The 288,358-nt window shown below is 38.3% G+C and overlaps 3 protein-coding genes across 5 annotated transcripts; all 3 read left to right on the forward strand.

Moving 5' to 3' along the window:
- The first annotated feature begins 21,144 nt into the window (after window positions 1-21,144).
- Window positions 21,145-24,919, forward strand: LOC108717597 (cytokine SCM-1 beta). Its single transcript, XM_018264813.2, has 3 exons — window positions 21,145-21,699; window positions 23,001-23,118; window positions 23,711-24,919. Exons 1-3 carry the CDS (start codon window positions 21,633-21,635, stop codon window positions 23,871-23,873), a joined length of 348 nt encoding a protein of 115 aa, XP_018120302.1. The 5' UTR covers window positions 21,145-21,632; the 3' UTR covers window positions 23,874-24,919.
- Window positions 24,920-33,659: 8,740 nt separating this feature from the next.
- On the forward strand, window positions 33,660-38,878 carry LOC108717487 (lymphotactin). The gene is made up of 3 exons (XM_018264723.2): window positions 33,660-33,951; window positions 37,288-37,411; window positions 38,538-38,878. Exons 1-3 carry the CDS (start codon window positions 33,888-33,890, stop codon window positions 38,689-38,691), a joined length of 342 nt encoding a protein of 113 aa, XP_018120212.1. The 5' UTR covers window positions 33,660-33,887; the 3' UTR covers window positions 38,692-38,878.
- A 38,614-nt stretch (window positions 38,879-77,492) lies between these two features.
- Window positions 77,493-220,656, forward strand: LOC108718221 (ephrin type-A receptor 3). Of its 3 annotated transcripts, XM_018265907.2 has the most exons (19): window positions 77,493-77,662; window positions 99,786-99,833; window positions 103,949-104,013; window positions 104,622-105,282; window positions 138,093-138,248; window positions 143,439-143,774; window positions 144,840-144,952; window positions 147,088-147,250; window positions 152,529-152,637; window positions 160,485-160,568; window positions 172,857-172,924; window positions 173,430-173,555; window positions 177,425-177,610; window positions 197,825-197,886; window positions 215,702-215,911; window positions 216,033-216,182; window positions 217,316-217,509; window positions 217,688-217,828; window positions 219,724-220,656. In XM_018265907.2, exons 1-19 carry the CDS (start codon window positions 77,575-77,577, stop codon window positions 219,821-219,823), a joined length of 3,060 nt encoding a protein of 1,019 aa, XP_018121396.1. In that variant the 5' UTR covers window positions 77,493-77,574; the 3' UTR covers window positions 219,824-220,656. The 3 variants fall into 3 exon arrangements, with proteins under 3 accessions (XP_018121396.1, XP_041420951.1, XP_041420949.1); XM_041565017.1 differs by lacking the exon at window positions 160,485-160,568; XM_041565015.1 differs by lacking the exon at window positions 99,786-99,833.
- The last annotated feature ends 67,702 nt before the right edge of the window (window positions 220,657-288,358 follow it).

Consider the following 288,358-nt stretch of genomic DNA (forward strand, 5'->3'; position numbering starts at 1 on the left):
CTTAATGTAGGACTTAGTGTATTACTAGATTCCACAAAGATACATACCGTAGTAATATATTTAAATATAGTTATAGTACAAGATATGCTGTAGCCATATGATATATGAGTATTTAAGGAGTTGGATAAAGTATATTGTGCAAATGTTATTTATTAGTGTGGGCAACAGGTGGAACTGTTAAACAGGGGAAGCTTTATAAGGGGTAGGGCAAGGTACTGCTTCCTCTTTGGCTGGTGAGAAGAGGGATAGTGAATGATGCCAGGGACACTGAGGTCAACCACCTCTGAGGACTAGCGGATAGGATTAGTTTAGATTAGATAGTAGTAGGATAGAGTTGTTGGAGCTCACTACAGGTGGTGAGAGTTAGTGTGCAGGGTAGACAGTCAAGCAGTTGAGGCTCAATTGAAGACCTTGTGAGGGACCAGTGTCCTATCGGCATATCACTCAGTTAGGGACCCAGTAGGTTAATTAGGTCTTAGTGCACCTCAAATGCATAGCTGACCCCTCTACTGAAAGTTTGTAAGAAGGTACAGCATCCCTGGAAGGAAAAAAGGAGCAGGGAAGCAGTCTTATTAGTCAATTAGCCTGGAGCCCAGTGGCCTGGGAAACTGTCTGGTCAGTGTGTCATGAGAGATTGCAGCTGAAAAGAATCAGAACGGTGCTGTTAAACTGTTCATGAGTTCAATGGAAGTGGTGTGTGAATTTCCAGTTTATTTATAGCTAAAGTGGAATCACATGTTTTTTGGAGCAATTGTGGTGGCGTACATATCTTGGTTAAGTATCCCCAGGAGATATCGAACAGCAAGTTACAAGTCATATTGGCCACCAACGTTGCTGCTCAACTCTGCATTTTAAGGCAGGTACAGAAGACCTGTAGACACTTTTGGCTTTTGAGATTTTGAGATTTGGAGATTGATACGGGAGTGGGTGGCCAGCCTTGTGTATAAAATAGTGCTAAATTATACTTCAATTTGGTTTTCATATTATATGAGTTCAATTTTTACAATAAAATTGGCACATCTGCCATTTAATACTGCTAATGATTAAACTTTAAATAATAATAATAATAATAATAATAATGCAGTTTGCATGAAATAACATTGTTCATAAAACAGTGCTTAAAAATTGTAATGCAGATCTGAAACTGACACTTGCTTAAGTTCCTGTTCATTAAAATCCGGCCTCAGGAAGAGACCTTAAATAACATAAAATTTCTGCTTTACTGACTCAGTATATCAGTCTGCTGATATCTACAAGACAGTAAATGAAACTTGTGCTTGCTGACATGGCATTCGGCTCAGACTGCAGTTCATTGACTGGGAAACCCACAGTTTTGTGAATGAAACATACAAGGGGAAAATCTCTAGCAAGATAATTATGAATGGAGTGAAACAACTGTAAGGAGATGTTCATTAACAATAACACAAACAGAAGCAGAATCATTAGGCTATGAGTATCATAATTTAGATTATTTTATGTAAAGAAGTAAAGGGTGAAGTCAATTGAGAAAAAATGGTGGTTACTATTCAGTATTTCTAGTTATATAACTAACAATGGCCCCCCCACCATTGGGCATGATATCTGTAATTTAATCAATATTAGGGGCCCATTAATTAAACCTCACATTTTTCTGGTCACGATTTTAAAGAGGGAAAAAAACTCTAAAATGTTTTTGTGTTTTATTATGCTCCAAAGCTGCGAAAAATCAGATCCCGAAAATAATCCAGTTAAAACCTGTCGAAGTCATGTAAAAGTCAATGGCAGATGTCCCTTTAACAATTTGAAGATGTTTCTCTCATTCATGATCTTTGAGAGTTTTTGGCTTGTTTTTGTTCGATAATCTAAAAAAGTTGAGTTTTTTTGAGCAACAACTTGAAAAGTCGTACGATTCGAGAGTCAAATGAAAAAAAAATCGAACGATTCGATCTAACGCACAACTTGTCCCAACTTCTTCCCGCATCAACTTTTTTGACTAGATTTATTGCTATATTACGAGGATTTGGGTTTGGGAGTTTGATCAATTTTTTTTTTATTATAACTGTAACATCCTGCCTGGTATTGAACCAGTGACTTGGTGTTAGCGATGTTTGCGTTGCCTCTACTCCCCCCTGCTCTGACTCACTGCCCATTATAGGTCAAGTGTGCTTTGTCCTAGGTGCTGTGATCCTTGTGGTTGCTGTTCCTTTGACTCCTGCTCCATTTGTGACTTCCTGGTTCTGACCCCAGCTTGTTCCTGACCTTGAGTTTGCCTCACAATTCTACTCCTGTCCAGATCCTTCATTAACGGTTTCTTCCCCAAACTATATATTTGTCGCTCTAGCCTACCCATGTAGGAATACTGAATTCTCATGTGGTAAGTCCTGGCAGCATATGAGTAGCTGAGGGCCAGGCTTAAAGCCAAAGGTGGTTGTTATAGGCAGAATCCAGTCACTCCCCTGGGGTTTGGGTTTGCTATTCGTGACACGCCCCCTAATTTTAATATTTAGCAAGGTAGATGTCAAGATTAGTGATGTGCGGGTCAGGATTTCCCCGATCCGCACCAAACTAACCTTGGCCCGCGCCCACCTTCATCTGACTTCCGGGTTGCTTTCATAGACCGGCGCCACCCGCTGATGACGTCACAAAAGGGGCGGGGCGAGCAGGCGCAGCGTCTATAAAAGACGAACCCGGCCAACAGATGATTGCAGTGCAGTTATTCTGTGATATGTGTGATACAGGTTCCTAACAAGAACTAGGATACCCAATCTGTGCAGTGTATCTGTGATAGAAAGATATCATGTATTTGGGTGTCTCGGTGTGGATAACGAGTTGTGTATTTGTTTATTGCTGCAGAGCAGACAAATCCAAATTGTATCTCTGGAGCTGTAGCAAAAACACATAAATGTATCGCAGTAACTGTAGAAGCCAACCTACTTCACCCTGGCTATGCAACATAGATATCCAATCTGTGGCTCTCTAGCTGTAGAACACAAATCTCCAATATGAAATATTCAATTGTTGCCATACCCCCGGTTTAATTTCGTTTTGACAAGTCATTTTTCAGGAGGACAGTGGTTTTAAATGTGCATTAAAACTGGGCCAGGCCTAAGTTCAAGGAAAAGCAAGAGCTGCTGACTTGAACTTTCCCTCAACGGTCATCAGATATAGATTACACTAAACATCTTTGAAATGTAAAGGATGATGTCCATACAAACACTATTCTAAGGGGCAGATTTATCAACGGGTAAAGTAAAATATTTTTTTAAAAATCGGACTTTTAAAAATATTTTTTCCGAATCTATTAGGATGGAATTATGCATATCAGAAAATCTGGCATCTCAGACCTGTCTAGGTTGCATATAAGTCCCAATGATTGTTTGATGGGCGCAGGGTTTTCGTGCAATACCCCCAAAAAATCCGAGTTTTCGGGTGAAAAATCTGAAAAAATTTATAAAATCAGATGAAAAATTGGAAAAAAAAACGTGAAGATCAGATTTTTTTCACCGCAATGTAAATTTTCTGGAAAATGTATTAATAAATAAGGGAAAATCACCCGTGCAGATTTGATCGGGGTTTGTAGCAGAAAATATTGAGATAAATCCGAACTTTGATAAATAACCCCCTTAGTGTGGGTCCTATGTAGTGTTAAGTTGTCTGAAAATACTTGTATACAATATGTCTGCCTTGGAGTGAAATCTATGTAAAAGGAAGAGGGAACATTCTGATTCATTAAAGGGCGGATAAAAGCAAAAAATAATCTCAAATTATATGGTATAGCTTTTATAGAATTATAAATATTTGGGGGCTAGGGAAGTAACAAAAATAAGAAAAGGGAAATACAGAACCAAAGGTTGCAACCTGACCTTTTCACTTTGTAACATATTACAGTGAGTTCCTTAACATAATATACTCATCTTATGCTCATCATGCCATCTGTTTTTCATTTCTCATTTCTGGGAATCTATTTCACCTTACACTTCTAGGCTTTTATGTGCAGTAGAGTACATTTTTCTATCTTAATATTCTACTATGGTGCAAGGGAAACCAAGGTACAGAGGGTTAGATGGAGTTGTGGCACTTACAATGAAAGAATACTGGGCTGGGGGAAAAGTTAGTGATTTAATACTCCAGGATTCCATTACTAATTGACACTGCCAGTGTATTAGCCTTTCCTTGTACTTGATAACAGTTAGTTAATTTTGTAACAGAAGCAGAGAGAGCACCACCAGCTGTACCTATTTGTAAAGTATTTCACTCTGTAGTTCTTCTAAATGGGGAACACCAACAAACCCAATATTCAAAGACAAGTCAGCAAAAGTGTCAAAATGATTTAATCAGTTAGCTGGGCAAAAGTCAGCCCTTAGTTGAAGTCCTATTAAAGGAGCAGTTCATCGCAAAAATAAAAACTGGGTAAATAGGCTGTGCAAAATGGAAAATTTTTCAAAAATAGTTAGACAAAAATGTAATGTATAAAGGCTGGAGTGACTCGATGACTAACATAACACAACTCTAAGTCAGTGACTTTAAGGGGGACCACATGGGACATAACTGTTCAGTGAGTTTTCAATTGATCCTCAGCATTCAGCTCAGATTCAAAAGCAACAGTTATGACCCATGTGCCCCCCCATCAAGTCTCTGATTGGTTAATGCCTGGTAACCAATCAGTGGAAACCAAGAAAGCTGAAAAGCAGGAAGTAGTGTTTTGGCTATTATGTTAGACATCCAGTCACTCCATTACATTTTTTGCTAACTAACTATATTAGAAACATTTTTTATTTTGCACAGCCTATTTATTTACCCAGTTTTTATTTTTACACTGAATCATTTCTTTAATGTTAGAGCCCTTGTTAATGAGCTCAACAGCTCCTCTTTTGTTCTCCCTTGTGTGTATCCTTTAATATAGTGGTCCCCAACCTTTTTTACCCGTGAGCCACATTCAAAAATAAAAAGAGTTGGAGAGCAACACAAGCATGCAAAATCGTTCCTGGGGTGCCAAATAAGGGCTGTGGTTGGCTATTTGGTGACCCCTATGTGGACTGGCAGAATATAAGAGGCTCTGTTTGGCAGAACACCTGGTTTTTATGCAGCCAAGGGTTGCCTCCAAGCCTGGAATTCAAAAATAAGCCCCTTGCTTTGAGGCCACTGGGAGCAACATCCAGGGGGGTTGGGGAGCAACATGTTGCTCGCGAGCTACTGGTTGGGGATCGCTGCTTTAATACCTACATGTACTTCCCCCTCTTCTCTCCTAATGTACTTGATGATATCACTTTTGATTTCTCTGCTGAGTTTTCTGTGCATTTATCCTATGTAAGAGTTGTTTCTGTATCCTTGACTATTTAACAAAATCTTCATCTAAGAAGACTTCTAAGACTCTCGCTTCACTGCTTAAGTAGAGATGAAGAAGAGGAAGAGCAGCCACCAGTATCTGATCTCTATTAAAATTTGTACTTGAGAAATTAACTGTGTTGTCATTGTTAGCATAGATTTATCTAGTACACTATTCCTGTCCCTGTTCAAGGTGCTTAAGGGGTGAAATGATGACTATCTATAATACACAAAAGCCATGAATATCTTGTAAATGATATCCTTATAAATGGTGAGTTCTGATGACATCAGTTATAAACGGTGAGTTCTGATTTCATTTCTGTCACATGACTCACTGAAACTTGTGTATTATAATAAATAAAGTACCCCCAGTTGCAAAACATGAGGATATTAGAAGTTCGTAGTTCCATGACCTGTATAAAAACACTCGGACTTCGGCCTCGTGTTTTTATATGGTCATTTAACTCCTCGCTAACTTATAATATCCTTATATTTTACAAGAGGGGGTACTTTATTCACTATATAAATATATAAGGGGATCATTTAATAATCTCTCTAATGCTTTATTTACCAGTAGGTCTTTCCAACTGACACAAGGTCACCCATTCCGATTAGAAGAAAAGAGGTTCCACCTAAATATTCAGAAGTGGTTTTTTACAGTGAGAGCTGTGAAGATGTGGAATTCTCTCCCTGAATCGGTTGTACAGGCTGATACATTAGATAGCTTTAAGAAGGGGTTGGATGGCTTTTTAGCAAGTGAAGGAATACAGGGTTATGGGAGTTCATAGTACAAGTTGATCCAGGGTTTAGTCTGATTTTGGTTTCAGGAAGGAATTTTTCCCCCTCTGAGTCAAATTGGAGAGGCTTCAAATGGGTTTTTTGCCTTCCTCTGGATCAACTAGTAGTTAGGCAGGTTATACATGTACTTAAAAGGTTGGACTTGATGGGTGTGTCTCTTTTTTCAACCTAACTTACTATGATACTTGATAGTGGTAAATGCCTCTTAAAGAGAGATACTGACACCAGAAAATAACCTTTTTTAATATCTATCATAACATTATCTTTGAATGCCATATTTAATTTTGCCATAAATGCATTTGCCTGATGCTTTTACATTACCTTTCTTACCCCCATGTTCCTGTATGAAGGGGCTGCCATATTTGTGCAGCAGCAGTCCGTTAGCATTAGAAACTCTAACTGACAGGTTAAGAAGGGACAGTTAGGTTGGAAAAACAGTCAGGTTTAGGAATTTCAAGTAGCAATTACAAAAGTAGAACTATCAGTGAAAAACGATCAACATGACCTATAGGTGACTTTTAATGTAGATTAATATTTTGAAAAGAAATGTTTTAGTGTCAGTATCACTTTTATTAGTCAACGAAATGTATGATTTTTAAAATGTTAGCACCCCCTATGTCTCTTGAATATTTGAGGTGGGGTTCATTTAGGAGTTTTATTGTCAAAGGGTGAATGTGTAGCCTTGAAAAGTATTAGTAGATCATTACTATCCCTCCCTGGCAAGCAGCAGTTTCATTTCCAAGCACTGCTAGTTGTCAGCGTGCAGTGGCGCGAAATTCAAATGCTATTTAAAGGGATCTCTAGTTTTATTCAGTGCCCGTGATAGGATTTGTTCCTGGTGCTGTTAGCTTTGCTATTTTGTTTGAATTCTGATCCTGATTATCTGTTTTGACCCCTGCCTGCCTGTTTGACTATTCTGATCTCTGGAACCTGACCCCTGCCTGCCTTCGACAACTCTTCCTGCTAAATCCCTTGATTGACAACCCGGTTTGACCCTTGCCTGCCTGACGATTCTCGATATCTGCCTGACTCGACGCTGCCTGTCTGACGATTCTCTTGCCTGTTCCATTTGTACCGAGACCATTGGCCTAACTGACTTTTACAACAGTCGTGCCCCTTTGCTTGCCAGAACTCCTCGCTTTGCTCCTTTTGAAAAGTCCAGGTGGCATCTGAGTACGCTGAGGGCTCCTCCCGAAGCCAAAGGCGGTCACACTACTGGTGAAGCCGAGCCGAGACCAGGGAGCTTGGCATTAGTTCTGGTTTAGGGTGCCGGCCGTGACAGCTAGTCTCTGACATATCAATAGTGGAACCAACAGAGTTAAAGGAAAACTGTACCCCCCAAACAATGTAGGTCTCTATAAAAAGATATTGCATAAAACAGCTCATATGTAAAATCCTGCTTTATGTAAATAAAGCATTTTCATAATAATATACTTTTCTAGTAGTATGTGCCATTGGGTAATCATAAATAGAAAATTGCCATTTTTAAAAATAAGGACCGCCCCCTGGGATCGTAGGATTCACTGTACTCACAAACATACCAACAAACCATACATGTTAGGTCACATGAGCCAATTAACAGACAGAGTTGTGTCTTTTGCTTCCACACTTCTTCCTGTTACAGTTAGAGTTGTAGTATTTCTGGTCAGGTGATCTCTGAGGCAGCACACAGACCATCACGAAATGGTGGCTCAAGGCAAGAGATGTAAAAGGACAATATTTACTTAAATATATATTCCAGTTTTATAAGATTCTTTAATATGTCACTTAATATGATATGAAATATCTGTTGCTTAAGTGTTCATTTTGGGGGTATAGTTTTCCTTTAAATGGGTGGTTCACCTTTAAAACTTTTAGCATGTTATGGAATGGCCTTAATGTTTTTTCTTTTTTTTTTATAGTTTTTGAATTATTTGCCTTTTTCTTCTGGATCTTTCCAGCCTTCAAATGGGGGTCACTGACCCAATTTAAAAACAAATGCTCTGCAAGGCTGCAAATGTATTTTTATTGCTACTTTTTATTACTCATCTTCAATTCAGGCCTCTCCTATTCAAATCCCAGTCTCTTATTCAAATCAATACATGCTTGCTAGGGTAATTTGTACCCTAGCAACCAGATTACCAACGTTTTAACTGGAGAGCTGCTGAATAAAAAGCTAAATAACTCAAAAACAACAAAAAATGTAAAAAAATTGCAAATTGCATATCATTCACTACATCATACTAAAAGTAAAAGTACTCAAATGTTGACAACTCCTTTAACACCAACTGTTTAACTTACCTTTTAGTAACCTAGAATATTAATGTATAGATTTGGTAATTGGTTTATACTGTATTTGATTATTTGGTGGTTGTATATCTTGCCTATTTACTATGGCCTCTTTCAAAGGAAGTGTAAGGGACCGTGCCATTTAGCCTATGAATAAGTGACCCATTAGGCACTAAACACTATACATTTGTTGGTTCATGACCTAATAAATATATTTTACTTTTTGAATTATTATGAATGAATATTTGTATGAAGCTTTTAAATAAGGACAACAACAACTGTGGTATTGCAGGTTTGGCAACCATAAATTATATAATAGAAATTTTTAGCAATTGTTGATTACTTGAAAAATACTTGTTATTTGTTTGCCTATATTTTCTCTATTGAACTGCTCCAATTTGGCGCAAATGGCAAATTCTTTGTCTGCCTCTTCCAGTAATGGTCATTGGTGTTAGCATCATTACTCTCTGTAGGACCATTCTGAATATAAGGGCCAGTCTTTACAACAGGAAGCATAGCATGAAGAACAGGCAGAAATGATTGGATGGATAGATAGATAGATAGATATAGAGAGAGAGAGAGAGAGAGAGAGAGAGAGAGAGAGAGAGAGAGAGAGAGAGAGAGAGAGAGAGAGAGAGATAATGGATGGATGATGGATGGATAGATAGATAGATAGATAGATAGATAATTCATGCATAGATGATGGATGGATGGATAGATAATGGAAATTATTTGCTTTTTCTCTGTAATAAAACATTGTTCTTGTTCTTAATATGTTTAATCCTTATTAAATAGATAGATAGATATATAGACAGATAAATAGATAGATAGATAGATAGATGATCGATAGTGGATGGATAGATGGATGATGAATGGATGGATGGAGAGATAGAGAGATAGATGATGGATAGATGGATAGATAATGGATGGATGGGTTGATAGTTAGATAGATGATGGATGGATGGATGGATGGATGGATGGATGGATGGATAGATAGATAGACAGATAGACGATGGATGGATAGATAAACAGATAGATAATGGATGCATGGATTAATTGATAGATAGATAGATAGATAGATAGATGATAGATAGATAGATGATAGATAGATAGATAGATAATAGATAGATAGATAGATAGATGATAGATGGATAGATAATAGATAGATAGATAGATAGATAGATAGATAGATAGATAGATAGATAGATGATAGATGGATAGATAGATAGATAGATAGATAGATAGATAGATAGATAGATAGATAGATAGATAGATAGATAGATGATAGATGGATAGATAGCCTAACTAAGGCATTTATACAAGGAGTTTAAAATAAAAGTTAATAAAAGTAATGTTAGATTGGCAGGAAACTGATAAAGGTAACATAAACTAACACTTTGTTTTAACGTGTAAATTGAAGGGAAGCAATGTTTATGACAATTTGACATATACACAATGTAAGTTTCTCAGGTCACTCCTATTTTTTTCCGTTAAAAGACCTTACTTTCTCTGCATCATTAAACCACAGTGACACCGCAGAGCAAAGCCTTTGTCATTCCTTTCTGAGGAAACAAAATCTGTACCAGAGAAACACACCAGCGAGTGACCAAACAGAAAGGGTGTGAAATTGGAAACTGTTAGAAATGATTACAATATTACCAAGTTAGAACCTTGGGTTTAAAAATGGGATCCGCGCCATTTGGAAACTCCTCATACAGAAAGCTCCAAATTACAGAAAGGCCATCTATGATAGACTCCACTTTATCAGAATAATCCAAATTTTAAAAATGATTGAAAATGATTTCCTTTTTCTCTGTAATAAAACATTGTTCTTGTTCTTAATATGTTTAATCCTTATTGGAGGCTAAACCAGCCTATTGGGTTTATTTAATATGTGCATGCTTTTTCTAGTAGACTTAAGGTATAAAGAACCAAATTACAGAAAGGTCCATTATCCAGAAAACTCCAGAACGTGAGCATTCTGGATAATAGGTCCCAAACCTGTACTTAGTACAGATTCTAGTTAAAGAGATACTGTCATGGGAAAAAACATTTTTTTTAAAATGAATCAGTTAATAGTGCTGCTCCAGCAGAATTCTGCACTGAAATCCATTTCTCAAAAGAGCAAACAGATTTTTTTATATTCAATTTTGAAATCTGACATGGGGCTAGACATATTGTCAATTTCCCAGCTGCCCCAAGTCATGTGACTTGTGCTCTGATAAACTTCAATCACTCTTTACTGCTGTACTGCAAGTTGGAGTGATATCACCCCTCCCTTTTCCCCCCCAGCAGCCAAACAAAAGAACAATGGGAAGGTAACCAGATAGCTCCTTAACACAAGATAACAGCTGCTTGGTAGATCTAAGAACAACACTCAGTAGTAAAAACCCATGTCCCACTGAGACACATTGAGTTACATTGAAAAGGAAAAACAGCAGCCTGCCAGAAAGCATTTCTCTCCTAAAGTGCAGGCACAAGTCACATGACCAGGGGCAGCTGGGAAATTGACAAAATGTCTAGCCCCATGTCAGATTTCAAAATTGAATATAAAAAAATCTGTTTGCTCTTTTGAGAAATGGGTTTCAGTGCAGAATTCTGCTGGAGTAGCACTATTAACTTTTTTTTATTAAATTCATTTTGAAAAAAACATGTTTTCCGATGACAGGATCCCTTTAATATAGACAGTTCCACTAGCACCTTTATTCTTGTTTTTTTATAATGACTTTATTTGTAAATATAGACACAGGATTCTTAAGGTCCCCATTTGACCATAAAACAAGGGCATATTGATATTTCAGATTTGGTCAGGCATTGTTTCAGGTTTTTTGATCACAAAACCCAAATGCAGAAAACATTATATCATAGAGCACTACAATTCACAGTCTACCCTGTACAGACCTCTCTCCTTGAGTAACTTGATAGCATAGGGTTAATACATAATGCACTGTATGTCTATGAAGTTTTTCATTTATACAGGTGATAATACACCGTATCTAGTATCTAGTCTGCAGTAAAGCATATCTTTACAATTCTGCCTGTCTGTTTGACAAGCTTTCAAGAGCTGAATAAAATATTCCATTGTACATACATGCCATGTACTGTACATAGTGATACTGTTGCTGTATGTTTACAATGTTAAAATGTTGCCTACTGTATATACTTACTGTATATACAGTTCTTCCTCTTTGTTTCTCACAGTCATGAAACATGCCCACTCCCTAATATACATCTTATCAAATGCCAACATCTCTATTTCCTTCTTTCTAATCTCACAATCTTGAAGTAACCACAACCTACTTATTACGCCAAGTTCAATGGTACAGAAGTAAGTCTCAACCTAATAACCCCAGTTTTACATTAGACTGCAAAGTAATATATGTACAATCACTAAAATCACCGCATACGCAATGGCCAATGCAAACTCTTCTCAAATCATTTTCCAAACTCAATTTATGACGATATTCCTTGTATGAGGCTGTCATCAAAAGTATCAATTACATACATGCAACATACGATAACCTATATCACACACAAGTTGGAATTCCCCTATATTTTCTAAATTTACCACTGGTCCATGTAGATTAATTTTTGAAGAACACGATTTACAGAAATGAGTGGTATGTATAGGGATAAATAAAATAGGTATCTAGTGCAGACTGGTTCTCTGGTAATAGGAGTTGTGTCTCCGTCAGATTATTTCCATACAGTGGCATAACTAAGGCCCCCCCAGACCCCGCAATACGGGGGGCTCGAGTCCTGAAGGGCTTCGCCATCCAATGTGCCTCCCTGCTCCCACCGCTGCCACTCCCGCTGCTGGTGGAAGGGCCGTGAGTTCCACTGTGGAATGCACGGCCATCTTGGATTTTTTTTTCAGCCCCCTATGGAGCAGGTAAGCAGAGAGGGAGTGCACCAAGCAGCTGTGTGAGCACAAGGAAAGAAGAAAATTCGCTACTGGTATTCTGCAAATGTAAGGTAATGCTTTCAATCTATTCACTGATCTTACTGGCATCTCAGGATTTAATGGAGTGCTCATTGGCCATTTTCAGTGATCTTACTGGCATGTGTGGAGTTAATGAAATGCTCATTGGTCATTTTTCAGTGGTCTTATTGGCATGTCTGGGATTAATGGAGCGCTTATTGGCCATTTCTACAGTGATTATATTAGCACAGCCATACCTGCCAACCCCCCATTTTCCCAGGAGTTACCTGATTTTGCCCTCCCCCAGTCTAACAGAAACCCCCCCCAGTTTTCTGCAGGTGAAATAGGATGTGAGCACTACCACTACTTCACAATGACTTATGACCTACTCTGGGAAGATAGATTTCATTGTTTCACTGTTTGGTTTGTAAGTGGTTAGTTTGCCTTACATTTATGTTTCATGCAGAATGCACAGGAAATAACAACCTGGTATTAACAGTGTGGCAGGTTGCAGGTTTGAACCTTTAGAGAAGCAGGCAAAGAGACCATCCTGGACTAAATCTGTCACCTGTCAGAATTTTGGCTAATATGTGAATTAGAACAAATTCATGGTACCTGTATTTGTAATGCATATTTTCAGTGTTCTTGTTAGTCAGTCAGGTTTCATCTTATTACGATAAATAAGATACCTGTACCAAATAGTTGTACAGGTATGGGACATGTTCTCCAGAATGCTCGGGACCTGGCATTTTTCAGATAAGGGGTCTTTCTAATATTTGGATCTCCGTACTTTGTCTACTTAAAAAATAATTAAAACACGAAATAAACCCAATAGGATTGTTCTGCCTCCAATATGAATTTAAGCAGTTAAGTTACCATCAAGAACAAGCTACTGTTTTATTATCACAGAAAAACAAAATACTTATTTTAAATTTAAATAATTTAATTAAAATGGGAGCTTTCTGTTATTTGGAGCTTCCTGGATAAGGGGTTTCCGGATAACGGATCCCATACCTGTCTATATTCGGTGCCATTATCGTACTACTTGCAGTATTAGGGGGATAATCCCAATGTCCATGAAAAGATGACATTGGAAATTTACTTAAAGAGGGAACGTGTGATGAAAATTGCATCCCCAGCTCTTGCTTTATCAAAATGTCTTTTCCAAACATGTCTTTTCCAAACATGGGTATTTACTGTTTCTGACATGAATTTTCTTGGGTGGGAAAGTCTTCTTGAGTTCAACGAGGTCTCTGTAGGCTTTTTATAGATTAATTAGCCAACGTTGAGAATTCTCAGATAAGTCCAGTGATCATTTCATAATGCCGCTGGGCCTCATTAGATGAATTACTTCTCATCACCTCTAAGTTCTGAAGATGTTAAAGTGAGAAAACTGATAAAGGACAGAAACATCTTAACCTGTGGGAGAAACTGGATTTTTTTCATCATTTGTGTAGATAAGGTACAAATTATATCTTCAGCTTTTGCTCAAGTTCCTAACATCCCACCTAGGACCTTGATAGAAAATAATGTGCAAGTACAGAACTGAACTACAATATACAGGTATGGGATCCATTATCCAGAAACCCAAATTATGGAAAGGTTGTTTCCCATAGACTCCATTTTATCCAGATAATCCAATTTTTTAAGAGTTATTTCCCAATTCTCTGTAATAATAAAACTATACATTGTGCATGATTCAGTCTAATAGTATAATTTATCCTACAGGAAGCAAAACCATCCAATTGGGTTTAATGTTTACATGATTTTCTTGTAGACTTAAGATGAAGATCCACATTATGGAAAGACCTGTTATCCAGAAAACCCCAGGTCCTGAGCATTCTGGATAACAGGACGCATACTTGTATACAGGTATGGGACCTGTTATCCAGAATGTTCGGGACCTGGGGTTTTCCGGATAACGGATCTTTCCGTAATTTGGATCTTCATAGATGTAGGGGCATATTTACTAAGCTTGAGTGAAGACTTAGTATAAAAAATACTTCGAATTTCAATTAATTTTTTGGCTGCTTCGACCATCGAAACTTCGACCTTCGACTACGACTTTGACTTCGAATCGAACAATTCGAACTAAAAATCGTTCGACTATTCGACCATTCGATAGTTGAAGTACTGTCTCTTTAAAAAAAATTTGACCGCCTACTTCGCCACCTAAAACCTACCGAGCACCAATGTTAGCCTATGGGGAAGGTCCCCATAGGCTTTCCTAGCAATTTCTGATCGAAGGAAAATCGTTCGATCGATGGATTAAATCGAACGAACTGCGGTAAATCCTTTGACTTCAATATTCGAAGTCGAAGGATTTAACTTCGATGGTTGAATATCGAGGGTTATTTAACCCTCGATATTCGACCCATAGTAAATGTGCCCCCTGGTCTACTAGAAAATAATGTAAATATTAAATAAACCTAATAAGATGGTTTTACTTCCAATTAGGATTAATTATATATTGGTTTGAATTAAGTACAATGTACTGTTTTATTACTACAGAAAAAAGGAAATATTTTTTTAAAAATTTGGATTATTTGATTATAATGGAGTCTATGGGAGACAGCCTTTCTGTAATTTGGAGCTTTCTGGATAATGGGTTTCAGGATAATGGATCCCATACTTGAATACTAAAATATATTAAATATAATGTATCACAGAAAAACAACCAATACATAATACTAGTCAAACATCTACATTGTGATACAGTATTTAGAAAGACAGGCAAGTTCTCATGCAGCATCATGGAGCAGTGCAACCTGCTAATCATGTGTAGGACTTGGTTAACAGCTAACTACACTTGCAAGGCAGTGTGCAGACAGATTCATTTTTAGCCAAACTCTCATTGCTATTTACAGGTAGGAAACTAACATCCTCCCCCTACTCTCAGACCCACACCTCACCTCGCCGTGAATACTAAAGGGTAAAAGAATTGTTTCCTTACAGTACAAGGAAGCATACAATGCATCACGTGGGAGTGCGACTAGAAAAGGTCAGCTTTCCACCACATGTTAGAAAATGATTCCGCCTCCTACTGAATATCAGTGCTGTGAAGCTGGATCTGAAATACAGAGTCAAGGTAAAATAACACTTAGTAATTACACAATTGTAAAGATTTTCCTTGGCAAGGTTACACAGAAGATGAATGCACCCAGCAGCTCTGGCCTAACATGTATGCAGCTCAGTATTACTCATTTTCTACAAACTGCAATATTAATCAAAGCCAGATTTTGAATTGATGTGCCCCTAAGCCAGCCTGTGATTGTACAGGTATGGGATCCATTATGCGGAAAACCCGTTATCCAGAAAGCTACGAATTACAGGATGGTCATCTCCCATAGACTCCCATTTTATCCAAACAATTCATATTTTTAAAAATTATTTCCTTTTTCTCTATAATAATAAAACAGTAGCTTGTACTGGATCCAAACTAAGATATAATTAATCCTTATTGGAAGCAAAACCAGTCTGTTAGGTTTGTTTAATGTTTATATGATTTTCTAGTAGACTTAATGTATGAAGAGCCCCATTACGGAAAGATCTGTTATCTCAAATACCCCAGGTCCCGAGCATTCTGGAAAACAGGTCCCATACCTGTATTCTAACAAGACCCCTGCCCATGCATGTGTGAATGCGCTCATACAAGAACAGATATCTTTGGATATGTGCCCACCTCTTACTGTACCGCATTGTCCTTTACCTAAAGAGACAGGAGTTAAACCAGGGACAGGGAGTTCAAAAGCTGGAGTGGATGGCATGCTGTCCATAAAATTTTGCCCCGGCCTTTGTGGCCTTCCCACAAATATGGGCCTGATATTTTTTTATGTACAATTTTGGCTCTTTTAGAAAAACCTCTACTAGGGACCAGAGTAGCTGGCTGACTCTTGTCTCCATGCAGCAATCTGTCATGCTTTATGAATCAGCTTATTTTGTTATTTGTATTTATACCAGCACTTATTCACAAAGGCATAGCTGTCACTGATCTGAAACCTATTGGGACTATGCCTACTTTGTACTCTCAGCTATCTGAAGGCAACATAGCTAGGCTATCATTAAGTTCCTCATGGGCACAAAACGCACAAGGCTTAGGGTAAGATAATGTTATAAATAAAGATATTTTTTACTTTTACTTTAGTGGCTTTTGGGGAGTTCCCCCTTTACCTATTTTTTTGGTTTGACAGTTTTCTGCTTCCCTGAGGGTCTGGAGCTGGTGTACCTGTACCATTATCCTGACTATGTGATATGTGATATGTATACTGATGACCTGTTGTTTTTGGCAACAGTTTCTCTTCACTTTCAGATGTCCTGATAAATTGTGTGCTTTGCACAAAATATCAAAACACTGCAAAAGCAGCCATACCATGTGGCCCCTCAAACACTATTTGGCTTGACAAGCAGGGATTTAAATAATCAGGGTCAAGCAGAAGAGTCTGTAAGCATCAGATCATAAGTAAGATCAAGAATCTGGCATTGCACCCAAATATATTTTGGACTTTGTCTTCTCTCCTGAGTATTGCTTGCTCCATTGTCAAGACATCACTCCCAAAATATGGCAGAATGAACCTGACAGTATACATGGGTCATATACCTTGCTGACGAAGCTCCATTTGACCTTGAGAAGACTACAGGCTCCATACATGGAGTGCTATGAAAGCCAGCAGAAACACATAGGGCAAGTTCTGGAGGACCTACTCACCCAGTTGACGTAGCTGTCCTCATTTACCTTACTGCTATGTATCTGACATTAATGCAGAGTTATTCTACATGAATCTGATGAGAAGTTACATACATATGCTTATTTCTCCTCAAGTGGAGAATTATAATATTGGAAACTGGAAATTACTCACCATCAAATTAGCTCAATTATTACCAATTCTAAAATAATTACCCCTTTTGCTCCACAACTTGCTTCCAAAATCCAATCTGTTCAGTCTACTGCATTTGCAGATACTAACATTGGCATGGCCTACATTCCTCTTGAACTTTACAGCATAGATTCAGACAAACTGGCCACCTAGAAGTGTGAAAGACTCCATCCATGCAAGAAGATCATCTGTGCCTCCTTCAAGGCTAGTCACTTCCTCCCATGCAATCTCCTGCAACCTCTGCTAGCCATTTACTTGTCATATGGTTAGAAACAGTTTGCCTCAACAAGATGCAACATTTCATCCTGCAATGCAAACTCCATCTGCTGTGGAACTTTCTCTAATCAACCAAGCTATGGAACAGTTTTTAAAGTGCCATCTATCCCTCTGCTGGGCTGTCTGACCTCTTTCCTTGGGCAAAGATTGCTCATAACAATGCCAGGCTCCATGACAAGAAGGTCACTATGGATGAATGAAATATTTGCCGCAATTTCGCAGCAAAAAGCCCATAGACACTAAGGGGCCAATTCATTAACTTCGAGTGAAGTATTCGAAGTAAAAAAACTTCGAATTTCAAAGTGTTTTTTGGGCTACTTCGACCATCGTATGGGCTACTTCGACTTCGACTACGACTTTGAATCGAAGGATTCGAACTAAAAATCGTTCGACTATTCTATAGTCGAAGTACTGTCTCTTTAAGAAAAAACTTCGACCCCCTAGTTCGCCACCTAAAAGCTACCGAACCCAATGTTAGCCTATGGGGAAGGTCCCCATAGGCTTGGCTAAGTTTTTTTGGTCGAAGGATAATCCTTCGGTCGTTGGATTAAAATCCTTCGAATCGAAGGATTTAATCGTTTGATCGAAGGATTATTCCTTCGATCGCTCAATTGAACTTTTTTGCGCAAAATCCTTCGACTTCGATATTCGAAGTAGAAGGATTTTCATTCCCAGTCGAATATCGAGGGTTAATTAACCCTCGATATTCGACCCTTGATGCATTGGCCCCTAAAGTTTAGTAACAAAAATAATTTGCTTGGTTTGAAAAATTACACCTGAAAAAGCATTCATTTACTTTTTCATGGCAACTGATTAAGAATTGCTTCAGGGTGCCTGTAAATGTTTTATGATAAAGTTAGTTTAAAGAGACACATTTGAATAGACACAAATGAATTTCTTGCTGATGTCTGAAATGGAAAAATATAGAGAATTATGTACCTCCTATTGTAAATTATAAGGATATTAGAAGTTGTTCCCCATAATACTGTGTGTATATGTTTTAGAGAGTCCTGCGGCACAAATGACATCATTAAACACTGATAACTGATGACTGTAGGCACTGCTTATAAGTATATCATTTACAGAATATTCTTGGTTTGTCGGTTTGCCTTCCCGGTTCATGGAGTCGATGGTTATTTCATAGGTGTATCTTTTTATTCATTGAGAATCATCTTAAAAAATAATTCCATTTAGTAGAGGAAAAGAATGCAAAAAAAACCACTAAATCATTGCCTCTGGAAATAGAAAACACAGTGCTGGCAAATAAATCAATCAATCATAAATAAATACATACAGACACAGTACTTCTTAATGAGTTAACTATGTAGGGTCTGCTGGAGGGATACCCTTCAGATAATGCAAGTAGCAACCGACCAATAATTTTTTCTCATGTCTTCCTATGACAATATTAAGAATGCTGTCAGTGCTGTTAATCACGATCAAGGTGCACTCAAACATATCTCATCAAACCTCAACTCAAGTTAAATAGACTACAAGTGTGGAACCTGTTATCAGAATGCTCGGGACCTGGGGTTTTCTGGATAATAGATCTTTCCGTAATTTGGATCTTCATACCTAAAGTCAACTAGAAAATCATGTAAACATTAAATAAACCCAATAGGCTGGTTTTCCTTCCAATAAGGATGAATTATATCATAGTTTGGATCAAATACAAGGTACTGTTTAATTATTACAGAGAAAAAGGAAATCAGTTTTAAAAGTTTGCATTATTTGGATAAAATGGGGTCTATGATAGACAGACTTTCCGCAATTCGGAGCTTTCTCGATAACGGGTTCTCATACTTGTATTAAATGCTTGTGGGTAGCCTTATGAGACAGGTTCAGATTAAGAATTCAAAGATCGGACTGTTCTACTTTCTCTTTATTGTTTCTAAGTGTCCCAACTTTATAAAGGTTAAAGAAGTTGTTTGGAACAAGGACTTCAAATTAGAACAGAGCGTAGGAAAATGTTATCAACTTCACTCTTTTTCCAGATTTTTCTATTTGTGTAACTAAATCACCAGAAAACACATTTCGAAGCTGAAACTTGGTTGCATTTAAGGAACTTTAATACTTGCCACAAATGTTAACGGGGATTTCAAAACATTATATCTGAGGTTTTAGAGCAAAAATCTTTTTTTATAAAAGGTTATTTATACAGGATGTGATGCAAAAGTCTCAGCTCCTGTTTAAAACTGCTTGTGCAAAAATCTACAAACATAGATGTAAATGCAGACTAAATATCTTTATAATTCAGGGAGGTTGTAAACCTTGATAAATGGGCCTAGTTATCAGTAACAAATGCTGCTCCTGCCACCAGACAAGGTGAGAATAGTTTCACTCTCTATGCCAGTGATGTGGCCTCCCTTGCTCTTGGATGAGTGCAGAAAAGGGGGAAAGGAGGTTGGAAGGGGTATTTCCTATTTGGAAGAGCAAGTTGCCTGCAAATATAAAATGCCTAGTAAGTTATTGGAATGCTACATGAGATAAAGGTGGGCATAGGAGTGGTTATGGAAGTGGTAAGTTCCATCGTTTTCAGGTGTTATGAGGATAGCTCAGGCACCTCTATTTATACTTGTATCCTCCCTTAGGACCATATGAACCAATGGCTAAATCTTAAAAGGACTCTCTATCTCTTGGCTAAAATGCAAATGACCATATCCGCCAGGAGATAGATGATCTCAAGACTTTACTGCCTAAACTCTAACTTAAAATTTTACCTTTAAGTTTGGAGCCCCCTTCCCATAAAAACCTTAAGGTTTATTTGTCTCCTTGTCCACAAAATAGGCGTTGAAATTGAGGCGCGTCAAAATTATTTTGACGCCCATTGACTTCAATGCGTTTCGCAAATTTTTTGCTGGTTCACGAATTTCATGGTAAACTTGCGGTACGTTCGCAAATTTTTCGGCAAAGCAAAATGGAACAATTTCACCCATCACTAGCCCTGGTGTGCCAGTCCAGGGATGACTCATAGCCGGCCAGCTTAAACAGTTTGCAATACATGGAGAATACCTGTTCATAGCGATAGCTGTTTTTTTTCACTTAGTTACAGCTACTCTTTAATAAGTAATTATTAGTGATGGGCGAACTTATTCGCCAGGCGCGAATTCGCAGCGAATTCTCGCGAAACCACCGCAAAAATTAGCCGGCGTCAAAAACAAGATGCCGACGCCGTTTCGCAAATTTTCGCTGTTTTGCAAATTTTGTGGGAAATCAGCAAATTTTCCAGCAAAGCGAAACACCCCAAATTCGCCATTACTAGTAATTTTATACTTGGGGGTGCCAAAAGTTAGGCACCCTAAAGTGATTGTATATACTTACCTGACACTCTGGGCTGGTGCACCTATCAGCAGAAAACTGCACCGGCCTGGGGTTCCTCCAGTGAGTGATCCTCTTCCTGCTTCCTCGCTCCTCAAATTTCCCGGGGCAATCGCATGCGCAGTAGAACAAAATAACCTTCTTTTTCATTAAAGTTCGTCTTTCCGTTCTACTGCGCATGCACAGATGCAAGAAGACAGAACAAGCAGGAAGAGGAACGTACCGTGGTGCTCACTAGAGGATCCCCGGGCTGGTGCAGCTTTCTGATGATAGGAGCACTAGCCCAGAGTGTCAGGTAAGTAAAAACTATCACTTGGTGATGTCTAACTTTTGGCACCCCCAAGTATAAAATTACTTTTCTTCTCCTTTATTTTAATTGCATGGGTTAGGCAGTGTTTCTTTATTCAGTGTGTGCTGTGCAAGTACATGTAAGGAATTGGATTGGGGGGCAGATTTACAGAAGCCCTTCAAACTGTTTAGAAGATGTGGCCACCTGTTACTACAGTTATATTCTTTAAATGGTTAAGTGTAAATTGCTACTTCAGTTTGTGCTCCTAGCCCAGAGTTTCGATAGATTGAGATCAAAGTATGTGAACCTTAACTTTCCACTACAGAAAGTACTGTTTGTGGTTTGAGGTTTCCACTGCCTTATATGTAGCGGTCCACTAGTGAATTATAATATTCCTAAACCTCCCACTTTGTCCTTGAGGGGCTGCACAAAAGAGGAGGGTCTTTTCATACCTGCTATACACATGTCATTTTTTCCATCTTCCTCTTCTTAATTGTCAAAGAATATCACTCATACACAAACAGCATAAAATAAGTTGTCTACCGCAATCAGTCTTTTAGTCATCTCTCAGTCACACACAGACATGAAGCTCCTGCTTATGGCTCTTCTAATTGGCCTTGGAATGGTTTTACTGGCAACAACAAGTCAAGGTGAGTTACCGTGCCTGTAGGGCTACATCGATCTGGTCTTTACAGTGTACAACTAATATGCTAAAACTATATTGTTTATTAATTGTGTAATTGAAACTTATTGGTGATATTTCTGTCTAAGATATTTTCTTTTTAAATATAATAATATACACACGTGCAAGCACGCTTTAAAAACTGCTGTGGAAACTAACCAAATCCATTTGTCTTTCTGTGGTGTCAAATTTGCATAAATCTTATGATAGCTCATGTAACAGAAGCTGAATACTTACTAAAGGCACAAAAATGAGTTGTATATCCACTGCTGGTGTTTTAGATGAAGTAGGGCTATCGGACTCCATTATTTTTGTCCCTACGATGATATAGTTTCTATGATTTCTATTTAGGTATGCATATATATATATTCTAAGTTGATAAATGGGTTCTACAAACTTCATTTTGGCTATGCTGTACATGTTTTATAATGTGTTACACACCACAAATATGATTATAAATAACTTTGAAATCATTGAACATTTTTAATCACTGTATATTGGAAAGTTGCTAAGAGTAACATTTTCTTTCACTACAAAAAAATATTTCGGTGGGCATGCCCTTTAACAAATATAATACAACAAAAATTCTTCAAATCTTTAAGGTTTCTGTCTAGCCACAATTCATTTCAGAAATAGCGAACAGCCCAAAATGTGGTCTGAAGGGTTTCTAAGTTTGCATGTAAGGCAGACTTGCTTGCACATATAGGTGAAAGTGCTAAATGCTAAACCTAATGCAATCCTTTACTGTATGAAAACCCGTTACAAAATATGACGTACAAAGTCTAAGTGGAATTTTTTTTTTTTGTGGGCAAGTTTTGCATCTATACAGTATCTAAAGAAACGAGTAATTAACTACTGTATAAAGTATCTTGTAACTAAACTGTAAGCTCTACAAGACTTCAAAAGCCAAAGTACATGTTTTGGTGAAATCCATTATGCCAAATAAGACTAAGTATGAACTTTGGATGTTTCCTGGAAAATAAGGGAAAAGAATTTAAGACTAAAGAGCAGATTTGCCTTTGAACAATTTGGAATGATCCATCCATAATAAATTTGGATTGATTTTCCTTGAATACGGATATGATCAAGATCAAAATCTTATTGGTCAAAACCACTGGAAAAAAAAATAATATTTAATATTGCCCATAAGGATAAGGGATTGATGGCCATGATGGACAATTCTGATTGTACTGATGTTAAAATCCTATTGCTGCTTGTGCTAAGAAACAACAATTCTTATTTTCTGTTTTTACTTTGATATATTTGCAGGACAAGGAGGTGAATTAATTCATGGAAATGTATGCCTGGAAACCAAACTAAATAAAGCAATTAAATGTAATAAGCTTAAAAGCTACACAGAACAAACTACTCCAGTTGCAGCCATCATGTGAGTATGAGTGGGAACCATTCCTTGTATCAGTTATTTAGTTAATCCTGTAGTTACAAAAATGTTGGGCTTCCCCCCTGAGGGGGGCTTGGAGCAGTAGCAGGGGAGGTCTCAGCTCAAGGCCAGTTTTTGATGCTAATTGAAGAGAATGCCTCTTTACTTTCCTAGATACACCTGAAAACCCAGCCTGAAGGTCACTTAGGGCAAGGTTTGAGGTGTTGCTTAATAGTCTCCCTCCCCCAATATGGCCTAGCCTAAAAAATTTTTTGGGGTGAATTATTATTTGGTCTACTGGATAGAATGAGCTGATTAAATGTGACCTTAAAGTCCAGGAATCCAAAAACCTTAGATTTATTTTATCTAGATCTAAAGGTGGCCATACATGGGACTGCATAACCTCTAATGCTGATTGATCCATGAGCAAACAGACTAACAGTGTATTAGGGCCACCACAGCATGGCCTCCTTTCTCTTGTTCCAATTATTCGTGCAGAGTGCATGAAAGACAGGAACAGCAGGAAGTGAACAGGATCTCTGGTTCTTCACTTTCCATGATGGTATATTTACTAATACTTATCTATTTTCTTTAACAGGTTTACTACCAAAAAAAATATAACATTATGTGCCAATCCCGTACAGCCTTGGGTGAAACAGGCTGTACGGTGTTTGAAAACTAAAAAGCCAAAAGGAGCAAACCCAAAGAAAACAGACAACAGCAAAAAGAAGAATATAAAACCAAAGAAGAGCACTCCTTAAGAAAGACAATCCTTAAATTGTTTCAGAATTGTTTTACACCATCATTAAGCTGATAACTAATCTCTCTCTCTCTCTAATTAATTACTGTAAGTCCAGTATTACAATGAATATTATGTAGTATTGTGAATTCTGCATTCTGTTAAAAACACAGGACTGGATTGCTAAATTGTGAGAAAGACTCTCTAAGGCCTTTTCCAAATGATATCTGATTTGTGGCCAATGAGTCCCCTTTGTGCAGATAATTGTTTCTGTTAAAACAGTTCCAGCATCATATGACATAACACTTATGTATTTAATATAAAAGACATTATTACAGCGCTGTAAAACAATTACTCTTTTGATCTCATTTTGGGGGCCATTTGGTGGAATTGGTCTTTCAATATATTTTTGTAACTATAAATCTCTCTACGAATACCGTTAGGTATTGATTCATGTCATGTCAGTTAGGACATGTTTAGGACACATGTCAATAAACAGATCTGCTACGGAGCATGAAAAAAGGCCAAGAATGGGCATAGTGATGTTATGATGATTTATGCTATTTATATAGGACACTGGTATTCTTGTTATCCTACAAACAGTGCTCCAACAGATAGCTCTTCCTTTGCAAAAGATACTAGACTAGAGTCTATTTAGAAATATGAAAGGTGTGCAGAAAATGAAGCAATGCTTTTGTTTGGTTGACTAAAAAGCAAAATACAACCACAATAACATACATAGTTAACTGCCTTTTCATTTGAAGACATGTAACCTTAACAGATAAATATACAGTATGTACACTCTGGAATTTCCTTACGTAAGCAGTAATGGCTTATGGCGACCAAGTTAAAAATGAAATACCTTGTATAGACTGTTATAAATGTATTATTATTTTAATATAAGGTCAAGAAAAACTTTTATAATAAATCATTAGTATCAAGGGTGCCTGAAGTGTTCATCTTAATGCAGAGGATTTCCATGTGCTTTTATTTATGTGATCTCTGTAGAAATAAGTCAAATCAACTGGACTTGCTGTGTTTTTCTTGGAGTGTCTTCGGAATTGAGAAAGCCAGTTGGATGACTGGTGAAACGTCTTCAAGAAAACCACAGCAAGTCCAATTGATTTGACTAATTTCTACAGATATACCATGACCTGGATGAATCTTTACAAACGTATTTATGTGATACTCATAAAACGTCAGTGTCTATACTACAATATACTGTACATTCCTTCTCCCATCTTAATTGTGCCCCAGACATTGTCTGCTCTATTGTCATATCTGCTTTTCTGTCTCCTTATACTGAATATCCCCTGCTCATTTTTCTTCTGGTGTTTTCACTATCCCTCTGGGATTTCAGTCCAGTATTTTACCCAGCCATTACTCGAGAGATTTGTATTTGCACCATTCTGCCTTTGGGATGAAGAATTGAATCAGGCTGATGATGACTAATTTGTGACACCTGTTGTTCACCATAGGCAAAGTTTGGCTGTTGCAATACCATGTGTTTAGGGTACTTCACAGTGCTGTTTGTTATGCACATATAGGATCTAAGTATCATTACCCAAAAACACTCAGAATTACAACAATGCCATGGTTGATTTGCTTTTGCTCTGTAATAATAAAACGTTACGTAACTTTGTACTTGGTGGTAACTTATCTGGAATACATGAAAGACCTCATGCACACAAACACACGTAGGGTATTGATGAACTACTATGATCTTGAAGTACAAAATAAATGGGCACCAGTGGTTCTTAACAATAGAACTGATTTATTAAACAAAGTCCATATCTTAATAATCTAATTATGTAAATAATGCAGGAACACATACCATTTATGGAAAGACATATACTCATAACCAATGGTCGGTATATATTCCCACAGGTTAAGCAAAGAAAACAAAATGTACAGGGGGCATTCTCAGCTTTCAGGTGTTATTCTAAGTGGAACCCAAAGGGCATCTCTCTAATCCCTATTTCTACACACTTATTAGTCCCTACATCTGGGTAATGACACATTTTGGAATTGAATCCCACTCATACTCTTTGGTGGAGCCTGAGCTGCTTGGCTAAATGTTCCCAATCTGTCTTTCACTCCTAGAGTGATCTTTTAAAGTGCGTAGCCTTCCACTCTCTAGACTTGACCTGTCTAGGCTCCACACTTGACTCCCTTCACCTGGGGAAGTTCTTGGCAAAAGGCCCTTAGTACCCCATGGCTTCCTTGTGGCTATTCAAGGTTTCATGAAATAATAATAAATGAATAAATTTGCATACCACGTCTACAGTTTTCTACATGGTCTGTGCAATCTCTGTCATAGAATTATGTTTAGAGCCAGTGCTCGGAATCAGTCCTGTGCCAGCAAACAATCTTTCTATGATCAGGATCTCGAGCTCTCTTGTTTAACAATTGCGGAGGGACTTCAGACAAATAAATGGACTCCTCGCTCTTGTCCAACGCATTTCACAGACATCGATCTGCTTTCTTAAGAACTGCATGTCTTCTACATCACTTCCTTCCCCCTTATACTGGTCCTCATTAACCCTTACCATTGTTAACCCTTCCCTAAAATATTTTTATACATTTTATTAAATATCATAACCCCATCATAAATTAATTTAAAACCGGTTCGTTTTTAAATTCATTTATGATGGGGTTATGATATTTAATAAAATTATTGTATTGTTGAATTTTGAATTCGAATTTTTTTGAATTTGAAATTTGACCCTTAAGAAATATGCACCCAAGTGTTAGTCAAAATCATGCAAAATAGGTCAGGACACTTTGCCTGATCTGGTCAGTAAGTCACAAGACATGTAATTTGCAATATGAAAGACAGTACCATTCTGACTTACTCTTCCTGTAGGCCTTTAGTGTTGAGCAAACTCAAGTGAAAATCTTCAGGAAGATCGGAGAAGATCGTCAGGCATCACCATTCCACTGCTTTGTACCACACAATCACTAAACAAAACTTGGTGGGGCACATATTTAAAAAAAATGCTGAAAAGATGAAAAAGATCCCAAAACTGGTTCACAAGACTCACCAGGTATTCCAGCTAGGGGAGTGGATCCAACCGAATTGATGTTGAGCAGGCACTCAAAAAGCAGTATCCCAAACAGTATTGATGAGGGAATTTTTTTGCCGAATTTCGCAGCAACTCTATTGGGTGGAAAAAAATTGTTGAGCATCAAAAATTTGTCACGCAATTTGTCAAAAATAATTTTGTTGCCCATAGACTTCAATGTTTTGCGAAATGGCATAAATTAAACTATCACTACCAAACAGGCGTGCAAAAACCAATACAGGTATGGGACCTGTTATCCAGAATGCTTGGGGTTTTCCGGATAATGGATCTTTCCCTAATTTGGATTTTCATACCTTAAGTCTCCTAGAAATAGGCTGGTTTTGCTTCCAGTAAAGATTAATTATATCTTAATTTGGATCAAGTACAAGCTACTGTTTTATTATTACAGTGGAAAAAGGGAATCTTTTTTTAAAATGTGAATTATTTGATTACAATGGAGTCTATGAGAGATGGCCTTTCTGTTATTTGGAGCTTTCTGGATAACAGGTTTCCGGACAACAGATCCTGTACTTGTAGTAGTTTATTTAGATACTCATAAATGTAGCTGAACGTGTTTTTTGCGATCAATACTTAATCTTATGCTCTATGAAACGCGTTCAGCTACATTTATGAGTACCTACATAAACTACTATTGGCTTTTACACACCTGTTTGGGATACTGCTTTTTGAGCGTCTGCTCTACATAAATACGGATTTAAAAAAAAAAGTCAAAAACAAAAAAAAAACCCATAACAAACAACATTGGGTATGAAAAAATAAAGAGTTATTTAAGAATGAAGCTGCAAGTGCAGTTGTGAACAGATACAGCAGTCTTGCCCAAAAAATGTGTACACTAATGTTGTTTTAACACAGTTTACTGGATTGACACATCCCCATTCTAAAAATCTTAACTGCAGCTAGCAATCTTACATCAAAAGGTTGGCTGTAATTACCATCAAATTCTGGCAAAAATTCTGCATTGTGGATAAAAAAAAACATGGCAAATTCTAGTTTGAGATCAGACCTAAAATAATTGGCAACTTCAGCAGCCTGCATGCTTATTATAAAACATGTACCCAGCATAGTAATTTACTTGTATCGAGGATATTTTAGAGCCTCATCCATGACAGATTTTGGGGCAAATTTACCTAGGGTCGAATATCGAGGGTTAATTAACCCTCGAAATTCGACTGCCGAATTGAAATCCTTCGACTTCGAATATCGAAGTCAAGGATTTAGCGCTATTCCTATGATTGAAAGATCAAAGGAATAATCGTTCGATCGAACAATTAAATCCTTAGAATCGAACGATTCGAAGGATTTTAATCCATCGATCGAAGGATTATCCTACGATCAGAAAATTGTTAAGAAGGCTATGGGGTCTTTCCCCATAGGCTAACATTGGCCTCGGTAGGTTTTAGGTGGCGAACTAGGGGGTTGAAGTATTTTTTAAAGAGACAGTACTTCGACTATCGAATGGTCGAATAGTCGAACGATTTTTAGTTTGAATAGTTCGAATCGAAGTCGAAGGTCAAAGTAGCCCATTCGATGGTCGAAGTAGCCAAAAAAAACATTCGAAATTCAAAGTTTTTTTCCTCTATTCCTTCACTCGAGCTAAGTAAATGGGCCCATTTGTGTTACAAAACCCCAGCTTTACTTTTCAAACATTCTGTTATACAAAGCTGTGATTTTAGTATTTATAAAATGTTGATTTCGTATTGTGTATTCAGACAATGTCGGTGGTACCACATAAAAATGCACCGTGCTTGTGTATAGGTCATATAATATTCCTATAGAATATGGAGAAGCCGCACACCACACACTCCCAAAGGTTCTTATCCTGGTGCCCAGTGATAGAGGAATCGGCAGCCTCACAACAAGGGTAAGAAGAATTTCACCGGCACACAGGAATTGTAGTAGCAGGGCAAGCCCTTGCAATTTTATTATGCAGTAGTGCAACGTTTCGGGGTCACGCCCCTTTGTCAAGCATAGTGTGGACAAGTGCAGACATGATTTAAAGGGTGTGCAATTAACAAATTAGCATATTTAACAAGCATTGCTGTGAAAAAAGTACTTTGCATTGAAAAAGATTTTTACATATCAAGATGCCATTTAAAATGCAATGTTAAAGTGAAAAAATATGCATCCAGGTGCCAATTAACAATACACTGATATAAAATTTCATAGTGGAAAATGCAGTTAAAAAGGACAATGTTAAAAGATATTGCAGTAAAAACCTGTTTAGTAGAAAAATTTAGTGAAAATATTTTTATCAAAAATGCCCATCAAAAAGAACATAATAAAAGATCAGTTAAAGTCCATAAGTGGTAGTCCTTTATTTTGACTTCACGTAGTGCTGGAAGTGATGAAATATAAAGGTGAATATCTAAGAGAAAATTTTTAAAAAAACAATATGGCAACACAAAGGCCATGAAAAAAAAGTTAAAATTGTGACAGCTAGACAGATTCGATTAAAAGAGTAACAAATACTTTTAATCGAATCTGTCTAGCTGTCACAATTTTAACTTTTTTTTCATGGCCTTTGTGTTGCCATATTGTTTTTTTAAAAATTTTCTCTTAGATATTCACCTTTATATTTCATCACTTCCAGCACTACGTGAAGTCAAAATAAAGGACTACCACTTATGGACTTTAACTGATCTTTTATTATGTTCTTTTTGATGGGCATTTTTGATAAAAATATTTTCACTAAATTTTTCTACTAAACAGGTTTTTACTGCAATATCTTTTAACATTGTCCTTTTTAACTGCATTTTCCACTATGAAATTTTATATCAGTGTATTGTTAATTGGCACCTGGATGCATATTTTTTCACTTTAACATTGCATTTTAAATGGCATCTTGATATGTAAAAATCTTTTTCAATGCAAAGTACTTTTTTCACAGCAATGCTTGTTAAATATGCTAATTTGTTAATTGCACACCCTTTAAATCATGTCTGCACTTGTCCACACTATGCTTGACAAAGGGGCGTGACCCCGAAACGTTGCACTACTGCATAATAAAATTGCAAGGGCTTGCCCTGCTACTACAATTCCTGTGTGCCGGTGAAATTCTTCTTACATATAATATTCCTGCCATAATATTGTAAATATATTTGCTAAAAAAATAAGATAAAAATATAGGGGCTGGTTTAATTAATATATGTGAAAACCTAATATCATTTTTCTGTGCCAGTAAGTGATTTCCACAAACCAATAAATGAATATGAGATGAGTATGCGCATCATGGAAACATCAGTGTGACCAACAGTGAAAGAGGCAATAGGCTCACTAGTGAGGTGAGAAAATATTTTCAACTGTGTTGGATAAAATTCACTCTGTACAGTCCCTTACAGGTCAGTGTTATCACCAGTAGCCAGATTGTCATTTCATTATGGAATCTTTTTTTTTAAAAAATACATCATCTCCTCCTACTCACTACCGTTTTCTCTGCATTAAAACTTCACACACCCCCAGCCAATAATTTTCCTGTTGTGGTAATGATACTAAGAAAATCATTCTTCTCAATTGTTACTTGAAATTGCTAAATCTGACTGTCCCTTCTCAACAATCAGTTAGAGACGGATTACTGCTGCACAAATATGGCACCTTCTTCATAGAGGTACATGGGGATCAGATGGGTAATGTAAATGCATTGGGCAAAAACTTTCATGGCAAAATGATAAATATCGCAGACAATGTGATGATAGATTTAAAAAGCTTTCATTTCTGCTGTGAAAATACTGTATCTTTTATGTTCCTTAATTCATGTATCCCTCAATATCTGTCCTGCTTATTGATTTGCACTTGATCATACCCATCCCAGATCATAAACTATTTATTACTCTAAACGTCCTATCCATCTCACACCCCTTCCCTTCATTTTTCAAACTGTTATCTTTAAAGGGGAACAATCGCAAAAATGAAAATTTAATATAAGCTTCATCATACTGAAATAAGAAACTTTGTAAATAAAATAAATTAAATATTCTGCTTAGTTTCTGAAATAATCAAGTTTATGTTCACTATCCCTCTCTCAGCATCTGTTTCTTTTCTTTCTCTCTTCATGCAGCAGTTGGGTGTCAGATATTCATTGACAGTTAGATCCAATATATCTTATAGGGGGCTCCTTTCCTAGCAGATAAATTAGAACTCACTCAAATAACTGATTCCAGTACAAACAAAATGTAACAAAATAACTGCCTTTTGCAAAAAATCTGCATGTAGAGAGACAGGATATCTGGTGATTTTAATAGTGTGAGCTCTAATACATCTTCTAGACAAAATGACAAAAATATATTGGATATATCTGTCAATGATCATCTGACACCCAACTGCTGCATGAAGAGAGAATGAAGAGAAACAGATGCTGAGAGAGGAATAGTGAACATAAACTTGATTATTTCAGAAACGCTGAATTTAAAAAGTTTCTTATTTCAGTACCGTATATACTCAAGTATAAGCCAACCCGAGTATAAGCCGAGGTATGTAATTTTACCTACAAAAACTTGTAAAACATATTGACTCGAGTATAAGCCTAGGGGTGGGAAATGCATTTTAGGACATCTTCAGCAGAAGACACGCTCCTACGTGCACTCTGCTAGGGAAGAACTCGCCTCTTACTTACTGATCCAAAGAGGCTGCAGTCACAGCTCTGTGCTGCCCACACTTGCTGTTGAAAGGGTATACATACATTACATACATATATACATAAATACATTACATTAACATACATACACATATACTATATATATACATTACATACACATATATACATTACATACACATACATACATTACATACACATACATACAAACATACAGCAAGGGTCGGGCAAGTGCTGCACCATATGCAGCCAGGTAAGGCAATGAGACATTCACAAGCTCGCTCCCCCACAGGCTCAGCCCACTCCACACGTGAGCGGAGATATAAACCTGCCTCTGCGTTGGAGCATCTGTATCTTCAGAAGCCTGCCCCCTATCCCTGGCCCAGAGCACCAGCCACTTACTTGGCCACAGCTCGCCTCTAGCACGAGTCACTGCAGGACTGCAGAGGTGGGTAGTCTGCAGTAGGAACTATGCCCGTCGCCATGTTGCCCGCTGCCTCTGATGACATCACGTGATGAAGGCGTGAGTGAGCGGGAGGTGCCGGGGAGATGTGGGCCGGGTAGGAAGTGAATGGTGCGCACGCAGGAGCATGTGTTCTGCTGAAGTGCAGCTATTCGCGTCATTGACTCAAGTACAGTATAAGCCGAGGTTAACTTTTTCAGCACATTTTGGGTTCTGAAAAACTCGGCTTATACTCGAGTATATACGGTATGCTGAAGCTTATATTACGTTTTCATTTTGCGATAGTTCCCACTTTCATTTTTTTTCTCAGCATATTTCACATTTCCTCATTTTTAGCCCTTCTCTCCACACTTAATATTCCCTTTCTCTCTCTATTTATGCTATACAGTATGTCCCACCTATCCTTCATTCCATGTATCTTTTTAACCCAGCTCCTCAATTTAATTATTATCTTTTCACTTATCATTTATCTTTGTGCAGGCCTAAACATCACATTTGTCTATGTTGGTGTCTTCATTTTCTGAACCAACTATCCTCTTTTCCTAATATCAGCATAAATTCACCAGGTGCAAATTCGTGGTGAATTTCTGCATTTTGCAGCCAGCAAATTGATGCGGGCGTCAAATTTCACGTTTCACAATTTTTTCACTGTTTTGCAAATTTCGCAAATTCTTTGGTTAACCAAAATGGGACATATTCGTCCATCACTAGCTACAGCATGTGTGTTATTATGGTCTGGCCATCACAGTGTCTGTTTTGTTGTCAAATGTGACTATTCTGTTGACCCAAGCACCAGTGACAGAGAAACATGATGCTGATGATGCTGATGTTGACCCTATTGGCATCATAAAGTAACATTTCAAAACTATTGTTAAGATTTGTTATGAAATAATTTTGTTTTTAGTAATTTTTAGTAATTTGACCAGATACTAAAACAGGTGCTGCCAGAATGGCCCTAAGATCACGAAAGTCACTTGTATTATTAAATTGAGTAACCCTTGAACCTCAATGTGTTGTTAAATTGTCCTCAACAAATCCCTGGCAACTGATAACTAACCAGCGCAATTCAGAAAGCGCTCAAAGCTGAGTTTCATTAATTCCTTGATCAAGTCTGAGCCCTAGATTATTTGCATTGGATGTGATCATCAACCTTTGTCCAGGACAAGCCTCAGCTTTGGAAACCAAAAGTTCCAGAGTTTTATGGAATCTTTATCAGAATATATGAGAGGGTGTGAATTTGTGTTCTTCAAACATGCCACAAATTTCCATTTGGTAATGTTATCAGCTATGTGAAACAGCTATAAAATTGTATCTCTAGCTTCCTTTCACTGTATACATAATAAACTGCCTTATAATAAGGAATCGTACTGAATGCTTTAGCAGAGTTTATCACTTGAAAAAAACATGTTTCTGACATATACGATATTTTTAGGGCTGAAGGATATCCACTCTGTGTTGAGGAACCTTTAATAGATGGCTTACAAACCTATACAAACTATTTAATAAAAATGTTCTTTGTACTGCAGTCACTTTCATTTTTGAGTGGTTAATCTGCATTAGCACTGTATACCTCAATGTATAAGCACAGGAAAACGTTCAGCTACTGCAGACATCAAGGGATATGAACCTGAACTTTCCATTAAAGACTTGCTTGAGGTTTAAGGTTTTGTTTCCTTATATGTACATGTCCACTGTTAATAAGTCTAACCCTCCTACATTGGCATGTGGGGGATACACTAATGAAGGAGGGTCTTTCTATACCTGTCACACATAAGTCATGTTTTCCACCTCGCACCTCTTTTTTTAGCTGCCAATTAAAACCACATCTTCAGATCAAGCACCATAAAAAAGCCGTGTACTGCATCCACTCATCTAGTTTATTCTCAATCAAACTGAAACATGAAGCTCCTTAATTTGTCTCTTCTCATTTGCTTTGGAATGGACTTACTGACACATATTCAAGGTGAGTCACTGTACAGTATATTTAAGGATACAAATAGATTGTTAAAATAGATAGATAGATAGATAAATATAGAGAGATAGATAGATAAATAGATAGATAGATAATAGATAGATAGATAGATAGATAGATAGATAAATATAGAGAGATAGATGGATAGATAGATAGATAGATACTTTAAAAGTTTAATATCTAATTCTGGATCTTTTTATATACCTGCTATACACAATGTACAGTATTATAGGTGCAATTAGGCTGGCTTTAATAATTTGTCATGTAGTTCAAATGAAAGGCTACATTATGGGGTTATTTATTAAGCTCTGAATTGTTCTAGTTGGACTTTTATAGGGAAAAATACATTTAAAAAAAAAAAAACTAGATTTTTTTCAGGATTTATTAAAGTCCGATGAAAAAAGTACTCCAACTGAGACCTGCCGAGAACATGTAAAAGTCAATGGCAGATGTCCTGTTAATAACTGGAAGATTTTCCTGAGTTGCGCTGTTTTTTTTGAAAAAAAACGTAGCTGTTCTGAAAAAATTTAGACTTTTTCCGCACAAGAAAAATTTGTGAAAATGTATTAATAAATGGGGGGGGGGGGAAGTCCGTGTGGATTTGGTCGGATTGGTTTTAAGAAAAAAAGTGAGAATGTTTCAGGTTTTGATAAATAACCACTAATATTAGCTTTAAGCAAAACTGATATTACCTAATATATCAGAAAATAAATATGCCAAGGTCCGAATAAGTTCAGAATCCTTATCCGGCTCAACTTGTATCCCTTCAAGTCTGATTCACAACACCTGCAATAGGAGCCAGCACCAAAGGCCCAGGAAACAAACAAAGAGAATATATAGTGTGATATTGTTTGGTATATAAATCCTCTTTTTGTGCTCGGTGGGAATTATTAAATGCACCACATGTGTGTAGACCCAGTCCACCTGCAATGCCACTGTAGGGAATATGTCTCCACTGCAAGGTGGATATGCATTGAATCAAACAACCTGTTCCACACCCAAAGACTCTGTGGTGTTACACTAAAGGGCAGCTCCAATGGGACGTGGCATAGATATGCTTTTATCCATGAGCGCAAAAAGAGGTGTTATATACTAAACAATATCACACTATATATTACTTAATATATCCTTTCCATAAACCTACAGTACATTATCTTAGAGGTGCTATAGGATAGTCTGTATATTTGTATGTGTGTACATAGATCAGATTAAAAAGAATTGGGGAGCAACGCCAGCGTGAAAAATGTTCCTGGTGCTACAAAATAAGGGCTTTGTTTGGCTATTTGGTCGCCCCTATGAGGACTGGCAGCCTACAGGGGCCTCTGTTTGGCAGTACACCTGGTTTTTATACAACCAAAACTTGCCCCCAAGCCTGGAATTCAAAAATAAGCACCTACTTTGAGGCCACTGGGTGCAACATCCACAGAAGAGTAACTAGAGGGGGGGCGGGCCCTGGCGCAGGACGTGCAGCCGGGCCCCTGCCCCCCTCCGTACACCCGGAAACTGGCCGGGAATATGCGCCGCAACAGAGGCACATGGACTGCGCGGACTGCCGGGGGGCCCTGAGAGGGTGCAGGTCCTGGCCCGCTTGCACTCCCTGCTCCCCCAGTAGTTCCGCCACTGAACATCCAAGTGGTCGGTGAACAACATGTTGCTTGCAAGCCACTGGTTGGGGATCACTGCCATAAAGACATTTTTGGTCCAAATGCTAACAGAGCTGTATTTCATACAAACCCACTCTTCAGAAATGTGGCTGTTAAAGTTACTAGGGTCATTATTAAAGGGCCATCTGAGATAAGGTTCTCACCTTGGCTAATTACAGAAGTGGCACTATGTACTGTATGTGCTGTATACATGAGGAAAGTTATATTCTTTAAAAAAAAAACTACAGCATATATAAGGTAAAATATTAGCATTTCTGTGGGTCTGGCATCCAAGAAATGTTACACTAGGAAATGGTTTAAATGTTGCTGTAAAATGGCATTCTTATTACAGAGTCCTAACTGTTAAGTTTTTTTACATGCCATTCCAATGCCTAAAATTTGATTCTTTTTTAGGCCTTTAGACCTGAAAAAACGCACTGGGAAATATTTAGGTGGCAAAGCTTTTCTGGACAAGCCTAATAACCAAGGCTATTATTGTTATACTAAAATTTATAGCATAGTAACATAGAATGTTATGTTGAAAAAAGACACACGACCTTCAAGTTCAACCTTTTAAGTCTATATATATAACCTGCCTAACTGCCAGTTGATCCAGAGGAAGGCAAAAACACCCATTTGTAGTAAAAATACCTTCCTGACTCCAAAATGTCAATTGGACTAGTCCCTGCATCAATAGTTTGTATATATATATATATATATATATATATATATATATATATATATAGTTAATATAGATATGGATATATATAGTTTATGTGTATGGAGGGGTCGGTGTGAGTATGTACAATATGTATGGATGCTGGGTTTCTTTTGGAGGGGTTGAACTTGATGGAATTTTTTCAATTTGATTTAACTGTAACTATGTAACTATGGTGTGAAAAGTCATGTAAAATGCTAAAGGCCCTGGAATTTTACACTTAGCTTGACATTTGCATATCATAATTACACAGTTTTAAGCATAAATTCCATGTTGCCTACGGAGGTTTTTATGGAGCAATGTTTTGTGTATTTCCATTCCTTCTTATAGTTTTATACTATGAGATCTGTTTACACATTAGACACCTGTAATTGTTTTTGAAAAAATATTTGGGGGGTGCTATCTGGAACCATACAGGATGGAAAATCAAGATGTGAGATAGTGCTGGACCATTTTTGCTCTGGCCCTTTTTCTACAAAGAACTCTAATACAACTCAGAATCCCTACCAATGTTCCCTCCAATCAATTTCTTCTTGTTTGTGTGCTTAAAAATCAACTCTTTGTGTGTTTTTCATGTCCACACTTTTGAAAAATTGTGTGGGCAGGTTAGAATAATAACAAAATGAAGTGTTCCAACATACATTTCTTTGTGCATGTGACTAAGAGAGAACTTTGATCTCTTCTATTTTAACTATTTACATACAGTATGTCAAAGCCAAAAGTAAAGAGGCTGTACTTACTTTTGCACCTGGAGAATGTTCCTGATGTGCCAGGCATAGGGAAAACATGATTGTTAGAATTAACTATACTGTGATACTTTAAATAAACCCCTTATGCCAATTGGTAGCATTCATGTAGACATGGATTTGTGCATATATACGTCAGGCTACATTTGCCTCATTGACTGCAGCTGCCTTTTGTCTCTTGCTTGAGTTTAATACTGTGTTTATTTCTTTGGATTTGAAGGACTTGAAGGTGATCTCATCAAAGGACAAGTCTGCTTGGAAGCAAAGCCATCAAGGGGCCAGGGATTACCTTTAATATTAATTAAGGATTACAGTGAGCAAACCAATCCAATTAAAGCGATCTTGTGAGTAGAACCACATTGGCACCTGTCTTAGTACCTGTAATTCATTGAGGGACAAAACATACTATCTCAGACCTGCCGAGGTTGCATATAAGTCAATGGAAGAAGTTCCAAAGATTTTTTGATCTGCACTGCGTTCCTTGCAATAATCCGAAGATGTCGGTGTTTCCGGGGGAAAATCTGAAAGAATCTGAGTTTTTGGGTGAAAAAAACCCGTGCGGATTTGGTCTGAGTTTTTTCAGAAAAAATGTAGATAAATTCGGACTTTGATAAATAACCCCTTTAATGTTCATCCATATTTATTCTGTATCTGTGTCACCGGTCATATTGGGTGTTTTATAATGGTTGTGTCCTTGGAACTTTTCAAGTGTACTTGGTGACACCTAGTGGAATTCTGGATGACTAAAATAATATATAGTACAGGTATAAGAACTATAATGCTTGGGACCTGGGGTTTTCCTGACAAGTAGTGATGGGCGAATTTGCGCGATTCGCAGTCAGCGAATAAATTCGCGAAACGCCCACGAAAATTCGATAACCCTCGATATTCGACTGCCGAATGTAAATCCTTCGACTTCGAAGTTGAAGGATTTACCACAAATAGTTTGATTGAACGATCGAACAAAAAAATGTTCAATCGAATGATTAAATCCTTCGAATCGTTCGATTTGAAGGATTTTAATCCATCGATTGAACGTTTTTTCTTCGACCAAAAAATTGTTAGAAAGACTTTGGGGACCTTCCCCATAGGCTAATATTGCACCTCTGTAGGTTTTAGGTGGCGAAGTAGGGGGTCAAAGTTTTTTTTAAAGAGACAGTACTTTGATTATCGAATGGTCGAATATTCGAACGATTTTTAGTTCAAATCGTTCGAATCGAAGTCAAAGTCGTAGTCGAAGGTTGAAGTAGCCAATTCGATGGTCGAAGCAGCCAAAAAAAACATTCAAATTCGAAGTTTTTTTTATTTTATTCCTTCACTTGAGCAAAGTAAATGTGCCCCATAAATATATGCCCAAAAATAATTCTCTACAGATATTTTTTCCTTGTGTACTGTAAATACACAGAAAACAAGAGATCGGTCTTTCAGCTCTTACTAAAGCAAATTTCTCCCCCTTTTTCCAACCCACAGGTTTATAACCAAAAAGAATCGAACCATATGTGCAAATCCAGAAGAGAACTGGGTAAAATTGGCAGTACAGTATCTGAAAAGAAAAGCAGAGAAAAAAAACAAGTCAACAGTAACAACAGCAGCAACCAAAGTAACAACAGCAAAAGAGGAATGACAAACTTTGTGCAGGAAATTTTGTAATTAACATTTTTAAACAATCATTTATTAAAAAAATTTAAAAACTGTATGATCTTTAAAGTATGGTAATGAATTCTATAAGGAATTTGTGTCATAATTTGAAAAACAGCCCTGAATACAAAGACAACAAAAATCAACCTATTGAGATAGTCAACAGTGTTTAGGGGTGGGGTTGTTTCTGAATAAATGTCTGCATTCTACAGTACCAAATGCGTTTTCCAGATAAATCCAGGGTCGGACTGGGCTGACGGGACACCTGAAAAAACCCGGTGGGCCCCAGCCCTCATGAGACCCACTGGCCCAGACCTGCTCCCCAATCGGGAGAAAATAATAAAAAATGTGTGTGTAGCAAACCATTTCTTGCGCACATTGCACAGGTTTTTGAGCATGCGCATGGGGTCCCTGAACCTGGTGGGCCCCAAATGCGCCAGTCCGACCCTGGATAAATCCCTGCTAAAAGGGAAATGGACTTTTAGTCCTGTAACCAGCAGGACAATCTGGTTCCATAGAAAGATACTGAAACTGAACAGACAAAATAAGCTTATTTATTCCAGACATTTGTAGTGCACTAAACAGTGACCTATATCTTAACAAATTAAATTCATGATCTGCACTTTTATTTAAGTATGAATGTAAAATATGTAACATAAATATATATATTTTAATAAATTCTCACGTTTATACTATATACACAAATCTGCATGGATGTTTTTTTGGAAAATTTTTGTATCATTACCAATATTCACTTACTTCATATTGAGATCCCAGTTTTGGTCCTTTGACGGTAAAAAAACCTGAAATCAGTTTTTTAAAAAGAGCAAACAGATCCTTTTAAATTTCATTTTGAAATTTGACATGGGGCTAGACATATTTCCCAGCTGCCTCCAGTCATGTGACTTGTGCTCTGATAAACTTCAGTCACTCTTTACTGTTGCACTGCAAGTTGGAGTGATATGACCCCCCCCCAGCAGCCTAACAACAGAACAATGGGAAAGTAACCAGATAGCAGCTCCCTAACACAAGATATCAGCAACTTGGTACATATGAGAATAGCACTCAGTAGTAAAAATCCATGTTCCACTGCGACTACTTCAGTTACATTGAGTTATAGAAACAATAGCCTACCTGAAAGTAGTTCCATCTTGAAGTACTGGCTCTGTTTGAAAGCACAGGATCAGGTAAAATGCACTGAGATGGCTACACACAAATATTACAACTAAAAATATACACTTATTCTGGTTAAGGAATAACATTTTATATGGCAAAATGAATTATTGTGTAAACAATGTAATTTTAAAATAAAAACGACACATTGCCATTCTATGGTAGAATTTGGGAGGTGTAGTTTAGCAGCAGTTTGAACATTCTTGAATGGTATTATTTCAGCCCACAAACCCACTCTTATGGGCTTATTTATAAAAAATTTAATTTGTGAGGTTTTAGAGGTTTTTCTACTTTGAATCAACTCACATTTTTTTTAAAAACAACTCAAATGTTTGCTTATGTATTAAATAATTCAAATATAAAAACTTGTTGATTGACTACAATTGTAGAATAAAATTATCTCGGATTCATGGGTTTACAAGCTCAACTCAAATTTGTTTACAAGCTCAGAAACTCAAATGTTTGACTGTACAAGCTAAAAAAAAGCTAAAAAAAACCTTGAAAATCTTACATTTAAAAAATGGCTTCAATTTTGTCCCATTGACTTGACCGGAACTCACAAGCTTTTAGATGCTGATGTTTTACATTTGAGGGTTTTTTTTTAGGTTTTTGTGCTTAATAAATACTAAACATTTGAACATTTGAAAAAATAATTAAAATTTTACAGTTTTTGTGCAAATAAATTCAAATTGTGGCAAAAATGCTAATTTCAACCTTGATAAATCACCCACATAGTGTAGGCTAAAGTCACTTTCCTACAAAAGTAGCTCAGCGCTTGCAAAACCTCATTTTATACAATGGGATGAAAAGTATGGTCAAATTCATAGATAAAGCATTGAAATGCAGGGTTTTGGTTTTATTTGCTACTTTTAGGGGCCCATTCACTAAGCTCGAGTGAAGGAATAGAGGAAAATAGAGGAAAAAAACTTCGAATTTCGAATGTTTTTTTTTGGCTACTTCGACCATCGAATTGGCTTCTACGACCTTCGACTTCAAAACGAACGATTCGAACTAAAAATCGTTCGACTATTCGATAGTTGAAGTACTGTCTCTTTAAAAAAAACTTCGACCCCCTAGTTCGCCACCTAAAACCTACCGAGGCCAATGTTAGCCTATGGGGAAGGTCCCCATAGGCTTTACAAGGTTTTTTTGATCGAAGGAATTTCGTTCGATCGATGGATTAAAATCCTTCGAATCGTTTGATTCGAAGGTTTTAATCGTTCGATCGAACGATTATTCCTTCGATCCAAAGAATTGCGCTAAATCCTTCGACTTCGATATTCGAAGTCGAAGGATTTCAATTCGGCAGTCGAATATCGAGGGTTAATTAACCCTCGATATTCGACCCTAGGTAAATGTGCCTCTTACTGTTATATCCCTTCCCTATGACTTTTACAAATATGTGTTAACAGCATCAACAGATAATCATGGCTTGCTAACGATGAGAGAATCTGTTCCAAAGAATTTACGAAACGCATTTAACTCAAGCACATGACAATTTTTTAGTCGCGCATTTTTTTCCTCACGCAAAATGTATTAACGTCAATGGCCGTTTTTTATTTGTGGTGACTTTTTTTGTTTTGGTGACTTTTTTGTCCAAATACATTGCAAGTCAATGGATGTTTTTTCTTACTCCAAATGCATTAAAGTCCAAGTTTTTTTCCACTCCATTAGTCAATGGACGTTTTTTCTTATGGCGACTTATTTGTCTTGGTGAAATTTCTTTAGTGGAAAACTTTTGCCTCAGTTCCGCACAAAAAAATCTCAGGTGACGAAATGTGGAATTTCGCAGAGAATCCATGCCTGGCGAAAAAATTCACTCATTATTATGACTTGCATAATGTTGTTAAATTACAACTTTGCAACAAATACAACCCTATATTTATATTATATTTTTTAGTCTAGCAGGCCTATTTTCCAGGTGAAACAGCCATTTCAATCAGTCAGAAACAAAGACTGATAAATGTGCTTTAGGATTGTTGTACATTGACATGGTAAGAATTATTATAGACCAAGGGGTAGATTTACTAATGGGAGAATTTTCACCAGCACAGCTCGCACCAGTCCGCCAGGTGCAAGTGCACTACAACTACAACAATTCACTAATATGCGGTGCCGAACGCAGGCGACTTTTCTTTAATGTTACTTCGGCAGTGTGAGCATTTCTTAGCGAAGATGCGCTAGCAAAAATTCACTAGTGATCTTGCACTTAGGTAAATTTGCATAGGGTGGGTAATTTAAAGTTGTATGGACGTCTTTATTAGAAATATTGGTGCAAATGCTTGAAGTTACCACTTTTTATTACAAATGTCCAGGGAACCTTAATAAAGACAAGAGAGTTAATAAAATGTCCTACACATGAGCCCACTGTAAAATGAATTTTCCATATGTTATGAAATGTCGGGAGAAAAGCAGTTCCCCTAAAAAAAGTTTGTTAGGACTTTTCAAAAAAGGAAAAAAAGAGTCGCCAGCGTTTTTGGAACTTTAATGCATTTTCGGCACACAGGATATGATGTAAGTGACAGAAGATTGAGGAAGTTCTAGCTTCTTTTAGCACCAGTGTCGGACTGGCCCACCGGGACACCGGGAAAAATCCCGGTGGGCCCCAGACCTTGTGGGCCCCCACGACCACACTCTAATCTATTTTTGTTAGGGCTCCGGTTTTGCGCTCTATATTTGTGCTCGCTTTCACATTAATGGGCCCCACAGTGCTGCCGCTACTCCACCTGGGCTGCCTGGCTAGTACCAAACCGGCAAGGGCTGCTCTGCTCCCCGACTCTGCTGTGCTGCGTGGACATGCGCATGTTTTCGCTATGGGACGGTGCGTGCCTGTTGATGACGTCACGGTCTGGCCGGCGTCCTTCGCGTAGGGGAAGAGAGGTGCGCCATGCGTCAGAGAGGGAGCAGTAGTCTGCTGGTGCGGTGGATCCTGGCTGCGTGCCTGCTTTCGCTGGGCAAGTTGGGGCTTGATGATGAGTAACTGACTATTGCAGTCTTCTCCTTCTTCTCTCCTTTGCCAGTCCAGTTTTATAGAGAATATAAATTTATACTACAGTGCTGCCTGGTGAGCAAATGATTTAAGGGGGGGGGGGGTTGGGGGACTATGTACTGTATGTCGGCCTTAATCACCCTGGGGGTTTGGGGAGGGGCCCTTCAGATCAGGTTCTCTGGTGGGCCCCAGGTGCCCCAGTCCAACACTGTTTAGCACTTTTCCTGGTCTGAGGTGGAGAAGTCAACTGTGGCGAAAGAGTTAACATTCAGTAAAATCTGCACTTTACTGAATTAGCGGAGTAATGACCTTTAGCCAGAGCGAAAAGTTGCCTGGCGATAGACTGTGAACGAACGCTAGCGACAGTCTCTTTCACCACCGAATTGGCGCCTGCACCCGTTAGTGAATTGGCGATGTCCCTGCAGGTGGCAATGCTGGCAAATTGTCGCTAGCATTAGACACTTCGTCCTTTAGTGAATCTGCCCAGAGATTTCAGGCTGACAGTTATTATTCTTTAGAAATATGAAAACACAAGCTTTAAGTTAATATTCCAAAAAAAAGGATGTGCACATCCCATATTAGGACGATGCATTGCCTATGCACACAACTTCATATGCATATTATGGAATGAATGTCATTTAGATGAATGTATTAAGCTTTAAGCTTATTACCAACTTGAATAAAGCTAACATACCATGACATGCTAACAATGTCTCTCACTATTTGACTGCCTTTTCCTGATCTGATGTTCTGCTCAATGCAAAATGTGTCAGCCTTTATATATTAGATTAGTGAACTTGTATATATCTTAATATAAATAACATCACATTCTTGTTCTGCATAAACTTCCAATTACTTAGAAACTTCAAAGGGAAAATGAAATTGCGTTGTGGGTTTTGAATGAATGAGCTACGAAAAAAAAACAGCTCAACTAAAGCCCCAAAGCATTTTTAAGCTGCTTTTACTTTGCTGCTGAATTACTGTGAAATAAAGTACGCGTGGGTACCAGTAAAGAAACTTGGGTACATGTCAGTTCTTGTACAGAGCAATTTGCTCCATTTATTAAATGGTAGCCCTTATCCTACAATTCCAGTTAAAGGAACAGTTCAATGAAAAAAATAAAAACTGGGTAAATAGATAGGCTTTGCAAAATAAAAAATGTTTCTAATATAGTTAGTTAGAAAAAATGTAATGTATAAAGGCTGGAGTGACTGGATGTCTAACATAATAGCCAGAACACTACTTCCTGAATTTCAGCTCTCTTGGTTTTCAATCAGTAACCAGTGACTAGAGGGGGGACACATGGGTCATAACTGTTTGATTTTGAATCTGAGCTGAATGCTGAGGATCAATTGCAAACTCACTAAACAGTTACGTCCCATCTGGCCCCACTTCAAGTCGCTGACTAACTCAGAGTTGGAGAGCTGAAAAGCAGAAAGTAGTGTTCTGGCTATTATGTTAGACATCCAGTCACTCCAGCCTTTATACGGTACATTACATTTAGATTGCAAACTATATTAGAAAATTTTTTATTTTGCACAGTTTATTTTATATCTGCCCAGTTTTTAAGCGTTCCTTTAAAAGTTTCTTTCTATTTGAGGTGGCCATTGTATTTGGTCCAACAGAACTGACATGATTTACGTATGACTCAATAACGTCCATTAAATCTTTAAACCCCAATGAGACAGAAAACAACATTTTATGGGTGGAAAAAAGGCTGCAGCTTGTTTATTAACACTCACCAAGCTTTGTAAAACCATCCACCAACATACCCATAATGTTAATTTTAATGTAACAAATGCATAACAAATGAATAAGCTGTGACATATAAAATAATAGCCGCTTAAGGCTGCATAACATTTAACCGCTTAAGGCTGCATAACATTTAACAGTATCTTATAATGCATTCACATTACTCTTCATAATCAACCCATTCTCCAGCCTAAGCAAGCCTCCGTCCTGTTTTCTCACGTACTGTGCCTCCTTGCCCCTAAGCCTAGCCCCAGGCCAATCTCACCTTAAGACTCCAGCCCCCCTTATTTGGCTACCCAATAGGGCAGCCCCACACCGCCAAATCTGCAACATGGTACTCCTACCTTCCCTTAGGGTGGGCAGGTGGGAAACACTGCTTCCCTTGCTTCTGCCAAAGGTAAGACTGCTCTCCTGCACTTTTCAGCTCACTTTAAAGGCTCAGACCTGCCTACAATCCCCACAATGCCCCATTAAGACCTCCCCTTAATTTCCTATTTGTCCCCTAAGTCATGCCTTACTCCGCTCCACCTGTTCCAGGGTCCCTCCATAGGCCTCTATATTCTTCTTCTGAAACCTGTTACAGTTTTTCATTTTCCAAACTTTGATTCAGAGCTCAAACTCCTAATATAAACACAGAACCTCTCTAACGATTCAAACCAAGAACTCCAGTCTGCTTTGTCTCAGTACTAGAGTTCATGAAACCAGACCCACAAGCCCTAACCTGCACCTGAAACCCACACCCACAGTTTAAAAATGTGTAGGAGGAGTACAACTTGCTATAGATAAGACCTTCAACCCAACTCTCAAACTTGCAGACTTCGCAAAAATTTACTAAAATTTACTAAGAATTGTGAGGAAAGAGAAAAAACTGAAATACATGTTGGGAAAACGACATGCTGTATTATCATGCGTGTGTGGTTTCATTGGTGTATTTACGCTCAACCTCGCGTTTTTAAAAACCCAACGTTAAAAAAGCCACATGTGACCTTGCCCTTAATACCCATCCATTCATTTTATACAGCGTAAAATAAACCAAATAACAGCTACTAGGGATGAGCGAATCTGTTTGGTTTAGCTTCCAGAAAAATTAGCAAAACTGAGAAAAAATTCATGAAACGGTGAAAAATTCTCAAAACACATAGGCATTAACATTTTTTTTTGAGCAACAATATTACTCCAAATGCATTAGAATCAATGGGTGTTTTTCTTGTGGCAACTTTTTGGTCTGTGCAAATTTTTTGATCCAGCGACTTTTTTTGTCCAAATGCATTAAAGTCAATGGGCAGTTTTTCTTATGACGACTTCTTTGTCTTGGCGACTTTTTTGTTCGGTGAATTGTTGCCGCATCACTAACAGCTACATAAGGGGCAAGAGATTAGTTTGGTGAAACAAGTAATTAACATTGCCATTTGTAATCCCAGTAGAAGTATTTTTTCTTTATATATTTCTTTACTTTAATATGACCTCTCTATACATTTGTTTCCTTGTTGTTTCCATGCAATGAATGCAGAAGAGGCTGTTGGTTTCAGAAGATGAATTGCACTATGCTGCATCAGGATGGGCTTCTCAGCATTGAAGGTTTTCTTACAGAAATCAAATATATCTACAAACCAATTGATTCCTTGCTGCTAAATCTATTCTGTCATCATAAAATACGGTAAATATAAAAGTAGATACTAATTTTCTCTGTTGTTCCATGACATTGATTTGTTTACTGAATGGATTGTTAGTCTAGTCTCTGTTATAAATATCTACTGAACGTGTCCATTGAAGTCGTTGTGTAGCTCATCAAATGTATTGTATGCAGGAACATGCAGGATCCGTGTGCAGATTGTTAAAATGTTACACAATGACTAAACAGTGGCCAGAAAGAGCTATTTGTGTCACCAAATCATTTTATGCCAATATCACTGAGTACTAAAGTCATACTGTTAAATATTAGAACATATATAAGAAAAATGAGGCGCAATTTAAAAAAACATCAACTGTGATAACAGAATTATTCTCTATGGATTTTCAGAATAACCTTATCCACATATAGATAAAGTGATTTTACAAAGTAAAGGGTCTATGTCTACTTGGGAAGATATGAAAAAAAAAGATGTAAGAGAGAAAAGTACCCCGCTTGTAGATGGTCACTCACAAAAGTTTATAACCACTCAGTATTTATTAACTGTGCAATAGCTATAACTATCCCAACTAGATGATAAATAATCTCAAAATTTAGGGGGTTATTTAGGGGGTTATGTTAGTGAAGATTCTCATTCATCCAGGTCATGGTATATCTGTAGAAATAAGACATATCAACTAGACTTGTTGGGGCAAATTCACCAAGGGTCGAATATCGAGGGGTAATTAACCCTCGATATTTGACTGGGAATTAAAATCTGTCGACTTCGAATATCGAAGTCGAAGGATTTTAGCGTAAAAACTGTGATCGAATGATCGAAGGAATAATCATTCGATCGAACGATTAAATCCTTCGAATCGAATGATTCGAAGGATTTTAATCCAACGATCGAAGGATTATCCTTCAATCCACCTGTTCCCTCTTTATCATTCTCCTCATTTGAGGCTCACTGCATTAGGCTCTTTTCTCCTGTTTCACTCTGCATTGCTGTTATATATCGACCACCAGGACCAACTGCACAATTTCTGGACAACTTTGCTGCTTGGCTTCCTTACTTTCTTTCATCTAACATCCCATCCATCATATTAGGTGACTTTAATATACCCGTTAACAACATCAACAACTCTTCTGTCTCTAAACTTCTTTCACTAACCTCCTCCCTAGGCTTATCTTTGTGCTCAGACTCCCCCTCTCACTCCAATGGTAATGCTCTGGATCTCATATTTACCAGACTCTGTTCAACCTACAATTTTACTAACTCCCCATTTCCCCTCTCTGATCACAATATGCTCACATTTCAACTCTCACTAACTCCCTCCTCACCCCCTGCTATTCCCCAAACACGTACTTACCGTGACTTGCAAGCTGTAGACGTGTCACATCTCTCTTCTTCCTTTGACTCTCTTCACTCTAATATCTCAGCCATCTCATGTCCTAATGTGGCTACCTCTGTCTACTATAGTACTCTCACCACTGCCCTAAATGAGCTTGCTCCTATAAAAACTAAACGTTCTCGACCCAAACCACTTGAACCTTGGCATACTGCTCATACAAAAGCGCTCCAAAGACACTCACGTGCACTTGAGCGTCGCTGGCGCAAATCCCGTTCAGAATCAGACTTTTGGAGCTACAAATCTGCCCTGTGCTCCTTTAACACCAGCCTCTTCCAAGCCAAGCAAACATACTTTACTTCACTCATTAACTCCCTTTCTAAAAAACCAGCACAACTTTTCTCCACCTTTAACACTCTCCTTTCCCCTTCTCCACCCCCTCCACGCACATCTGTCTCTGCTCAAGATATTGCTGAGCACTTCAAAAACAAAATTGACACTATCAGAAGGGACATTACACTACTCAACCCCCCTAGACTTCCACCACCCTCCCTCCACACTGCCCAGTCTCTCCTGTGCTCCTTCACCCCTGTCACTGATGAGGAAGTCTCAAAGCTTCTGGCCTCTTCTCACCTTACCACCTGCCCGCTTGATCCAATTCCCTCAAAACTTCTCCGCAATACCAATCCTTGTCTAATCAAAGCCTTAACTCACCTATTTAATCTTTCGCTCTCAACTGGACTGTTTCCTTCTCAACTAAAACATGCTCTTGTCACCCCCATTCTGAAAAAACCCTCTCTTGATCCCTCCAATCTTGACAACCTCCGACCTATCTCTCTGCTACCTTTCATCTCTAAACTACTTGAGCGCCTAGTCTACAACCGACTTACCTCATTCCTCTCTGACAATAACCTGCTGGACCCCCTACAATCTGGTTTTAAGCCACAACACTCCACTGAAACTGCCCTGACCCGGCTAACTAATGAACTTTTAACCGCTAAAGCCAACAATCATTTCTCACTACTAATACTGCTTGACCTCTCAGCCGCATTTGACACTGTAGATCACCCTCTCCTCCTCCAGTCCCTCCAGTCGCTTGGCCTTCGTGACACAGCCCTGTCCTGGTTCTCTTCTTAAATCACCAATCGTTCCTTCAGTGTCTCCTACAATGGAGTATCATCTTCTCCCCTACCTCTTTCTGTTGGAGTTCCTCAAGGCTCTGTCCTGGGACCATTACTATTCTCCCGCTATACTTCCTCCCTTGGCAAATTAATAAATTCGTATGGTTGAAGGATTTTTAGCGAATCCTTCGATTCGAAGTCGTAGTCGAAGGTCGAAGTAGCCCATTCGATGGTCGAAGTAGCCCAAAAAACACTTCGAAATTCTATGTTTTTTTACTACGAATCCTTCACTCGAGCTTGGTGAATTGGCCCCGTTGTGTTTATAGGGATGTGGTGTTTATTAGAAATCCTTCTAAGTTTTTCCTACATCCCAGCTGCATATGGGAGGACCAAGTTCTTTCTCCTCTCCTGTTTTCCACCTTCAGGTTTAGGGGGTTATTTACTAAACTCTGAATGCCAAAAAAACCCAAATTTTTTTTTGTATAAAATCTGAATTTTTAGTGAAAAAAAATCACAACTTTTTTGGAATTTATTATACCCCGAGGATGGAAAAAGTCATAATCCAAAAATTCGGCATTTCAGACCTGCCGAGGTTGCATATAAGTCAATGGAATGGAAAGATTTTTTGATCTGCGCTGGGTTTCGTGCAATAATCCGACGTTTTCGGGGTTTTCTGGAAAAAATCTGAAAAATCATAAAACTCGTATTTTTCACCATTTTTTCGGAATTTTTTCCTGCAAACAAATGATTGGGAAAGTGTATTAATAAATAAGCGAACGAACACGTGCAGATTTGGTCTGAGTTTTTTTTTATATTAAGATAAATTCGAACTTTGATAAATAACCCCCTTTGAGTATATAACTAAAGTGCAGTGCAATAGACTAGAGGGGGGACACATGGATCATAACTGTTTGATTTTGAATCTGAGCTGAATGCTGAGAATCAATTGCAAACTCACTAAACAGTTACGTCCCATCTGGCCCCACTTCAAGTCGCAGACTAACTCAGAGTTGGAGAGCTGAAAAGCAGAAAGTAGTGTTCTGGCTATTATGTTAGACATCCAATCACTCCAGTCTTTATACATTACATTTAGATTGCAAACTATATTAAAAACATTTTTTATTTTGCACAGTTTATTTTATATCTACCCGGTTTTTAAGAGTTCCTTTAAAAGTTAATAAGCCCCTTTGAGTATATAACTAAAGTGCAGTGCAATAGATCAAATTAATTAATTTGAATACATAGCTAGTCTAATTAAAAAATCAATCAGTATTTTAAAATGCTTATTGAGAGATAGTTCATTATTATGCATGTATGAATTAATTCACAATTCATCAGCTAGCTTAGATATTAATCAGATATTAATCATAAAGTGCAGTGCAATAAATACTAATAAATTACTTTTCTCAAATTAATTGTGATTCAAATTAATTATAATTCATAAATAGTAGAGCGAAAAGGAAAACAAGAATGGCGGAGTTATCCCAAAAGCTGCTGCCTGATATTTTTCTAAACCTGGGACACCACAAAGTTGGAGAAGACAGGGTAACCAGGACTGTGTTCTTGTAATTTACCTTGCCCTAATCTGTTAAGAGGCTAACTAAAGCCGAGAAACCACAAATCCACAGCCCCTTAGAATTGAGTAGCAGAGTATGGCGAAGGACTGGAGAAGAATAAATAAATTCAAGCAATAGGCCACTCCACCCACACAGGACCAAGCCCAATTAATAAGTTAAAAAGCGCTAGGAATTATAACAAGGTTAAACCCAAATTAGTAGAGCAACACGCCTTTCACTATATTAGCTTTCTCAAGGCAAAAATTAATTTAGTTAATTAAGGGTATCCACCCCTCTTTTCCTTACATACTTGGGGAGATATGCCAACGGGATATAGCCCCAACCTATCAGTTATCATTACAACTGTATATTCTCCAGTTACCCAGTGAGCAATATGCTTATACAATATGTGACATCTTATTGCATGTACTACCTGTATATTTAATTAACATTCCTCCATTCAAGCAGCCTGTAGAAAAACCTTTTAGCCATACAGTAAGAGGCATCGAGTTTTTTCTCTGAAATAAACTTGAGTGTCAGGAAGGCTAGTAATTGTCAAGGCCGCCGGGAGCATGAAGAAACGCGTCTGCTCCCGGCGGCGAAGAATCCAAAATGGCGGTTCCCAGTCGGCCCACGTGGACGCTGGGACGCCAGCGCCGCAACGCCGACGCATGTGTAAAACACACATGCGCAAACACACCGGCGCAAGCTTGCGCCGGCGTAAGGACGCCAGTGACGTCACTATGGCGCCAAATTTAACTATAAAAGGGCACCCAGGACGCCAGAAGGGTGCCCAAGAATAGGTTCTGCGACCCTGAACCAGGGTTCCTGTATTCCTGACTCCTGATTCCTGAAATCCTGATTCCTGCTCCTGCCTTGGTTTTGACCCTCTGCCTGATCTGCCTGCCATTGCCTTTGATCCTGATCTGCCTGCCATTGAACTCTTGCCTGGACTTTGACCTTGTATCTTGCTTAACCCTTTGGATACCGCGACCTTGCACCCTCAAGAGGGCTTCCTCCTTGATCCTGACTACCTCCCAGGAGGGAGCTCCCGGCTCCCTGACAGTAATATCTTCAAATTGGTCACTGGACCTCTCTTATTGACTTATACATGAACTCGGCAGGTTTTAGGTGGCGAATAACCAAATTTTTAAAGGGGCAAGGTTTTAAAAATCTCGACATTTGAATTCAAATTCGAATTGAGTTTGGATTATTCACAATTCGAATTTGACAGTTTTGACCGTAAAAAAACAAAACAATTTGAATTCGAATTTTCAATTCGACCTTTAATAAATCTGCCCCTAAGTCCCATTTAAAGGTACAGTATAAAACCCTGCATGAACAAGTGCAAAAGATCTAATTTCTCAATGAACATTTTTTTAAATACATTTTTATATCATTTAAATATTTTTAAAAGTACATTTCAAGTGTTCAGATTTTGCTTTGATTTTGAGCATAAATTATAAAGGTGTAAAAATGTTAGAGTGAAACCTCAGTTTTTCATCCCCTGATTTAACATTTCCCTTGATTTTATGTTTGTTTTTTTTTGTGATCCTATCAATATTTAGTGCATAATGAATTTCCCTTATTTCATATTTTCCAGGTTTTTACACCATTTTTTTCTGGCCCCTTGAAAAATATAAAATGTTTTACTGTACATCCACATTGGGGGCAGTGAGCAGAACTGAAATCTAAAGGGAAAGAAATCCTTATTTATTGCACATTTGTAATACAAAATCTGTACCTGACAGTGTTCAAAGGTGCTACATACTTACCCTAAAAGGCTTTAAGTTGCTATTGCTATGAAAGGTGACACTACTAAATATTAAAGTGTGGGGACTAAATATTTTATGCAAAAAATTGATTACATTTTTTATATTTGCTTTCATTCAATTTGAAATATATCCTATAGAATAAAATATCAGTGTAGAATTAATTGCAATAAAATCAGAGAACTGATCAAAGGTGTGAATACTATGCAAGGCACTGTACACAAAGAAAAGACTTACCAGGACACTGTGCAAATTGTGCAATTGATTGCAAATTGTCGTGTTCTTTTTTCTGCAGCATTTTGTTCCACAATTCCAGTGTTTTTTGCTGGCGCACAATGATTTGCCATGCATAAAAAAAAAAAAAAAATTGCATGTGCGTTGTTTGCAAATCGAATACAAGTTGAGGTCAGAATTCTAAGGGGGTTATTTATCAAATTCCGAATTTATCTCAATATTTTCTGAAAAAATCCGCACAGATTTTTTTGGGCTTATTTATTAATACACTTTCCTGAAAATTTTGTTAGCGGAAAAAAATCCGAAAAAATCTTTTCAAATTAGCTTTTCACGATTTTTTTAAATTTTCATCCGATTTTCAAGATTTTTCAGAAAACTCAGAAAACTTTGGGGTATTGCCAAAAACCCAGCGCACATCAAAAAATCATTGGGACTCCCATTGACTTATATGCAACCTCGATTGGTCTGAGATGCCGGATTTTCAGATTCTGACTTTTCCATTCCTCGGGGTTTAATAAATTCCAAAAAATTTGTTTTTTAAAAAAAAAATCACCAATTTTTCATGATTTCATGATTTTTCATGCATTCAGAGTTTAGTAAATACTGTAACCCCATAAAAGTGCCGAGCAAATATTTACTCTCGAATTACTCTGGTACATTGGCTTTTAGCACAACTATACAGAAGATCAAAAAAATGAAATTACATTTAATGAATCTGACCAACATTTCCATAAATGACCCTTAAAGGGATACTGTCATGGGAAAAAAATGTTTTTTCAAAATGAATCAGTTAATAGTGCTGCTCCAGCAGAATTCTGCACTGAAATCCATTTCTCAAAAGAGCAAACAGATTTTTTTATATTCAATTTTGAAATCTGACATGGGGCTAGACATTTTGTCAATTTCCCAGCTGCCCCTGGTCATGCGACTTGTGCCTGCACTTTAGGAGAGAAATGCTTTCTGGCAGGCTACTGTTTTTTCTTCTCAGTGTAACTGAATGTGTCTCAGTGGGACATGGGTTTTTACTATTGAGTGCTGTTCTTAGATCTATCAGGCAGCTGTTATCTTGTGTTAGGGAGCTGTTTTCTGGTTACTTTCCCATTGTTCTTTTGTTTGGCTGCTGGGGGGGAAAAGGGAGGGGGGTGATATCACTCCAACTTGCAGTACAGCAGTAAAGAGTGATTGAAGTTTATCAGAGCACATGACATGACATGTTATCAGCATAAGAAGAATTTACTGAAATCCCACTGATTTCAGACCAGTTCAACGATACTTAAAATAACATTAAAGGATTAGGGAACTTTTATTGGGCGAAGATAGATTTGCACCAAATAGTTTGCTGTAAAATCTTCTGAAATTTTCCAAAAGTAGGATACATTTTGAAAATTTTTAATTAAAATTAACTGGGTAGGAGAAATAGAAAATTTGTCCTGGGAATGGTTTTCTGCTTTTGATGGTTTATAAATATGCAACAAATTTCTTTCAGCGAATCTGGCACTGGAAATATTTTACTAGGCTCTTTTTGCATTGATAATGTGGGTTAACAATCATAGGGATTACATTAGCACCAGCAGCCCATAGTACCAAGAAAATGCAAGTATCTGGCATTTGATAGTGACACTGGAGCAAACTGTGTGCATTTCATTACATTACCCCAAGGTCAGCTGACTTTAAGCTACACTAGGGGGTTATTTACTAAACTTAAAAAAATCACAAATTTTTCGGAATTTATTAAACCCAGAGTATGGAAAAGACCGAATCAGAGAATTCGGCATCTCTGACCTGTCGAGGTTGCATATAAGTCAATGGGAGAAGTCCCAATGATTTTTTGATGTGTACTGGGTTTCGTGTAATACCCCGACGTTTTTAGAATTTTCTGGCAAAAAAAACATAAGAATTCAGAGTTTTCGGGTGAAAACTAGAAAATCCGATTATTTCCTGTAAAGCAAATTTTCAGGAAAATGTAATGTTAGAAGCGTAAAAAACCAAAGCGGATTTGATTGGAGTTTGCAGCAGAAAATGTTGAGATAAAATTGGATAAATAACCCCCCAGGGGTATAGACAGTGGGATGTATATCTTAGGCAAGCCTTAAATGATAGGGCTTGCATGTAGCGCAACTCATTAGGAAACTAAGGAGCCTTTATAGCGATGTTAGGATTTTCATAGACATGGGTTATTACGTGTGAGACAATATAGTAACATGGGCAAAGATTACCTTCGCCCATTATGCTTATTACTACCAATCAGCTTTTTGATTTGTTATTCTAACATCACTAGGCCATTAAAGCTAATGACTGCTCATTGGTTGCTATTTAGATAATGGACTGGGGAAAATTCTGCCCATAAGATAAACACTCAAAATGAAGTGTGTAGTACGAAGATCCATTGGCAAGGCAGGCTATGCTTTTGCCTAGAACAGCTTGTATTGCAAAGAATGGCTTTTTACTTGGCCTGACTGTGTATGGAACTTTGTAACGGCAGTATGTGATTCAGAAGTATTTCTAGAAGTATATCCATGTGCTGATGGACTGGCTTCCTCCTTAATTGAGCTGATATTGCAAATTATGTCATAAATCATGTGCACCCCAAACAAGAATGCATGGGCCATAAATACATTTCCTTACATTTTAAGGAACTAACAATCCATTTCTCAGAATATATTGTGTGAAAATGGGAATTTTCTCCATTAAACTAAACTAAAAAAATAAAACTTAGACATAATTCGTTCCTGTTAATGGGGCAAAAGTGCTTACCCTAATAAGTAGTAAGCGTGTGTATTTGGTTACTGGATATAGAGGTGTAAGTTAAAAGCAAGCTTGCCACAATGTTATAGCTCATCCTCTACATTTTTGTTTTATCAAGCAAAGATAAGTGCTTGCACCCCACCATTTCTACTGAAGCATGTTCCTATTAGTCCTTTTTACTTGATATGAAAGCATACAAAGGTATTAAATTGAACAGGCAATATTCAATTGTGTTCCAAGTGGGCCTAAAAAATATTGTGTTGGAAATGCATAAAACATCTAATGCCTTTGTTATTGTGCTTTAGTACCCGAAGCTGTGCAGGGGCATCCAATGCCACCTCCCAAAGCAATAGTGAAGGAAAAAATATGATTTTGCCATCTTGCATTGAAATCCGTTATTTGGAAAGCTCAAAATTTCTGGAAGGCCATTTCCCATAGACTCCATTTTAATCAAATAATTTAACTTTTTTAAAATGATTTCCTTTTTCTCAGTAATAATAAAACAGTACCTTGTACTTGATCCAAACTAAGATATAATTTATCCTTACTGGAAGTAAAACAATATATTAAGTTTAATTAATGTTTAAATTATTTTTAGTAGACTGTGGTGATCCAGGTAAGGGATGCACCGAATCCAAGATTTAGTTTGGGATTTGTCTAGGATTCTGCCTTTTTCAGCAGGATTCAGATTAGGCCTGGCCAACCAAATATGAATTCTAATTTGCTGATGCAAATGAGGGAAATTGCATGACTTTTTGTCACAAAACAAGGAAGTAAAAAATGTTTCCCCCTTACGACCCATAATTTGCATATGCATTTGCAAATTAGGATTTGGATTTGGTTCAGTATTTGGGCAAATCTTTCGCGAAAGATTCAGGGGTTCAGCTGAAATCCAAAACATTGGATTCAGGGCATCCTTAATCCAAATTAGGGAAAGATACATTATCTGGAAAACTCTTTATCCCAAGTTTAATACTAATACTAAGTATAAAACTCTATATCCCAAAATAGTGGATTAGTGAAAGACACCTTATCCGGAAAAATCTATATCACAAGTATTCTGAATAACAAGTCTCATACCCGTAACATATTGTACCATTCAGCTTGGATGTCAATATTTTCATGTCCCCCAGGTACAGTTTATAATGTTTTAATGCAGTGATCCCCAACAAGTGGCTCACACGTAACATGTTGCTTAGGTTTGGAGGCAAGTTTTGGTTGCATAAAAACTATGTGTACTGCCAAACTGATCCATTTTAAGAGAAAAAAAAAATACCAGTGTAAAACCTATGAGTTTATTTTCTCACCAGTAATATGTGGGGTCTGGGTGCTCATGCTCCAGACCTACAGCTCAAGGTAGATGTATCCAACCAAAAAAGAAGAAGGGCAAGCATTCACAGTAAAAAAGACTGGAAACTTTATTTTAGAGCAAAAATGGATTAATACATAGCTGTAAGAGAATCTTACCCTGGTGGTCTAGTGGGGGGACGGCAGGGACGCCACCACATCGTCCTTCTTCTTCCTTGCAAGTGCTGGTTAGTTAAGGCGCGCGCGCGCGCCTCTTCCTGGATTTTATGCGCATGCGCGCTGACGTGATGACGTCAGCGCGCAGTGGCGCGAAATTCAAACGGTATTTAAAGGGATTCTTAGTTTTATACTGTGCCCGTGATAGGATTTATTCCTGGTGCTTCTGAGCTTTGTGCTTTTGTCTGATTCTGTCTGATTATCCGTTTTGGACCCTTGCCTGCCTGTTTGACTATTCTGATCTCTGGAACCTGACCCTTGCCTGCCTTCGACAACTCTTCCTGCCAATTCCCTTGATTGACAACCTGGTTTGACCCTTGCCTGCCTGACTATTCTCGATATCTGCCTGCCTCGACCCTGCCTGTCTGACGATTCTCTTTGCCTGCTCCATTTGTACCGTGACCTTCGGCCAAACTGACTTTTACAACAGTCGTGCCCCTTTGCTTGCCAGAACTCCTCGCTTTGCTCCTCTCGAAAAGTCCAGGTGGCATCTGAGTACGCTGAGGGCTCCTCCCGAAGCCAAAGGCGGTCACATTACTGGTGAAGCCGAGCCGAGACCAGGGAGCTTGGCATTAGTTCTGGTTTAGGGTGCCGACCATGACAATAGCCTAACGCGTTAATAATAACCTTGAACAGAAGGCAGACCATGATGCCAGATATATACCCAAGACCCACCAAGAGTGCATCACCAAAGTGCATCCATTAACCAATAGAGCAGAAAAGGAATGGGGTATTAAAAACAATGTACAAAAAGGAAAAAGGCTTCCAAGGGCATATACAATATATATATATATATATATATATATATAGCAGAGAAGAAGGGTCCCCGCCGTCGTCAGGATGTCCATCCATGTGAGCCAAAACGCGTTGATACACCATGCACAAATAAAGACTTGCTGATACACGCTTGAAGGCGGCTGCTGTGAGTGCTTTCCTAGACTGCTATCATTAACTTTGGATAGCACCCGGCAAATGGTTATTCGATTGGTGAGTGCCGATAGATTCTACAGATCTTGCCTCTAGAACTCTAAAGAGATCTTTGCTTGTGCTCCAGGTTGACACCACAGTTCTTAATTTTCACATAAAAACAATGAATTTTTTTATCAACTGAACTCCTGAAGTCTGTTGTGAGTGATATCACAACAGCGCATATATCACTATAAAACACAAACATAACATAAAAATGGTGGCACACAAAGTGTTCACATTTCTTCTTAAGCTAATGCTTAAGAAAAGTTTAAATGCTCAGAAGGTTCAATATTTTGTGTTTCGTTATAATTCTGTGTGTTGATCTATTTACATGTACCAAAACCACAGCTAACTTCCTTAGACTGGAGGAAGGGTATTTTTAAGTACATACGATACATAGTATTAATTAAAACCTCTTTTGTTTCTTCTGCACAGCACATTGCAGATCTACAAGATAATTGATAATAACCACAAAGGAAACACAATAAACTCTACAGCTGGTCCCACACATTTGCTGATGTTTATCTTATTGATGAACCCAAGGATTGCGAAACTTGAGCCAAACTTTACTGATCCAACCATTCAGCTATAGTTGAGGTCTCAATCTGATGCCATTTTGGTGAACTGAATCTTGATGAAATGGGGCAGTTACACAATGGATCATCTTTAGAACATCCCCTTTATAAGCTAGTGTTAATTTGAAGTAAAAGTAAGTTTCACACATGTATTTGCTCTATTGCATTCGGCTCAGTTTGGCTCTTGCATGAGTGATTATTGAAATTTTTTTGGTTGTTTGTTTTGAAAAACAAAAACTACTAGCATAAACTACTGTTGTGAATAGCAGTAACAGCTTCCCCAATAGTGATGTCATAGCGTTAATACAATGAAAAGGGCTCATCAGGGGACACACCAACTCATCTTTCCAACTGTGGGTCCAGATGTAGAGTATTTTGCAGAAAATTAAAGCAGGTTTAACATATATTTTATATATTTACGTCTTCACATGTTCCTGCCATTAGTATGCTTTGGCTTTTAGCATCACTGATTTTCAAACAAAGATGAGAAACAGAGGCTAACACCTTCACACTATTGCCAATGTGCCAATAAGTGCCTAGGACATGTTCATCGTGAAATAGTGCAGATGGGGGTAGTAGCGAAGGAAAGATTGATTTTGATGAATTAATGGAGCAGACTGGTTCAATGCAAACAGAATGTATTTGTCCAAATGGGAAATTTGCTTCCAAAGAATATAGAAAGTAAAATAACTGAATTGTCTGAGACCAGACCATAATTTATATGATCAATCCTTAAATTCTAGGATATATTTTAGATGATGTTTTAGAAATAGTACTGTGCCATAACAGTTTCACCAAAAATAATTGGTCAGAAATAATTAATACAATAATAATGCAGCTTTGTATGAACGAGTATGATTGAGTCCAAGTTTAATATCTCAAGACATATATCTGATACCTTATACTGATGGGATATAACAAAGTTTAAAGAGATTGTAAGAATCGTTAGAACACTATCAGGCATTTAATTTACTTTAAAAATACTTTACTGCAGCATCTGCTGTATAGTAATGGAACATTAGTACAATCTCTCTGGCATTAATAACCAACAATTATGATGTCCTTTTAAAAAAATTCCATCTCTATCATTCTCAGCTGCTCTCCACAGCTCTCCCCTGGGCCTAGACCAACTTGCAATGCACTTGTAGGGGACTGATAAATGCATTACCCTAAAGTCTGGCCACTTGAGGGCCCCTTAGTTATACAGGAACCAGACTCCATTTCCTGGGTCAAAGTTTGACCCCTAATTATTTAACTACTAGGTGGCACGGTATTCTAATATAAAAGCTGAGCATACATGTGCTCTGGGTCCATTTAGTCTGTCCCCTTACCTAAGCAGGTAGGAAGGGAGAAGTGGAACCTAGACAGATCAGGTCTACCAAGTGATGGTAACTCACCTTAATAGATTGCTCTAGGAGTGATAGATAGGCTATTAGCTGAGCAGCTGAGGCTCCATGAGGAGTGTTGTGTGGGATTAGAATTCCAGGTACTAATTGTCCAGAAGTAAGGACTAATCGTTAGCGTTCGCTCCACTTAGAGAAAAGGCTGAAAGCTGGGTGTATCTCCGTAGATGCTGTTTATGCTATCTTTCCTGTGGGGAATTATACTGACCAATGATACTTGTGAGTATATTCTTATCCACTGCTGTTCCTGTTCCTGCTTATCTCTATTGAACTCCTTTGTGGATAATCTTGTTATTTAATAAATTAGGTCTATGGTTAAGTGTAAGAACCATTGGCACCCAATTATTGACTGTAACAGTTGTACTACACCCTGCCTCTACACTGTTTACGAGGGCTCATGATGGTGCTACACCAGGGGGTGGTGCTCTTATGAGGAAATCAGAGATTAACTGACTGCCTCAGACTCCCCTGGCATCATTCATTCTTAAGGAAATAAATGAAATGTTTATACATACTCAAAATTATTCAAATAACTAAGCTGTCTTGTAAGGGTGTAGTTGAACACAAGAGGAAAGGAAAGACAACATCTCTAGGTGTCCTCAATTTACTTCTCTTTAGAGAAAAAAAAAGACACCACCTTAAGATCTCTTCAAATTCTCTACAACAAGTACTAGTTTAATTTGGTGTGTTATTCCACTGATATTTACTAATTTACTAATTGCACAACCCCAATTCTCATCTCATTACAGTGACAAGTACTACAAATGAAGTTATTTTTATATACTTTAAATAGAATAGGAGAACAAATCATCACCTATTTAGATTGTATTATCTATTATTATTTATTTTTTATTATTATCTGTGTAAATTCCCAGAACAAGAATACCTTCTACCTACAGTGAAACCTCAATTTCTGATTTTAAGTTTATCCCCATTCTACACAACTTTTTGTGGCCCCATCAATATAAAATGCATAATACATTTCCCTGATTTTCCATTTTCCCATATTTTACACAATTTTTTTCTGGTCCTCTGAAAAACATACAACAGAATTATCAAGTGCCAAATGCTACATGTGCTGTACCTGTTGTTAAATAATTAACAACAGGGTTACTAAAAAAGAGCTGCAAACTGTTGATCACAGACACAGACACAGATTTACAGTAAATTAAAAAACAGATAATCATATAAAAAGAGGAAACAAATAGAAGGGTGAATATATCATATCATCACATTTTACGTGGTGCACTTGATGACATCACATTGGCGTGACAATCAGGTATTTAAACCAGTTCCTAATAGAGTTTCAGTGCCTACCTTGCTTGAATTCTGCCTGGACCGACCCTTGCCTGTGTATTGACTACATGTACTCTGCCTAGGGTTGCCATCTTTTCCTTCCTTTGAATCCGGACAGGGGGCAGCACCAGTGATGTCAGAGACGGGGTTGATGATGTAAGGGAGTGGGCTAGTGACATGGAGGGACGGGCCGGTGATGCGGATGGGTGGCTCATGATTAGCCAAATCTCTCCAGAAGCAGAGGACAGGCTCGCCGTTTTCAGACTTTTCAATACCAGGCAAACATTTTCCAACCGGACAGCAGGTGTAAAAGCTTGAATGTCCGGTTCAAAATCAGACAGATCAGACAGATGGCAACTCTGATTGAGCTGATTATTGCTTCATTCCTACTTTGCTTCTGTATACCTATTGCTTTAATTGACTGGTATTTCTACCTGCCTTCCTATCCACTACCTGAGGGCTCCTCCCAAAGCCAAAGTGTAGCTGTATAGGGTGTCAATCTTGATATCTAAATTAGGAAAACCAGACAGGTATTTAAATAAATGACATGACGGCCGATGTGTCATAACCCTGCCCTCAACATCACAGGCACTCCCCGAAATGTCACCCACCCCTTGACATCATCCTCTCGCCCCTGACGTCACTAGGCGCCCCCCTGCCCACTTTTCCTGGCTGCAGAAGGTGCCAATCCTACACCAAACTACTCCTACTGGTCAATTCACTGAAGTGGCCTACCTCAGGCTCCCTGGTGTCATGAACGATCACATTTGAACTTTAAGTGTGATCCTGGGCTTCTTTCCCAGTTTTGCCTACAAATGAGGAGATTTTTCACCAACAAAAATGCTTTTTTGGTGGATACACTGTAGGGCTCAGAGACAAGGCACTGTGCTCATAAAAAGGCTGTTAAAGATCAATATCACTACATACCAAGAGGCTAATATTGAGAAGACTGATATGGGACAAACAATTATTACTTTTTGACTCACCTTTTACTTGATGGTTACAAAGTGGTATAAATCCTTGATTGATGTTGTGTAGGTTTGTTGGTCAGAACTAATGGGGTCCTAGACAGGGTATTAATCTGAGGCACAGTTTTGCCAGTTCCACTCTGTCTCAGAGACAAAGATATAGATTTTTATCTTGCAGCACACCAACTATATAATTATAACCAGCTCCTATACATCCTGCAAATAGGGATGCAACTAAAAAAGAAAATAAAGTAGAGAAAAACACTATGTCTCCATAAGCCAAAGTCATATCAGTATGAGTGAATAGAAATGCTCTGTCTGTGTAGTCAATTTATCTCCAAAATTCTGTCCTTGCTTTGTGCTTGGTTTAGCAATAAATCAACAGTAAGTAGAAGACTGAAGTCTGTCAGATATCCAGCAGATGGAAGCAGAGATCTGAGAAACATCCAGACTGCCAAGAAGGTAAAGAAAGCATTATAGTGTATTGATATTAATTTAACTTTTTTTAAGGGTTGGTGATAGAGCAGAGTGGACCCCTGATAATACAGGAAATGTAAGATCCTCTTAATCTGCAGAGAAGGGGGTACTGCTGTTAGTGTAACACAATATTTTGCAAAGAAGAGTTACTGCTGTTCATTAACACAACTGAAGAAGAGAAGAGAAACAGAAGGATGACAGTGCAAGTGCCAATATTAAGCGAGCGAGAGTCCCTGGTCTTAGGGTGGGACAAACCCCCTTTTTCATATTTTATAGTTCCTTACCAGCCCCCCTCTTCCCCTTGCTCCTCTTATAATAACTTTATAGTTCATTAGTTCATATGTATTCCAAACTGCAGGAGGAGGGTGGCTAAGCCAGTGGGCAGGTAGCTTTCCTTGGTATCATATAGTGAAGGGATACTCTATAGTCTATTATCTCAATGTACTGAATCAAAGGGTAGGGTAATGATATGGGGGGGGGGGGTTGACTATAAATATAGAGCTATAGGGATGGAATACCATAAATAAGGAGTCCCTGATGTACATTCTAAAAACGGGTATGTGCTCTAGGGACACTTTGATGCTCAGGCCCTGTGGGCCCAACCCCTGCCAAATGCACCCTGATAAGGTATTTATTTTTTTCCTCCTTACATGTATTCATATCTAACTAATTCTGCATTGATATTTCCCCTACGGCATATTCCAGTACACAGCCAGTACAGGAGGGAAAGGTTGCAGAAGGCTACTAAAATATCAATTACTCAGTTTAGGACATTGTTAAAGAGCATGGGCGCCCTCTATGGAGGCATGGGTGTCATGTTTTGCTTCAGCAGATGAATAGGATCTATACACAAGCAACTGCTCTCTATTTCCAAAAGCTGCATTCACTGCTAAATATAACCTGTTTTTGAAGACAGTTTGAATTCTAGGTATTTCCCCTAATTTCTAGCAATGGATTACAGATGAATACTATAGATAACTGTAGTTGTTAACAAAATAATAGCAATCTAGCGGGACTGACCTTCGATCTGGTTGCTGTGATCAGCAACCAAATGGAATTTTATATTTCAGGCTAGAGTCAGCCAAAATCGCGAGGCAATTCCAAACTGTATAGAAAAAGACCAACTGCAAACTGTCTCAGAAAATTTACAGGATATTCATGGCTTTTGTGTATTATAAATATATAAATGAACAGAGTGGAAATTTCATGTATACTTCCAGAACTCATAGAAGGATGGCACATAGATTATTTTATGTATAAATACCCCCAGAGCTCATATAAGGATGGCACAGAGATTATTTTATGTTTAAATACCCCCCAGAACTCATATAAGGATGGTACAGAACTCATATAAGGATGGCACAGAGATTATTTCATGTATAAATACCCCCAGAATTTATATACGGATGGCACAGATATTATTTCATGTATAAATACCCCCAAATTCATACAAGGATGGCACATAGATTTTTTTCATGTATAAACCCCCACAACTCATATAAGGATGGCACATAGATTTTTTCATGTATAAACCCCCACAACTCATATAAGGATGGCACATAGATTTTTTCATGTATAAACCCCCACAACTCATATAAGGATGGCACATACATTATTTCATGTATAAATACCCCCAGAACTCATAAGGATGGCACATAGATTTTTTCATGTATAAACCCCCACAACTCATATAAGGATGGCACATAGATTTTTTCATGTATAAATACCCCCAGAACTCATATAAGGATGGCACATACATTATTTCATGTATAAATACCCCCAGAACTCATAAGGATGGCACATAGATTTTTTCATGTATAAATACCCGACAACCCATATAAGGATGGCACATAGATTTTTTCATGTATAAATACCCCCAGAACTCATATAAGGATGGCACAGAACTCATATAAGGATGGCACAGATATTATTTCATGTTTAAATACACCCACAACTCATATAAGGATGGCACATAGATTTGTTCATATATAAATACCCCCACAACTCATATAATGATGGCACATACACTATTTCATGTATAAATACCCCCAGAACTCATATAAGGATGGCACATAGATTTTTTCATGTAGAAATACCCCCACAACTCATATAAAGATGGCACATACATTATTTCATGTATAATACCCCCAGAACTCATATAAGGATGACACAGATATTTTTTTCATGTATAAATACCCCAGAACTCATATAAGGATGGCACAGAACTCTTCTAAGGATGGCACATAACTCATATAAGGATGGCACAGAGATTATTTTGTGTATAAGTACCTCATTGCCTCTTGGGCCACACTGTTAGACCTGAACTCTGCTGTGATCAACCACTCACCTAGGAGGATCCAGAGAAGGTGCCTGGGGGAGAGGTGGAATCCCTGTGGGACTATCTGCATGGCATTGATGGTGGGTGGCAGGCCATGAAGAGCAGCATGAGGAACTGCTGCACCTCTTCCTGTCTTTATCAATGCAAGATCACATGAGTTTTCCTGCCCTGGCGTCTATTCATTCATGAACCCCTATGGATATGCCAACAAAACATCGACACATTTGCAGTATATTGGGAGGCATTACTTTAGACACAATGGTGGGCATATGGAGTGTAGTGTACAGTAGTACATTTGGCATTTTTACAGTAGCTGGGAATGACTTGAATTCTTAATTGTTGCTCTTTAGCAGATTTCATTTTGATTTGCTGAAGTGTTTTCTGATGGCTGGAGCTTTATTGCTGTATGTGCTTTTGTGAAGACATCCCTTGCTCTAATCTTGTCAGCACTCTGATGTAAGCAACTGTGATTGTTATTCAAGAGCAAGTATTGACAAACCAAGCCTAATCCAATTTTATTCCTATTGGTTACAGTGCACCTGTTTGCATGGCGAAAGTGTAATTACATTGAAGCTATGGATCTATAGAGTGAAACCTTTCTGCATGGTTAGTCTATGACATTTTCATCCTTTGGAGGGTGGTTGGCCAGCTGGCTCTTTGCATTCACTTTACAAGCAGAAATCAGTCACTATAAGACAAAGCAAAATCAGCCCCTTTCAGCGCCATATAACGCTCACAATGTAAGGGTTTGCTACCACCCATCTACTTGGATCTCAGACAGCACCTTCAGCAAGAAGCTATACTCTAAAGCAGGGCTGTCCTACTGGAGGCTCTATATACTTATACACTGTATGACATTTAATTTAATCTGGCCCTCAAACATTTTATATGAGAAGTAATTAGCCCCCTACATGTAATAAATAGGATAGCATTGATAAAGCATGCAACTTCCAGTCCAAGCGAGGCTCAGCCAATAGGATATCATGGGTATTCAACTTGATAGCTAGTTATTATGATGTAAATTTATTTTGTGATGAAAATTTCCTCCATGTACTGTATACAAGACTGGTATTTTCCTACAATTATTTCCTTTTATTGGCATACAAAATGTACTATTCTCTCTTATTCTTTTCTTGTTTTTATGTGTTTTCCCTTGTTGATTACATAGCAAGTTTTCACATAAATACAAAATATTTAGGAACATATCTGAGAAAATAGAGCCAATCAAGGTATCACACAAACTCTTTTTTTTTTTTCTTGATTCTTTTCTCAGAGCTCAAAGCAATTCTCTGTCTAAACCCTCCATTTTCTCCTTCCCTTTATCCAAGGGACAATTTCATTTTCTTTTCAGATTTATCCTTGAGTGGTTTTGCCTCTGGATGAAAAATATCTTTTATTTTTTTTTTTAATTCTCTGAAATAGTCCAAAAGGTATTTTCAATCAACTGTTGCTTATGGCAACAATGCTTTAGTATGTAGAAGATGCTATCTGCCTAGTGGTATTCTTTGCATAAGATTATTCTGGAGACCTGGTTTGTAGTTGTTCAGTGACAAATTTAAAATGTAAGTAATTGTAGTTTAAAGGGGATCTAAATTCAGAAACAAACCATGCATATTTTACTACGCTGGAACAAGACCTATATTTGTTTTTCTTAACCAGTTTCATAGGAGATCCAAATTAAATGAATGAATCATCTTTGAGACACAACATTGGTTTAAACCAGTTATGCACCTCATTTTAATTGCTTCACATTATTAAATGGGAACATTAGGACCCACCCTAGCTTGGAAACCTACTATACCACCACAGCTTGGAAACCTGCTATATCATGTATTGTAGTTATTCCATTCAATTTTAGCACAGAATGTTAAAACAAGATTCAAGCACTGGTCCTCTTGCTACAGGGCTACTCCCAAGCAGAACAAAAATAAACTTACCATGCTCCATCTATTGTTTGGTTTGCTCACCTAGATTATTCAGGGAAAGATTTCAAATTGGAAAAAAGAAGCTAAAAATTGTATTGTGGAGTTCTGGATCTCAGTCCTGTACCTCTACAACCAGTGGCTGATGCATTATTAAGAAGAGGCAGAAGAAAGAATAATGCAATGATCTATAGATACATTTGCTTTAAAGGAAATCTGTCCTGGGAAAACATGTTTTTTTTACTAAATACATCAGTTAGTATTGCTCCTCCAGCAGAATCCTGCATTTATTTAATTTGCAATCTGACATCGGGCTAGACATGTTGTTAATTTCCCGGGTGTCCTTAGTCATGTGACATGTTCTCTGATAACCTTCAGTCACTCTTTACTGCTGCACTGCAAGTTGGAGTGATATCACCCCAGCAGCCCATCTTCAAAACAATGGCAAGGTAACAAGATAACAGCTCTCTGCATCCCTGCCTTTCTAAATACGCTCCCGTGCCCACCTAATGCTAGATATGAAAACAGCACTCAATAGTAAAAACCCAAGTCCTGCTAACCCCAATTGTGACTCCTTCAGTCATATTGAGTAGGGAAAAAAACAGCTTATCTGAAAGCAGTTCTATTATGAAGTGCTGGCTCTTTCTGAAAACACATGGCCAGGCACAATCACCTGAGATGGCTGCATAAATACCAATATTACAACACTATTACAAAAAATGCATTTATTGGTTCAAGGATAACATTTTAAATGGTAGAATGAATGACTTGCAAGGTACACAGTGTAATTTAGTAATAAAAACTATACCATAAAAATGACAGAATTATTTTATTGAGTGAAACTTAAGTCAAGTGGATATTTTGCATTATAACTACAAAAAGGTATAGAGAAAAGTTTGAAATTGATGGATGTATTTACATTTTTACCTAACTGTGCAATTATGCCATGCTAATCACATTAAATTCAGGTTACTGCATGTTGTTCTGTTCTTTCTTTTTGACTTTTTTTCTCTTAGCCTGTGTACTATTTGTTTTGTTAAAAATAGGGGTGTGGAAGCACTCTAAAGGCTAAGTAATAGTATATTTAAGTATAATGGAAGTGCTAGTTTTAATGCACATTCCCTGGGCCCCTGTCTCAAAAGTAAGTTTACAAAACAGGGGTTTTTAGTTACAAAGTTATGATCATAAAGTTGAAAAGCCACCATACCACGTCAAGGTAAACCCCACATGGCGGTCCCTAACTTATTTGCCTTTCGGCCATAGTATAAAAAGTCTTACTGCATAGTAATGCCTCTCCCTTAAAAGCCGCATACTGGCGGGGGAGGATAGATCCTTTTCACTGAAACCAAGGTTCAACAGACACTGATTACACTGAATGCTACTATGCAGTAAGACTTTTTATACTATGGCCGAAAGGCAAACAAGTTAGGGACCGCCATGTGGGGTTTACCTTGACGTGGTATGGTGGCTTTTCAACTTTATGATCATAACTTTGTAACTAAAAACCCCTGTTTTGTAAACTTACTTTTGAGACAGGGGCCCAGGGAATGTGCATTAAAACTAGCACTTCCATTATACTTAAATATACTAATACTTAGCCTTTAGAGTGCTTCCACACCCCTATTTTTATACATTGTATTTTTATATATTTGTTTTGTTATGTGGGTCCATTTGGATCACTTCTTGAAATGTTCTCTTGATATTGATTAGAACCTGTACAACGCAAGCTACCAGCTGATCATGGCACCAAATGAATTGCTATAAACTGCATCTATATGTGTTTTCAGGTTTCATCAAAGAAACAATACCTGGAACCTACCTTTATTATCTTATGGTCAGTTAGCTCTGTCTGGAGTGAAGGAAAATGACATATAAGGCTTGACATTGCATAAAAGATTCGATATGCTTTTTATTTTTTGCCAAATACAGTCTATAGATGTTTCCTTTAAATGTCCCTGATAGCAAAAGATTTTAATTATTGAAAGTGTTCTTGTAATTACTGTGCAAAGCATTAAGAATTAACTTCCAAAAAATATTTTCCTGGCATGCAAAGCATACACGGTGGAGCACTATTTCAAAAACAGAATTGCACTTTGGGTAAAACCTTCTGGCTTCTAAATAACAATAAGACTTCTTGTGGGATCAACATTCTAGTCATGTTTACATTTATTTCTGTAAGGTATTGAATGCATCTGCCAACACTACTGTCTCTGGCAGATAAATCTATAATGCTACTGCTTTTATTGTAAAGAACCTTTTCACCCCTGAAGGTAAAATCTTCTATCTACTAATATTAAGCAATGACCTCTTGTTCTGTATACATAACTGAGGATAAAACGATCCCCATGGAGATCCTTTTATTGACATTGGATATATTCATATATACAGTAGTTATCATAACCATTTTGAAGTGCCTCTCTTCCCAACATTGGCAACTTTCCTTATCTCTAAAAGGTTCCATTTCTAGTATTAGCCTTAGTCCAACCTTAGTTCTATTTCCAGATCAATAAAATATCTTATGGGATTACATGGGTTGTAGGGGGGTGCAGCTTGGTAGAGGATCAAAACTTCGTGGTGAAAGACTGTAGGGGCTCACTGGTTCCACCCAAATGTACGGCAGTTAAAAGACAACAACATAGCATGCGGAGACAAATGATCAGCCAACCCTGACATCAAATTGTGCCATGTTGAAGTGATTGATTCGGGGGTTCCAAATCCCACTGTTTTCTTTAATAGGCAGTGCACAGTTTCTCAAGGTGTCAATATTTATATATTTTACATATTAATATATTTTGTGTTTTGTTCCACAGATCAGGGTTAGACTGGCCCTCCGGGACACCGGGAAAAATCCATGTGGATCCCCAACCCTTTTGGGCCCTGCCGACAAGCCAGCTGCCAACAGCCACCACCATGGCCCACTACACTGCAGTGCATTCCACTGTGGAACTTATGACTATCTTTCATTTTTAACAGCTAAATAAGTAGAGCAGGGAACAGGAGCAGCTTTGGCTGAGGGTGGAGCGGGAGCAGCGAGTGCTGGATGGTGGACCACCTCCGCCAGGACCTGCACTAGGAAAAATACGTGACCAGATGGCCTGAGAACAATACAGGTAGAAGAAAGACTGAAACAGCAGCCTGAATTGTAGAAGCTCATAAAGCAAAGCAAGATGGAAATAATTCTACAGCCTTTATACAGTATATTCATTGGATAAACAAATGGAAAATCAAAGCGCAATAGCTTAAAAATGTATAGCAGATGCAGAAATTGATTTTTTTGAGTTCAAAAGTTGTTGGAAAGGTTGTTTTCAAGTATTGGTCATAGGAAGTCTGTTTTGTGATGTAAAAGCAGATACATATAAACATTCCTCTGTGAACAGTTCTCATGATGTTTGTGAGCTCATATGCAGGCAAATTAAAGAGAATTTGTGACTCTGACTCAAGTTCTACATAATATACAGCACTGGTCTACATGTCAAACCACATCTTTGCGTTGACCCACTTTTGGAATGGTGTTTAAAGGAAACATGAAGCACTTACTATGAAAGGAAATAAGAATGTGGTTCTAGGTTTCAGATACGAACCACTAATACATACAAGATCCCAGATTGAAGAGGATTGCTTGCACAATAGGTAAGGCTGTGTGATACAAATAGCTAGAGGTCTTCATCCAAGAGCAGCAACAAAATGATAGAAATGGTCAGGAAGAGTGTGGATTACTTTTAGGAGGTTATGAAAACGTTCAGTATCTGTTTATGCCTCCAGTAAAGCTTGGGTATATAAATTGGTCATATAAATAATTTAAACAAAGGCATTCATAATTCTTGTAAGTGTAAAAGATGTGAAATTATGGAACTAAATTGGAGTAGTTTTACTGGCTGATGCAGTAGACATAGACAGATTGGCCAGTCACTGGTGTACAGTGTAGGGAAAGCCAAAAAGGAAACCTCCAGTAGTTTATTAAGATATAAGCAGGGGTTACATAATCTAGAGTGTTGTCTCTGTGACTCTTTATTCTTTGATTTCTTAAAAAAAAAAAAACCTCAAAAGATATTTTTTTTATTTTTGACTGGGCTGGATTGGGTTGTCTGGGCATTAGTTTACTCTCTAGGTTTGCCATTGGGGCTTTTTCTTCTTTAAAGGTGCTTTTCCATTAGTCATGTGACTTTCTTTATTCTAGTGCATTGAGGATACTATTGGACAACTTGTTCTATTTTGTACCAACTCTAAGGGGGTTATCTATCAAGGTCCGAATTTATCTCAATATCACCCGCTACAAACTCCGATCTAACCCGCTCGGGTATTTAACGCTTATTTATTATTACATCTTCCCGAAAATAAACTTTGCGGGAAAAGCTCAGATTTTCACGATTTTTTCGTTAAATTTCCCCGAAAACTCCGAATTTTTAGTTTTACCCCGAAAGCTCCAAAAACATTGTGAAATTGCCCAAAACCCCCGACACAACTAAATATCAATGGGACTGTTCCCATTGACTTTTATGCAACCTCGACAGGTTTGAGATGCCGTGTTTTTATATTCTGTCTTTTTAGCCCTCCGGGTTTAATAAATTCCAAAAAATTTGTGATTTTTCTAAAAGCCTATTTTTAGCCGGATTTCAGAGACTTTCGGGTATTCGGAGCTTAGTAAATAACCCCCTAAATGCTAAATGCCTAAAAGTTTCTGTAAAAATTTAAGGAAATAAGAGAAAAGACCCGTTTTAATAGCCCTCTCCTCGTCACAAGGCAACAGTTAAAGATTCAGAAGAAATAAACCCCCATAAAAAAACACTGAGCAACATCATCGAAAGCATTGAATAAATAAATACTAACACAGAAAATCATAGATTTACCATGCCACTGAGTAAAATAATTGCATTTTCAATTATTTTGCTTACAGGCCTCACTGTTATACTACTTGCAAACTGCTTTAAGAGCCTCGCTATATGAAATTGAAACTGCTGAATGTCTGATGTATGATGGACGCTCTGTTGCAATGTGCCCCCGTCACAGTCTCTCATTTTGCACCTGGGGTCAAATAAGAGACAGCCGCAAAGAGATAAACCACTGAATGAAAATATCAAGAAGTGCCCCACAGATTTACATTATGACCATAGCTATAATGGCTAAGCATAAGTTGAGGCACCCCCCAGACAGGTTCTCGGTTAGTGTTTGGAGGAATTATAAGGGAAAGATAATGCCCTCAACTCCCATACCTCTGTATCTTTAAGCCACCACCTTCCTGAACAAATTCATTGTGATTGGACTTGGGTTTAAGGCTTTAAAATATCATGGAATTCCCCAGGTGCTTTACATGTGTTAATACTAAATACTGTATAATATGACCTTGATGAATGAAAACCTTCATAGATATGTTTATGAAAAGAAAACTATCCCTGGGTTGAATGTCCCCAGAGATCATGACAACCAAAGCTCAGGTACTCGCCTATAGAATAAATGAGCACAAAATCACTGTTCACTCTTGCTCAGTTAGCTTTGAGCCTCCATCTACATAGTACGGGAAATACTATTCTCTTTAAAAGCTCTGGTTACTCCAAAACTATCATGAATAAGGTGAGAAATCTCTGCTGTTGTGCTCAGGTCACTCACTCCTCGCCCAACTTTACCATACTATACTTTATTGTACAGAATGCCTGTTTTTCAATGATTTATATCTTATAATAAGGGTATTATTGTTTGAGTGGACTGAAGTGAGGAGAAGCCTTCTCTAACAAAGGATTCAGAAACAATGGGTCGATGAGTTTCTATCAACTATTTATGAACCAAGTTTCTATCAACTATTTATGAATTGATTCTATAATGAATCGTTCCAATGTTGTTTTGCTTTTATTTCATTAATAAGAAGAGAAAGAAACAGCAAATAGACCGCTGCAATGCAACTTATATCTAGCAAGAGCAATACTTGACTTTAATACCAGTCTACTAAACATGCAACACGTGTCTTCTCCGGCTGATGAAGTAGGAAGCAGAATCATAACGTCAAAGTAAGAGTAGTAGGAGTGAAAGAATGAGGTTTTTGAACAAAAGCTTGATTTAGTGCTAGAGAACATCCCATAGGATCTGTGATTATAGCTTGGGGCTGTGGTTAAAAGGGAATATAGGAACAATACCAGTAAGAGCAAGGCAAGTTTGTGAAAATGTTTCTAAATAATGCATTTTCATTTATGTAGTAATATATTTATCTGAGCCCCAACGGCACTCACCAAACCATCTTATAACAGGCATAGCTGATGTATAATGTATCCTAGTCCTAGTAATCCTGCACCTCCTATCCAACACTAGTAGTAGTGCATTCCTTGGGACATTGTGACTATTACCTTCTGATTATCACCTTGCAAGCAACACTTTGAGAAAGCTTAAAGCAATGGTGACACTGTTATGGTGGATAAGTTGCAGAGCCCCACGGAAAAATTATTTAAGGGCCCCTTTATGTTTTAGACGTTTTCATGACTGCTTATTATTCAGTCCACTGGGCTCACTGTACTCATTGGTCCCACAACAATTGCAGGGTCGGATTATTTTTGTAATGCCCCTACTTACATTGTGTTTGACAATTCAAAATAATGAATTACAACACAAGACACACTTGCTACCATGACTATAGAGAGCAATGAGAATCTTATACTACTATATATATATATATATATATATATATATATATATATATATATATATATATATATATATATATATATATATATATATATATATATATATATATATATATATATATATATATATATATATATATATATATATATATACAAAATCACAATCTGGAGCACTCCCAAGTTCTGGTCAATGCCTAGGTGCTGGTTAAATAATATATATCAAATTTGCAAATAAACCGCACAACCAGGTCTTGCATAAAGTGTAAAAAACAAAAAATTATTTTATTATCGACGTTTCGGCTCCAAACTTAAGCCAGGAGACCTCCTGAAAACGGCTTAAGTTTGGAGCCGAAACGTCGATAATAAAATAATTTTTTGTTTTTACACTTTATGCAAGACCTGGTTGTGCGGTTTATTTGCAAATTTGATATATATATATATATATATATATATATGTGTGTATAATAAAAATTATACTGACATAATTCTGACAAAATAGTAAACTGAAATAAAATCACCCCCTCTCCAAAATGATGCCTCTTATGTGTGTGACATGGTTTCTTAATGTCAGTGAGCACCCCTTATAAGTGTCAGAGTTACTTTACATATATGCAACCCCATATAAGTAAAGGTTTTGTATATGTGTGAGTAGGGGGCTGATATTTGCCCCTATCCCCTAACCATTGACAATAGTTAAACCATTGCAAACAATTGGTCTTGCTAGTATGGACATTGCAGGATGTTTCATCATTGTGCCTCTGCTAATGACTGATACATCCAGCAGTCACTTAAGTAAACAGACAAGCAGGTTCCAATTTCTTACATTACGGACAATTTCACCCAGGCAAGATCCCCTGTGTAATCCTCTGTTACTACAGGAGCAGCTGCTGAGCTGTCCGTGGATACTAATTGCAATTCTATGAAGTTGAAGACATATGGGATTCTGCACACCATATAAAACTGTGCTATACTGTAGATACTTAATAATATAACCAAATGCTCTTATCCTAATCTTATAGTAATGGCACAGACAGTACAGTGTGCTTCTAACTCTAATGAAGGCTGTTTCCATTGCTTCTTAGTAATTGCACCCATAATGTCATACAGTGCTCGTCAATCTTCTTCAGTTCAGTTCCCCCTTGAAGGTACAAGGTCTGGTCAAATCTCACACTCATCTGATTTTCAAGCAGGTATAGTTACAGTAGGAGAGCAAATGTCCATTTTTACCAGTTCTCACCTATACTGTACAAGCCCTAAGACTGATCCCCCTGCTACTGTTCCTAGCTTGGGATGAGGGGGCAGCTGAACAGTTTGGGGAGCGCTGCTCTTGTACTTTGCAATGTGTTCATTCATGAACAAAGAGTGGAGTGTAAAAATGGTGCACTTCCTTTTTAGCATGTAGTAGAAAGAAATAATAATGTAAAACATTTTTCTTCTTACATTTCTGTGGGTTTATATTTAATTGATGTTTTCTTAAGCCTCTTTCCAGCTGTCACGTTCCCTAACAAAACAGGCAGTGCTTTGAATAAAAGACTGGAAGATGAATAGAAGAGAATCTGATTAATTATAACAAAAACAGGTATGGGATGTACTGTGCATAGGACCAGGGATTTTTAGGATGAAGGGTCATGGAGTCACCTTGGAACTTTCAGCAACTACATTAAATTGCTCTTGAAAAGGTTATTATTAGTGATGGGCGAATCTGTGGCGTTTCGCTTTGCAGAATAATTTGCAAATTTCCTGTGAAATTCGCAAAACAGAGAAAAATTCACAGAACAGCGCCGGCGTCCATTTTTTTTGATGCTGGCGCACATCCGCCGGTGAAAATGCGCCAAAAATACGGACGCTGGCAAATTTTTGGGCCGGTTTTGCGAATCGCAGGAATTTGCCGCGAATTTGCGCCTGCCAAATAAATTCGCCCATCACTAGTTATTATTATAACAGGTATGGGTTCCATTATCCGGAAACCCGTTATCCAGAAAGCTCAGAATTACCAAGAGGTCGTCTCCCATAGACTCCATTTTATCCAAATAATCAACTTTTTAAAATATTATATCCTTTTTCTCTGTAGTAATGAAACAGCACCTTGTACTTGATCCAGATTAGGGTACAATTAATTTGTATTAGAGGAAAAACCAGCCTATTAGGTTTATTTAATGTTTACATTATTTTTTAGTAGATCTAGAAGAGCCAAATTACGGAAACATCTGTTATCTGGAAAGCCCCAGGTCCTGAGCATTCTGGATAACAGGTCCCATACCTCTAGCACAATTATTAACAACAATGTTATAGGGCAATCACTCAGCTTTGTTACATAATGTACCACTGCTGTTCCTCTGTTATGAATGGGATGAGCCCATTAGAGGAGGATTATCTGTATTAGACTTTTAGTATGTAATAGACAGACTTCTGCTAATCATCTTCTCACTTAGGGGTAGATTCACTAAAGGGCGAAGTGGCTAACAGTAGCGACTTTTCGCCAGCATTGTCATCCGCAGGGACATCGCCAATTCAATAACAGGCACCAATTCACTAGCGAAAGAGATAGACGCTAGCGCTCATTCGCACTCTATCGGCAGGCGACAATTCGCTCTGGCGAATGGACGTTACTCCACAAATTCACTAAAATGCGGATTTTACTGAACGTTACCTCCTTCGCCAGACTTGCCTTTGCCAGCTCATACCTGGCACAGTGCACTGGAGTACATAGATCTTCCTCATTCTTCTGTTACTTACATCATATTCTGTGAATGGGAAAAAGCATCAACGGTCAAAAAATGCTGGCGACTTTTCCTTTTTTCTGAGTGATTTTTTGGGTAACTGATTTTCTCCATACATTTTCTAACATATGGAACATTAACTATACAGTGGGCTCATGTATAGGGCATTATAACAACTCTTTTGTCTTTATTAAGGTTCCCTGGACTTGTGTAATCAACAGTGGAAATGTAATATATTTGCTGCAACATATAACATAAAGACGTCCATTCAACTTTAAATTTCCCGCTGTATGCAAATTAGCCTGAGCGCAAGACCTCTAATGAATTTGCGATAGGGAGAAATAAAAGCTAGCGCATCTCCAATTCGAATTGCTCGCATTGCCGAAGTAACGCTAGCAAAAAAGTCACCAGCTTTCAAGACCAGGGACGATACTCAGCATTTTAGTGAATTAGCAAGGTCTAAGTGAATTTTCGCCTGGCGAAGTGTAGCAATGGGTGCAAAGCGGTCGCTGGCGACTTTTCGCCGGTTAGTGAATCTGCCCTCTTCTGTATGGTCTTAGAATTATTTTGATTCCAGTTCTGTCTGTTTCCAGCCTGCTATCTGGTTGTTGGGGACACCAAGTACTATAACCAAAAACACAGTGTGAGGGTCCAGTTGAGTTGTACGTATGTGTGGGATCCATTGTCTGGAAAAAGTTGTTATTGTAAGTTTAATAACTGTAAAGCAGCCTTCAGCAGCTTAATGTTACACTACCATGTTTATGTACTTGTTTATGGAAAGTGGAGTTATATGTGACCTGTTATCGAGAAAGCTGATTTTTTTTTTACCCTCAGTCACCTTGGCATACTCATCATAGTTAACTGCAAAAACTGCAACTAAAATATCATAATGATTGCATTTCGGAGTGAAACCTTCAAATGTCCATGTCACCATGTCACAGGTTCTCTGTTTATTGAGCAAAGTCCCTTGTGGGAGAATAGGTGAGATGGGGCCCTGCAAGGAGGCCAGGGGGCCAGATTTAGAAAAACAGACACATCCAGTCTGCAGCTGTTGTTAAACTCCCAGAAGCCCCTGTGGATTGTAATTGCTGTTCAATCACAATAGAAAGCTACAGACTGGATGCCTCTAATATACAGTAAATAGAAAACATCTGTTATCTCCCATTGTAATAATTATAAAACATGCACTTTTTTCGAAGATATGTCTGCCAAAAGATTCCCTCTGAGACTGGAAGTTCTTGGCAAAGGCCTACAAGCTCTGCCCCAAAGACTGACCCTAAATACCCCATGCCGGGATACACATGACGCATGGTGACACTATAACACACACATTATCAGTCTTCTCTTTGTACTAAACACACCCCACGGAACAAAAGGCGGTATATAAATGCCAAAGGGGAGATGTGCAAAAATGGGTTTGACCTAGATGAGGTCTGCTGGCTACACCAATTAATTAGTGCTGTTTGGCTTGTAATGATGCCCAGCACACAAGCTCCATTCAAGGATTCATCACGGTGCTGCCGCCACTGCTACTGCTCTGCTCAGCTGTAAAACACAAGCAGCCTGTATACAATAGGAGGATAATACACAGGGAGGGGTTAGGGGAACAGAATTCCCATCCAAGCTGCGCTTTGAAGCCTGTCCTCCTTGCTGTTGTGTGGTTCATTCCACCTCACTCCCTCCCTCTCCCTCTCTCGCTGCTCTCTCTATAGCTCTGTAAGTTTCTTCTTTCTGCCCATAGCCTCGATATGTCTTTCTGGTGGATTTATCTTGCCCTGCTCACTCTCGCCTTCTCACATAATACCCAGGCTCTCAGGACATACCCATCCAATGAAGGTAAGCAAACTGAGAGCAAACTGTGCCGCCAACTATACAGTAGCATCATCCCTCGTCAGGGTACCAGTTTGTAGAAATCTTTGGTACAGGCAGGGTTCATTCTTACATACACTATTTCTGACATGGGCAGGTGGGCTTCATCCATCTGTTTTAGAGGAGCTACTTTAAAGGATTTTATCCAGGGATTGAATTCTGTTTTGCACTGAACTGTATATAGTGAAGAAGTTAGTCTGCAAGGAGATCTCTGAGATATAGTGTTGTTATCACTTAGATATGATTATGGTTTCATACAATGGAGTTTGATCATCTATCTATCTATCTATCTATCTATCTATCTATCTATCTATCTATCTATCTATCTATCTACTGTATATCATCTATCTGTATATTATTAAATGGGTTGCATCAAGCCTACTAAGAATCAAAGTGGAGGGGAGTCCATGGGCAGTTCTAAAGATAATGGGCAATACCAGAAAGGCACTGATTTATCCGAGTGTGCATCTGTTATCGACTTATTCTGCACGTTCGGCTGTTTAGCACTTTCCCAGGTAGCAGTAGGCTGCAGGTACGGGAGCTTGGGGTTGGTCAAGGTGAGCTCTCAGTAAACACTCCTGCCATGTGCTCGAGCAAAAGCTGGACAAGGAAAAAAAAAGGACAGCCAACTGACCAGCCTTATTTATAAACACTAAATTAAATCAATCTTAATATTTGTACATTTTCTGTGGCTGAAAAGCACAGCAGGTTTCCCAACAAGGCAGCCCTGTCATAAACATGGCGGTCATATTGATTCCTATTGATTCTTAGTTCATTTTTGCTTCTTGTGGATAGGGCAGGTCTGATTTATTTCTTTCTGTGCATTTTATTTTAGGTCGTCTAAATGAGATCCAGCCAATTCCTTACTAGCAGTGTGTATGGTGACAGGCAGCACCCATATACAATATACACTGCACATATCAATAGGATATCTATCTATCTATCTATCTATCTATCTATCTATCTATCATCTATCTATCTATCTATCTATCATCTATCTATCTATCTATCTATGGCCATCAAATTCTAATACTTTCTTTGAACTTCTGAATGATAAAGTCTACCTGCACTATTTATGCATTTTTGGCCATATTTAGTCCATAGGCACAAACACCCACAATCAAATTCAATTAAAAACATCTATTTATATGTAGATCTATATCATCTTCTATCTACATCTGTATTGTCTTGGTATGAGCATGAATATGTATGCTGTAACCTATCCATGTATTACTATATTATATAGAGTTATATTGATTAAGAATATATTAACTGCAAATCTTTCTTCTGTTTTCAACACCGGCACTGCCAATCCCAAACCTGTATTGTCTGACTCACTATTTCATCTATTACAATAGAAAAGTGTCTTTTAATTGATGTGGACTCTTAGCATTAATCCATATTAATGGTTAAACAGTTGGTTTAGCTTTTATAATGTTTTTCTGTATATATTAGGTATAGTACCTGTTCCTGGAAAACTCCAAATGTTCTGTATCTCCTATCTATATACACATACAGTTTACCTAAAAATGTATTTGTAAGTATTTCACTGCAATAAATAATGAAGTAGAATAGAACACTGCCCATAAATATGATGGCCCTTTATTAAATTATATTTGTGTGCTCTATTTACTATCTATCCACCTGATCTACAAGGGCTTCCTACCCTTATTGGAGTCCATGGGCAGTATCTTGAAGCACATCTTGCTGTGGCATATTGAGAGAAGAGGCAGAGGAAATGTTGCAGTGTCCCCTCGTTTAATTTATTATTTATAAGGACTATTTGTGGCAGCCTCAGACTCAGGCAGAAAGGGAGAGTCAAGGAGATAGACAGATATCAGTGCAGACGAGGGCACTTCCAGCTTTGATGTTCAGGGCTGTCAGACAAGCAGCTCCTCTTTGTGCTCCTCGGAGCATAGATTCTCTTACTCCACCAAAGTCAAGGCATTAAAGGGTGCATTAGCTCTTAAGATGCATGTAGCTGTGACATTAAAAGGCACATGGTCTCTTTTAGAGAAGTAAATCTAAGCAATTCTATCACAACATTCCTTGGGGTTTTGATATTTGATGTGCATAAAGCTTAAAGAAGCAATATTTCTCTGCTCGCTGCATGGCAAGGCTGAAAGGCAATGAATGCTCTTGTTTAAACCAAACCAGCCCCTCACGAGTTCTTTTGAAAGCAAATGTTATATTTAATAAATAGCAGTGTAAGTTGTAAGGCTGTCACAGGCTCCAAGCTGCTTGATTGAATGCTGGCTTGGCTATTATGCTCGATCACCTGCGGTTTTCTGGGGGTGTATTGAAATACTATTGAAATACCTGTACTACTGTGTCAGGGTTATTTGTGAAGTGGGTTTTTTTGTTAACATCTGAACAGGTCACACGTCTTCTGCATGAAGTGTTTGCCAATAGAAAGCAACTTAATGAAAATATCTGATTCTATTTATCTCTCTTCATCATCATCTGTCAATTTGGCATTTAGATTTTGGTGGGACCTGTTAGAACAATGAATAAAAAGCTTGCAGTGAAAGACCGAGACAGCTCTGGACTCTAATTTAAGCCTTAATAGAACTTACAGACCCACGGGATCAATGTGTAATCTACTAAAATGCCCTCATAAGCAATGCACATAGCGAACAGAGCCACCTATTTCCTAGGCTACAGTCAAAATATCTTGCCCCCAATGTGGCTCTTAGTTGGCACCTATGGAGAGCATGTTAACATGGTACCGACATTGAGCAAACAGACTTTCTAGTTGCCTTTTTATAGTTTGCATCTCCAGGCAAGACACTTGACTCCACGCTGTGGGAAGTGTTTAATTTATGGCATTGCATGGTCTACTTAGTTAAATTAATGATATATTTGCTATGTAGAAATTATAAAAAGCAACATGTGCATGCCACTAACCTGAAATGTATCCAACCCACAATATATTTTTCTTTATGCTCCTTAAGGAAAGGATGCTAATCTAAGGTGGATTGAGGGACCTCTTTGACCTTTTCCAGGCATGTTCTGTAAGGCTTTCCATCTATACACAGATAGCATGCAATGCGATAGATCAATAGATGGAGCAGCCCCCACTATATTTTCTCATTGCAGCCACTCCTGTTTCTTTTGCTGTTTTCCATTTTCTCTCTACTGAGCAAAAATACCAACTGTAATCTTAGCATGGGGTTCAAGTATCTCTGGATCTCAGTTGTGGAGGTCAAGGTCAGGAATAGGTTGTGGATAGATGTGAACTCCCTAAACTGGAAAAAACGCTTTAGTGATAATTGAAATATTACACTAGAAAAAACACACACAATACGATCCCTGAATTCTGTGCCAGTGTGGAACTGGATCTGTGGTGTTGCCCAGTGTGCAACTAATTATATTATATTATCTCCTAATGTTTATATAGGTCTGTATCGACACTTTGTATGTAATATCTCTATGGCCTACTTATATGATAGGGAGCTTCAGAATCAGTTGATGGTTTATAAATAGGTTTGTAAATAAATGATAATAATCCTAATAACCCTGAACTATAGCACAGGATCATGTACTGCAGACAGAATTTTAGAAATCAGGATTTCCTGCACACATGTGAAATGTAAGTATCCTAATAAATATACTATAGAGGACGGTGGGGCTACAGCTATTCACTGCCAATGTATCTCAGTCATAAATTTCTTTCCAATGTCTGTGCAGCACATGCTGGGCTGCAGTCCAGTTTAATAGTTGTAACGTATGATCCCAGGGACATGTGATGCAATCCTACAGGGATGTGTCAGCTACTTCTATTGATATCAATATCTGCTAAACTCCAATAAAGAATCCTGACTGAATCCCGAACCATATCCTGAATTGCATCCCCAGTTGTTTTTCACAATAAATATTTATCACCCAAAAGTATGGGCATAACTGACCTCTTAAAGTACTGCACATAAGAACCAACTGCATCTAGTTGGCTATTCCTCATATGACATGTCAGAAAGAGATGAGTCCTTTAAAGGAAAATACAGTGGATACTTTACATTGCTTGGTTAGTGGATTGGTAGCCTAACTGTTGGAAACAAGTCTGTAGGCTTACTGGAAATAGAGTAATCAAAGACTAGTGATGGCGAATAAATTTGCCAGGCGTGAATTCCCAGTGAATTTTCACATTTTGCCACCGACGAATACATTTGCGAAACTGCAGAGAAAATTTGCTGGTGAAAAATCTGCGGAGTCAAAAAAATTTGGGCGAATATATATGAAATACAGAGGTAGTGGTCTCCAAATTAATGGAGTATTAACAACAGGGAGATTGTTCCTTCGCTCTGCCGATGCTAGAATAGATTAACCGGTGCCTCAATCCTCCATAAAGGGTTACCGCAATCCCATTTTATGGACTAATGGAGTATTAACTCACCACATTTAGGAAGTGGCCCAGGTGCACCGCCCTGAGCCCTCAGCGGACAACAATTCTTTGAAGCAGGCACTCAAAAAGGCAGACTTCCACCAGGCAAAAGTTTTCAAAGTGAAAAGTAGTTTGCTAACATGAAACGCGTAAGGCTATGGATACAATAAACTACTTTTCACTTTGAAAACTTTTGTCTGGTGGAAGTCTTTGTGGGTGGGTTCCTTTTTGAGTGCCTGCTTCAAAGAATTTTTGTCCGCTGAGGGCTCAGGGCGGTGCACCTGGGCCACTTCCTAAATTTTGGTTGTCCGCGCGTCAGAATAGTCGCTTGCATCAAAATTGTCTCACGTCAAAATGATTCAGCCCCCCATTGACTTTAATGCATTGGACAAAATAGGTATAAAAATTGTTGCAGGAGCCAAAATTGATGCGCGTCAAAATAATTTTGACGCCCATTGACCTCATTGCTCACTACCAAAGACATATCAGTTGTCTTAATGGCCAGATCCCTCTTAAAACAGGGTAGCCTTTTGTCTACTCATACGTCTAAGCATATGGAAGAGAGATATTTTTATTCTTAGACACCTGATACAAAGTTCTTATCAATTTTACAATGTATTAAACCATGAGAAATTTCACACAGGGGTTTCATATAAAACGTAACTTTCTGTGATAACAGAACCAAGTCTGGGTTGGCTATTTTAGCTAAATATCTGATTTTAAATGTTAGCAACTAGTATGTTCACTAATGTAGACTAACCTCTTCATTGATGTAGCAAAGTTCAGCTCCTAGGAAAGTAATTAAAGTGTAAAATGAAGTTTATGTCAGACACAACAAATAGATGAGAAAGCCATAATGCAGGTTATTCCTTTCCTTTGCCTTGTCTGACAGGGACGCCTTAAATTATCTCCTATCAATAACTATAGAGTTCTAGCAATTGATGTTCACTCAGTTGTTAAAAGGTCTCGTCCCTGCCTGGCTGCCGTCTGTAATGCAGTCTCTAGCTTTATACAGTTTTGCAGTATTGATCAATCGCTGTGAAATGATCTGAAGATTGTCAAGGGAGGGAAGGGCAAGGGATGAAAAGTGGGGCATTTGAGATGTTGGAAAAGAGAACTAGTGTCTAGGATACTGGACTGAGAGACTTTTTTATTAATAGGTTATTATTGTTATAGGCTTTCCAAAATAATTTTTTGAGAGTCTATGAAAACTTTTGAGAAAAACAGCTGGGGTGGGGGGGGGTATCCACACACATTATACATATAAAGCTGCCGTAAATTATATATTTTGCATCCATGGTCCCCACCTTTTCTCTAATAAAATTAATATTGTCTGACAAATGTGACAAATGTGAAAATCATGGAAACCGCTTTGCTACGTAATATAAAAAGTACAGTATACAGGTTCGTCTTTAAAAGAGAACTAAAGCCTAACTAAAGAAGTAGGCAAAAAGTGTTTTATATATTTTCTGGGCTTCTGCACCAGCCCAAGGCAACCACAGCCCTTTAGCAGGGAAGATCTGTGTCTCCAAAGATGTCCCAGTAGCTTCTTATCTTCTTTTCTGCTGATTCACTGCACATGCTTGTTATGTTTGGGGTAGCCGAGGATGAGTAGAGTATAACAGTGCTTTATTAGCAGAGTCATGCAGCCGTTTCACAACAGTCACTTTCACTTTTAAGCTGTGCAAGAAGTATGCGCAGTATAAGTCTGGGCACAGTGACATCTACAGGCCATTTGTATAAACACCACAATGCTCTGTGCTGCTGTCACTCCACTCACAATATACTGTATATACAAAATAGAAATGTCACAATATGAGGCAGATTAATAATTAATCAGATAATTACTACATTGGCTCAGAAACCAGTGCAACTAGCATGCAAATTAATAATCAGTAGTGATGGGCGAATAAATTCGCCTGGCACGAATTTGCTGCAAATTTCTGCGTTTCAAAGCTGGCGTCAATTTCTGATTTTCACAACTTTTCATTAAATTTTTCACCCATAACTAATAATCAGCCTTGTAGCATCAGCTTATATGACAGACCAACCTCATTTTCTGCTGGATGATTTGTGACGACCCTTAAGCTTAAGGGGAGAGAAAGTGGAAGCACAAGAAAAAAATAATACATTTAAATGCAATAACAATACATAAGACCCTTAAGCTTAGCTTCTCAACAACTGCTCAGAGCCCACTGAGCATGTGAGTGTCACAGACACTTTCCAAGATGGTGACCCCCTGTGACAAGTTTGAAGTCCTGGATCATTGCTGCTATTGACAAGCCGAGACTTTAGGCTGGTGCAATAAGTTCAGTATGTAAGATATGTCATTTTTAACCATATTCATTTTGAGGGTTTAGTTCTCCTTTAATAAGCCTTCCATACCCAAGTTTCTGCTGTCCTTTTCTTCATGTGTCAAACAATAAGGGCAGCCACTTGCACTTGCCAATATGTTTGACACAGTTTGACAATGGTTTATGCTAGGGTTGCTTTAAAGGAGAAGGAAAGCCTTCTTCCACTTTGGGGTGCCAAATGTTAGGCACCCTGAAATGATTGCATTTACTTACTTGAAACCCTGGGCTCCTATCAGCAGAAAACTGCACCGGCCTGGGGTTATTCCAGCAAGCACCACAGAAACCATCCTCTTCTGGCTTCTTCTTTCTTCAAATTTCCCGGGGTAGACGCATGCTCAGTAGAACGAAAGAGCTGACTTTTTAGTTAAAGTTCAGCTTTTCGCTCTATGCAGCCACGAGAAGCAAGAACAAGCCAGAAGAGGATGGTTTTGTGGTGTTCGCTGGAAGAACAGGGCTGGTGCAGTTTTCTGCTGATAGGAGCACTGGCCCAGGGTTTCAGTTAAGTAAATAAAATCACTTGGGAAGAAGACTTTCCTTCTCCTTTAAGGTACCAGTGGGCCCAGGAAAGAGTTCTTATTGATGGACCCCCACAGTCATTTCTGATGGAAATACCATAAAACTGGTGAACTAGGACTATAATGCAGGCATTAAATATATGGTCTGGGCTTACTGAAGTAGACATAGGGTTCAAATGAGCTGTCCTGAGCATGGTGTGGACCAACCATTATCTCACCACAAAACAAAAAATTAATGCCAGACAAAGTTCTGATGGCAGGGCCACTGTCATGTTGAGCCCTGAGCAAATGCCTCATTGGCCATTTATTAAAACCCCCCGACATCCTCACATTGTGTAACACACTCCTCCTTGACATTCTACACTCAGCTGGCATTCGGGACACTGCTCTTTCATGGTTTACATCTTATCTGTCTGACCGTTCCTTTAAAGTTTCCTTCTCTAACTCTACTTCTACTACTTTCCCACTCTCTGTTGGAGTTCCTCAAGGCTCTGTTCTTGGCCCCCTGCTGTTCTCGCTCTATACAACTTCACTAGGAAAACTCATTCAGTCATTTGGACTTCAGTATCACCTTTATGCTGATGACACCCAACTCTACTTGTCTACTCCTGATCTTTCTAATTCTGTCCTTTCCCAAGTCACAGACTGTCTTTCTGCTGTCTCCTCCTGGATGTCACAGCGCCACCTGAAACTGAACCTTTCTAAAACAGAACTCATCATATTTCCTCCAAGATCTTCCCCTGTCCCTCAGATATCACTCACCGTAAACAACACCACCTTTCATTCCACCACACAGGCACGCTGCCTAGGAGTTATCTTAGACTCTCATCTGTCTTTTTCACCACACATTCAAACACTTGCAAAATCTTGCCGTATTCAACTGCGCAACATTGCTCGAATACGACCCTATCTCAGTTCAGAATCAACTAAAACACTGATTCAGTCTCTCATCATCTCCCGCCTTGATTACTGCAACTTACTCCTCACAGGTATTCCAACAAGTCACCTTTCACAACTCCAATCTGTTCTAAACGCGGCCGCTAGACTCATTCATCTAGCTCGCCGCTCAACATCAGCTGCTCCCATTTGTATGTCCCTTCACTGGCTCCCAATCTCTTCTAGAATCAAATTCAAATTACTTACACTCACATTCAAGGCCCTTAATAATGAAACCCCTCCCTATATTTCATCTCTAATCTCCAAATACACTCCTTCACGAAACCTACGCTCTGCTTCTGATCTTCGCCTCACTTCTCCTCTGGTCACTTCTGCCCATTCTCGTCTACAAGACTTCTCTCGGGCTTCTGCTTTTCTCTGGAACTCTCTGCCACAAGCTGTCAGACTTTCTCCTTCCTTCCAAACTTTCAAGCGCTCCTTAAAGACCCATCTGTTTAAAGAGGCCTATTCGTTGTACCTTAATTAATCATTGCTGTATCAAAAATGACAAAGTGTTTATATAATCCTAATGTCTCAATTGTACCCTAACCTTTTAGTTTGTAAACCCCATTGTACTCTGTAATCCTTGTCTGTTAGCCACCATTTATTCCCTGTTTGCTATAACTGCAGTAAAGCACTGCGTATCTTGACAGCGCTATATAAATAAATGATGATGATGATGATGATATACTGCAGCACTCTGGGTTATATATAAAATCACCTTTATTGTTACCTATGACATGATAACAGCAATGTTTTGGACATGTTAGTTCTTTATCACAGCTGGCAAAGCCAGAACTAACATGGCTGACACAGCACCGCCCCCCCCCCCACAAGAAAAAAATTTCAGAAGGTCCCAGCAACCTACCTGTCCCTAGATTGGCTATAGAGGAAGCTTATTTTGCTTTCCAGTCACAGTACTCCCTCTCTCTATCTCTATATGTATTATAGTATAATGCAAATAAAGTCATATGCACATACCACTATAAGCTCCTTACCTAAGGGGAGAAAGTTTTATGGACTGCCTTGTTTTACATTCCATTTTTATTCATAAGAAATGGAGAACAGCAGATTTTTCGGATTTGTCATTCAAGAGTGAAAGTGATATGCAATACATTTACAGGGCTCTTCTGCACCATTGCAGCCTTTGGCACTCCATCCCTGGTGCAACTGAATGAGGTGCAAACTAGCTGTCATTCCAGGTAACACTAACTGCAGCACCCCACCCTCAGTGCAGCACAACACCCACCCTCAGTGCAGCACACCTGCAGCACAACACCCACCCTCAGTGCAGCACAACACCCACCCTCAGTGCAGCATATCACCTACACTCAGTGCAGCACAACACCCACCCTCAGTGCAGCACAACACCCACCCTCAGTGCAGCACACCACCCACCCTCAGTGCAGAACAACAACCACCTGCAGTGCAGCACAACACCCACCCTTACTGCAGCACAACACCCATTCAGAGTCAGGTACAGCTCTTTGCACTCAATAGCAATAGGGAGCAATATACAATGTTGGTCTTTGTGCCTGTTATTTACACAAGGCACATTGCCCCATTCATAGCAAATGAGCCTCTTGTCCAATCATTAGAAAGTTATCAGTGGCGTAAGAGTAAAATGTTGATTTCCTCATTTTTTTAAAGATCCTAGCTTGTCCGATACTTGAGATGATTCAGTTTTCATGGAAACCCTTTAAGCTAGTCCCATCATTTGAAGTTGCTCTTTTGCATATATACAAAGAGGACTGGGCTTTGATCACCATCTATCCTCTCCTTGCTTGAAGTTAACCTAATGTGAACACACAAACTAAGGCCCCTGTGAGCATCTAGTGTTGTGAACAAGTGGAATGGGTTTTTCCATCACATGCTCAGTCTGTGGCAACCTCACTCTGTTATCAGCTGCCGAGACAAATTAGTAACCACTGGCGGCCTCTAATTGCAGGGACCTGAGTCCTCATGGGAGGTACTGTATATACTGATTATAAAAAGCACAGTGATTGCAGTCTGGGGGCTCAATGCCCTGTTGTCTGTGTTCTACAACTGAACAGCCTCTTTAACCATTAGTTACTGCAATTACTTGAATATGTGAGTGAGCCTATGGGATCCTCTCTTTATAGCAACTGTGGAATGGAATGAGTTTACTATGCTTCATTGTGCAAAGATACTGTATATACAATATAAGGAACTACATTTTATTGGTTTATTCACGTTAATATTATATAAAGGCTTTAAAATAGTGATGGGCAAATCTATGCCTTTTCGGTTCGCCGAAAAATTCACGAATTTACCAAAAACTTTGTGATATGGCAATCAAAATATTTTTGATGTGCGAAAATTTTTATACGTGCGACAATTTTGTCCAAACTCATTAAAGTCAATGGCCGTCCTAATAGTTTTGACGCATGACAATTTTATGCGTGCGACTATTCTGACGTGCAACAAATTTTTATTGTTGCAGCTAATTTTTCACCGATTTAATTTTTGCCGCAGTTTTGCAAATTTATTTGTTGCCGCAAATTAGTGCCTGACGAATTTATTATTATCACTACATTAAAGGAGCTACTTTGATAATCATGAGACTTTTGCAATGTAGAAACATGTTTGGGCAGATTCTCAATAATCCAGGTCATGGTATATCTATAGAAATAAACCAAATCAACCGGACTTGCTGAATTCAGAATTACCAACCAGTTGGATGACTGGTGAAATGTCTTCAAGAAAAAAAAAACACAGCAAATCCAGTTGATTTGATTTATTTCTATAGCTATGTAATGTAGAAACCCGATTGAACAATGCCACTAGAATGATGGAAGGACATGGCATATTTTGCCCAAATCAGACTGAAATAAAACAAAGGCAGTATTAGCACTGTGGTGGACATTCAACTTGAAAGCACTCCTGGTCATTAAAATATTGTAATGAGAGAGGAGAACAATAATGGACAAGCCAAACTATTTATTAAGGAATTAGGATTCCTTTTTTAATGTTTCCATTATCCCCTTATAAAAGCATAAGGTGAGTTCCTTGCAAATTGTAACACGGATATGTAACCTACAGTACACATAAACTAAACTACAGTTCTGGATAAATCATAACAGGAACAGCTAGGCTCCCTTAAACGTCTTGATATTAAAACTCGCCTTCTCCTACCTCCTGCTGTGCATCCTAGTTATAGCCCTTCTCTTCAGTTACTGTGTGAAGTGAACATTATCTTGCCTATACGTCCATGATGATCTGTGAATAGTTCTTGAAAACGAGGATAGAAATGACAGCGAGGAGCATTGTCTAATTCAGAAGCACTCATCACTAGCAAATGGAAGAAGACTGCAAATCCCATGAACTCCATGTATCTATATTTGCATAAGCCAGAACTGCTGAGGCTGGTGAAGGACAAATGTATACAGGTATAGGATCCATTATCTGGAAACTAATAATCCAAAAAGCTACAGTTTCATGGTGAAGATTTTGCCAGCAGCAACATTTTTCACAAATTAGATTTTTGCCATGTGGTTTATTTTTGCTGGAAAAAAGAACTGTGTTCTCGGCCACTGAAAACAAAAAAGAAGCTACCCGGAAAAGCTGTGTATGTAGAATATTGGAAAGGAGCTTCTCTAACAAGGAGGGCTCCTCCTGCCTCAGGCAACAGCTAGTGGACAGTTACAAGGTGGGGTAAAAGGCCGCCTCTTGTAAATTTAAGAGCCAAATTTCCAGGTAAAAACCCAGAAATTCGGCTCTTAACGCAATGTGGCCCCTTTTGGCCTGCTTCTCCGCTGATGTAGGGGCATCGTCGGGGGTTAAAGATGGCAGCAGCCCCGGGATAGCCCCTGCTAACAAGGTAGTCAGTGGCTTAACTACTAGCACTGGGCCCCCAGCAAAAAAAATCTTTAGAGGGTCCGGTTCACTCCACCCACCCACTCCGTCTTCCCTGCCCACTTCGTCTTCCCCACTTGCTTGCTAGTGAGCGAGTGTGCCTTGATCACCTTATGCTCCCTATCTGGAAAAGACAGTTAAGAGGAAGCAGACAGGCAGTGCAGAAAACAGTGCAATGTATATGCTATTGCAGAGATAAAAATGCCATAACTGCAATGCAATTTGCACCTTCCCAATGACTCCATTGTAGTGATTTCTCCTGTTTTGCTTCAATGAAAAATTAGCAAATTTCCCGCAAAATTTGCAAAATTCACGAGACAGCGAAAAATTCACGGCTAAATTGGGAAATTGGAAATTCAGGAAAAAAATTGTGAAATTCAAAAGTTTTCACAGAAAAAATTGTGAATTTTGCGGGAGATTCAAACGTGGAAATTCGTAGAGAATTTGTGCCAGGCGCATTTATTCCCCATCACTACTCCATTGCATTATTCTGAGGTCTTGTGTAATTTTTGACAAAGTGAAACAGTTCAAGACCACTCATAACTAATGCCATTCCCTGTAGCCATTGACAGCTATTCTGTTAAGTTCTCATGCTGTGCATGCGTGTTTGGTAAATGAGATCATGTTTCCTATAACAGTACCCTTTGACCCATTAGCTTATTTTGCTATTTATCTTATTCTTCCTTCTTCTCTCTAAAAGCAGATGTAATTTGACTTTATGAGTTTGCATATTAAAGTGAAAAAGTCTGTTTTAACCTTCATTAGTGTTCAAATGCATATGAAACATTGAACGAGTAATAGTAATTGCAATTTAATTAATTCAAATTATTCATCATTTTTCATTTGGTGTCTTTTATACACTTGTTCGGCATCATATGCCAAAGACATGAACAATATCCTGTAGCACAACCCAGGGGTATAGTAAGAACCAAGCAGACTGCAATATAATGTTCCTATTGTTCCACACTTTAAAATATATCTCTAATGCCTGTGACCCTGCTGTGTTGCCCCCTGGAATAGAAGAAAGAACACATCTACATTTGCTCTGCATTATTATATGACTATATTCAATGTGGTTCCCATTGTATCTGTTGGGGAATTACGTAAGATTAATGGGTTCATGATTATGTTTATCTGTGTAAAGCCAACCTTTAAGCATAATATTCATCTCATGATACACAGATTGAACATACTTCAGCACAGCCATATTTGGCATTTAAAAAAATGAGATATGAATGAATGCTGTAACTGTGTTAAAACAATCCAAATTTTTTTTTTGGATAAGTACTTTTTTAGAATTCCATTCATTCACCTCTACATGGAATACACTTCAGTCTTTTGTATGTGTATACCCAAGTGATTAGGCCAGGCATTCACTCTAATGAAACACTCTTTCTGTATATATATATATGACCTGGGAGAATACTTGTAGCTAGGATCTAGCTGAAGGTAACTACGAAAGAGTCAACTACACAGAAGAGCTGAATGCAGAGTGATGTGAACTGGAAACATGTCTTGGTTCAGGGGAATTCCAGTCTTCCGGGAACCCGGAGAAATCTGGGGCAGCCTGGGATAATGTGTCTAGTGTAAAAAACGTTTTAGAGCCAGAAACCTTATTCAGCAGAGACAGATTTGTTTAGTTTGTGATCAATATTGTAAATTGTACGTTTCAAGACTTGTTCTGCCATCTGCCATCTATAGCTACACACTGCAGCATTTCCAAACTCTCTCTCCATCTCTGTTCTGTATGCTTAAATTGCTTTAGTAACCACTGCACAATGTGCCCTCATGGAAGCACAAGGCTGCTCACAATTGCCCTGTTTGTATTTCCTTGCCAACATAAGTTGCAATGACTAGCTCTGTTGAAGCTATGTTGACCTTAAAGGATAAGAAAACATTAAAAATAAGTGTAAAATTGATGAGGGTGCTATTCTAAGCATTCTAAAATGTACATTCATTATTTATGTATTTTAATGCCAAGATATTAAAGGATACATGTACTGTTAACGTTAGTTAATTAATTAATTAATTATGTTACAACATTGCCACCTGCTGGTCATTTTCTGACCAGTCTTACCACCAAGTAGTCAAGGAGAAATAAAGAGGGCTGCTTGAGAAAGATCTCTTGTTTTTTTCATAAGCAGAGCAGAGGCTGAAGAAGAGGCTGCCTCTTTCTTTCTCCTGACAACTTCCTTGACTACTTGGTGGTCAGACTGGTGGGAAAATGACCAGCAAGTGGCGCTTTTGTAACAAAATTAATTAATTAGCGTTAACTGTACATGTATCCTTTAATATCCTGGAATTAAAAGAAATAAAATAATAAATACACATTGCAAAAATTCTTAGAATAGCACCCTCATCGATTTTACATTCACTTATTTTTAAGGTTTATTTATCCTTTAATAAAAGCTGTGCATAGTCAGCTGTAATAAAAGACATGTGCAAAACTTTAAAAGACAGGTGATTTGACCATATAAAGACTAAAATATTTGTTTCTGGGTAAAAAGAGGTAGAACCCTGAAAGAGACAAAAATTACCATAATAAATAAGGCTACTGTTTATCCAAGCAGATTGTTGGTGCTGGAGCATACAAACCAATGTTATACGTTACTGTGTTTTAAACCTCAGTATCAAGCCAACACGGCATTACGGTATGGTTTATGCCCTCAAGGGGTGGGTAAATGAACATGCCGTCTGGTTGCTATACACCAAATCCTGTCACAGGTTTCTCTTCCATCAGAGGTGGATTCCTCTCCCCAGGGAATATCACGACTAATGGGAATTGAGCACGAGCTGGCTCTGACGTGCAGAGGAACTGGCTTTAGACTGATAATTCCTAAGGGCCCCTATGGGACTTGCTCAGCACAGCTGATTAACTCATGACCTTCCCACACATTTGCTTTCCATTTTCTTTTAGCATAGTAGGCAACTTAATCATCATGGTTATCTTATTAAATTAATTTCCCAAAAAGCCCCTGGATACTCATTTACAACTAGCCTATGCAGATGTTATGTATAGAACCTGTAAAGACACCAGTTTTACATGTTGTTGGTAAATGTGTCCCATGATCTCCTTCCCTTTGCACGTACTGAACACACGCACAAATATATATATATATATATTTATACTTTGTCCTGAGCACATGTTTGTTTGTTGGGTCAGCCCACGCCAATTAGTAGTGTGGGGGTCAGTCTTGCTCTACAAGATTAGCTCTGCATAGTATGTGGCTTCTTAAACAAGTATATTTCACATTCAAGATTATTGACAAACATTTATTAGTTCACAGATCCCAATCCAATCTTAGTTAGAAATAACTAAGAGGCATCTATACAGCATTCAATGTCCATGTTTGAGTTAATTCTCTCTAGTGAGACATGATGTCAGTTAAGAGATAATTTTTGCTCTTACTCCGACCACTCACTGTAATCTTATTAAAGTCAGTTCATAAAACATTAATGTACATTCAAATATGAAATATGCGTTGGTTACTGTATATGGGTTGGTGGGGTATGAAAAATTTAAGGCGTAAGGGTGATTGGAGAAAAGAAATGATATGAAAAGATATATAATATATTATATGACTTGGTTTATTAAAAGAGAGAGGTATTAGCTACAGTAGGAGTAAGAGAAGAGAAAGGCCAAAATTAGACAAAACACAGAAATGCTACTGGCAACACTAGTAAGAGCCCAGTTAAACCCTTAACAGATTGCTCCTGTGGGTTTCAACCCACTCTGTGTGCTCACATTCATGTTAGGTCCTGCAAAATATTCTAGACAAGATTTGTCATTCTTTCTTCACACAAACACACACAGTTGGGCACTTGTGGTGGTTCCACAGTCGATCTAAGAAAAAATGCCTTGTCTCTTGAGGCAAGAGGACACAAAACACTTCTTGCCAAATCTGGAATGGACAAGAATTACTTGGGGACAACATTTTTTTCCTGACTTTTCATGTTGAGCATCCTTTAGATTTACAAGATAGTTACCAAGGACTGACATGCACTTTTAGGGTCAAATTCCATCCTTGTGTCTTGGTAGGACAGCTCACTGTCAGGTATACTGAGTGATGTCAGCAACTTAACTGGCCTTTGTTAACAGCACGTAAATGACCACCACCTTCTTTATAACCTGCTCAGAGGTTACACTGATAAATAACTGATTATGCTATGCTGTTATTGTGGACAATGTTTAGGACAGTCATAGACATAGAATGTCATTTTTTTTTTACATGATAGATCTCCAACTTGTAGCTGGTACAGGTATGGGACCTGTTATTCAGAATGCTTGGGACCTGGGGTTTTCCGGATAATGGATCTTTCCGTAATTTGGGTCTTCATGCCTTAAGTCTACTAGAAATTCATTTAAACATTAAATAAACCCAATAGGCTGGTTTTGCTTCCAATAAGGATTAATTATATCTTAGATGGGATCAAGTACAAGCTACTGTTTTATTATTACAGAGAAAAAGGAAATCATTTTTAAAAATTTCAATTATTTGGATAAAATGGAGTCTATGGGAGACAGCCATTCCGTAATTCGGATCTTTTTGGATATCGGGTTTCCGGATAAGGGATCCTATACCTGTACAATTTCTAGCAACCAATCACTTACAAAATTTAGCATTTGGGTTAACACACCTTCCACCCAAACCCCAGATCTGACTGTTTCTCTGGTATATAACGAAAAATATTCCATTTTATTGGAATGAAATTCCCAATATGACACAATATTAAAGAACACTTTGATGATATAATAATTATACAATGGATGGTGAAGATCACTACCAATATGGAAAGGGGTCTACATTCTTGCCTTGAATGTGTAGAAGAATTTGTTCACTTTGCAATACAGATGGAATAATTTCTTCTTTACCAATTCCAGGAAAAGTTCTCATCCTCTGACTAAAAGAATTGTAGTTGGACATGTTGACTACTGACCAGAGTGTGTGAATACGTATCACCTACTCCGTTGGTTCTTACACTGTATCAAATGTTCTAGGTGATCTCCAGTCCAATATAGGCACACTGCATGAAAAGGTTTTCTAGGGGATATAGCAATAGTTGGACCTTTAGATGATAAGGCACACTACAAACATAGGCTGAAGCTTTATTGACAAACAAAGCAACAGGCACTTAAAGTGATACTGACACTAAAAATTTTATTTTTATAATAGTAATCTACATTAAAAGTTACCTATAGGTTACATTGATCATTTTTTTGCGGGACAGTAATATACAAGAAAACAAAGCTCTATCTCACAAGACTTTGGTGCGACTAATCTATGACGAAATTTGACAAATATCCATGCGTCGGAGTACTGATCAAATAACATACGAATGAACGAATAATGACATCAGGACAATACACATTCCTACGTCAACTGCTACCCTCATTCTCACCCTAACACTCCTTTCACCCTCACTCATCACTCTACTCACATACACTTCAACCCTCTCAGACTACTAACGTACCATAATATACACTAATACTCCACACTACAGATCTAATCTACCCTACACCCACATCCAACATCCTTAGTTAAAGTCTCTATCTCACTCTATACCCACCTTCCCAATACTCGTATATTAATTACCTACTCACAATAATCTATCATAAATCTATCTACCGACCCTTAGCTATCACACTTACCCTCCACTGACCTCCCACATAGCGCCTCACACATATCTCATTCCTCACACACCACCGAGCTCTTCCCCCATATTCCTCTACTACACATCTACCCACTACTCCCTATCCTACACCACTTCACCACTACTAATCTCCTCATACTGCTCATCACCACCCATCACTCGAATCCATACCTCATACCTGCCACATCCTCTAACTCCATCCTCCTATGATCTACCACTCACTAATATACTACCTCCATCGTCACCTTATCATCACCCTCACTCCTCATTCCTACTTTCCCCCTAACCATATCTACATCTTTCATTCATATCTTCCTTATTTACACTGCATCTACACGAATCATTACCTCTAATATCTCCTCACCCACAACCTATTCACTCTCTCCTCATCCTCATCCATATACTCACCTCATTATATACAGCATCTTCCACCTTCACTATCATCCACCAATCTCCAATCTCACTCCCTCCTTACCAGTCTACATACCCATATAACACCCCGCTAACACAAAATCTCATCTACCTCACACCTCTCATCCACAATCTAAGATCCTGATTATCAGATACCATTGCATACTCATCTACGTATCTCATCTAATCCTATCAAATACCGTCACACTATGTGAATTGTATACTGAAGTGCAAACAGATTCTATCCACTCAACTAAAACTATTACTACACTTAATTACACGCAATCACTCCTACTTTCTTATATCCACAACCAACTTCATCTCACATTACCTCAACCTTTCAACCTCATTACACTATATTGCTATCACACAAATCTATATAACCTACATTCTAATATACATATTCCATAATACTACTTAGAGTCTACCCACATACCTCAGTTACATCCATAACGCAACAGGCAACACCTGGATCGTCACCACAGCATCACTCATCTAACCGTACTCAACTATCACAATCCCTAAATCTTACGGAGACTCATATATACCCACTACAGCAATCCACTTAAGTTATCATTGCTACTCAACTCCCTAATACACAATCTGATATAACAATCATAAGATATCGCCTCATCACTCAGAAACTCCTTCCCTCTATCACCACTCACTATCACACCTCATCGACACTCCACTGCTACACATATCTACCATACAACTTATTACATCATCCTCAATACCTCTCGATATCTTCTTCACCACTCCTTATACAATATTCAAACAATACATCTATATCATCATAACACATACTTAACACATCACTTACTCACAGCGGATCTATACAAGTCTAATATATAATTTCCTTATCGCGCAATTATCCACCACACACACCTGCTACACCTCACAATACCATGACTCTAATGCGTCTCCCACTCTAATATCTATCTACCTCCTACACTAGACTCGTGCGTCCACAAAATCACCTAGTTACAAGCAAGTACTACTTATAAACATTACACTTCCACATCTACTAAACACTCTCACTATGAACTCTCATCTCCATATCAAAGTTCAACAATAACACTCAACACTAATCTGCGCCATTCACTTCTATCTACACCATACATCTTACGTATCACACTCAACCTATCCAAGACCCATCTAATATCGGAGACCTTATATCTCCTCCTCCTCACTACACAATGATTCTCTTGTCCACCACACGACCATATCACATATCTCGCACTAATAATCTCACTTAGCAAATCTCTATATCCCTTCTTCGCACTATATCCAACACAACACCACCTACACTAATCACTCAACACTCCTTCATTAATACCCCTTCAACATTATCGCACTCATACTCTCTAACGACATCCTATATTCTATATCCTCACTTCCTCACTTATTACTATCTCCTACTGCTATATACATCATCATTGCATGCATGTTCAACACTAGAAAATTTTGCATGCAGAATGCCCATTAGTTTCCCTTAAGTTAAACATCATCCCCCTTGACAGCAACACCGCTTCCTCAATGGCCCTGGTTTCCTAAGATTTTAATTGTGAAACAATATTTATTGGGTCACACTAAAACAAAGCATTCTCCCTAACACCTATGGTTCCCCGGAAAGGCCCGTCTCTGCCTTACCTTTATTAATAATGTATATACGAATTTGGGAATCACACACTGTGAGCAGGATAACTGCAAATTACGCTTTTATTGTGCGTCCACACGACATGTTTCGGGCACCAAGGCCCTTTTTCAAGGGTGTTTCAAAAAACACAAGAGTTGTTGTGGTGATCACTGCAGACCACCTGGGGGTTTCACATCACATCAAAAAGTAAAAACAAAGATAGCTCTATTTTCATCCTTTGATAACAATGCCCCTCAAAATACTATACAAGTGAAAAGACAACCTTTAAATTGACCTCCAGTGACTTATAGCTTTGTGTTCACCCATTGACAAATATGGTGTATAATAGCCCAATTGTGCAATTGTATTCATTAATTTAAATATGCTGTTCTAATAAAACTAACTTCTGATTGGCTATTATGTGTTATTGCACTGATGTCCATTTGTACTATGTTCATTCTTAAGTCAGTGCTTACACAGAGAATATTGCTCTTTTTTCAAAGCAAAAAGAAAAGAATGTAAAAATAATTGTCACTTAATTTCATTGTTGTGATTCTGTAGTTTCTGCTCCTGTATCAGTCAATAGATCTTTCTGTGTGGTCAGGTAGAGTTTAGAGTAGCCTGTGATCTGCTAAACGAGGTTTGGTTGTATGTATTTAAAACACAATAGAGTTAAAATCTCTAGAGAAATGGTGCTTGTATATTACCAGCAAAGGAAAAGTCTTATACCGTTCCCGGTTCGCTATGATTCACACTTTGTTGAACAAATGATTTGTTCCGCAATTAGCCTCTAGCTGGGGAGCTTATTAAACTGAGAGATCTCCAGGGATCTGAGGCTTAAGGTCAAGGAAAAAGTGTAAATTACCATGGTTGGTGAGAAAGAAATACTAGGGCTGCATGCTGGAAATGTACATGTATAGAACGGGTGAGTCAATAGGAGTCTCTTATTTAAACAAACACAAGCTGTGACAGTCGGTAGTCTGCTATTATGTGTAACCTTTACAGCTTCTGGCGAAGGATGGACTCCAGGCATACGTTGAATTATTGGGAGCAGCTGGCTTTCTTAAAGGAATATAAGAACACAATGAAATACACCAAAATAAACTATGAGGATGCATAATCCAGGCAGAGCTCCCATTTCATAAAACAGTTTGTAAATTGCACGGCAGACACCTGCCTAGACATTTGGAGGATACTTTGTAATGTCTCTCGCTAGGAAGCCCTATCATTGATTTACTAAAGGATTATTTCAAGATTCTGTTAACATGATAGTCACTAGGCAAGGATATCTTTATACAGGCAATGAAATCATATCTATTCTGTATCTACTGTGCAGTTTCTTATAGGACCTTTCTCAATAGACAACGTAAAATGTGGTATTAGTAGACATGTAGCTGTGGCATATCTATACACGTATACAGTATATATATATAAAGACAAATACAAGAGGTCCTCTGCACTCAACCCATTATCATATATTTAAGACATTAAGACATTCTGTGCAATAAACTACTATAAATGCCTTTAAACAAAACAGGGATTGTTTGTCTATTTATTGCAATATATTGAAGTTGGCCAACTACGTCAAAGTCATCCCTGGTCTGGCCAGTCCTACTCTCAACTTTCATCTGATTCATTATGAATTCTACTGCTTCATTATACGTTTAACACAGGGACGTGTTACCTGCAATTCACTTACTTTCAAGGTTAAAACTCAGAAAATTGGTTGCCCTTTTATTTGAGCGGTCCAGGGAACAAACAGATGCATACTGTATAAGCCTAACACTGTTCTTATGTAAAGAATACAGAGAACCAAAACACTTTTTCTTCGGCACACCACTTACTTTCTTTCCATAGGTTGCATTCAACTCCTCCACCCACTTCCAAGCCAATTTTTCATACAAGAATTCCCATAGGGAGGAAGCACACCAGACACTTGGCTTTGCCTTTTAGAACCTTTATTCCATCAGAGTTGGCACAAGCTTTCGGGGTCAACCCCTTCCTCACCTAAGGAAGGGGTTGACCCCGAAAGCTTGTGCCAACTCTGCTGGAATAAATGTTCTAAAAGGCAAAGCCAAGTGTCTGTTTGTGCTGCCTCCCTATGGGAATTCTTCTAAGAATACAGAGAAAGCATTGGGATGTATTGTATGAAATAGAAAAGAGAATATTGCTGTATAACAGCACCAACAGACACAATGCCCTCAGAATAGCAAGACGTTTTACAGTTTGTTTCAATGGTACTGTACCTAGAGCTGTTCTTAGTAAAGGTGGGCTTTCTAACATAACATTCATAGGAAATGACATATTTGTGTTTTTCTTGCTACAGTCTTGACGTCTGATGCATTGCACCCCTGTGTTCAATCATCATGCTCAGGTGAGATTTTTTTGTGGTGGCACATGCCAGTCGACTTTCATACCATGTGTCTAATTGTCATAGCTCCCATACAAACACAGGCTTACATCCGCTAAGCGTGTTAGTCATTGTTTGTGCATATCTGCATGCATGTCTGTGCAGAACCGTATATCACTTTGTGAGAGCCACTTTCCAACCTCATTACCCATTTTATGGATTTGACCACTATATGATAGCACAGATAGTAAAGCATAATCCATTCTGTAGTCAATTATATGCAATATATTGTAGAGTTTACATGAAGGATAGCAGTGTATCCTATTGGGAAGCCATCTAGATGCCAAGTTTGTAGAAGATTGTGTGCTAATCTATGAATTTTTGAATCTATGCCGTTTTATGTCATTTTTTTTAACCATGTAACCGTTCAGATAACCGGTGTTCTCTCCACCATAATGTTCTCTTTTCCTTTCAGTATATGTAAAATGTATTTCCTTTGTACGGTACAACTCCCACTCATTTTCATATAAACACTCAATTACTGTACTTTGAAAGTCTATTTGTCTGAGTTTGATTTCCATATGGTAATTGATTTAAATTTCTCACAATCTCACTTCCAGAATGACAAATGGGTAGCATGATCATTATTCTTAATCTTCAATAGCCTTTCTCTTCAGATCTCCAGGATAACAGGAAGTAATGCACGTTAGCACAAAGAATGGTACCTAATAATTATGCACGTAAATACTTAATAAACTCCATTATGAAACATGAAAAGATTTAACAATGTGAATCTGATGGAATGAAATATGGACATTGATGCTGATGAATTCGATCAGCACAAAGCTGGTGTGAGGATGGTTTTTACTAAGAGGAAATTTAGGGGAAAAGATTCTGTAGCTAGAAAACAGATGACTTAGAGAATTTAGAGAAAAAACATTAAGCGTAATACACAACATTTCATAGTACCAATCTTGGTTCCTGTCAATAATGAACTAAGCTATTTTGCTATCAGGTAAATACCTATTTGACACCTCTATTTGAGCTCAGTCATTTGGCTAAAATGGAGTGGAATTTTCCCTAAAAGTCACCAAATGAATGGGTGTGTGTGCATGAGGATAAGGTGAGCAGAAAAGCCTCAAAACACTTCATCAAACAGGAAAAGGAAGATTTAGGCTATTTGTCAAACTAGTTGAGTAAACTGGCCCATTAGAATTGTCAATTGATGAGGCTTTTGCAAAAACAGACATTAAGACATCTAAGTATATACATCAGGTTCAGGAGTTCCGAGAAAAATGATAGAGGAACATGGAAGAAGGGCAGCCATTCAATAAAGAGGAGGGAGGAGAGGGATCAAGTTTCATTTTCAGAATAGACCTAATCAGGCAATATTTTAAGTGGACATAGAAGATTCCAGAAGATGAACTGAGTTAATGATTTAGCACTTGAATAAAGTGGAGAGATGAAAAAAATGAATCAATGGCAAGAAACAGAGATATGTATTGATGAGAGTATGAGTAACATATGGAAGCGATAAAGAGATTCAGAGCATTTGAATTGGCTCAAGGAGACGATTTTAGTAGAAAAGGCACCTTTTCTCTGTTACTGGAAGAGAAACAATGATAGTGGCATTTGTTCATTTCATGGGCATTGAAATTGTTTATCCAGTGAGAGTTTAATATCTCGATCAATCATGTCTATAAATGGTTTGTATTCATCCAGGTTATGGTAGATCTAACAGAAGTAAAGCTAGAACAACTGGACTGGACACAATCAATTGCCTTTAAAGGGTCTGTTTATTAAAGGTTAATTTTAGAGGTTTTTAAAACCACGATTAAACTCTATTTCTCTAAAACCACGTATGTCATGAAAGTTGTTATTAAAAAGTACGAATGAAAAGACACACTGAACGATTCGTTACAAAATACTAGCATTGCAAAAATCTCTAGAAATTTGAGTTTTTCAGACAATTACTACAATTAGAAAACATCTAAAAGTCTAAATAGTTAAAAAGATCCAATAGGATCAGCACAGCTCCCGTTGACTTCTCCAGGACCACGACTACTTTTACTTGGTGCAGTTTTGTATTAAAGTTTTTTTGTGGTTTTTACACTTATTATTATTAAATCTGAAATTTTTAGAGAAAAAACATGATTTTTGAAAAAAAAAACGAATGCGAATTTTAGTAAATCAGCCCCTATGTGTTTGGCAAAAGACTACGGAGTAAGTAACATGGGCAAGCAAATGTCTACAATGTGTATGTGTATTGCAATCAAAACAAAGCTGAGCTTAGTGGATACTCTTAACTGCTGTGAGGAAGTTGAAAAACACTTTCCTCTCTTCTCTATGTTCCTCTTGAGGTTTGGAAAGTAGGATGGAGCATGACAGTTTAGAACAAGCAAGGGGTAGCACACACTGGCCTAGATTTATTAACATCAAATAGATGGATTACAAAGTGAATTCTGGATGAATAATTTCTACTATTCAAGATCTCTCAAAAACAATAATTTTTGATGAATTCATTATATTAGAAACAGAATCCTATACTTCTTTCATAGTTATATAGTTAAATCAAGGTTAAAAAACTGCTGCTGGCATAGGCACAGATTGGGGGTAACAATATGATGGATGTTTTGGCTTATGCTGGCACAGGTACAGAATGGGGGATGGGAGCAATCTGAGGGATTGACTTCTGTTGGTACAGGTACAAATGGGGGCAATATAATAGGTGCTGGCACAGGTACCTGGGCAATATGATGGCTGCTGGCACATGTATAGGGGGTAATATGTATGGTAAGTTGGGAAATGGCAATGCAGGACCGGGTGGGGGAACTGATTGAAGCCCTTGCCTAGGGTGCCAAAATACCTTGGCCCGACTCTGATAACAATAGCCTTCGATACTATGCTTGTCCAAGAAAACATCTAAGCCATTCTTAAAGGCATCAACAGAATCAGCCATCACAACATCACCCGGCAGTGCATTCCACAACCTCTCTGCCAGGTCTGGACTGAGAATTAAAATCGGCCCTGGCATTTCAGGTACACAGAGGCCCAATCAGCCCCACCAGCCCACTAAATACTGACTTTCTTTGGCACCTTATAGCAGCCCCTCTGGCATTTGCCAGAACCCACAGATTGCCAGTCCAGACCTGCTCTCTGCCCTCACTGGGAAGAACCACCTACTGTACACTGCTTCAAGTGAAAGTTCTCTATCTCTAGTCTGAAGGGGTGGCCTCTGCTGAGGTGATCCTCTTTATGGGTAAAAAGGTCCCCATCTATTTATCTACAATGTCCTCTAATATACTTGTAAAGTGTAATCATGTCCCCTCAAAAGTGCAATTTTTCAGAGAAGAAAACCCCAACCTTGACAGTTTAGGCTCATAATTTAAGTCTTCCATACCTCTAACCAGTTTCATTTTACGCACTCTCTCCAGCTCATTTATATCCCTCTTAAGGACCGGAGTCCAAAACTGCACTGCATACTCCAGATGAGGCCTCACCAGGGACCTATAAAGAGGCAGAATTATGTTTTCATCCCATGAGTTTATGCAAGTCAGAACTTTATTTTCTTTAGAAGCCACAGAATGACACTGCCCGGAATTAGACAACTTGTTATCCACAAAAAACCCCTAGATCCTTCTCACGTAAGGAAACTCCCAACACACTGCCATTTAGTTAAAAATATACTATTTTTGCCAAAGTGCATAACCTTGCATTTTTCAACATTGAACCTCATTTTCCTGTTTGATGCCCAGTTTTCCAATTTAGTCAAAAATGGCAGCATCCTGCATGGAACCTATAGTAAAAATTTTCAGCAGCTATTCATACTTTTTGTATTTGGATCTTTTAATGACTTTCATGGAATTTGTGGTGTTCGAGAAATAGAGTTTAATTGTGATTTCAGAAACCTCTAAAACCTCTACAATTCGACCTTCAATTAAGAGGCCTCTATGAGTTACTGTTCCTGGAGTGAGTAAGAGCAATCTTTGTGCTGTGTATTTTAATTGGTTATATTGTATCATCTTAGTGATCACTACAGTACAATGTCCATTTCTCATTTGTTGATGCGAGGGATTGGTGCTTTGTTGCCAGGTGTATAAATCCAGCTAAACTAACATAATTTTTTTTCTTTTTTCTAGTCACTTTACTGGACTCAATGTCTGCAATTGGAGATCTGGGATGGGTAGCCTATCCCCCAGATGGGGTATGTAAAATGATTTGAATTTTATTTTATGGATTATATCTACTGACAGAGTCAATTTGATTGGTATCATATTTAGCATGGTATCCTTATATGCGATTATTTTAAAACTATCAGTGAATCTCTGCTTAATAGAGTTTACACTGTACTTGAGCCAGTAAGTAAGGGACACCAATAGAGCTATCTTTCTTGATATAGTATTGAGAGAACCTCGGTGCTACGTTGGCAAACAAATAGTGCCATGTAACTTATCATGCAAACGCTGTTTCCATATTAAATGTTTTCTGATATCCTCTACTAATGTTCAAGTCAAAGCAAATCTCTCTGTACGCACTGGTAAAATGATCACACATAACAAAAGTAACTACTGGGAAATTCAGATGCCATAATTATACGTTTCTTTGAATCCTGGTGTATTTGATATGTATTGTGGAATAAAGTAGCTGCTACTCCTGCATTGCAAGAAGTGTAGCTGGAGAAATGAACTGTTATGAAGGAAGCCTAAACTTGGAATCCAATGGATCAATGTCTGATGTATCATTGTTAAGCAAATAACTTTTTCCCTAGTGTGATTGTGGTAGTGATACTAATTTTTCATCTGTTAATGGCAGTGGGAAGAGATCAGTGTAATGGATGAAAGAAATACACCTATGAGAACATATCAAGTGTGCAATGTTTTGGAGGTCAGTCAAAATAACTGGCTAAGAACCAGCTGGATCCCAAGAGGAAATGCTCAGCGTGTGTACATTGAAATAAAGTTCACTTTACGTGACTGCAACAGCCTCCCTGGGGTTTCAGGTACATGTAAGGAGACCTTCAACATGTACTACTATGAATCTAATAACAGCAACTTGAAGTTTATTAAAGAAAACCAATATGTCAAAATTGACACCATAGCAGCAGATGAGAGCTTTACCCAGGTGGACGTTGGAGACAGAGTCATGAAACTGAACACAGAAGTGAGAGACATCAGTAACTTGTACAAGAAAGGTTTCTATTTGGCCTTCCAAGATGTTGGAGCTTGCATTGCATTAGTTTCCGTTAGGGTGTTTTATAAAAAGTGTCCCATGACTATACGTAACCTTGCCCTGTTCCCGGATACTGTTACTGGTGGAGACTCTGCCCTGGTGGAAGTTAAGGGATCATGTGTAAATAACTCTGTGGAATTTGATGTACCTAAAATGTACTGTAGCGCTGATGGAGGATGGTTAGTACCTATTGGCCGGTGTGCCTGCAAGCCTGGCTATGAAGAGAAGAGAGAAGCATGCATACGTAAGTACACTGGTGTATTCTTCTTGTTTTGGTTCTTATTCTGGTTTATTCTTATTAGTCTTTGTTCAATCACCCAAGTAAGGTCAGAGTGTATTTATGAATTCATAGTTGGACTTAATGATCATGAAATAGCATTTTTTTCTGGAACAGATCTGGGTGGAGCTATATTAACAGTGTTACGTATTTGCAACAGGAGCCATTACAAATGTCTAATATTCATATTAATCCTATTGTTCAGAAATGGTCATAATCTAGTTTTATAGTTAAAGCCACAACAATATGTGTAAATCATTTCTATTGCCTTTTCAGTAAGACATGGTGGATGCTGGGGACGCGGCAAAAATGCATTTGCATGTTTTGTTATCAGGGCTCTTAGGAACAAATGTATAGACTGTATGTCATTTAACCTGTCTTACATTGATGCAATTGTCCAAATCTGCCCTAATAGTTCCCCTTAATCCATTTATTCAGATGCACTAAGGCTGACATTTTCTTCATTAAGTTAAACATAAATAGAAACTGTTTCCTTACCCTTGCCTTGGATTATACTTTACCTGCAGAAGAAAAACCAACACAAAACTTAATGATGTACCAGAAATGTAGGTACAACAGGGTGAGATGAGGTTAGTGATTTTGTGGATGTGCTGTTTCCCAATCCAATATCTCTTATGAATTGCTTTAGTACAGAGGTTTACAAATTGTGGGGGCTAAGGGAGCCCAGTCTAAGGTGGCTTAGAAGGGAAGTCTTTTTCGCACTTTTGGTTCCTCCAGAAAACCTAGATTAAGGGGCAGATTTACTAAAGTCGAGTGAATAGTTCGAATGCAAAAATATTTGAATTTCAAAGTATTTTTTTGGGTACTTTGACCATCGAATGATTCGAACGATCCAAAGTAAAAATCATTCGACTATTCGAGCATTTGAGCATTCGATAATCAAAGTACTGTCTCTTTAAAAAATACCTTTGACTTCATACTTCGCCAAATTAAAGCTACCGAAGTGCAATGTTAGCCTATGGGGACCTTCCAGAGCACTTTTCTAAGTTTTGATTGAATAAAAGTCATTCGACCGATCGCTTAAAATCGTTCGAATCGTTTTTTTTTTCTCAATGATTTTTGCTCTAAAATCCTTCGAATTCGATATTCGAATCAAAGGATTTTACTTTGAGGGTCAAATTTGAGGGTTTTTTAACCCTCGAAATTAGACCCTTGATAAATCTGCCCCTAAAGGTCAATTTTGGTAAATATTTGTAATAAATACTTTATTGCTTGGAATTAATGGTGAATGACTGTCATGGCAATAGTTGCATATAATTGTAACCTTGTTTAGATCTAAATGGGGCCTGATGTTGGGCCTAAGAGTAGGTCTTCAACCTAAAAAAACAAAAGCTTTTTGTAGCAAGATTTTAACTTGCATGGCATAGAATGTTATGTGATTTTAAATGCAATGGAAATGTGCTAAACCTTAATCTACAGTTCATGGGAAACAAGCTGGACAATGGGAGATTCTGAGATCTTAGATACGCCAAACAACTTTGTAGAATTAAAGTGCTACGCAATATGTTGGCGCTATATAAATACATGTAAATAATAATCTCCAGTGCAATGTCAGTTTTCAAGGGACCACATATTCTCTCTGGTCCGAGTCAGAAAAGTCATTCTGTAATGTTTTTGCTTTTCTATATGTAGCACTATTCTATACGCAGCTATTCTTTGTGGTGCTTGGTTGAGTTTGGACAGACAAAATAGACAGCGGGCAATACAATATTGAACTAAAAGAGTTTAATTCTCTATACTGAGACAAACTTAATAAAAACTAATGCATTCAAAAATAATTCATTAAATAGCGCTGCTTTGTGAGAATTCTATGATATATTCTCAAAATCAAGAGAATTTTTTTTAAATCAGTAAGTAATTGGTTAAAATTAAGTCTGAAGTTAAATTGGACAGAGAGTGTAATTGATACCTGCCAGGAAAAAGGACTCTGAACAATTGATTTATTTGGCACAAAACGTTGCGGTATTCTCATACCCATTACCACAGATTACGATGCACAAATGAAGGGAGATGGGGCTTTTACACTTGAAAGCAGAATTAGAAATGTAGCTCTGTTTAAATCTCTGTATCGGGTATCAGAAGAAGCTTACGTTTATTGTTTCAAGAACATTATCACCCCCTCCCCCCATGTTATATTGATTAGAAACAGAGCAACATAAAATCCAAATCCAAGGGGAAGCTGCACTTTGCTTCACTCTGTATGGGCAATGGGAGTGCGGGGTCGCTGGAGATTCCTCTTGCTCATGGCAGGCATTGAGTACAGGACTCTTTTGCAGCCAACGGTGCTGCTCTCCAAACCAACCATGGATGTATATAAGTGAATATAAATATGAAAGCTCCATTTATTACACTTATTGGCTTTTCTTGACCACCCATTGGAGTCAATCTCTGCAAAACCTGGCGAAAAATGATTTTTATGAGCTCTGTGTATATTTATTGTATATATTGTGTGACTTGTCCTCCCTGTGTGTACTTTTATATATTGTACTTTCATTTATCTTGTACTTTCATACACTGTACAGCACTGAGGCTCCTTAACGCACTTACTGCTGCATGATAGACAAAAAAAACAATTAAACTGCTCTATGGGGCAGATTTACTAAAGGGCAAATTGTCGCCAGTGACTGCCTCGCACACATCGCATCACTTTGCCAGGTGCAAATTCTCTACCACTAATTCACTAATATGCAAAGTTGCACCATGGTCGACGAACGCTGGCGACTTTCCACTAGCAGTTCAAGCATTTCATAGTGTAGATGCGCTAGCGTTCGTTTGTGACATATGCTTACGTCAATTTGCATAGGGCAGGTAATTTAAAGTTGTATAGAGGTCTTATTTATATATTATAAATATATATATTTTATATAAATGTTGGTGCAAATGCTTGAAGTTACCACTTTTTCTTACAAATGTCCAGGGAACCTTAATAAAGACAATAGAGTTAATATAATGCCCTACACATGAGCCCACTGTAAAATGAATGTTTCATATGAAATGTCTGGAGAAAACTGGTAACCCAAAAAAAGTTTAAGTCATGACTTTTGCAGGCAATTTCGCTTCAAAAAAGGCAAAGTATCCAGCATTTTTGAAACTTTAATGCATTTTCGGCAAACAGGATATGATGTAAGTGACAGAAGATTGAGGAAGATGTAGCTGCTTTTTAGCACTTTGCCTGGTCTGAGGTGGCAACGTCAACCCTGGCGAAAGAGGTAATGTTCAATAAAATCTGATATTTGCGGAGTAACAACCTTTCGAGCAAACGCACGCTAACGACGGTCTCTTTCGCTAGTGAATTGGTGACTGTTAGTGAATTGGCGATGTTGCTGAGGATGGTAACGCTAGTGAAAAGTCGCTTGTGTTAGCCACTTCGCCCTTTAGTGAATCTGCCCCTATGTGTTTATTGGTAAGCCTGGAAACCTGGGGAACACCAAGAGGTTGTAAATGCAGCCTCAAGTGAATATTTTGGTCTGGTTTCAGGAACCTTAGTCAGTGGATAATGGAACTAACCTTAACATCATCAGATTTTCATGGGCTTTGGGGTAAATAAATTGCTTTTGCACCCAAACCATTATCTGCTATCACATTTATTTAGCTCTAATGGGTGGGCACTGCAGTAGCACTGTACTGTTTAGACTGCGGAATACAATAGATTATTCACAGTGAAATTTCAAATGTGTTTATTATGTTTAATCAAACCCCATACTGATTTGCAAAGAGGATTGCATTTGAAAAAACAGAAAGCTCTATCTGCAAAATAAAATTATTCTCACTCAAAATTCCATTCTAGATAGAGTCGTAAAAAGTGGCATTGAAAGTCTGTGGCACAAAATATGCAGATACAGTGTTTCATCTGGAACAAACTCTTTCAGCAATTTGAAAAGGAATGCAAAATCCCAATGAAAAGGGTGACCCAATATTGTTTAATGATAATTCCCATCATGCACCTCCTGATGCTGCTCTTTGCACATCGTGCCGGATTTTTGATCCCCAGGGTTTGTAAATAAACCCTAATAAGTGATATCTGAAAACTGCTAAATCAATAAGCATTTGGGTAGGACAAAAACACCCATAAAACTAAACTTCATATGTTCTGCTTCCCTATGCCAGGGTTACCCTGTAAAGTGGTTACTGCATTAAGGTTCAATACGGTTTCCAAATATAACAAGCAAGGGTCAACTTGCTTGCAGCTATTCTGTGTGCTATTGGATTTCTTTTGTACTATGTGATCTGAGGTTGCCAAACCTCTCCCATTGTGCATCAGACTTAAGGTGGCCATACACGAAGAGATCCCATCCCTAGGGCCCAAAGATCAGATCATAATGCTGGGCAGTATTTTTAACCCTGCCCGATCGACATCTGGCCGACTTTTGGCCAGATATCAATCAGGGAAGCCCACCGGAGGGCCCAACAACCAGGCCAATGGATGCTGGGTTTTCATTTGGAGGGGTTGAACTTGATGGACTTTGTCTTTTTTCAACCCAATTTAACTATGTAACTATGTAACTACCTGTGACATGATCTTGAGAAACTGGCAATCTGGGCAGCTAAGTGGCAGAGATTCAATGTTGATAAATATAAAGTCATGCACCTGGGATGTAAAAATATCCAAGCCACTTATACCATTAATGGGACTGTAGTAGGTGAATCCATAATGGAAAAGGACCTTGGAGTCCTTGTAGATGATAAACAAGGTCTTGAGCTGTATTAAAAGGGGCATAGAGTCAAGGGAGGAGGGGGTCATTCTTCCACTGTATAGAGCACTTGTAAGGCCCCATCTAGAACATGGCGTAAAGTTTTGGTCTCCAGTGCCAGGAAATTATTGAGAAGTGCAACTAAGCTGGTAAAAGGTATGGAAAATCTTAGCTATAAGGAAAGACTGGCCAAGTTGGGGATGTTCACTCTGGAGAAGAGGCGCTTAAGGGGTGATATGATAACTATGTATAAAATATAAAATATAACTATGTATAAAATCTCTCTAAAGCTTTATTTACCAGTTGGCCTTTCCAGCTGACAAGATGTCACCCATTCTGATTAGAAAACAAAGGTTCTGGAAGGTTCTATGTAAATATTCAGAAGGGTTTTTTTATCATGAGAGCTGTGATGTGGATACATTCTAATCTACATTAGAATTGGAGAGGCTTCAAATGGGTTTTTTTTCCTTCCTCTGGATCAACTGGCAGTTAGGCAGGTTATATATAGACTTAAAAGGTTGAACTTGATGGATGTGTCTTTTTTTACCTAACTTACTATGTTACTATATCTATCGTTCTAATCTGTCTGTCTCTATAATCCATCCATCTGTCTCTCTATCTTTCTCTGTCTATGTATCCGCAAATAGTGGTACTTTTTTTATCCTTTTGAAGTGTTCTTAAGTGTCAGGATTCAGTGCCTGTCAGTTTTTCAGATCAACCTTGTTATTAGTAAGTACGAAAAGCTTCAATGTCAGCCGTTGTTCCTCCTGAGTATCTCCCCGTATGAGTTCAGAACTACATTTTTTTCTTATTTTGATCTATCTATTCATGCATATAGCCATGCATTGGTTCAGGGCTGACTGGAGACCCTTACGTAACTGTACGTGAAATCCTCTATCAGCTGTTAACACCGAGCCTTGCTTCTCTCTGCCCCGATTCTGAACCATGAATAATTTACAGAGTCTGCAAACCTAAGTTGAGGCTACAGAACTCCCTTCGGCATTTGCTACTTCCCAGCCTTGAGCAGTGACCTTACAGCTAAAAGCAGCTGATGTTAAACCTGCCTCACTGCACTTAAACTGCAGGATTAAACAAACAATCTAAAGTACATTGCATTGCATTGCTGGGTAAGTGGGGGCTGGTATATGTGTATAAAGGGTTCTGACTTAGGCAAAGCAAAGACTGTTGGGTTCCTACCTTCCTTGTAGGGAGTGGAGGGAGGTGAACCCTTTTATGAAAATATCATTACTAGGCATACAATTACATGTGAAATTAGGGCAGAGACATATGCTCAGATTCGGGAAGATTAGTTGCCCAGGGACAAATCTCCTCTTCTTCGGGGCGACTAATCTCCTCGAATTCCCTCCCGCCGGCTAGAATGGAAATCGATGGGATGGCAATTGGTGCACTTCATTTTCCGAAGTCGCCCTAAGTTCGCTCAAGAGGAAACTTTGGGCGACTTCGGACTTCGGAGTCTAGCCGGCGGGAGGCAGTTCGGGGAGATTAGTCACCCCAAAGAAGAGGTGATTTATCCCCAAATTTTAGCGTGTTTCTCTGCCCTTACACTTACACATTTAATACACAAGCCAGTGCAATTATGGGCATGTTTCTTTGGTATGCGATTTTCCTTTATAACTGCTTTTTTATTTGTATTCAAATATAAAAAGTAACTGGACCAGAAATAACCTGGAGCCAATCAGAATATTTACAGAGCCAAATCAGGCTCCTTTGCTAAAGGAGTACATAGTACAAAATAAATGTGAAAATTGCCATGCATTTACCCACAATGCACTATTCATTCCCAGAATTCATGTCACAAACAAAATTTGCCCCAGATTCCAGAGGCAATTCAAAGGAATAGTTCACCTTTAGAATAACTTTTAGTATGAGTGATATTCTGAGACAATTTGCAAACTGTCTTTATTTTTATGGTTTTCCAGTTATTTCGCTTTTTGTTCGCAGTTCCCCAGTTTTGTATTTCAGCAGCTATCTGGTTGCTAGAGTCTTATTTCCCCTAGCAACCAGACAGTGGTTTCACTGAGAAACTGGAATAAATATAGTAGGGGGAATGAATGGGAAGATAAATAATAAACATCAAAAATAACAATTAAATTGTAGCTTCACAGTGCAAAAGGTTTTGGCTGCTCAGTGACCGGCCCCCTTCATTTGCAAGATGGAAAGAGGAAGGCAAATAACTCTACTAAAAATAATAAAGAGCAACTGCAAACGTGCCAGGTATAGGACATTGTATGACATACTATATGTTGAACCCTTTAATGGGGACCACTTTGCATCCATTATTTTAATACTGTGGCTAGGTTCAATTGAGCCCTAACGTTTAAAATAATAAAGGCAGCTGCTAACTATAATAAGAAAAATAAAAAAAATGTGAGACTATACAATACGTTCATCTGGCCAAATCTTTTTAATGTTACAATTAGAACATGACATCGCTGGGAAAATATATTGATCCCTATGGTAAAGACCTGGCAATTCTCTCTCGTGTTCTTGCAACGCTCATATACAATTCACAGTGCAAAAAGAGGACTAGATCCCACTGTTTCATTAAGTGGATAATCTTTCGGGCACTGCTAGTCTATAGCATTACAGAAGTGTCACCGAGAGGAGCTCAAGTGACGCACAGGAAACAGACCAATTAGTAAAGCTATTGATCTGTTAAATATGTACATGGTAGTAAGCAGGAGTGGAGCCTCTGAGCTGAGCTTCAAATACAGATGTTACCTATTGATTACAATGCTCAGGACACTAAACATAATATTGCAGGGACAAACCTGCTGACCTTTGAACTCTAGAGTACAAGATATACCAAACTTAAATGCATTGGTAATAAAAAATTATTTAAAATACAAAGCTCATAGGTCTTCGCCTTCAATATTATTGGAGGGATTATTGACTTCCATAGAGCTTGCAATCATAAATTAAGTTATGGCAGCATACAGACTAAGGACGCACAAAATCCACTATTTTGGGACTCGGCCGAACTCCCGAATCCTTCATGGAAGATTCAGCCAACAAGCCAAATCCTAATTTGCATATGCAAATAAGGCTCAGAAAGGGAAACTTCCTGGTATTGTGAAGCAAAGTCATAAAACTAATTTGGAGTCTGATAAAGGCCAAATCCTGGATAAATACCAAACCAAACCCTGGATAAGATGCATCCCTAATACAGACACCAGTAAAAATGTTGATATAAGAAGTATCTAAAAAATATTACATATCTGATGGCACCAGACTTTTTTGGAAACATAAATTCAGTATTATATTGAAAGTTACTAGTAACCGTTAAACAGTGTCCCCTAAAAACATTGTCCACCATTCTGTTTTTGCTGATACACTCTCAGTGGGTAGAGTATAGTAAACGGACAAAGCTTTATACCCTTATTCAATGATTTTGGCAACATCTAGTTCCTATATGAAAACTTTAGCCCATGGTAATTTACACAAATTGGATTTTTTTTCCCTATTGGCATTTACTGTAAGTCTCCAATTAATCTATACCTCCTCTTTTCAATCCTTCTTCCTTTCTTAAAGTTGATGTCTATCCTATATTTCCATTATGTTTGTTCGCTTTTTTGTGTAAATCAAATGAAAAAAGAAAAAAAAGAAATAATCCTTGTTCAAATAATAAGGTGTGAACTCAGGCACTAATATGTTAAATGTAGAATTTTTATATGCTCAAGTCTGCTTATTATTACCCTTTGCTAGCAAATAGAGGAATAGAGCAATTGAGGCCCCATATGGTTTATTACCCTAACAATAAGCAGAATATTATTATGAGCGAGTTAAAGGGCATGTAAAGGCAAAAAAATAAAATCCCATTTTTACTTTCTTTAATATAAAAAAAAACGATCTCTAATATACTTTAATTAAAAAATGTGTACCATTTTTATAAGAAACCGGACTGTATGCAGTGAAATTCTCCCTTCATTTACTGCTGTGGATAGGAATTGTCAGATGGTCCGTAACTGCTGAGCAGGGAAACAATCATACTTATGAACAGCAGGGGGAGCCCCACCTTACTTCCCAGACATGCAGAACTCAAGCAGCTTTGTTTATGATGATCCCTAAGCAGCCCAGACCACACTGAGCATGTGCACAGTCTTAGTCTTGCAAAGATGTTTAACAAAGTTACAAGATGGCGACCCCCTGTAGCCAACTTTGAAAGCATAAATTATCTCTTTGATTAGGCTTGTGGTGCAGTAAGTTTATGTTTATATTTAGTATACAAAATACAGCATTTTTAGCCTTATTCTATTTTAGACTTTACATGCCCTTTAAAAATAAAGGTTTCTGGTAGTGCTAAGTTATACCTTGGACACACAAACTGTAAATTTTGCTTCATAGACTGCATATTATTTAAGACAGGACTTTTGTATCTGAAGCACTTTATGCTGGATTTGTAAAGTTGCACTTGTTAATGTGTATCTCCAAATACATAAAAGATGTTGCTACTTGTGAACTTTATGAGAGGAGAATGTGTTTGTGTTCTAACCTATCATTCCTCAATTGCAAGAGAAGGTACTAAAGCAAGCCTGCATTATAATTGTAACTGTAATTTCAAAAGAGTTGAATCAGCCCAATTTCGCTCACAATTTTGGGGATTAAATGATGACTAAATCTGGCAAAGATCCGTCCATTTGGCAAACAAACAATTGGATCTTAACGTATTTGTTCAGCTTAAATCAGAACTAAAACGTAACTAAATAAGTAGGCAGAAATGTGTCCATTATGTTTTGGACGTCTGTACCTGCCCAATGCAACCATGGCCCTTTATGAGTAAAGATGTGTGCTTCCAAAGATGCCCCAGTAACTCCCCATTTTCTTTTCTGCTGATTCACTGCACATGCTCTGTGAATATACAGTATAATATAAATGTCAGTAGATTATTGGTACATGGGAGCTCAGAAACCAATGATACGTGCCCAGTCTGCTCTGTAGAGCATCTTCTCAATACCACTGGGCATTAGGGACAAGGAATGTTGTCACAGGGACAAGGTTTTATAATTTATACCCATCCCCTAAAAACAAAAGTAGGCCTTGGCACACCTGTGATATGCGTCTACTAGTAGCTGTCAAGATTATCAGAGTCAACTCCAATGTCACCCTACTACGCTATATGAGGTGCGCACACACCATTAATGACCGTGGTCCATTCCAATGACTGTAGAAAGTTGACATACAGCACCTTATTTCAATAAAAATGCCTACATTCCAAACACATGGCAAGACCTCGGATAACAGTTTAGTTGCAGGCCACTCTTGGCCTTTTATAAAGCTTTTATCAAGCTAAGCTGGTATCTTCATCTATAAAAGATGTGGTTAAATGATAAAGAGTCAAAATATCAATTAAATAACAAATGTTACTTGGTCACTACTAATACTGGAATACACTAATACTGGAAATATTTGTCTGTGTCTCTTTTTTGCTATCTGTCATCTATATATCTATCTGTCATCTATCTATCTATCTATCTATCTATCTATCTATCTATCTATCTATCGTCTATTTGTCTATCTATCATGTATCTAATACTCATCTATCTATATGTCTGTCTATCATTTATCTAATACTCATCTATCTGTCATCTATCTATCTACCTATTTATTGATCAGAGTCTATCTATTTGTCAAGCTATTCCTCATTTTTGCCTGCTAGAGTCAATGCTAGTGGAAACAGTTAACGCTGCAGCTAAGAATCTGTGTATATGAAACAGGCATCGGGTTATCAGCATGCGCTGTACGCTTTTGTCTTCCCCTGCCTCCTCTTATTGAGTTGTCATGATATCTTGACAAGCGCCTATTATTCTCTTCTCTGCAGGGACATGAAAAGTCTAATAGAGGAAGCAAATTGTGTTTGGAAATCTGAAGGCTTGTTATTCATGTGTTATGGAGAATGGAGCATGCGGCTTGGATCTATAGGGAGAGATTGTGTTTAACGTGAAAGATGCAGTTCTCTGTGATGTGACTTGCTTGGCCGCGGTCCACACACCTTGAGGAGCCATGCTTGTGACAGCAAAAGGCCCTTTGTTTATTGCACTTATTGTGGTGTGGATTGATTATCCCGGGTAACCGGCCTCCATGCAGAGAAGAGATACTGTTTAACAATAAAGGACAATAGCTGGGTCCGAATAATCTGTTAGTCCAATAACAGGTATCGGGTATCAGAACCTGTAAAGTCGTTTGCAGCAATAAACATAACCCTTATTTCGCTAGACAGAAGTCACTAGGGATCGTTATAAGTTGTTTGTGCTACTGTTTTGCAAAACTCTGCATGAAACATTGGAGTTCTCTATATAAAAGCTGTATTCACAGGTTTAGAGTCACTGTTCCAACTGTTCCTTAGTTAAAAAGACAAAAAAATTAAAAATTACTGAATACTGGTATAGACTTAAAGGGATTCTTTCTTGATTTTTATGGTATAGTTTTTATTACTACAGTCTACATTGTAAAAAATGTTATTTAAAAACGTTATTCTTGCACCAATAAATTGATTTTTTCAATTGTAATACAGGTGTGTAGGCAGCCATGTCAGGTCATTGTGCCTAGTCATGTGCCTTCAGAAAGAGCCAGCACTTCATAATGGAACTGATTCCAGATAAGCTATTGTTTCTCCTACTCATTGTAACTGAAGGAGACGCTACTTGGGTTGGCCAGACTTGGATTTTTTTGCTATTGAGTTCTCCTAGGTGTCAGGGAGAATAGACAGGGTGGTGATATCACTCTTGCAATGCAGCAGTAAAGAGTGACTTTAGTTTGTCAGAGCACAAGTCACATGACTGGGGGCACCAACAACAGCTTATCATGTCTCAGCCCCATGTCAGATTTCAGAAAGAAATCTCTTCTGTCTTTTGAAAAAGGAATTATAATGCAGGATTCTGCTGGATAAGCACTATTAACTGATGCATTTTGCAAAAAAACATGTTTTCCCATGACAGAATCCCTTTAACTACAGTATTATGGAACACAATGGTCAGCTGGTTAAAATAATAGTACCATCATGCATCTTGAGGGCCAGTAGTACAGAAGGTTAAATGGATTCTATTTCTAAATTACACTGTTTACACTGCAAATAATTCACTCAATTCACTCAACAATATAAAATTTCATTCCAGCAAGTGTATTTTCTTTCATTTGTAATTGTTGTGTAGGTGCATCTCAGGTCATTTTGCCTGTCATGTGCTTTCAGAAAGAGCCAGCACTTTATGATGGAACTGCTTTCTGGTAGGCTGTTGTTTCTCCTACTCAATGTAACTGAATGTGACGCAGTGGGACCTGGATTATTACTATTGATTGTTGTTCTACCAGGCAGCTGTTATCTTGTGTTAGGGAGCTGTTATCTGGTTACCTTCCCATTGTTCTTTTGTTTGGCTGCTGGGGGGGAAAAGGGAGGGGGGTGATATCACTCCAACTTGAATTACAGCAGTAAAGAGTGATTGAAGTTTATCAGAGCACAAGTCACATGACTGGGGGCAGCTGGGAAACTGACAATATGTCGGATTTCAAAATTAAATATAAAAAAATCTGTTTCAGTGCAGAATTCTGCTGGAGCTACACTATTAACTGACGTGTTTTGAAAAAAACATGTTTTCCCATGACATTATCCCTTTAAAGAAATACAACAGTCTGAAAGATCATCACAGATTACATGATGTAGGTGGTCAGTTAGGCATTTAGCTCTCAAAGAAATGTTTGCCTCTTCTCTAAATCTAAGCCTTTTTTTTCTTTGCTGGATCAGTTTTGGCCAAAGCAAATCCACACCCTGCCTGACTTCTTTGGGCTAATTTTTGGCTAATTTACAGATGGAAATAAGGGTTTGGATTCAGATTAGGATTTGGGCAAATCTTTTGTGGTGGTTTCAGTATTTGGCAGCATTGTGGTGCATTACTACAAATTGCATTGGGGCAAGTTGCAGTTTTGTGACTATCTTTGTACTATGAACCTTGCAACCTTGACCCATGAATGTGTAGATTAAAGCTTCATGTGATGTGAAAATCAAACCTGGTAACAAAAATGATATCCATACAAGTGTGGGATCCATAATTCAGAAATCCATTATCCAGAAATTACGGAAAGGCCATCTCCCATAGTCTCCATTTTATTTAAAGAATCAAAATTTTCTCTGTAATAATAGAGCATTACCTGTACCTTGTACTTGGTCAAAACTAAGATATAATTAATCCTTTTCTGAAGCAAACCCAGCCTATTGGGTTTATTTAATCTTCACATGATTTTCTGGTAGACTTAAGGTATGAAGATCCAAATTACGTAAAGATCTGTTATCCTTAAAGCCCCAGCATTCTGGCTAACCGGTCCCATACCTGTATATGGCAGGACATGTTGTCTCATTGAAAATGTTATCATTTTTGCATTGACACATCACTGCAGTATGAACGCTAGGAACATTAAGGCTTTACCTAAATGGAAGGGAAGATGACATTGTTACTGTACATAAGGACCACTGTTTTAGCCTGCAAGTCATTGGGGTGCTTTAAATCATGTCTCTAACATGGCATATTTTGTATCTTCTAAGGAGCACATGTTCATCATCATTAATTCAGTGATACATTGATTCAGTGGATCCACCAGTGCAGTTGTGAAAAGGAAAGGGTGGCTGCTAATGCTTTTAAGTGGAAGAAAGGGTCAATCTGCTTATCTGGATGAGTCTTAAGACCTCCTATGGCAAAGGGCATACTCCAAAATAATTTTACCCAGTGCATTTGGTTCATGTATGTATTTAGTAGCAAGCAGTTGCAACCTCAGGAAAAGAAAGCAAATAATTCATACATTATAAAAAAGAAAAAAATTACACAAACAAGTCCACAAATTAAATACCTCCAAGCATTTTATCAGCATGACAAACATTTTAATTGCTACAAGGCACAACGGATATTTTGCTCTGCAGCAGCCAAATTGTGGCTAATAGAAAAGAACGTGTGGAATTAAATGGACTGCCACACCTTGATAACACTGATCATGGATATATGCACTAAATTGATCACACACACACACATGTAGAAGTATCAGAAGTAAAGGAATATGGAAAGTCAATAAGAGCATAAAGGTATGAAGAAATGTACTGCGGATAATTGTAAAAACTCCCAGCCTTACATCTGTTAGATGATTAGAGGCTTATAAAGGTTTAAAAAGTTCTGATCCCAGATGGTAGTTACAGTATAGAAGGGTACTTAAAGAACAAAGCCCTGAATTAGTCAGACTGCCACATTTCATGTTCAAGGACTCCAGCAGATTTGGCCCAGTGCTACAGGAATGGTGGAAAAAAAGTTAAAAGGAATTAAAATTGGAACCTGTTTTTTTTTCAAACAGAATCTTGAGTTTAACAGGGCGAGGATTAGATAGAGGGAGAGCACTACAATAAAGAAAATCTGGCTGCACCCAATCCCTAAGGGGTGGAGGAGAAATACGATTAAAGTAAAACCCACATGTTAAGTTATTCAGGGAACCAGAAGAAAATGGTGTAAAATCTTGGAAAATGTAAAATCTGGGAAAGATATTTTGGTGGAACCACAAAAAAATTAAGTAAAATGAAGGAAAACTTAAAATTCAGAGGATGTACATGTGAGGTTTCACTGTCATCAGGGATGTCCAACTTTTGATTCCAATTGTAATACAATGTCTGCTAAGTATATGACAACCTGCTCATCTCAACCAATATCCATACACAGGTATGGGATCTATTATTTGAAACGTTTGGGATCCGGGGGTTTTCTTGATAAAGGATGTTTTTTTAATTTGGATCACAACACCTTAGATTTGTAGATGTAAATCATATAAATCCAATAGGATTGTTTTGCCACCAATATGGAGTTGTGCAGCTTAGTTACCATCAAGAACAAACTACTGTTTTATTATTACAGAGAAAAACTAAATTCAATTATAATAATGAAAATATATAATATATCAGAATTATTTGCTCAATGTGAGATGTGAGATGGTATTCCAGCAATTTGTAGTTTTCTGATATAATGGGTTTTTCCACAAGTGATCCCATACCTGTAATATTGGATGGTTTGGGATTCAGGTAAGTTTGAAATGTTTTCTTCTAGTGCTCCATGTTGGCCACTGCAGGGTGAATTAGCAGAAAAAGAGCCACAGTGATCAGAACAAAAGGAAGAGGCCATATTGTATGTGATCCCTTGTATGCTCTCTATCAGTTTGTTGCATGGGCCAATCCATCATGAAGCATACCTGGCCTGTGTATAGCTGCCTCTAGTCTAGAATACCATTTGGAGATCTTCAGTAAATAACTGATCTCTTATTGAATAAGCCTCCTACAGTATATCATCTAGTTGCCCATGGATTTTTCTTTCTCTCTTTTTCAAAACTGTAAAATTAGTACAGGTATGGGACCTGTTATCCAGAATGCTCAGGACCTGAAGTTTTCCGGATGAGGGATCTTTCCGTAATTTGGGTCTTCATGCCTTAAGTCTACTAGAAATTCATTTAAACATTAAATAGGCTGGTTTTGCTTCCAATAAGGATGAATTATATCTTAGTTGGGATCAAGTACAATTTACTGTTTTATTATTACAGAGAAAAAGAAAATCATTTTTGAAAATTTGGATTATTTGGATAAAACTGAGTCTATGGGAGTCAGCCATTCCATAATTCGGAGCTTTCTGGATATCGGGTTTCCGGATAAGGGATCCTATACCTGTAGTATCAATAATGTTTAATTTATTGTAGATCTTTGCTGTTTTTTTTTTGGTCAGTTTCTTAAAAGGAAGATCAAAAAGTCATTCAAGGAATCTAGCAAGAAAATACAGGTTATCCAGAATTTTCCAGCTCCAATAATAATAATCCAGTTTTTTAAAAATGATTTCCTTTTTTTCTGTAATAATAAAACAATAGCTTGTGCTTGATCACAACGAAGATATAATTAATCCTCACTGGAAGCAAAACCAGCTTATTGTGTCTGAATTATGTGTCTAAATTATTAAGTCCCAAGCATTCTGGATAACAGGTCCCATATCTGTACCAGTAATACCTGTAACACAAGTAATGGTTCTTCATTGACCCTGCTTTTCTAAGGAGATGGCAAAGGATAGCTGAGGTCCAGTGTTGAACTATAATCAGGAAAGACTGAGACAATGAGAAACTATAGGAAATAGTTCAAAATGTGGGGCAAGAATACTGAAACTTTACAGATTTTTGTTAACGCTTTGAGCATTTTTAAAGGGATACTGTCATGGGAAAAAATTTTTTTCAAAATGAATCAGTTAATAGTGCTGCTCCAGCAGAATTCTGAACTGAAATCCATTTCTCAAAAGAGCAAACAGATTTTTTTATGTTCAATTTTGAAATCTGACATGGGGCTAGACATATTGTCAATTTCCTTGTGCTCTGATAAACTTCAATCACTCTTTACTGCTGTACTGCAAGTTGGAGTGATATCACCCCCTCCCTTTTCCCCCCCAGCAGCCAAACAAAAGAACAAGGGGAAGGCAACCAGATAGCAGCTCCCTAACACAAGATAACAGCTGCCTGGTAGATCTAAGAACAACACTCAATAGTAAAAACCCATGTCTCACTGAGACACATTCAGTTACATTGAGAAGGAAAAACAGCAGCCTGCCAGAAAGCATTTCTCTCCTAAAGTGCAGGCACAAGTCACATGATCAGGGGCAGCTGGGAAATTGACAAAATGTCAGATTTCAAAATTGAATATAAAAAAATATAAAAAAATCTGTTTGCTCTTTTGAAAAATGGATTTCAGTGCAGAATTCTGCTGGAGTAGCACTATTAACTGATTCATTTTGGAAAAAAAACACGTTTTCCGATGACAGGATCCCTTTAAGGATAAATGGCAACAAACTAAAGCTAGATTTCTATCCAAAACATCTGCCTCCTAGACACAACTGCTTTTCTAAGGAGATGGTTAAGGATAGCTGAGGTCCAATGCTGAACTGTAATAAGGAAAGACTTTGACAATGAGGAAACTATAGGAAATAGTTTAGAATACTGAAACTTTTATACTGATTTTTGATGCATCTAAAAATTTAAATGGCAACAAACAAAAGCTAGATTTCTATCCAAAACCTCCTAGACACAACTGACTCACAAGTTGACTACAATAACCTTGCCTTGCATACATGTATATTTAAACAGTGTCCTGCTCTTTTCCATTATGATCATAAAACCAGAGACAGAACAGGCTTCAGTTTAAAAATGTAACCACTCATTGCCTGAAGCTTTTAACGGCACAAAAGTGAATCAAACCTTTACTTAGTGCTGCTTTTGTACAAGCAAGAATGAATCTTCGGTCTGTGTATTCATCTATCTTTATGTATTTTTATACACTTTTTATTTAGGAAATATTTGGGCATAAATGTAGAGTGAAAGACAAAGTAATTCATTATCTATAAAATGGGCTAATTCCCAAACAGGATACAACTACAACGATGGAGATTAAGGAATCAGAATTTTTTCCAATTATACAAATATACTATGTACTTGTTTTGAATATATTTACAGCACATTCTAAGCCTTAACTGTCTATACAAAATAAGGTTTGCATTTTTAATTTTGTTTGTATTATCAAATCTCAGACATTCCTATCAAAGGGTGCAAGATTAAGAATAAGCATCTGCAAACGCCCTTTGCTGTGAAATTTCAGCTGTCACATAAATCCAGAAAATACATAGTTATAAAACAGAGGAGTCTGGCTATGCGATTCCCTTCATCATATTAAATTAACGAGCACAACTGTCAGGCTCATGATTTACATAATGTTTACAATATATTTTAGTGTTCCTCCAAGACAGGTTTGTACTGTGGGGTGCATCACGATAGAATGAGAGCTCATTAGTATGCTGGGAATATAGAGTATTCAAACAAAAAGTTGCAGAGCGTTTCTGGATTTATAAGGTTTTTGGGTAGTTGTCAATTGTTGCTTACATTTTTTTGATTGTAAAAAGCACCAAGAACATTTTTTTCATTGCTAAAGATTGCCAAAACCTTAAACCTTGGTAACTTAACCATAAACCTCAGGCCCCTAAATTTGCCTAAGATTAAGAAATCTTGAGGAACAACTAGGGGCAGATTTACAAAATTCGAGTGAAGAATTCGAATGTAAAAAACTTCGAATTTCGAAGTATTTTTTGGGTACTTCGACCATCGAATTGGTTAAATTCGTTCGAATTCGAACGATTCGAACGATTCGAAGTAAAAATCGTTCGACTATTCGACCATTCGATAATCGAAGTACTGTCTCTTTAAAAAATACTTCGACCACCTACTTCGGTAGATAAAACCTACCGAAGTCAATGTTAGCCTATGGGGAAGGTCCCCATAGGCTTGCCTGTGATTTTTTGTTCGAAGGATTTTCCTTCGATCGTTGGATTCAAATCCTTCGAAACGTTCGATTCGAAGGATTTAATCGTTCGATCGAACGAAAAATTGATCACAGGATTTGCGCAAAATCGTTCGACTTCGATATTCGAAGTCGAACGATTTTAGTTCCCAGTCGAATATCGAGGGTTAATTAACCCTCGATATTCGACTATTGATGAATAGGCCCCTTAGAGTGTCAAACAAATGCTGAAGCGGTTTGATGTTTGGTTTGATTGTATCTTATCAGCAAAAAACAAAGAAAGGAAAAAGAATGATCTGTGGAGGTATATACACATTTTTTGTTGAACAAAGAATTTTTTTATTTTGACTTTTGAGAAACTGGTCCTTTAGAAAACACGAATAAGAAAGACAGAGACAACTCATTGCTGTAGTTTAGTGCAGGGTTGTTAGCAGTGGCTTAACTTAATATTCCTGGCCCCACAGCAAAGTAATTTTAGTGTCCCCAACATATCCAGAGGTTGTCCTTTTTTTTTTTATACCAATATATGTTGAAATTGCTCATAAATTAGGGCCTCGTGGTGCCTCCTGGGCCCCCTGCAGCCATTAGGTCAATTCACCTATATTTAAAATCATTCTATGACATCCTGATAAAGTCACATGGATTATAAAGATAATACACTGGAAATGGTGAAATATATGATTTATGCAAATCTGCTTTTAACTATGAATATATATATATATATATATATATATATATATATATATATATATATATATATATATATATATATATATATATATATATATATATCTATATATATATATATCTATATATATATATATATCTATATATATATATATATATATATATCTATATATATATATATATATATATATATATTTATATTGTGGCAAGCTGGCTGCTTGAACACGTAGCTTTTAGGGGGATTAGTCAATGGTGAGCAGGCAGCATAGGAAAAAGGAGCATATAGACAGGGAAAAAGCCCGCAATTTAGCGGGCGAAACGCGCGCCAGGCGCACTTTTTAGTTACGGACTAGGAAGGACTACTGATAAGGACCTTTAAAGGGCTTAATCTAACAGACCGGGTGGGAACCAGATGTGGGTGAAGGGGTTGGTGGCGTCTCGTGATTCGATCAACAGCTTCAATAGCAACAATTTACAACGCTTTAGGCACACTTCTCAGCTGTGTCACTTTAACTCAAAAGGTGCAACTTTGCAACGGGCATTGGTTGATGGTGCCGAGGACACCACTTGATGGGAGGGATCTCTAAGTGGGTGAAGGGGTTGGCACGGGGTATTTAATCCTCTAAACTGACCAAGCATGCCCGGATCGCTATCCTAAGAGAAAGGTCTCAAAAGGAAAAACTTGTGGAAGGGGTTGGCGCGCGAAGTGGGGTCCTCCAATGGTTGTGGTTTGTGTCTAGTATTGGGACACTTCATATTTGCTATACGCTGTATGCGGTGGTAGTATATATCTACCACGCAATTAATTTATATTGACCAAAAGCACCGCCTCATTTTTGCCCTGGTCAATCAATACTCCGTGGTTAGCCCATTTTTTAAGTGTGGACACTGGACATTACTATTTTAACATATTTTTCTTAATAAAAGTTAAGTTTTATTATTATTCTCATTACACATTAGAAATTTGGATGCTGTGAATGGGATGGTGCAGCTATATGGGTCAGTTATTTCTCTTCGTTATTTTTTGATTGATTATATATTATCTGACTCTGCTCACCATTTTTCCTACAATTAATGGTTGGTGCTCCCTAATATCTAATTATTGTATATAAAGACAGGAACACACAGCTTCTTCAAGGAAACCACACGTTTATTTTCCAACTTTAAACAAACAGTGTATTGTCCACAGACACAGGGGTGACCATTTTATCATTCAAACAAATAATAAAATAAAAACCTAGCCCATTGGGCACTACCTTCCAACTCTGGAGCAGTCCCTGACTAGACTGGGCCCCTTGTGGACTACCAGCAAACAAAACAATTGTTGTGGCTCACCCCTGTACTCACAGTCTTGGAGTGAACTTTTAGCCTCCTGGCTAGTGATGGGCGAATTTATTCGCCAGGCGCGAATTTCCGGCGAATTTGCGCGATTCGCCGGCAGCAAATAAATTCGCGAAACGCCCGTGAAAATTAGCCCGAAAAAATTCGCCGGCGTTGCCGCTTCGCGAGTTTTTCGCCGTTTCGCCGAATTTTCCGGCGAACGGCGCAAATTCACCCATCACTACTCCTGGCTTTTCCTCAATGTCCCACACAGACAACAAATCTGGCTCTTAGTCACAGTCACAGGCTCCCTCTGCTTCATGCAGGATCAGGCGGCACTCCCAGCTCCTATGGGAGTTCCTAACACAGCCAGGTCTCCTACCTGCTGTGCCCTGATGAGAGACACACTCTCCCATTCTAATTAACTTTAAATAGCCTTTCCACAGGACAGCTTTCCTGTGGAAGGTGAACTCCAATCTCCGGACTGGATCTGCGGAATGTAGTCCCCGGCTACTAAAGTCTTTAAACAGAGCGCTGATTTTCTGTTTCATAACTCCCTTCCTGGAGCCTCTCTCAGTACCTGGGGAGAAATTAAAGGCTAGAGTGACCTTTTTCCACATTTTCCTAGTCACTCTACCACAATATATATATATATATATATATATATTTATATATATATATGTATATATATATATATATATATATATATATATATATAAAGATATATGCACATTATATATGCTAATATGAATGAAGGAAGACTTTACAATAAACAAAACATTATAAACATTCAGGTTTCATCAAAATGACTCAAAATGTAAGAATTTTATGGCAAAATATTGTGGCAAAAAAAACATAAAATGGGAAATGTCTTTATTGGGTTTTAGAAACATTATAAAGCAAATAGGGATATGGTTACAATAGGCAAAATCATAAGCATATTGTCAGGACCTGCCAGTAATCAAACTCCAGAGTATACGATATCATGGCAGCGCATTACCTCGGGAAGCCACTGGAGACTTTAAGGCTCTATTTGTGCAATGTTAATACTGTAGAACCCCCTTTTACATATTATGCATAATACGTTTACATAATTTTTTTTGGTCCCCTGAAAAACTTAAAACGGGGTTCTAATGTAGGAATTGCTCTTTGCTGCCCTATGCTTACACTTCTCTGCCTCCCTCATTATGTCCAGGTGGTTTCAATATTTGATTTTGAATATTTATCATTGATGCTTGATAGCCAGATCTAGCCATATTCTGTACCTGTAATTCCTTGCTCTTGTGATTCCCATGTAAAATTATTGAACACGGGGAGCACCAGCAGTCGTTAAAATCCGTATTTTATTAATTCTTCATTAAAAAGTTGAGCAGGACATGTATCCCAAAGCACGCTTGCCGCGTTTCGTGGGCTAAGCCACTTTCTCAAAAGCTATGCTCAATCTGTCCAGGTGAACATTTAAAAGGTAACACCACACCCCTTTAAAAACATTATCCCCTGCGTTGCTGACCCTTACAACACAGGGACTTTTAAATAAATATTGCCGCGAGAGAAAGGGGTTTAGTCATATTAACCATATTATTCATATTATCTTTTAACATTATCATATATCCTTCATACTATAATTTAATCGGGTGTCATATCGATAGAATCCTCCATATAATCATTGATGAATAATAAGTTACTAAAGCTCATGGACACAGTTAATAAACGGAAAGAGAATTAAGAAAAGGAAAATACCGGCTGAAAAATATCCATAAATTAATTAATTATATACAGCTGGGCATAAGAAATCAATTAAATCAATTAATGCAATGATATAATAAAACCTAATAAATTCATTGTGTCCCAAAACAATGCCTCATTCCTGTCTGTGTTTCCTGAGTCCCAACCTGGTTCTCTGCTCCGTGCCCTTGTTCCTCAGCTTCAGTTCCCATTATCCGTTGGATCTCCTGGTATTTGACCTTTGCCTGTTTCTCTGATCACTCTCTGTCTTCAGCCTGCTCCTGACCTTGGCCTGTTTATCGGACTCTCCTTTTTTTTGCCACAAGTCCTGACCTTCTGCCAGTTCACCAGATTCTTCTTGTTTTTACCTGCCCCTGACTATTGGCCTGGTAAATGACTTGTGTATCTCTTACTGTTGCATCGCTCCTGCCTGTATTGTTTTCATGAATAAAACATTCTTCTCCATAACACGTTTCCAGGCCTATCAACATCTCAAATACCTGCTTTACCTAGGCTTCTACCTGCTAGCCACTCATCTATGGCCCTGCCTGACACATACATACTTGAATGCAACAGGTAAAGATAGCAAATATGCATTCAAATCACATTTGTCACAGTGAAAAATCTATTTGGGAATTTTAAAAAAGACAGAAAAATTTGAGTAGGGGAAATATCACGACCTGGAAAATCTTGAAAAATTTTTAGGGCCAAGTCCAAAGCCAATGCAATGCACAATGTACTATAGGGTATCCTCAGCAGAGTAATGGTCATTCAGTTTGGCCAGATCTTCTTGTTGAAATTGTAACATTTATCAAATAGCAGTGATGGGCAAATTTGCGTCGTTTTGATTCGCCGAAAAATGTGCGAAATTTGCAAAACGGCGTCTATTGTTTTTTTACCGGGCGAATTTTCGCCAGGGAATTTTTGAGGTCTTTTCGTAAATTTATTCGCCGGCGGCAAATCGCATATATTCAGCGTGACTTCGCACCTGGCGAATAAATTTGCCCATCACTATCAAATAGACTAGGCATTTGACTTGTGCAGCCACTAAAATACTAGACAACAGTTTCAATTCAACAGTAGAAACTTAAATGTTTCAAAAAGTGCAACAAATATATTTTTAAGCATTTCAGTAACGGAAAAAAAACTTCACAGTGCAAAACGTTATGCCTTTGTTTGAACATATTTTCCTTTGCCCGAATTTAATATAGCTTTTGCGAACCCTGAAATGTTTAGCGACCCTTTCCGACAGTTGAAGAAGGATTGCAAAATTTTATAGTTTGCGCCAATGCGCAGTGAATTTAAAAAAAACTTCTTACTGAAAAAGTTGTTCTGTTTGCTCCAAAAGGTTATGACACCTTCAAGCACTTCTTAAAAGTGGCAATGCGCAATAAAAATTCACAATGCAATAACAGTTTAAGAATATTACATTGCGAAATGCAGATTTTTATTCTTATTTGTGCAAATTGTTTTGCTCTTTGTGACTTTTATTACATTCCCTTATCAGTTTCAAAATGCTTTAAAATGCAAATCTATTCTTTCCCTTAAGAAATGGCCCTGATTTTTAAATGATCAAAAACAATGATCTAAGAGAGAGGAAAAAAAATATTATAGCAAATATCTGAGCCACTTACTTCAACACATGATAACACAACATGACACAAACATTCATATCAATGGAAAATCTAAGCATATCTACATAAAACTTTGGTTTATTTATGAATACATTATTCAGAATCAAAAATAACCATTGATACAAAATACAGGAATGGGACATGCTATCCAGAATGCTCGAGACCTGGGGTTTTGTGAATAAGGGAACTCTCCGTAATTTGCATCTTTATACTTTGTCTACTAAAAAAAATTATTTAAACATTAAATAAACCCATTTTGATTAAAAAAAAAATATTTGATTGTCTCATGGACCTAACTCAGTCTTCATTTTTTCGTCTCAATGTTGTTTCAACATGGATAATCCTTTTGTTTGGGTTTATTTCACCATAAGAGCCTTGCCTCCTAGTTGGCTGCCAGACAAGCTCTTGATCACTGCATTAAGCAGCTTGGATCAGAAAGCAACTCTTCTCTCATGTATATTGATGAGTTTATTCTTTTGATCAAGTCTGTTCCAAGAAGAGATACGGTACCGTAACCACCAAGCCACGTGTTCTAAAATCATTTAGCACCAGGACACTGAATTATTTATTAATATACTATTGATTGTTTAGCCTTTCATCATTAACTACATTAAGTCCTATATGAGACATACCTTTTATCTCTCAAAATGGCTCCTGAATATTTATTCATATACTTTAAATAGTCTCAGAATCATCCTAAGCAACCTACCATGTTGTCATCTTATCTCATTGTCATGCCATAGTGTGGTCAAGCTGCAGATGGGGATTCTGGGCAATGTAATGTGTTGCTTCTTATCCACCATCTCAAGGTAGATCGCATTATTTTTCAAATTCAGCTGGAAACAGAATCTTTGAAGAGTATTCAGAGGCCGTCTGACCATATGATTGTCAGTAGGAAGGGTTGGACTTTTTGGGCAGCTTTCTTCAGGAAAAAAAGTTCTCTCTTGCTTTTATAGGTATTTGGTCTTTTTTTGGAGCTTAGCTGCTAGATTAATATCTGGAACACAGCAAGAAAATGCATTGCAAGTGCAGAAAGATAAGGTATATGATATATAGTCAGAGGATAAGTTAAGAGAGGATACTTGAAAAAATAATAGGTAGGAAGAAAGCAATGGATTTAAATAAGCCTCTGTGTATCTGTTAATAGCATAGCTCATATTAATCACCTTCATAGAAGATTAAACTCCAAAATAACTGCTAATATTTCATTTAGACAAATGAATATGGAAACAAACAAGGAGGTTATAGAGGCCCCTTAGGAATAAAAACAGTTGCAGCGCAATAATACCTGCTGACCAAACATGGTTGGTGTCTAACCCTGTACCTTATATGTAGTCAGGAAAATGAATCATAGAAAATATGACCCACATTCTGAATGAGGTAAAACAACCGGGTTTAGAATCATTAAATACAGAATAAATTAAATGTTTCATAAAGAAAAAAAACTGATCAGTCTAGAAATTGTGTTTTATCACTATACATATTCTAAAGCACTCGCTGTGCACCATTACTGTGTGTTTAGATTGTGGAAGTCAACATTGGCGGCCACGACTTTGCAACTCATTTAGAAGTTCTGAAAGGTTTGGATTGCCTAAACATTTCTCTGAAGAACATAAAGTAAAGTGTTATGCCTTCTGGAGAAGTTCTGTAGGAGAAAGCAACAGCCGTGAATGTGATGAGTGAAGCGAGGCGCTTTATTGATGGCATTCTTTGGTTATTGACTGAGGAAAATACAATATACTGTACTTGTAGGGGACCCAAGGGGCTAATTTCTCTATTAGTTCAGGAAGTCCTGTTCATTGCATGTCCTGGGGGAGGGATGGGTTCCTATATCCTCAGAGGTGCAGAGAGTAGTTCTTGCTCATTGTTAATTTATTTAAGGGGAGGGAGAATGTCTCATCCACTGTGGACTCCAACTGGCACCAGGGGTGGTTGTTGCTGGGGAGCTTGGGGAATAAGGCCCCAGTAAGAAGCTCTGTGCCCTAATCAACCCTGTGAACAAGGTATAGACAGTGGCGTCTCTTACGAGTGGTGAGACAGGTTAGATAGAAAGAATACTACCACTAGTGTGGGGTAGTTCCTCAGGTGGTACTCACCGAAGTAACTCAAGTGAGTAAGGAATTCTGTGGGCAACTTTGAGATAACTGTACAGTCACTGGAAGACAATACCTGTGGTGTGCAAGGAACCCAAATAGAACTTGGTGTGTCTGCCACAGGACAATACTAAATACATACACATACACATACACATCATCAGAATCTGTCTGTGAAGGACAACATATACAAATAATATGAGTAAAACACCATGATACACATGGTAATAATATTCTGTGAACTGGTTAAACTATGGGCTGAAAATGTCCTAACTACTAAATCTAAAAATAAATGGAAAATAGAGAAATAAGGCCATGTATGTGAAAGTTTGGCATCTTTTAAAATGAATAAGACTTATAATGTCTCCCTCTGGGTGAAGCAAAGATGATATTGAAGAAACAAAACCTATATCTTACAAAAATCAGCTATATAAAATATAAAAAGTATATAAAGTATAAAAAATAAAATTAAAAAACCCTTGACTCTACTATCTACTACTAAATCTACTACTCATTTCTAATAAACCAAATATAATTTGCTTGTAGAATAGGAGGAGATGAAGAAAAAAAAATGTCAACATTTTAAGCATTCCTTTTCTACTTTATGCTTTACAAATCTTTTTCACACATAGGATTTAGTATTTTCTCCTTTTTTTGAGATACCATGTGTTGAATTTGTGATCAGTCAGAAAAAACTATATAGAATACTTGCTCCCTGTAAGAAATAAGCTAAGGGAAAATCCCATAGGAGGGGGGCGAAGCCATCGGGTAAGGAGCAGTTGGGCACCAAGAGACAACAAGGAGGAGAGGTTGAAAAAAACAGATGATCTTGAACAGGACAAGATGGAGGGTTAAAAGCAGAACAGACTGGAGAGGGACAGTGGGCAGAGAAGAAAACAAAACAGGACAGACTGAAGGGGGGCAGTGGCCAATGAAGAACTGGAAAAGTAGACCAGGACAGGGGAAGAACCAGGATGGAATAGTGTAGAGCGAATAAGCAGGGCAGACTGGAGTCTAGGGCGCATCCATCTCTAACTGGCTGTCCCTAAATAAAAAATAATAGATTTTGGCTTTGCACCTGTGTAGTAAACCATAGCAATCAATCAGTGATTAAAGCAAGCAACTTACTGGTTGCCATGGGTTACTGCTCAGGTGCAAATGTGCCCAGTATTTATGAATGATTCCCAATATGCCGGAACCTAAGCAAAATACAATAGCTGATGGGTGGACATTCCTGATATAAAGTCAGAATATCCACACACCAGCTATTGTTGTGCTTGAACTCTCAGTGTTGGGTAAATTCCCATAGTTAATACCATTTGATAACCAGCTTTTCAGTGGCCAAGCCAAGCCAACCGGGAGCCCTAGGCAACCTGACCGGCCATCTCGCCCCTCTGTGCATGCTCACACAAACCTAGTGACATCAACGGGGAGCGAGCAGACTTGAGGATAGCCAGAGGCAGCAAGAAGTTCCAGACTAGGGGTAGTCAATAGGCTTTTCAAGAGGTACCTGCCCTGTGCCCCTCAATCATTGTGCCCTAGGCAGGTACCTCTTCTGCCTACCCCTAGCTCTGGTGGATCATACTGACCCTGACCCTATGTGCTTCAATATTGACACTGATAGCTGTGCCTGCATTTCCAAATATTACTTATGTAATTGTGTATGTTTTTATCAGTGGTGTATATTATGCTGTGTGTGTGTTGTTGTGCATTGTGTCTGAGCTTGGAATGTCTACACACATGAAGTTGTGACCTGGTGAATCATAGCATTTTGCTCCTGTGCCTGTGCATCAGCTTGTTAATGATTGTGTTCAGTGGTTAGAAAACATCACATGCAGATACTAAGCATCAGCATAAAATCTCGAAATGGCAGATGAATAATTAACACTTCCCATGCCAGTGAATCAACCCCCATTAATACAAGACAATTGCTGCATACTTCCATCTAGTTAAAGAGTTATTGCCATTTTATACATGGAATTACACCTTTAATAACCTGCAGACAGTCTGCTCCTTTGGCTCTGTCAAGGCTCAGAAGCCATCAGACAGATCCCCTATAATGAAAGCCCCTTTAAATACGTGCATATTCACAGGTCTCCCATCCAGGAGCATTAAATCTAAGAGCTATTGATTGTGCACAGCAGGTCTGAGTCAGTGAGGCATCAATATTTAATAGGGCGGCTGATTTGTGAGGATGGTGCTGCCTTGAGCATTCGCATACTTCAGTGTTATTCTTTCCTACAATTTGTTAGTTCATCCCTGGGTGAACAAGGGGGCATGTTCTATGTAAAAACACAACTGCAGGCATTCGTTATCATTCAATGGGATTGCATTGCTATCAAAATTCTGCTCATCTGGCTGTGCACCGAGGGACTTCATTCTGACCCATATAGAAATCCCTGAGCAGGCATATCTGGAGGAGGGAAAGAACTGCAACAAATGTATACATTTTTGTGTTTGACGGTAGCTCAAAATAACATATATAATCTGCAGCAATCCAGCTACTGTTTAAGTAAAAACCCCAATATTCCCTGGGGTACTGTGAGATTCACTTTAACAAGAGCTGAAGGTCAGGCAAATGGACAACGCTGGTACCATGTCCATTGTAGCTTAAATTATTATGTATGTGAGCAGGGACCAGGGCATAATTCTGAAACTTGAAACATAATATTGTCCTTTTACTGTGTAGTCAAGTGCTAACATAGATTGTTGTACTGGGGATCCTTGGGCCAATGAAGGACTTGAGTGCTGATACTATTGGCCACTCTGGTGCACCCGGCCAGCCCATAATCACAAACCTTATGATATCTCCCGATACCCCAGTGGATCAGTCCAAACCTGCTAAGATAGGTTACAATTACTTTACACCAGGGATCCTCCACCTTTTGAACCTGTGAGCAACATTCAGAAGTAAAAGGAGTTGGGGAGCAACACTAGAATGAAAAATGTTCTTTGTGGTGCCAAATAAGTACTGTGATTGGTCATTTGGTAGCCCCTATGTGGATTGTCAACCTACATTGAGGCTCTGTTTGGCAGTGCACCTGGTTTTTATACAACCAAAACTTGCTTCCAAGCCTAGAATTTGAAAATAAGCAGCTGAGGCCACTGGGAGCAACATCCAAGGGGTTGGAGAGCAACATGTTGCTCGCGAGCTACTGGTTGGGGATCACTGCTTTACAGTATTGCCCCATTTTTGGTCCTTCATGTTCCCCTCTGATTCCCTTCTCTTTAATATCTCTCTCCTTAACAGTTATATTGCTATATAATGCCCCTCCTTAGGGTTTTCATCCCTCTACTTTCCATAGAGTCTGCCCTCGCACCAATGTCTATTTACTTGCACAGTATCCATCCCTCTATTTCAGATCTCTATTTATTTCTTGGTATCAGTACAAACTTGCCTTTGATTTGCAGTGAATTGAAGCAAAAAGGGGATGCTTTATAGATGCAGTTTTTGTCTGTTTTGTTGATTTATGTGTCAAGGATCTAGGACACATTATCTCACAGTCGTTTCTTTTTTTGGTCGAAGGATAATCGTTCGATCGAACGATTATTCCTTCGATCGTTCGATCGAACGAATTGCACAAAATCCTTCGACTTCGATATTCGAAGTCGAAGGATTTTAATTCCCCAGTCGAATATGGAGGGTTAATTAACCCTCCATATTCGACCCTTGATACATTTGCCCCTAGGAGTTTATTTTGCAAAAAATGAATCCAGCACAGTGACCCATAGTTATATTTTATTATTCTAAATGTGCTTCAAGAATGAAAGCTATTTTCTTATTGGTTGGTAAGGGATACTGCCCTAGGGGAGTGCGCTGTAAATCAATAAACCCAATATTGTTTTTGTAAAAAAAAAACTATTTTAAGAAGCTGGAAAATTTAGTAATGACATTATAGTGGTCATTTACTATGCAACAGGCTCATAATTCACCGTAGAGAAATTCCCAATGTTTCTGCATCCGTGCATGAAATTGCAACCAGTTCATAGGAAAAGGCCTGTTTACATTCTCCACAAACTAAGGTGCATATATTGATGCAAATAACTTTATCAAGCAGTGGCAGATTAATGAGATGAGAGGCCCCTAGGCTACACTTTCTGCAGGGCCCTCTTATAAACTACTCTTACTCACAAACATTCAGAAATATACAACAATTAATCAGGGTCACCTGGAGACACAAGGGGCCCATGATCTAGCTTTTTTCAATTGTTATTTGTACAGGTATGGGACCTGTTATCCAGAATGCTCAGGACCTGGGGCTTTCCGTATAATGAATCTTTCCATAATTTGGATCTTCATACTTTAAAAGACTAGAAACATCATTTTTAAAAAAAAAAAAAAAAATTAGTTTGTACTTAACGAAAAAAAACAAAACGGTTTTTAACTTTAAATTCGCAAAGTCTTTATTAAGAAATAAATTACCGATTCTCTGCTTGCGCTCCTCTTCAGAAATGGCAACAGGCAACGATCCATTGTGTGGCGCTCGATTTCTCCTCCCTACCTTCTATAAGGGATAGCCAGGGAGGAGAAATCAAGCGCCGCACAATGGATCATCGCCCTGTATCATTTTCTAAAGAGGAGCGCAAGCGAAAAACTTTGCGAATTTAAAGTTAAAAGTGTCTTGGTGTTTTTTTTTTCATTAAGTACAAACAAATCTTTTAAAAAAACATTTTTTATGTTGCAGGTCCTTTAAGCCTACTAGAAAATAATTTAAACATAAAATAAACCCAATAGGCTGGTTTTGCTTCCAATAAAGATTAATCATATCTTAGTTTGGATCAAGTACAAGGTACTGTTCTATTATTCCAGAGAAAAAGGAAATCATTTTTTTACATTTGGATTATTTGGATAAAATGGAGTCTTGCCCTTTCCGTAATTCAGAGCTTTCTGGATAACGGGTTTCTGGATAATGGGTCCTATACCTGTATTATCTTTTCTTTTATATTTATCGATATCTGTGCTGCTAGGCTGTGTCTTCTGGGGACAGGTGACTTTACCGGTGTGGGCAAAACCAAACGTTGCCCTGGCTTACTGCTTAATCTTCTCCCAGCAGGTTCTGCACACCTGACCTGACCAGACATAGGTCCAACAGCTAAAAATACATTCATTAAAGAAAAATTATAATTGAAAAAGCTAGATGGGCCTATCTAGTAGCCTATTCATTAATCTGCCCCTGTTGCTGAGGGGTACTTCATTTTCCATCCATTGAGTGCTTTTCATACAGACTGATGTAGCAAATGTTGTTTTGCAATTACAAAACTTGGTATATTCCAAATATGCCAAATAACTGTGGCACAACACAGGGAGAAAGAAACATCCCAAGGACAACATTGGTTGTTTTTTTTATTAACTTTGAAGAAACACAATTTCCTTGGCATTCAGACACGTCCAAAGTAAAACATTATAAAAAAAAAAGGGGTGGGGGGACATTTCTACTGTATGTGTCTTTAGCCCTTGATAATGGCAACATGAATTCTGTTTTCTTGCATTAACGAGCCACCTTGTACACTTTTACAGACTATTCTCCCATGAATGGCAAGATGTTGTCAAGATAAAACATAAACTCCCCGACAAGGTTGCAAAGTACTTTATCTCACAAAACACTTTTTAAAGCATTTTGAATGTATTTGTGATTTCTGAATAAATATTTTTGCTTCATAATAAGTGATGAATTAAGGGATAGCCAGGGAGGAGAAATCAAGCGCCGCACAATGGATCATCGCCCTGTATCATTTTCTAAAGAGGAGCGCAAGCGAAAAACTTTGCGAATTTAAAGTTAAAAGTGTCTTGGTGTTTTTTTTTTCATTAAGTACAAACAAATCTTTTAAAAAAACATTTTTTATGTTGCAGGTCCTTTAAGCCTACTAGAAAATAATTTAAACATAAAATAAACCCAATAGGCTGGTTTTGCTTCCAATAAAGATTAATCATATCTTAGTTTGGATCAAGTACAAGGTACTGTTCTATTATTCCAGAGAAAAAGGAAATCATTTTTTTACATTTGGATTATTTGGATAAAATGGAGTCTTGCCCTTTCCGTAATTCAGAGCTTTCTGGATAACGGGTTTCTGGATAATGGGTCCTATACCTGTATTATCTTTTCTTTTATATTTATCGATATCTGTGCTGCTAGGCTGTGTCTTCTGGGGACAGGTGACTTTACCGGTGTGGGCAAAACCAAACGTTGCCCTGGCTTACTGCTTAATCTTCTCCCAGCAGGTTCTGCACACCTGACCTGACCAGACATAGGTCCAACAGCTAAAAATACATTCATTAAAGAAAAATTATAATTGAAAAAGCTAGATGGGCCTATCTAGTAGCCTATTCATTAATCTGCCCCTGTTGCTGAGGGGTACTTCATTTTCCATCCATTGAGTGCTTTTCATACAGACTGATGTAGCAAATGTTGTTTTGCAATTACAAAACTTGGTATATTCCAAATATGCCAAATAACTGTGGCACAACACAGGGAGAAAGAAACATCCCAAGGACAACGTTGGTTGTTTTTTTTATTAACTTTGAAGAAACACAATTTCCTTGGCATTCAGACACGTCCAAAGTAAAACATTATAAAAAAAAAAGGGGTGGGGGGACATTTCTACTGTATGTGTCTTTAGCCCTTGATAATGGCAACATGAATTCTGTTTTCTTGCATTAACGAGCCACCTTGTACACTTTTACAGACTATTCTCCCATGAATGGCAAGATGTTGTCAAGATAAAACATAAACTCCCCGACAAGGTTGCAAAGTACTTTATCTCACAAAACACTTTTTAAAGCATTTTGAATGTATTTGTGATTTCTGAATAAATATTTTTGCTTCATAATAAGTGATGAATTCATTAGTTTACTGTTAATAGAAGGAAAAGGGAAAATGCTACAAGGATGCAAAGTCATAAAATACACCAGTTCTTTATGTGTTTTTATGTTTGATTTGAGCTATTACTTGTTTATTACCAAATATTATTATATATTCTTGCAACCAACCCAAAATCTGCAGCCCACAACCAGTATTAAACTGCCATCTGCTTGATAATCCAGAAAGCTTTGCTGCAACAATAGCCACAGCTGAGGGGTTTGGCATCTCTGTTGTAGTGCAACTATTTCCATAGCTTTCAAGCACAATGTTTAATCCATCTCCAGATCTGTTTATTTAGCTTATTCATTTAATAAAAATAGCAAAACCATCAGGATTGAACTGGTTGAGTATGTAATGGTCCAGACTTCGACTTTTTCCTTTCCTTTCTTCTTTAGCCTGCCGCCCTGGTTTCTACAAAGCTCTGCTGACTGACACCTACTGTACAAAGTGCCCTCCTCGAAGCTCCTCTCTACAAGATAGTGCCGCTGAATGTGCATGTGATAAAAACTTCTACAGAGCAGAGTCTGATCCAAAATCAGCAGCATGTACAAGTAAGTGCTATCAGAATTCTAAAATTGTGTCATTTCAATGAAATCCATTATATTGGCCCATTATAAACTTTGTAGCTCAGCTTTGAATTCTATTCCCAGCTCTGCCCCAGCTATGTAGAGGAGGAGGGAGGGCATTGTTATTGCAACCTCCCCCTAGTCATGGTACCTGCACCTAAGTAACCAAGAAGTGTGTTTATAGGTGGAAAATTTGTTGTTTGTTCAAGGTATGTTTACCTTTCTCATTTCTTCTATATATCTAACCTACTTCACTTGTTTATTTTAACGTAATACCCATTTTTGTTAAGCTATACACATTAAAGGTGCAATTGTGGAATGTATACTGGAGGTATAAAAGCGAGCTGTTTGGGTAACACAGTTACAAATGTATTGCTCTGTGCCAAGCTTCTTCCATCTGTTCAATCCTTTGCTTTGTAATGCGAAAGCATTATAACTCACCAGTGGATCATAAAGAGCAAGTTAAAAGTGATATAAATGCATGTGTTCTCTCTAGATTTAATGCTCAGCAGCTGCACTCCCTAACGTATGTACATTTAGATATATCAGTGGGTGAAACGACTCCCTAGTGATAGCGAGAAGAAAATGTACTACCAGGAGATCAGTATCATCATGTTTCTGTTCCTGCAGTCAGTGCAACTTAAGCAGCCAATATTTGATAACCTCAAAGGATGGATATTCATCCCCATGGTCTCTTAATATGTTCTGATAAATGGTTTTTGATTGCTCCTATTCAGGAACCATTAACAGAACTGGACTAAATCATTTGTGTGTTACAATTTCTGCTATTGTGAAAAGAATATTTAAAATTATAGATAGATGACAAATAGATAGATGTTAGATAGATAAAAGATAGATAGATAGATGATAGATGATAGATAGGTAAAAAAGAGATAGATAGATAGATAGATAGATAGATAGATAGATAGATAGATAGATAGATAGATAGATAGATGGATAGAAGATAGATAGATAGATAGATAGATAGAAGATAGATAGATGACAGAACAAGGGCAGGTCCTCTATAGGCCTAGAGGGCACATAGGAGGAAGGGGATGAAGCATAATTACGACAAAAAATTAAAGACAAAAAAAATTACAAATTTAAATATTTTCTCATTCAAGTATTCTGGACTCAACTTTTTGATATTTGTCAAATGTAAAAAATATCTCAACAAGCAAAAACCAAATTAGGCGGGGTTCAACTTATTGGAGCTCAGAGTTTTTTCACATTTGCCATAGGTGTTTTTATCAACTCTTCCATAATGACCATGAGCAGTGAGGAATGAATGTATTCAGCAGCCATGGATTCACAGCAAAATTCTGAATTTTGCCATATGCAAATTCTTTCCCAAAACTGCGGCAAAAATGCTCATTGACTTTAATGCATTTGTAGAAAAAAAAGTTGGCATAAGAAAAACACCCATTGACTTTAATGCATTAGGACAAAAAAAGTTGCCATAAGAAAAAACGCCAATTGACTTTAATACATTAGGACAAAATAGTCGCCATAAGAAAAAACACCTATTGACTTTAATGCATTTGGAGAAAAAAAAAAGTTGCCATGAGAAAAAATGCCCATTGACTGTAATGCATTAGGACAAAATAGTCACCATAGGAAAAAACACCTATTGACTTTAATTCATTAGGACAAAAAAAGTCGCCATAACAAAAAAAGCTCATTGACTTTAATGCATTTGGAGAAAAGTCGCCATAAGAAAAAACACCCATTGACTGTAAAGCATTAGGAAAATATTGTCGCTTAAGAAAAAACGCCCATTGGCTTTAATGCATTTGGAGCAAGAAAAATTGTTGCACGAGTAAAAATTTTGTTTTGCATAAAAACACCCATTGAAATGGGACAGATTCGCTCTTCAATAACTATGAGAATCAAATCTACCTGTGGGCATAAGCCTTATTGTTATATCTACAGATAATACATTAATCTCTGCCTATCATTCTGGCAACAGGCGCGGTTTATCTTACACCCAGCAGAGTCAAGGACACAACGAGCAACTGCTGCCAGTATTTTGGCTGCTTAAAGCTTTCCCTCAACAGCAATCAGCCGCGCCCTTCCTCTCTAGAATGAGATGTTTGTTTATTTTCTGGGAATAGCTGTTTCAGCCCAAGTAATTAAAACAGAATGCCAAAGTATGTCAACTAATAAAATATGTACTGTGACTTGAGATTTTTGGCACATATAATGCAAATCTCCATCCCTTTTAAATGTGTGTGTTAATGTAACGTTAACTTTACTGGAATCATTTGTTTTAATAAAGATGCAAAATAGGCAAAAATAATTTACCATTCAGATATAACAGTTCTCTCTCTCTCTCTCTCTACTCTCTCTAGCTGTCCTACATCTCTCTCTAGAAGACGTAAAATCATTTTGCCCCCTTTTGAAAAAGTCTACTCTAAATGGATAGAAGCCAGAATTATGGGAGGAGATTCTCTCTTCCATCTATTAAGTATTGGATAATGGAGTACACATTTCTTCACCAGATGTATGGCACCCTAGTTAAAGGGATACTGTCATGGGAAAAAAAATTCTTTTTCAAAAGGAAGCAGTTAATAGTGCTGCTCCAGCAGAATTCTGCACTGAAATCCATTTCTCAAAAGAGCAAACAGATTTTTTTATATTCAATTTTGAGATCTGACATGGGGCTACACATATTGTCAATTTCCCAGCTGCCCCCAGTCATGTGACTTGTGCTCTGATAAACTTCAATCACTCTTTACTGCTGTACTGCAAGTTGGAGTGATATCACCACTCCCTCCCCTTTCCCCCCCCCAGCAGCCAAACAAAAGAACAATGGGAAGCCAGATAACAGCTCCCTAACACAAGATAACAGCTGCCTGGTAGATCTAAGAACAACACTCAATAGTAAAAACCCATGTCTCACTGAGACACATTCAGTTACACTGAGAAGAAAAAACAGCATTTCTCTCCTAAAGTGCAGGCACAAGTCACATGACATGGGGCAGCTGGGAAATTGACAAAATGTCTAGCCCCATGTCAGATTTCAAAATTGAATATAAAAAATCTGTTTGCTCTTTTGAGAAATGGATTTCAGTGCAGTATTCTGCTGGAGTAGCACTATTAACTGATGTGTTTTGAAAAAAACATGTTTTCTGATGACAGGATCCCTTTAAGCCCATGCCTATGGGCAAGAAACACAAACACTATGTTTGTAAAGGTGGACATACACATAGAGATCTGCTCATTTGGCAATTTTGCCAAATGAATGAATCTTTCCCCGATTTGCCCACCTTGAGGAGGGATCGATATTGGGCTGATCCGATCGTTGGGCCCTAGGTCAACGATCAGATCATAAAGTATGGCATGCGGACGGTTGGATCACGGGACCACATCAACGAGCAGATGCGGTCCAACTGGATTTTTACCTTTGCCCGACATCTGCCCAACTTTCAGCCAGATATCGGGGACTGCTGACTCGGTCTGTCGGCAGCTTTTATCGGCCCGTGTATGGCCAGTTTCCTATATCTTATAAAGGAGTATAATGTAGGAATTAAATGTTGACTGGATGAACTGTGTACATATAGATTAGAAGGTACAATTTCCACAAGTGAGCAAGATATATTTTCAGCAAAACAAAATATATTAGAAAAGTTTTTGAAAAAGCACTTTAAAGAGATTTATGAAACATATTTACTATTTACAGAATAAACACTTCTGTCCTGCTTTAATTGTTCTTTGTTGTTGCTGAAGTATAGCATTTGTTGACAAAGGTGCCATTATCAGATGAGTTTCATGTGGTCTTAAGCTTGTATGTCAGTCATATGGGGGTCATAATCACATACTTTAAAGTCCACCAGCACTGCTATTTTCTCTTCATATTGTAATGCCTCGTTTGCTCTTTTCCTTCACTTAATTCATGCATGTGTCCATTACACATCCAGTTCTGCAACAGTACTTATAATAGAGGACTATTCTTTATGATCCAAAACCTACAACCAACACAGATTGATTCTGTCTCAGTTAGAAATTGATGCTATTTAAGTGTATTAAACTGGCCGTACACTATAAGATCCGCTCATTTAGCAACATTGCCAAACGAGTGGATCTTTCCCCGATATGCCCACCAACGACAGGGCTATATTGGGTTAATCTAGGGCCAAAAAATCAGATTACAACGAGGAGCAATGGGCTCTGACGGGACGATCGCCGTAAAAATGTAACCTTCCTGATTGATATCGAGGCCAGGTATTGATCGGAAAGACCCGTCGGAAGCCCCCATACACGGGCAGGTAAGCTGCCAAATTGGTCTAAAATTGGTCAGTTCTCCATTGAGAGAAGATCAGCCCCAAATATGAGCTGATTAGTGATGAGCAAATTTTTTCACCAGGCATGGCCACCTTCAAATGTTTTTCCGCAAAACTGCTGCAAAAATCCGGCTCAACAAAAAAAGTCGATTGACTGGGGGCAGCTGGGAAATTGACAAAATGTCTAGCCCCATGTCAGATTTCAAAATTGAATATCAAAAAATCTGTTTGCTCTTTTGAGAAATGGATTTCAGAGCAGAATTCTGTTGGAGCAGCACTATTAACTGATGTGTTTTGAAAAAAAACATGTTTTCCGATGACAGGATCCCTATAAGGACAATTTACACATTTATCCTATTGTTATTTTTTATTTAAAACTTTGGTATATTTCTTTATAACTATTGAGCAAGTTGAAGTTGTTTCAAGTATTTAAATATGAAGTAGCTATGTGTATTTCATATAAAGATGATTTAGCCAACCAGTTTTTCAAAATCTGCTTTTAAAATATTAAGCAGAACAGCAATCCTTTTATCTGGTCCAGTTTGGTTGTGTGTTCCCTTTCTGTAATCTTGACACTTGCTACAAAAATACAGCGGAACCTTTGGTTTAGTTTTCTGGCAGGAAGACGAATGGGGGAAATGCTCAGAATACAGCGATGAATGAAAAAACGGTTGAACTTTCTAGCAGAGGCTGTCATAAAATCTGTGTTTCTATCTCTTTATGATTAATTGTGTACCTCTAAAAGCCCCATTATGATGAATGGCTCCTGTCACTAGAAGGTCATCTGTTATGATGTCACAGTTGACGTCTTGGACAGATTCTCTATCCCTCTGATTTGCTATTCCTTATTATCTGCCACCCACCTTCATTCTTTCTCTCTTTATTTTTTAAGAGCCACCATCTGCTCCAGATAATCCAGTTATCACTGTCAACGAGACATCCGTCATCATGGATTGGAGCCCTCCTGACAACACCGGAGGGAGACTGGACGTTTCATATAACATACATTGCCGAAGGTGCTATGCAGAAATGCAGAAATGCAGCCCTTGTGGCAGTGGGATCCATTATATTCCAAGGCAGTTTGGTCTGGACCTTCCTAGAGTTCTTATCACAGACCTGCTTCCTTATACCAACTACACATTTGACATTGAGGCTGTGAATGGGGTATCTGAGCTGAGTTCTGGCCCTAAACAGTTCATTTCTGTCAATGTTACGACAAGTCAAGTAGGTGAGGCTTTTTTATATTACCCAAGCCTGACATTAGACCTTCATTTGTTTTGAACATAGTTCCAATAATTCTGTTTTAATACAACATGAATATTTGGAAACTGAACAAAAGATTCCTACTCGCACAGGCACATCTTGTTAACGATCTATAAATTGACAACAATCACATGGTTTGTTTCAATTGGCAGCCTAGTAAATGCTACCTGTTGATTGGTTGCTAGTCTAAACCATGCCTCTGTGGGGAAATAAGATTCTGTACACGTTTCTCTGGTCATAAGAAGTTAACTAATGACATTACAATGTTAGGAATATTTCTATTTGATATAGGAAAGAAAAAAATTGAATCTGCACCTACCCTGTAACGCCATTCTAGAACAGAACCTTCTTTATTGTTCTCCCTAGACTTCAGTAGAACGCTCCTATCTATTTATAAGCACCAAGCATTCTCCCTAGAATTCCGGGGAACAAGTCTATATATGTATGACTGGACTAGTGTTCTGTAGAAGAAATGCTATTAATCCAGTGATTTATGACTGTGTATTAAATAGCGCTCAACTGAATTAAGTCATAATTGATATGAAATATGAGTGTATTTAGCCTTATTTTTTTTAAAAAAAAAAATGAAGCCAGTAATATTATCCTGTCATCTTCATTAACTGTGCATTTGACTATATTTGTATTGATATTATGCTAACAATGCAACAGTGCAAATAGCAATACTGTTATAGCTAAAAGTAGTATCATTCAGTTCATGCAGCCAAAATATATTTTACTACATTATCTTGTGTTATGCTATCCAATATGATGTAACTATCAAAAAACAAGTTGTATTTTCCTTGTGCAATCCAGTTAAAATTTAGCAGATGATAAAAGTGAAATATTTTTGAACTCATATAAAATAATTTTTTTAAATTAAAACATGTAATAGTAATGGGTACATTATCTAAATAATTTTAAACATTCCTGATATCAGTCTATTTGCGCATTTATTAAATATTCTCATTTTGGAAATTTTTTTTCTCATATCACATTTCCCTTTTCTTTTCCCCCCAAAAATATCTCCTAGTAAATGTGATCCTAAAGGAAAGGAAGAGCAAAGACAGCGTGACTTTGGCTTTCCAAGCTCCAGAAAAGTCCAGTGACATGGTGGTGGAATATGAAGTCATTTATTATGAAAAGGTCAGTTTAGGAATGATTATCAAGATTTGTTGTGAAGTGCGTGTTTGCTCATCCAATGATCGGATTTGAGACATGACATAATAATCACCACAATAGTAAGTTAGCTCTGTTATTTAGCTGAGCCAGAATTGTCTTCCCATTGCCAAAATAAAACTTTTTTTGCTGTTCCTGTCAGTTGTAGATTGGGCAATTTGGTTCTCCATGGATTGTCAACTAATCGTCCTACATGCTGAATGTTAAATATCACTCCTGGGAAGGTTGGTCCCATTTTTATTTTGGTTGAGCAATGACCAAAGAACACAGCTTTAATCTTTGTCTCTTTTATGAAATAGCTGTGTAGGAGCCAATTGTTCCATTTCATGGGGTTTAACTGCTCAGATGCTGTCAGGACCTGTTAGGTGTTTATTTTATCCTAATTCCCAGCGATGATTTAAAACATGCCTTTTGGGTCCACATTAGGAAATTTGGAAATAAAATGGGTATTTTGGAAATAAAAAGTGTATTAACCTAAGTTGACTAATAAAAGCAAATATTGAATGCTCAGAATAAACTGCTCCACAACAATAAACAGCCTGTTTAGTAGAAAAAGCATGACATATTGCACCCCCTGTGTTTAAAAAGGATGTTCAGGCATGTAGATAAATAGCTACTCACAAAGGTAGAACTTCTGTACATATTCCAAAATGTTCATTTACCTTTTACTCATCAATATGGAAGGCAAGATGAATACAGGTATATATACTCAAGCATGCCCTAAATACCAGGTTTTGATACAAGAAACTCAGTTCAAAAGTATCTAAACCATGTATATATTCTATATATAGTCATACATATATATATTCTATCCTACTTGTAATTGTATAGTGTACTGTGAAAGAGGTAGTACAGTGGGATAAAGAAAGAAAACACAGGCACTGGGAAATGGAAAAAATATTGTTGGTTCTTATGAATCATAGTAACTGCTGTTTCACACTGATGGGAGGAGTAGGACATGGAGCAAACCAGGTGTCCTTGCAGCTATTATTCCAAATGTAAATAATAGTTTATTGTTTCTTTTCATGCTTTGGGGCTTCTTGATCAAACTGAATGATGATTTCAATGACACAGGATATCTGCACATCGCTGATAGTCATGTTAGCAGCATATCCATCCCTGAATAAAATGTTGTAGCAGCAAATGCCTCGTGCTGTAAGACAAAGGTTTCCCAGAAATGGTTCCATAGATGTGACAATGAATGTTGGGAATAGAGAGGCATTTGGAGTGGAGATTCACACTAAGGGGCAGATTTACTAAGCCTCGGGTGAATATTTGGATTTCAAAAAGTTAGAATTTTTGGATACTACGACCATCGAATAGGCTACTTCGACCATCGAATTGGACTTCGATTCGAAGGATTCGAATAAAAAATCGTTCGACTATTCGACCATTCGATAGTCAAAGTACTGTCTCTTTAAAAATACTTTGAATTCATTACTTCGCCAAGTTAAACCTACCGAATTGCATTATAAGCCTATGGGGACCTTCTACAAGCATTTTCTAAGTTTTTGGCATTGAATATCCTTCGATCGATCGCTGAAAATCGTTAGATCGAACGATTTTTATTCAATTGATCGAATGCTTATTTTAGCGCTAAATCCTTCAATCTTTCAATTCGATGGTCGAATTCGAGGGTTTTAACCCCTCACAATTCGACCCTTGATAAATTCCCCCCTTAGTCAGCTAAACAATGTTGAATATGGAATAACATGCCTGTGCATTATACCACACTGAATCCATGCCATAATCAATATTGCAAAAATATAATGAGGGTGTCCCAAATGCTGTGAACATTGATATATATATTAATTTGAGAATATTACTTTGATGTGCAATAGTAATGACTGCTACATCTAAACTGACTATTTGGTGCCCCATACCAACCATAAAACCCACCTCATACGTCTCCATGGCACTTAACCATTATTAACAGATAATAGGATTATACAACCAAACAACTGACAGCACTAGGAGTGAACAAAAATTTCTGGCTTGCTATTGATAACAGGACTGGGTTCAATGCTCTTATGATTAAAAAAGGTTTTATTTGTTCATGTTCCTCCTTTTTTGCTTTCTCCTTTATTTCTTCAACTTAACAGTATCAAAAGGACCAGAATTACACAGTATTAAAAACACGATCTAGTTCCATGACTGTGGATGGCCTGAAACCCGGAACTATTTACATCTTCAGAGTAAAAGCTCACACTCTTGGTGGCCAAGGAATATACGGAGGGGAAATAGAGTTGGAGACAAGCACAGAAGGTGATTTCACCACTTTTATTTCATCTTAGTACTGGAAAATGACAAAATATGGGATTGTCGCATGGACTGAAATGCATATTGGTGATACCTTGGCATCAGAGAGAGAGAGAGAGAGAGAGAGAGAGAGAGAGAGAGAGAGAGTTGACAATGATGAAACAACTGGAGATAGAGGAAGAAAGATAGACGTATATGGTTAAGTTGCAAATTATATCAGATAATCATGAGAAACACCATCTTTGCCATGATGAAATAACTGAAGATGGTGGAAATGGATAGATAGACACACAGACAGACAGATTGATAGATAGAAATGGTTACGTTACAAATGATACTAGAACATCATAGGAAACTCCATCTTTGCCAACGTGAATCTAAAACATTTGCAGACTGATGTTGACCCTTTTCAAAATGATTTTGCAGACATTTATGAAATATTTCGATTTTGCATTAACTTGGATGTTCAATTAAGTGTGACTGTCGAGTTGACATAGAATGTAAATGGCGCAATATGTTCATCACCAATTGTCATCGGTGTCCATGTGATTGCAAAACATCCTGTATAACATTTCACATATATATAACGTATAAATGAGCTCTCAAGATGATTTACAAACAAAATAATAGGAGAATAAGAAGAGTACGGTATAAAGGGAGTTTCTGCCACCAAGGGTCATTAACTGTCAGTATAGTATCACTAACCTTCAGAGTGTAGTGTAGTTAATCAATGTTAAACTAACAACAATAATGGTAACGAGGCATTAATTAACAATTAACACAATAAGGCATTATTTCATTCCCAAAAAGGTAGGTACCACTATTAAATTTTAGACGACCATGAACCGTAGTCCAATGGCAATACTGTCAACCATCAACATTCTCATTACTACATTCACAACTGTCAATATTTTTTAGTAAATCATAGCTCCAGACATATAGGGGGTAATTAATTAACTTTTCAAATTCCTGATTCTTGGAAACTTCATCATTTTTTTTAGCATGTTTATGGGAAAAAAATAGATTCTATTAGGTTGCAAAAAAAAAAAAAATTAACACTTGATCATCATGAAAACAGGAAAATCAAATTGTTCCATCCATTTTTCAAAATTTGACTCGATATATAATTGTTTGAATGTTAAAAAATTGTCTCCCGCTGATTCCTATAGAAGCTTGCCAGGTTTTAGCTGCAACATTTTTTCATTTAAATTTTCCATAGTTTTTTTTTGACTGATAAATCTTGATAACATGAATTTGAAAAAAATAGAGATTGTGTTTTTTTGCTGGATTTTCTTGGATCACAGGTAGAATCCCCTTTATTCAACTTAAATGGAGCTTTTGACTTTAATGAGTTACTTCCTGTGCCACGAGTAATATAATGTTTTTCCTTTGTATTTGCATAATTGAAATATGAAGAGATGAACATACAGTATAATGACATTTCTGTTGGTAAGGCATACATAGTTGTAATAAAGGTACAGGTATGGGATCCCTTATCTGGAAACCCATTATCTGGAAAGCTCTGAATTACAGAATGGCCATCTTCCATAGACTCAATTTTATCCAAATAATCCAAATTATTTTTAAATGATTTCCTTTTTTTCTGTAACAATAAACGAGAACCTTGTACTTGATCCTTATTAAGAATTAATCCTCATTGGAAGCAAATCCAGCCTATTGGGTTTATTTAGGGGCAAATTCATCAAGGGTCGAATTTCGAGGGGTTAAATCCCTCGAAATTCGACTGGGGAATAGAATCGAATAGAATCGAATAGGCAATTCGGGCGAATTTACGCGCTGACGAATAGTCGAATTGGTGAATATTCACCAGGCGAATAGGCACTCGATCGAATATTCGCTCGAAGGATTTTCATTCGATCGAATGCCTTTTTATTCGATCAAAAACTTGGAAAACAAGCCCATGGGACTTTCCCATAGGCTTTTAAAGCAATTCGGTAGGTTTTAGGTGGCGAAGTAGTCAGTCGAAGTATTTTTAAAAGAGACAGTACTTTGACTATCGAATGGGCGAATAGTCGCAGCGTTTTTGCGCTCGATCCAGTACTTCGACTATCGAATGGCGAATAGTCGCAGCGTTTTTGCGCTCAATCTATTCGAATCATTCTACTCAGACGATTTTACGCCAATTGGATAGTCGAGGAGCACAAAAAACTACTCGAAATTCGAAGTTCTTTTACTTCGAATCCTTCACTCGAAGTTAGTGAATCGGCCCCTAAGTGTTTAAATGATTTTCTAGTAGACTTAAGGGCATATTTATCAAGGGTCGAATTTTCTAATTGAAAAAACTTCGAAATTCCAACTGAAATTAAGTCAAAGTTTTTTTTTTGTCGAATAGGTCCATTTTTGATCAAATAGGTCTGTATTCGGCCAAATTCAAATAGTGCGAATCGAAAGAATAGCGCATTCGATTGAATTCGATTCAAAGTTTTTCAACTTTTTCAAAGTCGACCAATTGACTCCAAATAAGTTCTAGGAGGTCCCCCATAGGCTAAAACAGCAATTTAGCAGGTTTTAGATGGCAGTAGTTGAAGTTTAATTTTTAAAGAGACAGTACAAGATAAATTTCGATATTGAAGTTTTTTAAATTTTGTTCAAAATCAAATCGTATTATTACTATTCCCTAGTCGAAATACACAAAAAATAGCTTGAAATGCAAATTTTTTTTCATTCAAAAATTCACCTCGATAAATCTGCCCCTTAAGGTATAAATTACAGAAAGATCCATTATCCGGAAAGCCCCAGGTCCTGAGAATTCTGGCTAACAGGTCCACTACCTGTATTGACTTCGCAATACAATATCGATGTTACATTTCCTGTCTATAATCCTCTTTATTTTATCTGAGATATTCATATGCTTGTTAAAATCTGTCAAATATCTGTCCCTTGCTTTTCTCTCACACTGCTTGTCCTGATTACATGCCCTTAACACAATGAAGAAGCTGACCTCCAAATCACACAATGCCTTAGAAGTATGTTCATCTCAGAATGTGCTAAGAAATGTGTGAAATAATCTGGATGAGCAGAACAGAGACCACAAAGAGACAGATACTGCTTTCATATCAAATACAAGTATGGGACCTGTTATTCAGAATGCTCAGCGTTTTCTGGATAATGGATCATTCCCTAAATGGGATCTTCATTCCTTAGATCTAATAGACAATCATGTAAACATTAAATAAACCCAATCGGCTGATTTTGCTTCCAATAAGGATTAATTATATCAAGTACAAGGTACTGTTTTATTATTACAGGGACAAAGGAAATCAATTTTTAAAAATATAATTATTTTGATTAAATTGAGTAGATGGCCTTTCTGTAATTCAGAGTTTTCTGGATAACGGGTTTCCTGATCACGGATCTCCTACCAGTACATTGACAAATATCTATGAAATCATTGGATTTTTATAATGAAGGTACAATGAAAAGTTGCTTGAAATTTAATCGGGTGACATTTTTATTATATAAAGTGTGGGCTATAAAGTTGTAAGTAAAGGGATCTAGGTGTTTCCCTTGGTCACAGTACAGAAAGCTTTGCATCTCAATGTTTGGCTATTTAGAGGATGATGGGGGAGATGAGCAATTGCAATAAAAATGATTCCAAAATGATCTCTGTTAATTCTGTGTATGATTGCATGGCCCTTGGTAGTGCGCTAGTGGGACTAATTGCTGAGGTTTGGTGTCCTCGGAGAGCTCAGTAAACCATCGCTGTCACCCTCCCATTTGTCAGGCAGCCATAAGTGGTATGATAAATAATATGATAAATAATAGCCAGCCCTCCCTCTGCACTCTGCAATTACTTTTGCATAGTAAGAACTGCCCCACGCTATAAGCAAAAGAGAAGATATTCCATTCATGTGCCTCATCTGTGTAGGTTTTACATCGATCTACATTTGCTTTGATGCATATTCAGCACTTTGTCTTAACACAAATGAGCTGAATGTTCTCTTTCCAATTCTCTCCAGAGCAGAGCAGATTATGGGAGGTTTAACCCCCTCTAGTAATAACATCTCACACCGAGGATAATTCCTTTACCCCAGACATTTAGCATCCCATCGAAAAGTGGTTGCTTTTCCCAGTGGGTCCAGTTATAATCCACTGTCAATCTGAATCTAATCCTAAACAGAACATCATTTCATTATGTCTGTGGTGACTTCTGAGGGAGATTAATCACTTCCCAATAAGGTTTATAATAATAACCCAATAGCTAATCCAGCACAGTACAACCTGTGACTCTCTTTTGCCTAAACTACAGCTCATATCATCAACCAGTTCTGCAGAGTGAGAGTTGTAGCTCAATCGACTGCACTTGTAAATAACATAACTTCGGTGGGGTTTACCTATTGATACTTAAAGGGGAACTATTGTGAAAATGAAAATTTAATAGAAGCTTTCTCATACTGAAATATGAAATTTTCTAAATGCGATCAATTAAAATTCTGTACTGTTTCTGAAATAATTAAGTTTATCTTCACTATTCCTCTCTCAGCATCTGTTTCTCTTCATTCTGTCTTCATGCAGCAGTTGGGTGTCAGATGAATGATCCAATATATCTTATAGGGGGTATATCTTGTACTAGAATCACTCAAATAACCGATTCCAGTACAAACAAAATCTAACAAAATAACTGGCTTTTGCACAAATTCTGCTTGTAGAGAGACAGCATTTCTGGTGATTTTACTAGAGTGAGCTCTAATACATCTTCTAGGCAAAAGAAGCCCCCCTATAAGATATATTGGTTCTAACTATCAATGAATATCTGACACCCAACTGCTGCATGAAGAGAGAATGAAGAGAAACAGATGCTGAGAGAGGAATGGTGAAGATAAACTTGATTATTTCAGAAACGGTACACAATTTTTAATTGATTGTATTTAGAAAGTTTCTTATTTCAGTATGCTGAAGCTAATATTATTTTTTCATTTTTCGCGATAGTTCCCCTTATTTGCTCACTTACATACAACTGAAAGCCCAACCTGAGGGTCAGTTAGTGTGAGAATTGGAGAAAACACTTTTTTCAATATCCTATATACGATGATACACTACTACACAAATGTTTCCTATACTTGTAACCTTGTTATGAGCTAAGGGGAATCTGATCACAGGTTGGACCTCCAAGAGGGGTCTCACCTGAATATTATCCAACAACACACTGTGTTACAGTAAATTATTAAATCAAAGTGAAGTAAGAAGAGAATAGAATAGCAGGCACAAAGATTACTCCAAGTTTCTATATAAGCATGTTAACGTCATAAATTTTTCCCTGCAGACATGGTCGCCATTGCCGATGTGGGTCACATCACAATACTTGCTATCACTGTGGCTGGAGGACTGATTTTACTTATTTTCCTGGTGACCTGTTTCTTTCTCAGTGGAAGGTAAGGATTCTGCCAATGTTTCCTCTGAACTTAATGAAGAGCCTAGAGGTGTTTTCCTACTTCTTGATAGAGATAGATAGATAGATAGATAGATGATAGACCGACAGCTAGATAGATTAGATAGCTGATAGATAGATAGATAGATAGATAGATAGATAGATAGATAAATAGATAGATAGATAGATTAGATAGCTGATAGATAGATAGATAGATAGATAGATAGATAGATAGATGATAGTGTTTAGGAAGAACTTAAACACCCTTAAATCGCACTGAAATCCTAGTGGTAGAAAAGCAAATAAGGACCGCACATGCTCACCGCTATCCCCTCAGGTCAGGTGCACAGTCAAACAGTGTCCCCACTGTAAATACGACAAAGACTCGAAAGGCAGACGGCACTTCTGAAAATGGGGTTTATTGGAGTTCCTGCTGGAAAAACCTAACGCGTTAAGGGAGTTATCCCTTAGTCATAGGAACCTATGACTAAGGGATAGCTCCCGAAACGCGTTAGGTTTTTCCAGCAGGAACTCCAATAAACCCCAGTTTCAGAAGTGCCGTCTGCCTTTCGAGTCTTTGTTGAAATCCTAGTGGGTTATTTATGAAGGTCCGAATTTATCTCAGTGTTTCTAATATCCAACTACGACCAACTCCGAATTCCCGAATGGACCTTATTCATGAAGAAAAAAGCCAGAAAATAGGGTCGGGCAAAATTTCGAAAACTTCAGAGCTTTCCCCGAAAACTCAGAATTGTTCGGAGTTTTCTGCAAAAACACTATTTTTTGGAGTTTTTTGGGCCGAAACCCCAAAATCACTAGATATCGGTTTGGACATCAGCGCAGACACTGACACCTTCCCCATTGACTTAAAAAAGGACCTCGAGAGCTTTTAGATGCTGGGTTTTAAGATTCCGAGTTTTTAGACCATCCGACTTTAATAAATCTCGAAAAATTCATAATTCTTGTTCCAAAAACGACTAAATATTCGAGTTTCGGATATTCGGAGCTTGATAAATTGGTATCGAAATAATGAACTGAAGGCTCCACAAGATTCCTCCAATTCATTGTCCTTAGCATTCATTTTCCTTGGCTATGATATTATTGCTGTCCTCTACCTACCCTTTAACCCCCTATCTGTTGTTGGCTTACAAATCCCAGAATCCCCTGTCAGTTCAATGACAGCCGGATAGCTGCAGGATGGATGGGCTTTCTGTGCCTGTACAATCCTCACTTATCTTGTTTCTGCCTTCAGTTGAAGCTCTGCCAAGGTAACCTTGCAGAATGTATTTGTTTCCAACTGACTGCCTTATTGATTAGCGTTCACGGGCTAATGATTGTTCAATAAAGCATCTTCATATATTGTTATCACAAAGCTCACACACACGGATCAACAACAACAACTAAAACTTATTAAGAATTGCAACAGTCATTTATGTACCGCAGAAACCAATAATTAGGATTATTGTATTTAATGTAATGGCGCCTATTCAATTTCTACAATTGTTGTACAACAGGCATATGTGATTATTCCAGTAATTTCTCAGGAATTTTTCTTCATATAAACTTGATGGGAAATGTGAATTTACAAGTGAAATACAGCTACTCCATACGGATGCATAGTCTATAAATGGCCTTGGCCATTACCACCACAAGCACACAATGCAAAAATCCCTACATATAAAGGTAGACATGCTGTCAACTTACTTGGTCTGTGAAAGCACATCAATGTTTTTTATTATACGGTATAAAATACATTTTACCACTGCAAAACTAAACAAGACCTCAGTGACATTACATAAGCAGTCTATGGTTGTAGATGTCAGCAGACCAGAGAGTGCTTGGAGTAAAGTTGTATGAAAATGTCGATGGGAAATCCCATTTGCTTTGTGCAGAGCTGTTGCCAGAAATCACAGGGCCCCATAATAATAACTAGTTGTCAGGTCCACTACAAAGGGCCAGGCTGTTAGCTCACAGCCTTGACCATACACTAAGGGGGTTATTTATTAAAGTCTGAATTTATCTCAATATTTTCTGCTACAAACTCCAATCAAATCGGCTCGGGTTTGTTACACTTATTTATTACTACATTTTCCCAGAAAACTTGCTTTGCGGGAAAAAAATCTGATTTTCACAATTTTTTTCGGATTTTTCATCCAATTTTCAAGATTTTTTCAGAATTTTCACTCAAAACTCCGGGGTATTGCACAAAACCTAGAGCACAACAAAAAATCATTGGGACTTCTCCCATTGACTTATATGCAACTTCGACAGGTCTGAGATGCCAGATTTTCAGATTCTGGTTTTTCCAAAAAAGTCTGATTTCATTAAAAAAAAATCATGAATTTTTCGTGATTTTTGCACTCGGAGTTTAGTAAATAACTCCCTAATATCCATATAACATGAACGGTTGGTGAGGCCTGAGGCCTGACTGTGGAATTCATCACAAATTCTCCAGTTCTCTAGTCTGTACACCTGTGTTCCTTACATTAGTTGTTAAAAATAAATAGGGCACATGACAGATACAATGTGCCCAGGAGACTGCAGGACATACATTATATGCATAGGAGAAATAAGAATGCCTCATTATGCCATTAGGAAAACAGTTACAACAATAATATATTCAAGATCTGTACAAAATGCTCCATCTGGAGAACTATAGCTTCCATTATTCCCTGAAAGCTGAAGGCTGGAGATCTACAGGTTGAATTATAAATATTATATGAACTTTAATATTATAAAATACGGGATGCCCACAGAAATATATTAGCCATGTGTTTGCCACCAAAGGATATTGTCTGAGACATTTGAGTTATCCACTGTAATTCTATGCATGCCAGCATATAAAAACAAACAATATCATACATACTGTTCAAACAGTGACATCTGTTTAACACAGGAATTAGCTGAGCCACAATATAAGCATGTACTGTTGTCCTGAAGGAATGGGCTGTTGAATAATTCTTGTAAGCAGTTTATAAGCATATGAGGAGAGTATGGTGCAAAATTAGAATTAACTTTAAATGCAGTCTGGATTAGATAACTGATATTCACCTGGTGCCATAGTCACTGTATCTAAGTTTGTTCTGTAGTTCAACTTGTTGGAGGAGGTGTAGTGACTATGCTGAGGCACAACCATGTCTGGACTGGGATTCAAAATAGGCCCTGGCAATTCAAGTACAAAGAAGCCCAAACAGCCTCCAAAGCCCCAATAAATAGTCACTGTCTATGGCATCTTAAAGCAGCCCTTCTGGTATTTGCCAGAGCCCACAGATTACCAGCCCAGACCTGTGCACAACCCAAAAGCTAGCGGGAAGGTCCTATCTGATCTTGTGTGTCTGAAAAAGGATAAAATGTCTCCTGGTTGATAATAGAAAGTGAAATATTGAGATATCCTTAATGAGAAGCAATATTGCATCATATTCTAGATACTCTTCTAAACCTTTATTCACAATACTTTTAAATTCTAGCAACTGTGCCTTATTATGCCACAGTGTATACTTGTTAGCTTGGCATAGAGTTGCCATACTATCTTCATCTGTATGTACTTGCATAACCATTTACAATGTTTTGTCTGTAGCCATAGTATCATAGAGGTGCATGAAGTGAACATTAAATTTTTGCTCAAGAAACATAATTTTTTAAGGGTTGCACCGAATCCAGGATTTGGTTCGGTATTCGGCCAGGATTCGGCCATTTTCAGCAGGATTTGGATTTGGCCGAATCCTTCTGCCTGGCCAAACCGAATCCGAACCCTAATTTGCATATGCAAATGAGGGGCGGGAGGGAAAATCCGTGACTTTTTGTCATAAAACAAGGAAGTAATAAATGTTTCCCCCAAATTAGGATTCGGATTCGGTATTCCCTACATTTTTTTACTCCAAAGTAACTCAGCAGCAGATTTTCCCAAAACCGTTAAAATATTTAAATTTAATATGAGCAAAATGGACAAAAATGTGAGCATTTAGAAGACAAAATATTAAAGGATTCCTTATCTATCAGTGTTTTCCGTGACTATTTTTTCATTGGAAATTCATGAAATAGGTAATAGCGAATCATTCGGATGTTTGATTTGGCATTTATGGTGTCAGGTTCTGACACCTTTTTCCAATTGATCAAAACTAAATCTGGACAAGTTTGCAAATCTTTTGGCCAAAGCTAAAATGGTTAACGAAAGGTTTAACATATTTAGCAGTAGTTTAACTTGCTAAATGGATAATAGTTGCAAAAACTCCATACCATACCATGAAGAACCTTTTATGAAGATGACTGGTGGTTACACTACGCATAGGGTATAAGAAAACTGTCTGGAGTCATAGTAGCATTATGAAATCATCTTCCCCCATTATGGATGGTGCCATACGAAACAGTGGTGCAACCTCCAAACGAAAAGGCACCATAATATAACCCAATACTACATATACAGTGCATTCCTGGCCCAATGCCACATGTACACTGTATTTCCAAGATGTATTTGCTCCAAACCCAATATCTGTAGGATGTGATCTACTGACCACACAGTGATCACACTGATCTAAATATATGATCAATTGATCTATATAATCTATATGATTTTTCATTGATATTTTTGTTTCCCAATCCAAGCCTCAGTTTGTTCATGTCACAGCAATATTTCCCATGTAGCCTCTGGCATTATTAAAGCATCATAGCCCTTTCATTAAAATTTCTTATATTTTCTTAAATTTTGTATAAACTTTGGAAGGGCTCTCTTGGCTCCATTTAGCCCTTCTCACCATAGCCAGATTGGTTTCTTTGCTCCTTCTCTGTTCCTATATGGAAACCTATTACTGACATAAGGGAGACCCAATTATTACAGGCCAATCATTATAACTCTCCTACCCCTTGGGTGTCCTATGTAGCTTCATTGATATTTCCATTCCATTACAGATAGCATGATCATTTTCCCACAATGCACACAATGATTTTTTCACCCCTTTTTTTCTAAATTCCTTAAAACCCCCAAAAATGATTTGCATTTTTTCAAATCAAATATATTCACCATGCTTTAAATGTTACTGCTCAAAAACTAAATTTTCTGCTTGGAGGGATAAAGGTTGTTCTCTACCAATTACTAAAATTGAGACATTTTTGTTGAAAATGCCCTACATTTATACAATTGTGTTTGTTATACTTACATGTCAAATGACAACACGCATCGTGATCACAGAAACAATCAATGTGAATATTTTTTTACGCCAGTCTAAAGTCTAAAATGACACCATTTTTCACAGCACTCTAAACCTGGCACAACTCATCATAGTCAATGGGACAAATTTGGGCAGCAAACTCGAGTCTTTTTACATCAGAATTTTCTACTTCACTACGCATTTGTATTGCCATTATTACACAGGTTTGCAATTCTCACAAATATGTGTTTAGACAAAAAATGGTCAAACATTGTCAAGGGAGGGAAACAAATCACCAATAATAGTATATCCCCAAACAACTAAAATGTTATGACTGTGGGAGAAATTTATTTTCCTAGCAAGATTTTTTTTCATAAATCTGCTAAGGAGCATAAGATATACCGTATATACTCGAGTATAAACCGTCCTGAGTATAAGCCGAGGTACCTATTTTACCTCCAAAAACTGGGAAAGCTTATTGACTCGAGTATAAGCCGAGGGTGAGAAATACAGCAGCTTCTGGTAAGTTTCAATCAAAAAATTGAGGGTTTCTGCTCCCATTGGAGGTGCCGGCGTCTCGTTTTTGGATGCCGGCGACCATTCTTGGATGCCGGCAAATATTCTTGGAGACTATTCTTGGACTCTGGTGACTATTCTTAGATGCCGTTGACTATTCTTAGACGCCGGCTACTATTCTTAGACGCCGGCTACTATTCTTAGACGCCGGCTACTATTCTTAGACGCCGGCGACCGTTTTTTTGTGCTTGACCTGAGTATAAGCCGAGGTAGAGTTATTCAGCATATTTTGGGGGCTGAAAAACTCGGCTTATACTCGAGTATATATGGTAAGTCTACATTTATTTATGGGGAAAAAGTATCAGTACGGAATAGTATAATTGTATTAGAAGGAGATCCATTGCCATATTGGGTCATAAGGTTCAATATGCTTTCATATGAGTTTATGGAAAAGGAAGTTGAATATTAGGGACACATTTATAAAGGTATATAAATTATTTTCTGCCAACAAATGTGTAAATTGGTCTAAAATTGGTATAAAAACAATTGGTATAAAAACAATTGGTATAAAAACAATTGGTATAAAAACAATTGGTATAAAAACAAATTTCATTTGTTAGCCTTCCATGCCAAATGACAGCATATATCATAATCTCATAAACAATGTGAATAATGTGTTACGGCAAACTGAAGTCCAAAATGACACCATTATTTTACACCACTCCAAACCTGACACAACTAATTATAGTCGATGGGACAAACTGAGGCAGCAAAGGATTTCTGGCATGAAAACTGGTATTAAATTCTGTCAAATAAGTGGGGTCTCCCAATGCTGCTTTCTACAGGACCAGTTATCAAGAATGTTTGGGACCTGGGGGTTTACGGATAAGGGGTCTTTCTGTAATAAGGACACCATTATTTTACACCACTCCAAACCTGACACAACTAATTATAGTCGATGGGACAAACTGAGGCAGCAAAGGATTTCTGGCATGAAAACTGGTATTAAATTCTGTCAAATAAGTGGGGTCTCCCAATGCTGCTTTCTACAGGACCAGTTATCAAGAATGTTTGGGACCTGGGGGTTTACGGATAAGGGGTCTTTCTGTAATAAGGACCTCCATACCTTAAGTCTACTACAAATCATTTAAACATTAAATAAACCCATTAGGGTTGTTTTCCCACCAAAAAGGATGAATTAATAATTATATCTTAGGTGGGATCAAGTAAAATGTCCTGTTTTGTTATTACAGAAAAAATGAAATATGTTTTCAAATTTTAAATTTCAATAAAATGGGAGATGACCTTCCCGTAATTTGGAGCTTTCTGGATAATGGGTTTCTAGATAACGGCTGCTATACTTGTATTTGGCATTTTTCTAGCTGTCAACTCTTTCCATATAAGAATAAAATTCTGCACTTCGCATTGGCACAGACTTATTTTTACAGCCTACAAATATTAAAAAGCTTTTTAAATACTTTACAATCCTTTTTTTTGGTTTGATATCTTGTATACATACAGTACATTGTGTATCGGGAATATTTTGCTGAAGACATTTCACTTTAGACTTGTTGCACAATTTGTATTGCAAGTGTAGGGAATAATGTACTCCCTATTGTATAATATTAGTATATTAGAAGTCAAAGAGGAAATTAATGACAATATTAAGGCTCAAGGCTGTGGACCAAGTGCATTTTTACAGGTCATGGAACTGCAAGTTGACCTTCAGTTTCCTAATATTTAGGAAACAATGGTACATCATTATGTGGAATGGAGCCTTAAACCAAGTCCCAAATCTTGCAGAATCCTGATCCTGGTTTAAATGGAGTTTGCTGGATTTGGGAGAAGGTTGAGAGCTTCCCAGTATGTTGGTTTTCACAATGTTCTAGAAACCAGGATGCTGGATGATGGATCCAAAGCCTGTATAAAAATGTATCCAAGTATTTTTCACTTATGTCTGATATATTGAATTTTAGGTAGCTCTTAAAGCAGCTGTTTAGATGCATCACAGTTCCATACAAAGACATATTTGCAAGCATACACATGCATTTGATATTTCTCAGCAGACTCCATAGACTCCAATGAAATTGTAGATAGAAATGAACCTAGTAGTGTTAGAGAATCCACTATCCAATGCACTTTGAGCACTCATGGGTTTTACACCATAGACCAATGTGTGTTTTATTTTTAGATCCGTTTATATGCGTTCCTGCTGCGGTTCTAACCCACCTCACCCTGATCCAAAAAAGAACCGTGGGTACGAGCCCTTAAAGATGTAAGTGCTGCATTACTTATTATCACAAAAGCTACAATAAGCGCATCCTTACAATGGTAACTATGACTTTTTGCTAAGGCCAAGACCTGTTACATAGTTCCATAGTTACTATTTCATCTTACAAGTACATAACCTGGCTTCTCTGCTCTGTAACAACTTTCCCATTACTTCATCAATCAGTGAATATCTAAGTGGTTAGAAGCAGCTTTATTAGCAAAGAGTACCTTGTTAGCTGGTACAATGCTACAATAAACCAGTTGCAGTATACTGTCCATCTCCTCTATCTAAATTCTCATGAATTCTGTGCCATAAGTTTAAGTACTTGTAGAGATTCTGTATGTTTCTCTTCCTGTTTTAATTTCCTCTTCCCCTCCATCATAGGCTATAATAACACCTTTCATAATATTTTAACCATTTTCCCACCTTCAGAATTTTCCCTTATTGATTCACACCATTGGTTGCTATGCGCGTCTCTCAACCTTACTATTATCAATATTGTCAGCCTATAATTCAGTGAACAGCATATTCTGTTACCATTATACTTCAGAGGTTACCCTCTTCCCTCCCTAAAACACATAGGGGCAAATTCACTAAGATGCGAAGTTGCGCCAGGCGCAACTTCGCCGCACTTCGCCAGGCGTAGTTTCGCCAGCGCTTCGCAAATTCACTAAAATCCAAAGTTGCGCACAGGGGTAGCGTAAGGTTGCGAAGTTGTGCTAGCGTTGTTTCGCTATATAAAGCGAAGTTGCGCTAGTGAAGGCAAATTTGCATACGGCGCGAAATTCAAATTTCAATGGAGGAACACGTATCTGCACTACAAATGCCTAGAAAACCTTCAAATCTGCAAATAAAATTTTTATTTTGCTCTACATATGTGCCCACTGTCTAGGTAAGTTGCCATGAGTCAGGAAATGTAGGGGGGAGGAAGGGGAGCCCCAAAAAATTTTCGATCTTTTTCAGCCTATCAGCCATCATGTAGAAAACACGCCAGCGTTTTTTGGGACTTAGAAAAAATTTTGACTTTTTTTTAAACAATCCCTATCTACTCTATTGCGCTTCGCCAGGTCTGAGGTGGCGAAGGAAGTCTAGCGTAAAAGGTAGCGTTCACTACACTGCGCAAGTTAGTGAATTTGCGTAGTTTCGTCGCTAGCGAAGATTCGCCTGGCGTAAGGTTGCGAAGTAACACTAGCGAAACTACGCCAGCGTTCGTTAGTGAATTTGCGCAGTAGCGAAAATGCCAAACGCTAGCGAATTAACGCTAGCGTTCGGCGCTTTGCGCCTTAGTGAATTTGCCCCATGGTGTCTCTTTTCAACAAAGATTTATTTCCATAAAATATGCTAATCTTGCCATGGTATTAGCTATAAATACATAAAAAAAAATTCCATATATTTATTGCCTACTAAAAACTATTCTTATAGTTAGAAATGGGGGAATGTCCACACCCTGTATTTATTTATACCGTATATGCAGCATTCCTATGAGTGTCCTTTATATACAGTAACAATAATGTGAGAAATGGGCCTCTGTAGATTATCTCCTGTATTACAACCAATTATTTTCTTTCTTTTTTGCCCTTACATCACTTCACCACACTGTTTGTACAATTTTTTCTCCCTTCCTATTTGCTCTGCTTTTCATTTCTGATTATCTGTCTAACTAATTCATATTTTCCTCTCTTTAACATTGTCAGCCCAGATAATTCTCTGTCCCCACTAGTTTCCCCTTCCTTTGTGAAGTGTGAAAGTAGTTTATTTTGTATTGTATGTAAAGAAGTTACTATATTTATGGTTAAAATGAGACAAAACCTATTAGAAGCCCAAGCAAGCAGAATGAAAATGAACCAGCACATCAGACAAATGCACCAAACCAACACTATAAGCTCTACAGGTCAAGGACTTGCTGAATTTAAAAAAATACTCTGTCCTACTCAAAGTAGAATTAGAAGAGCTTGATCAGAATAAATGCATATATAATGTTTATTCCACGTGACAATGTAGATTATAAAATGGTATCAAAGGGTAGCTACACTTACATGAAGGCTCATCCCCAGCGGTATATGAGGACAGTGGCGCTAGCAAAGACAAATTTCTGAAATTCAGATAGTTTCCATAATACAAACATCTGCTCTTTTAACTCTTTATTGCACAGACATGTCATCCTCTTCATACAAAGGTCCCATTTGCCATTCTAGTTCAATGCAATGAATTAGTATTGAAAGCTGACAGTTCTGGCCTAACGGTAAGAGGTGAGCAGGGGAAAAATCAATTTCCCAGTAGAGACAGGTCTCATTAACTGGCAGTGAGAACTGATTAACACCTCTCTGCTGTCCTGCTGTGGTTGCAGACACTTTAATGTGCCGATATTATGATGTGTATGCTAATGAAATCTCAAAATTAGTCGTTTCTGCTGAGCTTGTATCAACCGCCTTGGTCAGTGCAAGAAAGGGGAGAGACACTGATGCTTGTGTCTTTTTTAGGCTTTATTTAAAGGTAAGAAGAATTTGAATTGAGACAATTTGTTATTGTGGTAATGAATGTGCCAATAAAACTCTTCCTCTAGCTTTTGCACAGAATCTCAAATAGGTACCAAGATCCAGTACCAAAATCCAGCACAGTTGGCAACTCCCAGCACATAAGGTAGTTAAATGCTTAAAGGAAATTATGGTGATTTTGTTTCCAAGAGGTGGAGAGTTGTCTATTTGCTCCAAAGGCCATATATTACAATATATTTAAAGGAATTCTGTTATGATTTTTATGATGTAGATTTGATTACTAAATCACACTGTTTACACTGCAAATAATTAACTCTACAATATAAAACTTAATTCCCGAACCAGCAAGTGCATTTTTTTTAGTTGGAATGTTGGTGTGTAGGTGCATCTCAGGTCATTTTGCCTGGTCATGTGCTTTCAGAAAGAGCCAGCACTTTAGGCTGGAACTGCTTTCTGGCAGGCTGTTGTTTCTTCTACTCAATGTAACTGAATGTGTCACAGTGGGACCTGGATTTTACTATTGAATGCTGTTCTTATATCTACCAGGGAGCTGGTATCTTGTGTTATGGAGCTGTTATCTGGTTACCTTCCCGTTGCTCTGTTGTTAGGCTGCTGGGGGCAAAGGGAGGGAGTGATATCACTCAAACTTGCAGTACAGCAGTAAAGAGTGATTGAAGTTTATCAGGGCACAAGTCATATGAAAGGGGGCAGCTGGGAAACTGACAATATGTCTAGCCCCTTGTCAAATTTTAAAATGAAATATAAAAAAAATCAGTTTGCTCTTTTGAGAGTGCAGAATTCTGCTTGAGCAGCACTATTAACTAATGCGTTTTGGAAAAAAAAATCCCATGGCAATATCCCTTTGAAGAGTAGGATGTATATATACTTAGCATATATATAGATGCATATTACTATTGGATTACTATGCTATAATTAATATAATGCATTAGTACCTGAAAATAGATAACTTTTACATTAAAATCATGTAGTACTATAAGCATAGTCACAGGTACTGATCCTGTATATAAGGGTCTATGGGGTCCGTTTACTAAAGCACAGTAAAAATATGTACACAAAATATAGACAAATTTGTCGCCAAATATGTTTTCGCCAGTTTACTAAACTGCGGTATATATAAATTTGCACATTTTCTTACAGAAAAATATGTTTTCGCCATTTATCGCATTCGCTGAAAATAACGCTACATGCACATTAATGCCTGATTTACTAAACAGCGCAATGTGCATAAGATAAAATTTACCACCACCTATGTAGTGGCATAAAAGTATTTTTTAGCCAGAAAATTCTCAAGGGGCTGGAAATATCCCATATTATGTTGTTTTTTTTACCCATCATTCTTTGCTGACAGGAGAGAGATCTGTAGCTATTGCTGACAGAATGTTTTGGCTTCTGCTTCTATCTGCAGCAGTTTCAGCTCAGAGGCGTATTATTGGCATCACAGTCCAAGGATTCGTCAGCCTCTACGCTTTTTTGGTTTCATTGTGATTGGCTACATTAAACTGTGCATTTCAATGAAGCAAAGAGATTGAATGGTATGATTTCTTGTTCCTATGATTCTGTTGGCAGAAGGGTTTATATGATGCAGACATGTTTGATTGGTGTTACTCTGGTGATGTTGTTGGATGGTGTAATCATCAGTCAATAAAGTTTATGAGTTTTGAAGATGCATTTCTGCCCATAAATGTCACAGTAAAAATTGCCATAATAACCGACATAAAACAAGACTATTTTATAGCATAAATATTCGCAAAAACTTAATTTGTCGCCAGAAAAATCAGCAACTCGCTAAAATTACCGCTAACGTAAGCTGGTTCGTTAACATAGTAACCGCAAGGGATCGCAATGACTTCTGAGCGCATCGCTGTTTAGTAAACTTAGTCGCTGCAAATATTCTGGCGGAAAAATATTCTCAACATGCGGAAAGTCAAATTTACCGCACTTTAGTAAACAGACTCCAAAATTCTTAAACCCTGGATAGAAGAGCAAGACCATTAAGGGGTGCAAAAGTGCCCTATGTGTTGGATAGCAGAGACTTGCAGCAACTCATTTATGTGCAGGAATGGGCACAGAGTTCAATAAAACATGAATTATGTCTGTTTTTTTCACTGAGCACCCTTCCTTGCACTTAGTAAATAAAACCTATAGTAACTCAATTACTTGGGTTAGAAAGTTTGGTTGGAAAATGTAAAATTACTCCAGTTCTCTCAGGTAGGTTTCAATAGTGATGTCCCACCAGGAACCTCACATTTGATAACATTTAGTATGGCTGTCTTTACAAAGTAAACGTAATTGTTTAATTAATGAAATGCAGCCATTGTGGGATGGAGGGGCTCAACCCATTCATGTAATGCATTATATTTATTTTTGTGACATAGAAGAGGAGTGTTCTTATTAAAATCCTGGCTTTGTTAAGAATAATTATATTATTGATCAGCTCCAATAGACAAATTGCAATAGAGGTTACAGGCATAGCAATCAATGAGAGGTGTTTTGTACCATGTAAACATAAATGAGTTTCTTTCATCCATGCAAAACAAGGCACTCTCCCCCAAGGCCAAAGAAGTTGTGAAATATTATCTGCTGTTAAAACAGAACAGAAAGTTTTTTTTCAACCATCCCTATATTAAGATATAATATCCAACCTACAAGTCATGGCCAATAGCCCTAAGGAGAGTCCTGAGCAAAGCTTTTAGGGCATTGCTGTAGTACTTGTTGAACAAGTATTAATAGTAACATAAAATAAAGAGAATAAACCAAGAAAAGTCGATATTAAAATATGCATTCAATTACAGACTAACACTGGAGGTAAGGAAAATCCTGCTTCTTAGAAGAGTTTTTGAGTTGGCATTATAGTTATTGTTTTTAGTTGTTATCATTGGTGTATATTGTATTATAAAGAAAGAGTTTAGAGACCATTGGAAAAGTCACTGGAAAAGCCAGTTTTACATAAACCTCCTTTTCACTTTAGTGCTAGTCTGCTTGCTGATATCTTGGATTTAGGCTTGTTTGGGAAGTTTCAAACTGATCTGCAATTTGTTCCAAGATTTTGGGGGATTGGATGAGTGGCCCAAGAGAGGAAGACTGACTAGTGAGGTGGACAAACCTGGTAGTGACTTAAGTGGGGTAATACAGGGACAAAATGGCATAGCAGTTGGTCAAGTATATGATCCTGGCACTCTCCAGAAGGGTTATAACAGGACAAACGTTTGCCAGATCAGCAAATGCTACCTGGTGACTGGTTGGTTTGATTTACTAAAAATAAATCTGTTATCACATTCAACAATCATAGGTAGGGATGTACTGTATATGCAAACAATTCTCCTTGAGTTTACTGAAACGTTACTTTAGAGACCAAACATGCAAAGGAAATTGTGGAAAGTCAACTCACTGGGATACTTCATCTTTTAATCATATTATTATTATTTTTTCGTTTCTGGAATTGGAATGTTGTGCCCCTATTTTTAAAATCTTGTCAGTACTAGGGGTTGTGAGTCAAAATGAGCAATATTTTAGTATGCGGACTGCTACCCCATGATACTAAGAGAAGGCTCTGACGACAGATTACAGTGAAGACAGAAGATTACAGTGAAGTATAAGTTTGAACATTTTTATAAAAATCAAATCATGGGCATTATATGTAGTTCAGCTTCAGAGGTCATATATTGAGGGACAGAATCATTAACAGCTTGATAGCGAAGCATGACCTACTCTCTTATTGTCTCTCTATGGGGCACCTTCTCACTCTTCCCTCCCCCTTCTTGTTCTGGTTGCTTTGTCTTCACAGGAGCTTTGCAGATGGGCTCTGACCAGTGAAGCAGCAGGGAGTTATACAATTTTGATTGCAATCATCTGCTACTTGTTTCCAATAGAGATGGACAGATGTGCATGGCTTGTTAGAACTGAGGACCCTATAATAGAGCCCCATGGACCTGAAGTATCTGGCTTTCACATGGTGCCACTTAAGCATAAAAGCTTTATTGCGCATTTCAATATTTTTATGCTAAATAATATAATGAAAAAAAAAAAATTTTCTCTCAGTGTTATACCATAGCAGCCGAAGATAAGGAAGCAGAGCTGACCAGCACTCGAACGGATCCACAAGACAAGAGATATTCACTTAAAAAATAGATTTATTAGTAGAAAAATTAAAAATATAGCTGCATCTCCATCCACCCTACGCGTTTCGCACCTTTCAGGGTGCTTAGTCATGGGCTAAGCACCCTGAAAGGTGCGAAACTGAATATCTCTGGTCTTGTGGATCAGTTTGAGTGCCGGTCAGCTCTGCTTCCTTATCTTCTGCTGTACCGCTCCCTAAAGCTGGGGGTCTGGTGCTGGTGCACCCGGACCACTTTCACTGTTTGGTGAGTTACTTTACACTTAATTCTGGAGCACCTTGTCCTCCCCTAACCATTTGAATACAATAGCAGCCACCAAATATTCAGTTCCACAGTTAAGGTCTTGCCACTCAAAACGCAATAATACATGATAGCTCTCCAAACAAAATAGAAAAAAAGTGTACTGAAGTGCTTGAAAACAGTGTTCTTGTCTATAGAGCGACCACTTAAAGAATACGAGATTAAAGGGGAAACCATCATTTATGGATGCAATTATGCTGGATATGTGTCTTGTAGTATCCCTTTATGACTTTTTGCAGGACACACAAACATCACACAGAAGCATGTTTATGTCCTTTTATCTATCCTGAATTTATAACTATTTTAACCAATATTAATGTAAATTCGAATTTTGAAATGTATCCTGTATTGCTTCTTTACAAATTTGAATTTGACTGTTTGCCATCGAAAGCCTACCGAATTGGTGTTTTAGCCTATGGGGGACCTCCTACAATACATTTGCAGTCATTTGGTGGACTTTTGAAAATTAAGGAAATTTAGATTCAAGTTTGCTAGTCGATCCTATTCACCCGAATTTAAAATATGTAAACATTTGTAAAATGTAAAAAATTTAATGTAATTTTTTTTGAATTTGTCTGTTTGGTGGCCCATTTATCACTTACAATATATTATATTTTTGGCCATCTAGCTACATTATATTGTCACCCTGTTCCACATCTTTATACATGTTGTGAGTCAAGAGCACTTACGAGTGAAAAAGCGCATCGCTTTAATTTAAAAGCACTTGCGTTTGCACTCTGCAAAATGGCACTGGGTGTTGAATGACATTCAAATTAGGGGGGCACCTACATACCTCCACCCCGCTCACACCTCATGAATAAAGTGGTGAAGCTTTCAAAAGAAGATCAAAACAAAGTATTGACAAGTCACATCAGTAATTCTAATAATATTAACCGCCTCTAATATCTCATAGAGCATGATCAAGACAAAAGTAAAGTAAAGGTTAATGGAACCACCAAGCTCATGACCATAATGATGAGTGATCATTACTAAGGCACTAAGACAGAAAAGAAAATATATAAATACATGCAAATAAAATTGTATAAAGTTTGCCTACTGTAAAAATTTCAATTGAGACTGAAGTTTATTGCTCAGAATGACAGGCACCTGAAGCATTCGGCTGAATTTACATTGGAGCGATTGAAGAACAGGCACTGGAGTAGCTCAGTGTCCAAGTCTGAGCAACCACATAAATCAACTATTTGTCGCATGACTTGAAGATTGATTTCCATCAACTCAGCACAAGGAACTTGACAGAGTTTAAACCCGTTAGCAAAGAAAAATGTTGACAAATCTGAGTTAGCGAAGTTGACAGAGACCTGTTTCAACAATCTTAAAACTGTAATTGATGACAAAGCTGGAAAAAACAAAAAATCAAGTTTAGAAATGTACTGAATTTCTGTGAATGGCAGCTGATTAAACTGGAAAATTTTGGAGATTGCTTCCTATTGCTGAAATTTTCTTGAATAGTGGAATCTTGAATTTTAATAAATAGGCCCCTTAGTATAGTGTTTGTAATGAACATATAACAAATAAACAAATAAAGCCAGCCACCGAGGTGACATGTAACTTCCAGCCCTTTGAACATGACATTTCAATGAAACAACATTGTGAAATTGAACCACACAAAATTTGAATTTCTTTGGCCACTCTTTCAACAAAACTGAATTTTCAATTAAATTCTTAGTTTTTGCTAGTTTTCGATGTGTGATGTTGAAATCGGCTATTTTCCAAGGATGCATCAATGACAGAAGAATTTGAAAATAGTTTTTGATATAGTAATGGAAATGTCATCATAAAGGAATTGTTAACTAAAATTGCACAACATTTTTTTCTCCCATTAGAGTCTATGGGCGTCATTTCCACTGCGAAATGCGGCAAAAAAATTTGCTCATCCTTATTGAAGTGTATTGTAGAAAAAAAATCCTATGAAGCAATAGTTTAATACATAGTGTACAGTTGGGATAGCTTCAAAATAGCTACCGCATGGCTTCTTTTTTATACCTCATCACAATGTGCTCCTAAATATGAAGAATTAATATAAATATTAGTGTCAAAATTGATAAAACATATACTAAATAATGCAGAAAAAAGCACATGTTCATGGTTGGATGTCCAAAAAATGATGTCCAAGTTTCCTTCTACCTTGTATTTTTGAAATAGTTTGCTATGGATTCTTACCTCTCTCTCTCTCCAGTTTGTGTTTATTGTGTGAAGCTACATAAATAAAATTTGTTAATATCTGAAACAACCGAGTTACCTAGGTTACTACTATCCATTTCCCCGGAAGACTAAAAACTGACTCTGCCTTAGGATATTGCTTAAATAAATAATAAGAAGTTGATGATTTTTGACTTATACCTTTTCCTTTGTAAAAATACAAACAATATTAAGGTTGATGTGTCGATTCGAAATGTTCAAATATTTTTCAGTATAGAGTATAAATTACAGAAAGACCTCTTATATTTTCATTTTAATAGCGCTACTTATGCTGCACTGTACATACAGGGATCAATAAAATAATTTAACATCAGATAAATTAATACAAAAATATAATTATATTTGTGATTAAGTGGTAAGTAGTGATGGGCGAATCTGTGGCATTTCACTTAGTTGAAAAATGTGCGAATTTACCGCGAAACAGCGATATATTTGCGAAACGCATTGAAATCAATGGGCGTCAAAATAACATTGACATGCAAATATTTTTATGTGCGCGACAATTTTGACACGCGTCAATTTTTCACAGATGAATTGCTGCTGCAGTTCTGCAAACTAGTTCGCTTGCGGCTGAATGTTGAAATAGCTTGCTGTTGCATCACTTCTCCATGTAATAATGTCACTCATTCTGCATGAATGGAGGGATAGCATTACATACGTGCCCCAGTAAATTGTGGGTTTTGCTGCTGAGTCACCATAGTTACCATAGTTAATGTGCATGATTCCCATTAAGAATATAAATAACCAAAATGAGTGTCTGATATTATAATTACAATATTTAGATTTTGTTGGAAATAGCCATGACGCTTGGATTGCACTTTGCCATCCTGTACTGTATAGTGATGGACGACTTTGTCCCGTGAAAAATTCGTGAATCAGCAGAAAATTGGCAAAATGCATTGGTCAGTGAACGTCAAAATAATTTTGACGCCAGCGACAATTTTTATTCGCGCACCTATTTCGTCCAAATGCATTAAAGTCAATGGGTGTCCGAATGATCTTGACGTGCATGACTATTCTTACACGCGGCAATTTTTTTTAACGCAACAGATTTACAACAGCTCTGAAAGCAGAGATACAAATGGACATTTCTGTTACTTTAATGTCAGTTTGTGTTTTTGCACACTACAGAAATTAATTGGGCCACAGGGAGACACTGGGGTGGTAATAAAATACATCAAGAATTAAAATGATACAGATTGACCCCCCCCCATCCAAATGGAAGGCTCAGCTTGTTAAACACAAATCAGGCCTTAGGAGTAAGTCGTGGTTTTGAGTCGTTGATGTAAAATCTTTCTCAATATATTCACTGCTGAATCGGAGACGGGCGAGAGATCAGAAAGAGAAAACCAACAGACTTGGGAATGATGTCAGCTGCGGCAGTATTTTTATAGACATTCCCTAGCATTACTGTATCATGTATTATGTATAGATTTCAACATGAGTGATGTTTTGCTGTGCCCTTGGGTAGAGAAAGGGAAAATCCAAATTGGAGAATGCTGAAGTGCACCATTCCTGTAAATTACTACATTCAGCTCCATAGAGATTGCCCAGCAACACCTGACATACTTACGAATAAAATGTATCACAGTATCCCTGATATTATTTTATTTTATTATCATTCATATGATTGCTTTGTGCCAGGTTCTACACCCACACTATAGAGTACCTGCTAATTAAACTTTCAAAATTCAAATATGAATGTTAATTATAAACATATTAAAGTGTATGAGTAAAGTACAAGGTAGGTATAATCACCTACAAAAGCCATACAAGGATATAATGCCCCATCTGAAATTTGCTTGGTGATACTTTTTGTATAGAGACCTGGCTAAAAGGCACCTGAGTTTGATTTGAGTTCAGTGGTTACTCAGGGGCGATCCTGCCCAATTTGCCGCCCGAGGCGGTCTTTGTTTTTCCTGCCCCCCGCCTCCCCAACGGCACTCACCTTCAGCGCCGGACGGGGGTCAGGGGGTCCACGTCGTTAGTGCAGAGAGCGCAATTGCGCTTTCTGCACTAGAAGAGCCGAATTTCCGGGTTGAAAACCAGAAATTCGGCTCTTAATGACCAGGAGCGTCATTTTTGCCGCCCCTGGCAACCAGGAGGGCGATGCCACCTGAGGCGAGTGCTTCAATTCGCCTCATTGGCAGAGCGCCCCTGTGAGTACTACTAGTATAGATTAGAATGGGGTTGGTCATCTCATGTAGTTCCCACCATTGCATGGGTTCTAATTAGTGATGGGCGAATTTCTCCCATTTCGCTTTGCTGAAAAATGTGCGAATTTCCTGCAAAATTTGTGAAAATTTTGACGCCGGTGTTAAAGTCAATAGGCATCCAATTAGTGTTGACGCACAGCGATTTTGACGCGAGCAACTTTTCGTACGCGCATCCAAAATTATTTTCATGTGAGTTTTTGGATTTTTCAGATTTTCATGGGAGTTTTTATCGGATTTTTCACCTGCAAATTTTTGCCGCAGTTTCGCCTGGGGTGAAAAAGGGAAATTTGCCACAAATCCGCGTCAAACGAATTTAATCACCCATCAATAGTTTTAATGAAGACATTCTTGCATGTAAGAACCTAATTCAGACCATCTGGTGTTACAAGTATGGGACCTGGGGTTTTACAGATAAGGGATATTTTCCGTAATTTGTCTCTCCATACCATAAGTCTACTACAAAATAGTTTAAACATTAAAAAACCCAATAGGCTTGTTTAGCCTCCAATAAGGATTAATTATATCTTAGTTGGGATTAAGTACAAGGAACACATTTAGTATTACAGAGAAAAAAGTAAATCATTTAAAAAAATTTATTATTTTATTATAATGGCGTCTATGGGAGACAGCCATACCGTAATTCAGAGCTTTCTGGAAAACAGGTTTCTGGATAATGGATCCCATACCTTTACCATGGCAGGAGCTATGGAGTCAGAGTCATAAACTCAACAAAAGACTGAAGAGCTATTTATGCAATGATTGTTATATAAAAGCTCTGTTAAACAAAAGGCCAACTGAGTTCATCATGGCCTAAAACAAGTTTTTGTTGTATATGTGTTTTCTGTTTTTATTATTTGATTCCTTCAAGTGAATAGAATATCCCCAAGTACCAATTTCAGATATAAATATTGTTGTTTCTTACAGACATTGTGGTTATATTAAAGCCAAACAAGACCCAGATGAAGACAAGATGCAGTTTCAGCACGGAAGAGGTAAAATATATGTTCTGTATATTTTGTTTCATTAGGCATTTTTGTATTCTTATTCTTAGGTATAAAACGTATTTATATGCATGTACCACACACATATGACATTGGCCCTTTAGACTTCTAGTTGTGGAGTGATATCTGTTGCCCGGCAGTCTCACAATCAGGGTGGGGAGCCCTTGGGGTCAGGTTCTCTGGTGGGCCCTTGGTACACAGAATGGGCATACAATTGCCCTTTTTCCATACCCTTCTGTTAGGTGCAGATGAAGGAAAGCACTGTGCAAAATGTTTCCTAGTTGGGTCTTAAGGGGCACTCGTCAGTTCTCCAACACTTGCGCCATATGAGAATATGCATGGGTGCCGAGTATTCTTACAGAATACTTGGCAAGGATATATTTCATGGATTATTCCTGGCCTGTATTGTGTTCTGGCATGTAATAAAATGCAAAGCAACGTATAGATTCATAGTGCTTTGTGAATTCACTTTTCTTGTCATGATTTATGTTGCCAGTAAAGTTGCCGGGGAGTAGGACCTACATTCACCCTCACACCTATGAAGATCCTAACCAGGCTGTACGGGACTTTGCAAAAGAAATTGATGCATCTGCTATTGGGATTGAGAGAGTCATAGGTGCTGGTAAGTGAAGGCTCTCTTTGCACCACATTGGTGGTCTGTTTGAACTGACATGATGTAAGCGTGTTTGAGTACATATCGCCTTTTACTGCATTTGCTCTGCTTTTCTCTTATTTCCCCTCTATTTGTTTCTAAATGTCCCCCCCACCATTCCAAAATTGAATTTGGGCTTCCTTAACTGCGATGCTGATGCATTCTTAGATCACCCATGACACCCTAAGGGTGGCACTACCCAGCCGTCCCCCAGCAGTTGCGTGATGCACATCATATAGTTCAGATGCCACAGTACCTTGCAACATACTGCAGACTGATACTTCTTCTCTTTTACTTTGCAGGGGTGAATACTATTCATTTACATAGCTGCACAAAAAGTTGAATTGATAGTGGTAGCAATGAAATGAGTTGCTATAGCCTAAAACATAACTCAGTGCTGTTTTGTTACTGGGTAAATCCCTATTACTATCCTTGCCACTTGCTGGAGCCTTAGCTCTTATCCAAATGTGAAGGCTTATGAAAACTGTCATGGCCACAGTTGGCCTGGCAAGAACTTTAACTCTATTTAGGGACCTATTTATTCTATACAAGCGAATGGAGTTCCTCACTGGTGTGTGGTCCACTCCACTCCTATATTGCCCCTTTGATAAGTACACTCTTTGTTATGATGCTTCCTGCAGTGATTTTGGATTGCAGGCAGTGAATACGGGGGTTATTTATCAAGTTCCGAATATCCGAACCTCGAATAATTCGCAGTTTTAGGAGCCAGAAAAAAAATAACAACAAATTTTTAGATATTTATTAAAGTCTGATCGTCTAAAAACGTTGAATCCGAAACCCCCGCATCTAAAAGCTCTCGAAGTCCTGTAAAAGTCAATGAGGAAGGTCCCAGTGTCTGCACTGATGTCTGTACTGATATCTGATGATTTCGGGGTTTCGGCGCAAAAAACTGTAAAAACTCCAAAGAAATCATTGTTTTTGCGGAACAATTTGGAATTTTCGGGGAAAGGTCAGAAGTTTGTCCGACCCTATTTTTTCAGGCTTTTTTCTTCATAAATAAGGTCCATTTGGGAATTCCGAGTTGCTCGAAGTTTGATATTAGAAATACTGATATAAATTCAGACCTTGATAAATAACCCCTATATGTAAGAGTTACACTTCTACAATGGATGACCAGCTATACAGCATATATGGATATTATATCAGGATGTGAGCTGCCTGGCTGCATATTAGTGACTAGCATTTTTTCACTTTTTTTGTGGTGGTTCTTTCTTGCACAAAGTTTTTTTTGGGGGGTTGATTTTCACATTGAGGTCAATTGGCATAATGTTGTCAATTTTTTATGGCAAAATTTTGTTTTGCCAATCAGTAATGTGAAATTTCTCCAGAACTCCATAGCTGGCAATGATTTCACTCATCGCTACCTCATTTCCATTATAGATGTATAATACTGGGCTTTATGTCTCTATAAACATTTCAGTACCTGCTGATAGCTGCATGCTCCACTGTAACATGCATTTTATTCCTGCTTATTCCATTTAAATACACACTGCCCAAACACAACTTGTGTCCACAATGTTTTGTGTTAAAAAGAGAGTAGAATTCATGACTGTCAAGTGAGCGTGTCAATACAAAGGGAGTGGTATAAAGAAGGAACACTCTACTATGGAGCTGCATATATAAAAGAAAATTTGGATTGTATAGATATACAACAGGTTATATAGAAAGCATGTGTATGTAAAAAGGCTGTATTGAACTGTTCTTCTGTGTGATCGTGTCTAATATCCATCAATCTCTATACATTTCCAGTACATCACTAACAGGCATTCTCAATTCGTTATTGTGGTTTTCATTGCTTTTGATCTGCAGACCCCCTTTTCCATTACAGACCCTCATATTGAGAGCGTCTTCTCTTCCACATCTTCTGTCCTCAGAGCGGGCTTTTGATCAGCAACATCCCAATCACATTAGTTCCTTGTTCTCGTAGAAGGGTCTTAAAGTACCTTTGCCGAGATAGCAAACTTGATTACTTCTTCTCCGTCCATTACACATTCTCTGCCAAGATGTTACATTGAAGTGGGAAAAGAAAAAGTCCCAACTCCGTGACTTTGATACTAAAAGCTCCCTAATAACATCTTAATGGGTTTATTTCTAAAATCTACACAGAAAACACAAGAAAGTTAAAAGCAGGAGACTCACCCACTTGAACACAATATGCTCTACAATCTAGAGGTTTGTGCATTAAAAGAATACAGTGTTTTAGAGGAGAAGAAAATACTTCTTTCTGCAATACGGAAAGAACATTCTCTCTATGCCCAAGACAATGGATTATGAACATTCTGTGCTTCAGATATCATAGCTGCCGTCACAAAAATATTTTCTTTAGCCATGTTATTATAAAAAACTATACCCAAACCTTATGAACTTGGTTCAAGATACATTGAAGTGTATCAGGTACAGCTAAAAAAAGCAGGGTGCTTTCTGCTTCTCCATGCATTTCTCTCTTATATGCCCCCACCCACATTTTTTCTTCTTTCATAGGTAATTCTCCTTTTATTGATTGCAAGTCCAACATTTAATCCTTTCTTCATTCCTCTTCTAACTAGTGACTCCTCACAGTCACCTATACAGTATAAATGTCACATATAGTATAAATGTGTAGATAAAAATCTTGACTTTAGTTGTCTATCTTGCATGTTCCTGGCATCTGGCTGCAATTTATTAAATCTTCTAAAGAGTGTTTAAAGCCATAGTACATAATAGGCCAACTGGAAACAGGTGGACTTTCTTAAGATTAATTTTTGGTGCTAAAAGATGCAAATTAAATGGATGAAATGGCCACCCTAGAGAACCGTGTTTATACCTGAGAAAGGAAATCTCAGATTTATGCAATTGTAAAGGCTTAGCGGGGAGAGACATTGGGGTAATTCACAAAAGTCTTGGCAATGCACATTTCTTAAAGTGTCAGTTCCCAAATTGTAAACATTTTGTCAGCACGACAAATTCACAGAAGATATCTTATAGTTTTAAGTATTTGTCATAGTGTCGCCAAAGGCAAAAGGACCATATACATGGTAAAAACTGCTTTTATTGTGCTGTGAAAATGTCATTTGTGTGTCAAAAAATCTCTCTATACAGACTTAAGCCAATTATTCTCCATTTTCGTTATAGCAAAGACATTTTGACTTAAAAAAAGGCTGTGTGTATGGCTAATTCTCAAATAGGTTGTACATATGACACTAACAAAAAAAACAAAAACTGGCAGTAGAGGTAGAAAAATAACAAAATTGCTCTGTGACATTTTCCTTTACCAACATTTTTATGAATTCCCCCAATGTATTCCAAGTAGGCTATAGACACAGAATAAGGGTAAGGGCACATTCTATGATTCAAGAGATTTGAGTCGCCCAGCGACAAATCCCCTCTTCTTCGGGTGACTAATCTCCGCAAAAAGCCTTCCCGTCGGCTATAATCGAAATTGCCGGCGGGATGGCACTCGGATCGATTTGTTTTCCGAAGTCGCCCAAAGTTCCCTCACGAGAAAGGTTGAGATTTAGATTATAGCCAGCGGGGAGGCATTGTGGGGAGATTAGTCGCCCTAAGAAGAGGCGAGTTGTCGCTGGGCGACTAATCTCCCCCCAAATAGCATTGTGTGCCTCTACCCTAAATGCACTTGTAGCTGCTACTTGTAGCCTGTTAGAAATACAGTAGACTATCATTGTTCTCTGTGGGACAAAGAGCCTATTATGCCTCAAGAGCAAACACATGGTAACTATTTCTAGCTAACAAAGCAATAACCTCATTTATTTCACAGTGTGTATATAGAAGGCAATGGGGAAAACGCTTATTTATCAATGCCAACCTTCTGTTTTGTCCAGGGGAGTTTGGAGAAGTGTGCAGCGGGCACTTGCGATTGCCCAGTAAGAGAGACATTTGTGTGGCTATTAAGAGCCTAAAAGCTGGGTACTCTGAGAAACAACGCCGAGACTTTCTGGGAGAGGCAAGCATCATGGGACAGTTTGATCACCCCAATATTATCCGTCTGGAAGGTGTCGTCACTAAGTGTAAGCATCTTTTATACATTCTATACATTAGAAATGCGGATCTTCTGCTTTATACACTCTATTGTATGATAGAATTGTGGGTTCCATGGTTACCTGCCAGAAAAAGAGCTCATGGTGGGAAATATAAGGAAATATTCATTTTACAGAGAAAGGTTTTCATGTTTTTGTTATAGTTATCGGCTTTTAAGGCTATATTTCCATGCAGGTTTTCTTATTTTAAATGTAAGTACACATTTTTTTTTTATGAAATATGTTCTGTTTGTGTCCATGTTCCTTTATTCAGGTCTGGAAATAAGTAACAGAGTTTATTGAGCTGTACAAACAGACCAGCATCTTCATTCAGATACACGTCTCTCACCTTTTCTAGCTCTGGCCCACGGCCAGTTACTTACAGAGCCTATCCTAAAATCAATATTCAATTGACACCGGGTTACAGAGCGAAATACAGGGGAAAATAGAGTTCAGGTTTAACTATTTATCTCACCAGGGGAAAGGGACTGTGACTGAGAGTGCCTCTTGCAGAAGCCGTATTGATAAATAAAAGTGTTCATATTTATGGACTGATTTATGGAGGCTTCCCCCAGAACATCACCTATAACATCAATTAGCGTCTTGTTCTCTGCCCTCAGAGGTGAGGAGTTGCTGACTAATGAAGATTTTAAATGTTTCACAGCTGCTAGTGAATTTCTTAGGAGCTTTAATGGTTTGTTGTACGAAAAGAAAGCAGAAATGACTGGCCATTTTACCAGTATTTATGTCTTTCCACAAATCGATATGTGGTACCTATCCATCAGCTTTTTTCATTAGCTATTTCCTCAAATTAATCTGTAAGTCAGGAAGAATCAAGAATTTTAAAGATGGGAGCTACAGAATGTAGAATAGATGAGAACCAAACCCAAGAATTCTGTGATTTTTTTATTTTGATGGTCCACCAACTTTATATCCTGTATGTTTTTTTTAAGAGTCTTCAACCAGGGTCAACACCTCTTCCATAAATTAGTAATATCATGAACTTCTGATGGTCGGGCAGATTACACACTTCAACTCAAGTATACTGAAATCATCTTAGAAACAGAAAACCACTTCAGTATTGGTTTCATTATTAATTATTGGAGGGGCATTAAATATAGACTTTTGGGGGTTATTTATAAAAGTTAGATTTTTTTTTGGATGGACTTTTAAAGGGGAAAACACAATTTTTTGCGTAAATTTTTCAAGATTTATTAAACTTCGATGGTGTTAAAAGTCAGAATTAAAAATTTTCCAAATCAGACCTGCCGAGTTCATGTAGAAGTCAATGGCAGATGTCCTATTTATATCCTGTTCAATAATCTGAGGATTTTGTGGTTTTCGGGAGTGGTTTTGCAGGGGCGATCCGTGGGCTGTTGCCACCTGAGGCAGCAACCCCGATGCCGCAGCACTTTCCCACTCCGCGCTTGAAAGTTTAGCGTCGGAGCGGGTCAAAGGGGACTGCATTGCTAGCGCAGCGAGCTCGTACTCCAGAAATTCGGCTCTTAAAGTTACAGGAGGCGGCTTTTTGCCGCCCCTTGTAACTGGCCGTTCACTGCCGCCTGAGGCAAGGTGCTCACCTTGCCTCATGGCAGGAACAGCCCTTGTCACATCCGAAAAAGTCAGGGGTTTCGGGCGCCAAATCAAAAAATTCCAGTTTTCGGTGAAAAATCCGAAGAATTTGTATGATTTCGATTTTTTCACTATTTTATAGAGTTTTTTCAGAATTTTCCGAAATATTTATTGATAAATAGGGGGAGAAAGTCAAGATTTGGTCAGGGTAGTTTTCAGAAAACAGTGAGAACTTTTCAGATTTTGATAAATAACTCCCTTAAAAGTTATAACCCCCCCCACCCGATGTCAGTGCCGCAGTACTGTATAGTCAGGTATATAATATGCAAATTCCTGACATCCGTATGTTGCTACAGCCAATGATTAGGTGATCATGTTAGGCATGAAATACAAAAAGGTTTGCCTTCATGTAAGATGGCGTTCATAAATACAGTTTCTGCATTTTATTCAGTACAAGAACCATGCACCTGAATTCTTGGTGAACATCTGCTTGCTGGTACCCCCACGTTCCTTAAATGTATTAATGTCAGGGTTATACAACGAACAGAGTACAATATGAAACATTACTGGTGGATACTATTAACTCAAAATATAGTTCCTGCCCTTTGTAAATTGTTCTTGAAAATTCTCAGTCACTTCTCCTTTTTCCAATCGCTTAGCCACATACGGAAAATGTATTTCTAGTTAACCCGGGATGTACTTGCTGGCTGTGATTTCACAATGCAGTTTATGGAGGTAATGGAAGTATCAGCTCACACCATGAATATATTTATAGCTTTCATATCTTCCATGGTTTTAAAGTAATTAAATGACTTACTTTCTACCTTTTCAATTGCTGTTAAAAGAAACGGCCTTCAATAGATTTGCTTTATGAACATAGGTACTAAATTACACAGTTCGATTTGCCAATAGCAACCAATGAACAATTCGTTTTCTACAGTCTATTAATGGAGGGATGTGCCATTGTGTCTTTCTATATTGTATACATGTCATCATATCTATAGAGCAATCTTTTGTTTCTATAAAATGCAACAGTTGTGCAAATAGAGACTACAGATAAAATATACCCAGTTAAAGAGTTATCACTTGACCTGATCTCTCCATCACCATCTGTAGTTAATTAGCAGTTGAAAAAATGCGATGACAAACCCCCTTAAAGCTTCCTAGAGCTGCAATTAATTATATTATATTATATTATATACTGTATAGTGATGGGCGAATAAATTTGACAGGCGAATTTGTGGCGAATTTCTGTGTATTGCTGCCAGAGAATAAATTTGCGAAGCTGCCGCAGAAAAGTTGCTCGCGTCAAAACTGTTGCGCGTTAACATTATTCAGACACCCATTGACGTTGACACCAGGGTATCTAAATTCGCATTCCGCAAATTTCTTGCCACTTCGCAAATTTTTTGGCGATAGGAGGCGGGTGCAATATCAACCTGGTCTTCATGCTACTGCTGAAGAAGCAATAAAAGGTATTTAATGTTTTTATGATTTGATAATTAATGGATTTCTAGTTGATTCAGTCTCTAAGACTATAGAATGCCCATTGACATTGACACCAGGGTATCTAAATTCGCATTCTGCAAATTTCTTGCTGCTTCGCAAATTTTTCGGCGATAGGAGGCGGGTGCAATATCAACCTGGTCTTCATGCAACTGCTGAAGAAGCAATAAAAGGTATTTAATGTTTTTATGATTTGATAATTGATGGATTTCTAGTTGATTCAGTCTCTAAGTCTATAGAATGCCTGAATGATGTTTGCGCTTTCGGATGACTTTACACACGGTATCTTACTTGTCTACAAGAAGCATCCAGACATTAGCAATTTCATTGCTCAGAAAGAAGCACCATTTATCACAGCTGACAGCTTTGTTACCCCTCTGTCTTAATCTCAGACTAATCTGGCATTATAAATGAAGTTACAACACCACACACCTGCTCCTTTCACAGCATAATGGAGACTATGGGAAGAGAAAGGGAGATGCGTTTGTTGCAATGATGGAGAACAAGCCTTGATTTACTAGTAAAATCCCATTGTGGGTATCCTGCTGTAGTTATATCACGTTTATTGTCATCCGCACATCTCTGGACTGCATTATGAGCCTGGCAGGGTCCTGTCACTGAACCCCTGACTAGATGAAGAAAGAATTAGGGAACATACATGTGAAAGAACATGTGCAGATATGGGACCTATCATCCAGAATTTGGAAATTTGGAACTCCATGGGGCAGATTCACGGGCGAAGTGGCTAGCGCTAGTGACTTTTTTCGCCAGAATTGCCACCCGCAGGGACATTGCCAAATCACTAACAGGTGCAGGTGCCAATTTGTCAGTGAACGGGACCATCACTAGCAGTCATTCGCACACTATCGCCAGGCGACTTTTCTCTCTGGTGAACGATCATTACTCCGCAAATTCACTAAAGTGAGGATTTTAGTGAACGTTACCTCTTTCGCCAGAGTTGACTTCACCACCTCAGACCAGGCAAAGTGCTAAAAAGCAGCTAGATGTTCCTCAATCTTCTGTCACTTACATCATATCCTGTGTGCCAAAAAAAGTTCAAAAAACGCTGGAGACTTTTCCTTTTTTTTTAAGCAGGGTTTGGCTGCAAAAGCCCTAACTTACTTTTTTGGAAACCAGTTTTCTCCAGACATTTTATAACATATGGAACATTCATTATACAGTGGGCTCATGTGTAGGGCATTATATTAACTCTCTTGTCTTTATTAAGGTTCCCTGGACATTTGTAATAAAAATTGGTAACACCAACATTTATAATAAAGACGTCCATACAACTTTAAATTACCCGCCGTATGCAAATTGACCTAAATGCAAGATCACTTGTAAATTTTTCGCTAGGCACAAACGAACGCTATCGCATCTTCGCTATGAAATGCTCGAAATGCTGAAGTAACATTAGCGAAAATTCGCCAGTGTTCAGCGATGTGTGCGAAGAGGTTGCTGGTGACAATTCGCCTTTTAGTGAATCTGCCCCAATGCAGAAAATCATCTAAATATTAAATAAATCCAATAGGCTGATTTTGCTTCCAATAAGGATAAATTATATCTTAGTTGGGATCAAGTACAAGCTACTGTTTTATCATTACAGAAAAAAAGGAATTCAATTTTATAAATCTGTATTACATGGAAAAAATGGAGTCTATGGAAGACGGTATTTCCATAATTAGGAGCTTTTTGGATAACAGGTTTCCAGATAACAGATCCCATACCTGTAATTTATTAAATGATTCATAAGTAAAGCAGGCTCATACTGCAGTCCATAGATGTGCAGATGACAATAAAACAAGTAATATGTGTATGCATATTTAACTTTACATTATTTATCATAGTTTTACAGTAAATGAGAATTCATATAAAAAGAGTTTAGAACAAAGTCTGTGATGTTTCCTATATAACTAGGAACAGACTTTATACCTTTGGTACACAACTTATCCCCTATATGTAATAAAATGCATTTTATTTGCCAAGGAGCAGTTACCCATAGCGACCAATGAGATTCTTACACTTAAAAAGGGGACCAGTAAAATTTACCTGCTGACTTGTAGCAAACTCTGTACCTTTTATAGTATTATCCCATGTTATCCACCAAATAGGCTTTTACCATAGTATACAATGTATCTTGAATAGCGATGGGCGAATTTGCGCCATTTCGCTTCGCCAAAAAATTTGCAAATTTCCCGCCAAATTCACGAAACTGCGAAAAATTTGCAAAACGGGGCAAATTCGCGCCTGTCGAATAAATTCGCCCATCACTAACCTTGAAGTGTATTAATACTAAATAGGGATGAGCAACTTGTTCAGCTCAATGAGATATGCAGGGAAATTCACGTTTTTGCAATGTGGCGAATTTGTGGTAGAATTTCACCATGCTTTTTGTTTTTCTGGGGGGAAAATGTGTTGTTTTTTTCGTGGGAAAATTCCATTGATTCCAATGTATTTGGCACAAGAAAAAAAGTCCATTGACTCCAATGCATTTGGCAGGAGAGAAAAAAGCAAGAAAAAAAATGGACATTTCAAAAATGATTAAAAAAACTCCAATTGACACCAATGCATTAGGCAGGAGAAAAAAAACATAATAAAAAATTACTATTGACTCCAATGCATTTGGTGCAAGAAAAAAAAACAATTTAAAATGCCCATTACTATGATACATTTGGCGATATTTGGTGGTTTTGCAAACGACATACAGGACAGTTTTGCTCATTCCTAACGCTCTTACAGACAGATACAGTATAAAGGGCTGTACTTGATACGGACGCCTTTCTGGTCAACAGCCACAATATTCGGAACAGCAGAAAGAGCAATGGAGCTACACGTTACAGATATGGTGCTTCCCACACTAACAGTGAAACCTGGTAAACTGACAAACCGATACAGAAGAGCGAAACATTTCACCATATTTCGTCGAGTTTTGTCGAGAAAAAAAAACACCCATAATGGATAGTAAAAAAATGTTGCGCGGCTTGAAAAATTGTCCCGGCCATATACTTCAATACATTTGGCAAATTATTTGCCTTTTCGCTAGTTTTCCGCAAATCAAGAGGGGTCGGTTTCACCCATCGATAAAAATGCCAACTGATATCCACAGTACATGGATATTAGTCTGGATCATTGCGTCATAGTACAGATAATAAGTGATGAGCTAATAAATTCGGCAGACACGAATTTGCGCGAAACTGCAGCAACAATTTGCAACAAATATTGATGCAAATCAAAATTGTTGCTCGTCAAAATTATTCGGACGCCCGTTGACTTTAATGCATTTGGACCAAATAGTCGCGTGTATAAACATTGATGCTCGTGTAAATTCGATGAAGCAAAACTGCACAGATTCGCCCATCACTACATTTAATAAAAATTGTATGATATTGTATTTCATAGGACGTTATCGGTATGTGTACAGCCAGTATTAGTGCTATTTGGTGCATGGGCTATGAATTCTTCCACTGAATCACATTCATTATTGAACTGAATTTCAATTCCCATGACACCCAGTTCCAAATCAAATGCAAGTCCAGAATTACCAATATCCTATCCAATTTGCTAAAAAAAAGTTCTCTCACACTCCACTGAAAATATTTTACATATTGGCGCTCACACTGGGGAAATACATTTGTAAGATTCCCTGCAGCATTTCAGCTCTAACAAACCTCTATTCCTGAGCCTTGCTGCACAGAGACTCATTTAGTATCAAATAAAATACATCCATCTTACATTCTGAGGACAGTTCTTCTCTTTTGCTATAAGGTAGGAGCATTTTAATTAAAGGAGAACTCCATCCATTAATCAGACGTACTTCCAGCATCCTTAATAAAAGGGTTGGAAATGTCTGGCTTAAGGCACTGCACCAAACATGAGGGCTTAAGGTATATATATTAAGGCATTAGGTATTCCTATATGTATTAGGGGATATTTATCAAGGGTCGAATTTCGAATTGAAAAAACTCCGAAATTCGAATTCAAAAAGACCAACCAAAATAAAGTTGAAGGTTTTTTTGGTCAAATTGGTCCATTTTTTAATTTCCGAATTTGAATCATACAAATAGAAGGAATAGCGCATTCGATCGAATTCGATTACAAGTTTTCCCTCCCAAAAAACTCAGATTTTTCAAAGTCCATGAATTGACTTCAAATAGGTTCTAGGAGGTCCCCCATAGGCTAAAACAGCAATTCGGCAGGTTTTAGATGGCGAATGGTCGAAGTCGAATTTTTAAAGAGACCGTACATGATAAATTTCAATATTCTAATTTTTTTCAAATTCAAATCAAATTTGGACTATTCCCTAGTCGAAGTACACAAAAAATAGCTTGGAATGTGAATTTTTTTCATAGAAAATTTGATTTCTTTGATAAATCTGCCCCTTAATGTATCACGAATGTGGGGGCTTCAGGTGTATATATATCAGAGCCGAGCCAGGCCGACCAGGCCTGATGGTGTTAGTGACCACTATTTGAAAGATGGAAAGAGTCAGAAGAAGAAGGCAAATAATTCAAAAACTGTAAAAAAATAAAAAAAAGACCAAAAAAATTGCTTAGAATGGGTCACTCTATAACATACTAAAAGTTAACTTAAAGGTGAACCACCCCTTTAAGACATTGTACCAGGCATGGGGGCTAGAGATATATTTATTAAAGGAGAACTAAACCCTAAAAATGAATATGGTTAAAAATTCCATATTTTATATATTGAGCTTATTGCACCAGCCTAAAGTTTCAGCTTGTCAATAGCAGCAATGATCCAGGACTTCAAACTTGTCACAGGGGGTCACCATCTTGGAAAGTGTCTGTGACGCTCACATGCTCAGTGGGCTCTGAGCAGCTGTTGAGAAGCTAAGCTTAGGGCTCGTCACTAATTATCCAGCAGAAAATTAGGTTGGTCTGTAATATAAGCTGATGCTACAGGGCTGATTATTAAATTCTGATGCTAATTGCACTGGTTTCTGTGCTGCCATGTAGTAATTATCTGTATTAATTACTAATCAGCCTTATATTGTGACATTTCTATTCTATGTGTACTGTATATTGTGAGTGGGTCCCTAAGCTCAGTAAGTGACAGCAGAAAAGAAGATGGGGAGCTACTGGGGCATCTTTGGAGACACAGACAGTGGCGGCACTACCGAAGGAGCAGGGGGTGCAATTGGGCCAGGGCCCGCACCCCCGCACCAGGGCCCGCCCGCTCCAGTTACGTTACTGGACACAGATCTTTACTGCTAAAGGGCTGTAGTTGCCTTGGGCTGGTACAGAAGCACAAAACATCATGTACAACATTTCTAGTTACTTCTTTGGTTAGGCTTTAGTTCTCCTTAAAGGCTAATGGCACTCAGACTGACTTGGGCCACTCGGGCTGATTCTAGGCTTGCATTTATATTGATCCAGTGGCATCTGCTAACTCGTGTGCCAGGACTCAGAAGCACTCTGTTGGCCGGGGTGCTGACACTTAGATAAGGTTTCCAATTTCTCCATCTTCCTTTCCATACAGCGGGTGGGAGGTGACATCATGGGGAGCATGGCTGCAATGTTGGGGGTGGGGTGATGCCAGTGCAGGGGCAGGAATATGGTTTAGCGATTGGCTGATTGCCATATCAATCTAGGAGAATCCTGCCCGATTTTCCAAATCTGGAAAACCGGGCCAGCAGTTTTGACCCAGGCAGCCCTTCCAAAAACCGGGCCATCTGGGTCAAAACTGGACAGGGGCAACCCTACACATAGAGTGAATGTACTGTGCTAAAATCTACTTGTATCTGCACCCCAGCCAAGACAGAGTCTCTAGGTGCTGACACAAGAAAGTGTTAATGTGGACATAGGGGCTGATTCTCAGCCTGGGCTTATACTGTATGTAGGCAGAGAAACAGCCCAGTATGGCAGTAGCCTAAGGCTTGAGGTATACCTGTATGTATTAAGGAATTGTAACAATCATGGGGGCCTGAGGAATGTGCATTAAGGCTTGGGCTATGCCTGTATATATTACGGCATTTTACCAGGCACAGGGGCTTAAGTTATATAAATGAAAGCTTGAGGAATAAGTATAAATGCTGGAGGAATACCCCTATGCATCAAGGCACCATCACAGAGATGGATTCATTTCTGCTAATTCCACCAGCCTTCAGTGCCACCTTTTTTTGTATAGCTGTCAGGCTATGTCTTCTTGGAACCGGCTCTGAAATTTATGTTCACCATTGTATGAAATTGCCATACTTTCCTGTAAGTATAAAAATGTATTAAGGTTTTGAGTATGAATAAAATTAGCACATAACAGCTTCATAAAACCGTCCGTCCTCAGTAAGTCATTCAGTAATGAAACCTGCGTCTGTTGCACGAGGAACAATGGAATTCTTTCATGTTCTGATATAGAAATATAAACTGGCAGGCCTCCCCTGACAGGCTGCAGGTCATGCCCTGTCCCCTAGGGGTGTATGGAAATTCACTTCTTAAGTACAAAATGATTCAACCCAACCACCATAAAGAATACAGCAATGAGTGACACTTCAAAGCCAGTTTGTGGCACCTGTCACATTCAGCTACAACTGTTACAGCACAGCCCTTGCATCTATTTTGAAGGATCTGCATCTTCCACTGAGCATTAATTGTGTTCTTACACTTGGTTGTACTGATGATACTGTTCATGCCAAAACAGGGAACCAAAATGGATTGATATGCCCACCCACCACTAATTCAAACAAATCTGACTCAGGGAGTCCTAATCTACCAGGACATATAGGACAAGCACAATTGTAGCACAAATGAGTTGATACAGAGGAGTTTCATAAAAGCATTCTGTTATTATTATTATCATTATTATTATTAATAACATGTATTTATATAGCACCAACATATTTTGCAGTGCTGTAAAGTAAATGTGTTTATACAACTAAATCAAATAAATTACATATATAGAATAAATAGGTTAGGAAGGCACTGTACAAAAGAGCTTACAGTCTAAAGGGAAGGGAATAAGACACAAGGTGTGGGAGTGGGCAAAATCAGAATTAAGTGGGTGAGAGATGTAGTACTGTATGTGTTATTGCATTTGGTAGTTAAACAGAGGGAGGGTAGGCTTCTCTAAATAAGTGCGTTTTAAGAGATCTTTTGAAAGCAGAAAGGTTGGGATAAAGTTGGACAGACCGTGGGAGGGGTGCAGCCCTTGCAAAGTCTTGAATGTGAGCATGTGAGGATGTTTTAAGAGAATAGTTGAGTAGCAGGTCAGTAGAGGAGCATAGTAAGCGGTTGAGTATCTAGATATGAGTTCAGAGATGTAGGGTGGGGCAGAGTTGTGAAGTGCTTTTGAATGTCAGGGTCATTAATTTGAATTTTATTCTGAAAGGTAGCGGAAGCCAGTGAAGGGATTGACAGAATGGCGAGGCAGAGGAGGAGCGGTTGCTGAGGTCTATGAGCCTCGCAGCAGTGTTCATTATGGACTGGAGAGGTGACAGTCTCTGGTGGGGAAGGCCAAGAGTTACAGTAGTCTAGACGTGATATGACGAGAGAGTGAATAAGAATTTTGGCGGCATCTTGAGAGATAAATGATCGTATTTTGGATATGTCCCTTAAGTGGAAGTGACAGGATTTAATAAGTGACTGGTAGTGATGGGCAAATAAATTTGCCTGGTGCGAATTCGTGGCAAATTTCCGAGTTTCGCCGTTGGCGAATAACCGCGCCTGTTCAGATAAACATTGACTTCAATGCCAGCATCAAAACTGACGTGAGCGACTTTTCGGACACGCGTTTCATGAATTTTTCACCTTTTCACAAATTTTCCGGGAAATTCGCTAATTTTTCAGCGTAAGGAAACTGGAGAAATTCGCCCATTACTAGTGACTGGATATGAGGAGTGAAGGACAGGGCAGAATCTAGGATAACCCCAAGGCACCGGACCTGGGGAGAAGGGGTGTTAGTGGAATTTCATTTTTGTCCTCCTGCTTGGTTCTGAGAGTTGTTAACCCTTTCATACCAAACATTGGACTTATAATTTTGCACTTTGTACTGAATGAATACAGCATAGCACTGAGATATTGTAAAAACTTACCCTGGTGGTCTAGTGGGGGGACGGCAGAGACGCCGCTTCTTCTTTCTCCTGTGCTTGATCATTAAGGGCACGCGCGGTGCGCCTCTTCTGCTTTATATGCGCATGCGCGCTGAGGTGATGACGAGTTCTCATTGCTCGTTATAGATTTGTTCCTGGTGCCTTAGCTTTTGCTATTCTGGACTCTGAGCTTGATTCTGATTATCTGTTGTGACCCCTGCCTGTTCCTGATGATTCTGCTCTGTATCCTGAACCATTGCCTGAATTTCAACTACCTCTTCTGCTTTATCCCTCTGATTGATCTCTCGGTTTTGACCCTTGCCTGCCTGACCTCGCTTTGAATACTGCCTGCCCACACCAGGCCTGATTTGCTTACACTCACTTTCTGCCTGCCTCGACCCGGTCAGTTATGACTAGTTCCGTTTAACACCTTGTACAAAGACCTTATGCCCAAAGACTTTGCTAACAGTCGTGCCCCTCTGCTTATCCAGAACCTCTAGCCTTGCACCTCTGGTTCTGTCCTGGTGGCATCCAAGTAGCTGAGGCCTCCTCCCGAGGCCAACGGCGGTCACACTACAGGTGAAGCACGAGCCGAGACCAGGGTGCTTGGCATTTGTTCTGGTGTTGGGTGCCGACCGTGACAGATATTGTGTTATTGTCCAAGCGGAACATGTGACAATATTGATAACTCTTTCAGCATCTCACAGTCCCTTGATCATTTTCTATCAATTAAGGCAGCAGAGTGCTGGGGGACTCAGGAGTATAGATGGCATGCTAACCGATATGTCATTTTCCTATGTGTGAGTGATACACATTTTCACGCCAAGTTTGTACGATCAGAACTTTAGAAACATGTACTGTGGCTCCGAGATCCAGTAGTTCTTGTTCTGCCAGTGGTCTAGATGGTAAATTAGAATTGTCATGCAAATTGTTTACACATGACATGGAATGACAGTCATCCAATTTGCTGATTTTTTCAAAAGCCAACTTAATATGAATGAGTTGACCAAACATAGTTGTCTATTTTCCAAGAGGCCCCTTTTAGAAATCTAGTCCATTCCCCATAATGTTCCTGCCACAGAACCACTTACCAGAAGAGCTGCACAACAATGGTCTTCCCTGGAATTATACCCAATATTCCACACTACAAGTCTCCAAAGTCTCAGTCTGCATTTACAAAGCCACATTAATAATGGCCTTACAAGTATTGTGCGCCGTTTCGCCGAAAAATTAGCGAATTTTGTGCGAAATTCGCGAAACTGCGAAAAATTCACGAAACTGCGCTTTTGGCGCCGGCGTCCGTTTTTTCTGAAAAATTTTTTTTGACGCCGGTGAATTTTTGCAGCGAATTTTCGCGGGCGTTTCGCAAATTTATTCGCTGGCGGCGAAACACGCAAATTCGCGCCTGGCGAATAAATTCGCCCATCACTACTCACAAGAAACTCTTGTCACATCACCATTATTACTTACTTCAGGAGTAATGTAACAACAGGTACCTTTTTTGCTTTAGTTCTAGTTACCCATAACAACAACAAGCAAACATCTGATTGCATGATATAGGGCCCATTGTATGCACAATGATCCAAACTACGGAAAGACCCCTTATATTGAAAAGCCCAGGTACCAAGCATATGGTGAATAATAGAGCCAATAACATATCTTATCATTGAAAAGGATATTTAATGAGGATTCATGGACTCATTCCTTGGCCTCAGATTTTAATAAATGTGCCTTCTTCCGTAAAATGACATTGAGCAAGATTCAGTCTAGCATTTACTGGCACAGCTTGGGCTTCATTAACTAACATGGGCAAAGTGCAAATTAAAACTAATTGCTATAATCCACCATGTTTTTACACATGATGCATAATTTTCCTGTAATTGTTGTGCCTCAAGCCAGTGCTAAGTTCTGCAATATAATATATATAGGAGAAGCAAAGATTTCTGCCTGTTCATGAATTATTCCACTTGCAACTGCGACTTAAAGGAGAACTAAAGTTTAATTAAAGAATTAAGCTAGAAATTTTGTACATTATGCTTTGGGCTTTTGTACCAGCCCAAGGCAACCACAGCCCTTTAGCAGTAAAGATCTGTGTTTTCAAAGATGCCCCAGTAGCTCCCCATCTTCTTTTCTGCTGATTCACTGCACATGCTCTGTGCTGCTGTTACTTACTGAGCTTAGGGACCCACAATGTCACAATAGAAGGCTGATTAGTAATTAATACATATAAATAATACATGGCAGCACAGAAACCATCAGAATCCAAATTTAATAATCAGCCCTGTAGCATCAGCTTATATTACAGGCCAACCTAATTTTCTGCTTGATAATTTGCAACGACCCCTAAGCTTAGCTTCTCAACAGCTGCTCAGAGCCCACTGAGCATGTGAGTGTCACAGACACTTTCCAAGATGGTGACCCCCTGTGACAAGTTTGAAGTCCTGGATCATTGCTGCTATTGACAAGCTGAAACTTTAGGCTGGTGTAAGTATAGGAAATATGCCATTTTTAGCCACATTCATATGTAAGGTTTAGTTCTCCTTTAAAGAAGAAGGAAAGGCCTATTTAATTGGGTTGCCAAAAGTTAGGCACCACCAAGTTATTATATATACTTACAGTACCTCACCCCTCGAGCTGGTGCTCCTATCAGGAGAAAACTGCACCGGTCCGGGGGTTCTTCCAGCGAGCACCACAGAGCGATCGTCTTTCTTCTTCTTTTTTCTTAAAATTTCCCAAGACAGACGCATGCGCAGTAGAACTAAATAGCTGACTTCTTCATTTAAATTGGGCTTTTCTCGCTACTGTGCATGCACACCTACGCAAAGAAAGAAGAAGCCGGAAGCAGATCGATCCATGGTGCTTGCTGGGAGAACCCAAGGCCAGTGCAATTTTCTGCTGATAGGAGCACTGGCCCGGGGTGTGAGGTAAGTAAATATAATCACTAGGGGTGTTTAACTTTTGGCACCCCCAAGTCAATAGAGCCTTTCCTTCTCCTATAAGGGATGACACATGGGTGGGCCTTTAATTGGTGCATAAATGTAAATAGGAACAAAAGCAGAATGGGAGCCATGTACTTTATGCCTGGTCAATGACAGGTTTTAACAGGTAAAGGTATTTTTAGGTACAGACTATGATTAAGTGTCCTTGGGGGATATGAAACGTGTCAGGCTTTTATCTTCTAATACATAATGTAAAATAAAGACTTTTTGTACTATTTAAAAATTTGGGCACCTGGATTCCACTGATTGACTGAGTTTGGTGTTCCGTTATTCCAGTTTTATGTGTCAGGTTTCCATAAACCTGAATGTAGTTCATCATGCACCACATGCAGGCCCAGATTGGGGGTAGGCCACAAATGCCCACGCCTAGGGCAGCAGCTGCACTGGAGACTGGACAGAAGACTTTTCCAGACATTTAGATCTCCACCCACCCAGTCCCTGATGAGGAAGAGTGCAGTGAAGAAGATCAGAGTGGATCTGAAAAGGTGGTGGCAATGGCGGATGGGTGCCATGCTGCAGTGGTTGGGGGTTGGTGCAAGCAGCTGAGGGTGAGCGCGAGTTGGAGGTGAAGTGGCCTAGGGGCGCCAAATTTTTAAATCCGGCCCTGACATCAGGTGCAATAGAAAGTGCAACCTAAGCATTGGCACATGGTGCAAGTATAGAAAAGAGCAATTAGATGCAAGAATTATCCAAAATGCATTTTAATGGGCACGGTTCTGCAAAAAGAGAGAACTATTGCTTTGCACAGATTTATATTCAGTTTACCAGGACCCCACTACATAGGCATATAATACATGTATATAGACCTAGTGATCTTTATTTAAACAAAACAGTTATCAATAGAAATGTAGTTTTCCTAACCTAATATTTCAGTTAATATTTCACCTCTGTTTATATCCACTCCCAAGCTTTTTCCAGCCTGTCATTCAAATCTATACCTACCTTTAAGGGTCAGAGGTAATAGCACCATGGGGCAGATTCACTAAAGGGTGAAGTGGCTAACGCTAGCGACTTTTAGCCAGCTTTCCTATCAGCAGGTGCAGCGGCAATTCGCCAGCGAACTGGACCATCGCTAGCGTTCATTCGAACTTTATAGCCAGGTGACTTTTTGCTTTGGCAAATGATCGTTACTCCGCAAATTCAATAAAGTGCGGATTTTACTAAAGCACTGCGTATCTTGACAGCGCCATATAAATAAATGATGATGATGATGATGATTTTACTGAACATTAAATCTTTCAACAGAGTTGACTTTGCCATCTCAGGCCAGGCGAAGTTCTAAAATGAAGCTAGATCTTCCTCTTCTGTCACTTACATCATATCCTGATGCAACTTTTCCTTTTTTTAGCGAGAGATTGGCTGCAAAAGTCCTAACTTAGATTTTTTTTCAGTATTATTAACATGTATTTATATAGTACCAACATATTGTGTAGCACTGTAAAGTAAATGTGTTTATACAACTAAATCACATGAATTACATACATAGAACATATGGAGTTACATACATCAATACCAGTACAAAAGGGGAGGAAGGCCCTGTGCAAAAAGAGCTTACAATCTAAAGGGAAGGGAATAATACACAAGGTGTGGGAGTGGGCAAGATCAGAATTAAGTGGGTGAGAGTTACGAAGTACTTAGAATGTCAAGTGTCATTAATTTGAATTTAATTCTGAAGAGTAGTGGAAGCCAGTGGATTGGCAGAATGGCATGGCAGAGGAGGAGCGGTTGCTGAGGTGTATGAGCCTGGCAGCAGTGTTCATTATGGACTGGAGAGGTGACAGTTTCTAGTCGGGAAGGCCAATTAAAAGAGAGTTACAGTAGTCTAGACGTGATATGACGAGAGAGTAAATAAGAATTTTGGCAGCATCTTGGGTGATAAATGATCGTATTTTGGATATGTTCCTTAGGTGGAAGTGACATGATTTAACATGTAACTGGATATAAGAAGTGAATGACAGGGCAGAATCTAGGATAACCCGAAGGCACCGGGCCTGGGGAGATGGGGTGATACTGGAATTGTTAGCTATGATGGATACTTCCGGGATGTTGATGGTGTTAGTTGGAGGAAAGAGAACCATTTCAGTTTTAGAGAGGTTTAATTTAAGGTAGCGTTGCGACATCCAAGTAGAGATAGCGGACAGGCAGGAGGAGACCTGAGTTAGGAGTTCTGGGTTGAGATCAGGAGATGAGAGATAGATCTGAGTATTGTCAGCATAGAGGTGATAGTGGAAACCATACGAGCTGATTAATTTGCAGAGGGAGGAAGTATAGAGGGAGAATAATAAGGGTCCCAGGACAGAGCCTTGAGGAACCCCAACAGAAAGAGGTAGAGGAGAAGATGCTACTCCATTGTAGGAGACACTGAAGGAATGATTGGTGATGTAAGAAGAGAACCAGGACAGGGTTTTGGCACGAAGGCCAAGCGAATGGAGGGACTGGAGGAGGAGAGGGTAATCTACAGTGTCAAATGCTGAAAAGATCTAGCAGTATTAGCAGTGAAAAAATTTTGTCGGATTTAGCTGTTAAAAGGTCATTAGTTAGCCGGGTCAGGGCAGTTTCAGTGGAGTGTTGTGGCTTAAAGGAGAAGGAAAGCTACGGAGGCATTTTATTGCCAATAGATTAGCTGCAATAGTGCAAGCTAGAATGCTATATTTATTCTGTAGAATGTTTTACCATACCTGAGTAAAAAGCTCTAGAAACTCTCTGTTTGTTTAGAATAGGAGCTACAGTATTAATGTGGTGTGACATCACTTCCTGCCTCAGTCTCTCCCTGCTCACTCATAGCTCTGGGCTCAGATTACAGTAGAGAAGGGAGGGGTGGGGGGAGAGGAGCAAACTGAGCATGCTCTTGCCCAGGTTTAAGCTGAAGGCAGGAAGTCTGATACAGAAGCCCATGAGTACACAATAGAAGGAAAGAAATGCAGTATTTCTTTTGACAGGGGACTCAGAGCAACATTACTTGGGGGGTTTACTGGTATATTTTGATGGACCTTTCTGATAAGGCTTACTTAGTTTTAACCTTTCCTTCTCCTTTAAAACCAGATTGTAGGGGGTCCAGCAGGTTATTGTCAGAGAGGAATGAGGTTAGTCAGTTGTAGACTAGGCGCTCAAGTAGTTTGATGAAAGGTAGCAGAGAGATAGGTCAGAGGTTGTCAAGATTGGAGGGATCATGAGAGGGTTTTTTCAGAATGGGGGTCGTATGTGTCGTGTCGGATGAACGCTGCGACAACATCCGATATTTGTATTTCTTACCTAAATGGTAAACTGAAAAGTGGAATGAGGAAAATTATAACATTCAAACCTCAGTGAAATAAATAAGAACAAAACACCTATTGTAACCCTGTCACTTATTTATAAACGAAGAGCATTACTTAAGAATATCACAAGCTCTTTGCTTAAACAAAATCGCACAGCACCACTAAAAATGAACTCGCTTTTATACCAATTTTAAACATGCGAATGAAGGGTAAGCTAATTGCTTATGTAAATGAACTAATACCCTGCTGGCTCATTGTGACAGTTAATGAGGGTGTCTTGTTCACCATCCATTTAAGAGTTAGTACAGGGATCCATCTAGTGTGATCGTCCTCTCCTAATGTAGGTAATTAGACCTTCAGTTTGATGGGAATCATTAAAGGAATGCTCTTTTCTGTAATAAAACAGAGCGTGCAGAACACATAACTATTAGCTGTTTGTCTGTTGGTCTTGGACGCCACTGGGTAAAGCAGCTGATCATTTAAAAGGTACCACAAATTTTACCTTTTTTTGCCTAATAACCCATAACACTGGCTGAACATTACTGGATTTTCTATAAGCTGGAAATGTCTCTTTTTAACATGTGAATGAATCTACTGCTAAGTGAACCAAATGAAGCCATTAACTACCATAATTACATGACAGCCTTTAATGAGCTACAGTAGATACCCTTTGTTCCCGGGCGCAAAGTTGATACTGATCTGCTTCAGAAGCATTGCTGATAAGATTAAATGTATTAAAGCTGACTCTATAACTTTCTAAAGAAGATGATCATAGTTTAAAGGAGCAGTAACACCAAAAGCTGAAAGTGTATCAAAGTAATTAAAATATAATTTAGTGTTTCTCTGCACTGGTAAAAGTTGTGTGTTTGCTTCAGAAAAACTCCAATAGTTTATATAAACAAATCTACTGTATTGCCATGGGGACAGCCATTCAAGTTTGAAAAAGGAGAAAAAGCACAGGTCACATAGCAGATAATAGATAAAACACCATTGTATTCCACGTGTCTTATCTGTTATCTGCTATTTAACCTGTGCGTTTTTTCCAGCCTGAATAGCTGCCCCCAAGACTGCACAGCAGCTTGTTTATTTGAACTGTAATTGTCTTCCTGAAGCAAACACACAGCTTTTTTCAGTGCAGGATTAGCTTATATTATTTATTATTTACACTTACATTAGCGATGGGCGAATCTTCTCCCGAAAAATTAGCGAAAAATTTATGAAATTGACACCCATTCCCAATTTTGACGCCGGCGTTAAAGTCAGTGGGGGTAATTTATCAACACTGGGCAAATTTGCCCATGGGCAGTAACCCATGGCAACCAATCAGATTGCTGCATTCATTGTTCTACAAGCAGCTGGCTTTCAAAAGCTAATCGCTGATTGGTTGCTATAGGTAACTGCCCATGGGCAAATTTGCCCAGTGTTGATAAATGAGCCCCAGTGAGCATTAGAATAGTGTTGACGCGCAATGATTTTGAGGTCCGATTTTGACTTTTTAAAAGCTGGCGGACTTTCACGAGAGTTTCGCGAATTTATTCGCCGGCAGTGAAATTCGGTGCAAATTTGCGTCAGGCGAACTTATTTGCCCATCACTAATTTTTATTATTTGCTACATTTCCTTTAATGGACTGTATAAGAAACAAGACGCAGGGCATTTTCAGTACAGGTATGGGACCTGTTATCCAGATGCTCGGGACCTGGGGTTTTCAGGATCATGGATCTTTCCATAATTTGAATCTTGATGCCTTAAGTCTACTAGAAAATCATGTAAACATTAAAATAAACCCAATAGGCTGGTTTTGCTTCCAATAAGAATTAATTATATCTTTATCTTATTTCTACTGTTTTATTATTACAGAGAAAAAAAGAAAAACATTTAAAAATGTGGATTATTTGATTATAATGGAGTGTATGGGAGATGGCATTTCCGTAATTCAGAGATTTCTGGATACAGAATTTCCGGTTAACAGATCCCATACCTGTACTAAAAATGTTTTGTTGGCAGGACAAGAGATTTATATATATATACTCTTAGTCTTATGCCTATGAATATTTGTACCCTCCCACATGTTAACAATAAGGGGCAGATTTACATAGGGTCGAATATCGAGGGTTAATTAACCCTCGATATTCGACTGCCGAATGTAAATCCTTCGACTTCGAATATCGAAGTCGAAGGATTTAGCGCAAATAGTTTGATCGAAAGATCGAACGAAAAAATCGTTCGATTCGAAGGATTTTAATCCATCGATCGAACAATTTTTCTTCAACCTAAAAAACATTAGAAAGCCTATGGGGACCTTCCCCATAGGCTAACATTGCACTTCGGTAGGTTTTAGGTGGCGAAGTAGGGGGTCAAAGTTTTTTTTAAAGAGACAGTACTTCGACTATCGAATGGTCGAATGGTCGAATAGTCGAACGATTTTTAGTTTGAATTGTTCGATTCGAAGTCGTAGTCGAAGGTCGAAGTAGCCAATTCGATGGTCGAAGTAGCCAAAAAAATCATTCGAAATTCAAAGTTTTTTTTATGCTATTCCTTCACTCGAGCTAAGTAAATGGGCCCCATATATACTTTTATTTTAATATGTTTTTGTGGGAGTTTCTGAATATCTGCCCTAGTTGGGAAATTCACCCAGCACTGCCAAGGGGAGTCTTCTATTTAATATCAGCCTGGATTCAGAATGCTGTGCAAATTATTCAAAAAGTATATTGAATACCTATAGAATATCTGTTATTGAAATATTTAATTTCTCTTTCCTGTAGATATTCAGTGTAATAATTTCGTTTGGCTTGCTTGTACATCATTTCATACGAGCTGTTTCGTATCTTACAGGTAAACCAGTGATGATTATAACCGAATTTATGGAAAATGGCTCTTTGGATACCTTCCTAAAGGTAAGACAATAGGGTTTCCCATGCAAGAGTGCTTGTGCCATGATAAAACTTGCATCAGGTGCCCCTTTACTAGTCCAGTAATATAATGAGCAGATTTTTTTCTGTATTCTTCTGTATAAAGTGATTCCCAGGCAGACTGCAGGAGTAATCTTGGGGGGGGGGGGGGGAAGCACATACAGGAATACACGAGAAAGCTGAATTTAGTTACATACTTTTGAGTTAAATAATCTTAGATCCTTCTTTTAAAGGCAGGTTCTACATGAACTGAATAAAAATGCCTTTTCCGCGTGTATCCCTACAATTCTCACGGGACACGTATTCTACATTAAGGGGCAGATTTATCAAGAGTCAATTTTTGAATTCGAATTTTCGAGTTTTTTTTTTTTACGGCCAAAACTGTCAAATTTGATTAAGGAATTGTTAAAATTTGATTTGTGTTTTTTTTTTAAATTCATATTAGATTTTTGCAATTTGAAATTTCGAAAATCCAAATTTTTTAATAAATTGCAGTTGGTCGTATTTCAAGTTCATAGGAGTTCATGAGAGTAACTCCCATGAGCTCAAAATTCAACCCTTGATAAATCTGCCCCTAACAGAACCACAGTAACAGTACCTACTGTATGTCCAAAGACCCTCTGCCTATCCATTAAACACAATAACTATTATTAGAATGCATAAGCATAAAGCACTCAATATCCTACCAAAAAGATCATATATAGGGGAAAAATTATTAGAGCCCACTGCAAAATAGAAGCTGTTAGAGGGCAATTTGCACCATGCGTCCCATTGGCTGCCTCTAGCATGACTGGGTAGGTTGTGCCTGTGCCCCAGTCTCTCAGGTGCAAATCTTGCCTTCTTCTTCTGACTCCAATTGGGGTCACTGACCCCATCTAAATAACAAATGCTCTGTAAGGCTCCACATTTATTGTTATTGCTACTTTTATTACTCATCTTTCTCTTCAGGCCTCTCCTATTCATATTCCAGTCTCTTATTCAAATCAATGCATGGTTGCTAGTGGAATTTGGACCCTAGCAACCAGATTGCTGAAATTTCAAACTGCAGAGCTGCGGAATAAAAAGCTAAATAACACAACAAATAATAAAAAATGAAAACCAATTGCAAATTGTCTCAGAATATCACTCTCTACATCATACTAAAGGTTAACTTAAAGGTGAACAGCCCCTTTAACATCTATTTTGTCTATAATACAACCAATGTAGCCTTTAAATTGAGTGCCATATTTACCATTGCAGAGATCAGATGGTCACATTTAGGGATGGGTGAATTTGACCGTTTTGTTTCGCCAAAAATTCGCCACTGGCGAAATGTTGCCGACGCCCATTCAAGTTTCTGGGCGTCAAAAAAAAAATTGTCGCGCGGCGAAATTTTATTTTGACCCACAACGCCATACAAGTCTATGGGCGTCATTTTTTCGGTGAAACAAGGCGAAAAAATTCGCCCATCCCATTACAAAATCTGGGTAAATCTGTGGATTAGGGGATGAGTCTATAGAATCCATAGCTCAATAGCCTGAGACCAAAACAAGATAGCCACTCTATACCAAGTTACACTGGTACTACAGTGATGAGTGAATCCGTCCTGGTTCGCTTCACTGAAGCGAAATGCATTGCAGTCAATAGGTGTCAACATTTTTTTTACACCCGACAATTTTTTACGTGCACAAGTTTTTGTCTCTCTTCAAACTCATTAAAATCAATGGGTGTTTTTTCTTGCAGTGACTTTTTTGTCTTGGCGACTTTTTTTGTCTCTTCGACTTTTTTGTCTAAATGAATTAAAGTCAATGGGCGTTTTTTCTTGCAGTGCCTTTTTTGTCTCAGGGACTTTTTTGTCCAAATGCATTAAAGTCAATAGGCAATTTATTTGTCTCATCAAAGTCTTGGCAACTAATTTGTTGCGGCAAATTTTTTTTTGCTGATGGCGAGATGCGAAATTTTGCTGCAGATCCGTGCCTGGAGAATAAATTCGCTCAACACTAGTCAGGAGGTTAATGAAGCTGGGTCACTGGCAGCAGAATGACAGGCTGCCTAGAACTTTTACCTAGGGTCGAATATCGAGGATTAATTAACCTTCGATATTCGACATTCGAAGTAAAATCCTTCGACATCGAAGTTGAAGGATTTACCGCAATTCCTACGATCGAACAATCGAAGGAATAATTCGAAGGATTTTAATTCATCGATCGAAGGATATTCCTTCGATCAGAAAATTGTAAGGAAGCCTATGGGTACCTTCCCCATAGGCTAACATTGGCCTTGGTAGGTTTTAGGTGGCGAACTAGGGGGTCGAAGAATTTTTTAAAGAGACAGTACTTTGACTATCGAATGGTCGAATAGTCAAACGATTTTTAGTTCGAAGGTCGTAGTCGAAGGTCGAAGTAGCCCATTCGATGGTCGAAGTAGCCATATTCGAACATTCAAACTATTTTTCCTCTATTCCTTCACTCGAACTAAGTAAATGGGCCCCTTAGTGTCTTACCTGTCAAGCACAGAAATCGGCAGTAAGACATTTAAAATTCCTCATAATATGTATTTCCTACTGATTAAGAGTTGATTTCAATTTAAATATCTAATAATATCTTGCAAAAATTTCTCGAAATGCATTGCAGTCAATAGGTGACAAAATTTTTTTACACCTGTCAATTTTTTACCTGCACAACTTTTTGTCTCTCTCCAAAAGCATTAAAGTCAATGGGTGTTTTTTCTTGCAGTGACTTTTCTTGTCTCTTCGACTTTTTTGTCTCCTCGACTTTTTTGCCTAAATGCATTAAAGTCAATGAGTGTTTTTTCTTGCAGTGACTATTTTTGTCTCTTTGACTTTTTTGTTTCTTCGACTTTTTTGTCTCAATGCATTAAAGTCAATGGGCGTTTTTTCTTGCAGTGCCTTTTTTGTCGCAGCGACTTTTTTGTCCAAATGCATTAAAGTCAATAGGCGTTTTTTCTAGTGGCAATTTATTTGTCTCATGAACATTTTTGTCTTGGCAACTTATTTGTTGTGAATTTTTTTCACTGATGGTGAGATGTGGAATTTCACTACAAATCCGTGTCTGGAGAATAAATTCGCTCAACACTAGTCGGGAGGTTAATGAAGCTGGGTCACTGGCAGCAGAATGACAGGCTGCTTAGAACTTTTAGTGTCTTACCTGTCAAGCACAGAAACCGGCAGTAAACATTTAAAAATCCGCATAATATGTATTTCCTAATGCTCAAGAGTTGATTTCAATTTAAATATCTAAGAATATCTTTCAGGTCATGGCAAAAAAGCAGCACAATCCAATTTAGTTCCAAATGCTCTGCTCAGAAAGGCAGCCAGACTGATAAAACAAAGCCATGTCACTCTCAGCGGCAGCAGCTCTATAAAAACCCTTTGGCTCGTGCGCTGCTGCTGCTCCTGACTACCCAGAGCTAAAAGCTGGAGATGACATCATAGGGCGAAACCCAGACTCTTCTGGGGATGTTTAATGTAATGATGTAAGAGTACAATTTGGAACAATTAGTATTGGGTTTTAAACAGTATTTCTCTGCTGCATCAAGCTGTTTACATACAAAAGGCAAATGGTATTATAAATAAGAAATAGGTTAGCAAAGGTGTTGCAGGGCTACCATTAATAATACAAAGCTTTATATCGCAGCTAAATATTGTAATTGTTTAATTATTGTGAAGTCTCCCCCTCTCCTATTTTTGATCAATGTAACCATTCTATTTAGCTTCCCAAATCCCTCCATTAAGAATATATGGCACAGAAGACAAGGGATACATAGTATACACATTCAGTGGGGTACTAGGACAGCCTTTAGGGGGTAAATAGAGGACAGCAGTTATTACTGAGCTCTAAAATTCAACATGTTGTACTGTTTTCTATGGAATTAGGGTCACCAAATGTTACACTTGTGTGATCCTCCAATGGAAATGATGTCTTATGATGTCCCTAATAAGGGAATGCAGTGGACTGTGTAGATCTGTGTTGCCTTGTATTAAATATTTTCCATTACAGCTACTGTTTAAAAGAAGTAGTGTCTATCAGATACTATCAGCTTCATGCTGTGTTGGGGGTTAGTGAGTTTTTATAGTCCGGCAGGTGTACTGGGTAGTGATGGGCAGGCCCGGATTTGTGGAAAGGCCACCTAGGCCCGGGCCTAGGGTGGCATGATTTTAGGGGGGCGGCATGCTGCCCAACCACACCAACATTGGTCCAAAAACACTGGGGATACAATAATTGCACGAATAAAGAGGAGGGGACAAGGGCAACGATCAGCAGTGGGCCTAGGGGCGCCCACTATGTAAATCCGGCCCTGGTGATGGGCAAATAAATTTGGCAGGCATGATTTGCGGCCAATTTCAACATTCCGCCACCAGCGAATAAATTTGTAAAACCGTAGCAAAAATTCACAGGCAAAAAATCCATCGTGAAAACAAAAAAAGCTTGACACTGGCCACCTTAGTGAATTACCTGAAGCCAATCGATTGGGTAGATAGGCATAGGGTAGATAGGGGAAGGTTAGACCCTTTGAGCTTACTGTAGATGCTGAAAGATAGTGGTAGACCAGCTAGTTGAGCAGCTAAGGTTCCAAAGGTAAGTATAGAAGGGGCCAATATCATGGCCTGCACCATCTTGAGCACCATTTGCCTGCATATTTTGCTATGTTGTGCAATAAATCATCATCATTTATTTATATAGCACCAATAAATTACAAACTGCTTTACATTAGTTTATAATCAACAGGGAACAAACAACAAACAAGGGTTACAGAGTACAACAGGATTTGAGCAGTGGGGTAACTACCGGGGGAGCAGGGGGTGCGATTGGGCCAGGGCCAGCACCCCCTCAGGGCCCCCCGGCAGCTCGCGCACCACTGATTCCGGGCGGATTCCGGGCATAAGGAGGGGGGGCCCGGCTGCACGTCCCGAGCCAGGGCCCACCCCCCTCTAGTTACGTTTCTGGATTTGAGGGGACTACTTTCAAGAGTTTAAAAACTAAGGTTAAGGGTACAATGGAGACACAAGGATTATAGAAACAAATTTGTGATTGATAGTACATTTACAATATGTCTAATTAATTTAGATACATTAAATAAGCTTCCCTAAACAGGTTGGTCATTAGGGAGCATTTGAGAATTTGGAAGGAAGGAGAAAGTCTGACAGCTCGAGGCAGAGGGTTCCAGAGAGAAACTGAAGACCGAGAGAAGTCTTGTAGATGGGAATGGGCTGAAGTGATGAGAGGAGAAGAGAGGCGAAGGTCAGAGCAGAGCAAAGGTTGCAAGGGGTGTATTTTGAGGTCAGAGATGAAATATAGGGATGGGATTCATTGTAAAGGGCCTTGAATGTATGTGTCGTTTGAATTTGATTGTAGAGGAGTTTGGGAGCCAGTAAGAGATGCATAGGGGAGCAGCTGATGTTGAGCAGCAAGATACTGTAGATGAATAAGTCTAGCAGCAGCATTTAGAACAGATTGGAATTGTGAAAGGCAACTTGTTAGAATACATGCGAGGAATAGGTTGCAGTAGTCAAGGCAGGAAATAATAAGAGTCTTGATGTATATACCTTTTCACCTTGAAGTGTTTGGGTTGTATCTGAACTAAGATATGATCGAATTCATGCATTGTTGCACAGCTGAATACAACAAGATTTGGCAAGTGTTTGGATGTGTGTTGAGAATGACAGATGAGAGTGTAAGATAATTCCTAGGCAGCGTGGCTGTGTGGTCGAATGAAAGGTGGTGTTGTTAACTGAGAGTGATATCTGAGGGACAGGGGAAGATCTTGGAGAAAGTATAATGAGTTCTGTTTTAGAAAGATGCAGTTGGTGCTGTAAATAAATGGCTGTCTATATTAAGACATAATGAAATACAAAGAAACTATTAACTGATGCAAGAGGTAAAGAAGACCTTGGCCAAATGAGCTTACAACCTGCCTGCAAGACGGGTGTTTCATTTAATGCAGACATAGTGGGAGAGTTCTGGGTAGCTACACTGAAGACCAGGTGATTACACCAGTAACATAAAAGTGGCTAAAATGAGTCTTTTGAATCCCTCGCATGGAGGTGGGGGTGAGGGAAAATGTAGCTCTAGGGTATGGGGCAGAAGGCCTTATTGATGAATATAATGGGACCTAACAAATGAGGTCTAGGTATCTTAATTGTTCTAAAGAGCTGAAGGTGTACAAGACTGAGTGAGCAGAAAAGACTTGGATAGGGACAGGAGGATAGAAATAATAGGTGGAGAAAATAGTGGTTGAGAGAGGATTCCCCTTAAGTAGCAGAAAACTACTAGAGAAACTAGAACAGGGGTGTCCAAAAGGTATTGGGATTGGGAATCTACCAGTCGACCTTTAGCTGTTGATCAGTACATCTCAAGTCACTGTCAAAAAACAGCTTGTCTAAATCACCCTCCTATTTCATGCTTTCCATTCACTCACAGAAATAGTTGTTTGTTAAATATAGCAATATACATTTTCTTATAAATCAATATTTAATATTTTTCATGGAACAGAATGCTAACAACGTTTTATGGAAGTAGATCATAGTGGGACAACATCACTAAAGGAACAGAATGAGTATTGTGAGTAGTGATACTGATTATGCAGAATGGTTCTCTTATGAATCTTTAATGTGTTATGTGGGTTTGGGTTTTTGATAAAAGCTACTGGGTGTAAATAACTGGTCAGTAATAACAATTTCCTCATTGCCCTGGTACACATCTTCCACAGTACTAGATGGGCCAAACCCAAGTTGAAGGTATCAGAAATGTAATATGAGTGTTCTTCTATTGTGAGCATAGGCAAAAAAGGGTATTTGTGTAAGAAAATGGACACATTGCACCAAGTGGGTTACACAAACCAAGGTTAGAAGCCGTTGAGTAACAGACATACAGAGTTTTGGCACGTTCATTGGCTAGAGCTACAGTAGGAGTACTGTATTATTGTCCTGGGTCAGAGCAGGAACTGCAGTTATATATATATGTTGGTATCTATAGTTTGTTCACTTCTTTTGTCATTTATCAGGAGTATTTGCTAAATATAAATATAATATTAGTGATGGGCGAATTTGCGACGGTGAAAAATTCGCGAAACGGCGCCGGCGTCTCGCTTTTGACACCGGCGTCCGTTTTGGCGAAATTTTTTTTGACGCCGGCAAATTTATTCGCTAGCGGCGAATCGCGCAAATTCGCCCGCAAATTCGCACCTGGTGAATAAATTCGCCCATCACTATTTAATATAAATTATAAACTTTTATGTCCTGTGGTGACTTTGACTTACTAATCAAGTAGAGTAGGATGGTTCAAGAAGCAGACCTTCAACTTAAATAGCATTCTTGATTGTTAATGACACAATGCAAAGGCCGGACTGGTTCTTAATCACCTGCTGCAAAGACAATGATGTATCTGAAGGACACTGGAAATTGGACAGCAGTTTTCATCAATCTTAATCTGCTGAGCCAGCAAATATATAAAGGAAAGTTTCGGTTTGATCTTAGTGACTCAATTGGGGGAATGTAATAAAAGTTGCAAAGAGCAAAACAGTTTGCACAAATAAGAATATAAATTTGCATTTCGCAATGTAATACTCTTCCTTAAACAGTTATTGCGTCGAGAATTGTAATTGCGAATTTTAATTGCACATTGCTCACTTTTAAAACTTTTAAACCGTGCTTGAAGGTGTCATAATCTTTTGGAGCAATTTAACAACTTTTTCAGTAAGAAGTTTTATTACATTCACTGTGCACTGGTGCAAACAATAAAATTCGCAAACCTTCTTCCCCTGTCGGAAGTAGTCGCTAAAACAGTTTCCGGGTTCGCCAAAGCTTTATTAAATTTGCGCGAAGGCATAACTTTTCCCATTGCGAATATTTTTTCTGTTACCGACTTTTATCACATTTCCCCAAATATGCCTAAAACAAAGGTTTCATCTTCTAGAAATGATCATTATTACAAGTGGGATAGTATCAGTATTACGATAAAGGTTCTGTTTCTGATTTCTGCATTAAAAACAGCAGCAAGTTGCATTGTGCACATTTTTCCACACTTTGCGCCTTTAGTAAATGAGCCCCTTTTACTGCTGATTGTGTCTGATATTCACCCTAATTTCAGTATCCGCTGCACACATAACTGCAATTTTCATCATTATACTAGGCTACTAAATGATTGAATCCTATTCAGTCAGACTGAGTTACTTGGCCAATCAGAGGAATCACAATGCTATCCACAATCTATGAAAATCATGATCTAATCACAGAGCAAGACGCCATGCAATCCGATGGTGTTATATAAATTTGTAGCAAGTTATTAAGTCTGATGACTGTCACATAATAGTGACAACCAATTCCTGTACACACTGTTATTTTGCTTAGATCTTTTCTTACAAAATTTACTATGTTTGAGTCTCAAAAGTTAAAAAACCCAGGTCAGGGTTTAAAAGGCACCATTTGGTCCCCTTCGGTGATGGGCGAATTTGCGAAAACAGCGAAGAATTTGCGAAAAAATCATGAAAATCGAAATTGACGCCCGCTTCCAATTTTGGATGCACGTGTGAAAAGTCAATTGCTTCAATTTTGCCGCTGGCATTAAAGTCAAAGAGCGTCCGAATATTGTTGACGAGCGTCGATTTTGACACAATCGACTTTTCAGACGCACGTACAAGATTTTTTGACGCAAGCAAATTTTCGAGGAGATTCGCAAATTTATTAGACGGCGCCAAAATGTGGAAATGTGCCGCAAATTTGTGACAGGCGAATCACTCGCCCATCACTAGTCGCCTTCTTAGCAGCTCTGAAGTCTGGACAAGCCCTTTGTTATAATGTATCCCCCATGTCTGTAAGAAGACTGTAGTGCAGAGCTTGCTATACATTATCACATTATAACAAACAAGGGAAAGTTGCTTTCATCACTAATTATTAAAACATTAAGCCAGGGTGCAATGAGGCTGTGACTCAAAATACATACAGACAAATAAAAGAAGTCCTCTGCACTCAATCCATTAACAACTTATTTAAGACATTGAGACTTTTGGTAGCTTAAAGCACAAAATGCTCAATGTGTTGAATATATTGTTATTGTGTTGAGTGCAGAGGACTTCTTTTATTTGTTTGTATACATTATCAGATCTGGTTGTTGTATTGTTCTAGATGGTGGGCAGGCAGCAAAATGACTGGGATATTGCAAATTTGCCAAGTAGCTGATTAATGGCAAAAATAACTAGCCATTAATCTGAATTTCTATTCTACCTAAATAAAATTTGTTTAATCATAAATGGACTGGAAATTGCAGTACCATACTCGAGTATAAGCCGAGTTTTTCAACCCCCAAAATATGCTGAAAAACGCTACCTCTGCTTATATAATCGCAAAAACGGTTGCCGGCGTCTAAGAATAGTCGCCGGCGTCTAAGAATAGTTGCTGCCGTCTAAGAATAGTCCAATGGGAGCAGAAACCCTCAATTTTTTGATTGAAACTTACCAGAAGCTGCTGCATTTCTCACCCTCGGCTTATACTCGAGTCAATAAGTTTTCCCAGTTTTTGGAGGTAAAATTAGGTACCTCGGCTTTTACTCGGTATGGCTTATACTCGAGTATATACGGTAATACCATATATGGAAGGTGTTTGACCAGTTTGGTAAAAAAAACAACCATAGTAATATATGTATTGCACCATGTGTGGTCCACTTATATTCGCTGTATAGCTTACTAGTTATTACACAAATATCCATACATACAAATGTTTGAATAGACCCACATCAAGGTTGCACCCCTCCATAACCATTTGATCCTCAAGTGATCTAGAGGAAGAAAGAATGTCATAAAAAAGCTGGTCTAGTTCTCAGCATCCAGATCCCAAATAACAGCTGGACCAGTGCTTAGATCTACATTGCAAAAAATGCATTGTAACTTTTCTTATCTGATCCATGTTTGAAGCTTGGGATTTTTCCAGCATATCAAATTTAGGGAATGGATTCCATAGCCTCACTAGGCTTTCTGTAAACCCTCTTTCCACGCCTGATGATGAACATTTCTTTCTTCTAATTGTATGCTCACCTTATTTGTGAAGGGATTAGATTTCATTGGAAGTGCTCCAAATATTATCTGCAAGTTCTTCTTTTCTATTGATGATCTGCTTACTAATGATGGGCAAATAAATTCACCCGGCGCGGATTCGCGTTGAGTTTCGATGCCAGCGAATAAAATTCAAGAAAATTCACCGGTGTCAAAAATTTTTAGACGCCTATCCAAAATGTCACTCGCGTCAAAATCGCTGTGCATCAACACTATTCGGACACCAATTGACTTTAACGCTGGCGTCAAATTTGATGCGGGCATCAATTTTCAAGTTTCACAAATTTTTCGCCGTTTTGCGAATTTTGTTGGAAATTTGCACATTTTTTCGGTGAAGCAAAACAGGAGAAATTCGCCCATCACTACTGCTTACATTAGCCATGTTAAGGGTATAAGTACCTTGCATATTGTTTAATAAATAATCCATTTTACGAGATCTCACACAAGGATGATACATATTGCATGGGTTCTGCAAGGTTTTTGTACCATTGTCAAAAGTAGATATATTGCTTTCCTCTTTCTGGATCCGTCACTCAATACAAAACCCTGTGGTGCTCCAGTTCTGACTGTATTCTAAGAAAAGAAATCACTATTGACAACTGTCATGTGTACATGATCATTGGGCCAATTCAATATCTAGGCACAAATAGAGTTCTCGGGTCTCATAGACCTTCATTTCTAAAGTAAATATCTGGGTGTCACTGTATCAAATCTGTAGTATATTCTAAGTAGACTTCAAATGCTGCAACATTCTTTCATCCTACCCATTTCGTTGTACAAAATACAATTTTCATTTGCAATATTTGTCCCTAATGTTACTATTTCAATTTTGATTTATTATAAAAAGTGTAGTGCCAAATATTGCACCAAAGCAAAACTAAACGTTGGGTGTATTCCTTCAGGTTTAGGGCTCTTACAGACGAGCGTATATGCGTTCAGCCACAGGGGAGCGCAGGAGTAGACGCATTCAGTTTTTTTCCAATGGGGCTGTACTTACACAGGCGCATGTAGGCGCCAAACGCAGGTTGAGAGACAACATGCTGCATTTTTCCTGCATTTGGTGCCTACATGTGCCTGTGTGAGTACACCCCCATTGGTATAAACTGAATGCGCTTACTCCTGCGCTCCCCTGTGGCTAAACGCATAAAAACGGAATGCAGGGGAGCGCAGCTTCATATGCTTGTCTGTAAGAGCCCTTAGAATGCTGATGCCTTGTCTTACCAAAGCACTTCCTTTTCTATTCAGTAGCGGGTTTCACATATAATAGAGGTTTGACTTTTTAACGCAGACAGGTGTTCCCTATTAAAAAAAACCCTGTGTAACAATAGTTAATAATGGTATCAGAGGCCTATCAGGAACAAATGTAATATAAGGCACTGATCAGGATGAGGCCAGAAACTGTAAATCTGCAGAATAATGTTGAATTGAAGCTCACTGCACCACACAGACACACAGCTATAGCAGATAGTAGTTCATGGTAGTTCCATATGCATTTTTTGATCCTGAGGATTAATTGATGAAGCTGTTGCACACACATAATGATTAGTGTATGCATCCTGCTCTCTCTTCTCTAATCGTATTGTATAGCAGATTTAAAGCTTCATTTAAGGGGGTTATTTATCAAGCTCCGAAATCCAAACCCTAAATAATTCTGAGTTTTCGGAGCAAAAAATAAAAACTAAATTTTTTTCGAGATTTATAAATGTCCGTTGTTCTTAAAACTCAGAATCCGAAACCCCAGCATCTAAAAGCTCTCGAGGTCCTGTATAAGTCAATGGGGAAGGTCCTAGTGTCTGAGCCGATATCCGATGATTTCAGGGTTTCTGTGCAAAAAACTCCAAAAAATCATAGTTTTTGCGGAAAACTCCGAACAATTCTGAGTTTTTTGGGGAGCACTCCGGACAATTCGGAGTTTTGCCCGACTCTATTTTTTTCAGGCTTTTTTCTTCATAAATAAGGTCCATTCGGGAATTTGGAGTTGCTCGTAGTTGGACATTAGAAATACTGAGATAAATTCGGACCTTGATAACCTCATTAGTGTGCTGTGCAATAATGGTTGTGAAGTTGTGCACATATGGATGCCCTTCATAAAAGATACTTTCCCACAAGTATTCTGTTGCTTCTTCATGCTATAGTTTAAAAAGTGGCATAACTTTAGCAGAGCCCTGCCCACCTCCCTCCACCACCTCAGACTCCCCGGCAGTGGCATAACTAGATGTTACTGGGCTCCAGAGCTAATTCAATTAAAGGCCCCGAAATATTGGTTAAGTTGACATTTTCTACAACAACATATTGAAATTGCTCATTGAATAAGGCTCATTGATTAAGACTCTGTGCCCCCTGCAGCTGCAGGGTTTTTTTCCTCTTTAGTTTTGTCCCTGCAATAAGATCCATGATCTGACTGCATCGCATCCAAAACATTCATTTTTTACAGTTTTTAGGACCAGACCCCTAGGCAGGCTCTAGGCTAGTGAAGTTGTGCAGTAGCATGTGTTTTGCTGCATCTTAAGCTTCTGGAATGGAACACACTGATGCTGGAATTCTGTGAATAAAATGCTGCATTGTAGGAAGAAAATGTCAATTTGTGTCCAAATGATGCACACTGCACTGTGATTATAAGTGAGGCTATAAGTTGGTGTCACCAGTCTACAAAAATATCCACAAACATTCATCTGGACTGAGAGGCGCATATACTCAAACTTCGTCATCTATATCTTGACCTTCCTAACTCATCATTTTATGACAGCTGCATCCCCCATTGTTTCCTTTGTAAGGTTTAGAGAGCACTCAGGGCAAACTCCATGCTTCATCTTGTTCTACTTTTAATTGCGAAGGTTTAATAACATTTGATTTTTCCTTCCAGGCAAAGCCTGGAATCCAGGTTAATGCTAAAATCAATTGCTTGTAATTAGTTCACCATTCGCTCACATTCTCTTTAAGCTGAATGATAGGAGCTTTGCAAAATTCCTTCTTTTAACCTCAGGTAGTTTTAGATTTAAGATTTAGAGATAGCAGGTTAGTATAAATTCTGGAATATTAGTAGATAAATGCCTAAATTGGCTCTGTTACATGTGTGTAGTTGTGGTTATGCACAGGCTTTGTGTCATCACTACACATTCAGGTTTTGTACTTTTCACTATAGGTGAAGCTACACAAGCTGAGGGGCAATACCGGGGACCATAGAGATATAAATGCACAAGCTAATTAACACACATTCCATGGCCCTGTATTTTACTAGTAAATGTTTCCTTGCAAGTGTATAAATGTTCACAAATGGGTTTGAAATGGGTAGACATGCAACACATGCAAACTCCTTCGAGACCACAACTGCTAAATAGTAGAAAACTGTAAAATACAGAATTAGTGATGGGCGAATTTGGCCCGTTTTGATTTGCTGAAAAATTCACAAATTTCCTGCGAAATTCGCGGGCATAAAAAATTGATGATTCAAATGCTAGTGAGAATTGAAGTCAATGGGCGTCTTTTTAATTGTCGCCGGTGTCAGAATTGTCGATTGCGTCAAAATTTTCGCTGGCAAATTCACTAGTTTGTTGGACGTCGGTGAAACACAGAAAATTGCCGCAAATTTGTGCCTGTCGAATAAATTCGCCCATCGCTATACACAATGAAAACATCTCTCTAAGCTGAGCCCTCACTGCCAGTGTCTGGGTGAAGGGTGATATAGTTGCACTACTATGGAGATACTGTGATAAAACAAATGAGTGGGAGCAGTTCTTAACAAAGTTTTTCTCACTGTAATAATTAAGTAGTAGCAGTGTACTAGATCATAACTAAGTAGAATTAATCCATATTGGAGATAAAACAAACCTACTGGGTTTATTTAATATTTAAATTATTTTTCTGACTTAGTGACAGGGTGTAGTGGTGGGCCAAGCTAGCCCGGCACCCAAGGCAACTTGGCATGTCGTCCACAAACGGACATGTACGAATGAGCATGTGCATGCAGGTGCACCGACAATTGGAGAAGACAGTAAAAGAAGAGTGGTGGTGAGGGGAGACTAGGGCCTGGACTTGGGGTAGGCAACAGAAGAGGTAAGTGCCTAGTGCCCCCAACTGTTCAGACCTAGGCATCACTACTAATCCTTGGTGGAGCACAAAATTGTTAATGCTAACTAGTCCTGGCTACCTTACAGCCCATGACAGATACTAGTGTGTTATTTATCAACCTCATTCACAGGGTTCCGGTTACCCCATATTTTCTAAGGAATGGTTACCTTCACACTGGCCTCTTCTTCTCCAATACTGTGGCCTACCTTTACCTTAGGTCTTACTGGCAGCACCACCTCCTGCTATGGTGGAATCCAGAAAGAGACTGAACTTTTGTTCCCATTAGGAGCAATATGTCAATCAGAAATGGGTACCCATAATATTTAGCTTGGGTGTCCATGACTCCCTAAATAATGTTTTACTAAACAAAGTTATAAAATAGCAAATTAGTGGCTTTGAACCAATAATTGGGTTGTAAATTTCATTCTGCAACATACTTTGAGTCCCCTGAGAAAATAGGATTAAAAAAACATTATTCTATAACATAGTAATAGTTAACTTAAAGGTGAACTTTTCCTTTAACAGAAAGTTGTGGAACAAGGAAAGTGAGGTACAATGCCTTCATTATTGTTTCTGGACTATTTTCTTTTTGAAGAATAATCCACTAGAAGCTAAAATGTTTATTTGATAGTTTGCCTGCTGAGTTGTTTTACCATTTAAAATGCATTTTCTATTATTTTTAAGAAGTTTCATTTCAGGTACAATATTCAAGATTTGCACCATGAGCAATATTCTGAAAGCTGCAGGCTGAGCCAGTAACACCATTACAGAAACTTGGGGTGGGGGTAATGGCAAATAAAATATTATATATACAATATTACAAGCTCTCATTACTTCAATTAGGCAAAACCATGGGGAAAATAAAAAAACAAAGGTATAGTGATGCTATTGGAGAAATTTATGTTAGAAACCCAATGCTGCAATTTATGGGGCAAATTCACTAAGATTCGTAGTTGCGCCAGCGTCTGCTTCGCCGCGCTTCGCCAGGCGTATTTTTGCCAGCACTACACAAATTCACTAAAATCCGAAGTTGCGTTTAGGGGAAGCGTAAGTTTGCGAAGTTGCGCTAGCGTTAATTCGCCAAGCAAAGCAAAGTTATGCTAGCGATGGTTAATTTGCATACGGCGCCAAATTGAAGTTACAATGGAGGTATATGTAGCATCACTACACAAGCCTGGGAAACCTTCAAAACAGCAAATAAATTTTTTATTTTGCCCTACACATGTGCCCACTGTATAGTTAAGGTGCCATGAGTTAGGAAATGTAGGGGGGAAGGAGTGTACCCACAAAAATTTTTTCGATCCTTTTCAGTCTCAACCATAAAAAAAGAAAAAACGCCAGCGTTTTTTGGGACTTAGAAACATTTTTAACTTTTTTTGAAGCAATCCCTATCTACTCTATTGCACTTCGCCTGGTCTGAGGTGGCGAAGGAAGTCTGGCGTAAAAGGTAGCGTTCAGAATAATTTGCGCATCAATGAATTTGCGTAGTTACGTCCGTTGCGCAAATTCGCCAGGCGTAAGGGTGCGAAGTAACACTAGCGAATTTACGCCAGTGTCCGTTAGTGAATCAATAATGCGCTACACTAGCGAATTAACGCTAGCGTTAGGTGCTTCGTTGTTTAGTGAATTTTCCCCTTTGACTCTGAGCGAATTCACTTAGACATCATTTTCATGTTTTGGAGGATGTTTGGTTTTGGAGCGGGTTACTTAAGATAAGTTATACAAAATCTGTTGTTTGAGTTCTCCCAGTGCTCCAGCCCTGCCTTAGGAATAACAAGCCCCCCAAATCATGACCTATCTGGGGAGAATGAAAGCAATGGGCCTGTGTAAAAAAAAAAATACATCGGCACAAATTTACTTTTTGTGTACTTGTCTCCGTTTCCAGGTGGTGAGTAGCATTGCCTACTTTTTCCTCTTAAAATATAATAAGTTGACGAAATGCAGGCAGACAAAGCCTTTCCTTTCTCAGCTGGATCCCTGTGCAGTCCATGTGTTTTATGCCTCTTGTTCTCATTGTGCAGTTTTGAGAGGTTCCACTGAATATCAAGTGTTTTCTTTGTCTGTTAAGGAGGTGTAAGTTGAAGTGGTACCTTTTATGTCAAGATAAGAGGGGCACTGGCTGAATGCCAAGAACAAAATGCAGGCATCGAGCTCTCCCTGTCTTAACCAATTTCTGCTCGACTTCAGGTTATGCTGACATCTCAGGTTTGGGATCTGTTGTTATTTGTTTGCACTATTAGATCTTATAGATATTAAAGCCATTAAAGCATTTTATAACATCAGTCGGCGAGTGTGCATAGGTCTGTGTGTTTGCTTTTATGTCTTTCTATCGAGGAACGTTGCAGAAACAGCTTCAGGTCAGAAGAAGCTAAAAGCTTCCAGGAAAAGAGTAAATGCAATTTTCGATTTTGAGTTTAAAATAAGAAAAAAAAATTCAGTTATGGATGAGACAAAGAAATGGAAATATTTAAACTCCTAGTTTTATATGACTTTATCTCAGTGTATATCAGGCTCTATTATTGCCATCACACGATGAAAAATATCCAACAAGCAGGATTTTATTGTGATTACTAATATTGTGTTAAATTAATTTTCTGTACTCAAATTTTCAAGATTTATTGTTCAATAAAATTCACATTTTTAATTAAAAAAAACTGTATTTCTAACATTCAAGCTATTTCAAAATTAGATTTTTAAAAAAAAAAAAAGGCAGGCAATTGAGGCAGCTATTTAAAGGTTGAGCAGCTTTGATGCAGGTTATAAACTATTGGTTGCCTTTAGTCAGTCAGTGCCCCCTTATTGGGGCTTTTATATGAGGAACAAGGCAAAAAGGGCAGAGATGCCACCCATGGAGCACTTCCTGGTATCCCGCCTTGATCCTGGGGATTCTGTAGGTCTCTGTACAATAATATGGACATTTTTTTGTATACTGTATATCATCTATGTGTGTGTGAGGGGGAGTTATAAATCATGGAAAACTTGTCAGAGATTCCTTTATTTTTAAAGGTTAATGCATGTCCCTGCACTATATTTTGCATAACTGAAGATATTGTTGTTTTTTAAGTACAGTGCATCGCCCTTAAACCTTTGACAATATTGTACATAATCATTAACTTCAACTATTGCTAAAACTGGTAGTAAACTGCAGTTTAATGATGCCTTCAGGGTAATTGTATCCATGCCTCGAGCCATTAGAGTGCACGTCTGTCTTCTCTGCATTATCCCAAAGGCATATTGTTGTACTGCTTAGATATTCTAATTTCAAAATACCAATTATACTACATTCATCCATGAATATTAAAGATCATAAAGTTAATTGTTTCTCTAACAACATATTGACTTAATATTACTTTGATTCAATATGTAGTGGGTATTTTGAAATAAGCAGAACTTTAAGGCTTTACCATATATATTAGTCTTGCAAAGATGTGTGTTGGTGGAGAAGAAGGATTGCTGTGCCAGTACCTAGAGCACCAAAACGAGATCATTAGGAATTATAACTTGGTGAATATTTAAGTTGTATAGTTATACTAACATAATGTAATGTGCGACAACATACGTTCATACAGTTCTTACTATATAGGGTGGTATTTATTCTCAACCCATGCTTTATTTGTTCCCAGCTTGACTTTTGCATGTGCTCACCCAGACAGCCTACTCATCAAGATTAATCTCTCTTATCTTCTAGAAGCATGACGGCCAATTCACCGTGATTCAGTTAGTAGGGATGCTGCGAGGCATAGCTTCTGGTATGAAATACTTATCTGACATGAACTATGTCCACAGAGATCTGGCTGCTAGAAATATTTTGGTCAACAGCAACCTGGTATGCAAAGTCTCTGACTTTGGCCTTTCTCGAGTCCTGGAGGATGATCCTGAAGCAGCATACACCACAAGGGTAGGGGTGAATGCCATTATTATTATTCTTTGTACCTGTCTATTGGATACTATAACACCTGAGTACTTTGCACCAATGTTATTTACTAATGTAATTCTTTACTTGTTATTTTATTAATAAGGGGGGTAAAATTCCCATCCGATGGACAGCGCCGGAAGCCATCGCTTACAGAAAGTTTACGTCAGCGAGTGATGTGTGGAGTTATGGAATTGTCATGTGGGAGGTGATATCATATGGTGAACGACCCTACTGGGAAATGTCCAACCAAGATGTGAGTTCTTAAATTAAACTTCTTCATCATGAATAGTCTTATAGAATCGAATACAGAAGGAGCGGAGCTCAGTTTTATGGAATATGCTATGTTTTTGACAATATATTGATGAAAATGCTATCCATTATATAAAGAAATATTGAAGACTATTTTAACGTCTATTGATAAACCAGTGTGGTATTTGAGATTGTATTTTATATCTGGTAGAGAATAAACAGTACTCTATCTTCCCGACAAGGATCAGTGGTTCAGAAAGGCTTAGTGGGATTGGAACAGATTGTGTTGTGGTGCATGTGTGTGCTTTGTGTGGTTGGGGAGGACCAAGCACGACTGATTGTTTGCTCTGCTCGTTATTGGAGCAGTGAAGACCATTTAATCATAATAAATAAAGGAGCAGTGGGCCATGCAGAATATGTGTGCATGCAGTCAGCGCGCCTGCAGGTAATTAGAGTAGACAGATGAAAGAGCTTCTCACCTTTTAGTGATAGTGATCTCGAGTCAATTTCACTTTGCAGAGCTGCACTGGGCAGTCAATGCTAGACAAAATGGAGAATCAGCATTTGAATCTTTCAGTGAAATTAAATGATGAGATACATCAGGGACAAAGGATAACAGGGGTAAAAGGAAATCAAAGCAGACCTGCAGAGAAAGAATAAAATAGGAAGTGTAAGACAAAAAAAAAACAGAAGGCAAAAAAATAGAGTATCGTGAAGATGGTAAGGGATGACTTGCTCGTGAAGCAATGGAAGAGGAACTGAGAATATAAGGATCAAAGAAAACCTTGCAGGATAAAAATGGGTATACTGTGAATATTAAAGATTGTGACAGTGGGAATGCAGTTGATGAAGATGGGGGAAAGGGACCGCGAGGTAACAACTACTTTAGGAGTTAAGTATGGAGCTTAGATATCTAGTAAAGGTTTTCAAGGTCATAGAGACCTCAGTCAATCAGTGTAACTATAATAAGATAAAGATTGCATGTCCATGATTAATGACCCAACTGTTATTTACATACTCAGACAGAAGGCCTACAGTAGGATCACTCGTATACATTTTGGTAGATTTATCTTAATTATATTAATTATATATATATATATGTATTTATTATTATTAATAATAATGTATATTTTTAAGGTAATAAAAGCAATAGATGAAGGATACCGGCTTCCTCCTCCTATGGACTGCCCAGTGGTGTTGCATCAGCTTATGTTAGACTGCTGGCAAAAATGTCGAAGTGACCGGCCTAAGTTTGGTCAAATTGTTAATATTCTGGACAAATATATAAGGAGCCCAAGTTGTCTGAATGAACTTGCCAACAGCTCTACGTGGTAAGTTCTTCAATGAAATGCAAAGGTGCTGGGTGAGAGGTGTAAATGTACATTAATGAGAGCAGTGTGAAATTTCAGAAGCAAGTCACCATGTTTTTGACCTGCAATCTCAAAAGGGAGATGTGCCTGACACAATTGCACAAAGTGTTTCCTGACAAGCTTCACTTTATCTTTGCAGGCAGGACCCGAGTATGCACGATTCATTGCCAGTCACTACTGTTGAACAGTGGCTTGAAGCCATCAAGATGAGCCAGTACATAGATAACTTCACAATGGCAGGCTATGTGACTCTAGAATCAGTGCTATACTTAAGCAGCAAGTAAGTCTGAAACTATAACTATGTATCAATCAACCATAATCAATAGGTACCCGACTAAAGCTTCATTTAACTGATGCCTCATTTAAAGCTGCCAGTATTTAGGAGCCACAACACTTTGCAGTACTCTGCATGTTTATTTTGCCATTGTTTCATTATTGTTTGCATAATTTGTATATGTGCCACATGGAAGTGTTAAGGGCGATTAGGACTAACAGAGCTACTGTATATCACTGAAGTTGGCAACATCAGAAATCATAATATTGCATTTCTTGCTATTCATGACAAAGTATTTCCTTGTACTTGATCCAAACTAAGATATAATTAATCCTTATTGAATGCAAAACCAGCCTATTGGGTTTATTTAGTTGGTCGAAGTGAAAATTGTAATTTTTTAATTCAAATTTTGAGGTAATTTTAGTGTACTTCGACTAGGGAATAGTCCAAATTCGAATCGAATTTGAAAAAAATTCAAGAATTCGACTATCGAAATTTATCATGTACTGTCTTTTTAAAAATTTGACTAAATCTAAAATCTGCCGAATTGTTGTTTTAGCCTATGGGAGACCTCCTAGAACCTATTTGGAGTCATTTGGTGGACTTTGAAAAATCAAAGTTTTTTTTCGGAAAATATTTGATTCAAATTAGATCAAATAGAATCCAAATTCGAACCAAACAATCAAATACATTCTATTCACCCAAAGTTAAATTTTTTTATTTTTTAATACATTTTAGTTGGTCTTTTTTTATACGAATAAAAACTCCCATCACCTCGAATTTCGACCCTTGATAAATCTGCCCCTTAATGTTTGGGTTATAAAGTATGAAGAGCCATATTACAGTGAGCTCTATTATCCGTTAAAACCCCAGGTCCCAAGCATTCTGGATAAGAGGTCCTGTACCTGTAGAAAGGGAAGATGTACAGTAGAAGCTGATATATTACTTAGCTGCCTATAAACACAAAAAGTGTCCTTCATACCAACAGGGTTTGGGTTTATGAGATTTGAATAGGAATGGGGAGGAAGCAGGGACTAGTAATCATTTAATTTAATAATTAAAAAAAATAAATCCCTTAACATGCACAAGGGTTTGTTTTATTGATAAGCATTAAGGAATTATAAGTTTATTGCAGTTTGGTTTTATGTAAAGAGGAAGAGATTTTGTTTAGTTCCTTTATTATATAAATACAACCTTAAATACTTATTGAGTTAGCAATGCAATACCTTATACCATTCTCTTCAGTTTGTTACTATGGAAAGCACTCAGTCAAATATCGTAACTACAACTTGCAACTACAATTGCAGAAAGCCATAGATCATGGTGAGTCATCTGATCCCTGGGATGAGTACTTATATTTCCAATATTAAAGCATAGTTACCAAGAGCAATAAATGACTCACTTTGGACACATTCAGCCCCTAAAAATTGTTCTCCAGCTGATCACCCACATGTTATCAAGATGAAATGGCAACAGATCTGCTGAAGTCATATCCACTTTGTCCCAAAGGTTAGTGAATAAAATGTTTCTAGATTTCAAATGGCAAGTGGATCAAAACAATACTTTCCTTTTCATTTTTAAATTTCTAAGAAACGATTTGCTAGAGGAGTGGGATTGAACAGATAAAGAGATCTGTGTCTGAGTTCCCTAATTAACTGAGGTCTATACACTCAATTTATAATGTAGAGTTGGTTGTTTTTACAAATTATGCAGATTTTTTCCCCATGACTTTCATTTCACAGTTATATCCATGTGCCAAAGACTGATACATTGCTTGTTTTAGTAATATAGCTATAGTTGACAGCAGTGTCCGGGTCACTACTATAATGTATTCATTTTTTGTAGCTGTATATTTATGTAATTTGGATTTGAATTATCAAAAAAAAATTCTCTTCTTTCAGCGAGCTGAGCAAAATGGGAATCGCATTAGCTGGGCATCAGAAGAAAATTCTTGCCAGCACACAGAATCTTCAGGTCCTAGGGACCCACCTGCAAATCTGACCACCTTGAGGATTTTTAGTGTCTTTGATGCTCACCAGGAATCTTCTCGGCCCTACCAGAAGCAGTATATTCAGACTTGACTACTGTGTTCCTGTTTCATCTTCCAATAGCAAAAATTACTGCAGGGAATGATCCGTTCATCCAGCCAGCTTCACAAAGGGCAATTAAAACGCAACAATAGTCTAAAGATTTGACTATGGTGCCTTTGGAATGGTGTTTTGGATCAAGAGCATCCATGGAAACTAAAAGCAACAGTATGGCCGTTAACTGTACAAAGACATGGAAAGTATCAGTGACAAAGACTATGATTTGATGACACAGCATTTTGTACATTATGAGAATTAGATATTGTGGGACAAATTTGAACCCATGTTGACTTGTGAAACAGACAAAAGACAGATCTCATGTTCATAGACGCTGCTGACTTTGGTTGGACATGGTGTTGTTTTTCAGCTATTGCGTAGGTGGCCAGTTAAGAAAAAGATGTCTTTGGTATGTAGAATGCCTTCAGAATTTCATTGAACCCACTTCATGTGCACTGAGAAGACAATGAAAGAATATCTGTCCATTGTCATCTTGTATTCCATCTTCAGACACGATTGTTTGTCCCAAGCATCGCTGCCTCCAGCTCTTAAAGGAAATGCATACACTGCATTATATATGTGTGTATTTATGAAGAAAAAATATGTATATTTTGATTTTCATATCCCAGGTCTGTAGCCATCACATTTATGATTGCTCACAATGCATTGTCCAGAGAAACTGTAAATTCCATGTAGCATTTGTATTGCTTTGATAGCAGTGTCTTTAAATAAATGGAGCCACATAACACATGGAAAATGTCTTTACCTGTTTAATATATGAAGAAGAACGTGTTTCTAGCAGGTTTCCTCTGCTCCTCATTGATACTTTGTCTTCTGTTCAATGTAGGCCGAGTCTCAAATCTCATTGTAATGCAAATTAAGGTATACTCGACTTTGCTATAGAAATCTGATGCAGCCATTTATACTAAAGTGAAATTTAAATGTGAAATTCATTGTTTTAAATAGTTTCATCTTTTCAGCAAAGCTCAGACTTGATATTAATATTGTACCACCATGTATTTTTTAAAAATAGATACACGGAGGTCTGAATAGGAATTGCTAAATTCAACACAGCACAGCTACTGTAAATAACACACCGTAAAACTAACCAAGGCTTGTTCAACTAGAAGTCTAAGGGGGTTATTTACTAAGCTCCAAATACCCGAATTTCCCCAAAATCTGAAAAATTCGTAATTTTTTTTTATAAAATCAGACTTTTAAAAAAATCACAAATTTTTCGATATGTATTAAACCCCGAGGGCTAAAAAGCCTGAATATAAAAACACGGCATCTCAAACCTGTCGAGGTTGCATAAAAGTCAATGGGAACAGTCCCATTGATTTTTGGTTGTGTCGGGGGTTTTGGGGCAATTTCACAATGTTTTCTGAGCTTTAGAGTGAAAACTCTGAGATTTCTGGGAAAATTCACAGAAAAATCTTGAAATTCTGAGCTTTTCCTGCAAAGCAGGAGTTTGTAGCAGCTGAAATTGAGATAAATTTGGACCTTGATAAATAACCCCCTTGATGTACAATTAAACATCCACAACAATAAAGATAGTTCATGGTCAATATATCGTAAAAATTATACCAAAGGAAAATTGTAGTGAAAAATACCATTCATGGGAAAAAATTTTTCAAAATGAATCAGTTAATAGTGCTGCTCCAGCAGAATTCTGCACTGAAATCCAATTCTCAAAAGAGCAAACAGATTATTTTATATTCAATTTTGAAATCTGACATGGGGCTAGACATATTCTCAATTTCCCAGCTGCCCCAAGTCATGTGATAAACTTCAATCACTCTTTACTGCTGTACTGCAAGTTGGAGTGATATAACCCCCCTCCCTTTTGCCCCCCAGCAGCCAAACAAAAGAACAATGGTAAGGTAACCAGATAACAGCTCCCTAACACAAGATAACAGCTGCCTGGTAGATCTAAGAACAACACTCAATAGTAAAAACCCATGTCCCACTGAGACACATTCAGTTACATTGAGAAGGAAAAACAGCAGCCTGCCAGAAAGCATTTCTCTCCTAAAGTGCAGGCACAAGTCACATGACCAGGGGCAGCTGGGAAATTGACAAAATGTCTAGCCCCATGTCAGATTTCAAAAAAATCTGTTTGCTCTTTTGAGAAATGGATTTCAGTGCAGAATTCTGCTGGAGTAGCACTATTAACTGATGTGTTTTGAAAAAAACATGTTTTCTGATGACAGGATCCCTTTAACTATTTACAGTAACTCATTTTTCTTTTTGTTTGTCATTTCTACTTAAATGTCCCAGCATTAGTCTACTGGAAATTGTTCTCCCCCCTGTAGAACCTATGAAATCCCAGACATCTCTATTACAGTAATCTATAAATGTTTCCAAGTCCATTATATAAATATATATATATATATATATATATATATATATATATATATATAGACAAATACAAGATTCCTCTGCACTCAACCCATTATCAATATATATAAGACAGCGACATTTTGTGCATACTGCTACTGAAAAATGCCTTACCCTTTAAACAAAACAGGGATTGTTTGTCCATATATTGCAATATATTTAAGCTGGCCAACTACGTCAAAGTCATCCCATTTCTGGCCAGTCCTATGCTTAATTTTCATCTGATTCATTAAGAATTCTATGGTTTAATTATACATTTTATAAAAGGGACGAATACGTTTTACCTGCAACTTACTAGCTGCTTTCAAAGTAAAACTCCCAAACTTGGCTGCCCTTTTATTAGACACCAGTGGGATCACCTGACTATAGTTGGAGGGGGTGGGAGCTACAACATGGAGCTGGTCACTGCTCCTGTATAACTATAACAAACAAGGGAAAGTTGTGCTCACCACTAGTTTTTAAAATCATTAGGCGGGGGTGCAATGAGGGTGTGACCACAAAAAACATATAGACAAATACAAGATTCCTCTGCACTCAACCCATTATCATCCCAGATATGGGATGACTTTGACGTAGTTGGCCAGCTTAAATATATTGCAATATATGGACAAACAATCCCTGTTTTGTTTAAAGGGTAAGGCATTTTTCAGTAGCAGTATGCACAAAATGTCGCTGTCTTAAATATATTGATAATGGGTTGAGTGCAGAGGAATCTTGTATTTGTCTATATGTTTTTTGTGGTCACACCCTCATTGCACCCCCGCCTAATGATTTTAAAAACTAGTGGTGAGCACAACTTTCCCTTGTTTGTTATAGTTATACAGAAGCAGTGACCAGCTCCATGTTGTAGCTCCCACCCCCTCCAACTATAGTCAGGTGATCCCACTGGTGTCTAATAAAAGGGCAGCCAAGTTTGGGAGTTTTACTTTGAAAGCAGCTAGCAAGTTGCAGGTAAAACGTATTCGTCCCTTTTATAAAATGTATAATTAAACCATAGAATTCTTAATGAATCAGATAAAATTGAGCATAGGACTGGCCAGATATGGGATGACTTTGACGTAGTTGGCCAGCTTAAATATATTGCAATATATGGACAAACAATCCCTGTTTTGTTTAAAGGGTAAGGCATTTTTCAGTAGCAGTATGCACAAAATGTCGCTGTCTTAAATATATTGATAATGGGTTGAGTGCAGAGGAATCTTGTATTTGTCTATATGTTTTTTGTGGTCACACCCTCATTGCACCCCCGCCTAATGATTTTAAAAACTAGTGGTGAGCACAACTTTCCTTTGTATATATATATATATATATATATATATATATATATATATATATATATATATATATATATATATATATATATATATATATATATATATATCATGTCATGATATACAGCATCTAATATTGGTAGGTCTGAAGCCTTTCCAGGTAATCTTTATAATTATTTACCACTCATCTAAGGGGCCAATTCACTAAGCTCGAGTGAAGGAATAGAGGAAAATAGAGGAAAAAAACGTTGATTTTCGAATTATTTTTTTGGCTACTTCGACCATCGAATTGGCTGCTTCGACCTTCGACTACGACCTTCGACCTTCAAAGTACTGTCTCTTTAAAAAAACCTTCAACCCCCTAGTTCGCCACCTAAAACCTACCGAGGCCAATATTAGCCTATGGCTAATTGAACGATTATTCTTTTGATTGTTCAATCGAACGAATTGCGCTAAATCCTTCGGCTTAGATATTCGAAGTCGAAGGATTTCAATTCGGCAGTCGAATATCGAAGGTTAATTAACCCTCGATATTTGACCCTAGATAAATGTGCCCCTATGTGTCTTCTTCAGTTTGTAATAGGGAATTCCCAAAACCCTGAAGGAGAATACAATCGCCATAATTCATGTACAATTGATCCATGGAACTTTTTCAGGCAGATGAAGCTCAATGAAATGTGAACATTAATAAGATGACTATGATCCACTTTCATTGATACTATGAAACTCATTGAGGCATGTGTTCCTTACCTTTCTGTTCTCAGTGGAGCATCCCTTTAGATAGTCTACTGAACCTTGCCCTGAGGACTTGCCCTAGGGTGGCGGATATTTTGGGGGGGGGGAGTGTCATTCTACCCACAGGCCAAAGCTGCACTGGGGACTGGAAGGAACATTTTGATAGACATTCAAATCTCTACCAGTCCAGTCCCTGGTGAAGTAGAACACCATGAAGAAGATCAGAGTGTATTGGAGCAAGTGGCGGAATCGGAGGATGGGTGACGTGCTGCAGTGGTTGGGGGGTTTGTGCAAGCAGCTGGGGTAAGTGCGAATTGGAGATGTGAACTGCTGGGTGGCCGAGGGGTTGCCAAATTTTTAAATCTAGTCCTAATTATTGACCCATTTAGTGACTGTGTAGTTGTTAAGTCTTCCCAATGTATGTATTTTATTTGCACTGACTGCTATCAATAATAACGTTTCACCTTTGCTTAATTTACCTATATTAATTTCTAATGTATAGACCTGAGCACTTCCCTTCACACTTTAACAAACCACACGTTTTTTTGTTTTTTTTTGGCTGAGGCGTATTTTGAGAGTACCAGTTTTGGCCTCAGTATGTTGCTTGGTTTGAAGAGAAATACTTGGGTCAGCACACACTCCTTCAAGTTGTCCGGTGCACGCTCCAGTAGTGGCCACAATCCACCAAATACAATCGAATTTCGGAAATGGACAGCACCGTTTTGTGAATAAAAAAGCCTTTATTGTAACTTGGCTACGACCAAAAGACACAACTGTGTCTTTTGGTCGTAGCCAAGTTACAATAAAGGCTTTTTTATTCACAAAACGGTGCTGTCCATTTCCGAAATTCGCTTGGTTTGAAGAAACACAGCAATGAGATGTTTGTTAAAAACTGAGATTACTATATTATTTAATCTGCTACTGTATGGGTCTCTCCCGTGTGTTGGTTAGATGTGCCTACACGACCTCCTCTATGATGATTGTATTCCTTGTCCTTAAACGCATTTGGAGACATGAAGCCTGTGTGCCCTTAGACTAAGGAGAGTGTTTTTGCACCCTTTTGCTCACGTACTGGTATCTGTGGTATAAATGAGGCCCCTACTCTTTTGGCTACATAGTGCAATTTAAAAAACAGAATGGCCAACAGCATTATTGCTTCAACTCCAGCAAGTATGCACTTTGTTGCAAGAAGCCAATGGAGACATTCTAAATTACTAAAACTGGCCTAATTACCTCCAACGCCCTGCTGAATAGCACCCTTCTCTCTATAATAGCCACAAATAAGATTTGGTTTGCAGGTTCTGTAAAGTTTGAAGCACTGCACCCAGTAAGCAGCGTTTCTGGGTATTGTAGAAGCTGGGGGGGATATATTGTAGATGACCGGTATATATCCCCATTCTTTAGGTTTTAAAATTATCTCTTTAAAAGACACCATGGGGTTAACCAGCCAGAGGTGGGCTGGACATCCAAGGGGTGTTTAATGGAGGTGAGCAGCAGGTGAGAGTGTGTGGAAACTCACTGCTGTGTTAAACAGAAAAGTTTGGTTTTCTTGTGTGGCTACTCACTGTGGAGTTGGAGAAAGTTCTTTTCTAAAAGACTAGGGAGTTCACTCCCGGCAGACTGGACACTGCAAGTTTTCTTGGCAAGTACACGGCTCTTTTGTTGGGACTTATTTGTTGCTGAACTGAAGCTGTTTTGATTTTTATGCCACTGCTTGTCTGTGAGAGATTTATGTGAACTGAAGAAAATAAACTAAATGTTTCCTTTAACGTGGAGTGGCCTGCATGTTTGGTGGAAAAAACCCCGCTGTGATCCCCCAAACATCACAACTGGTGCTCGGATGCGGGCAGGCACTACCGAAGGGTAAAAACATTTTTTTTTTTCTTCTCTCTCTGAAAACTGACATTTAAAGAGCCAGTAACCCATTTTTGCTAAGATGGAGGAACTGTTGCAGCAACTGGCTCGAGCTACAGTTCAGCTACAGCAGAGCATGGTCGTGCAGCAGCAGGCTACAGATGCTCAGCAAAAGAGCCTGGAGGCCCAGCTATCAGCCATGGTATCTCAACAGCACTCCACAGATGCTCAGTTGCTTGTTTTGCGAGAGTCTGTAACTTTACAAGCCACCGCCTTACACAAGGCTACAATTGCCCAAGCCAAGGCATTGGCTGAGGCTGTACAGCAGTGTGCTCCAGGACGGAAGTCCGTTGCCGTGGCTCAGGGGAACCAGGTAACCACCCGGGCAAGTTGTTTTCTCCAAAAGTTGAGTCCCACGGATGATGTGGAGACCTTTCTTGCCACGTTTGAGAGGACTGCAGAGCGAGAAAGGTGGCCCCGAGATAAATGGGCTGGCCTAATAGCTCCATTTCTGTCTGGCGATCCACAGAAGGCGTATTATGATCTTAACCCAGATGGCGCCATGAATTATGATCGGCTAAAGGCAGAGATCCTGGCCCGCCTAGGGGTAACCACTGCAGTCAGAGCCCAAAGGGTACACAGGTGGAAATATCAAACCAACCTACCACCTAGGTCACAGATGCACGACCTTATCCATTTGGCCACCAAGTGGCTGCAACCGAGGATCTGAATGGACCCCAGATTGTGGAGCGAGTTGTGACAGACCGGTACCTTCGGTCCCTCCCCGTTGACCTACAACGTTCGGTGAGTCATGGGGACCCCAAAACAGTGGATCAGCTGGTCGAGATTGTTGAGAGGTACACGGCTACCGAGGAACTACTTGCTCCCAACCGTCAGCGACCATTCGCCATTTCACGTCCGGAGAAATCTACACCGGCCAGGAAAAGTTCCCCGCAGAGTCCTAGGCTTAGTGTGAAAGAAAGTGGAGAAATGCCATCACCGGCACCGGCACCCACCGATACCTCTTCACCCTGGAAAGGGGGGAACGTGCAGTGTTGGAAGTGCCAAGCCTGGGGGCACACTAGAGCACAGTGCCCATGGAAAGACGAGACCATGGAGTGTGGGGCTATCACCCAGCTTTCCTGTTATGCACAGAAAGTTTACACTGCATGCCCTGACTTGTTTGAGGGGCAATTTGAGTGTGATGTTTACATCAATCAGATTCCTGTCAAGGCTCTCCTAGATTTGGGGAGTATGGTAACCCTGGTACTAGACAGTGTTATTGGAGAATTCAAACCAGTAGCCAAATCACTCCGGGTAATTTGTATCCATGGGGATATCCGGTCCTACCCGCTAGTCCCAGTGACCATCACTATTGCCGGTGAATCCATTGTGCATGAAGTTGGGGTGGCGAGTAAACTGTTGCACCCCGCTATTTTGGGACGTGACTTTCCAAAGTTCTGGGATTTGTGGGAAAGTGTGGGGAAGGAAACCACTGACTTGAGGGTGGGATTGGGTCCCCAAAACCCAAGGGATGTGATAATTGATATACCCAGTGACATTGAAAATGATGTGATGTATGATTTTCAAAATGATAATGTGTCACTGCCCCAAACTCAGGAGAAAAGTAATAAGGCAATAGAGGATCCCAGTCAGAAGACCGAACTGTCCTCTGAGGGGGGGGGATTTCTCTCCATTACAGGTAATGCTAGGGGAGGATGATGAGAATGATTCATCAAATCCCGTATCTCCTGATCTGGATGTGTCAAGGGGAGCCTTTAGCACGGCCCAGATGCAGGATCCCTTAGTTAATGCTAGAGAACAGGTGGTGGTGATAAATGGTGTTCCCCAAGAACCAGGTGCAGATAACCGATGGCCACACTTTGCTGTAAATAGTGATCTGCTTTATAGAGTCACCAAGGTCCGTGAGGAGGTTGTTGAACAATTGTTAGTTCCCCGGCCATACAGACGAATGGTACTTGACCTAGCGCATAATGATGCCCTGGGTGGACACTTGGGGGCAGAGAAGACCGAAGCAAGAATCACAGAAAGCCAGGTTTAAAGTCTGAAGTAAAAACCTACTGTGCGTCCTGTCCCACCTGCCAGTTAACAGCCCCGGCATCTCATTTTCGTAGCCCCTTGGTGCCCTTACCCATTATCGAAGTACCATTTGAACGTATAGCCATGGACTTAGTGGGTCCCCTGGTAAAATCTGCCCGAGGGCATCAGTATATCTTGGTAATCCTTGATTACGCCACCCGATACCCGAAGCTATTCCCTTAAGGAATGCCACATCTAAAGCCATTGCCCGTGAGCTGTTCCTAATGTTTTCAAGGACAGGCTTCTCAAAAGAGATACTCACTGACCAGGGTACCCCATTCATGTCAAAGGTTATGGCCGGTGTGTGTAACTTGTTCCAGATAAAGCAGTTACATACATCTGTCTACCATCCTCAGACAGATGGCTTGGTTGAACGTTTTAATAAGACCTTAAAAACAATGCTTAGGCGGGTGGTGCAAAAAGATGGTAAGGATAGGGATTGTTTATTACCTGCTCTTTTATTCGCAATTAGAGAGATGCCTCAGGCGTCCACAGGTTTCTCCCCCTTTGAGTTGGTGTACGGGCGCAGGCCCCGGGGACTGCTTGATATTGTAAAGGAGGCTTGGGAGAGTGAAGCTACTCCCCACAAAAGTGTTTTGGAATATGTCTCTCAAATGAGGGAAAGAATTGCAGGAGTGATGCCACTGGTTAAGGAACACATGCAAAGAGGCTCAGCGCCGGGTATATGACCGGTCCGCTAAAGTGAGGCAATTTCAGGTGGGAGATAGAGTAGCAGTGTTGATCCCCACTGTAGAGAGCAAATTCTTGGCCAGGTGGCAGGGCCCATTTGAAATTGTAGAAAAAGTGGGTGAGGTGAACTATAAGGTTCACCAACCTGGTAAGAGAAAGCCATACCAAATCTATCACATAAATTTGTTAAAGCCTTGGAGGGATAGAGAACCAGTTTCGGCACTGGCTAGTGGGAAACTTGAGTCTCAGGTTGGTGCTGACAGTGTCCGTGTGGCAACAGCATTGTCAAAAGCTCAGACCCAGCAAGTCAGGGAGTTTCTGCAGAGAAACAAAGATATTTTTTCTGATTTGCCTGGGATCACTAATGTCATAGAGCATGACGTAATTACAGAGCCGGGAGTAAAGGTGTGTCTCAAGCCTTACCGTATTCCAGAGGCTCGCCGGAAGGCTGTCTCAGAGGAGGTAAAAAAAATGTTGGAATTAGGAGTTATTGAAGAGTAGTGATGGGCGAATTTATTCGCCAGGCGCGAATTCGCTGCGAATTTGCGCGTTTCGCCGCCAGCGAATAAATTTGCGTCCGGCGTCAAAAAAAAATTTCCGAAAAAACGGACGCCGGCGCCAAAAACAGGCGCAGTTTCGCGCATTTTTCGCCGTTTTGCGAATTTTTCGGCGAAGCGAAACGGCGCAAATTCGCCCATCACTATTGAAGAGTCACAGAGTGAATGGTCGAGTCCTATTGTGTTGGTACACAAGCCCAACGGTACTCTGCGATTCTACAATGATTTCCGAAAACTCAATGAAATTTCCAAATTTGATGCCTATCCCATGCCCCGGGTAGACGAACTTATAGAGAGGTTGGGTCCTGCCCGGTATATCACCACTTTGGACCTCACGAAAGGGTATTGGCAAATACCCCTAACTCAGGCAGCAAGGGAGAAAACTGCATTTTCCACTCCAGATGGCCATTTTCAATATAGGAGAATGCGCTTTGGTTTACAAACAGCCCCCGCTACGTTCCAAAGGGCAATGGACAAGCTTTTGAGGTCCCATCACAGGTACACCTCCGTTTACCTGGATGACATTGTTATCTTTAGTAGGGACTGGGAGTCCCATTTGCCTAAAGTCCAGGCAGTTCTTGACTCCTTGAGAGAGGGAGGATTCACAGTGAACCCAGAAAAGTGTGCCCTCGGTATGGAAGAGGCAAGGTACCTTGGGTACATCGTTGGAAGAGGGCTAGTAAAACCCCAGTTAAATAAGATAGATGCAGTCCAGAACTGGCCCCGCCCTAAAACAAAAAAACAGGTACGAGTAGGGATGGGCGAATTTTTTCGCCTCGTTTCGCCGAAAAAATGACGCCCATAGACTTTTATGGAGACGTGTGACAAAAAAAAAGACGCGCGACAAATTTTTTTTGACGCCCATAGACTTTAATGGGCATCTGCGACATTTCGCCGGCGGCGAATTTTTGGCGAAGCGAAACGGGTCAAATTCGCCCATCCCTAGGTACGAGCCTTCCTGGGAATAGTTGGGTACTACCGTAGGTTTGTCCCCGATTTTGCCACTATAGCTGCTCCATTAACAGACCTGACCAAAGGTCGTAAGTCAATTATGATTGAGTGGAACACTGATGCTGAAAAGGCCTTTCTGGAGCTCAAGTCCGCACTTTGTAATCACCCCATCTTGGTGGCTCCAGATTTCTCCAAGGAATTTATTGTCCAGACCGATGCTTCAGATGTAGGTTTGGGAGCTGTATTATCACAGGTCATTAATGGGGAAGAGCATCCCGTGGTGTTCCTCAGTAGAAAGTTGACTACAGCAGAGAAAAACTATGCAATAGTTGAGCGAGAATGCCTGGCCATCAAGTGGGCCTTGGACTCACTCCGTTATTACCTTTTAGGTAGAAGGTTCAGGCTGGTTTCTGATCATGCCCCACTCACATGGATGAAGCAGAAAAAAGGGGCAAATGCCAGAGTAACACGGTGGTTCCTGGCACTCCAGGAGTTCAAGTTTAGGGTAGAGCACAGACCCGGAAAACAGCACCTGAATGCTGATGCTCTTTCCCGAGTCCATTGTTTGGGCTCTTCTGGTACCTCCACCTCCCCTGGGTTGAGGCAGAGGGGGGGGGATATGTAGAAGCTGGGGGGGATATATTGTAGATGACCGGTATATATCCCCATTCTTTAGGTTTTAAAATTACCTCTTTAAAAGACACCATGGGGTTAACCAGCCAGAGGTGGGCTGGACATCCAAGGGGTGTTTAATGGAGGTGAGCAGCAGGTGAGAGTGTGTGGAAACTCACTGCTGTGTTAAACAGAAAAGTTTGGTTTTCTTGTGTGGCTACTCACTGTGGAGTTGGAGAAAGTTCTTTTCTAAAAGACTAGGGAGTTCACTCCCGGCAGACTGGACACTGCAAGTTTTCTTGGCAAGTACACGGCTCTTTTGTTGGGACTTATTTGTTGCTGAACTGAAGCTGTTTTGATTTTTATGCCACTGCTTGTCTGTGAGAGATTTATGTGAACTGAAGAAAATAAACTAAATGTTTCCTTTAACGTGGAGTGGCCTGCATGTTTGGTGGAAAAAACCCCGCTGTGATCCCCCAAAAATCACAGTATATACATTGATCTTTCTCAAAATGCAACTAAGGGGCAGATTTACCTAGGGTCGAATATCGAGGGTTAATTAACCCTCGATATTCGACTGCCGAATTGAAATCCTTCGTCTTCGAATATCGAAGTCGAAGGATTTAGCGCTATTCCTTCGATCGAACGATCAAAGGAATAATCTTTCGATCCAAAGGATTTTAATCCATCGATCGAAGGATATTCCTTCGATCAGAAAATTGTTAGGAAGCCTATGGGGACCTTCCCCATAGGATAACATTGGCCTCGGTAGGTTTTAGGTGGGCGAACTAGGGGGTCGAAGAATTTTTTAAAGAGACAGTACTTCGACTATCGAATGGTCGAATAGTCGAACGATTTTTAGTTTGAATCGTCTGATTCAAAATCGTAGTAGTAGTCGAAGGTCAAAGTAGCCAATTCGATGGTCGAAGTAGCCATATTCGACCATTCAAAATTCAAAGTATTTTTTCTTCTATTCCTTCACTCGAGCTAAGTAAATGGGCCCCTTAGTATTCCAGATTAGTGATGGGCGAATTTATTTGCCAGGAGCAAATTTGCGGCGAATTCCCACAATTCGCAGACGGCAAATTAATTCTCAAAACCTCCGCCAGTGTAAAAAAAAAAAAACAGTAATATGTCTCACCAATTCTATACAGAATATTTGTGAATATGTTCTGCTTTCTTCAGTCATACAAAATCAGGCATTCATCATTAAGTTTAAATAACATACTATAGGAAACAGGTCATTTAAAATATTGATTTTGTATAACTGGTTGTAGACAAAACTAAAACTAAAATATAATTAATCCTTATTGGAAGCAAATCCAGCCTATTGGGTTTATTTAATGTTTAAATTAATTTCTAGTAGACTTAAGGCATGAAAACCCAAATTACGGAAAGATCCGTTATCCGGAAACCCCCAGGTCCCGAGCATTCTGGATAACAGGTCCCATACCTGTAATATATAAAATATAGATGGTACTTTTTGGTTATACAGTAACATAAGTGTTACAGATGTAATGTCAAAAATCACAGAGATGTTTTTAAGAAATGGCAACTCGGAAGTCTTTTTTCTATTGAAACAGTAGCCTAGTGAATAGGAGGTTCTCTGACAATTTAGGGAATGTGAGTATCAGCGCACTGAGGAAAAGTGCATGTGAGTTTACCTTCCCATTGACTCCATGGGCTATATTTATCAAAGAGTGAAGTTAGAGATCACCTCAGTCCTCTAGAGTGAAATTCCGCCACTCTCCATTCATTTCACAAAGCCAAACATGGCAGATTTGCAATGAAAGTACGTTTTTGCAACAAAAAAGTTGCCCCTAAACTTTAATGTGTTTTGGGAATTTTTCTTTTTTTATATGAATTTTCCCATAGTTTCCCATAGTTTTGCGTATTTTTCAGCAAAGCAAAACAGGACAGATTCGCTCATCATTATCTGTATGTAAATCAATGCACACTTCACAATGCAATGCACACATTTATATATGAAAGACCTCTCCTTGTTAATAATTATCCCCACCCTTTAAGCACACCAATTCCATTATGTTTTTAGCCACCTTTGGGAATGGTATCAGGATTAGAAGTTTAATAAAGCTTTTCTTCTTCTATTTATCAAATCCTATACAGATCCTATCAGTAAGCAAGTCATCAGAGATAGTCCTTGAGGTCTGGCAGTGCCACTGGCATAGATTTGTTTAATCTTAATGAATCTCTTTTACTGTTATAATCCCATCTACCAAATGTCCATAAATAGACAATGTAGTTTCACAATCTGCCTATTTCCAGTGAAAGAAGTCAGAAAACATAGAAGGTTTTAGGGCATAGAGATAGTTAATGAAGCCTCATGTGCTGTTAAAGGGGATCTATCACAAAAAATAAGAATTTAATACACTTCATCTCACTGAAATAACAAACTTTCTAAATATAATCAATTAAACATTCTATACCATTTATTAAATAACCACTAGAAATGGGTGAATATGACCCTTTTTTCTAAGATGAAAAATTGGTGAAAATTTGGCAGAATGCATTGAAGTCTATGGGCTACAAATTTGTTTTTGATGCGCAACAATTTTTTTTATCCATTTGAGTCTATGGGCGTTATTTTTTTGTGCATTACCCCTTTAACACTTTTCTTCATATGATTAACAAATAGCAATGGATATGGGAATATTAATTTATCTTGGTATATTCCCATGGGAATACTTCTTTCTGAAGGCCAAGGCATTCTGCTATCTTATCACAGTTCCTGTTCATACTTTTTATATTTGGATTGTTTAATAAATTCCATGGCATTTGTGGTTTTAATGGAATAGAGTTTGATTGTAGCTTCAAAAACTGTATAACCACTAAAATTCATCCTCTAATAAATAAACCTCCATGTTAGGTAGATGTGATACATGTACAGGAGATAGATGATAGAGATCGATGGATGGATAGATGGACTGACAGACGGACAGACAGACAGGTAGAAAGATAGATCATTTCATAAACAGATAGAACAATACATACACATAGGTGCAATAGATAGATCAAAAAGTAAGTAAAATGATAGATGCACAAGAGATAAATGATAGAGATAGATGGAGAGAGAGATAGATGATAGACATCTGTCTATCATCTATCTCTCTCTCCATCTATAATAGATAGATGGATAGATGGATAGATAGATAGATAGATAGATAGATAGATAGATAGATAGATAGATAATAGATAGATAGATATAATTTACAGATACTGTAGATAGATAGATAGATAGATAGATAGATGATAGATAGATAGATGATAGATAGATAGATAGATAGATAGATAGATAAATAGATAGATAGATAGATAGATGATAGATAAATAGATAGATAGATAGATTATAGAAAGATAGATTATAGATAGATAGATAGATAGATAGATACTGTAGGTGCAACAGGACAATACATACACTTTGGTACAATCAATAGATCAGTAGGTAGATTGGTAACAGTTCATTCACCCAATAAAAATTGATTAAAAAATATTAAAATATTATCTCACAAAACATTCAGAATCTTGATCATGTGGAAAATATGTGATACAGCATATTATGCACCAAAATGTATTCAAGATAGACTTCCAGCTAGCACATGAATAAAAATATGCACATAAAATAGTAGCTATGTATTGGAACTATAGATCAATGCTGCACGCGTTTAATAATGCACATGGAATGCAAAATGCAGCAGCATAAATTGTCGTGAGTATAAAATAAAATGTTTAATGGAGACGATGGTAGTCTCAGCAAGTATAAAAAAAAAAGCTGTTAAAGTCCACAAAGATGTGCTGAGTGAAATGGTCCGATCCAATAAAGGGCATACAGTATATCGGGACCCTATTAATGTAAAAGCAGAATAATCATTCTGGCGGTGAGTTAGTGATACAGAAATTATTGATTCTTGTAAAGAAACTGATGAAAGCCAGTTCAGGAGGGCCAGATGCTGGGAATGATCACTCCAGGGTTTCTTTCTAAACCAAGGAAAGAATAACAATTTACACATTGAGGAAGCAACTCGCTGGGTGCCTAGATGCATCAAACCTTTTATGATGATTGACAGATTTTGCATAACTGTGTCATCATAAAAATTAATCTAATTTAGAGCCTCCTGTTAGGCGTTCACCCAAAAATGATGGTATTCTTTATAAAAAGAGAAGTACTACCGATGAACCATTCCAATGTTAGAGGTCTGGTGGAATTTTAAATGAAAAAGGCTCTGTAAGTCTTAATTCAACTGAAAGATCAAGAGGAAAATTATATAACTGAGATCAGAGACTGTACAGGTGAATTATCATAAGGAAGAAGACAATGAAGGCAAAGACAATCAATACATCCATAGACATCAAAGAAAACAGTGCCTCCTAAAGAATGACATAGATGGTAAATTTTCCTTTGTTCCATCCAAACAGTCTGACCTGCTCCCAGATTACCTTAAGGAACAGTAACACCAAAAAATTAAAGTATTTTAAAGGAAAGACAACGTATTGTACGGTTACCCTGCACTGGTAAAACTGCTTTGCTTTAAATACACAATTATAGTTTATATAAACCAACTGCTGTGTAGCCATGGAGGCAGCTATTCAAGCACAGGATACACAGTAGATAACAGATAAATTCTGAAGAATCTCATTGTATATGTAGGGATGTGAAAATCTTAGACACCCTTACACTTTACAGATAGACACATCCCTAGTAATATGGACACCTCAGTGGGTCCTTATGGGGACCTTCTGCTTATGTAACCCCTGCAGTTCACACAGTGTACACTTGTGGCACTGTGCCAGAGTATAAAAGGTTTAGGAACCATGTGCTCTGGGTCCATTGCTTTAGCCCAACCAAGCAGGCTGGAAGGGAATGGGTGATGCTGACCCTAGGCGCCTTGGCCCTAGTAATTAGACAGCTATACTCGTTTTATAGATCGCTCTAGGAGTGATAGAGAGGTTAATTAGTTGAGCAGCTCAAGGCTCCGCCGAGGAGATTAGAGGGATTAAGATCCCAGGGTATTACTTACCCAGAGTAAGGAACCAAGTGTTGAGATAGGGATGTCAGGAGTTCCCCTAGTCACTGGAAGATATCCTGAAAACCGGGCAATATCCATCACATGCTGTCAACTTACTCTCTGCTGTATATTCCCTAGCCTGTGGGGATTCAGCCTATACGTGCTGTGAGTATATGCTTCCTTTATGCTGCTGTGTATGTTCTATACTCCATTGTGGATCAATGTGCTAAATGATCTATGTGCTATTGTTCAATAAATATTGTTCTTGGTTCAACTGTTAAAGTACTACTGGCGCCCATCATTGTGCTATCGCATATCAGGTTACAGTTACACTACACCCTTGCCTCCACCCCGCTGCGAGGGCTTACCCCTGAGAAAGAGAGCTCATCGGTGGTCTCAGCCCACCAAGGAAAGTAGAGTAAACGGCCCTAGCACAAGTCAGTTTACTATAGCGCTACATATACTACATAGCTTATCTGTTGTCATGTCTGAATGCTGGTGTTACCCAGCAGTTTGAAGCCTATATGCTGGGTAACACAGATAGGCACCCATTAACTGCAGGATTAACAGCAGGTGGGAACAGGAGCAAGGGAAACAGGCAACGGACATGGAACCAGGCAGGGAAGACAGGAACCAGGAATCAGGGGCCAGGAATCACGAACCAGGAATCACAGAGGAAGTCAGAGGCTAGGTCAGACTCAGGAGCTCAGATGATCAAGCAAGGAGCAAGGAGTGGGAGGACTGGTCAGAACTAGGCATGAGAGCCTTCAGTGGCTCAACTGAAAGGTGCATTGTCCCAGGAACACATGCTAGAGTTCGAATCCCCGAGGGTCCTGTTATCTGCTGCGTATCCTGTGCACAGCAGATCCATGGCTACACAACAGCTTGTTTATTTAAACTACAGAAGAGCTTTTGAATCAAACACAGCAGTTGTACCAGTGCAGGTCAACAGTATATTATAGTGTCATTCCTGTAAAACACTTTCATTTTTTGGTGTTAGTGTTGCTTTAAGGCTTCCACCTCTACTTGGTAAGGTGATTATAACAGCACAGGAGGGTTATGGGAGGTGATAGGCAAGTGCCACTAAATAATGAAGGCAAAGGAAAGATGGAAACTGCAGTAAACAAACAGCCAGTGAATAATGGAAGCTTAGGATGGTCTCTAACTGGAAGTTGAACCAGCAAGTTTATCATGGAAGAAAGGAGAAAACAAAGGAAGCAGCTGTTAATATTAGCACTAGATGCAAAGGGAAAATGAATGTGTAGCAGCCTATTAACAAAGTACAATTACTCCTCTTTAAAGAGACAGTACAATCTAAATACTGTATATTTACTCAGATGGTGGCATGGATTGCCAGAAGCTGTACTGCAGTTCAGGCCTGTCTATGAAAACTGACAGGCTTTAGACATTATTTTAGTCACATTTTCCTCCGTTTCTACTATTTGATACCTCTCACTGTCACAGCTCTCAAAAGGAACTGTGAACAAGGCATGCATTAATTAATGGTATTGTTCCTGCAATATTATTGCCCAACACATATTTTAACAAACAGCCATGAATGCTAATGTGCACAAAAAAAGTCATTTTTTAATGACTTCAGGGGAACAGTTTTAATGAATTGCTTGGGGGAATATTGTTATAGCAATATAAATTAAACTATACTCTGTGGAAATTATTATATTGTTAACTAACGAAACCCAAACAAAAATAATAGCCATTTAAGATGTATTTAGGGGCACATTTACTTAGCTCGAGCGAAGGATTAGAAGGAAAAATACTTCGAATTTCAAAGTATTTTTTTGGCTACTTCGACCATCGAATTGGTTACTTCGACCTTCGACTACGACTTTGAACAATTCGAACTAAAAATCGTTCGACTATTCGACCATTCGATAGTCGAAGTACTGTCTCTTTAAAAAAAACTTCGACCACCTACTTCGCCACCTAAAACCTACCGAGCACCAATGTTAGCCTATGGGGAAGGTCCCCATAGTTTTTCCTAGCAATTTGTCATCGAAGGAAAATCGTTCGATCGATGAAATAAAATCCTTCGAATCCTTTCGATCAAACGATTTTTCCATCGATCGTTCGATCGAACAAATTGTGGTAAATCCTTCAACTTCGATATTCGAAGTCGAAGGATTTAACTTCGATGGTCGAATATCGAGGGTTAATTAACCCTCGATATTCGACCCATAGTAAATGTGCCCCTAAATGTACATACTAAGTAACATTAAAATAATTCATAAATCTTCACATTTATTAGTGCTTCTGCAAGTTTTAATATATTGTATAAATGAGATTGCATTTTCTGATAAACATATAGTTAAATGGGGGATTCGTGGCAATTTGTAAGCAGGAACTTGGGTGCAAAAGTGGAAGAGTGATAGATAAATTGGGGCAGAAAGGGTTTAGGTCTGTTACATCTGCCACTTGCTTTATTTTAAAGGTAAAAGAATAAGAAGAGCATAACCTGCATCATTTTAAGGGATGTTTTATACAACAGAAGAGACTTGATAAGTTTCCAAAAGTGCTACACATGTGCCTATTTCTAGTGTTTTTATGAAAAGCTTTGTGCACCCTAACATTAATGGATTGAACATAGCGGGGCATCCTTGACTTTCTGAATATGACTATAATCCATTTAGATAAGGCTCTAAAATTGTCAGATTCTAGGTAAGTTAAGCTGGCCATAGACGCAAAGATAAAGTCATACAAAACAAAGGTTTGTTTGATTTTCTGACATCTATGGATCACCCATAAAATTATTGATCGGACATGTTATAAGATTTCTGTTGGCTAACGATTATATCTCTGCATGTATTGCCTGTCTGACAATATCAGTGGGTGACTGTCACAACTATTTGTTGGACATAACTTTTCTATGATTGCTGTCATGGGCAGAACATTGTCTTTTACTACTTTATTTAACCTGAATGGTTAGTTGCAGGTTGGAAGATTGGGACTATCGTTCGTTGGCTACAAGGCTAAAATCTGCACGTCTTTGGCCAACTTAAATTTACAAACTTAAAACGAAGTCAACTACATCATGGCCAATAGGTAGATTTGGATAAAAGCCTCCAGAGTTGTGAAGAAACCCTTAAGACAAAACAAACCAGTTTCCAATTATGGTCTGTGACATTTGCTATAAACTTTGGGACTGAAAGTTTATAGCAAAATTACTTTTTTACCTTGATTCAGATTTGTTTGTGCCTACTCCTGAATTCAAGTTAGAGCAAAGAGAGATTACATTTTTCATTAAGTGCAAAATACTGTAAAAATTTAAAAACGAACACATTCATGTAGAGGTCAATGAGAATTGTCCTAGCAAAATATAAGCAATTTTTTCAAGTCAAGTTTTAAAATTTTTTGTGTATTTTGTATCTGAGTTTTTGTTTAATTCAATCAAGTTTTTTGATACATTTTTTTTAAAAATGTGCACATTCAAATTTGGTACGTTTTCAAATGTATTTCAGATAAAAAAATTAACAAATCCTGTTTTATTACTATGCCTCCCCATGTGGGTATAGACTGGTCTTCTGCTACCTGGGTCTGTAAGCACGGCTACTCTACTATTTTGATATGAAACCTTTGTTTTTGATTGGAAGAATTTAGGAAGTTTGTATCTGGAGGATAGTCAAATAATACAACCCAAAGTAGCCACCGGTGTGAAATTGTTACTGCACTAAACTGCACAAAAAACACAGTATATGTACTTTCGTCATCTCTCATTCTTCCTTCCACCCATGCAGGTTAGACAGAAAGCAATTGCTCTGACAGTATTTAATGCATATCTAGTAAACAGATCTGTAGCTAGGAATTTTATTGCTTTTATAGCAAGGTTAATGGGCAGATTATACACATAATCTTTTGCCTGTGCAGGGAAGCAAGAAGTGTTTTCCCCCTGTCATAATTCTGTTTTAGAAGTAACTGCTTTATCTTTTTAGCACTGTTTCTCATGACCTCTACCATATTAAACCAAACAGCTTAATTACTATGCCTGTGAAAGGACATCAAACCACACTGAAAAGTAACATACACAATTAAAAACATAAGGAATAAAGAAAGTACAATAAGAAAGTAACAATAAGTAAATGATAAATGTAGATAATTTCATATGCTGCATGGCAGACTGGGACAAACCAAGGAACCAGCCAAGACAACAGCAGCTCAAATGTAGTACGTATATATGAAAAACTTGTAACACGATTTTGGACTTTTTACACCAACGGGGTTAATCACCAGCTACTAAACTAAAGCATGGGTTACACTTGAATCTAACACTGAAGGTAGGTTTAAGCAGTGGTACGGAGCAAACGGTGGTTGGAGAAGTTAAGAAATTAAAATAAAATTTACATTTTGAAGAGTGCCCTTCAATTTTCTCAAATTCCTTCTCGGCTACTGTATGTGCACTAAAAACTGTTTTGTGCCTATTTTTTTAAGCTTGTGTGTACAGTTTTAGAATAAATGCAAAACGTTGTATTTTTAACAAAATTATTTTTTCGCACCACAATTAGTTGTATGCGCTGTCCTGAAAACTTGTGTGAGCGCACACGAGAGCACAGTTTAGATGGAACATTGGTGCCCTCCATCCTATTTTAATTATCAGTAACCGCTGTATTGTATCTTAAGAAGATGAGCCCACGTTCTCCACTTCATAGATCATCTTCTCTTCCTCTTTTAAAATATCCCAAATTTTTCAGAATTTATTAACCCCTGAGGATCGAAAAGCCCTCGAATTAGAAAATCCGGCATTTCAGACCTGTCGAGGTTGCATAAAAATCAATAGGAAAAGTCCTAATGATTTTTGGATGTGCACTGGGTTTTGTGCAATACCCCCAAAGTTTTCGGAGTTTTCGGGCAAAAAAGCATAAGAAATCTGAGTTCTTGGGTGAAGAATCAGGGAAAATCATGAAAATCTGATATTTTCCCGCCAAGCAAAGTTTTGCAAAATTGTAATAATAAATACACCGAAAAAACCCGTGCTGATTGGACCGGAGTTTGTGGCTGGAAATGTTGAGATAAATTCAGACTTTGATAAATAACTCCCTAAGTTAATTTAAAAGTGAACTACCCCTTTAATATCATATCTCAGGAAAACAAGCATTTCACATGTGAAGCAACAATTAAATACACATTTCAACATCTTTTGCAAAGCAACAACAAATTTGATATTATGACGGATCTATAAGGCTTTATGCGGATCAATTAGTAGAAGAGGGCTCACAAGCAGCTTCCACCAGCGACAGACTAACCTGAGGATGAAACAGGAAGAATGCGCTGTGAAAAGAGCCCCAGACATCCCTTCCACACAACGATGAGTAGCCTTACAGTGCCTCCCCCCAAGGAGCGGCCTCAGGACGCGAAACGAACCTGGCTTCTCTGGATGAGCTCGATGAAACCTCTGAAGAAGACTGGGAGTATGGAGATTAGATGCGGGTTCCCAAGAGTTCTCTTTAATACCATAACCCTTCCATTTGACAAGATACTGGATTCGTTTACCTCGAAATCTTGAATCCAAAATACTCTCCACTTCAAACTCCTCCTGACCATCAACCATAACCGCAGGAGGAATAGTCCGTTCTTGAAAGATGTTAGGAATCACAGGTTTAAGAAGAGCCATATGAAAAACAGGATGTATCTTCCAAGAGCACGGTAGCTCAAGTTGAAATGTAACAGAATTAATCTGTTTAATAATGGAAAAAGGTCCCAGGTATTTCTGACCCAACTTCTTACTAGGGCAAGTTAGTCTCAAATTGACAGAAGACAACCATACCTTATCTCCGACTTTGAAGTTTGGCCCCGGAGAACGTCTACGGTCCGCATAGTCTTTATAATCACGTTGTGCCTTGGCCATTGTCTTCTGCAGAGTTTTAAAATTTGAAGACAAAAAAGCAAGGCGATCCTGGACTGCAGGAACAGGTACTTCAGGTACAGAAGCTGGAAACATAGCCGGGTCAAGACCAAAATTTGCAAAAAATGGTGATTGTTTTATCGAAGAATGATGAGCATTATTATAGGCAAATTCTGCCAGAGGTAATAACGTTACCCAATCATCCTGAGCAAAGGAAGAAAAACATCGTAGATATTGCTCATGAGTCTGGTTAGCCCTCTCCGTCTGTCCATTAGATTGTGGATGAAAGGCAGAGGATAATGAAACTTTAATCTGAAGTGCCTTACATAGTGCTCTCCAAAATTGGGAAGTGAACTGAACACCACGGTCAGACACAATTTCATCAGGAACTCCATGTAGACGAATCACTTCTCTAATAAATGTTTCAGCCGTGACTGCAGCCAAAGGTAATTTATGTAATGATGAAAAATGTGCCATCTTGGTTAATCTGTCGACACAAACAAAAATCGTAGTCTGTCCTTGTGAAGGTGGTAACTCAGAAATAAAGTCCACTGAAACGGATCCCCAAGGACACATTGGGATAGGAAGAGGTTGAAGTAACCCCACTGGCTTGGAACGTGGATTCTTGAATCTAGCACAAGTCTCGCATGATGACACAAATGCCGTGCAATCTTTGGCTAAAGTTGGCCACCAAAAGAATCTTTTAGCTAAAATAATAGTCTTTTTAATACCAGGATGACCAGCAAGTTTTGAATCATGAACAGTTTTGAGAACATCGAGCCGAATCTCACTTGGTACAAAAATCTTTGCTCCAAAAAATAATAAATTAGACCTACGAGACAAGAAATATCGACCGGAAATAACATCAGGTACCGAAGATGATACTCTCTTTAAACGATCCATTAAAGATTCTTGAAGGAGAGAAAAAAAATTACTTGATTTCAGAATTGTTTCAGAAGAGGAGTTTGGAGTTGGGTCTGTGGAAAACATGCGAGAAAGGGCATCAGCTTTAACATTTTTACTACCTGGACGATAAGTAATGTGAAAACAGAATCTCATAAAAAACATTGCCCAATGAGCCTGTCTTGGTCTGAGACGTTTAGCGGAACGTAAATATTCAAGATTTCGATGATCTGTATATACAATGACTGGATGTTTAGCACCCTCAAGCAAAAATCTCTATTCCTCAAATGCGAGTTTAATCGCCAACAGTTCTCTGTCAGAGACATCATAGTTTTGTTCCGCTTTATTCAATTTCCTAGGAAAAAAAGCAACAGGATGTAGCTCCTCCTTAACTGTAGTTCTTTGAGACAAAATGGCTCCCACTGCAGATTCTGATGCATCTACCTCTACCACAAAAGGTAGAGTTGGATCAGGATGACACAAAATAGGGGCAGAAGTAAAAGTCTTCTTCAGAGTGGAAAAGGCTATTTGTGCTTCGTCAGTCCAAACAAATTTTTTATTGGAGCATGTAAATTTAGTTATAGGAAGAATAATCTGAGAACAATTTTTGATAAATTTCCTATAAAAATTAGAAAATCCTATAAAACTCTGAACAGACCGGCGATTAGTAGGGACTGGCCAGTCCAGAATGGCAGAGACCTTCTTGTGATCCATTTGAATTCTTTTAGTCGAGATGATGAAACCCAAAAATTCCACAGATTCTCTTTCAAATTTACACTTCTCTAATTTCACATACAGACGATGGGTTCTGAGACGAATGAAGACTTTTTTCATATGGATTCGATGCTCCTGAAGTGACTGTGAAAAAATAAGAATATCATCCAAATAAACAATTGCAAAAATATCAAGAAAGTCTCGTAAAACATCATTTGCAAAATGCTGAAATGTTGCGGGCGCGTTGCAAAGCCCGAATGGCATAACCAGATATTCGAAATGCCCATATCGGGTACGAAAAGCAGTCTTCCACTCGTCTCCCTTGCGGATCCTCACTAAATTATAGGCTCCTCGCAGATCAAGTTTTGAAAAAATCTTTGCACCTCGAAGCTGTTGTACCAGTTCTGGAACAAGAGGAAGCGGATATCGATTTTTAATGGTTATTTTGTTCAATTCCCTGTAATCAATACATGGCCTTAATGAACCATCCTTCTTCCCTACAAAAAAAATACCAGCTCCTGCTGGGCACGTAGAATATCTTATGAACCCTTTGGGTAGGTTCTCGTCCACATAATCCTTAAGAGTCTTTAGTTCTGGCTCGGATAGCGGATAAATACGTCCAAAGGGTACTTGACTGCCAGGCAAAAGTTCAATCGGACAATCATATATTCTGTGAGGAGGTAAAATGTCCACACCTTTCTTGTCAAAAATATCTGCAAATTCTTGGTACTGTTCCGGAAGAGGATTAAGTTTGATACTTGAAGGCACCGCACATAACTGTTTCCCAAGAGGTTGTAGACAAGACGTTCGACAAAGTTCAGAGTAAAAAGTTATTTTTCCGGAGACCCAATCAATAACAGGGTTATGCTTACGAAGCCACGGAAGACCTAAGATGACTGCAAATAATGGGGAAGCAACAACATCAAAACTCAATTGCTCAAAGTGAATTTTATTCAAACAAGTGATCAGGGAAATAGTCTCTTGAGTCACAGGTCCGGAGCTGATTGCAGAACCGTCCGCGACTCTAATAAAGACAGGACTCTCTTTTTTCAGAAGAGGAATGTGAAGATTATCCACTACTTGAGAGTCAATAAAGCACCCACTTTCACCAGAATCAACAAGGGCGGGAAGATTCACCTGTTCCTTTCCCCACTGTAAAGAGAGAGATACAATCAGTAAAGGGGAATAGCTTAATGACTGATTAGTAACGGAAAAGGAAGTTCTTTTACTTGGGGAAGCTGGACGAATAGGGCAGGTTCGTAGAAGATGTCCTGCTTGCCCACAATAGAGGCATAAGTTAAGCCTTCGTCTTCTCAATCTCTCCTCAGCCGAAAGAGTAGGTCTAATAGCCCCAATTTGCATTGGCTCAGGGTCAGGAAGCACATGAACGTTTCTCACTGGAGGAGGAGCTCTGGGAGTGACCCAAAAAGGAGAGGTCTCAGCAGCTCTTTCAGTTCTCCTTTCGCGCAATCTTATGTCCAATTGTACGGCCAGAAGAATCAATTCCTCCAGAGAGCCAGGAATTCCCACACGAGCAACCTCATCTTTTAAACCTATGGATAATCCCAAAACGAAATTGATGTTTGAGTGCAGCATCATTCCACTCCAGTCTCCACAGCAAGTTCCCGAAACTCCATAGCATAGTCCTCTACAGGCCGTCAGCCCTGAGTGAGAGCTCTTAATGCAGCTTCAGCAGTCTCAGTACGATGTGGATCGTCATAAATAACAGCCATGGCAGAAAAGAAAGTTTCCACAGATGAGAGTGCAGTGTTTTGTTGTTCCATAAGACGAAAGGCCCAGGACTGAGGTTGACCTTGAAGCAAGGAAATAATAAACCCCACCTTCACTTGATCTGTCGGATAAGATGAGGGTTTTAACGTAAAAAACAGCTTGCAATTATTAACAAAAAGTCTAAATTTCTTCCGGTCACCTGAAAATTTCTCTGGGAGAGATAACTTGGGCTCAGCAGCAGCGGAAGAGGCAGAAGTACTGGGTTGCTGTATGTTTATAACAGGAGGTGGTCCAGCAGCAGGTTGCACATTTTGCAGCTGGTCCTGGAGTTGATTGTACCCTCCTTGTAGTTCTTGGACTGCTTGGGTGAGAGCAGCCAGTTGCTGTGTCATTTGGCTTAACACAGATTCCTCTTCTTCTTGATCCATGGCTAGGTTATACTATAAGGCTTTATGCGGATCAATTAGTAGAAGAGGGCTCACAAGCAGCTTCCACCAGCGACAGACTAACCTGAGGATGAAACAGGAAGAATGCGCTGTGAAAAGAGGCCGGAGAGTCCGGACGAAGTAACAGAAGTATGAAGGCTGAGGTCAAAACAGGTCCGGGTCAGAGGCAGGCAGCTCAGGTTCATAAACGGAGTCAGGCTGAGGTCAGATGCAGGCAGATGAGGTTCGTAGTCAATATCAGGCTGAGGTCGGGTGCAGGCAGAGTTCAAGCGAGTCAGGAATAGCCGGGTCAACAACAGGAGATCAAATATATAACGCTGGGGTCTCTTGGAAATGAACTAAGATAACCTAGCAGTTTGTTTGTATGTCAACTGAGTTGATATAGGCCTGGCGTGAACTCGCATGCGCAAAAACGCTGGGCGACGCAACGCACGCATGAACATACACAGCGCACGCAAAGACGCGCGTGCGACAATGCGCACGCGCATCAAATCGCACGCTTGCGCACAGGCGCGCTTCCGCCGGCGACTGCGACAAACTACTTGCCTGCAAGGGCAGACAGCCCCAGACATCCCTTACAGGATCCAGAAAACCCTTTCAAAATAATTACAAATTTCCATTTTCTAAACCAAATATCTCTGCCAGATGCCCTGAGCCTTTAATTTTCTCTTCTCCTAATATTCATTAAAAGAAGAGTAATGAGTAATGTGGCCTCTGTGCAATGCCGCAGGATAGATACTGACACAATATAGGATGTGCTGCATAATGATGTGGCTTATGGAACACACTTATTGGCAAAATGTCCCGCTTAAAGATTTGGGTGTCAACAAATGGTGTACCAATAGATACAGCTGCTGGGAGTGGGAATTCAAAGGGCCCCATGGGTATCCTTCTATGAACTCCATTATATTAGAGCAATACAGAACATTTTCCTAATGGTTGGCCCATAAAAGATGGAGAGGAGCCAACGGCCAGTGGTCATAAGATAGACACCCCTCTGTAATGGCAATCAATACACTCAAAAACATCTTTAAGCTGCATATATATTGTTTTCCATTTTTATATTTATTTTGCAATTTAGGGACAAATTGAGCCAGATTACTATCTTTTCCTATAATGCTGGTTATAAATAAAAAATTCATACTGAATAAGATGAGATATACCATCCCCATGCATCTTGCGAAATAAATATTTCATTGGCACCTTGCATTTCCAGTACAGCTTTATAATATATGTGTGGGTGGGGTAGGATAAATCAAACAGAACTGTATCTGAGGTTTTGCTGTAGAGCAAAGGTCCTCATCCAGGAATTGTGTTTGCTCTCAGCTGTCTGTTTCTGTATATCAATTAGTTGAGTAAAATAAAGCAAGTCTATAAATAAAACATAATAAGAACAATCTGGGCACAATGACAGTGATTTTTATTTTATTTTTTTTTTTAAATCTAGTCCTTGTTCCATATTGTTTGTAATATTCATTGTGTTTCATTGGAAAAAGAACTGGCAGAATCCAGAGCCTTGCAGAGTCTCTGCAATCCATTCCCAGCCATTGATGTTTATGGGCAGTGGGAATACAGCTAATCCGTTATGACACAAGCCTTTAATTTTTACAAGTACACTTATTAAATGGATATGCTTATAAATCTAAAGGCATGACAGAATGCAGTATCTTTGTAATACCGCACAAAATGCTAGAACAATAAAATCAATACTTAGTACATTGGGAAATAGTTTTAACTTACATTTAAGTACCCCAGAGAATCAGGGAAGGCATAAATCTGTTGGAAAGGCCATTTGTCATACACGGGGTGTAATATACTAAAAGCATCTCCACCACAAGAACCTACGTTATAACTCAATCTAGTCTCTTACGATATAGATGTATGTCTATTTCTATGTATCACAAAGGGAGCCGTCTACCATTTCTAATGTATATTAACAAACATGCAAAAGTACCTGCATTGATTAAATCTTAAAAAGCTACATTAAGTACAAAACTCTGCTTCTCTCTCATATACATCAAACGAGTGCAGAGAGGGATGATCGGTGGCACATTCTCTTTACCCTCTCTTTATGTACAGGTATTGGAACTGTTATCCACAACACTCAGGACCTGAGATTTTCCGTAATTTGGATCTTTATACATTAAGGGGGTTATTTATTAAAGTTCGAATTTTAAAAACTCCAAAAATGTAAATTTTTAATGAAAAAAAACGCAGATTTTTAGTGGAAAAAAACACATTTTTAGTGGAAAAAAACTAAATTGTTTCGATTTTTATTATACCCAAAAGCTGCAAAAAGCCTGCATCTGAAAATACCCCATCTCAGACCTGTCAAGGTCATGTATAAATCAATGGGAGAGGCACCTATTTCAAATAGAAGTTATCAAGGTCTTCATGGGTTTTCGACAGAAAATCCAATTTTTTCAGTGTCTTTAAAGGAATAGTAACGTCAAAAAATAAAAGTGTTTTAAAGTAAGGAAAATATAATGCAGTGTTGCCCTGAACTGGTAAAACTGGTGTGTTTGCTTAAGAAACACTACTATTGTTTATATAAATAAGCTGCTCTGTAGCAATGGGGGCAGCCATTCAAAGGAGAATAGGTTCAAGTTACACAGCAGATAGCAGATAAGCTCTGTCTATCTAATGGTGTTATCTGTTATCCATTAGTTAAACTGTGCCATATAGCCGTTTTTCAATTTCCGCCATTGCTCCACAGCAGCTTGTTTATATGAACTATAGTAGTGTTTCTGAAGCAAACACAACAGTTTTACCAGTGCAGGGCAACACTACATGATATTTTCATTACTTTAAAACACTTAAATTTTTTGGTGTTACTGTTCCTTTAAACAGAAACTCGAAACATTTGGGATAAGAGCCAGAAAAATTCAAGCAATTCGAGTAAAAAGCCAGAAAAATTTCAGCAATTCTGGTTTTCGCTCAATTTTTTGGCGTTTTTCTGTGATCCATTTAAATTGAGTTATTTCATTAATAAATAAACTAAAATTGGGCATGGGAGTTGGTCGTGTTTTTTTTATATAAAATATGAGATAAATTTGAACTTTAAAACATAACCCCCTATGAATACTAGAAAATCATGTAAACATTAAATAAACCCAATAGGCTGGTTTTGCTTTGAATAAGGATTAATTATATCTTAGTTTGGATCAAGTATAAGGTACTGTTTTATTATTACAGAGAAAAAGGAAATCATACTTAAATATTTGGATTATTTGGAAAAAATGGAGTCCATGGGAGATAGCCTTTCCGTAATTCTGAGTTTTCTGGATGAAGGGTTTCCGGATAACAGATTCCATACTTTCTTAGGACCTAAGCCTTCTGCTTCATTTCTTGCTAGAGAGAAACCTGATGCAGTAGATTGGGTCTACTTTTTTTTAATTCTCTTTTTTTCCTAATACCTTTTTCCATGAGACATATGAAGCCTAAAATATGACATATATCTACTACTTGAAATCTAATGTAAGCTCTTGTACTTTTGTTGGAAGTTATTTAAACGTATCAAAACTCAGCAATACCATTATAGGTCTTAAAAATATGAACCACAAAATAGCCACAGGGCTCTCAAAACTCAGCAAGATCCAGGCTCAAGCTTAATTTGTAATACGTCTGGTCCTCAAGCAAACTCAAAGCTGCTATGTGATAAAGAACATGGACAGTGCCTGGTAATGTAATGGCTTTGCATCTGTAGCACTGCTGCTACTTGGTTGTCTTGTGATGTACAGAACTTGTTAAGAGGTGGAAGTTTTATACATTAAGGGGGGTTTTAATTAAAGTCCGAATGCCAAAAACTCCAATTTTTTTTTTTTTTTACTATAAAATCCAAAATTTTTGTAAAAAAAAACCTCGGATTTATTAAACCCAGAGGATGGAAAAAGTCAGAATGCTGTATATGTCAATGGGACAAGTCCCGAAGATATCCTGATCTGCGCTGGGTTTTGTGCAAGATTTCTTGGTTTTCAGGGAAAAATGCAAAACAACTGATTTTTCAGGCAAATTTAAAAATTTAAAAAAGTCATACGATTAGAATTTTCTGACAATTTACATTGTTTTTTCAAAGATTTTCTTAACTGGAATTTTATGGGGAAAATGGATTATTCAATAAGGGGAAATAACTCGTGCTGATTTGATCGTAGTGTATTTTAGAAAATAATGAGATAAATTCAGATTTTGATAAATACCCCCCGAAGTATTGGGCGGGGTGTTATTGAACCCAAAATGTTCTCACTATTTTTTAAAAAACCATCCCGACCAAATCCATGCTGACTTCCACCCCCTATTTATTAATAATAATAAATAACCCCCTATGAATACTAGAAAATCATGTAAAAATTAAATAAACCCAATAGGCTGGTTTTGCATCCAATACGGATTAATTATATCTTAGTTTGGATCAAGCACAAGGTATTGTTACAGAGAAAAAGGAAATCATACTTAAAATTTTGGATTATTTGGAAAAAATGGAGTCTATGGGAGATAGCTTTTCCGTAATTCTGAGTTTTCTGGATAAAGGGTTTCCGGATAAGATCCCATACCTTCTTAGGACCTAAGCCATCTGCTTCATTTCTTGCTTGAGAGAAACCTGATACAGTAGATTGGGTGATTGTTGCTTTAGTCAGGCAAGGGACCTCAAGAAATGTTTCAATGTCTTGCCTCCAGGTCTTAGGGAAACAGAGAGAGAGAGAGAGAGAGAGAGAGAGAGAGAGAGAGAGAGCGAGAGCGAGAGCGAGAGAGAGAGAGAGAGAGAGAGAGAGAGAGAGCTTCCATACTTACAAAGGAAGGCTTTGGGCTGAGCCAATTTATGATGTTTCTTATGTAAGCGATGAGAGAGGGCTGCCTGCTTCACAAAACTGGCAGTGCATGTAATTATTAATGATGGGTGAATAAATTCGGCAGGCATAGATTTGCGATGAATTTTCGCATTTCGTCGCCCGTGAAAAATCCACCGCGGCAAAATTGGTACACGTTTAATAATTGTCGTGCGTCAAAATTAATTCGAAAGCCCACTGAGTTCATTGCGTTTCGCACATTGTCGCCATTTCTCAAATTTTTTGCCGCTTCCAAATTATTTGGTGAAGCAAGACAGGACAGATCCACTCATCACTGGTAATTATGCCTAGTTTCATATGAATCTATCCAGATATGACAAACATATCATAATTTAATCAACTGCCAAAGAGCTTCTGTTGCTTAAATTTGATAACACAAAGGGACACCTTTCCCAATAAACCCTCACTTGGTAGTAGTCTTTTGGCAGGTGAGCACATCTACAGAATTATACCTTTATTTAACAGATGTATGTATTCTTGTGCCTCAGGAGCACCTTCCTCCTTATATAGGGGGGCGCAATGATATCAGTTAGATAGGTAACACAATTACAGCAAGGTTACATGCAATTTGTAGAAGAGACCTTGAATATTTGTTATTATTTAAGACTCATTAATGCAGACTCTAGTAGCCTCTTTTTTCTATAAGGATAATAAAAGTGCATCTAAGCAAACTGGTATCCCTCCTGAAACAAATATAGGGTTGCTGTAAAATATAGATGGAGGCATTTACTTTTCTAATAAGGGGGTTATTTATTAAAGTTCGAATTTATCTCATTATTTTCTGCTACCAACTCCAATCTAATCCGCTAGGGTTTCTTACGCTTATTTATTATTACATTTCCCCGAAAATTTGCTTTGCGGGAAAAAATCTGATTTATACTTTTTTTTTCAGATTTTTCATCCGATTTTCACAATTTTCTCGAACTTTCCTTTCGATTTTCAAGATTTTTTTCGGATTTTTGACCGAAAACTCCAAAAATTTTGGGGTATTGCACGAAACCCAGCGCACATCAAAAAATCATTGGGACTTCTCCCATTGACTTATATGCAACCTCAACAGGTCTGAGATGCCGGATTTTCTGATTTGGACTTTTCCATCCTCGGGGTTTAATAAATTCCAAAATATGTGTGATTTTTTAAAAGTCTGATTTTATTTAAAAAAAAACAACGAATTTTCATGATTTTTGCATTCGGAGTTTAGTAGAGCACTAAGAGGCACATGAGCACAACATGAGGGGTACAGGCACACATTACCTATAGAGGGCACAAGGGGGGTGATTTCATGTTTTCTCCTTCATTCCCCTCACCAATACAATGCTAACTAACACAGTCAACACTGAAATTGCGGAAAATGCAGAAAATCCCAATTGCAAACTTCCTTTAACTTTGCACACTGTCTTCTGCCAAATAAAAGACTCCTAAAAATTGCTCCATCTACAGTATATGTCAATCTAATGAGTTTGTTAACCTTCTAGAAAGGAGACCACTGGACCATTTGGCAGGAGGAAATGCTCTGGGTGAGATGAGTCAAACAGAAAGCCTGGCACTCCTACCTTTGCATATTTGAATGACACACAAGAAAAGAGCAATTAATAAAATGCCCACGTCCTACCATTATGTTGCCTTTTCAGTAAGCTACTCTGGCAGCAACTCAGCAAACACAACCAGATGCAACACTTTGCACTACAAACCAGACAGGCACAACTCCTGCAGAACACCTGACCCCTCCCCTCCTAGACATGAATGAGCCCTAAATAGTTAGTCACTAAATACATTCAATCTAAGGTTATTTACATTATGTCCAATTTTTCCGATAAGGCATAAGCCCCATAATTTCACACAGTATGTACAAAAGTAATAACAGTTATAAAGTGATTGTTGAAAGGTATTTGATCAAATTTTTACTGGAAGCGGCATGTGGTCCTGCTGGTTGGCCATAACCAAGGATAGAATTTGATGTATTTCTTAACTATAACACAGACTTATGTTGGGGCGAGAGAACTAATTCTTACCTAGGCAACAGCCCACTGCTGAAACTGAAATCCTGCTCTTCTGCAGTCTAAAAAAGAATTTAGAAATCCATGAAATATGTTAACCATGGTTACAGATGAGGAAGGAAATATATAGAGAATGGAAAATAACTGACAGAATGTAAATAATGGGGCTAATGGGAAAAATGTAGAAAGTGTAAGGGGCCGATTCACTAAGGGTCGAATATCGAGGGTTAATTAACCCTCAATATTTGACTAGGAATCAAAATCCTTCGACTTCGAATATCATTGAAAATGAAGGCTGGAATGTGATTTCCCTAGGTTTGAGTTGCTTTATCACGTTCAATCAAGTTTTGCTTAAATAAGTGCTCATTTGAGATTTATACTATTTTTATTTCCAAAAACAAAATCAATATTCAATCAAAATTCAATAATGTTTACAATAAAGAATCTAATAAAATGTTCATAAAAATGCCTCCACATTGTATCTATTAAGGTTAAAGAAGAATTTATTGCAAGCAAAGTGGGTTTAATGCATGCACAAATATTGAGCCTTGCACTGCACTGCACAACAAACAAGGCCTACTTTTTTTATATGAAGTCTCTTTTTTCCTAATACCTTTTTCCAGGAGACATAAGAAGCCTAAAATATGACATATATCTACTACTTGAAATCTAATGTAAGCTCTTAAACTTTTGTTGGGAGTTATTTAAACGTATCAAAACTCAGCATTACCTTTGCTGGTCTTAAATACTCAATGTGAACCACAAAATAGCCATAGGGCTCTCAAAACTCAGCAAAATCCAGGCTCAAGCTTAGCTGGTAATACGTCTGGTCCTCAAGCAAACTGAAAGCTGCTATGTGATAAAGAACATGGACAGTGCCTGGTAATGTAATGGCTTTGCATCATAGTTATCAAGCACTGCTGCTACTTGGTTGTCTTGTGATGTACAGAACTTGTTGAGAGGTGGAAGTTTTATACATATACAGGGGGTTTTTAATTAAAGTCCGAATGCCAAAAACTCAAAAAAATGTAGTTTTTTTTACTATAAAATCCAAATTTTTAGTAAAAAAAAAAACTCAAATTTTTCGGAATTTATTATACCCAGAGGATGGAAAAAAAGTCAAAATGCTGTATATGTATATGGGAGAAGTTACTAATATATCCTGATCTGCGCTGGGTTTTGTGCAATAATCTGAATTTCTTGGTTTTCGGGCAAAATCCGAAAAATATGATTTTTTCAGGCAGAAAATTCAAAAAATTCATACGATTAGAATTTTCTGACAATTTTCACTATTTTTTTCGAGTTTTTTTCCGAACTGGAATTTTTCGGGTAAATGGATTATTACATAAGGGCTCATTTGATCGTAGTGTATTTTCAAAAATAATGAGATAAATTCGGATTTTGATAAATAACCCCCTAAGTATTTGGGGGGATTATTTATCAAAAAACCTAAATATTCTCACTATTTTCTGAAAACCATTTCTACCAAATCCACGCTGACTTCCCCCCCTGTTTATTAATAAATTTTCACAAAAATTTCTTGAAAAGACTTAATACAATTGTGAAAAAATCCAAATAATATGATTTTTTTTATTTTATTGTTTTATTTGTTGCAGAAAACTACAACTTTTTTCAGATTTGACGTCAAAAACATGCAACTTTTTCGGATTTGACTCCCGAAATCTGTGACTTTTTCGAATTTCACACCCAAGCATTCTGGATAACAGGACCCATACCTGTATATATTTGCTCCTAGGCAGTATCCCATAGCAACCAATCAGTGATTAGCTTTTTTCAGCCAGCTGCAGGTTGAACAGCGAATGCAATCATCTGATTGGTTGCCATGGGTTACTGCCCAGGAGCAAATTTGCCCAGTGTTTATAAATGACCCCCCACAGACCTTCTATTTCTTACAGTGTTTCTTTTGAGCCTTCAGTATTACTATCACCTACTAACCTCTTCTGACTTGAAATCTTACAATACTTACCTCAAATACATTATTCTCAGAATGCAAAAAACTACAACAGGAAAACTGTAATAGGAGCTATCTTCAACATGACCAAAAATAAAAATCTATGTCATAGAAATCAGGGCAGTGGGACACAACAGAAATCTATATCTTTCAATCGCCACCTGCATAATAATCAATGTAGATCACACATTTTATTTTTATTTTTAAAAAAAATCCTAATGTTCACAATTTCTTTTTCAAAGGAAGAAACTGCTAATTTAAAATATTTATGTGTCTATTATTGAGTTTTTAGCAAATCACTTAGTGGCCCATTTCAGCTTACCAAAGCCAATTAGTCTGATAGTATATTTAATAATGTTTGTTGCTTGGACAGCTTAGTGGAACTGCATAAAAGACGCAGCAGGGGAGCCAGAAAAGGCTAAAGTTGGATGGGATTCATCTTCATTGTTCTGGATGGTGAATTGAGATGAAACATGATGGAGGGTGAAGAAATAACTAAGATCTCCCCTGAAAAGGTTATCCCTTGATATAGAACAAGTCAAGTGAGAAATGACAGTCTTCTTGGTTCAAGTAAAAAGTACTGCAGGAAACATGTTATTAGGATGTCAGAAAAATGATCACCACGCATACCCCTCACCTTCTCACTCTTTGAAAATGGAACTCTTTGTTGCTTAAAAACAGAAAGCTGAAAGAACTCTTTAATGTCAAGCTTTGATATTCTTTTGTGCAGCTTTGTAAAGCTTTCAGTTAACAGTTTATCTTTTTATTATTTCTTCAAGGAGCACCCGGTGAAACTTTGAGGCCATTCGCATAGGACAAAACAGCAAATCTGCATAATTTGATGGCATGCCGCCCCCCCCCCCTACAATTCTGCTGCCCTAGGCCTGGGCCTTTGTGATATTTCCATAAATCCAGGCCTGCTCCCAAAGAGAAAGGTGGAAGAAGTTAGAGTTGAGTTGAGACTGGGACCTTGGGGTTTGTTCTGGGTTTGGGATACACAGATAAGCAGGGCTTTCTCTGATCCCCCTAACCCGCTAGAAGAAGGAGGTAGGTGCAGGGTTGCCAGAGGGGGTTGTAGCTGGGACTGACGATGTTCAGATCTTATCTTTTGGAGAAGCATCATGGTATTTGGTCCATTTTGGTCCAGTGTAGGACAAAGGCCCTACACCCTCTTGTTTATTTTAATAGGATTAACTAATGAATGTTTGCTTTTATTTGTAGTGTAAAGCCTTCTGTAAAGCCTTCTGAAAAGTAAGGTATTTACATGTCTCATGCTACACATAGCACCCAAAAGTACCTAGCCTTAGTACCCAAAATGAGATTTTAACTCTCACATAAGGCATTATGCAAATCACGTTATGCCCCTGTGGCCAACTGTGCATCGAGAAACACTGGTTTTATAGCACAGAACCATATATCCAAACTTGCAAAACAGCCTGTTTCGATCTTGTTATATCTCATCAGTGCAAGATTTTGGAACATGGCTTCTGAGTGGGTAGGACTTGTAGCGAAGCAGAGAACCAAACCTGGCTAGGTTTGTATTTAATCATAGCAGCTTCTTCTTCATTCTAGCTAAGGTAAAATGTCAGGTTTTTAAAATGTATTTTGTCCCTGAATAAATACTGGGGGCATCATTTAGATCTGTAATTTGATACCAATTCAATTATGTATTTGTTCTTTACAGTATACCTAACTAACTAATGGTTCACCCATCTTATCTAAACAAATATGCTTTTAGAAAATAGCATCGTTTTAACATGCTTTATTTTTGCTACTGGCTGCTGGCATTTAAGTCTCAAGTGATGCAGGTCTAGTTTAAAAAATAAATAAATAAATTGATAGAGAAGAAAAAATGAGAAATGTTCCCCAAACAGTAATGGTTTCTTTGCTGAAATTGATATCTGAAGAAAAGATGGGCTTTCAAATCCCTTAATGAGATGCACAGTAATGGATGTGGTGAACTCAGTGAAATAGAATAAGAGGGCTAGAAAAGAGACAAACTGCTGTTTATGTAATTTAAGCCCATAGGAAAAGCACTGTTTATTAATTACTGTTATTGCTGAATTTCTAATGAGCTTTTATCAAGAAGATAAATATGTGTTATGCCATTTCATCATCTCGGTTATAAGTGGCATCACCATTAGTCCGACTGCTTTCCTCAGCCAATAACTCACCCTTTGTATTGCTCTGTGTAGCTGCATTAATATTATTACTTTTTATTTATGATATACTATTAAAATGCTAACTGCTCAATCAGTGTTGGACTGGGGTACCAGGAACTCACTACAAAACCTCACCCCATGGGTTCACCAAACACTTAAGCGCGTCCACTGCTGCAGTGGCGCCTACACCCTTTAGAGCTTCCGTTGTCCCACCACCATCACTATGGGGCACATTTACTTAAGGTCGAAAATCGAGAGTTAATTAACCCTCGATATTCGACCGTCGAAGTTAAATCCTTCGACTTCGAATATCCCTATAGGATAACATTGGTCCGCCCCCCATAGGCTAACAGGTGCTCGGTAGGTTTTAGGTGGCGAAGTAGGTTGTCGAAGTTTTTTTTAAAGAGACAGTACTTCGACTATCAAATGGTCGAATAGTCGAACGATTTTTAGTTCGAATCGCTCGATTCGAAGTCGAAGTCATAGTTGAAGGTCGAAGTAGGCAATTCGATGGTCGAAGTAGCCAAAAAAATACTTCGAAATTCGAAGTATTTTTTATTCTAATCCTTCACTCGAGCTAAGTAAATGTGCCCCTATGTGTGAGAATACTGGTGGTCCAGTGGTGTTGCGGCAGGGACGCTCGCTGCGTCCACTCCCTTTTGTGTGCAGATCAGCAAATCACGTACGCTCGCGCTGTGTCTGATGTCATCACGCAGTGGTGCAAAATTCAAATATTTAAAGGGGCCACAGCCAAATACAAGCTACCAAATGCAGGTCTATCTCCATAATTCCTGGGTGCGTTTCTAGTGCTCTGGTCTTGTTCCTTGACCTTGCCTGTCCCTGATCATCCCAAGTCTCCTGCCTGTCCTGTACTGCGATACTGTTGGTTTTTGAACAGGCCTGTGACCCCCAACTACGTTCTTGTCTCCTGATTCAGTACCGCTCTGTCTGATTGGTATCAACCAGGCATGTCCCTTGACCATGGTCCTTGTTCCCTGTTCCTTCTGTAAACGTTTGGTTCCCTTGCCTGCCCAGAACTATCTCCTTGGTCCTCTTGCATTAAGACCTGGTGGCATCCAAGTAGCGGTAGTAACAGGGCCGGATTTACATAGCAGACACCCCTAGGCCCACTGCTGTTCATTGCCCCGTCCTCTCCCCTTCCTTTGTGCACATGCACACATTTTCAGTACTGGGGATTGGTGTACAGGACATTTTAGAAACTATTGTATCTCCTGTGAATCCCCAGTGCTTCTGAACCAATGCAGGTGTGGTTTGGTGGCCTGCCACCCCTTACAATTCTGCCGCCCTAGGCCCAGGCCTTTGTTTCCACAAATCTAAACCTGCTCCCAAAGTGAAAGGTGGCGGTTATAGGTTGAAGAGTGAGTTGACACTGGGACCATGGGGTTTGTTCTGGTTTTGGGATACACAGATAAGCAGGGCTTTCTCAACAACATATAGGGTCCTAAAGGTGAAGTGAAGTTCATGGCCTTAAAAATTGTACTAGCAACATTTTTCGGTCCTTCTTTAGCTAAAACGTACCCAGATGTGTCAGTAAGATTACTACAGAAATGGATGAGCACTACATAAACCCCAGATGTGCCAGTAAGATTACTGCAGAAAATTGAGTATAACCACATTAACCCATATATGCTGGTAAGATCATTGAATAAAATGGGCAATTTAACCCTAGACATAACAGTATATTTGAGAACAAAAAATAAAGACATATTAACACCAAACATGCTAGTCAGATTACAGCAGAAAATGGAAAATGAGCATAGTAAGCCTAGACATACCAGTAAGATGACCACAGATACCCAAATATGCCAGTAAAAGTGCTGCATGAAATGATGAATACTTCATTAACCTCAGACATGACTAGTAAGATCACTGCAGAAAATGGACTGAAATCATTAATGATTGAGTATTAGATTCAAAGCATTAACTTACCCACATATGCTCAAGCAGAATGTTATAAATATGGTTTGTCTCCAGGGCTACTTGGTCTTCCTCTTGCATATTTGAAACTCCTGGAAAAGAGATGGATAAATATAAAGATGGCTATTTGTTCCTACAAGGGGCGAGGGCATTTTAACTGGCAGCTAAAGGACACAAATTTCACTTTCGGTAAATGAACAGTTACATACTTGGAATTTAAAAATATGCAGGCCACTAATACCCTTATTGAGACTAAGGTAGAAAAACCTTGATAAAAAAGGACCTGTGGTACATGTAGATAATAAACTTAGCAACATCAAGGACTGCCAATAAGCAGCTGAAAGAGCCACTGTTAAATGGAGGAAGGCTTTGATTTTTAGTAAACAGCAGACCAAGGATATGGTAGTCCATATGGATAGCTATTTTTGTTCAAAGCTGGAGATCAAAGGTCTTCAAATGGAAAAAAAACAGCAAGAAGGCCAAGACTGAGAGTATTCAACAATGTGGTAGTTGAAATCAGCTAAGATAAATGTAGGTTTGCACATAGAGAGAAAAAAGAAGAAGCTGTCTACAAAGTCAGACAGGAAGGTAGCAGTCTGTAAACAATGGTCATAAGTGCAGTAGAACTGCATATGCTTTTAAAGAAAATGAATGAGAAGACAGAGGGAACCAAAGACATGAATTTAAGAGGTATAAGAAAGAAAACAGCCAAAGTAACATTGTTATTCCTGGAGAGTCAAACTTTAGTTAAGGCAAAGTGCTCAATTAACAGTTAATGAATGTGGATTTGTTAGTTACAGAGTAGTAATTAACAGGGGCAAAAGAAATGGGAAGAGTGGGAATATAGCTGGGTGTGGAAGAACTACCAACTGCTAGAATAATATGAAAGTACTTCGCCACCTGCAAAGTTTTTCGTGAAACTGAGGCAAATTTGTCACAGAGACAAAAAGTCGCCATAATAAAAATCACCCATTGACTTTAATTCAGTTTCGCAAACTTTTTTTTTGTCAGACAGATTCGCTCATCTCTAATTGCTACAAGAAAAATAGCAGCAGCAAGTAAAAGAAAGCAATAACTAAAGCAGTACAATTACTGTAAATAAATGACATTAGACGTAAATTCGTAAGTCCCTGTTAATCTTATCCTTGATCACTTTGGGACAATTCACTCCAAATCAACTAGCCCCAGTGTATATGCTATAATAAAATAGGTCAACCACATAATTACTTGATTTCTGCATCTTTAATTAATGTGCCCTGATACATTTGCAATTCGTTTTACTTGGGGCCGAGATAGAATTGGAGCTGTGTTTGAGGTTTTGTGGAGATCCATTAAAGAGAAAGTGCAAAATTAGTGGTATGTGAGGGGGCACCACGATCAGGATGATTCAAAAACAGAGCAATCAACTGCTGGAGCTAATTGCAGAAAAATGTGACTGCAGAAGCCAGTGAAGTCTGGGTTATGCAGCTAAAATGAGCAATAATCAGGCTTCCAGAGGATTTAATAAGCTTGAGACATATAGGGCAGCTATGATCTGAATGCAACCCTTCACCTTTCCATCTAAAACGTAACATCATTGATAACATCATTCCCATTACATAATTAAAACAGTAAAAAGCACCTGATTCCCAGGACCCAGTGTCCAAGGAAACCACTGAAATATCAGCACCCTCGTGCTTTCTAACCTAGGGGATTATACGCCCAACCCCTTGGCAAGCATTCCTGCCAACAAGCTGTGAACTTGGCCCTAGAAAAGTTTGGAAAGATGGTTGCCCTACCCAGTTACTGTGCATGAACCATATTTAATACTTTTCCTTCCTAAACCTGCCCCCAACTGCCTGTTCCTTGCTCATCCTTTATAATTTCCCAAACCCACCAACCCCATCAACCTGCCATCAACCTCTTTCTAACCTGCTCCATTCTTACCAAGTCATGGCTCCTTCTCCTAAGTTCCTCTACAGTCAGCACCCCATACTATAGTCCTGAGCGGGTACATTTTTTGGGACTTGTACCCGACCCGTACCCACAACCTGCATTCTGCAACCCGGACCCGCAACCTGCATTCTTACCTGCTTGGAATGCTACTCGACCCTACCCGCAAGTACCTTATCCACAACCCAGACCCACTGACCATCAAGAATCAGGAAGTGCTGCCATTGTAAACCGGAAGTGACATCATTGGAAGTAGACCTGATCAGAAAAAAGGGAGTAAAACAGGAAGTACTGTCATTGTAAACCGGAAGTAACATCATCGGAAGTAGACATGACCAGAAAAAAGGAATACATATCGCTATTGAAAAGACCCGCGGCCCGACCCACAAACCCACAGAACCACGACCCACGTCTTTACCTGCACCCTGAACTTCTACCTACAACCCACAGGGCACCGCAGGTTTTTGTGGGTAACCCGTGGGACTCTACCCCATAACGATCCTACTTACCCTCTACTTACCCTCCACTACTTACCCTCCAAGATACATTCCTAAGTATCTCAAATTAAATGGCTCAGTTTGTTATCCTGCTTTAAATATTGCTTTAAAGTAGCCATGCAGGGGCTGATCAGGTACATTCTCTGACCCATCAGCTATTTTAAGGGCCCTCTATAAACATATTTTTGCATCCTTTTTGTGCAGTTTGCTGTATTATTTTTCTTTCATTATGAAATAGAATTTTTTTTGTAACTTTGCTCACATTTTCATTCTGCTCCAGAGCTGGTTTATACAAAGCAGAAGAACAATGACTGTGGAAACCTTGGTGAAGTACTGTCACCACATTCCTTTTCACGTGAAATTAATTAATGAAAGCATTGCTGTTACTTTAAATCAGAATTAAGAATACCTTTTATAGTATTATTCTCACAGGTCAGTCATTTAATACAGTCCAGATCATACTTTAGTTGAATTATACGCAGTCAAAAGAGTTCAACAGAAGGTCCATGGCTGTTTATTGAATACTTTCTAATGGTTTGCTTGGCACACGTTCTCTTAAGTGTTAATTTACTGGTAATTTATTGACTATCTACTATATAAAAAAACATGATGAAATGCCTGAGTGATTTGTTCTCTGTTTATGCACAGCTCTCGGGCACTCTATTAGTGTGCCATTATTTCACTGGTTGACAAGGGAATCTGTATTAGAAAGTTTCTGTGCTTAGACTACTGTCAGATGCCTCTTATACTTGTACAGTCCTCTAGAGTGAAATTCCGCCAATCTCCATTCATTTATATGGGATATTTTAAAAAGTATTTATCAATGGGTGAAAGTTAAAGTTCATCCTTTGATAAATACGCCTTTCAAAATCTCCCAAATGGAGAGTGGCGGAATTTCCCTCTAGAGGACTTTGGTAATCTCTAACTTCACTCTTTGATAAATATACCCCCTAGTGTAATCCTCCATGATGTTACACAGGCATAGCAGTTGCATACACCAATAGGTTCTACTCACTTAGGTAAAGTCCACTGTGCTGGCAGATGCTCAAAGTGGTGCCTTACTCTGGAATCTCCAATCTTTGACCCTAACTTCTTGAGTCCCTCTACTGGCAGGTAAAACCAAGGTTACTAACTCTTCTGGCCTCCTCATTGGAGCTTCAGGCTCCCCTAATCCTGCTTCTCACTCCTATTACAGATTTTTCCTAATACTGTCAACTACAAAGGCCTACTGCCATCTCAAGCTCTTCTGCAACAGCCACCTCCTCCCGCAAGTGGTTGACTTCCCGTTGTATAGATCCTGACACCCCCAGCCAACAACAAAACTGCAATGAAAACATTTTGACACAGAAAGGGACCCATCTAACGACAAAACCTACAACAAACTGCATCAATTACAACATTTACAGACCTTAAAGGTAATGTAGAGATTAGCAAAGAGTCCTAGGTAGGAATAAGAAATAAGAAGTATTTTCAGATGTGCCTGGTGGAGGGCACACTTATATGGAAAGAAGTGCTGCATGAAGATACAGGGTTTTTGACCCACTGTTGACTCATATTATGACATGATGTCAGGCAGAATTGAAGGTTCACAGTCAGCCTGCTCCTGTCTGACTAGCTTAACAGGCCAAGACCACATAAACACAATGCATTGATCTACAGAGAAAAGCACAAAACCAGCAGAAGGCAAAACTTGCACACCATGCTACATTACCCAACAACAATAAATTAGACCTAGAAACATATAGAGGCCCAAGAGGTTCATCAAATCCAGTTTGAGCTGAGAATTGGTGTAAACCTGAGCTTTGAATACTCTACCATTAAATTTTAATTTAGCCTAACCTCCATACCCAATCATATCAACTTAGTGAAAGTTAGTGTGAAAATAAATGTTCACACAAGAACATAGTACAGACAATTCATATGTCCCACAACTGCTGCAGTACACAAATTAAATGTGTTAGCATTTCTGTTGTTCCATGTCCACCAAGCATCTAAGCCCCTTAAAGTGATACCGACACATTTCTATAGAAATCATAGTGCCCATATTAATGAGGAGCTGCACGCCGAATATTTTCCTCTAAAAGCCCCACAAATGAAAACAGAACTTCAGCCTATGGAAGGATCACTCCACCCCCAGCCTAGCATCACTGAAACAACGCAGAAGATCCATTAGCAGTGTCAGAGAGTCGGCTTCTCAAAAGGTTCACGGAGCTGGGGCGACTTTGAGGGGGCTGTTAGAGAAAAATATTTGATGTGCAGCGCGTTCTTTGATATGGACACGTTTATATGGGAGACTTTAAATTCACTCAACAGAATAGTAAGGATGAGGTACTCAGTGATTGCTCCATGTCTTAGTCCAGTAGCCTACCCTTGACAGATCAACCGGTCACGTCTTTTGTTGAAAACAAAGTTGATAGGACTTCAAGGTGTGCAACTACGGACCAACAGCCACAGAAGGAGATAAACTTTCCAGGGAGAATCTTTCAGCCTGGCTGAAGACTTTAAGCAAAGCACGTGGTGGATGTAAGAAGTAATCTAGGTTTTGGGAGAGTGTGGAACTACAACTACCAACAACACACTACACTTAGGGGCAGATTTACATAGGGTCGAATATCGAGGGTTAATTAACCCATCGATATTCGACTGCTGAATATAAATCCTTCGAATTTAGCGCTATTCCTACGATCGAACGATCGAAGGAATAATCGCTCGATAGAACGATTCCTACGATCGAACGATTCGAAGGATTTTAATCCATCCATCGAAGGATTTTCCTTCAATCAAAAAATTGTTAGGAAGCCTATTGGCCTCGGTAGGTTTTAGGTGGCGAACTAGGGGGTCGAAGTATTTTTTAAAGAGACAGTACTTCGACTATCAAATAGTCAAATAGTCAAACAATTTTTAGTTCTAATCATTCGATTCAAAGTCGAAAGTCGTAGCCGAAGGTCGAAGTAGCCTATTCGTTGGTCGAAGTAGCCATATTCGAAATTCAAAGTATTTTTTCTTCTATTCCTTCACTCGAGCTAAGTAAATGGGCCCCTTAGATTCCTTTTATGCTGCATTATTATTTCTCCTAGCTCTCTAGCGCTGACTCATACAGACTGTGATATTATAAAATTTGCAAGCCTTCTTCCACTGATGGAAGAGGTCGCTAAGCAAAGGGATAACTTTTCACATTTTGAATATTTTTTCCCATTACCAATTTTTATTACATTCCCCAATTAGTGTTCTTCTCGGCGTGGCTTGTAAATTTACAATGGACTAAAATTAAGATATTGGAAAATAATTAAATCCCTCGCCTTTTTAGGGAAGAGCCTGGAGGTGCTCTTTAATTTCAGCCTGGATGTATCTGGTCGGGAACAGTTCTGTAATAAATTAGTGCATTAGTACTCCATCTATCTTTGGGGTCCTTTTCCAGGCACGCTTTTAAAAAGAACTTCAAATATTCAGAAAACCTAGAAAAGGAGCATTAAATGACAGAAAAGTATTCTCACTTATTGTTTAATTCTGGCTTTATGTGCTCAAACTAGGATGACAGTGCCAGATATTATAAGAAAACACTGAAGAGTTCAGATTCAATCACATTTTACAATGTATGGTATGCCACAATTGTTCAGTTTCAATCCAGTTATCGTTATTTTATAACACAGATACAGACTTAAAGGAAGATTAACACCACCTAATCTTTGGCACCCCCAAGTATAAATTGCCTGTCCTTTTCCTTTAATAAGAATCAGAGGGGAAACTATAAAGATACACCCGTCGTTTAATGTTAATGACTTTTACTGCCACTTTACACAGGCAGTAAATATAACAAGAGATAGAGCCCAGCACCTCTCACCTATAATAATGCAGATGTGTGTTTAAATTTGGCCAAATGTAGCTGAAAAGAAGGAGAAAGAACCAACAAGGAATTGTGTATTGCACCTTCTAACCAGTCATTACCTTAAAAACCGATGTAGTCTAGCTATAAAAAACACTCCCATACGTCGAAGGGGTAAGTTTTGGACTAGAAAAACTGTGTGGCCTTTAATGTCAAAATCATAACTAGAAACAATTAATCTTGTTGACCAAGCAACCTATTCTGTCTGTGGCCACTCAGTACAGTTTCTAACCACGGATTAAGTGTAGCAATCTATTTGTCTTATTTTACCCACTGCTGCTATCTTTATATTTTCTATCATTAAACAAATAAAACACACACACACACACACACACACACACACATATATATATATATATATATATATATATATATATATATATATATATATATATATATATATATATATATATATATATATATATATATATATATAAATAGTGATACCCCTTATATCTACAATAATTTAACATGTTTGCCTTCCAATATGCCTGTAAGCTCCACTGACCCCAGAAGTGGATTGACTCCCATCCTTGCATACTCAACTGTCATTGGCTGAAAGGTTAATACGATTCAAAATATAATAATAATAGAAAAAGGAATATGGGATCTGGCAATATAGAGATATAATATAAGGGTATGCAGGACCGGTTCCAGTGTGGAAAATAATTCCAGGAATATATGTCCAAGGAAAGGGCCTGCATCCTGTAGGATCCTACAACAAGGAATGGACAGGCATGAAACATTAAACTGAAGTAAAAACCTATGGAAGATCCTTGGGGTACATTCCTGCAAGGTAATGCAATGTTTTCTCCACTCCCAATTAAACTGGATACATTCACAGTACAGTAAGTACCCAAGACCTACTATACAAAGTATGCACTCAGTCTAGGGACACCTGAGAAAATACATGCAGCATGAACCGACCCCCCCAGTCTCCCTACCTGAATCAGCCAGGGAATTTTAGAAGTGCTCTGAATAGACAGAATAGAATAACCCAGAGTATAGTACATGTTATAATGCAGATCAGTCCTTTGTACTGGCAATTACCTAATCGCTACCAGCATTCCTGATTAGAACAGAATTTCTGTCTCTCATATTTTCTTGGAAATCCTTTTATATCTACAATAACCTAAGACTCTTGTTCATTTTAACAGATCTATTTCATTAGCTGCCAAAGAGGAAAATGCTGTCATTAAGTGGTCAAGGGGAATAATAGGCCATTTCTATAAGGAGGCCCCAGAGAGTCATTCAGTTAGATAATAGGAGGAGAATTTACTGGCAAGACACTGGTTAAACTGGTTGATAGATGTGAGGTAGCAAAAATGGAACAGAAAAATGTACTGTAGGCTGAAATATATGTTCTGTATCCTCTGTAACCCATGGGGCCCAGGCCTCAAGATCTGCTGTATTTTAAGCCTCACTGTTGAGCATGTGGACAAAGAAACGTTGACAGGCCCAATTATTTATGTAAACTACAACCTCCAGCTGTCATTGGGTCTAGGTACTGCACGTGAACGTCACCTGAGAGAAACAGGTTAGCGTTTCCATCTGTACTGGGGTGGTGCTTTGGCAATTGAGAGTGATATCTCGATATAGGGGCATTATGGTCACAACATAAACCACCAGTCATTTCCCCTTTGTTTCAGGCCATACCCCATTCTACTCAGGCAATAGAAATTGAGGGTTGGATGTTAGTAAACATGCCACAGAGTTCTATAGTTTGGTTCCACACTTCTTCCTCTTACAGTTAAAGCTGCAGTATTTCTGGTCAGGTGATCTCTGAGGCAGCACACAGACCATCATGAAATGGTGGTTCAAAGCAAGAGATGTAAAAGGGCAATATTTACTTAAATATTTATATACTGTACCAGTTTAGTAAGATTCTTTAATATGTCACTTAATATGATATAAACTTAAATATTAATTTTGGGGGTAAAGTTGTCCTTTAAGAGTGTTGGGGCTTTCCATGTTCTTTAATTCCTACTTACCCCTGTATGTAAAATTGCCCAAGTGCAGTAACACATAGCAGTCTATGAGATGTTTGGTTTTCTAACAGTTGTCCAGTAAATGCTTCTGCTGATAAGTTGCTATAGTTGAGTGACTAGACCTGTATCAACTACTGCACCCCTTATTACATAACCCTGTTAATATTAAAGGAAATTTGTAGACCTTTTATTTAACTGAATTTGAAAACAGTATTTGCAAGACTCATATATATTTGTCATTTTATTTCAGGAAATGAGAATAGTTGAGGCAATATGTAGGTTGGGCAGCACCAACCCTTAAGGTTGGTCTTTAGGGCAAATCACCAACAGGAGCCTTTATAAGGAAGCAGGATCTATCCACGTCCTCTTTGGCCTAACACCATCAGCAGGAGAGACAGACAATACTGAGTCAGACCAGGTGGGTACATGATCTTTGCTAGGAATAGATAGATAGGTAACAGATTGTTATTAGCTTTAGGAGCAAGAACAGCCTGAGTCCTCACAAGGAGTTAGTATTTGGGGTAGAGTTCCTGGGTGATTGTGTTCCAGTAAGGGATTTTAAGCACGTAGGACTTGGTTAGCGGCAGCCTTGTGGAAGCTTGAGCCACTGTATGCTGGACACCATGTTGAACACCGCAGAGAAGTAGGGGAAGAGTTTATTGGATAAGGAAGCCCCCTCAATAACTAGTTCACTTCCACATTACAGTCCTGGAGACTTTAGGAAAGACACAGGGGCACATTCACACCAAAGAGTGAATTTAGCATTCGTAACAGTCTGCCAGAGTGAAAGAACTATTTATCAATGTATGATACTGAGAGTAAACCCATTGATAAATACACTCTTAAAAATCCTACTGAATGGAGTGAAGAAATTTCACACTGGCAGACTATTGTGAACGCTAAATTCACTCTTTGGTAAACATACCCCACAGAGTGTGTATATGAGATAGTGAGGATGAGAGAGGATCCTCATCCTGGTCAATCAGCTTTGATCTGCCCCTATGTACGTTGGGAAGGTTGTTCTATACACTTTTGCCTTGGCTAAACAAGTGTGTCAGGCCTACTTTCTACAATAAAAACCTGCATGGTGCCCAGCCATGGGTGCCCATGTGTTTCCTCTCCCCACTTCTTTCTTTCATAATGTGTTTTGAATATAATTTTGGACAGAATATTGGGAATAAATGATTGAGTTCTTCAGCATGCATAACATGGAGCCAGCTGGATAGTGGGCACAACCACTACAAACCAGCTTATTTTCTTGAAGCCAAGTTCAAACAGGCTTGTGCTGCCATATTCAGCCTTTCTTTTGGGCATTAAGCATTTCATGTTTTTGCATCAGACACAAACAAATTCCATATCAGTCCTGGTGTCATGCGTTGCAATCTTTTTTTTTTTTTTTTCCTGAGCTGATAGTTTGCAAAACAAGCCTGTTCAATGTTCATCCAGATACACACAGGGGACCTCAGGAGCAACCACATTTCCAATTAACATTTCCTAAGCTTTAAGATGTATTCCCTGTCAATCAAGGGCAGGTTGGGGCATGAAAGAAGCGAGGCCTGGAAACACAACTGCCAGGATAAACAGAACGGCAACTTATATGAGATCAGAGCTCATTGTGCATGCAAATGAGAGGCACTCATTTAAAGATAATGGTCTTTTGCTGCACCTTTGCACTGAGGTGTAAATTACTAATAACTCTATGACACAGTGCTACATTTTTAATTAGACTTTGGTACTGAGTTGTGGATTCAGCTCCATTCATTAAAGTAATTTATGCTCTTTTAAGTCCCTTTCCTTTTATATATTGGAAATGCAATAAGTCCCAAAACACCATATCAAACCATGTTCTACCTCTAGTAGCCTTGATATGTTCTAAGCACTCCAGTGCTCACATTTACAGAGAAAGAGGCACTGGCAACTTCTGTCTATACTGCATGGCAGTGCAAGGAATTATTAGACTAAATATTGGGGGCCGATTCACTAACTTCGAGTGAAGGATTCGAAGTAAAAAAAGTTTTTTTTTGGGCTACTTCGACCATCGAATAGGCTACTTCGACCTTCGACTACGACTACGACTTCGAATCGAAGGATTCGAACGAAATATCGTTCGACTATTCGACCATTCGATAGTCGAAGTACTGTCTCTTTAAAAAAAACTTCAACCCCCTAGTTTGCCATCTAAAAGCTACCGAAGTCAATGTTAGCCTATGGGGAAGGTCCCCATAGGCTTGGCTAACTTTTTTTGATCGAAGGATATTCCTTCGATCGTTGGATTTAAATCCTTCGAATCGAAGGATTTAATCGTTCGATCAAAGGAATTATCCTTCGATCGTTCGATCGAACTATCTGCGCTAAATCCTTCGACTTCGTTATTCGAAGTCGAAGGATTTTAATTCCTAGTCGAATATCGAGGGTTAATTAACCCTCAATATTCGACCCTTAGTGAATCGGCCCCTTAGTGTTACCCAGTCCTCAAACCCAATTACCAAGGTATGGGCACATTTTAAGAGCCCAGAATCCCTAACTACTGCAGTTATCCCTGCATGAATAACTATAACCAGGAGAGTGCAAGAAGGCCTCTATTGATGATGCTGTCAATAAGGGGCAGATTTACTAAGGTTTGAATGTTGAATTCAAATTTTTTTTTGTTCAAAACTCACAAATTCGAATTTAAAATCACCAATTCGAACTTGAATTTGAATGTGAGATTTATCACACCTCAACCCTCGAAACAGTTCTAATTCGACTATTCTTCACAATGTCAATGGCAGAGGGCACTTGAACTATTTGAAGATGTTAATAGTAGTGATGAGCCAAATTTTTGTCAACTTTGGCTTCGAAAATTACACCCAATAGAAAAAAAATATCCTGCCTCAAAAAAAATATTGGGCGTCAAAAATATTTGACGTCAATCAAAACAATAAAAAATAATGCACAAAAGTTGAGGGGTTTTTTTTCAGAGGAAAACTTGATTCGCGTTCTATTTGAGTTTTCGGGTTGGAACTATTTGATCTAACTTTTAGAGTTTTATGATTCATTTATAAAACCATTAGAATTGTGAATGAATTGAATTTATTAGAGTTTAAAAAATTCACATTACTCTAAGATTTGACCTTTGATAAATAACCCCCTAATTGTCATTGCCACTCATGGGAGGTCAGGCAACATTCCTACGTGTTGTTATTTTAGTGCGAGCCCAGTAGAGGGCACCCATGCTTCTGATGAAGGGACATAGAGGTCACGAAACGCGTCAAGCACACATCCTCTGCCCGCGTGTGATTTTAGATGGATGTTCAATAAAGTATATACAATTTTACCAAGCTGGTTTCCACGTGATTACCATGTTGTCCGGTGAAGTCCGTTTCTCTATTCTCTGAAATCATTAGCAATCATATTAAAGCCATTGTCAATGTCACTCACCAGTACCAATGTTGTACCAATATGTGTATGTATACAGTGTATATGTATATACAGTACCAATCGCTTGCACTCAAAGCCAGTCTTTTAACATTCTCCGGGTGCTAGGGTAAATATGTGGATATATTACTCTCCAAAGGACCCACACTTGTGTACCCAACGTTTCGGCCCCCATTAGAGCCTTTATCAATGCCTTGTTAAAGGCCCTAATGGGGGCTGAAACGTAGGGTACACAAGTATGAATAAAAGTTAAAATATTCACAAAATCGGAGTGCGGGTCCAATATATATATCTCCTCGGGGTAGTCACATTCTCAGTTGTCTCATCTGCCAGTCCTAGTCTGCTGGTATTTTATACTCCTTATTGTAAGTAACCCTGTGGATCATTTGTCTCTGACAAATAAACTATCATCTGTTTTCACTGCAAGAACCTCCTGGCGCCCATTCTTTTCTATTTTTATGGCACAGTAGCCTGTGGGAGTTGTAGTTAGACTACACCATACCTTTATTCTTCTACTTAGCGAAGTTCCTGCCTGAAGTGTTAGAGTCACATGTAACCCATGCTGTAATCACTAGCTGGACATTAACATTAACCCCGTTTGGCCTGTATAGTCCAAAATAGAGTTACATATATATAGTATATATATATATATATATATATATATATATATATATATATATATATATATATATATATATATATATATATATATATATATATATATATATATATATAGTTCATGGACGGCGCACCACTTTCCATTAAGCCACCTTGTAGTTGCACCTGTGCATGGAAATCCAATATATACAAGAAAAGTCAAACACCAGCATCAAGGGTCTTGAAGTGTCAAAAACATAGTGTATTATTGCACAGTATGTACAACCTTCTGATATTTTGGTCCCCATTGGGATCTTTTTCCAGGTACATAGACAGGTATGGTAATCGTTCTTCGGAAACCCATTGTCCAGAAAGCTAAGAATTAAAGAAAGGTCATCTCCCGTAGAATCCATTTTATCCAAATAATCCAATTTTTTTAAAATGACTTTTTCTCTGCAATAATATAACAGTAAATTGTACTTGATCCAAACTGTATATCAATAATCTTTATTGGAGGCAAAACTAGCCTATTGGGTTTATTTAATGTTTAAATGTTTTTCTAGTAGACTTAAGGTGTGAAGATCCAAATTACGGAAAGATCCTTTATCTAGAAAGCCCCAGGTCCAGAGCATTCTGGATAACAGATCCTATACCTGTACATATATACTGTAACTAACACTCAAATAGCACCCCCCACATTGTATGAAAGTGCCAGTGACATCACATGCAAATGTAACTCTAATATGGCTGGAAATTAACCAGTATTAATCGGATATAAAAATAGAAACCTTAATTCCTCATAGTGATATATATAGAGCTGGTTATAGAAGCTCTGTTCACTTGTATGTCATTATAAAGGGCATTTATCATGTATATTTGAAAAAAGCATATTTATTCTTCTGAAAACTTGTATTCTTATCTAGTGATGGGCGAATAAATTCGCCAGGCATGAACTTGCGGTGAATTTCCGCGTTTGGCGAAACTGCAGTGAAAATTTCCCGGCACTAAAAAATTTTGGACGCGCGTCGGAAAAGTTGGCGAGCTTCAACATTATTCGGACGCCCACTGACTTAAACGCTGCTGTTAAAATGCTACAAAACTAGTGTTTCGCGCATTTTTCACAGTTTCACGAATATCACAGGAAAATTTCTGCAAAACGGGACAAATTCGCCCATCACTATTCGTATCTTCTTTTAAGTCTAAAAGGAATTGTAAAGATATGGGGCAAATTCACTAAACGATGAAGCGCCTAACGCTAGCGTGAATGCGCCAGCATAGCGCATTTTCGTTAATTTGCCGATTCACTAACAGACGCTGGTGTTACTTCGCACCCTTACGCCAGGCATATTTGCGCAACGGACGTAACTATGCAAATTTACTAAAGTGCACATTATTCTGAACACTACCTTTTACGCCAGACTTCCTTCGCCACCTCAGACCAGGCGAAGTTCAATAGAGTAGATAGGGATTGCTTCAAAAAAAGTTACAAAACGGTGGCGTTTTTTCATTTTTTATGGGTGATAGGCTGAAAAAGATCAAAATTTTTTTTGGGGCTACCCTCCTTCCCTCCTACATTTCCTAACGCATGACAACTTAACTATACAGTGGGCACATGTGTAGGGCAAAATAAAAATATTATTGGCTGTTTTGAAGGTGTCCGAGGCTTGTGTAGTGCTGCTACATATACCTCCACTGTAACTTGAATTTGGTGCCGTATGCAAATTAACCATCGCTAGCATAACTTTGCTTTTCTTGGCGAATTAACGCTAGTGCAACTTCGCAACCTTACGCTTCCCCTGAGCGCAACTTCGGATTTTAGTGACTTTGCGTAGTGCTGGCGAAACTACGCCTGGCGAAGTGCGGCGAAACGCGGCGAAGCAGATGCTGGCGCAACAACGAATCTTAGTGAATGTTCCACATGGTTGGCTCATGAGGAAGTCATTTCAAGGGTCTCACTTGGGAAACAAGCAAAACATCAGAAACATTTTCACTTTTGAAACATTTTCAGAAAAAAACAAGCTTTAGTATATAAAAATTGAATTTTGAATGTTTAAAATGCTATTGAATATTTAGAGATAGACAAAGGGGTCTTTTTGTAATATATTTGTTTTGGCTATTTCTATTAATAGGCCTCATCATTTGCAGAACCGGAGATAAATATCCATTTACCTTCCCAGGCCCAGTTTGCAATTTAATTTAGTATTGTAACATTACCTCTAATGAGACTGGAGACAGTGGAATCTTTTGTAAAATGTTAATTAATTCCAATGTCGTCTTGACCTTTAAAGGTCAATAGCTGTGTCCCTCTTGAGCCGTAATGCTGGTGTATGAAATAGTTGTCAATGATAGGTCAATATCTATGAATGAGAGGTTGCCTGTTCTGCATTGCAGTCTGATTAGAAAGTGAGAGGGAACCTTGAACTCTGGTAGAGTCTCTGGCAGTAACAAGTCTTGGTGATAGATGAAGTATCATCCTGAAAAGGTAAAAGAAGGGGGGGGGGGATACAGTATTATTTATAAACAAAAGCAGCTTAAAGGAATTGTTTAGTACAAAAATAAAAACTGGGTAAATAGATAGGCTGTTCTAAAACATGTTTTCAATATAGTTAAGTAGTCAAAAACGTAATGTATAAAGACTGGAGTGACTGGATGTCTAACATAATAGCCAGAACACTACTTCCTGCTTTGGAGCTTTCTTGGTTTCCACTGATTGGTTACCAGGCAATGACCAATCAGTCACTTGAGGGGGGGGCACATGGGTCATCTGCAGATATGTCGGTGACAAATTTTTGGAATTTTGTTAAATATTCCCTACCATCCGGAGAATGTAGTTAGGTAACAGCATAAACACTTTCTTACTTACTTTAACACAAGCCAGAAGAATATTATGCACAGCCTGCCATCATGATACAGGACAGAATACTTTTATAGCAGGGAAGTATCCTAGTACAATACAAGGAAAAATTCACTGGCACTCGAAGGCAGGTGCAAGCAGGGTCAAGCCCTTGCTTTTTTATTAAGCAGAAAGGTGCAATGTTTCAGGGATAGGACCCCTTTGTCAAGGAGTTCGGCACCTCTCACAATATTTATGCGAAAAAGTAGTACCAAGACATGATGACTAGTGAAGCGGGGAGAACCACTGCACGTTTATTTGCGTCAAATGATGTAAAGTTTCGGGGTAGTACCCCTTCGTCAGACATGCAGAACATCTCAAACAGCTTGTTGTATACCCCAAGTAATTAACATATTATTTGACTTCCTTTAAGTGACTAAACAGTATTGTACAATATATACTAAAGTATAAAGTATAGTGACATTTTTAATAGTCCATATAGAAAATCCTTCAAAAAATCTTCATAAATTAAATAAAGGTAGAAGGTGAGTCCCAATGATTCAGTTGAAAAGTCCAATGAGTCTAATTCAGTTGTGAACAATCCACTAGGGGTATAATCCCACTTTAGTGACTCAATCAATCGAAAAGCTCCAACCAATGTACAAAAGAACACGACCCAGTGCTTATACAAAAAGATTATTATAGACATTAACTATGCTTAATTTTTACATGGTATTGACAGGCAATAATAATGAACACATGATAGAAAAATATATTACTTTACCCTATCCAAAAACTCTCTCTGGATAGTATCTTGTTCACTGAAATAATCTATGAAAAAAATTAAACAATTATAGTTAGTTAGAATTGATACAGTCATGTGATGCCTTTATAGTTTTACAAGTAGCAATCAGTAGCGTCACTAGAGGGGGGTGGGCCCTGGTGCGTGACGCGAAGCCGGGCCCCGCCCCCCTCTGAAGGCCGCATTTGGCCGCATTTGTCAGTGGCGCCCGGGCTGCGGGGGGGCCCTGAGGGGTGTGGGCCCTGGCTCGCTCGCACCCCCTACTCCCCCGGTAGTTCCGCCACTGGTAGCAATTCATGTTCAATTCTTAATTTAACCCATGGGGTTGTTTCGTTTTCAACAACCATATCCAAAAGTAGTCTCTTTGTAATAATTTCCTTTTTGTCTCATTTTCTGTTCTACCCCAAACCTTCTCTACAATTTGCCATCTTAACTGGGATATCACATGGCCCTTTTCATGGACATGTCGTGCTAATGTGGTTTCCTTTCTTTTTCTCTCCTTCTCTGCTTTTTCAAATGTATTTTCCTCTTTTGGGGGTTGATAGTTACTTATAACTGACTTGTGTTCATTCAAACGCACTTTTATGCTCCTGCTTGATTGACCTATGTAGGCCATCCTGCAAGGGCATTTAATGTAATATACTATCCCATGTATGGAATTCTTTTATGCCATGTTTAGTTCCTTTTAAGAGGTCAATCGTCCTTAATAATACCACAGTGGATGCAGTTTCTACAGGGGAAGGTACTAGTGATGGGTGAATTTCCCATTTTTTCGCTGCAGTTTTGCGAATTTTTGCTGCCGTTTTGCGAATTTTCGCTGCAGTTTCGCGAATTTATTCGCCAGCAGGAATTTGCCAATCAATAGAAGGTACCATGCGATTTAATTGTGGTACCTCTTTTTTCCTGTACCTGTTGTCTAGATTTTATGAAATCCCCTACACTTCTCCCTCTTTTATATGAAAAGAGCTGGGGTTGACCAAACAGTTTACCATATTTTGAGTCTGATTTTAAAATGCCCCAATATTTCAAGACTGTTTTATGAATTATTTTCACATTTGCATAGGTGGTAGTTAATGGTATTCTGTTTTGTACTTTAGTCCTCTTATTTCCTTTTTTAATTGTGTTTTCTCTAGGGTTGAAACGTTTTGCCACTGAAAACTATTTGCCATTAGAATCCCAGGTAGAGATCCACTCCCAACTATGAATGAATATACTGCCAAACTTAGAATGGATTTTAGAATGGATTTTAGCATTAAAATCATACTTTACAAACCAAAATGTGCTCCAGATGGGAACAGATAGACCTTTTCTCCATTTTTCTATAGACAATGCCACTAGTAGTGATGGGCGAATTTGCGCCGTTTCGCGCGAAATTCGCGAAACGGCGAAAAATTCGCGAAACGGTCGTTTTTGACGCCGGCGTCCGTTTTTCGAAAAAAAAATTTTGACGCCGGCGAATTTTTTTCGGCGAATTTTCGCGGGCGTTTCGCGAATTTATTCGCCTGCCGCGAATCGCGCAAATTTGTCGCGAATTCGCGCCTGGAGAATAAATTCGCCCATCACTAGCCACTAGCCTATCAGGTAAAAGTACATTTATTCTGGTTACAAATATACTCTTTTGGGTTTCAAAAAAAGCTTCTTCGAATCCCTAAGCACAGTAACCATTTTCAAAAATTTGTGAAAATTTGCGAAATGGTGAATACATTTCTGAAAAATTTGCAAAATGCATTGAAGTCAATAGTTGTCAATTTTTTCTCATTCAAAATGTCAAAGGGTGCTTTTCTTGTGGGGATTTTTTTTGTCTCTGTGACTTTTTGTCTGAATGCTTCCAAGTCAATGGCTGTTTTTTCATATAGCGGATTTTTGTCTCTGCAACAATTTTGTCTTGGGGGCTTTTTGTCACTGCGAATCCATGCTGGCCCAAAAATTCGCATATCACTAATTTTGAACATTTTTTTTTCATGCTTCCTTATCCTTATTTGTGAAACGGCAAAAAATGCAAGAAACGCATTGAAGTCAAAAATTTTTTTACGAGCATGACCATTTTTTTCTTACTCCAATGCATTAATGGGAGCTTTTCTTGTGGTGACATTTTTGTCTCAGCCACTTTTTTTGTCTTGGTGACTTTTTTGTCTCAGCAACTTTTTTATCCAGATGTATTAAAGTCAATGACCATTTTTCTCATTTTTTCGACTTGTCTGTCTTGGCAACTTTTCTGTCATTACGAATCCATGCTCGGTAGTGATGGGTGAATTTATTCGCCAGGCACAAACTCGTTGTGAATTCCGCAATTCGCCACCGGTGAAATTCACGAAATTCACGAAAATACACCAGCGCAATTTCGCCAAAAACGGATGCCGGCATCCAAAAAAAACAACGCTGGCATCAAAATGGACGCCGGCATCAAAAACGAGACGCCGGCGCCATTTTTCGAATTTCGCGGGAAATTGGCAAATTTTTCAGGGAAGCAAAACCCCCAAATTCACCCATCATTAATGCCCGGTGAAAAAAATTTGCTCGTCGCTAATTTTGAATTTTTTTTCATGCTTCCTTATCTCATCTTACTAACTAGATGTGAACAAGATGCTGTAGGTAGAGTTTAGGTCCATGTACAAAAAAAAAATTCTCAATTCTCTGTAATTCTCTGTAATTCTCAGTAATTCTCAATTTCTCTGTAATATTAATATAATTACACTGTGGTCTTGGGTGTGATCAGACTCACTTCACAGATAGTTTTATGAAGAAAATGAACACGACCGCTGTTCAAATTACATTCATAACCTTCTTTCACCATTATAGGGATTTTTCTTATTGTTGTACATTACAAGGAAAATACAACCCTTAATTTACCAATGAAGTGGGAGGTGTAAAATTCAAGTTATTACATTTCTTAAGAAGATAACTCATTTCAAGGCTGTTAAGGAAGCATGCCGTGTTGGAGTATAGGGGTGAAATTCAATTTGTTCAGCTACAAAACCAATTTTCATGCTGTAAGTTTTGCCTATTGCAAGATGATATGTGAGCTTCAGAAATGCCATGAAGTTGAATGAAACTTTGTCTGGCCACTCATCCATCTTACCCACCTTATAAACACCATTGAGCAGTTGAAATTTACCAAGGTCATGAAAAGGACGAAATGACACTTTTGCTTCAAGGTAGCTATGAAGGCTTTTGTTTAGAGGCCACGTTCTGTGAATTTTCTCAGAAGATTTACTGGCCAGCCTTTGCCAGATATATGATGAGGTCAGTGACAGTATGGACAGCTTTCTAAATGGATTTCCAGTGCCAGATGGATAAGGCTCTGGAGACCATTTGACCGAAGTTAGTTATGAGGCAAAAATAAAGAAATCAGCTCTCGCAGAGTTTTTACAGTTGAGAGATTTTTCAGTAAATAAGATATTTGTCAAAGGTGTTCTCTTTTGTGTTTTGGAAAATTTGTTTCAGTGACCTTGTTTTAAACATACAAAAGTGCTTTCAGACATTTATAAAAGTTTAGTTCTTCAGGTGCGATTTTTATTTAGTGTTCAAAGAAAATACAAATTGTACCTTAGGGGGGTTATTTACAAAAACTGGAAATTTTATCATTATTTTACAAATTTGACCAAACTGTCATCGAAAATTTTACTTTATTTAGCAATAAAATAATTTGGTGCCGGAAAAGACTTGATCAAATCATGAAAAAATTTGAACCGTGAGTTTTACAGATTTGACACCCCAAAAACTTTTTGGATTATCGTACAAAACCCCAGCTCAGATCAGAAAATATTCCAATTGTAAAAGGGACATCTATCATTGACTTCTACATGAACTCAGCATGTTTGAGATGGAGTATTTTCAGATTCAGGTTTTTAGCAGCATCGGGGTATAATAATTCTCGAAAAATATGTTTTTTTTTAATGAAAATATTGTTTTCCCCTTTAAACTCTGAACCAGAAAAATTCGGGTTTCAGTAAAAAAAGTATACCCTAAATGAATGTTCATTTGTGTGCAAAATAGTGATCATTCCACATATTATATATTAATAATTAATTATATTAAAGGAGTTGTTCACTTTTGAGATAACTTGTAGTATGATGTAGAGAGTGATATTCTGAGACCATTTGCAACTGGTTTTCATTTTTTATATTTGTGTTTTTTCTCTAAATTTTAATATGACAAAGTTCCTTTGGTCCAGGAATCCTTAGTAAACAAAGGGCCTTTTCCTTGTAGGGTGATTTTGTAAGGCACGGAAGAGGAATGACTAGTGCTGCAAAAGAAATGAGTAAGGGAAAATGCATTAGAAGAAGCAGACTTTAATACCAAAAGACTTAAACACAATGAATAATACATTAATTTGTGGTCAAGAATCACTTTTAATTCTTAATAGCATGTCATGTAAACAATGAATATTTAAAACAGTCTAGAGGTAATAGATAGACCACTTCTAGAATGAAATGTGCTCAGTTAAAAATGTTTAGAAGGTGCCATCCAAATATGGAATCCAATAGCCAAATTCAGTCTTATAACTAATGCATAATGTTTATTTTGTTTAATTACTGTCCTTATACAACAATACCTCCACTGTAATGGGGTTGAATGGAGCCATGGATGCTTGCCGCTATTAACTATGAAAGAGCCATTAGCTATATAATTACAAGATCTCTGTGCCGGCTTATATTGTCTGACACAGAGAAGAATTCAATGTACATTCAAGGTCAATACAGGTAGGGGACCTGTTATCCAGAAAGTTCGGGACCTGGGGCTTTCCAGATAATGGATCTTTCTGTAATTTGGAACTTCAAGCAGGGGATTATTTATCAAGCTCTGAATTTATCTCAGTATTTCTAAGATAAAAATCCAAGCAACTCCGAATTCCCAAATGGGCCTTATTTATCATAAAAAAAAAGTTTCAGACAAATTTTTCGTACTTTTTGGACTTTTTGGCCCAAAATCCCTGAAATCATCAGATACCGATAATGACAGCAGCTCAGACTCTGGGACCTTCCCCATTGACTAATAAAGGACCCCGAGAATTTTGAGATGTCGGGGTTTTGGATTCAGAGTTTTCATATCAATCAGAAAAGAATTCTGATTCTTTTTTTAAGGTCCGTAAATAAGACCCTAAGGGGCAGATTCACTAAGAATATCGAAGTCGAAGGATTTAGCGCAGATAGTTCGATCGAACGATCGAAGGATAATTCCTTCGTTCGAGCGATAAAATCCTTCGAATCGAACGATTCGAAGGATTTTAATCCAACGATCAAAGGAATATCCTTCGATCAAAAAAAGTTAGCCAAGCCTATGGGGACCTTCCCCATAGGCTAACATTGACTTCGGTAGCTTTTAGATGGCGAACTAGGGGGGTATTTCGACTATCGAATGGTCGAATAGTCGAACGATTTTTAGTTTGAATCGTTCGATTCGAAGTCGTAGTCGAAGGTCGAAGTAGCCCATTCGATGGTCGAAGTAGCCCAAAAAAAACCTTTTTCAAAATTCGAAGTTTTTTACCTTCGAATCCTTCACTCGAATTTAGTGAATCGGCCCCTAAGTCTACTAGAAAATCATGTAAACATTCATTAACCCCAATAGGCTGGTTTTACCTCCAATAAGGATCATTTGTATCTTATCTTGGATCAAGTACAAGGTACTGTTTTATTATTACAGAGAAAAAAGGAAATATTTTTTTAAAAATTTGGATCATTTGGGTAAAATCGAGTCTATGGGAGGGACAGCCTTTTCATAATTCGAAGTTTTCTGGATAACGGGTTTCCCATACCTGTATTTTCATGCAACCTTTAAATTGTAGTCTTAAATTCTACAGGCCGCTTATTAGAGCCATGTATTAGCGGGTAGGATTTTAGGATCCTAAACAAAAGCAGGAAGACATATTGTATTCTAACTTCAAAACATTGTTTTTTGTGGCTCTAAAGAAGCTCACAAAGTGTATTTCCCCTGTTACCTTAGAGTTACTTTAGAACTCTGTTCCAGGTTTTTTCCAAAGGTCATATTTAAATAAATGTGCCTTCCATTTGCTATAGGCATTATGAGTGATGGTCACTATTAGAAAGGAGAAAACGATGGCGGAGCTCTCCCCACTCCTTCCGCTCTCCCACGTCCTCCGCAGCTATCGCGGGATCCCGGCAACACTCAGCCGAGCCTTCACATACACACAACCAATTTACCGCTGGCAGCGCTGGAAAACGTATCCACGGGAGACGGTAGGAATAATATCAATGTCTGGCTTTATTTAAACATACATAGTGGTTTCAAAGTAGTGGGAGTGCCAAAAACTGACGCGTATCGTGCCCCACACTGGGCACTTCTTCAGAGTTCAATAGAAGTGACGTAAAGGTTCAAATAAATAGCTGTGTTCACACGTGTTGCATATTAATCAATTAATTAGTATATATAGTGCTTGTACATATTAGTTCACCTTAAATTTGTATAACATGAAAGTTTCATATGTTATAAAATCACACCATATATGTGCTTCATAAATATTTAAGGAATAAAAATGTGAAAAGTCATAGTTCATATCTTTAGTGTATAAAATGTATAAATCTTTTAAAAGTGCCAATCAATTTTTAAAATTACCTATAAGAATGACTATATAATTCATAAGATTATCAACATCATAATATTGCTAAAAGAACTATATATTATTACTCTGCTTTAGGTATATATTATCACAATATCCCAAAAATATGTTCTTTTTCTTTTCTCAACACGTAAGTTAAATACTTCTATTAAGAATGCAACTAGGCTTAGATAATACATATTTTTAAACCAATCAGTAAACGTATTATTAATCGATTTTTATATATATATACACAAAAAATCGCTTACATTTATTATAAATTTATTCACAGGTGCTTATGTTTGTCTCTCCCCAGATCATATATTCATTCTTTATATTATTTTATTTGTTTGTTTCATTATTGATGTTTTGCCTTAATCTATATAATACTTGACGTCACACTCTTTATTTAAGCCTTGTGGTGTAACTGTCTCCAGTGTGAACATCCATTTGATTTCTCTTTTTGACAGTACTTTATCATAATCTCCTTTTCTCTTCCCCATTCTCACATTCTCTATAACCTGGAAAGAGACAAAATTTGCATTATCGTCATGTTCATCCATTATATGTGCTGCGATGGCTGATGAGACATCCTTCCTTTTCACACATGCTAGGTGTTCCAGTACCCTATCCTTCAGTCTCCTCTTAGTCTTGCCCACATACTGTTTACCACATCGACATGTGGCAAGATATATAAGATTTGTAGTTACTACTACTTTGAAACCACTATGTATGTTTAAATAAAGCCAGACATTGATATTATTCCTACCGTCTCCCGTGGATACGTTTTCCAGCGCTGCCAGCGGTAAATTGGTTGTGTGTATTATGAGTGATGGGGTTGCTGCTTTTTTGAGCAATACTTTTTTAGATGGAAACACATTGGCAAAGTAATGTTGGAGTGCAGAGACAAGGGAAAAGTGTTAGCAGGATTGGTAGCAGTAGATGAATATAAATTACATTTTTCCCACATATCTAATAAAATGCCTAGGTGCTGTAACCCATAGAAACCCATTGGAGTTTTGCTTTCAAACAATTTGACTAATAGATGCTACCTTCATATTGGCTGCTACAGGTGATTAGTCCAGTAGAAAACATTTGCCAAATACTTCCATGCATCATCAAAGGTTTATATTTTAACCTTTTAAGGGTTTAGGTGCGGTGCAGAAAAAGATGAGCCTGTGCTATACATGAACATAGTCTACTTTGAAATGGACCAAAACTCTTCCGCAATTATTTTGCCAGTAGAAGTTGTGGGATGATTTTAATACAGAGACAAGAACTTCTCACTCCTGCCAAACTGGGAGTCTGAGGTTGGAGCTTCCAACTCATTATTTGGGTAGAAAATGAGTACAGAGGTATTAAATGAGGAGTTGGTCATGGAACACTTGATTATTGCAATAAAAAATTATATTCCTAAAAGCATGAAAGTATGACAAAAAAAACCCCACTGTAAAAATGGCTCTTACCACCATTAGATCATGAATAGTGATGGGCCATGGATTTGCTGCGAAATTGCCCAAAAAAATGTCGCGTGTCAAAAAAATTGTTGCTCTGAAACATTTTTTAAAGTCCATTGACTTCAAAACTGGACAAATTTGCTCATCACTAGTCATGAAACTGGTTGGCTTTTTCTAATACTCAATTGCCATAAAGATGTATTGGAGAGAGTGTTTTTTTCCCATAGTGCAGTTTTCTGCCATGAGTATAGTGTTAATGGAGGTCATTTATCAACATTTGGCAAATTCAGCTATGGCAGCCAATCCAATTGCTACATTCATTGTTCTACTTGCAGCTGCTTTAAAAAGCAAATCACTGATTGGTTGTTATAGATAACTACTCATGGGAAAATTTGCCCAGTGTGTCTTCCAGGGAAAGTTGTGTTTAATGCAATTGCATCTAATGTGTCCAAACACTCCAGGGTTTCCATATGTCCCTTCTTTTGAATAGATCAGCTGGGAACATTGGCACCTAGCATACAAACATACAAGCACAAGGGGCACCTTTGGACACAAGTACCTTAAGTGAATGGCATCAGTTTGTGCAATTTGAGTGTAGTCACAATTAGCTGAGCAAATTTGATTTGTGGTGGATATAAGATGCACACAGACCCAAACTAATAATACTTGTTTGTTGTATGTGCTTATTCTTTTTCACAATATACATTATATATTATATCAGTACAGGTATTACATTTTCATGATCCACAGTTAGTCATTTATTCAATTTCACATTGCGTGGCAGCTTAGAAATTATGCATTTTTCAACAAATTTATCAACAATTAGCCATTTTTTTTATAAGGTTTTGATGATATACAGACTCTGGCACTCAAAAGATGGCCTAAGACCAAGATGGGTCCAAGACATACATCATACTTGATATAGGGCTGCTGATCCCTTGGGCTAGAACATTAAGTTCAGTATATAAAGGAAAGCATTTAAAGGGCAGATTCTTTTTAGTTTTCAGTTGTCCTTCCCTTTGAGGATTGTTAGGGATCTTTATTTATTGTAGGGCCCAAGCTCTGCCGAAAATGTGAGTAAGCTAGTGTGTGTTTGAGATTATTAAAAATAATGGAAGCATTTTATATAACCATAAAAAATGTTTTCAGGCTGGTACCTATATCTGATGGTGACTGCCCTTTCCAACCAATACATTTTTCACTGCGTTGAGTAGTTTCATCTGTTTATTTATTTATTTCTCATTTAAAAAGCATATTAAAATGTAAGTGTTCTGCTGTGCATTAAATATAAAACCATGGCTGTACAGAGAGCAATTTCAATTGGGCTATTTCATATCTTTTGTTTATATTTCTCTTAAAACTCAGAGCAGACCCCTCTTAAAAAAATATAATTGATTCATAAGGTACAGAAAATGCTGTTTATGTAAAGTAGGGCAGATGATGAGGGCAAAGCTTGTTTAATTATGGATGACATTCCGTCTGCTCGGACTCTTGCTAAAGTCTCCAGGAAGCCATCTGCCTCAGATCAGACATACCTAGATCCATAACTGTCTCTTCCAGTCACTTCGATAGATGCCTGTTTGCATAACGAATGGAGCCAATGTTGAGCAGGAAACACAATTTGTACACAATGTAAAAGCCCTGTATATCTGTATACATTTATTTCCGATTGGAATACTGCAGTGGGGTATGTGTTAATGCTATTGTTCTCATAACCCAGAGAACATATTTGTTGGTTTAATATCTGTGTTTGAATCATTTAAATGCAAGGTGTTACTAGTATCTATATTGTAAGCAGTAAGTAAGAAGTATTAGTATTTTGAAGAAACCCACTCTTGAGTTTTTTCCTTTACTAAAAAGAGCTTTAAAGATCTTTAAAGAGGTCTCGTTAGGAATAATGCTGTGCATGGGTTTTCTTCCGAACGCTGAAGGAACGACCCCATATTTGTGCAGATCTACTATCCGGCTGGGATGGAAGACCCTTGTGCTCATCCTAAACAGCTTTAAATTATCACTTCAATGAGGGGGGGCCCAATATGATTCATACAAAAGAACAAAATATCTTCCACACTTCATCAATATAGTGGGCATAAAGGCATATTGTGTAAAAGGTTTCCAAGAAATGGCAAAATTTAAGATTTTATTCTTGTCTGACCAGTTAAGAATTTATTTTATTATGCATTTTTATAAGGACTAAATTTTGACTACAATTTGCTTTACCAAAGTACTGATACCTTTACAAAGGGGTTGATTTATTAAACCACAACTTTTTCAGGTAAGGCTTTTTGACACCGAACATTTGAAAAAGGTTGCTGGGAAAAGCTCAACTTTTTCATGATTTATTATGCAGGAAAAGTCATACAATTCTGAATCCGAAAATACTACAGATAAAACCTGTTGAATCATGTAGAAGTCAATGGCACATGGTCCCCTTTGCAACTGGAAGATCTTTCTTTGAATTGTGGTTTTAAAGGTTTTTGGAATGTTTTTGATGCTGGCTTTTGTGTGGCAAAACGAAAAGTTGTAGTTATTGTGCTACGAGTCAAAAAAAGTTGTGGTTTTCATGACTTTTCTGCAACTTTATCCATTCATGCTTATTCAGTTTGAATTTTTTAAAATAAACTTCATGGCATTTGTGCTTTTAGAGCAAGTGAGTTTAGTCGTGGTTTCAAAACTACTAAAATGTGACTGTTGATAAATATGCCTCCACTAGTTAAATTTCCCATCATAGTAACTTTTTGTCAGGTTTTCCATTAAAAACATTGGTACTGGTGAGTGCAGAGGATCTGTAGCGGTGATCTATATGGAGTATGTGGTCATAACCTCATTGCATCCCCACTTTATAATTTAAAAATTTAAGGGTTGAGAATAAATCTCCCATTTGCTATTAGTTTATAGAGGAGCAGAGGCCAGAATCTTCTTCTAGTTCCCATCATTACGGGATGTCCAATAAAAGTATAACCATTTGGGAGAGTTACTGTAATGCTCTGACACTGCAGGGAGGTACTCAGGGGGTAATAGGTAAGGCGGGAATACCCGTAGATTGCAGGACAGAGTCTAGAAGCCATAATAAACAAAGTTTAAGAAAAGCTATAGCAGGTGAGAGGAACACGGGTCAGGAGTGACAAGAACCAGCAAGCAGGAATTATAGTCAGAACAGGCCAAGGTCAATACTGGGAAATCCACAAAGGTAGGGATCAGGAAAGAGGAACATTGGAATCAGGAACAAGGAACTTTGAATACAGGAGCTAGGAATACAGGAGCTAGGAATACAGGAGCTAGGAATACAGGAGCTAGGAATACAGGAGCTAGGAATACAGGATCTAGGAATACAAGAGCTAGGAATACAGGAGCTAGGAAGGGGAGCAAAAAGATGCCCTTAGTGCTCATCCTAAAAGGATTTGCATGCGAGGGGTCACAGAGAGTAAAAATTGTCAGCATTGTACATTAACCCTAACACTAATACATACTGGTTATGTCTGCAATGCACTGAGCCTTCCTACAACAGTAATTAAAGATCCATACTAATATATTTGGAAGTTTAAACTCTAGAGACATGAATATGTATTTAGTTACACATCTTAAAGTGTCATATTTAAATGCATTCACGCATTGTCCTTTAATAACCTTGTTTTGTCAGTTTCCTCCTGCTATTAAATTGACTGTGAACTCCAATTTATTGGATGTAATTAAAACAAGATTGATGGAAAGCCCAATTCCTGACCCTCTGTGGCTTAGACTCCCTGAGTCAATATGCATATGTGATCATTTCATTACAATAATAATTATTACTTTGCTTGAATGACCATATGAATGGAAAAATCTAAATACGATTGCATGGATGTTATCATATTAATCCCTAAAAAGTAAACTGCATCCTTGGTTTTTAATATTTTACAGGGTCAGTGTATCGCTGGGCAATATTTTCACATATTCCGGTATTTTAGTGTGTTTGTCTTGAAACACTCCTTCAAAGCAGTGATCCCTAACCAGTGGCTCATGAGCAACATGTTGCTCACCAACCCCTTGGCTGTTTCTAGTATAGGTAAATCTAAAAACAATTGGACTTGCTGAGTAATCAATGAGACGTTTCACTACTCATCCGAGCTTCAGTTTCTTCAGTTCAACTGACTGGTGTGGGAAATTCTTGGCATATAAACCCTTCCACTAATCCAATCACAATGGCACATTGCACTGCTTCAAAGAGGTAACATCTGAAGAAATTCACAGAGGTGTTGATTTTCACATTCTTGTGATATTCACATTCTTGTGCTGCTCCTGATCTCGTTTTGATTTACAATTGATTGTGGCTCACGGGTAAAAAAGGTTTGGGGACCCCTGCTTTATGTAAGGTGTTATTTTTGAATCTCAGGCTTGGAAGCAAGTTTTGGTTGCATAAAAACAGTTGTACTGCCAAATATAACCTCTTGTAGGCTGCCAGTCCACATAGGGGCTACCAAATAGCCAATCACAGCCCTTATTTGGTACCTCCAGGAATGGATTTCAAGCTTGTGTTGCTCCCTAATTCTTCTTCTTTTTTTTTTTTGTACAATTGATTGTTGCTCATGGGTAAAAAAGGATGGGGACCCTTGCTTTATAGGTATAAAGTGACATTTATCAACCTCTACCACGACATTTGTCTTCCTGAGAAAAAAAAGTTTATATTCAACTTCCAAACCAACTCTGTCTAGAGAACCCCCATGATGCAGAAAGGTTGGAAAGCCTAGATCAATTGATATATTTAGCAATTAACATTTTGGGATGGCAAAAATACTAAGGGGCAGATTTAGTAACATTTTAATATGTTTTAACAGCAATTTGAGTTGCACATTCGAAACTCAAGCGCAAAGTTTTCAAGACTAGTTTCAAATTTGCCAGACACAGAAAAAAATAGCAGAATGTAATTTTACTGGTTGGAGTTTTCTTAAATATTTGCACATTTGAGATTCACGCTTTTGAGCAACAACTTTTATACACGCAACTATTTTCTCCAAATTAAAGTCAATGGGCGCTCAATTAATTTTGACGTGCGCCAATTTTTATGTCACAGGAAATTTGTTGGCACAGTTTTGCGAATTAGTTCGCTTGCAGTGAAACGCGGAAATATACCATGAATTCGTGCCTGGTGAATTTATTCGCCCATCACTACTCTTAAACAAATCACCGTGCCCTACAACTATGGGGCAAAGGTTTGTTTTGGGCTTTAATTAAAATCTAACAATGAAGAGTATAGTTTTATATTTTTAAAAAAAGTCAGCTCATAGGTTAGCTCTGCCCCATGAGTTCATCTTGGGTTTTCTTACACTGGTGGGAAAACTTAATCTGATGAAGGGATGTCAAAACCCTTCAGTAGTTGTGAATCGAACACTCCACCTACTCAAATAGCCAAAACTGCTGGAGGGGTTTCCACGTCGATGACTCTGAAGTGTATTTAATCATTAACACTCTCACACAACATACATCCCCACAGGCCCCTTTAACTTTTTCAGTCTTACAAAAATAAAAAAAAATCACTGCATATGCAGATTAGATATGTATTGCCTGGAGGATAAAAGGAATATTAATTAGTGTAACTTTAGAGCATCACAATGTCTATTAACACTACAGAAGATCATCTACATGTTTCTGCAATGGAACTTGTCAGTATATGAAGTAGGTCTGAAGTATTTAACTTTAGCATGAACTTCATAGAAACATTTTAAAATCACCTGTTCAATTTCAATCAATTTATACAT

The sequence above is a fragment of the Xenopus laevis genome, chromosome 5S, assembly GCF_017654675.1.
Source record: "Xenopus laevis strain J_2021 chromosome 5S, Xenopus_laevis_v10.1, whole genome shotgun sequence".
Classification (NCBI taxonomy): Eukaryota; Metazoa; Chordata; class Amphibia; order Anura; family Pipidae; genus Xenopus; species Xenopus laevis.

Bases quoted from the DNA above. Each gene is read 5' to 3' on its own strand.
- LOC108717487 (XM_018264723.2), top strand. From the start codon at position 33,888: ATGAAGCTCCTTAATTTGTCTCTTCTCATTTGCTTTGGAATGGACTTA. The intron at 33,952-37,287 runs GTGAGTCACTGT...TTGGATTTGAAG, and splicing joins CTTACTGACACATATTCAAG to GACTTGAAGGTGATCTCATC. The intron at 37,412-38,537 runs GTGAGTAGAACC...TCCAACCCACAG, and splicing joins AATCCAATTAAAGCGATCTT to GTTTATAACCAAAAAGAATC.
- LOC108718221 (XM_018265907.2), top strand. From the start codon at position 77,575: ATGTCTTTCTGGTGGATTTATCTTGCCCTGCTCACTCTCGCCTTCTCA. The intron at 152,638-160,484 runs GTAAGGATTCTG...TTTTATTTTTAG, and splicing joins TGTTTCTTTCTCAGTGGAAG to ATCCGTTTATATGCGTTCCT. The intron at 177,611-197,824 runs GTAAGCATCTTT...CGTATCTTACAG, and splicing joins GGAAGGTGTCGTCACTAAGT to GTAAACCAGTGATGATTATA.
- LOC108717597 (XM_018264813.2), top strand. From the start codon at position 21,633: ATGAAGCTCCTGCTTATGGCTCTTCTAATTGGCCTTGGAATGGTTTTA. The intron at 21,700-23,000 runs GTGAGTTACCGT...ATATATTTGCAG, and splicing joins ACTGGCAACAACAAGTCAAG to GACAAGGAGGTGAATTAATT. The intron at 23,119-23,710 runs GTGAGTATGAGT...TTTCTTTAACAG, and splicing joins ACTCCAGTTGCAGCCATCAT to GTTTACTACCAAAAAAAATA.